We start from the raw sequence: 288,358 nt of genomic DNA on the forward strand, positions 1-288,358 counted from the left end.
CGTGTGCCATAGGTTCGCCACCACGGCCCTCCATATTCATGGGTAATTGTGGAAGGGGTTGGAGAGAAAGTGCTTTGGTTCAGCAAGTTGCAAAGCAAGGATCAATAGGGAAAGAGACAGATTGGCAACATCTTTTTATCATAATAGTAGCTCAGCATTGTTTTCCCTGGCTGGGAGAAACAAGCCAGATCCAGCTTCTTCTTCTGCTCTTCAGACCTTTTCCTGATGTGGCTGCTAGGATCAGTGCCGGGCTACAGCTGATCCACGCTTCTGGGTGGCTCTGCAGAAGCACGGATCAGCTGTAGCTGCACATGCTGATTCTGGGCTCCTGCCCGGCTTGCTTGTGCTTTGATGGAAAACATACTGCTGCTAAGTGACGCTCCAGGATCAGTGCCGGGGTACAGCTGATACTCGCTTATGGGTGGCTCTGCAGAAGCATGGATCAGCTGTAGCTGCACTCCTGGGCTCCCACCCAAAAACATATGCTTGCTCACTCACCCTTCCTCCAAAAACAGGCCACTCGCTCTGTCTCTCCTCACTGCTTCAGTAAGAAAAGCCTCTTCTCTTCTCGGTCTGCCCCTTTTATACTTTCTCTTCTCTCTGCCCTCCTCCTCCTTTTCTCTTCCGGGTGCACCAGAAGCTCCAATTACTATGTCGCCATGTGGCAGATCCTGGGGATTCTGCCAAGCTCTGCAGCTCCAGCTGATCTCCTCCAGGTCTGTGCGGTTCCGCTTTAACTGGTTCCCACCCCCCCCCTACAATCCACTAGGGCTCGCATACCACCAGCCAGATGCTAAAGTACCACTGGTGGTACGCATACCATGGGTTAAAAAGCCCTGCTGTAAGCCTAGCGCCCCAGGGCACGCATGCCCTGTGCGATGAAAGGTGCAAAGATGGGAGCACGCAGTGGCACAAGCCAAGTATCGGCCGGCTCCCATTCACCCTTTCCGCCATGTTGTAGGGTGAGAGGGGAATATAGCAGTCATGCAGAGCTGCAGCCCAGAAATGCTGGTGGCCAACAACATGTGGTAGCTGGAGAGAAAGGGTGAAAAGGAGGAGAAAGCAGGAAGGGTGTGTGTGTGTGTTTGTGTGTGTGTGAAAGAGAGGGAGAGGGAGAGGGTGTCAGAAAGACAGGAGGGGAACAGGAGGAGGAGAAGGAAGCCGAGTTGCTACAAAAAAAGGGAGCTTTCCCCCTTCTTCCCCCCTTCACTTTTTTTTAACCTCCTCAAAAGTGTGGGGAAAGGAAAGGAAAGCGTTGCAGAGTAAGCAAACTTACAAAAAGGGGATCGGCTGGCAGTTCCAGGCTGCGTTTCTTTATCTTGCATGAATGCTGCGTTCCCCTCTCCAGCTCTACCACGTTGCAGAGAGGGCAATGCTCGGCTCGTGCCTCCGTGCTCTCCCATCTCCCTGCCTTTCATCCCACAGGCCAGGTGGCAGGCAGGCTGGGCCCCTTCTTTCAATCCCCCTCCAGGGCGACCCTGAGGATCTAAAACTGGCCACATTCTGGATGGCCGACACGAAGTTTAGATCAGCACCGCCCCCGCCACCAGCACCTCCATGGCCCACTGCCTGGCATCACAGCCTGTGAGCACTTCTCTTTCCCCACCCCTGTGTGGGAAAGCCACGGCCACCAGCAGCAAAGAGAAGCAAGATGACAAGACTAGATGCCAGGCAGTTTGCAGAAGGCCAGCGAGAAGGTGAGGCCGTTTGGGGTGTCGGGTTAGTCACATTGCAATTCTCAGAAAAGGGAGAGGCCCGAAAGAAATACATGGAATTATCTGCAAAGGACTTCTGGCTTGGAGATGGCTTGGAGCCGTGTGCTGCATCGGGGAGGTAGTGGGCATGCAGGCGAGAGAGCAAACTCACAGATTGGCTTTGTGGTCTATTCTTGCCACCTCCCCTCCCTAAAATCATAGAACTCTTTGGATTGAATGGGAAGTTAAGAGTCAACTCCCTTCCCCAATTATTTTGTCAGAGGTGTGGAAAGTGTTTCTACTTCCTCTCATCTGTTCTTTTATAATTTAATCCAGCCTTACCCAAACTAATGTCTTTTGGGTGTCATGGACCACAGTTCCCATCATCCTGTGGCCGGCTAGAAATGCAGTGCCTTGTTTTCTCTGCAGTATGCGCCTAGGAGGCAGTAGGTCTGTGGGATTTAGATATATTTAAACATTTGTTTCTTCTGCCTAATTTATTAAATCAACATCTAATTTGAAATTAAATGTTTCTGAGAAATCCAGGATGGTTTACAAAAAAACTCTCAAAGACAGCTATTGTAAAGTATCACCAGCACTGCTTAAAACAATATTAAAAGTGTGTATTTTAAGAAAGAAAAATATTAGTAGTAATTTACTTAGTGCTGTTTGTCCATAAAATGTGGTGTTGTTCTACATATGCCTAGCTGAACACTGTTTGGAGTTGCCTTTAAACTGGTGAGGGATGCACTGTTCATATTTTACTGTTCTATAATTGGGGTGCTGTCTCTGAGAAGGCTCTGCTCGTGGCCACTGTTCTATAAACCAAACCAGGGGAACCATCTGGTCTAAATGGATGGTAAACATAGATGATTAGGGGGCTGGAGGCTAAAACATGTGAGAACATACGTTTGTGGGAACTGGGTGTGTCTAGCTTAGTGAAAAGGACTAGGGGTGGTGACATGATAGCAATGTTCTAATATTTGATGGCTGCCACAGAGAAGAAGGGGTCGACCTATTTTCCAAATCATCAGAAGGCAATATTAGATGGAAACTAATCAAGAAGAAAACCAGCCTAGAACTAAGGACTTGTGAAAACAACTAACCAGTGAAAAGGCTTGCCTTCAGAAGTTGTGGATGCTCCATCACTGGAGGCTTTTAAGTAGAGATTGGATATTCCATTGTCTGGAATGGTTTATGTCCCCTGGACAAAAGGCCTCAAAGGTCGCTGCCAACTCTCTTACTCTTTTACAGAAGCGCTACCAACCTCTCCCCCTCCCCTCGTCCCTTCCTGGAGGGGAGGGAAACAGGTAGAAAGAAAGGGAAGGGAAGAAGGAAGGGGATGGGAATGAAAAGGAGGGAGGCAGGGAAGGAGGGGAGGGAGGGAGGAAGGAAGGAAGGAGATTGGAATAAGAGGGAGGGAAGGTCTGAGGGAAGTCCTGCCTTAGCACCTGGCCACCAACAGCCCTGTTGCCCTTTTGCCATCCCCTGGTGGTCTCCCATCCTATTGCTGAGTATGCTTTGTTTATAAAGCCAGGTCTCCTCGCATGGAGAGGGAGTGGGCCTCCCTCTGACCCACGCACTTTGCCCTCCTGCACCCACCATGAGCAACCTGGCCAAGGAGAGCACAGTAGCCTTGAGGAGGAGGTAAATGCAGCTGGGCACCCCCCTCAAGAAAGTGTGGCTAGGGTAGGCAGGGCTGTGGCATCCTGGTGCCATGGGAGCTCAAGGGCCGGACTGGGCGCTTGACCTCCACTGCCCAGGGCTCCAGGCAGTCCGTGCCACCACATAGGGGGCCCTTGCATGGCCTGAGGCTCAGTGAGGCTCCTCCACTGAACCATGCCCTGGCGCTCCCCCCAGTCCCACCCCCTCCCTCTGCCGGAGACCCTCAGATCCGCCCCAGTCCTGCCCAGACCCGCACAAGTGCCCCTGACACGAGCTGGCCACGCCCATGCCAGCCACGTCCACCCAGTAGGCCACGTTCATCCCGTGGGCCACTCCCATCACTGGCCTAGATGAACCCTTTGCTAATGAGTTAGCTAATGTGTTCAGGAAACACACCACCGTAGTAGAGATTTTAACTGCCCTGGGATCCATTGGGAGACAATTCTGGACCAAGTCAGAGATCAAACAGGGTCCTGACAAACCCAGCTGACAACTTTTGTCATCCAAAGATAGAGGAAGGGGAACTAGAGGGTCCAGCTATCCTGGACTTACATCTTACTAATAGAGATGAAACGAGGGAGGGGATTGAAATTGTGGGAAATTTGGGGGAGAGGGATCGTGTCACACTGGAATTCAACACAATGCAGGCACCAGTAACTGAACAATGTCAAACTTATCCGAAACTTTAAGAGAGATGATTTCAACAAACTAAGATACAGTTTAGGAAGGGTTCCGTGGATGGAAATCCTAAAGGGGAAAACGAACTCAAAATGCTTGGGAATCTCTGAAAGATGAGATCACAAAAGGGCAATTTAACACAATACCACAGAGAAAAGAGAAACAAGAGACCCCAGACAAAGCCAGCACGGTTTCATAAAGTACTGTGACAAATGGGGGGGGGGAATGGAAATGTATACAAAATGGAAAGAGGGACACATAACCACAACAGAATAGAATAGGAAAGCTAAGGCTCAGAGTCTCTGGAGATTCTCAATCATCCAAGTCATGGTTGTCCCAAATGTGCTTTTTTTTTTCCTTCAAAAGGCAACTGGACTTTCTTGGTTTTTTCTGTTTAAAAACTTTTCACTTCTCATCCAAGAAGCTTCCCCAGTTCTAACCAATTAGTGGGGAATTGAAGGAGTTCTATTCTTTGCAGCCATCCAGTCTGTTGAGGGTCTGTTCTTAGCATTCAGAGAGTCCAGGGGGCCATTTGGGGGGGGGGTTTCTCTGTATGTTCAGAGTCACCTGAATCAGGGGGCAAACAGGCGTGGGACCTCCCAGTACAGCTGGAAGGGCTGCATTTTCAGTAAACTAAGAGATAGTTCAGGAAGGATTCCATGGATGGAAATCCTAAAGGGGAAAAGAACTCAAAATCCTTGGGAAACTGAAAAATGAGATTAGAAAAGGGCAGTTTAACACAGTACCACAGAGAGAGAAAAACAAGAGACCCCAGACAAAACCAGCATGATTGCATAAAGTACTGTGATACACTGAGGGAAAAAAATGGAAGGAGGGACAATTGTATGAATAGAACAGAACAGAACAGAACAGAACAGCAGAAAGAATAGAACAGAACAAAACAGAACAAATAGAATAGAACAGGAGAATAGAAGTAGAGTAGAGTAGAGTAGAGTAGAGTAGAGTAGAGTAGAGTAGAGTAGAACAGAACAGAACAGAACAGAACAGAACAGAACAGAACAGGTGTTGTGATTCAGTGTCAGCCTGTGGGTTCGGCAGCTGAATCGGACAATTCTGAGGAGGAGGAGGAGGAGGAGGAGGAGGAGGAGGAGGAGGAGGAGGAGGAGGAGGAGGGGATTGGAGAGCCTGCAAAGGACAGTTCTGAGGCATCACAGAGCTCTCAGCCAGGCCCCTCCCATCTGGTTCCTCCTCAGACCCAGCTGTGTGAGCCTGACAGCTTGGACAAGGACGACCCACAGCTGGCCTTGTTCAAGAATGCCCGAAGCAGGAGGCAGACAAGCAGGAGTAAACAAAGGAAGGCAATGGGGCATCTCAGGAGGAGGCAAAGAGAAGCCATGCCTTGAAACTGTTTAAAAGGGGAATGTGTGGGAGGTGCTGGTTGCTGAAGGCAACCGTTTGAACAGCTTCTGATTTAGTCGTTCGTATTTGTTTTGCTCTGTTTGCTCTGTTTTGGATCTGTTTTGTGTAAATAAATTTGGCGGGCTTCCAGCCTATTGACTTTTGAAAAGGGGTTGTCCCTGACATTTCTGCAGGGCCAGTAGTAGGCTGGAACAGAACAACAGAATAGAATAGAATAGAATAGAATAGAATAGAATAGAATAGAATAGAATAGAATAGAATAGAATAGAATAGAATAGAATAGAATAGAATAGAATAGAATAGAATAGAATAGAATAGAATAGAATAGAATAGAATAGAATAGAATAGGAGTAGCGGGAGGGCTGTTCAGATTGAACCCAGATCACCTCTTTGACTCCTCTTTCAAACCAGTGGTCATCTGTCCAGAAGGTCAACCTTGCTGTCCTGAGCAGAGTTTGACTCTCCTCTTGCAGATGCAAATGAGCAGCCAAATCTTGTCCTGCAAAGTTGTTCTTCGGTGTTGTGTCATGCATTCCTGAAATGGTTGTTTAGTCCCTTTAATGTGCAGGTCTGTCACGTCTGCAGAACTCACGAAAAGCACCACCACAGGACACAGAAGAGCAATGCAACTCTAAGATAGGCCAGAAGATGATCCGAAGATGCCTATTCGCTTCAGACCAGTTCAAATCAGCGGAAGTAAATGGGTTACTTCCCAGAGCCCTGAAGGAGCTCACAGAATTGATCTTGGAGCGCCAGAACATAGTATTTCACCATCCTTGGAGTACAGTGAGGCCACCAGGGAAAGAGCTGTGGTGCTGCAGACTATGACCTCCTTCGACAAAATGCAGATACTTGGATATACCACGTATTAAACTTTTAGTGCATTGAACTCCATTCCTGTTCCTGGTTATTTGTGCCTGACAAATGCTGTGGACATTGTTTACTTAGACCTGAGTAAGGCAGTTGAAAAAGCAGACTGCAGCCTACCTCTTGGTAAGATAGAGCAGTGTGGGATAGTTACTACCACCACCATATGGATTCACAATGGGGGTGACCAACTGCACTCAGTGGCTGGTCCTCAATGGGGCTCCTCCTATAGGGTCTCCTGCTTGAACAGGGGGTTGGACTAGAAGACCTCCAAGGTCCCATCCGATTCTGTTATTCTGTTAGACAACCTAACCCTAACCTAACTCTTAGAGGAATGTTTTGAGGGAAAATAAGAGATGGTGTTTTAGATTTCTCAGTCTCGAATAATACTAATAACTAACAACCCCCCCAACACACACAGATACATATTCTCCACACACAGAGAGACTGTTGTTTTACATGCATTCCAGCTGTGGTAGTCCCAAACTGGATCCTTAAGTTGCAAATAAGCCGCTTATTCAGTCACCCTCAGGATATGCCCAAATTATCCTCTTGAGAGTAATACTCCCAGTTTAACATCTGATATAGGCAAATATTAATGCAGGTAGTCCTCAACTTATGAACACAATCGAAACCAGAACTTCCATTGCTAAGCTAAGTGGTCCTTAAGTGAATTGCACCTGCATTTTGATTGCATGGCACTGGGGATGCTACTATGGTCATTAAGTGTCTGGAATGGTTGCAAGTCATTTTTTCAGTGCTGTTGTAATTTTGAACAGTTGCTAAAGGAATGGTTGTTAAGTTGAGGACCACCTGTAGCAGGTATCACAGTAATAAGCAAAATCTGGGTTTGGGACACCAAGGGAAGAGGGGGGGCACCCACCTGGGGTTTTTCTCATGCCTTTCGTTCTTTCATTTTCAGACTCAATTTCAGTCAATTTATTTTGTCATTATCCTTTTCTGCCTTGTTCAATTTTAATCCGCACTGTTAAAAACAAAAAGTGTTTTCTTGGGCATGGTGAGTGACTAAGGTTTCAAAGTTTAGTTTGGAGGTGTGCCAGAGATCATCTCCATTTCCATCCCATGGCGTGAGAGTTTTTCTTTCCTTGAGGGACACCATAGCTGGTCAGTGGCTAGAGCAGGGGTGTCAAACAGCCGGCCCGCGGGCCGGAGCATCACAGAGAAACCGCGCCCATCCCATTGCCGGCAATGGGAAAAAGTTCTGATACGTTGCGAGACGTCACGTGACATCACGAGTTTGACATGTCTCGGCTAGAGTCTTAAGCCAGCCTTGATGGTAAGTCAATAGGTGGATAAATTGAGGTTATACTCCAAACTAATTCTCCAGGTTTTTAATGGCAATAAATGGCTGTTGTTTGCATGAATTTCCTATTCCCTGTCATTAGAAATCAGCAGCCACCTGTTATCTGGCAAATATTCTACTGAAGTGTCACTTCCTTTAAAATACCATCATAGGAAATAATGCATTCCTCCTGGAATCTAATGCAATGCAGGGCTGAACTTATGAAGATTAACCTGCCCATGGTGGACATAGGATGCCCCAGTCCTTGAGGCTAATTACAAGTTGCAATAAATCATATTAAGAGGGTGGGGACAGCTGTCTTAATGATAGCTTAAGCAAAAAAAAAAAAATCTGGGTTGGAAGTGAATGTTTGATTCAGTACACCATCCAGGGGAATTCCTTCAGAATAACATGTTGGCTCAAATTAGAGCAAGATCTGAAATAAAAGGCAACTTGTTTGAAGCCAGAAAGAGGCATTACTTTCCAAATCTTTTATTGGCTGTGAATCTCACAGAAGCTGCTCTTGAGATGTCCCAAAGATGCTTTTTAAAAAGCAACTAGAGTTGCTTGTTTTTTTTTCCCTTGAAAAAAAAATGTTTAGCTTCTCATCCAAGAAGCTTCTTCAGTTCTGACTACAGTTCTTCAGCCAGAAAAGTCCCCTGGATAATTGAGAATCTACATAGATACTGTTGAGATGGCATGTAAACTGGGTGTTTGATCGTATTGGGGAGAATGGATCTCTCAAAAACCTGTGAATCACAAGATAGCTTTGGTAGCTAGTTTACGATGAACGTGTAGAAATGTGTAGAAATTTTCCAGACCACTCAAAGTTCTACCTTACAGACAAATGCAGCTTTTTAGAAGCCGGAGGAGGAGCGGGGGCAGGAAAGGGGGAGGCAGAGAGGCAGACTCAACACAGTCTTGAATGAGACCAATGACTTGTATCATCTGAAAACTTTAGTAATATAACTGAGGATCCTTCAAAATGTACCCATTGATATATATAGAGAAGAGTAATTTATTTATTTATTTTATTTATTTTTGGGACTTATAGGCCGCCCTATCTCCCAAAGGACTCAGGGCGGCTAACAACAATAAAAACAACAATACAAAAGTTAAAAGAAATTAAATAAACAGCCCCAAAATAAATTAACTAAACAATTAAAAATTAAAACATTTTAAAAACCCTGTCGTCAATCCAGGTCAGCCTGATGAAAAAGGAAAGTTTTGAGGTCGCGGTGAAAGGACCAGAGATCCGGGGCCATCCGGAGCTCAAGGGGGAGTTGGTTCCACAAGGCTGGCGCTCCCACAGAGAAGGCCCTCCCCCTGGAGGTCGCCAGCCGACATTGTCTGGCCGACGGCACCCTGAGGAGGCCATCTCTGTGTGAGCGCACTGGGCGATGGGAAGTCGTCCCCGGCAGCAGACGGTCCTGCAAATATCCCGCAAATAATGGAGAGAGCACAGGGCCCTGGGGGGCGGGGCGGGGCGCTTATGCTAAATGAATGGGTATTCAATGTGATTTTAAGTAGCAAGACAAGAAGATAGTCTTACCTTATCTTGTCTTACCTTGACAAGAAATAATGGATGAAAACTAATCCAGGAGGAAAGTAACTTGGAATTAAGGAGAAACTTCCTGTCGGTGAGGACAATTGACCAGTGGGACAGCCAGCCTTCAGAAGTTGTAGGTGCGTCATCACTGGAGGCTTTTAAGAAGAGACTGGACAATTACCTGTCTGAAATAGAACAGGATCTCCTGCTTGAGCAGGGGTGTGGACTAGAAGACCTCCAAGGCCCCTTCCAGCTCTATTCTGATTCTTAGCTTCACCTGTTGCTTTCTATGCATCTGTTTATAATCCACCTACAACAATGATGGCGAACCTTTTAGAGACCAAGTGCCCAAACTGCAACCCAAAACCCACTTATGTATCATCGGGTGCCGGGTGAGCATGGCCCATTGGGTGGGCGTGGCCAGTTGGGTAGATGTGACCCGTTGGGTGGGCGTGGCAGCGGTGTAACGGCAGACTGGGTGGGACTAAAAAGTTCAATCAATCAATTCCAACTTTGCAAGATCTTTTTTTTTCCTGAGTTGAAATTGATTGATTGATTGAACCTTTTTTTTTCTTTTTTTGCACACGGCAGCGGAGGCCTAAAGCGAAAAAGGTTTATAAAACCCATGCCTAGGACTGGGGCGAGGGCACGCGTGCCCACAGAGAGGGCTCTGTGTGCCACCTGTGGCACGTGTGCCATAGGTTCGCCACCACGGACCTACAAGTTTGATCAGGCATAGCTAGCTGAGTCAGTTTAGATAGAAGGATTTTTGGAATGATGGTACTGAATACCGAGCTACAAAAAGGGCCCTTGCGTAGGCCATTGGGGATTCAAGTTGTTGTAAGATATAGTGCAGAGTCATATTAACAGCATCATCTGCTGATCTATTTGCATGATAGGCAAACTACGAAGGGGTCTGGCAGAGGATCCATGACAATTTAGCTCCTTGATGGAGCATTTATTGGGCACCGGGATTATAGTAGAGTGTTTGAAGCAAGAAGAGACATAGCACATCTCTAATGATTTATTAAAGGTGCAGGTGAAGATGAAGGCCAGTTGATCAGCACAGACTTTCAAGCAAGGAGTTATTCCATCTGGGCCTGCTGCATTTGCGGTCTTTTGTCTATGAAATAAACCTCACACCTCTTTTTTAAGGATCACCAGAAGTGGGGAGTCCAGAGAGATTGAGTCAGATGTTAATATGTTCTTATAATTAGGTTTTAATATTTTATACATCATCTAGAATCCTTTGGGGTTGAGACAATCAGTCAATCAACCCATCAAGAAAACCTTGACCTGCAAACTAAGAAAATAAGAGTGTCTTGGTCTTAATGAGGAACTATCGCACAGCATAACTCATAAAGTTCGTTACATCAGCAGCTTTCTAGTCACACTGAGCTAAAGCCATGCACCAGCTTAAGCCAGAAGAGCTGCAAACAGAATCCATGCTGTGAAACACTCCATCTCAGAAGGCTTTCATCAGTTGCATTCAGCACAAGAGTCCGTTAGTCTTTTCCAGAGGAGGCAATTATTACTTGGCAATTAGGTTCAATCAAGACACCTCAAGAGCAGCTGGCAATCTGTCACCCCAAAGCCTCATTTACAACCATGATGGCCTTTTTGCTGTGCTAATTTTCTGCTGCTCAAGACCATTTGCATCATCAGCTGGAAAGAAAAACCATCAATGCAGGAGGAAGGGGGCAGGAAGCTGAGAGGTGGGAGGGGAAAGATGGAGAGATGAGCTGGGAAATGAAGGCCACCAAAAACAAATGGAAAATTTGGCTGAGGATCCACAGGGGCCGTCATGTCTGCCTCAATAGAGAGAAATAATCTTCAGAGATGGGATTTGCTGGAGATGGCAAAGTTAACTACACTAATTTGAGAAAAGAATCTAACTAGCTTTATTTCTGGCTCAAAAGAGATAAAAATGAAACTTTGTTTTGGTGATTATAAGTAGACTGTTGTTATAGAAATGGATAGTAGTTACTATATTTATACAAGTAAGAAGTTGATATTATAATCTTGTGTAATTTACTACACTGAACGATTTACCTCCCCCCAAAAAAGGCCATTTGTCCAGGATGCAATATAATCTCCTGCCTTGGGCAGAAGGTTGGACTAGAAGACCTCCAAGGTCCCTTCCAGCCCAATGATTCTATGATCCAGAGTTTTTTTAGAAGATAGATGATAATTTGAAGACGGGATATCTTTAGGCCTAGACAACTAAGTTTTCAATCATCCTCTTTCCCATGTGTTCAGTCCTTCGCACTAACGAGAGAGATCTAGGACCATCAGCCCTCTAAATGATGCTGGAGAGCAAATCCCATCATGCCTGACCATCCCTAACCAGGGCTCATGGCAATGGGAGTATAGGTAGTTCTTACTTAGTGACCATAATTGGAATGGGCAACAGTTGTTAAGCAGTGCAGCCGTTAAGCAAGCATCACATGATCCTGACTTGTGATTTTACCAACTTGTCTACTTGTTGGAAGCTTGCTGTGAAGTGCACATATGGCAAACATGTGGATGCAGGATGCTATGATGGCCATGGATGTGAGGTTGTTTTCAGCACGACTGTAATTGTAGTCACTAAACAGGGCAAATGTTAAGTGAAGACTACCTGTAGAACAATCTCAGCCAGGAAATGTCATCTGACAGGGTCCAGGAAGAGAGCCTCAGAAGATCCAATCCCTGGAGATCATGTTGATCTCAACCCTGCCAGCCTTCTGGAAGACCATATAAATATGTTTTTGCCAAGGGGCATGGAGGCCCAGAATGTGCTAGATCCAGTTGGCAGAATAATACAACAACAGAGTTGGAAGGGACCTCGGATGTCTTCTAGTCCAACCCGTTTGAGCAGGTAACCCTATACCATTTCAGACAAATGGCTGTCCAGTCTCTTCTTAAAAACTTCCAGTGTTGGAGCATTCACTGCTTCTGGAGGCAGGTTGTTCCACTGATTAATTGTTCTGTCAAGGAATTTCTCCTTAGTTCTAGGTTGCTTCTCTCCTTGATTAGTTTCCATCGTTTCTTCTCCTGCCTTCAGGTACTTTGGAGAATAGCTTGGCTCTCTTCTTTGTGGCAACCCCTGAGATATTGGAAGAGTTATATCACGTCACCCCTCGTCCTTCTCATTAAACTAGACGTACCCAATTCCTGCAACTAATCATCTTTGTTGCTCTTCTCTGCAACAAATCTTAGCAGGGGAGTTGAGTTTCTAATCTTAGCAATGTAGTTGAGTTCATCCATCAATAATACACAATACAATTCAATGGCTGTATTGTGTTATTATTGGTGGATGGACGTACTTTAATGTCTTATCAATTTTGCTGGTTCCAAATGGTTTTTGGGGTTTTTTTGTATTGTTTTTAGATTGCTGAGTTATTCTGTCCCTTTATATTATTTTTATTTTGGTACTATTCAAGTTTTCTTAAATCCGATTCTCGGTACTGGTAGTCTTCAATTTACAGCCACAATTGAGCTCTAAATTTCTACTGCTATTAAAGTGTTTTTGCCCCATTTTATAATCTTTCTTGCCACAGTTGTTAAGTGAATCACTACAGTTTTGAGCTAGTAACATGGTCGTTAAGTGAATCTGGCTTGCCCACTGACTTTTTTTGTCAGAAGATTGCAAAAGGTGATCACCTGACCCTGGGACATGAAGCATCCAAATTTTGATCACATGAACAGAGGGATGCTGCAACAGTCGTGGGAAAAATAGTCATAAATCACTTTTTTTCAGTGCTGATCACTCTGGTCATTAAATTAATAATTGTAAATGGAGGATTACCTGTAATTTATCTTGAGTACTTCAGCTGAGAGTATCATTTTCTAAATAAAGCAGATGGGAGGCTAGGGACAAAATATCTTAGTTCAGACAAAATTAATTTGCTTTGCTTAAAATGTATTCTCATAGTTTTAACTTGGAACTCAGCGCTTTAGGAATATACTAGAACAGCTTTGATATACTTATATTTACATCAGGACAAAACAAACACACTTGAGAAAGTTTTCAACAAAATCCACAACACGAGATTAAAAAGAAACCCTTTTTATTTACATATTTCAATTACAGCGGGTATGTTGAAAAACAGTTAACTGAAATCAGTTTATAAACAAGGCAATCACGAATCACAGATTTGCAAAGCAGTTTGTACAGTATAACAACAAACTCTGTAGATAATTGTTCCAAAGTAAGAAAAGAAATGGCATAAAAATCCACAAAGATTATATCTGACAACATGAGTTTTAGAGTCATTTGGGTAGCGAATGCTGCCAAAACATGAGGTCATAATCACTTCCCCCCTACACCCCTACCCCCACTGAGTCAATAGCAAGACAGATCTTACTGCATTTGTCCCAGCAAACATATCACAGTCCAGATTAAAACAGAACACATTGGAACACCATTTCTGGTTATATATAGGCATATCCAGTATTTCACAACACTACAGGTTAGGAAGGATCACACCCAGTAACAGTAATCAAGGTTTCACAAGTCTGACACTACTACTACATGAAAAGTACTACCAAGTTATTACTACCACTCAAAGAAAACTAGAAGAGCCTGCAAAAAGGAAAAAAGATTGGTAATATGGGGTTCGGCTGGAACAGGTCACTGGTACCACTTTCCTTTAGAGAGGAGAAAAACACATAAACAAACTATTATTAAATAGATTGTCCAGTTGTCCGAAATATAAATCGTTCCTAAAAAAGGAGAAAAACCTGTAAAGGAAAAATTATCAGTGTTGGCTAAGAAGCTACAAGTCCATACATCAGGAAGGGAGAAACATTTTTAGCTTAGGTATATGAAAAATTTATTATCTGGAAGATTCCAGAGAATACAGAATGCTGTTTCCCATTAAACCATACCAATCCTGGGAGCAGTCCATTGGCTTTCAGACATATATCTACTTCACCAGAAGTTGTTCAAGGGGTTTCAACCATTATGTTCCAAAAGAAACAGGAACATTATAGTCCAGATGTGCGGTATGGTCTGGTGGGAGAGAATATTCTGGAATTCTCAGGGATGGTCTAAATTGGATGAAATTTGTACACGCCTACATTAGTATATAGTGGTCCATTAATGAAACTAGCCAATGAATTTCTAAAGGAAAAATTAACAAGAAGGAAATGAATGGAAACTAATCAAGGAGTGAATCAAAAGGAGAAATTTCCTGACAGAACAATTAATCAGTGGAACAACTTGCCTCCAGGAGTTGTGGCTGCTCCACCAGTGCAGATTTTAAAGAAAAGATTGGACAGCCATTTGTCGGAAATGGCATAGGGTCTCCTGCTCGAGGAGGTTAGACTAGAAGACCTCTAGAGTTCCTTCTAACTCTGTTATTCTGGAATCACCTAACTTGCTGGCCACTGATGTTAAAGACAGCAGTCACATAATTTGATGGATTCTATGTCAGAGTTTGTTGTAAAAAGATGGATCTCTAAGAACAGCCTTTCTCAACTGATATCTTCTAGATATGTCAGAATTACAATTCTCAAATGTTATAACCCCAACATATCTAGACTGGATGCTAGACATAAACCACTAATCCTTCTAATTATCACTTTATGATTTGCTGAAAGAATAGAATTCAGGAGTGGAACTCTTGCAGATATTTTGAGGTATGGTTAGTGCCTCTGAGAAGATAATAGCACTGCTTGCTATAGTGTAATAAAAATAATTTACTTGAATGCAAAAATCTTTATGCCACAAAGTGAAACACTAAAGGGTCTTAAGGACCAAGAAATGAGTTTGCAAATGCTCAATGTGCACATTTTCCTTCTTACAATTCTGAAACTGCACTCTCCAAATAGTCCCAATTCCACAGCAAACTAGGCAAAGCCTAGACATCCTGGGATATATTCCTACTTTATGCTATGCCAGTCACATACAAAAAATTATGATCCAAGTTCCTAAATAATTCCCTTAGCTCAATAAGTACTCAACAGATAATTCAGCTTTACTCATCAGGTATTTTTCTCCAAAAAAAAACAAAAGAAAGAAAGAAAGAGAGAGAGAGAGAGAGAGAGAGAGAGAGAGAGAGAGAGAGAGAGAGAGAGAGAGAGAGAGAGAGAGAGAAAGAGGGGGAGGAAGGGAGAGAGAGAGACAAGCTACAAAGGGAAAATAAAAATAGAGAGAGTTATCATAATGAAGAATGAGAAAAGAAAGAATTGAGTCCTTGGTAGAAGAATATTGGGGCCTGAAAGAGCCACAGTTCTACTCTTAGGAATCTTAGCAAACTGGGTTGCTTGATTATCCTTTATAATAGTTTGGGGCAGAGAGACAGAGACAGAGAGAGAGAGAGAGAGAGAGACAGAGAGGGAGAGAGAGAGAGAGAGAGAGAGAGAGAGAGAGAGAGAGAGAGGGAGAGAGAGAGAGAGAGAGAGAGAGAGAGAGAGAGAGAGAGAGAGAGAGAGAGAGAGGGAGGGGACAGAGAGAGAGGACAGAGAAAGGACAGAGAGAGAGAGAGGACAGAGAGAGAGAGAGAGGAGAGAGACAAAAAGAGAGACAGAGAGAGAGAGAGAGACAGAGAGATCAGTCTGAATAAGATATGAAAACCTGAAGATCTCCTGTAAGAAATGAGTCTGATGCAGTAGTTCCACCTGTTTAAAAAAATATTGATTCAAAGTTAAGCTCTGGAAAAGTCAGGAATGCATTCCTTTCCCTGTATCTGAAAGGAAAACAATGCAGTTACATAAAAATAAATCTTCATTTTCAGATACATAAAATGGGAGAGGAAACAAACATGCTTTACAGAACAGACCAACATTATGCATCTAAGTCAAGCAGATCAACTGTACAATTTTATTCTAACAATAATTTCAATTAATCAACACATTTTCTGTATTACTAAATTACAAAAAAAAAAACAACCAATAGCATTCAGCCGGATTATTTAGTTAATATTACTGGCTTTGGGGATCCTGCTTACCAGTTTGCCAGAGTGCATTAAAGATTTTTCATTAAGAACTTTCTCCCATGAGGAAAGTTTAACACATTGTCTTCTTTTGGAGAGAAATGTTTTTAAACCATCGTCAAAAAAGCAACACTGAGTTTTATCATTATTATTTTTTTTGACATTCTCAACCAAAGATTTCACATAATATAGGAGCAGCACTATCCAAGATGAATATGGAAACTGGAATATATCCTTTGAATATCAGAATTAAAAAATGATCCTTCCCAACCAGATTTATACCAAATGATGGCATACATGAGATCCAATATGAATCAACGTTCTGAACATTAGAGCCCAAGGCCCATACCAGTAATAAGTTATTAAATATATATATATATATATAATAAATAAATAGGTTACAAGAACCTTACACAAAATCCTTAGGATTTAAAATAAGTTTGCAATATTTTACAAATGCAATGCTTTGGTAAAGAGTATGGATCTTTGCTATTTCGTGGTGACCTTAATTCAGATACACCTCAGCCATGCTACTCAGAGGTATGCTATGGCTTTAAAAGCCAACTGCACTATCTTGGATGCCAGTTAAAAGAATTCTCCAACCCTTCTTTTTGTCCAAAATGGCTGCTGCAAAATAAAGCTCAAAAGACAGTGAGAAAGGCAATCAAAAAGAAAAGAAGAACCCCATCCATTTGTATATTGTACTGACAACCTAGTTAGTGAAAAGATAATGCCTGTGATATTAAAAACCTACACTGGGAAGTTGCGGATAAGAAGCGTATCATATTAGTTTCCCTAATATTAAAGAATGCCCATAAAAAGATCTAATAAGTGCCACCAAATAAAGATATACAGTTCATGAATAAAATCATGAAAAATGAAACAGGACTATATCAAATAAATAGAATTAAGTAAACTAACATCTAAGAGGTATCTCTGAGATGGTGTAATTAAGTTGACCTCCTAGTTCAAGTAAATGTTTCTACAGAAATAACAGCTTGCCAAAATTCCTTTGGATCAACTATGGAGAGTTTTTATTATCAGTTCTTATTTTTTGAAAGGTGTCAAAGGTAACATTGTGTTTTCATTTCTTCTGTGATTACTATGTTCAGGGTGTTGAGCCCTCTTGGTAATGAAATATCTACTGTACCATTTAAAGTCAGTTGCTGACAAGAAGTACAGCAATCCTGTAGTTTCACCATTTGGGCCACCTTTGGAAAAACAAGAAACCATAGAAGAATGAAGGGGAAATGTCATCTTATGCTGGCATTTTCCTGCAAAGCTGATCTACTCACTCTAAACTCACTCTTTCAGGGAGATGGGTGATCCAGAAACATGAAGTATAAAATAAAATAAATAAATAAATAAATAAATAAATAAATAAATAAATAAAAATAAGATAAAATAAACAAACGAATTGATATACAAGGCTTTGTCATTATGTAACTCATATTAGGTCTCTTCAACAAAAGTCTATATTCTTGCCACATAATTCATACCAGCACTTAAGAGGCTGCTATCTACTAAAGGACAATACTTGGTCAACAGTGGTTCAAATTGTTCAAACAACCTAGTTTGATACAAACTACAAATAGTTGGTGCATCCATCTCTATACAGTCTAGCTATGTTTTAGGGTCCTAGCCCTAGAAATTTATTTATTTGTAATAATTATCAATCTGATTACTGCTGAACATCCCTCCTTCATGACCCAACATTTCAGAACAACTTTTGAAAATTTGAAGAAGTGTAAAACACATATAGTTATATAGAGAAGATATTCTGTAATCTTCTCATGACAGCTATACAGAGAGAAAATCATCCCCATTTTAACCTGGACAAAAACATCATTACAGGATTATCTTTAATTTCTTATGAAATTAAAATTATCCAACCTTGTCCAAAATAAATGTTAAAACTGCATGAATTAATGAATATGATAGTGGCCATTTAGCTTTGAACTATAAAATTATTAATATTCAGCATCACACTTGACTACACTTACTCATCGGCATGGGTAAAAAAAACAAAACTAAAGTGACCTAGAAAATGTTGCCAAATTAAATGAAAATGATCTCTATAAGAGAAAAAAGTTTCCACATACAGTGGTCACTTGGCTAAACATCTATACCAAATGTATGCTTTCGAAGTTTCAGAACAAATAATACACAGGTCAAGATACATGTATTGACTTAACTGGCATCTTTATAAAAAAAACAGAAGTTACACCAATAATAATAGTAATAACAGCAACATGGAACCATTTCCATTCAACTCAAACAACACAACTGCCTTCCTCCCCAGCCCACCAAATAAGCTTTTGTGTAACTAAATTATTCAAATGGGAACAGCTTCATTTATTTTTTTTCAAAGTCTCATATTTTACACGATACATTAAATGCAATGGCTGCATTTTGCATCTTTAAAATAACACATGATAAAGAAAGAACAAGATAATGGTTGCAACAGATCTTCTATCAAAGATGTGGAGATAGTTCAGGAAGCAGTGTGGAAAGAACAGGCTCTGCTATTTTTATTGTGATTTGCTTTTGTGGAAGGCATCTCAAAATCAGGGACCAATGTTACTGTGATCATGTCAAACTCAGTTCTAATTTAGTATTAATCAGTCGAGATATTTGCAGTATCTATAAACAATTCAAAAGAAAGATTTGGTGCCCTTCTGCTTAAATACAAAGAGAGATAGAGAGGGAAAAAAAATCACAATTCTTCTTCTTCCTCTTTCCCTTATCCTAGAGAACCCCCTCTAGCAAGATGGTGCCCACTAGACACTCACCAAAGCACACAAAAGTCCACACCATTATTTTAAATGCTACACCACAGAAGGTTCCCCACATAGAGAAGTTGCAAGCCTAAAAGCGTTAATTAACACTCTCAGTCCTCAAAATACCCTAAACTGCATCCAGCCTAATCAAAGACCTCTTGAGAAATAAAACTTTTGTAAGAAATAAAAGTTTTCTCGAACCTCAAATGTGATGTAGAGGTTGGGCATTATAAAACCCGCTTTTCTGGCAGGCATTGTTGCATTTAAACCTGCCAAACCAATGCATGCTTGTTTGTATTGGACAAGCTGTACCTGAGCTACATGGTGAAGACATTTTTTTTAAAAAAATTACTTTAAATTTTAAATCCTAAATATCAACCTTTGTTTTGTGGAAAGATTATATCATGTCCTGGGATGATCTCTCTCTCTCTTGACTCTGAGGGACTGCTGTGTTTTTAATACAATTCTAAGCACAGAAAAGCTAGCCTAAATTGCACCCTCAACTAAAATCCCACTTTTCTTAACAAACACAAACTAAGAGCTGTAAATAATAAAGACCTCTTTGGTATAGTAGAATTCAAGGTATACTTCACAAAGATGAAGATGGTTTTTATTAACTAGTCATTAAAATGTCTAACGTATCTCCACACCTTACACTATACCAAAGATGCTATAGCTGTGATTATTACCAGTGGGGAAAAACAGCTTTGTCTTTAAAAGATGTATATGTTTTCATATCTTTATTGCTGATTCCCACATGTTCTCCTTAACCATGAACAGTTTTAAAAACCGTTTTTTGGCAGAATATGATTCTGAATAGGTAGGAACATCACTACTTCTCAGTGTCACATAGCCTTCAGTCCTGAAAGAACATTCCTTAACTATTTTTCTATATGCTCAAAATAACTTATAATCCTTATTTGCTCTATGTTTATTGGCCTGAAATATGTAAACACATTGAATAGATTTCTAAGAGTAGCAAAAGGATTTCTCTCTTCTCACAGTTCAAAGGAAGCAGGGAATAGCGTCACAAGCGTCTTTCTTTGAAGGAGAGCATTTATTTAGTACAAAAACAGAACTTGCCTAAAATCTGCACATATTTTCGTAAGAGACCACATTTCAGAGGAAATGTCTTCATAATTCACCAGGTGGCGTGGGAATAGCACTAGAGAACGATTTGGCAGACTCTACTGTTATCAAGCATTACTGCCAATTACTACGCAGAAATAAAAACTGATTATAACTCCAATAACTCACTTCCCCAAAAGCCTAAGCAAAATGAATCTCCTTGTCCTGAATATATATAAGCTTTCTCATCACCAGCAGCCTCCAGATAGTTCCTGGCCATTCAAGCCCAGTAAGAAAGCACAAGAGAAGGCTAAAAGACATGTCATTCCAAGATTTTGGAACCTGGAATACAAGCATCCTTCTTAGGTAAGGACATCAACTGGTGGGACAATTTGTCCAAAATAGGGTTAGTAAGAAATGTTAGGAATACTGAGAGGGACTTTATGGGCAACAACTACATTAACTTTATGAGGAATAAGATCTTTCAAGAACAAGTCAGAGCCTCGTGGCAAAAAAAACCCCCATTAAACTATAAAGCTCAACTTTTATTCTATATTATAGGCATCTGTATGCTTAGCTACAAAGAGTAGATTATGGGTGTATTCTGATTTCAACATCCCACACTGAAGATAAGGGCAACCATTATCAAATATTCTTTTCTGAGAAAAAAAATTACAAAAATTATTTTCAAGAGTCAAAGTTCTTTTGATCCAAGACATTGTGATCACAGTATATCGTCTAAAAACATCCACGTATACTATTCACACATGAGATCTGTGGCTCTGTACGTTCCATACAGATAGTTTTCACTCTTGTAATCCAACTTCTAATTGTAGCAAGGTTGTTATTGTCAGCAGCTGTCATAGAGTAATTTTGAAGTTTCAGAAGAAGTCTGCAAAGCTGGCACCAGAAATTACAGGGAGATTCTACCCTTCTGACTTCCTCCATAACCTGCTGTATTTTAGGATAACTTATGTGCAGTGGTCACTCCACTACCAGGGCCACGTTGATATGGGAGAGATCTATCATGTGCCTGGAAAAAAGATGAATGCATAATGATTTAAGGCAGATGCATTTTTTGAATGGAGAAAGGAACTTACTTAGTTGCACACTTTCTCCCCATTTTAGGCATGGTTCAGATGTAGCCAAGTTTTCTAAGCCAGTATTCTTCAATCAAGACTGGGTTGTTTCACTGTCAAATTGATTGATTAATTAATATGCTGCCTATGTCAAGTCTGGGCAGCTTATAATGCAAAAAAATAAATAAAATAGAAATTTAAAAGCAATTATAAATGTAAGAATAGTTAAATTACAAAAATTAAATAGTGTAAAAACCCTGAGGGCTCACAAAGGGCAGGGCTGGTGGCTTTTTTATCATTGCAGTCACCTCCACCCTAAGGTGTCTCCATGGAAACCACCAGTCAGATATTAAGGCCCTTCTAGAAGAGAAGAAAAATGGGATGGGTAGACCTCATCTCTGGTGACATGATGTTTCACAGTGGAAAAGGCTCTTCTCCAACAGCCCATCAACCAAACTTCTTTGGCTGTCAGAATCTGCAGTAGGCCTCTTCTTCCAGAATATGTAGGACAGGCCAGTCCCATTGGAGCAAGACAGTTCTTCAGATATGCTGGGCCCAGTTTAGTCAAACACTCAACTTTTTCACTGAGACAAACTGTATTACAATCCCAAGATCTCCAACCAATCTGGTAAAAAAGACAAGTTGTTGCTGCTTAAGAGAAGCATTAGGGAAAAATTGAATTTAATAATAAATACTAAAATATTAAGAACTTAACTTTTTTCAACCATTTTATAAAGACCTATTATCTTGAGTTTGGAGAACTGTTATTTTAGAGCTGATTTATCATAGCGATGATCATCCTGAATCTGAATCTACTTGACATTCTGCTTCCAAATCATGACACAAAACAGGAGTCTCCAAATTTTGTAACTTAAGATTTGTGAACTTCAACTTCTAGAATTTCTCAGCCAGCGTAGCAACTTTAAGACTTGTGGGCTTCATTTCTCAGAATTCCATAGCTGAACTGAAGTCTTAAACTTGCCAAGTTTGGAGACCCCTAACATGAAACATAATTTATTGTAATTGGGTTTTAATTAGAGTTACATGGGTTTTATATTTTACTCAAGGATAATTTAATTATTTTAGTTGTTATTAACTTTTTTGTATTGTAGTGTTATTTTTAATTGCCTTGTGAACCGCCCTGAGTCCTATGGGAGAAGGGCGGTATATAAGTTCAATAAAATAAAATAAAATAAAATAATTTGAAATCCTGATTTGTACATTGCACATAAAATGACAGTTATTCCTGACACCATGGAAAACTGTAGCTTAAAGACAGGTATCACTTGGGAAAAAAGTGTACTGAGACATAGAGAAACACATGGTCTGAACACATGAACACAAGGCTTACTTTCAGGATGATCATCACTATGATAAATCAGCTCTAAATTAAACAGTTCTTCAATCTCAAGATAATAGGTCTTTATAAAATGGCTTGGGGAAAAAATTAAGTTTTTAATATTTTAGTATTTATTATTAAATTATTAAATTTAATTTTTCCCTAATGCTGTCTTAAGCAGCAACAACTTGTCTTTTTTACCAGATTGGTTGGAGATAATGGGATTGTAAAACAATTTATCTAACATTGAAAAATCTTGAGGAAGACAAAAATAATTTATATCAGATAAAACCAATGCATAATACTTACCTGTGAAACTTCTGCTGAAATTTTAAAGCATCAGCGGGCTCTTTAAATTTTGCAATGGCCTTTCGTTGTTGAGGCAACATCTGTAAACTCTATAGAAGACAAAAAAGGAAAAGACAAAAATGCTTTTTAAGGAACATCAGAATTGGGAGTTAATTTCCTCTCAATAGCTGTTGCAAAAAGATGAGTTCAAGTGTAAGCCACAAAGCTAGTACTTAACTTGCAAATCAATCCATCTGAATACAGAATCTTATGTCCATGTACTCGCTTAGCCACTATGAGGAATTCCAGCATCCTCTAATATTTTCTCTACTAAATGAACAGTAAAACTAGATATTTATCATGTTAAATGATCACTACAAATTCATCATTACAGCAACTTTTAAGATGGCCTTAAAATATTAAAATTCATTCTGAGGATGTATTTTTGTTACAGAGCTCCCGGAGAAGACTAGGAAGGTGTTATTGAGATCTTTGAAGAAGCTGCTGCAAATATCACAAAGGAACATGTGAAACAAGGCTGAAAACATTCAAAATAGGCCTAACAAGCAACTTGAAAAACTTGCAAATTATTCTCAAATTCTTTCAAACGACAAATGAAAGTTGAATTCGTAATTTGAACAACAGCTGCTCCTCTCCTCTGTTTTTCATGCAGGAAATGGCTAAAAAACCTTCTAAATAATTTGCAAAATCTGCACATTCAGAACTGGGTTTCTTCATTCACACAGCCAACAGCTTCCCACAGCATGCTAATGTTTATGGCATGTTTACTGAATGTTTATCCAACATTCTAGAGTCATTTGTTAAGGTAACTTGGAAGTAATGCTCTTTGGATTTAATTTTAAGGATTTATGTATTTTATGATGAACGGATGCAAGAATTAGGATACTTTTAGAGTCCCCCAAATGGATTGTTTTCTTCACAGATGCAAAGAAGTTACAGTACTAAAGTGAAAAGCAAGGTTTCAAATTTAATACATTCTGTAAATGGCTAATTAAAATAAATGTTAAGCATATAAAGAACACTATTTATCACTTTCAGGTAAAGAATGAGTGGGGAGGAAAAAAAGAACCTTTTATTCTCCAAAATGAGTCGAAAAGTAATAGAGAATCCTATAATTAACTTGATTACGAATCCTCTAAGTCAGTATTTTGTCATCTATCCCTTTGTTTAATAAAGAAATAAAATACTATTGCCTAAATTCTGCCAGCATGCATGGTGAAATGTACCTGTTTTTATCTGATAACTTTCCAGTTCATATAATCTCTAGTTTAAATAGACTAAATTAAGAAATCAGTTACTGTTTGCATTAGCATTTAGTACTGTATGTTTATGAGATGTTGAATCCATTATTCCATACACTCATTTCCTAATCAACATTCCTAGGAATACAAAAGGTTGGATACATATTTGTCATATTTAGATGAAGCCAACAGGATTTCTACTAGTCCTGACTAACTTGCTAAATACTAATTTCTTTTGAGATTTTTTTATAAGTATGATCCAGTCCAATACCATAAAAAAACCTGGTGGGATAGTTAGCATGTATTTTAAGGCAGGTCCCCATTCTTTTGGGCACCAAGGACCGGTTACACGAAGAGAGGTTTTCCTGGAGGGGGCGTGGCTTCATGTGCATACTGCAGATGAGGCTTTGCTTGTTTGCGTGGACCGGATGCTGTCGCCTGGTACCGGTTCACAGACTGGGGGGTGGGGACTCCTCCTTTAAGACATTGATCTGCTAAATTAGCAGCCTCCAGTCTTTCAGCTTCACTGGAATTGCAAGTCTCTAAGTTTCTAAGTGTGACATTCAGCCATGCAAGCTTGGAATTTCAGAAGCCGCGTTCACAGCCCATCTGAATAGCATCTCAGGAATGGCTGTCTTAAATGAACCCCAAATTGTTAACGCTTCTATTTCTTTACTCTGAATTCAGAGAGACCAAATGGATAGGCCTTGACTTATAATCATTCATTTAGTATCGCTCAAAATAACAAAGATATTGAAAAAAGTGATTTCTGATCAGTCCTCGCACTTACGACCATCACAGTATCCCCACGATTATGAGGCAACAGGCATGTATTTACAACATTTCCCACATGACTTCTAAGAAGCAAAGTCAATGGGCAAATCCAGATTTGCCTAATGACAGCCTGATTCACTTAATTGCGTGATTTTCTTAACAATCATGAGGGAATAAAAGGCTGTAAAACCAGTCACAACTCACTTAGCAACCAATTTGTTTAGCAACAGAAATTCTGGTCCCCATTATGGTCATAAGTCAAAGACTACCTATATTAGATAACAACCAAACTAGCACTGCAAATTCTTAATATGCTTGTTTAGATTGCCATCTTTAAATGAAGATCAACATAGAGGAAAAGTTGCCAAAACAGAATGATTTTATTACAGTACTTGGTTATTGAAGAAGTAAACTTTGGCTCATAAAATAACAGGAGAAAAACATTACACAAATCTTTCCATACATAAATATCTTAAGTTTTCCTTGGGATTTATAGAATTAGAAAACAATTCTGCACAAAACTTATTTTAGAACAAAGTTATGAATCACTGTGCATTAACAGAATAAATAGGAACACGAGGCTAACGAAACTTCAACTTTCATTAACTTTTTAACAGTAGGATTGAACATAATACCATGAACATAATACCATTCAGAATAAACATACTGAATATGCTTCCATCCTAATACTAGTTGCAAACATTTTACTCATCCAGTAACTGCAGATTTGTGTCATTAAGGCACAAGACGGTATGCAACACCTTTGTGGGTGAATGATCTATTGGAAGATTTGTGAAATATCACTACAGTTTTCATGTCATGGGAATGTAATGAAATTGTATCGGAATCTACTATTGAATAATGGAAGAGAAACAGTGAATCCACAGAAAGTGAATTTCTTGCATTTGTGTAGATTTGTGGTTTCAAAAGTTCAAAACAGCTAATTTGTTCAGTAAAAGCTGTCTTTAAAAGATGTTCTAAAGTTGTATGTAAACAGACAAAATAATTTCTTTTTCAGATGCTCTGCTAATCATAATGACTAATGTGTACAAGAGCCTGGATGCTTTCTTTCTTTTCTCCTTGATGGTCACAAAAAGATCAAAAGTGTATACTTCTGATTTATAGCCACCATTGCTTTTGAATAACTAAAACTTTTAATGAGTTCTAAATCTAACTTTTATCTCCAAAGTTCACAGCTATAAGTTACAATTTAAAGTTGGCTTACACAGACAAGATTATAATGAAAAACTGTGACTACTTAGAAAAAAATTCAAAACCCTTCCAATCATCATTAAATGACCAATCAAGAAGCAGAGAAGGAAGTACATGAACCCAAATTAAATTACAGTTCAATGTTTTGTCCAAATGCCTCTGTGGTTCATAATGTGTATTTTGACAACTTTCTTATATTGCAAATTGCAGCTTCAATTGGGACAACACTATGGAATCAAAAAGATCTATTCATAGAATTAAACTATATGTTGGGTTACATCATGTCTAAAAGGCTGTATTTGATAAAGCTATGAGCTCTTGATGAAAGGGTATCTTGCACATCATTGAGAAGAATGTCTGTTTTGGAGCAGTTCATATTGCAGAGGGACCAAACAATATTCAGCACTTCTGCACAAATCAGAATATGATCTCTGGAGATCTTTACAAATAGCTCTAATAGATTTTTCTGATGTTGGCGGAGAACCTGACTCTACTTTGTCAAGCAGCCCAGAGATATAATAGTTTCCATTATGGGTGCCATGACAATTGGTTCCCAAAGTTAAGTTTATTTACATGTTATATTTTTCACTAATAGGAAGTTTTTTTTTCTATCTTAATATTTTGTACACGATAGATAAATAGTTTATGAACTTAGATATCAACAACAATTTTCTATCTCAAAATCATTGTTCATATATATCCATGTAAATCAGAATCATGGAAAATACTGCCTGTTAATTTGACTCAGAACCCTATTTAAAGTACAAAAATACAAATTAAATGCAAATGGGTATGAACCAAGGTGCTTTTCACTTAAACATCCTAAGTAATAGTGCTAACATACTGAGATTTCAGCTGAATATATTTGAAGTTTCAGAAAGGTGTTCTTTTAGAATGACACACCATCCAATTAACTGGACTGTGTTTCTAATTTTTAACAACTCGCACATTAGTTTATCAGCTCAGGCCTAGTGATTATCTAACTTTCCTTATATAAATTTTAAAAGAATTCAATGGAATTGGTTTACCAGTTTCTTTTTTAAAAAATGAAAACTTCTGCAATTTGATATTGCTATAAAAGACAAGATAAATTTTTAAATTTTATTTTAAATTGAAAAACTAAGTTACATTTCTTGTAATTTTACATTTGGCATTTTTAACATTTCAGAACTGTAAATTGGGCAGACGTGGCATTCAACCCCAACTGTATGAAAAGTCCTACTTGGAATTTTCAATTGTTAATGAAGGTAATGTTTGGAGAAATTAGTGATCATTTGCTGCTCCATATTTACCACGCATATTCTTAAATCTGCTAGGTTGTCCCTTGGTCATTCAGTTTGGACCAGGTTAATGGAAGATGTTATAAAATCAACTTACAATGGTAAACTAAGTAACAATATCTTTTTACAAATGCAAAAACCCAAACTTTTGCACTGAATAAATTGGTCATCATTCAGAAAGAATGTCCTCTACTGCCTGAGAGGAATTATATTCTTAAAAGTCCAATTAGGTCAACAGGAAGGAAAAATGACCATGGAAGCGGCACGCAGTACTTTCTCCTCTGTCAATTGGTGGTCTCCCCTTTCCTGAACCTTCTTCAGCCCTCTTGCTAATAACTGATTCTCACAACCAAGTTAGGTGCTTCTCTCTCAACTATGGCAGAAAATGCTCCCAGTGCTTTAGCCTCCAGCTTCCTGTGACACCCAATTAAAAGCGGGAAAAGAAGAAGAAGAAGAAGCTGTATTTAGCTACTATATCAGTTCTTTATCAATCTATATCAACTATATCAATCTATAAAATTCACTGAGGACACAAAGCTAAAATCGCAGCCTTTCTTTGTAAATAATTAAGGAGGCCACCACAATTTTAATTTTTGGCCAATGCCTGTTCCAACTTGTGGTCCTCGTTCTGTGGTGTCAACAGGAGCTAATGATTTATGAAATTCCAGAACTTACTTCCCCAACCTCCTGCCCTCCAGATGTTTTAGAACATAGAATAATAGGGTTGGAAGGGACCTCGGAAGTCTTCTAGTTCAACTTCCTGCTCAAAGAAAAGATCTAGCCAACTTGCCGGCTAGATATGAGGGGAGAGGTAGCCCAAGGAACTTCAACGGGCCAGACTAAGGATGTCCGCTTTCTAAAACAATTAAAAACTTTTGGTTATGGACTTACACTTGAGAAATGGGAAGAGATTTGGTGGATTAATATAAGGCTGGTGGTTTCCACGTCATATAAGGAGAACATATACAAAATGCTTTATAGATGGCATCTCCCTCCGGCTAGACTTTCCAAAATGTTCCCCGGATTGTCGGCCGATTGTTGGAAGTGTGGTAAAGGGACTGGCACGTATTATCACTTATGGTGGACATGTCCGGAAGTGGTTAGATATTGGATGAGGATCCAAAAATGGATAGAGGAAATCACAGGGAGTTTAGTTGATCTTAAACCAGAGACGTATCTGCTTGGCTTCAGGCCTGGAAATATTAAGAGGGGAATATGGTATTTAGTTTTACATATCTTAACAGCGGCAAGGATGGGGTATGTGCAATTTTGGAAGGCGAATCATACCCCGCCGGATGAAGCTATAATTAGGAGAATACTTGATTGTGCAGAAGCACACACATTGACCAAGAAGTTGAAGGGTAAAGAAGAGACACCAGCATTTCTATTATGGAATAAATGGTATATTTGGATGGATAAAAGATTAAAGAAATGAGGGTCGCTTGGAGGTTGGTCAAAAATGAAGTGATATAGTTTTTGTTAATGAATAAGCTTTGGAGTTGGATAGTTATAAGAGATTTAGTGAGTGGAATATAATTGTCAGTTTAGAAGTAGATACAATTTGATTTTTTTGAAATGGTTTCCAATTTTTTGATTTCTTCGTTTTCTGTATATTGTATATGTTTTTTTTGTCTTTGTTGGTGTATGGTGTGTGTTTTTAACATGAAATGTAAATAAAGACTTATTTATAAAAAAAATAAAACAATTAAAAACTTTTAAGGAAGTTTGAGAATACAGTTGGTCCTTGACTTACAAACGCAATCAAACCTACTGATTCTGGAGGCACAAGCAATAGAACACAGCCAAACTAGAGTCTTGGACTTTAAAAGAGCTAATTTCAATAAACTTAGAGAGACCATGGGAAGAATTCCATGGATGAGAATCCTAAAGGGGAAAACAACTCAAGAAGCTTGGGAAATTTTGAAAAGTGAGATAATAAAGGCCCAGTCTAGTACAATACCAACAAAGAAAAATAACAGCTCTCAAAAGAAACCAGCATGGCTGCATAAAGAACTCTCTGATAAATTGAAAGATAAAAACGACAAGTATAAGAATTGGAAAGAGGGGCACATAACTAAGTCAGAATATCAGCAAATAGCCCGTTCCTGCAAAGATGAAGTGAGGAAAGCTAAGGCTCAAAATGAACTAAGTCTTGCGACCAAAGTCAAAAATAACAAAAAAAGCTTCTTTCAACATATAAAAAACAAGAAAAAAGTTAAGGAAATGATTGGTCCATTAGTGGGGGAAAGTGGCAAGAAGGTGACAAGCAATAGGGAGAAAGCAGAACTATTTAATTCGTTTTTTGCATCTGTCTTTACACAAAGGGAAAAAACAGTCCAACCTACCCAAACCAGTGCCATAAAAAACAGAATAGAAACGCAAGTTAAGATAGGCAAGAAAATGGTAAGTGAGCACCTGTCCAGCCTAGATGAGTTCAAATCACCAGGACCAGATGGATTACACCCCAAGGTTCTCAAGGAACTGGCAGACGTGATCTCAGAACCACTGAACTATATTTTTCAAAGATCCTGGAGCACTGGGGAACTACCAGAGGACTGGAAGAGAGCTGATGTAGTTCCCATCTTCAAAAAAGGGAAAAAAATAGATCCAGGAAACTACAGACCTATCAGCCTGACCTCAATACCTGGGAAGATTCTGGAAAAGATAATCAAACAACAAATCAGTGAACACCTTGATGCAAACAAAGTCATCACTAAAAGTCAACATGGGTTTGTCAAAAACAGATCATGCCAGACAAATCTTATTACATTCTTTGACCAAGTGACAAAATTAGTGGACCAGAGGAACGCTGTAGATATAATTTACTTGGACTTCAGTAAGGCATTTGATAAAGTAGATCACAACCTACTACTTGATAAGATAGAAAAATGTGGGTTAGATAGCATTACCACCAGATGGATTCGTAGCTGGCTGACAGGCCGTACTCAGCGTGTGGTCCTCAATGGAACCGCATCTACATGGAAGGAAGTGTGTAGTGGGGTGCCCCAGGGCTCTGTTCTGGGCCCAGTGCTCTTCAATATCTTCATTAATGATTTGGATGAGGGGATAGATGGGGAACTCATCAAATTTGCAGACGACACCAAGCTGGCAGGAATAGCCAATACTCCAGAAGATAGGCTTAAGATACAGAAGGATCTGGACAGACTCGAACACTGGGCACTATCTAACAAAATGAAATTCAATGGTGAAAAAAGTAAGGTTCTACATTTAGGCAGGAAAAATCAAATGCATAGGTATAGTATAGGTGGTACCTTGCTCAATAGTAGTAACTGTGAGAGGGATCTCAGAGTCTTAGTAGACAATCACTTCAATATGAGCCAGCAGTGTGCTGCAGCTGCCAAAAAAGCCAACACAGTGCTAGGCTGCATTAACAGAGGGAGAGAATCAAGATCAAGTGAAGTACTAATACCACTTTACAATGCTTTGGTAAGGCCACACCTGGAATACTGCATCCACTTTTGGTCACAATGTAAAAAAGATGTCGAGACTCTAGAAAGGGTACAGAGAAGAGCAACCAAGATGATTAGGGGGCTGGAGGCTAAAACATATAGGGAACGGTTGCTGGAATTGGGTATGTGTAGTTTAATGAAGAGAAGGGTGAGGTTTGACATGATAGCAGTGTTCCAATATCTCAGGGGCTACCACAAAGAAGAGGGAGGCAAGCTATTCTCCAAAGCACCTGAAAGCAGGACAAGAAGCAACGGATGGAAACTAGTCAAGGAGAGAAGCAACCTAGAACTAAGGAGGAACTTCTTGACAGTTAGAACAATTAACCAGTGGAACAACCTGCCTCCAGAGGTGGTGAATGCTCCAACACTGGAGGTTTTTAAGAAGAGACTGGACAGCCATTTGCCTGAAATGGTATAGGGTTTCCTGCCTGAGCAGGGGGTTGGACTAGATGACCTCCAAGGTCCCTTCCAACTTTATATTATTATTATTATTATTATTATTATTATTATTATTATTATTATTATTATTATTATTATTATTATTATTATTATTATTATTATTATTATTATTATTATTATTATTACAGTCAAAAGTCATGATGATCATAAAGCGGGTTACCCACATGACTGATCTGGTTTTATGATCTCTTTTTCGGGAGTTTTTAAACAATCCATTGTTTGCTATGGAGCATTTTTGCTGAAAACTGAAAGTAAATGCTGATTTTCAGCAAAAATATTAAAAATCACAATCACCGGATGGCAGGATGCTGCAAATGGCTGTAAGCACGGAATAGATGCCAAGCATCCAAAATGGAATCACATGATTGGGGAGAAGGCCAGTGACCATTAGAAACAGGTCATAAGGCCCTTTTGGATGGGTCCATCATAACTCTGAATGGTCACTAAGCAACTGGTTGCAAGTCAAGGACTTCCTGTATGTTAAACCTACAGGGTGTTTTTTTTTAACCAATACTTGCAAATCCTGGGAAACCCTCATATGCAGATTGAAACAAATATTTTTCAGAATATAGGACTTTGATCTGATAACCATATGCGGTGATATTTATACTAAAACAGTGAGGCTACTACTATTTAGTAACTTACATTACCAGGTTCTGATTTGGGGATTCCAAATACAGGTGCTAGGGAAACATAAAATGGAGTTAAATCTGCGTATCTTAATCATATACGATACATTAAATTATTTGCTTTTCAACACTGGCTGATCTCAAAAAGCTACAAAGGTGAGCATTTGGATCAGAAATTGAGCTCCAGGTAATATACAATAATAAACAAAATAGGGTAGTGGATTTTTTTCCCCATATTGCTATTAAGAAATGTATACAGATAAGTTTAAGAAGTCACTAAGCAGCATTTGAATCAAAGGAGGATTTACTTTTACTATTTCTTCCTAGATTACTGTTGTAAGAGAATATTTGTAGCTGTTCAGGGTTGAACTGTGGGGTCCTTGGTGCTATCTGAGGTTAGTGGTTTTCTTGCAGGCACTTCATTACCCAACCAGGTAGCATCTTCAGGTGCTGGAAGGGAGTGGCGTTTGTTCTCTGTTTATACCAGGGGTAGGCAACCTTGGTTCTTTTATGACTCGTGGACTTCAACTCCCAGAATTCCTGAGCCAGCATAGCTCAGCTTAGAAACCTCTCCCTTTCCCCTCAGCATGGCTGGCTCAGGAATTCTGGGAGTTGAAGTCCACGAGTCATAAAGCGGACTAGGCCTAGGCCAGGGGTAGGCAACCTTGGTTCTTTTGTGACTCATGGACTTCAACTCCCAGAATTCCTGAGCCGGCATGGCTCAGCTTGGAAACCTCTCCCTTTCCCCTCAGCATGGCTGGCTTAGGAATTCTGGGAGTTGAAGTCCACGAGTCATAAAAGAGCCAAGGTTGCCTACACAAAAGAGGCTTGTTCTGTCAGTGATAGTGTGAGGGGTATTGATGCTTCTGTTGTGACTCAGGGCCAGCCTGTGGGTCCGACAGCCGGCTCCGATGTATCGGATGACTCAGATGAGGGGGAGGAGGGAGACGAACCGGCTGATGATGGTTTGGAGGCTTTGCAGAGCCCTCAGCCGGGGACCTCTTCTCAGCTGCGTGAGCCCGATAGTGCGGAGGATGATGACCCACAGCTGGCCCTGTTCAAGGACGCCCGACGCAGGAGGCAGTCGAGCAGGAACAAACAAAGAAAGGCTGTGGGACTCCTCGGGAGGAGGCACAGGGAGACCACGCCCTGAGCTCTCAAAAAAAGGAGTGTTTGGGGAGGGGTCGGTTGCTGAAAGCATCTCTTCCGCTTGAGGAGACAAGCTCTAGTGTTTTTGTTAATTGAGTAATAAAACTTGGCAGACGCCTTTTAGCCTTGGACGCTCTCCAGTCTCTTCTTTCTGAATAGGGGTTTGCCTTACTACAAGGCCAGAAGAGGGCTGGTTCAGAACAGTTTGCTTTCAGCCTCCCACCCCTTACTACTACGATGGAGCAGCTTCTTGCCGAGAATGCTCAGCTCACCCAGCAACTCACTTTGCTGGCAGCTCAGGTGGCTCAACTGCAAGCTCAGGTACATGCTGCACCCCCACCCAGGAGGAAATGTCAGATAGCTATGCCGGATAAATTTGCTGGCAATCCAGAACTGTTTCCTGCCTTCCTGGGACAATGCCAGCTTTTTATCAGCGTGAGAGCAGCTGATTTCCCCACTGACCGAGATAAGGTGGGATTCGTGTTGAGCCTTCTGTCGGGAGATGCAGCTCGTTGGGGCACGCCTCTGTTGGCACAGCCTAGCCCTTTGTTGGATAACTTTGGGGGGTTTTGTGACCATATGCGCCTCATGTACGAGGACCCGATTAAGGCGCAGACTGCCACCCGACGTCTGAAAGCTTTGAGGCAGGGTCAGCGCCCCCTACAGGCCTATATCAGCGATTTCCGGCTGCTTAGCCAGGATTCCGCCTGGAATGAGGCTGCGCTTGTGGATGCCTTTCAGGATGGCTTGTCAGAGGAGATGTTGGATGAGCTGGCCCGCGTGGACATTCCCTCAGACCTGAATGGGCTGATCCATCTTTGTCTGCGGATCGATGCCCGGCTGCAGCAGCGAAAGAGTCGCCGTGCCACCCCACAGACCCCTGCCGCTCCTGTTGAGCGTGTGCCCCCAGTCCAGAGGGAGGAGCCAATGGAGCTGGGTGCCGCCAGGTCCCGTCTATCGGTGACGGAAATGGACAGACGACGATCGGAGGGGTTGTGTTTTTACTGTGGGGACCCTGGACATTTGGCTGCTTCTTGTCCAAAGAAGCGTCAGCGGGCATCAGTGACCAAGCCGGCCCCGAGAAAGTCCCCTGCTTTGCTGTCGGGAAACGGCCCGAGCCCGATCTAGACGGCGTGATAGATCGGACGACCCACCACGACCACGCCGAGCGACGCCATTCCGACGGTGCCTGTGAACCTCCACGGCATTTGATTTTGGAGGCACGACTGATCCTTCCTGGCAAGCCAGAGGGGATTCCGGTCCATGCCTTAATTGACTCTGGGGCTACCACTAACTTTATGGACTCGGCCTTCGTGGCCAAATGGGCTGTTCCCCAGTGTCCGGTGGATCCGCCCATGCTAGTGGAGACTATTGATGGTCGAGTGCTCCTGTCCGGGCCTATTACGGCCGCCACGCAACCAGTGTGTATGGCCATCAGTTCCCATGTGGAGGCCATTCAGTTCTACATCACTTCGGATCTGCACTTCCCCGTGGTCCTGGGACTGGCGTGGCTCCGGGCGCATGATCCACAGATCTATTGGTCTCAGAACTTGGTCACCTTCCCAAGTTTGCAGTGCGTGGACCACACCCGCCATATCTGTGCCGGCCAGGTGGAGGGTTCCTCAGGGGTTTCCTTGCCTCCCGAACTGTCCGATTTTGCTGATGTGTTCAGCGAGTCAGAGGCGGACCAATTACCCCCGCACAGGCCCTATGACTGTTCCATTGATCTAGTTCCTGATGCGCCTCTCCCAGTGGGGCGTTTGTATTCCATGTCGGAGCCCGAGTTGGCTGCATTGCGGGACTTCCTGACAAAGAATTTGGCTCGTGGTTTCATCCGGCCCTCGTCCTCGCCAGTGTCTGCGCCCGTGCTCTTCGTCAAAAAGAAGTCGGGCGAGTTACGGCTCTGCTGTGACTACCGGAAACTCAACGCCATCACGGTGCGTAACCGCTACCCGCTGCCCCTCATCCCCGAGCTCTTGGACCGACTCCGGGAGGCTAAGATCTTCACGAAACTGGACCTGCGTGGAGCTTACAACCTCGTCAGGGTTCGGCCGGGTGATGAGTGGAAGACGGCGTTTGGTACTCGCTATGGACATTTCGAGTACACGGTGATGCCGTTTGGCCTGACCAACGCCCCCGCTGTGTTTCAGCATTTTATGAACGACATCTTTCGAGATCTGTTGGACCAGTTTGTCGTGATTTACCTGGACGACATCCTGATTTACTCCCCGTCGCGTGAAGCGCATCATCAGCATCTCCGTCAGGTCCTGCAGCGCCTCCGGAAACATCGGCTGTTTGCCAAGTTGGAGAAGTGCCAGTTCTACCAGGTGACCATCGATTTCTTGGGTCACCGCATTTCTCCTGAGGGCATCGCCATGGAACCGAGTAAAGTTGAGTCGTTGCAGAGTTGGCAACCCCCGCGTCGCGTGAAGGATGTTCAGCGACTTCTTGGATTTGCCAACTACTATCGAACATTCATCCCTGGCTTTGCTGCCTTGACAGCCCCCCTTACCCGGCTCCTGCAGAAGAAGACTCGGTTCCAGTGGAACGCCCCCGAACAACAGGCGTTCCAAGCTTTGAAGGACGCCTTCATGAAGGAGCCCATCTTGAAGCATCCTGACCCGCAACGGCCGTTTGTCGTGGAGGCGGACGCCTCCGACATTGCCATTGGGGCCGTGTTACTCCAGGCAGCGACGCCCAACGGTACCCTTTTCCCTTGCGCGTATCACTCTCGGGAATTGAACCCCTCGGAGCGCAACTATACCATCTGGGAGAAGGAGCTGCTGGCCATCAAGGCGGCGTTCGAGGCTTGGAGGCATCATCTGGAGGGGGCGCGGCATCAAATCGAGGTCCGGACAGACCACAAGAATCTGGAAAGCCTGCAGACCGCTCGGAATTTGAACCAACGCCAGATCCGGTGGTCCCTCTTCTTTGCGAGGTTTGACTTCCGGGTGCGGTACATACCAAGCGGGCACAACCAGAGAGCGGATGCTCTGTCCAGGAAGCCCGAGTACACCCGAGTGGAAGACAAGCTTCCGCCCAGGACAGTGATCCCCGTCGAGTCTTTTGCTGCGGTGCGGGAGCCGGTGGATATACGGGCTCGGATCCGGGAGGCGCAGCAGCAGGAGGCGTGGGTGGCTCAGCGGAAGGAAGAGGTGGGGCCAGATTCACCTTGGTCGGTCACGGATGGACTCCTGTATTATCGTGACCGGCTCTATGTTCCAGGAGGGCCACTCAGGGGACTCGTCCTCAGCCAGTGTCATGATAACCCGGCTGCGGGGCATTTTGGCCTGTTCAAGACTCTGAACCTGGTCTCCCGTACCTTCTGGTGGCCCCGAGTCCGACACGATGTCCAGTCTTATGTCACCTCCTGCGTCCCATGCAGGCAGGCCAAGTCAGCGACAGGGGCCCCGCCTGGTTTACTGCAGCCTTTGCCAACGCCCAAGAGACCCTGGGGGGCTGTGTCCATGGACTTTCTGACGGATCTACCCCCATCCTCCGGCTTCACGACAGTGTTTGTGGTGGTGGACATGTTGACCAAGATGGCGCACTTCATCCCCTGTCGCGGCTTACCGTCAGCTCGCGCCACTAGTCGCATGTTCATCCAACAGGTGTTCCGGCTGCACGGCCTTCCCGATAGGGTCGTCTCCGATAGGGGGGCCCAGTTTACAGCCCGCTTCTGGCAGGAGTTGATGCGGGCGTTGGACATTAAGGTTTGCCTCTCGTCCGCGCATCATCCTCAGACCGACGGGGGTACCGAGAAGGTCATCGGCATCTTAGAGCAGTATCTGCGCTGCTACATTAACCTGCAGCAGGACAATTGGGTGGACTATTTGGCCATAGCCGAGTTTGCCTTTAACAACTCGCAGCACACCTCCACGCAGATGACACCGTTCTTGGCCAACGTGGGTTATCACCCCAGGTTTTTCCCCCTTTCTCCCGTGGACTCACCGGAGCCGGCAGCGAACGAATTCATGGCGGAATTACAGGCGATCCATCGGTTGGTGCGACGGCAGCTGGAGAAGGCCAAGGCCGACTACAAGAGGTTCGCCGATCGGTCGAGAAGGGATACGCCTCCATTATCGGTGGGGGATCGGGTCTGGCTGTCCACCAGGAACCTACCATCCACTCGGCCGGCGAGGAAGCTGGACCACCTTTACCTTGGACCGTTCCCAGTCGAGGCCGTCATCAACCCGGTCGCCTATCGTTTAACTCTGCCACGTTCCCTGCGCGTGCACCCCGTCTTCCATCGGTCCTTGTTGGTCCCCGAACAACCGGCTTGTCCACTTCGCCAAGCGGAACCTCCCCCATCAGGACCTCGTGATGGCGACAGCACCCCCGAGTACGAGGTCGCCAGCATCAGGGATTCCCGCTGGCTGAAAGGTCGCTTCCAGTACCTGATCGAGTGGAAAGGGTACGGGCCGGAGGACTTCACATGGGAAGACGCGACCGCCGTTCATGCCCCTGCGTTGGTGACTGCTTTTCACGAACAGTTCCCATCCCGACCGCATCCGGATCGGCAGACCCGGGGGAAGGGCCCTGCGGTGCGGGATAGTGTTGTGACTCAGGGCCAGCCTGTGGGTCCGACAGCCGGCTCCGATGTATCGGATGACTCAGATGAGGGGGAGGAGGGAGACGAACCGGCTGATGATGGTTTGGAGGCTTTGCAGAGCCCTCAGCCGGGGACCTCTTCTCAGCTGCGTGAGCCCGATAGTGCGGAGGATGATGACCCACAGCTGGCCCTGTTCAAGGACGCCCGACGCAGGAGGCAGTCGAGCAGGAACAAACAAAGAAAGGCTGTGGGACTCCTCGGGAGGAGGCACAGGGAGACCACGCCCTGAGCTCTCAAAAAAAGGAGTGTTTGGGGAGGGGTCGGTTGCTGAAAGCATCTCTTCCGCTTGAGGAGACAAGCTCTAGTGTTTTTGTTAATTGAGTAATAAAACTTGGCAGACGCCTTTTAGCCTTGGACGCTCTCCAGTCTCTTCTTTCTGAATAGGGGTTTGCCTTACTACAAGGCCAGAAGAGGGCTGGTTCAGAACAGCTTCCTTGATGAGGCTGCTGTTTACTGTGGATGGTTTGTCTGAGTTGGTAGCTCCTTGACTGGGGTATTGTTAACTTCTTGATCTAGTGATAACTTTTGTTTTAATCTCTCCCGATTTGGGTGCTGATTGCTGGTGAGGTGTTTTGGTATTTTCGTTTCCTTTCTGGAAACTTCCTAGATTTAAGGGAAAGTATTCCCTGTGTGTAACTACTATTCCTATAATTGTTATAAGCTGCCTAGAGGAGCCCCACGGCGAGATAAATGTCAAATAAATTTAACAAATAAATAAATACACAACCTGTAAGAGGTATCCAAATAGCTGGATCAAAAGTCAGTTTCAATTTTCTTAGCTACTTGGCGTCATTCACTGTAGCATTAACGAACACCACAAAAAAAGCTGGAAATTTACTTTCCGTCATTTTGGGTGCCTCAACTTACAACCAAAATAACGTAGGATTGTAATTCCTGACCCAATTACAGTTGTTAATCGAAGACTACCCAAAGACTACCTGTAGGCAAACCTTATTCTCAGACATATATCCCAATCACTAAAGGGAATTTCTAATATTTAATCACTCACTGGCACGATCAGTATCCAGAAGCCAACTTAACTGTCACTTGCTGGCATCAAGAAAGGCAACAGAAAGAGTGACAGCACAAATCCCAATGAAAGGTCTTAATTCAATCTTCTATCTTTTATGAAGAAAAGAAATGTGCTAACTCTTAGAACAGTATTTCTCAACCTCAGTAGCATTCAGATATCTGGACCTCAAGCCTCCAAATTCCACAGCCAGCATGTTTTGAATATATGATACAAAAATTCATCTGCTCATAATGGCATTTCATAATCAAAATAGTAAAGTTGGAAGGGACCTTGGAGGTCATCTAGTCCAGCCCCCTGCTCAGGAAGGAAAGCCTATACCATTTCAGACAAATGGCTGTCCAGTCTCTTCTTAAAAACTTCCAGTGTTGGAGCATTCACCGCTTCTGGAGGCAGGTTGTTCCCCTGGCTAATTGTTCTAACTGTCAGGAAGTTTCTCCTTAGTTCTAGGTTGCTTCTCTCCTTGACTAGTTTCCATCCGTTGCTTCTTGTCCTGCCTTCGGGCACTTTGGAGAACAGCTTGACTCCCTCTTCTTTGTGGCAGCCCCTGAGATATTGGAACACTGCTATCATGTCACCCCTCGTCCTTCTCTTCATTAAACTAGACATACCCAATTCCAGCAGCCATTCCTTATATGTTTTAGTCTCCAGTCCCCTAATCATCTTTGTTGCTCTTCTCTGTACTCTTCCCAGAGTCTCAACATCTTTTTTACATCGTGGTGACCAAAACTGGATGCAGTATTCCAAGTGTGGACTTACCAAAGCATTGTAAAGTGGTATTAATACTTCACTTGATCTTGATTCTATCCCTCTGTTAATGCAGCCTAGCACTTTGTTGGCTTTTTTGGCAGCTGCAGCATACTGTTGGCTCATATTGAAGTGATTGTCCACTAGGACTCCGAGATCCCTCTCACAGTTACTACTATTGAGCAAGGTACCCCCTATACTATACCTGTATATTTGGTTTTTCTTGCCTAAATGTAGAACTTTACTTTTTTCACCATTGAATTTCATTTTGTTAGATAGCGCCCAGTGTTCAAGTCTGTCCAGATCCTCCTGTATCTTAAGCCTGTCTTCTGGAGTGTTGGCTATTCCTGCCAGCTTGGTGTTGTCTGCAAATTTGATGAGTTCCCCATCTATCCCTTCATCCAAATCGTTGATGAAGATGCTGAAGAGCACTGGGCCCAGAACAGAACCCTGGGGCACCCCACTACACACTTCCCTCCATGTAGATGCAGTTCTACTGAGGACCACACCCTGAGTACAGCCGGTCAGCCAAAATCCAAAAGCTGTCTTTCAAAATCCAAAAGCTGTCTCACACCAAGTTGGACTACTGGGCCCTCTAACTGCAGACTGGGGTTCCAGGAATTTCTAGACCTACCTGAAAATGCAAATAATTCAGTTGTGACCTTCTCCGTGAAAAATGCAATGAGCTATGGCCCAACAGTGGATTTTGCACACCTAATTTGATAATTTCTACAAGGATGGCAAGGATCTTTATATTTTAAAGTATTCCCTCTGTATATCTTCATTTTATCATAGCTGCAGCTTTTGGACACCTACTGGGGAGGAATCCAGAGCCCTACACTGCATTAAAGGGCAGAGAAACCAACCTTGTGGACTTGGTACATAGTTTTATCTCATCCTTGTTAATATTAACGTTTTTATATTTGTGTTTTTATTGTACTGCAAGCTGCCCAGAGTCATTTTGAATAGTGAGAAGGGTGCCATTAATCTAAAGTAGGCCAAAATAGCTTGGTTCCCAATAGCAAACCATAATATCCACACAGACCTCTATACCAGCTACAATGAAAAATGAGCTGGGTTACCAGCAAACTGTGCACACGATTTGGTTTAAGTGCACTGAATAGACACTTTACCAGAATGGAAAAGTCACCAAAACAATCACCAAGGAAGCATCAACTACCACACTGGGATTAAGAAGAAACTTCCTGACAGTGAGGACAATCAACCAGTGGAACAGCTTACCCCCAGAAATCGTGGCGCTCCATCACTGGAGTTTTTTAAGAAAAAGACTAGACATTCACCTGTCCGAGATGGTGTAGGTTCTCCTGCTTGAGCAGGGGGCTGGACTGGAAGACCTCCAGGGTTCCTTCCAGCACTATTCTATTCACAAAATATAATATTGCATAAGGGGGGGAGGAGGAGGGGAGAGAGAGATGGAGAGGGAGGGGGAGAAAGAGAGAGCGCAGCAGAGCTGAAGAGCTGCTGCACCATTAACAACCTAATTTCCCTGCAAAGTAAAACCATAGATCTAGGGAATATATCTGACACAGGCTAGAGCAATGTTTCTCAACCTTGGCAACTTTACGATGTACAGACTTCAGCTCCCAGAATTCCCCAGCTTCATAGGTTTTTTTCCCATTACTTTACAAATTACAATGTAAGCCCATTCAATCCATAATAATAAATACACTTTTATCTTTAATGTAATCCTCAAATTAGTTGAGCTTCTTCATATCAAATCACTATGTATTTCATTTTAAATCTGGAGTTTTAGGCTTGTAAACTATTATCTGTATAGTCATTTTCTAAATAAAATGGGCTCACTGAAAAATGTTGCAGTTACTCTAAGTGAGCACAAGGTTGCGCCATAACTCTGTGAATGATAAGCAAAAGACAGTGGGGGGGGACACCAATCTCCCCCTTGTTTTAGCACTACAGGGTGTGTTATCTTGCCTATACTGAAGTCTGTACTGAATACTTACTGGGCACAGAAACACAAATGTAAAGAAACTGGAAGGTGCAGTTAGAGAATACAAGACCAAGCAAGTTACTATTTTCCCAGAAAAGGAGGACTGCAACTACCTAGATATCCTGTATTATAAATATGTTAAAAGATTAATTTATGACATGATGTTATTACCAAAGTACTAATTTGGAAATACAGATTACATTGTTTGCTGATTTCATTGAATAGTTACATCACTTCCCTCTCTAGTATATAATGTATACACACACACACACACACACAATGTAAAGGTTACCCCGCACATGCGTGCTAGTCGTTTCCGAATCTAGGGGCCGGTGCTCATCTCCGTTTCAAAGCCAAAGAGCCAGCGCTTGTCCAAGGACGTCTCCGTGGTCATGTGGCCGGTATGACTAGACGCCAAAGGCGCACGGAACGCTGTTACCTTCCCACCGTAGTGGTCCCTATTTTTCTACTTGCATTTTTACGTGCTTTCGAACTGCTAGGTTGGCAGAAGCTGGGATGAGTAACAGGCGCTTACTCTGTTACGCGGCACTCGAGATTCAACCCGCCAAACTGCCGATCTTCTGATCGACAAGCTCAGTGTCCTAACCCACTGAGCCACCACATCCCTTATTCCCTTTAAATATAATGTGCTGCTCCAACGATTCAAGAGCTTATTAAAAAGAAAGAGCTGCAAGAATTGATCTTGTCAGAGCTGTTTGAAAATTGTTTGAATAGAACAGTCTTCTTTTTCTATGTGACTGTTGGAAGAAGATGCTCAAGCTGTTTTCATGGGGCAGTAAACTTAACAGCCCCCTTCATGGATTACTGCCTTGTCGTGGCGAAGGGGATCAAAAGTACCAAAAAAAAGTACCAAAAGGCAAAAAGATACGACGCTGGAAGATGAGACCCTCAGGTCGGAAGGCGTCCAATATGCTACTGGGGAAGAGCAGAGAGCTAGTATTACTAGCGCCAGAAAATAAGTAGCGACTGGGCCAAAGCCAAAAGGACGCTCAGCTGTGGATGTGTCTGGTGGTGAAAGGAAAGTCCGATGCTGTAAAGATTTTTTCTCCATAGGAACCTGGAAGGTAAGATCCATGAATCAAGGAAAGCTGGACGTGGTCAAACAAGAGATGACAAGACTGAACATCGACATCTTAGGAATCAGCGAACTAAAATGGACAGGAATGGGTGAATTTAATTCAGATGACCATCAGGAATACTACTGCGGGCAAGAATCCCTCAGAAGAAATGGAGTAGCTTTCATAGTCAATAAAAGAGTAGGAAAAGCAATACTGGATACAATCCCCCAAATGACAGAATGATCTCAGTTCGAATCCAAGGCAAACCATTCATTATCACAGTAGTCCAAGTCTATGCCCCAACCACCAGTGCTGAAAAGGAGGAAATTGACCGGTTCTATGAAGCCCTACAGCACCTTATAGAACTAACACCAAAAAATGATGTCCTTATCATCGTGGGGGATTGGAGTGCTAAAGTAGGAAGCCAAAAGATAACCGGAATAACAGGCAAGTTTGGCCTTGGAGTACAAAATGAAGCAGAGCACAGGCTGATAGAATTTTGTCAAGAGAATACGATGGTCATAGCAAACACTCTTTTCCAACAACCCAAGAGACAGCTCTACACATGGACATCACCAGCCGGTCAACACAGAAATCAGATTGACTATATGCTCTGCAGCCAAAGATGGAGAAGCTCTATACAGTCAGTAAAAACAAGACCAGGAGCTGACTATGGCTCAGACCATGAGCTTCTCATTGCAAAGTTTAGGCTTAAACTGAAGAAAGTGGGGAAAAGCACTAGGCCAGTCAGGTATGAATTAAATCATATCCCTGTTGAATATACAGTAGAGGTGACAAATAGATTTAAGGAATTAGATCTGATAGACAGAGTGCCTGAAGAACTATGGACAGAGGTTCACAACATTGTAGAACAGGTAGCAACCAAAACCATCCCAAAGAAAAAGAAATGCAAGAAAGCAAAATGACTGTCTGAGGAAGCTTTGCAAATAGCTGAGGAAAGGAGGGAAGCGAAAGGCAAGGGAGAAAAAGAAAGATACGCCCAATTGAATGCAGAATTCCAGAGAATAGCTAGAAGAGATAAGAATGCCTTCTTAAAGGAACAGTGCAAAGAAATAGAAGAAAACAATAGAATAGAGAGGACCAGAGATCTTTTCAAGAAAATAGGTGAGGTGAAGGGAACGTTTAATGCAAAAATGGGCATGATAAAGGACCAAAATGGCAGGGAACTAACAGAGGCAGAAGAGATTAAGAAGAAGTGGCAAAATTACACAGAGGAACTATACAAGAATGAGCTTAACGTCCCTGATAATCACAATGAGGTGGTCGCTGACCTCGAGCCAGACATCCTAGAATGTGAAGTGAAGTTGGCCTTAGAAAAGCTGAGCAACAACAAAGCTAGTGGAGGTGACAGTATTCCAGCTGAGCTATTCAAAATCTTAAAAGACGATGCAGTAAAAGTGCTACACTCAATTTGCCAGCAAATTTGGAAAACTCAACAGTGGCCACGGGATTGGAAAAGATCAGTTTACATTCCAATTCCAAAGAAAGGCAGTGCCAAAGAATGTTCAAACTATCGCACCGTTGCACTCATTTCTCATGCTAGTAAAGTTATGCTTAAAATCCTACAAGCTAGACTCCAGCAGTATGTGGAACGAGAACTACCAGAAGTACAGGCAGGATTTCGAAGAGGCAGAGGAACTAGAGATCAAATTGCCAACATACACTGGATCATGGAGTTCCAGAAAAACATCTACTTCTGCTTCATTAAAGCCTTTGATTGTGTGGATCATAACAAACTGTGGCAAGTTCTTAAAGAGATGGGCGTTCCAGACCATCTTATTTGTCTCTTGAGAAACCTGTATGTGTGCCAAGAAGCAACAGTGAGAACTGGACACGGAACCACTGACTGGTTCAAAATTGGGAAAGGAGTCCGGCAAGGCTGTATATTGTCGCCCTGACTATTTATCTTATACAGTTGCAAGAAAAAGTATGCGAACCCTTTGGGATTACGTGGAGTTTTGCATGAATTGGCCATAAAATGTGCTCTAAATGCCATGTAAGTCACAACAATAGAAAAACACAGTCTGCTTAAAATAATACTACACAAACATTAGCTGTTGTCATGTTTTAATTGAACATAACATGTAAACATTCACAGTGCAGGGTGGGAAAAGTATGTGAACTCCTAGCCTAATGACTTCTCCAAGAGCTAATTGGAGCCAGGAGTGAGCCAACCTTGACTCCAATCAGTGTGATGATATTGGATGTGTTGCTGACAGCTGTCCTGCCCTTTAAAAACACACACCTGTTTTGGGTTTACTGGTCTCAAGAAGCACTGTCTGATGTGAACCATGCCTCGCAGAAAAGAGCTCTCAGAAGACCTACGATCAACAATTGTTGACTTGCATGAAGCTAGAAAGGGTTACAAAAGTATCTCCAAAAGCCTTGATGTTCATGTGTCCACGGTAAGACAGACTGTCTACAAATGGAGAAAGTTTAGCACTGTTGCTACTCTCCCTAGGAGTGGTCGTCCTGTAAAAATGACTGCAAGAGCACAGCGCATAATGCTTAATGAGGTAAAGAAGAATCCTAGAGTGTCAGCTAAAGACCTACAGAAATCTCTGGCACATGCTAACATTTTTGTTGACACATCTACAATAAGGAAAACATTAAACAAGAATGGAGTACATGGGAGGACACCACGGAGGAAGCCATTGCTGTCCAAAAAAAATATTGCAGCACATTTGAAGTTTGCAAAAGAGCACCTGGATGTTCCACAGCACTACTGGCAAAATATACTGTGGACAGATGAAACCAAAATTGAGTTGTTTGGGAAAAACACACAACACTATGTGTGGAGAAAAAAAGGCACAGCACACCAACATCAAAACCTCATCCCCACTGTAAAACATGGCGGAGGGAGCATCATGATTTGGGGCTGCTTTGCTGCCTCAGGGCCTGGACAGATTGTTGTCATTGATGGGAAAATGAATTCCAGAGTTTATCAGGACATTTTGCAGGAAAACGTACGACCATCTGTCCGCCAACTGAAGCTCCGCAGAGGATGGGTGATGCAACAGGACAATGACCCAAAGCATACAAGTAATTCAACAAATAATGGCTTCAACAGAACAGAATACGCCTTCTGGAGTGGCCCAGTCAGAGTTCTGACCTCAACCCGATTGAAATGCTGTGGCATGACCTTAAGAGAGCGATTCACACCAGACATCCCAAGAATATTGCTACACTGAAACAGTTTTGTGAAGAGGAGTGGTCCAAAATTACTCCAGATCGTTGTGCAGGTCTGATCTGCAACTACAGGAAACGTTTGGTTGAGGTTATTGCTGCCAAAGGAGGGTCAGCCAGTTATTAAGTCCAAAGGTTCACATACTTTTTCCACCCTGCACTGTGAATGTTTCCATCTTATGTTCAATTAAAACATGACAACAGCTAATGTTTGTGTAGCATTATTTTAAGCAAACTGTGTTTTTCTATTGTTGTGACTTACATGACGTTTAGAGCGCATTTTATGGCCAATTCATGCAAAACTCCACGTAATCCCAAAGGGTTCACATACTTTTTCTTGCAACTGTATGCAGAGCACATCATGAGAAAGGCAGGGCTAGATGAGTCAAAAGTTGGAATTAAGATTGCCGGAAGAAATATCAACAACCTAAGATATGCAAATGATACCACTCTAATGGCAGAAAGTGAAGAAAAACTAAAGAGCCTCTTGTTGCGGGTGAAGAAGGAGAGTGCAAAAGTTGGGTTGAAACTTAAACATTAAGAAAACCAAGATCATGGCATCCGGCCCTCTCAATTCCTGGCAAATAGATGGGGAAGAAATGGAGGTAGTGACAGATTTTATTTTCCTGGGCTCCAAGATCACTGCAGATGGAGACTGTAGCCAAGAAATTAAAAGACGCTTGCTCCTGGGGAGGAAAGCCATGACAAATCTAGACAGCACACTAAAAAACAGAGACATCACCCTGCCAACAAAAGTGCGCATAGTCAAGGCTATGGTCTTCCCAGTTGCAATGTATGACAGTGAAAGTTGGACCATAAGAAAGGCCGAGCGCCAAAGAATTGAGGCCTTTGAGCTATGGTGCTGGAGAAGACTCCTGCGAGTCCCTTGGACTGCAAGGCGATCAAACCAGTCAGTCCTAGAGGAGATCAACCCTGACTGCTCTTTAGAAGGCCAGATCCTGAAGCTAAAACTCAAATACTTTGGCCACCTAATGAGTAGGAAGGACTCAGTGAAGAAGAGGCTAATGTTGGGAAAGATTGAAGGCAAGAGAAGAAGGGAACGACAGAGAATGAGGTGGCTGGATGGAGTCACTGAAGCAGTAGGCGTGAGCTTAAATGGAGTCCAGAAGATGGTAGAGGACAGGAAGGCCTGGAGGAACGTTATCCATAGGGTCGCGATGGGTCGGACACGACTTCGCAGCTAACAACAACAAAACTTAACAGCAGCAGTATTAGTCTTAGAGATGAGAACCCTTCACATTAAGGGTCACCATTAAGACACCAGAGATAATCTGTAGAGGACAAAGGTAACAACAGTGTGATGAAAGGAAGGCTCAAATTTAGTAGGATCAAAAATGCTCAGAAGCAGAGGTACCCCTCGACATACAACAGTTCATTTAGTGACCAAAGTTACAACAGCACTGAAAAAAGTGATCTATAACCATTATAGCATCTCCATGGTCACGTGATTTATATTCAGATGCTTGACAACTGACTCGTATTTATGACGTTTGCAGGGTCCTCGGGTCATGTGATCCCCTTTTGCAACCTACTGACAAGCAAAGTCAATGGGGAAGCCAGATTCATTTTGACAACTGCGTTACTAACGTAACAACTGCAATGACTTGCTTAACAAATATGGCAAGAAAAGTCATAAAATGGGGCAAAACTCACTTTAAGAAGTTTCTCACTTAGCAACATAAATTTGGGGCTCAATTGTGGTTGTAAATCCTATACAGTCCTACCTGTACTGACTTTTCTTTTTCTTATAGTGTACTCTTATCCCTCTCTTTTCCCTGCCCATCACGCTGCCAGGAAAAAAATCTGGCTTTTCTTAGTGGTTTGAACTGACGGCTTGTTCAAAAGTTCTGAAATTAGATTCTTGATACTCAGTTGGAAGTACTCTACTCAGCTACCTTGTCATCCACTGACACTTCATCCAACACTAGAGGAATGGTCTTTTTTCCCCCCAATGAAGTGTGCACACAGCATGCCAGACTGGGGAAAATATGATTAATATCAATATAATGACTATTCATTAAAATGAGTTACCTATAAAATAGGATACCCTGTTTGTAAAATTCACTGACAGCCCATCAATTGATCTATCCACCTGCCTATCTACAACTATTTTCTCATGCACTGACATATACTCAGAAAGAAAGAGATTATAGAAATTTGAGTACTTTAAGTTAAGCATATATAGGGGTGCTTTTATGCTGGGATAGTTCTCCGTTTATCCCAGTTTGTTTCCAGGAAATTGAGTAACAATTGGGGGGAACCTTTTTGGAGTATTCTTTTTCCTTCTGTTTGCAAAAAAGAAAATAGGTCAATACAAACACTCTGGCTTCAAACCCAAAGAAATGCATACTTATCCTGCAATAGGTTCCTCAATTCAAAAGTCCTTGCCCTTACAACATTTCATTTAGTAACCATTTGAAGTTACAACCGCATGGAGCAAAGTGACTTATGACCGGTCCTTGCACTTCTGACTATTGTAGCATCCTCACAGTCACATGATCAAAACTCCCCAGATAAAGCATCCCAGATTATTTTATTGCCATCTGCGACCTTCCCGGCTGGCTTCTGACAAGCAAAGTCCATGGGGAAAGCCAGATTTGCATAACACCATTTGATTCATTTAACAATTGCAGTGATGTGCTTAACAACTGTGATAAAACAGGTTGTGAATCATGCAGGTCTCCCTAAACAACCATCTAGCTTAGTAACAGAAATTCTGGTCCCAACTATGGTTGTTAAGTCAAGGACCACCTGCGTGCTCAGAATTTAAACCAGGGGTCTTCAAACTTGGCCCTTTTATGATTTGTGGACTTCAACTCCCAGAATTCCTCAGCCTGCGTGCCTGGCTGAGGAATTCTGGGAGTTGAAGTCCACAAGTCATAAAAGGGCCAGGTTTGAAGACCCCTGGTTTAAACCAACAACTTAACCACCTGCTAAAATCCTGCTTCTTTTATCCCCTCCACATATACAAAAAGAGTGCTTGCAATGGAGAGCCGGACAGCATTTATAAATTAGGGTCCTAATTTATGGACAGCCTCCACGGATAATAGAAGTTTCTTCAGTGCAAGCAACCTCCCTCTTCACAAGAGGAGTGACAAGTGTGTAGGGCTAACCTGTTCATCAATCATCTCTCTGGAGCAGGGGTGGGCAATTACTTTTCCCAAAGGACAAGAAAAACTGGGACTGTTTGGAGGGCCGCTGCCCCATCCCCCTCCACTGCCAATGCCGCTGATGCTGTGGACCAGAAAGGGATGGTCAAAGGACCGAATGTGGCCTGTGGGCCGTAAAATGCGCTGGTTTGATCTGAAGTGATGACAGCAGTTTTCTTTCCTATTTGGCTACCCTTTATGAAAGCAAAAGTGCTTTCATTCTGTCCAACTCTTGCCCATTCATTTTTTTTCTTATTACATGGTTTTCTCACTGAATTAAGACAACCCGTACACATAATTATTGTGGCTTGAGATCCTACAAATGGGAAACTGCCAACCAAGTATGACCAGGTAAAAGTCCTAAGATCCAGGAACAATAGTAATAGCAAGGGTTCTTTTCCTTCTTCTCTCTTGCAGATTTCTCTAGGTAAATAATATTCCCATATGGACCCAGCAGAAGAACCAAAAAGCACAGCAAATGAATATTTAAAGTAATAACACCAAAACAGATTTGAAGACAGGTGGCAAGTTATTAGCAAAGAGAACACTTGTGGATATTCTGTACTAGTGTCCCCTTGAAATTAGAAATGTACTTTGGTTGACATTTTCACCTAGAGACAGATGGAATTGGCAAGACGCATTTTTCCCAGCTGGTTCAGAGAACACTGACAGTGCTAATCTCAAATATTTGTATCAAGAGCAATAGACTGGTGGGTCTCTGTGTCAATCTATTTAAATTATACATGCTTAATCCTAGGGACGCGGTGGCTCAGTGGGTTAGGACGCTGAGCTTGTTGATCAGAAGGTCGGCAGTTTGGCGGGTCGAATCCCGAGTGCTGCGTAGCAGAGTGAGCGCCTATTACTTGTCCCAGCTTCTGCCAACCTAGCAGTTCGAAAGCACGTAAAAATGCAAGTAGAAAAATAGGGACCACTACGGTGGGAAGTAACAGCGTTCCGTGCGCCTTTGGCATCTAGTCATGCCGGCCACATGACCACGGAGACGTCCTCGGACAAGCGCTGGCTCTTTGGCTTTGAAACGGAGATGAGCACCGCCCCCTAGAGTCGGAAACGACTAGCATGCATGTGCGGAGGAACCTTTACCTTTAATCCTAACTCAGTTGCTACCACTTTAAACCATAGTTCTGTAATACTTGAGCCACTACGTTTCAGCACCTAGCCAAATTTAGATGATCTGGAAAAATTAGGCAGAGGGCCCTGTTTAGTGCTAAACTGAGATTAGGATTAGTTATTATTCAAACTCAATTTGAAGGTTTTACTTAAAATACAGAGAGGGAGGGAGGTAGATCTGTTCAACCAAGATTTCATTGAGAATTTTTACCCTATACAACAGGCTCTACATCTGCCTCCTTCCTTCATAGGTGATAGATAACACTTTAATAGGAGCACCCTACATTATGTGGTTGCAAAATAATTCTCAGTCCTCCTTTTTGCAGCTACTTCATGGTTTAGAAGACATGCTACCATCAAATGAAAATGAGATCCTCTAGTGCTTAAGGGTTATTTTTTTTCCCTACATGATAAGGAAGAACCTAACCATGGGTACCACTTTTGACCTAGCTAGATTTGAGTGTGTGTGTGGAGGTGGTAGTTTCATGCAAAAGGGCCCTTTAAGAGCTCAGCCTTAAATGTGCATCCACCAAAATATTTTCTTAAGAGAATATTCTCATCGTTAGATTTCCCTATTAGCGATGAATGGAATTTTTCCATTCCTCGTAAGATACTGGAGAGGGAACAGAAAAGCACACTATAAAAACCAAAATAAGTACATACAGGCCTTGGTGGAGCAGTGGGCTAATGCCTCCTTAAGTAACACCAGCTGCCTGCAATTAGTGCAGGTTCGCGTCCCACCAGCCTCAAGGTTGACTCAGCCTTCCATCCTTCCGAGGTAGGTAAAATGAGGACCCAGATTGTTGGGGGCAATTAAGCTGACTTTGTAATAATGCCGCTTGGGTGTGTGTGTGTGAAAGCCCTAATAAGCAGGCATATACATAGAATGAAGGCTACTGCTAAGCTTGTAAGCCACCCTGAGTCTTCGGAGAAGGGCGGGATATAAATGGAATTAAAATAAAATAAATAAAAAATAAAATGCAAAACAGCACTTCACCCTGCCCCATTTTAGCCAACTTAGTTAAAGATTTCGTGGCTTTATTTGTGAAACCTGCTAAGCATGATCAGTTTTATTTTTAGTTAATTCTCTTGGGGCTTACTGGTGCTATAGCAACTCAGTCCGTTTGATTGATTTATATTTAATGTATAATTCAGAAAATGGGTTAAATCAGTGACCGGATCAAGCTTGCAAACATATTCACTGGTTGTGCAGGTGAATACATTTTACTGATTCAAAAAGTTGAGGTTTCCCCCCCCCCCTCTTTCAGATAACCGTGGTAGTGGCCATCTTTGCATATATGTAATTAACAGGCAAAATCTCCTATCGTGCCACTTCTTTCAAATGTATTGAGCAGTGATTCTCACTATTTGGCAATACTAAGATGTTTGGGCTTCAGTTCTGGGAATTGTATTCCAAACATCTTAATAATGCCCAGGTTGAAAAACACCAGTATAGAGCTTTGTAAGAATTAAGATTTCTGGCAAAAATAACAAAGGTGGGAGATGATCTACCTGGATGGGTCCTACTGACATGAGCAGGTTCTTCAACTGAATGTCCGTGGTGGATGAAGAAAGGCCTTCCACTGACACGACACAGGGCTGAGGTTTGCACTCCACCACCCGCAGATTCGGCTTACTTGGCATCAAACGGCCTCGGCCCATCTGGCCGGTGATCCCCCTGCCTCTCCCATGCAGAACACCCTGGTGAGAAAGAAAGGATTTGATTTCGTGCTTCTGCTTGCAGAATCTGACAGATTTAACACAAAAGTTATCTATTCTCTTAAAAGGGTTGGAGGGCAAATGGCTAAACTTCCACTTGTAAACCCAGCTAATGGCCCTGATGGTCATAGTTCCTCAGATTCACTTTCATTCAAATTATGGACTAGGTCAGGTGTAGGCAACCTTGGCTCTTTTATAACTCGTGGACTTCAACTCCCAGCATTCCTGAGCCAGCATGGCTCAGCTTGGAAACCTCTCTATTTCCCCTCAGCGTGGCTGGCTGAGTAATTCTGGGAGTTGAAGTCCACGAGTCATAAAACGGCCTAGGCCAGGGGTAGGCAACCTTGGCTCTTTTATGACTCGTGGACTTCAACTCCCAGCATTCCTGAGCCAGCATGGCTCAGCTTGGAAACCTCTCTCTTTCCCCTCAGCACGGCTGGCTCAGGAATTCTGGGAGTTGAAGTCCATGAGTCATAAAAGAGCCAAGGTTGCCTACCCCCAGACTAGGTCTAGGAAATCCATGACCCCACTGAGTCATCGTTTCAGAGATACTTCCTTACCTAAAGAGTGAAACACAAAAAAACAAACAAAACAAAAAACAGCAGTGGGGGATTTCTAATTTCCTGCCATTCTTGTAGGAAACTGGAGGAAACTCTGGAAGTGATGATCATGTGATTGTGGCTGACTGTAAACAGCACTGAAGCAACCACAACTTTGCCAAATTTAAATCCCACAGGAGTCATGGGACCAAAATTGTGGATGTTTTCTATAAGTTAGCCCTTTAAGTATACTGATTCAAAAATTGTTGCCCTATGATGCACTATTTCATCTAACTGAAGGCCAGACACAAGAGCTTTCACTGTACATAGACAGGAAATCGTAACAAAATTCCAATGTAACAAGAACAGTCCCAAAACACCAAGGCTTGCCAAACTAAAATCACTTTCCTTCATGAGCTCTTTATTTCTAGCAGTGTCCTCAACTCAAATTAACTCTTTCCTCTTTGCAGGCACTCAATAAGATAAGTTCCCAAAAACTCTGACACAGCAGTTCTGGGTAAAAGTATTATGCAGTTGTGCAAAAATGTTATAAATTTAGAATGCTTTCAAAGATAGAATTGTTAGTAATTTATTTTTATCAGTTGGCAAAATGGTAAGTAAATGAACAGAAGAGAAATCCAAATCAAATCAATATTTGGTGTGACCACCCTTCAAAACAGCATCAATTCTTGCACAGTTTTTGAAGGAACTCGGCAATGTTCCTTCAAGGTTGTTCCAAACATCTTGGGGAACTAACCACAATTCTTCTGTGGATTGTAGGCTGCCTCAAATCCTTCTTTCTCTTCTTGTAATCCTAAATAGACTCGGTGATGTTTAGATCAGTGCTCTGTGAGGGCCAAACCATTACTTTCCATGACTTCTTGTTTGGAGGCGTTATCCAGCTGCAGAATAAATTTGGGGCCAATCACACACCACCCTGACGGTATGGCATGATGGATAAGTATCTGCCTGTTATTTCTTAGCGCTGAGGACACCACTGTTCCTGACCAAATCTCCATGTGCGGAAACGCAGTCCCAAACTTTAAGGAACCTCCACCATGCTCCATTTGCCTACAGATCCTCTTTATTATATGCTCTCCAGTCCTTCGGCGAACAAACTGGCTTCCTGATAGTTTGAAAATACTTCAAATTTTGGCTCATCACTCCAGAGCAGCTGCTGTCATTTTTCTACATCCCATTCCTATGTTTTCATGCACAGTTGAGTCTCTTAGCCTTTTTTCCATGTCAGAGGTATGGCTTTTTGGCTTTCATGAAGACCATTTCTGGTCAGGCTTCTCCAGACAACAGATCCTACTGTTTTCTGCCAGTTCTGTGCTGATGGCACTGCTGGGCATTTTCCAATGTCAAAGGGAAGTAAGCATGATGTTTCTTTCATCCGCTGCATTAAGTTTCCTTGGCCAACCACTGCAACTATAGTCTTCCAGATTGCCCATTTCTTTGTGCTTCTTCAAAAGAACTTGATCAGCACATCTTGAAACCCCAGACTGGTTTAAAATCTTAGCCTGGGAGAGACCTTGCTGTATAGGCAGTATAACTACCTTTTATCTCGTTCCTATGCTCACTTTTGCCATGGTGTATGGCTTCTGACATCAAACTGTCTTTCATAACCTCAGCTTAGTAGCAGAGTTTGGCTGTTCCTCACCCAGTTTTAAGCCTCCTACACAGCTGTTTCTGTTGCAGTTAATGACTGTGTTTCAACCTCCTTATGAAAATGATGTGAAGTACCTGCTTGGTATAATTGGCATAATACACCTTACTCTAATCCTACAAAATCCCTGACTTTGTGCAAGTGTAAGAATTGATGCAGTTTTGAAGGCAAAGGGTGATCACACCGAATATTGATTTGTTTTGCATTTCTCTTCTGTTCATTTTCTTTCCATTTTGCTAATTGATAAAAATAAACTATTAACACTTCTATTTCTGAAAGCTTTCTTAATTTACATCATTTTTTGCACAACTGCCTAATATTTTTGCACAGTGCTACACATTATGGCAACATGTATAGGTTACAAAAATATGAAATAACATACTTGCAAACATTTTACAAAATGATTTGAGATCAAGGGTCCCCAATATAGTTAGTTATCTGCAACGTTAGAATACATTTCCCATCAATTCTGCTTGATGCTTCTCAAGATGTTAAAAATTGAATCAGAACTATCAGATACCAGAAATGTTACCCCGAGAGCCAGCATTCACACTGGGAATGTTTTAAATCATTCATAGCTTTATCTGAAGTCAAAATAACAATCACAAGTGTATATCACTAAGACAAATTCTCTTTCTGCCCCCCTCAACAGCTAATGTAGTTAACAAATTCAGTGTCTCAATAACCCTGAAAAGTTTATTTCTTCAAGCAGCTAATGAAGATATCAGTACCAAGCAGAATCAATACCTTTTTCACTTGTTGTATCCCTGGGATATTTTTTAGTTCTTGAGAAAACGTAGAATGAATCTGTGATAGAAGTTGCTGATGAGGCGGATGCGGTTGCTGCACTGTCCCTTTTGTCAGTGTGACCTTTCGCACTGGCTGATGTCTTTGCTCTGATGGCTGCAGAAGCCGGTTAGGAGATTCTTCCAAATGAGAAAAGCCAACATTCTCACCACCCTGTAAGAAATTTAAAACATTTTGCTTAAGATGTAAAAAAAAATTTAAAAAATCTACTACATATTTCTGGCAACAGCCATTATAGAATAGAGCTTGGTTAACAGATTAAGAAGTATTAAAATCATGCTTTAATCAGTATGTGCATGGCTTCCTAAAACTGAGAGGGTGAAGAAGAGAAGGCATTGAGGAGATCTTCCTTCCTGCATGATTGTTCCTTAATAAAAATCTGAGCTGTTGTGGTTTTTTTTCCCCAAAAGACATATATATGTGAATCAAATGCTAGTGAAACTTTCCACAATGTGGAATCCTTCTAGTTCTGGGGCTCTTAATTCTCAGCATTTTCAGTCAATGTAACCATATAACAAAACGCTGGGGAACCTGTTGCCTTCGGGTCCTGTTTATGACATGAAGGCACTTCATATTGGTGACTGTCAGCATTAGAGATATACTGTACACAGAATGGAAAACGTGTTTTGATTCAAGCATGAATCAGACACATTCTGCTTTATCCACACTTTTCCAGGAAATCGAAATCTAGGGATACTAGTTTCCCTATCAGATAGCTCTTTCATCTAATAGGCAAACTTGAGGAAGGTTGACAAGCTTGTTCCTCTCTCCTCTCCCTCTCTGCATGATCTCTGTACCAGTCTGCTGATCAATATTTCCAGCACCACCCACCACTGCACCAGAATGCAAGCGTAGCCAACCTATCCAGGTCCCCCAATTTTTCTTTTTTTCTTTTTAGCCCACGCTCACCTTCTATCAGGGGGAAGGAACCAGAACAGCACAAGGAGCTGATCAGAATGATATGTTTATTGCTATTTGTCTATTGACAAGAATCTCACCAGACTCATACAGAATTACTAGATAAATACTGCAAAGCTTTAGAGAAGATCTCCTTTTCACTACTTTGACCCCATCATCTATTCAAGGATAGCCAGCATTTGCACTCCTCCTCTCAACTCGGGTCCAAATTAGACACCTCCATCCCGTCTTCATTTCCATCTGGCACACATCTCCCTCTCCCAGAGTCTTAACTGACCTTATCCCTCCCATGTTTTAGCCATTGCCTCCCAACCTGGAGCATCTCTGCCAGCATACACACATTCAAGGTCTGTGCCCAGATAAGCTCTTAATAATTTCAATATGGATATGGACCATCCAAAATGATACAATGTTTTGCACATGCCTAATGGAAATGTAATGCTAGATTAAGATCAGTTAGGTTTTTGATCTGATCTAGGCAGACTACTGTCTTTCTGTATCACGCAGACCTTTTCTAACCATGATCATTCAAAGAAAATCAAGTCCACCCATGATTATGTGATGTGTTCCTTAAGAAAATTCTTAAAGAAATGGCATTCTGTTATTCATGAATGATATATTCCATCCCAAACTCTGAGGATAAATTAAAACCAACACAATTCTAGAAAAGCTGTAAACTTAATATAATAAATAAGTTGGAAGGGACCTTGGAGGTCATCTAGTCCAACCCCCTGCTCAGGCAGGAAACCCTATACCATTTCAGGCAAATGGCTGTCCAGTCTCTTCTTAAAAATCTCCAGTGTTGGAGCATTCACCACCTCTGGAGGCAGGTTGTTCCACTGGTTAATTGTTCTAACTGTCAGGAAGTTTCTCCTTTGCAAAGATCTATGCATTTTAAACAGACATGATAAACTGAAGATAAAAACTAGGTATATTCTAAGAGAATTTCCGTCTCTAATACTTTATTCTCCATCTTAAAATATGTTAATCAAAGTTGAAGTACCCACAGTGAAATCTTTCTGCAATGGGTATCATTCCACAGAACTGTAAAACTGCATTTATACAGAAGAGAAATGTGGTATGTCCTTGCTGGTAAATAAACATACTTTCCTACTTTGAACTAAAATCATTAAATCCCCCCTCAGAAACTCATATTTGTGTTATTTTTGAATGACAAGCCAAGAGCAGGATTAGGTGTATGAAAAAGCGAGCTGATCTATCTGAAATAAAGTGAAGCAGGAGAGCTCTTGTGAAAAAAATGCCTTGATCAGCTGATCTACACTTAAATGATTCTGCAAATCTAAAAATCAAGAAATGGCATATTTGTACATCAGTGTGGTTATTATATGCTACTATAAGTGGACATATACCTTCTTCAGGGGTACAATAAAGTGAGGTGTAGACTACACCTCATTACATGGTCTAAAAACTAAGATTGATATTAATTTGCTTCTATATCATCATCATTAATTCTGGTTGAAAAGACAAAACATTAAATAATAAGATTCAGAAGCACCCAATTCCATTATTTATTTTTAGAAAGGTAAGCTCTGATCATGCTTTATTAGAAAGGATGTTAATAAATAAGAGCAATGAAGGAGCAGCAAAATTTTGTAAACCCTACTTTTCTCACAAATACCTTGACAGTTTCACAATGAAGATGAAGTCAGTTGGCTATCAATATTAGCTGGACAATTTTATTTATAACAAATGCTTTGAGGATGTCCTGATAAAATACTGCCCCATTGATACTGTCAGAGCTGCTTGCAATTTGAGAGATCAAATCTTATTCTAATTCTTAAAACCGCACAAATAAACGGTATCACTCGCGTGCATTCTGTAGTGAGCAAATTGATTAATCCCGTTCTATAGAATTCTCAACTCTTGATTACACCTATCAGACGTTAAGCACCATTATTCCAAGTGACAACACTTGACAAATTCCCTAACCATCTCTCTCAGCCTTTGTACCCCTGCTAGCTTGTATTAACCCTGATGAAAAATTAATTTTCCTTATCTTCAACTAAACCCTAAAATCCAAATCCGCCAAACTGGCAACTCTTTCTGTAAAGGTATTATGAAAACCTCTAAAAGATTAATTGCATGTCTTCAGGTGACATTAAATTAATTTCTATACTCACGATAGACATTTGATACTCGGCACGGAGAGGACAGATAACATTGTCAGAATACACAGAAGGACAGTGGTGGAGTGTCCCAGGGCAGCCTCTTATGAATTCTCTTTTCGATAAGGCCGTACTTCATTGTCACTGACAGTGTTACTGATCTTGCAACCTCAGACCTCACTGCCCAGGTTTCTATTAACTGTGACAATGCTGTGTTTATCCATGTAATCTTTGCTAAAGCAAATTCAAATTCAAACCCAACAGTGAGAGGGGTGCTCATGCTGGTTAAAGCATTCAACGAAAATAAACTTGGCCCAATTTGTGAAATATTGCATTGCAGGGGCTGCAAACACCACTCTGCCTTCATATCTTGGGGAAATGAGTTACAGTCTAAAGAAGACCAGATGCATTTTAGTTTCTATACTGGGGAACATAATAAGCTGTACCACAACTATACTCCTATTAAGTCCTTTTACAAGATTAAATAAATGGCTTGCTTTCCTCAACAATGATTGCTTTTTTAAAATGAAAGCCGGTCGAGGAAAAAAACTATTGAAACCAATTAATGGTGCAAGTACCGTTAGCAACTTCCAAGTCTACGTTCAATAAAATAAGTAAGTTTAAGACCAGTGTGAGGGTCTAATGTCACTACAAAGCTAGCAACCATTTCATGACATTTGAACACCTGTCCCAAAAGTTTTTTCTAAAAGGCAACTGGACTTTCTTAGTTCTTTTTTTTTCTTTGAAAATGTTTTTCTTCTTATCCAAGAAGTTTCTTCTGACTGACAGAAGAAGCTTCTTGAACGAGAAACATTTCCAAAAGGGAAAAACCAAGGAAGTCCAGTTGCCTTTTGGGAAAAGCACCTTGGGACAATCTGACCTGGATGACTAAGAATCTCCATAGACGTTTGAATACTTGTATTCATGAACTCACCAAAACCAATTTCATGGCAAGTAAATGAAAAACGTTTTCGTGTTTGAACGCTTTTGAAATCTGAGACTTAAATAAAGGGATATTCTTCTATCTGCTTTTTTTAAAAAATTCCATTTATATCCCACCCTTCTCCGAAGACTCAGGGCGGCTTACAAGCTTAGCAGTAGCCTTCATTCTATGTATATGCCTGCTTATTAGGGCTTTCACACACACCCCAAGCGGCATTATTACAAAGTCAGCTTATTGCCCCCAACAATCTGGGTCCTCATTTTACCTACCTCGGAAGGATGGAAGGCTGAGTCAACCTTGAGCCTGGTGGGATGCGAACCTGCACTAATTGCAGGCAGCTGGTGTTACTTAAGGAGGCATTAGCCCACTGCTCCACCAAGGCTTTTAAGGCCAAGGTGAGAAGACCAGAAATGAATTCATTTGGGTTAGCCTCAAGGTAGCATTCAAGGTCCAGATTCAAACTTAGACCAGCCTTTTCCCACTGACATCCTTCAGAAATGTAGTGCCATATTTATGACACTCAAAATTAGGGTCTCACATATTAGTGTAGAATGAAAGAACATTCTGATTACCTTTTCTTTCCATCCACACTTTCTGAGAGGGCACGAATTAGCTTTGGCATTAAACATGTTGTTGGAAAACAGAAGAACTGGTTTTGTACTTGTGTATGAGAACCATACATATAAAACTCATAGACTTTCAGCACTTGAATAAAGAAGATATAGAAAGGTTTTACTGAATGTACATCATGCATTCCTGTTATTTCTACAATATGGCTGTTCCTTGAAAAACTACTCAACTGATGGTGATTGCGCAAACATTCTTCCTGTCACGTGCTCAGTCAGGTGGTTTTCATCACAAGGAATTATAGGAAGCAAGATTAAAGTATGTGACTTGCAATACTTCAGAAACTGCAATTCAAGATCTATTTTCTTCAGGTAAGCAAAAACTCTATATTATGTAGAAAGTAAACAGTACATAGTTGTGCTCCTTGAAACATTTAATAAAAATTTCTAATCATAACAATATGCATTAACATATGTGGCAAATACTAGTAGTTATTTTCTAATAAATATTTTAAAAGCCAAGGATTGAGAAAACATGAACCTCACAGTCTATGCATTCAAAGGACATTTCTTGCAAAGATTACAGGGTATGTTTGACTATAGGTAGTCCTCGTGTTGTAATGGAGCGTTGCCCATTACAGGTGTAAGTTGTGACGGTCTTAAATTGGTGACTGACCTAATTTTCTGACCTTTTTGTAATGGTCATAAAGCAAATGACACAGTCATCAAGTTAACCAATGGTTGCTAAGTGACTGATTATAAATTGAGGACTACGTGTATAATGCAAAGTGGTAAGCCAATCTTACACTACAATATCCCCATGCTCCTGAAATGCAGCGGATGCTTCTTTTATCATCCTTTCCCATATTTCCTCCATCAGGCTTTCTCCAAATATTCCCCATATTTTCTAAACTAGAAATGGTTACCTGGTCCATACAAACAAAGTGGCTTATATTCTAAAATGTTTCTCAAATGGAGCAGAGGGGCCAAACTCTCTTTCAGAATTCCAGAATTGTAGTTGTGTATCTGTCATTCTAAGGCACTGAGACAACTACTCCATTTGCGTTGGAAATATGAATAAGAAGGGACATTTTACCATGCTTGGTGGACTAGGGTTCTGGATTCAAATATATCTATACACACTAATTCAAAGGATTTTAATGATTAATCTACGATTAATCTGCAGGCTTTTCTTTTGGGACTGACAAACAGTTGAAAAAAAAGTGATGGAACATTTTTTTTTGCACGATCACTACAGAAATATAATAGTATGCGCAATGATGAAAAAATCTGGAATTGTGCAGTGGAGGAATGGTTGATGAAGATGATGAAAGTTGTGGAAATGGCCAAATTGACTATGATTTGAGAAAAGACAGTATCTAAGTTTATTGCCGTCTGGAAGCCTCTTATAGTTGTTTTGCATGAAACAGAACATGAACTTACGGTTTATGGTTTTGAAGATTAGACAGGATAAGAAAAAGATCAAGACAATATAGAATAATTGAGTTATGCTGTAATCATACAGCAAAGAGTAAATTATAATTTATTTATTTATTATTGCTGTAAAGAAAAGCAGAAGCAGCTTCTATGTGTTTTCTTTCTTTGGTTTTGCATCTTTAGCTCTTTCCTTGATCTATTAGTTTTTTTTATCTTTTTTAAAAGTTTTAATAAAATTATATTCTAAAAAAAGGACTTTATTCTCTAATTATTAGCCAGGCAGACTTGAGCTGGCAATTCAAATCTATTTTGAAGGATGCATCTTCCTATTTTGCCTTACATGATTTGAGCTATATTGGTAGATAAGATAAATTAGATGATAAATTAAAGAGGCAGGCAGGAGACAATTTCAGAGGTCCTTGGTGCCCTCTGAGCTTCTTGAAGACATTTTATTACCCAAACTAGGTAACTCCATCAGTGCTAGTAAGGAGTGGGGTTTGGTCTCACTTTATATCCTACTGGCTTGTCCTGTCAGAGTTGGTGGAGGTGATCTTGGGGGTTCTTTGGCTGGATTGTGTACTGTTAGCTTATTTGTCAGTTCTTTGATTGAAGGGTTGTTTACTTCTGGATTGTTGGTCTGATGTTCATTTTAGAGTTAATCTATGCCCATTTGAGTACTGACTGCTGGTGAGGAGATGTTTTGGGTTTTAGCTTGTTGACTTATGTGTTATGACCATAGTCCCAGAAGAAAAAACATCTATAACGTACAGTGTAATTACTGCAACAGCAACTAAGTAGAACAAACAGGCAAAAGACTGGCAGAGTGCATCCATGAACAGCCCACTAGCAGTCAGAAGATATGGTCAAAACTCTTTTAATTTTGCAGCATATGGACAGACATAACCATAGTTTCAACTGGGAAACTGTGACCATCCTAAACCAACCAAGTCCCAAAACACTAGGGGATTTCTAGAAGTCTGACACTCTTGACAAATTAGTCAATAGACAAATAAACATTTACATACTATGCAAAAGAAACAATCAACAAACCAAAAGGGACAAAAGAACCAAAACATCTACCCACCAGCAATCAGCACTCAGATTAAGAAGCAAACAATACCCCAATCAAAGAACTGCTAAACAAGCTAACAGTAACCAGCCCAAACAAAAAAAAACAACAAGAGCATCCGTTACCAACCTGACAGGGCAAATCACTAAGATATAAATTGAGAATAAACCCAATTCCTTACTAGCACTGATGCTACCTAGTTTGGATAACATCTGATGTTTACCTAGTTTGCATCTGCAAGAAAACAACCAAGCTCAAAGAGCACCAGGGACCCCCTCATTTCAATCCTGAGCTACAAATATTCTCTTCATAAATGTTTCAGTCTACATCAGTCTATTTCTGCAGCCGCAATGTTGGGAGACATAAATAGGAATATTCTTTATTGGCTAAGTGTGATTGGACATACAAGAAATTCGTCTCTGGTGCATAAGCTTTTAGTGTACATACAAACAACAAAAGTGATAAAATCATAAAATACCAATAGAAGACGATAGGAAAGATGAGAATAGCAATAGAGCCCTACTACACAGGTAAATATCTTTAGCCATAAGACAATGCTGTGAGAATTAGGTGTTTAGCAGAATGATGTCATGGGGGCAAAAACTCACCTCTGTATTTAGTTTTTGAAACATTTATGGCCAGGATGTGAGGGGTGTGTGTGTGTGTGTGTGTGTGTGTGTGTACGTACATATACAGATATACATACATACACACAGATCTGTAGATACATTTATGCAGATAAATCATTTTTACTGCAGTGATGTTATATTAGTGATTCATTTCCTGCTCGGGTCCATGCGTTAAGTCCCATCACTACTGAGGTTTTCAATAACTGCTAGATGAACTGTCTTAACCAAATTAAGCTTTACTGACTGTTACTACTGGGAGTCAAGTGCTTATTAGATTTACAAGTTATTTGGGAGTTTTATGTAATGTGGTTCCCACTGATGGAAATGTATGCTTGAAGTTTGTGGAGATTGGACAATGCTCACTGAATCTCCAAAACATGCCTTTATTACACTCCATAACTTCTAAAACCAAAATAATTTTACGTACTTTTTAAGATTTTAAAATAAAACACACAAAGTGAGATTGCTCAATTAGTACAATGTTCTTCAATTTGCAGAAGTTCAGAATCTCAAGTCAGGCTTCAGCTTACTGAATGTAAGCATATTCGTAGAGCATCATTTGTCAGTTGGGCATATATGCACTTTACAGAAACAATACAGAATAACAGAGTTGGAAGGGACCTTGGAGGTCTTCTAGTCCAACCCCCTGCTCAAGCTGGAGACCCTATACCGTTCTGGACAAATGGATGTCCAGTTTCTTCTTAATGGAATGGAGCACCCACAACTTCTGGAGGCAAGCTGTTCCACTGGTTAATTGTTCTGTTAGGAAATTTCACCATAGTTCGAGGTTGATTCTCTCCTTGATATATTTCCATCCAATACTTCTTGTCTTGCCTTTAGGTGCCTTGGAGAATAGAACTGATCTTCTCTTCTCAGAAGAGAACATTTTAAATTTTGTTCTTCTAAATCTGATCGCATTTTGAACAGATTACCTGATTATCCTTAGATTCATGGCAAACCCATACCAGATGTCTTCTCCATTTAACTATCAAAAATTGTCCTGGGCGGGGGGGTGGGGGGGGAAGAAGTATTTCCACCTTCAATATAATTAATGCCTTTTGTACAAAGGAACTGATTTTTTTTATCTCTTGACATCACAATAAAAGGGCTATAAAAGTAAAATTCTTCAAATGTTTTTATTGTATGAGATGAGAAATACAGATGCAAAAACAAAGACTATACAAGAAACAAACTTTGTAAAATGTTTTATGTCAAGTGAGATGAGAACAGTTTAGGAATAGTTCTCATTGTGAGATCAATGTTGACTAGCCACCTGCAACACAGTTTGTTGTCCATTCTTCCACCTCTTTCATTCACTTCATCCCTAGTACATACCAGTAGTGCAGACAAATTGGAATAATTAGTAGAAAAGGATTGTGCTAGCTGTGGAGTCAGTAGCAACAGTACACCGTGCAAAGCTGTTTTTCCATATAGAAAAAACCACTAGGGCAGCTCTTCAGCGAGACAAAGAAGTATGTTCTTGGTCCAGTAATAGACTCAGCATTTGCAGACGACAGAGGACTTAGTCACGTCACTCTGAGCAAGGGAGAAGAGTCGTTGGCTAAGGAGAAATGATCCAACAATAATGTAAGATGGCTGCATAATACAATAAATTATTTAAGCTCTATGTTATATCACAGCAGTTCAACAGGCAGTGTCCAATGTAAAGAGCTTCCAGCACTCACCAAGGAAAATACAAGAACATGATTTAAAAACGTGGTTCCATTAAACCATCAAGATTATTATAATTTGTTACTTTATACACATTCCTCCTGTTCTTTTAATCGCAACGTTGTGTGCTACTTCAGAGGTCACTGAAGAAAAAGAACATGAGGATGACTCACCATTTTAGGCACACCTGGCCTATAAAGCAATAATAATCTAAGGTTGAGAATGAAGACATTAGATTTTATTTGTTTTGTGAACCGGGCCCTTTAGAATGCAAGAGGGAAGATGGCAGAGCACGGAGGACACCCGCAGGCACACAGAGAAAACATTTCAGTGACAAGATGTTTTGAAATCTGGTGTGATGTAGAGATTAAACTGTTGGACAAAGACAATGGAGAGTGAAGTTGAAATCTCATTAGTCAGGAGGAGACAAAAATGAACAAATAAGGCAACTACCAAATACATTTCCCAGGGTCCCATGAAAAAAAACAGCATAATAAGTTTATTAATAAGATTATGAGGAGCTTCAAAATGATTGCTATTTACTGCCTGTGAATCTCAAAACCCCTTTCTCACTAAGTCAACAAAACAGATCGTAGCAGCCATAAAAGGGGAAGACAATATAGCTGTGAGTGGAGGAAAAATATGCTTTTGAGAGGAAGGTTATGCTATGCCAAACTAATGCAATATAGGTAAGCATTAGTATTTTGAACAGTGAAGGGCTTAGAAGATAAAATGTGTTTAAACTAGCTTCCGTTACTATGTGATTTAATAGCAACTCTAAACTTTCCACCATTATTACAGAATACCCACCGTCACAGATCCATTCCTACAAGTAAAATAACATGATGCTTCGTAGTTGCCCTATTGGATACTAATCCTACTAATATTAAGTAGTATATAGAGCAGGGGTGAGGAACCTTGGCTCTTTTATGACTTGTGGACTTCAACTCCCAGAATTCCTGAGCCACCATGGCTGGCTCAGGAATTCTGGGAGTTGAAGTCCACAAGTCATAAAAGAGCCAAGGTTCCCCACCCCTGATATAGAGGAACATTGGTACCTTTGCGCCCAGGGCAGTTTGCAATGATTTGACTTATAATGTACCATCAAATGTTCCTTCCATCTTAGTTGTCCAAAATCCACAGACAAAGTTTAAACCACAACTAAATTTTGTTTGAGGCCAGATATGGAATAATGTAGGCAGAGTATTAGGCTATAAGCAGGGGTGTCAAACTCAATTTCATTGAGGGCCACATCAGCATTGCGGTTGCCCTCAGGGGGCCGGGTGGGTGTGGCCAGGGTGGGCGTGGCCTACTGGGTGGGCGTGGCTAGAGTGCGTATGGCCTGCTGGGTGGGCGTGGCCAGCTCTGCATCGTTCGCATCAAGGGTGCCTATGGGGGCCTGGGCAGGAGTGGGACAGATCTGAGGGTCTCTGGGCCAGGGCCAAGGCAGTGGGGGCCGTTCCCTAACTATTTCCAGGATGGCTTCTGGGGCCACATGAAACCACTTTGCGGGCCGGATCTGGCCCCCGGGCCTTGTGTTTGACATGTCTGGGCTATAGCAAATGAAGAGCAGTAAGCGGAGTTAACTGGAGAAAAGTAGTCAGTTACAAACAGGAGCTAAGCTAAGAATCTATCAAAAAGAAATTAAAAGGCTAAGCAAGCAATGTATTTCACATATTTCACTCAGCTCAACAGTCAGAAGCAATAGCTTATAATAAAATAGAAAAAAGACATTTATTCTGGACCAAAAAGGAAAGACAACTGAAATTCCAATATAAACAAAACACAAAGCATCCCAAAGAACAAGAACACCTCCTAGACATTTACCAGGGATAAGATACTTTCAAAGGACTCCATTAAAAATGCCCCCATCATCTAAAGCAGGGGTGTCAAACTGCCAGCCCACAGGCCGGACGCGTCATCTGGAAACCGCACCCACCCCGTTGCTGGCAATGGCAAAACAGTCCTGACACGTCTCGCGACGTCACAAGTTTGACATGTCTGGTCTAAAGGAGAGGTCAACAACCCCACTTACGTGGACCAGTACCAGGCCACGGCATGCCAGCAACCAGGCCGCACAAACAAGCAAAGCCCCATCCGCAGGATGCAGGCAGCACACAAAACCATGGCCCCTCCAGTCCGCGGAAAAACCTCTCTCCTCGGAACTGGCCCCTGGTGCCCAAAAGTTTGGGGACCTCTGGTCTAGAGCAAGAAAACTCTGTCAGAGGAAAATGGGCCCTACTGAAAACATTTTATTCAAAAATTCTCCAAATACTGCAGACACGAAAACATTTAGTAGACAAAGCAAAGGAAAATAAAGCCAGGTAAGCGAAGCTGCAGATATTCATTTAGAAAAAGATCACAATTTTCCTTTCTAAAATCTTTCCAACTGCTGGTCAATATCCTATTATTATGTGTACTTCCAAAAGCCATAAATATTATGTGTACTTCCAAAAGCCATAAATATTCCTCACGCACACTGAGACACAGAAGAGAACGTTCATAGTTACTCAATCAAATTTCACATTTACACAAGACACACAGAATGCCAGATAAGAATAAAGCATGAAAATATTTCAGGAATAATCACAACACATCTACACGCACATCAAAGATGCCGAGGGAATGCAGAAACCAGGACAGGAATATCTGAACTGGAGATAAATATTTTAAGAGCAACTTAATCAGCTGTTATTTCAGTATGTTAGTAAGCAGAGAAGGATCTTATATATTATACAGCCTTGAAAATTTCCAAAATGGCACAGTAATGTTATAAATACATAAGTGCTCCCACCAGAAATGAAACCAGGCAGTTTGCTAAATGTACTTATTTTCTTAAACTTGTAATGTGAATATGCAGTATATAATCAAAGATGCATTTTATAAAGGTAAAGTTCCTCTTCACTCAAGCTCAACTGATGGTTAAGATTGACACAGAAATATCAATATACTTTTTTTGTCAATGACAGAAAAATGGTTGGTCACTGTCCTGATTTGTTTCTACCTGACCAGTCTGGGAAAAACTTATGTCTTTGTATCCTCCTGAAATCAGCAAAAATTGGAGAGGTGCTGCTACTTGTAGGAGTACCTTTATTTATAAGTGTACTTTATAAATGTTTGAAAAAGTACTGTATTTATAAGGTATAATTATATATCATGTGCACTTTATAGCTACATTTTATTTGCGTTAAATGTTTGGGTTTGTCTTTGCAATCATAATTCTCCCTTTTTCTGTCAAGCATCTGAAATAAAGTCACGTGGTTACAATCTTCTTCAATAACCCTACCTTTTTCTACAACTGCAGAGCAATTGTGGAAGGCAGCTGCACAACCTCAGTAAAAGATGGGATTATAAGAACTGCTGCCATGTAAGCCAGCCGCACATTCACTCCTAGTGGCAAGATGCTTTCCCCTTTCGTTTCCCGAGTAACGCACAACTCAAAAGGTTATGTTGAGATTCTCAAGGATCCAGGTCATGGTTGTTCCAAAGCTTTTTTTTTCCTCTCCAAAAGTTAACTGGGCTTTCTTTGAAAACATTTCTGAAGTTAGAACTGAAGAAGTTCTTGGAGAAGATCAAGAAAGTCTAGTTGCCTTTCGGGGGTGGGGGGGGAATCACCTTTGGGACACAGTCCAAAAGGCTCTAAAGAAAATATGTCTGAGATGTGTTTGAATATTAATAGCTCAGGTTGGTAATTGGGCTGTTGGTTTCATCTTCGAGCTTGGCAGTTTGGCTGCAAACGTTTCGTCTCCATTCCGGGGGAGGGGGGGGGCATCTCCAGTGTGCTTCGAATTGTGCTCATGTGTCAGAGCACTGGCCCTTTAAATACCCTTAAAAGCTCCAGAACATAGGTCTGTCAAAACCAGGAAGAGAATTTCAGAATGACTGTAGCCTTCTAAGCTGCAAAATATTCCTGCTCCATACTGAATGGAGAATATCCTATTCTCAATATAGAACAAGTCTACAAGCATAAAGACTAGATCGGAGGATTTGCTGGAGAGATGAAGTACTATACTTCGTCTATAGGTCCTACTGGGAATAAGCCCTATTAATCTGCAACTTAAAACTGGTTGGTTTCTTTAGTGGTGAGAAATTCTGCTGGAACAATTTTCATCTATTTTATCTACCGTGCATTAAATGCCACTCTGCTCTTTCGGCTTCCATGACCTCAAGTGTCTTCTTGCTTACCTGCAGAACTGCTTCCACAATAGGGTGAACTGAGTGGGGATTTGATTTGTTTTGAGTAATTTTGACAACCAAAATCCTATCAATCTCATTAACAGGCAGACATTAACAAAATTGTAAAAACTAATGGAAGTTCTTCTTTTAAGAAAATATGACTCCTAAAATAAATGAGTTAATTACTTACTTGAGTTATTGGCAAGGCTGCTCATGTTTACAAGTAAACAGAGTATCTAACATTCAGAAAGAATTTCAAAGTAATGTCATATACATCTGCATAGAACTAAATGCTCGTCATTAAAAGAACAATACTATGGTTATATCACTTTCCCCAGAAACCTTTTGAATGTAAGTAGTCCTCAACTTGCAACAACTGATTTAGCAACTGTTCAAACTTACAGTGGCACTGAAGAAAGTGGCTTGTGGCCAGTCCTCATACTTACAACTGTTGCAGCATCCCTTATTCACATGATCAAATTTGGGCACTTGGCAACTAACATTAATTTACTACAGTTGCGGTGTCCTGGGGTTGCCTGATTGCCATTTGCGATCTTCCCAGCTGGCTTCTGACAAGCATTCAATGGAGAAACTGATTCGCTTAATGACTCTCTGATTCACTTAACAACTCCAGTAATTCATTTAACGAACATGCCAAAACAGGTCATAAAATTGGGTGTGACTCATTCAACAACCACCTCACTTAGTAATGGAAATTCTTGTTCCCATTGTGGTCACATGGTCTACCTGTAATCTTTTTCACAGGAACTTACTTTGGCATATCTTGCCCAAAAATAGCTGGAGGCATGTTTAGTGTGAAAAGAACTGCACGGTAGAAATCTTTTGTGTTTTTACTTTAGTGTGATTTACAAAGTGAATTAAAGATCCATAGCTGCACTGCATTTCACCTTTATTAAATCATCTGTAACCTGTGTTCCACCCTCTGGTACCATCCTGGAGATTCTCAATCATCCAAGTCACACTTATCCCAAAGGTCCTTTTCCCAAAAGACAACTGGATTTTCTTGGTTTTTTTTCTCTTTTGAAAATGCTCTGCTTTTCATTCAAGAAACTTCCTTCACTTCTAAAAGATTGGTGGGGAAATGGAAGTTTATATTCTTTGCAGTCGTCTGCTCGTTAGCACTCTTGAGGGTTGGTCATGGAAACCACTAAGGGTTTATCTGTATGCTCAGAGTCACCTACATCACAGTGCAAACACATGTGGAACCTTTTTGGGGCTGCTGAAAAGATTGCGTTGTAAACAGGAGATATGTGGTGTCATATCCCTCCCTCTCTGTTGAGGGAGGGCTGTTCAATTTGGATACAGAACTCTTTATTGGCCAAGGAATTTGTCTCCGGGGCATTAGCTCTCTTGTTGAAGCAACAAGTGATAAATCATGATCCTAATCATAAAATACATTCATCATAAATCATAAGATACAACATAAGATATAATAATATAAGATGGCCTCGTTGACTCCTCTTTCAAACCAGTACCCCTCTCTGCCCAGAATGTGAACTTGGCTGTCTTCAAAAAGAGTGACCTTTGTCTTTCAGATGCAGATGGAGTGCTGAATCCTGTCCTGATGAGTTTGTTCTCCTGTGTTGTGCCATGCTTTTGTGAGGTGGTTGTTTTGTTTCCCCAATGTGCAGGTTACACATATCTCACTGCACTGCGCCACATATATCGCATTGCTCTGTTTGTGTCTAGGTATTTTGTCCTTGGAGTGGACAGGCTACTGTCTTAATGTATTCCTGGGCTTACTTACAGTGTGCATGTATGTTGTATTGGCTGAAAATCCTCCCAAGCATTTCCAATATTCCTACAACCTCTGGAATGACGTTACTCCGTTTGTTGCTCTCTTGTCTGTTACAAAGGAAGTCCTGCTGGATCTTTTTACGGACTTGATGAAGGCTCAGTTAGGATAGTCACAAGTTCTGAAGGCTTCCTTGATGTGTTCTTTCTCTTTCCCCTCTTTGCTAATGACTTTCGTCCAACACAACACACACACACACTTTTAAAACCAGGAATACAGAAGTTTGTCCGCCCAAAGGGAAAAATACCCTGACACAAACAGAGCAATGTGGTACATGTAGTGCAGTGCAGTGAGTTATGTGCAGACCTATACATTGGGGAAACAAAACAACCAACTCACAAAATCATGGCACAACATAGGAGAACAAACCCATCAGATCAAGATTCAGCAATTCATCTGCATTTAAAAGACAAAGGCCACTCTTTTGAAGACAGCAAAGTCCACATTTTGGACAGAGAGGGCCACTGGTTTGAAAGAGGAGTCAAAGAGGTCATCTATGTCAAAACTGAACAGCCCTCCCTCAACAGAGGAAAAGATATGACATCATCTATCTCCTGTTTATAATGCAGTTTTTTCAGCAGTTCCAAGAAGGCTCCACACCCATTTACACTCTCGTTTAGGTGACTCTTGAGGATACAGATAAACCCCCAAGTGGTAACAACAATTCTGACAGAGCTAATGACCAGCCCTCAGACTGGTAAAGACTGAATTACTGCAAAGAATATAAATTCTTCCATTCCTTACCAGTTAGTTAGAAATGAAGGAGCTTCTTGGATGAGAAGTTAAATGTTTTCAAAAGAAAAGAAAAAAATAAGGAAGTCCTTGCCTTTTGGAAAAAGGCCTCCTTGGGACAACACCCTCTGGTACTGTTTATATGCACTTCAGGCTGAAGATTTTTGACAGAATAATATATAGTTGCAACTGCATAAGAAAAGAATACATGGGACGGAGAATCCCTAGTTTTATACTTTCGTGAAGGAGACATTAGTACATATGTACAACAAAATTTCCCTTTTAAAAAGTCTTGTTATTCTTATACCTGGAAAATAGAGGATGGAAGCGTTTTCCCCTTCAGCTTAAATCTATCGCATTTTTAATACAATAGCTGTCTATTTTTTAAGCAGAGATCGATAATGGCCAGATGTGCATGGGTTATAGAACCCAAGCCCAAAGATACAGGGATGTGGGGGTATATATGTACAGTCTGCTGCCACATTTAAGTGGCAACAGGTTACCTTTTATCTGGTGGCACCAGTGTTCTATGCAGATAGATACTTGCAATTACACTATGTTTTAATTTTAGGGGGAAAAGGTACAATCAACCACTTCTCATTTTCTAATTTCTGCATTGCAGTCAGTGGTAGAACTATCCAAAGCAGGCTTGTTCTTGCTTTCTGCACGAGAGGTCAAAGTATGCAGAAGATGCACTGTATTTTGGAGGCAAAAAGTCATTTTTCCCCCCTCAAAACAATATTGTCCAACTGTCCAGATACAGTTTGGGACAGCACTAAAAAAAGGGGGAGATTTCTGAATATTGTGGTGAATAACAGTAAGCAAGGCTATTGTGTAGTTTTAAACACTAATGATGGTGGCCTTTGAGAAGGATTGGAAGGTCAACCAGTCAACTGGTTTCCCTTCCAACTGAAGTTGAGTATCTGTTAAATTAATGTATGTTTAAATGTATACTTAAACTGGGGGGAAAGACAGCAAATGACACAACAGTATTTTCATGTGTTCAATTACGTTTTTAAAAATAATTTGAAAGTTTACTGATGACTGATATAACCAGAATATAAAATGGTTAAAATAGAATACAAATTAGACCGTAAAGATAACCTAACTATCCAGTGCCCAAATGGATGCATTTGGCAAGCTCATACGCCTGGACTACGTAGATAATGACATAGGCCTTAGTTACTTGAGGAACTAACCTGTCTACCATAGTATCTGCCCAACCAATATGATCTGGCAAGGTTAGCATGCTCCAGGTTCCTTCATTTAAGGGATGTCATTTGCGGGGACCCAGGAGGGCACTTCTATTGCAGCAACTATCTTATGAAATAAGGTTCCTTGGAGATAGGAATGCCCTCTCCCCACCATATTGGTGTTTCGAAGGGGCCTAAAGTCTCTTTTTACCCAGGTTTTTGGTGGGGATGACTGACATCTCTTAATTTAGGTCACTCTCTTTCATTTCTTCCCTGTTCCTTATTCTGTCCTCTCAATCATTTTTCCTACCTTGTCTTTACTGCTTTTTCTTGGTTTAAATCATTGGTAAACTACCCAGCAGTGGTTGGAAGTTGGATGGCATTTACACTTAAATAATAATAAATACAACCTATTAGATACTGCTAAGCTTGTAAGCTGCCCTGAGTCTTCGGAGAAGGGCGGGATATAAATGGAATTTTTTTGAAAAAAGATACAAAAATGGAAATTGAAAGATTATAGGATAAACCTACCGTGGTGGTCTTAGTGGTTATCAGTACCTTGACTGCCTTACCAAAAATCCTGGATGGCACTTAGAAAATATGCACATTAACAAAATTTCCATCTGCCAATTACAAAAGGCCACACTGCTTGGATCCACAGCTATATTACACATCCTAGCTTCTTGAGAAGAACTTAATGTGCACAAAGCCTAATACCAGCTAAAAATGGCAGCTGTGATTTCACATAGTTGTGTATATAATAATGATAGTGATAATGATGTCCCTTTCCATCACTATTTCCCAGCTATGGTTCAGAAGCTTCTAAACAACCATCAATTAACAGAAGTCACTGATAACCTAATCTCTGGAGTTCATTTTTAAATGGGCTGCTATTACTGTAATTACTGGCAGCAAATCCTCCAATTTCAGAATAAAAAAAATATTTCTTTCTGTGGGTCTTGAACCACTCTACATTCAATTTCAATGAATAACTCTAAATTGTAATATTATGAACCAAGGAAAAGAGGTTCTGTTTATTTCAGTTTGATCTTACGCACTTTTGTATGTGTACGTTCCCGAAGACCAATTGCACTTTTTATCACAAAAATGATTGCCCATTTTTTTCTGGCTCCAAAGTGTCTCTGTGCAACATCCGTCTAAACTGAACTATTTTTGCTTACTATTTTCTCCCACTCTTTTGATTGGTATCACAGCGGTTTCCAACCTTTCTGGCTTTGCAGACGGGAGGGTGGGGGTCGGGGGGGGGTGTAGGAGAGAGGATGGTTCTGCACAAGTGGCGGGAGAACACACACATGCAGCTCCATTTGCACAAGCAGCGGGCATGCGCACCTGCTGCGCATCTAAGTACAGTAGAGCTGCGCACACACAGGCCTCATCCGCCTCTTCCACAGCCCAGTTCTGAACACACCATGGCCTGGGGATTGGGGACCCCTGTTATATCTGGCATCAAGTTCCCTTCGTCCAGTGCGCTCCCACAGGGAGGGTCTTCTCAGGGTGCCGCCGGTAAGAGATTGCCGGCAGACGACACCCAGGGATAGGGCCTTCTCAGTGGGTGCGCCTGCCCTTTGGAACCAGCTGCCAGTGGAGCTGAGGACTGCCCCCGACCTCCGTTCATTCCGCCGGGACCTGAAGACCTGGCTCTTCGAGCTCTCTGGCCCAGGCTGAGAATTCTAATTTTAGCTTTAATCTTAATTTTAACTGGGGTTTTACTTATGCAGGGACAAATATAATTTTTTAAAAATCTGTTTTTAACTTTTGTATCTTTGTTTTTTAATCACCCTGTAAACCGCCCTGAGTCCTTCGGGAAAGGGCGGTATATAAATGTAATAAAATAAATAAATAAATAAATAAATAAATAAATAAATAAATAAATAAATAAATAAATAAATAAATAAATAAATAAATATCTCACTTTCTGGTGTAAAAATAATACAATATACATTCAATGGAAATTACAGTATATCTTAACTCTGGAATTCTAAGCTTTTCTAGCTCTAGTTTGTGACTTAAGCCTAAGCAAGCAGAATGCAATGCTCTGAGCATGTTTATTCTGCTACTGGAGCAAAGAAAGCTATTGCTCTTCTGGATTTTAACCATATATAATTACTTACCTAATACTTTCTGCTGTAATTAAATATCAAACGTTCACTGTTTCTACTAAATAATCATCCCAAGGAGTGTATTTTATACTACTTAACATTCAAATCCCGAGTGCCGCGTAGCAGAGTGAGCGCCTGTTATTCGTCCCAGCTTCTGCCAACCCAGCAGTTCGAAAGAACGTAAAAATGCAAGTAGAAAAATAGGGACCACTACGGTGGGAAGGTAACAGCGTTCCGTGCGCCTTTGGCGTCTAGTCATGCCGGCCACATGACCACGGAGATGTCCTCGGACAAGCGCTGGCTCTTCGGCTTTGAAACGGAGATGAGCACCGCCCCCTAGAGTTGGAAACAACTAGCACGCATGTGCGGGGGAACCTTTACCTTCAACATTTAGCCTGTATGATGTAACCCCATCAGTTCAATGTGGCCATTTAAGATCATAATAAAGGATATTAGGTGTGTGTGAGGAAATCATATCATTAGCGTGTACCTATCTTTACCCTCAAAGTTAATAGGGGAAAAGCTAAATATGGGCGTTGGCCAGACTATTCTATATCTGGGCTTCGGAGAATGACCCCAACAGGACAGATCACAAAAATAAAGAAGCATGCCTGGTAACTTACCCCTCCTGATAATTTTATCACCCTGACTTTGGTGCCGATATGGGGCCCATCGCCACTCCCACTGTTTGCCCGCTGCATGACAGTTCTTTTCATCCCAGGCTTCAGGTCTTGAGGCTGGCCTTGCACCAAGGCCACCCGACTAATCTGGGACAGGTTCACCTGTGCGGCAGCAGGCGGCTTCGCTTGCAAAGCTTTGTAGGGCAGCTGGAGCTCATTTTCAGGCACTGTCCTAGCCTGCCGTAGTTGCTTTATGGTTTTTATTTGCTGTCCTGGAAATTGTGCACCATCTCCAGCCTGGAGAACATTCGCAGGCTGAGGCAGAACAGCTGGGGAACCTGGAAGGGCGGGCTCCTGTTTTTTAACCATTAGTCTGTATTTCACATTTTGGCGGGGCTGTGCACCAGGAAGAGAAAGCAATGGATTTCCGTTGGTAGGAAGCTCTGACGGGTTTTCTTCCTGCTCTTGGCCTGCAGAGCCTTGCGGTTGTGGATATTGCTGCTGCTGCTGTGCCAGCCTTTCCAGCAATTCTCTTTTTCGGGCCCCAGCTTGAAGCTGCCGCCTGAGCTCCTTTTGTTTCAAGATCTCCTCCCTGAGGCGTTTCTGTTCCTCGATCTTCAAGCGGTACTGTCTGGTTTCTTCATCTTCATCAGGAAACTGCAGGGTAGCCACAAAAGAAAGTTACGTGTGGTGAAAATCCAACTTTGTCCCCACCACCAAGAAAGTGACACTTGTTAAAAAGATGGCATGCTTTCCCAACGGTATTCTTAAATTAACTAAAATGCCCTGTCTTTAATGACAAAGCTGCTAACAAAGGTTTATGAGCAATTAATCAAACAAGCAATGAGGAGGCAAATATATATATATATATATTACTCAACTTTGGATTTTTTTTTTTTTTAAATACAGCAAATCAGAAAGCTGAAACTGAAGCCATTCTAAATGGGAACTCATTTAAAAGTTGTGAAACTAATTAAACTATTAATATAATTCAAGAACTCAAATATTGTTTCAAATGGAAGCAGTAACAATAAGAGGCAGCCCACTGTGTCACACAGGTTTTATCTTGCTCTTTTCTGACAAACTAACAAAAGGTAGGATGGTAAATGACCTGAAAGGCCCTGATTAGAACTATTGATTTTTCTTACAGAATTTTCAGCCTGATCTGAAACTCATTTGTCACACAATAATTGGTTATAATGAACAGTGCAAGTCAATCTCTCTGACCTTGAACTCATGCACTCTCTTCAGAATTAAAATGTTGCCAAATGCAGTGTTGGAATATTAATGGAATATCAGGAATGGCTTTAATATTCCAGTCTTAAGCTTTTTAGAAAGTATTATGGCCTTTGTGTGCCAAATAATCTCTCCAGTAGTCTTAAAACTCCAGCAGGATATATATCTTTATTCAAAGCTACTGGGAAATTAACAGCAAAAGAAAATTCTTTTTGTTGTTTTTTTTTAATTTGCAGCTGCAACATACGTTAATAATGGGAATTGCTGCTTTTCAAATGCAACAGTCCTTACTTCTACAGAAAGCGACAAACCATCTAGCCTGTCTAATAAATTTACTATTCTTTGATAATAGATTTAGCTGCTTAGATTTATTATCTATATAAAATTTACAGTAAGGAATATTGAGGATACAAATACCGTTAAGAAAACTAAGTGTTCTGAAAGCAGTTACAAGAAAATAAAAAAATAAATTAAAAAAAACCTGAGAGGATAGAGACACCCTAATATTAATAGAATCAATGTAATAATCACTAACTGAAATTGTGACTATTCTTTTCTAGCTTATGTAAAAATCTTAAAAAAGTTCACTTACTACAAATAATCCTTGATTTTGTTTAATTACCTTTCAAAGTTACAATAGTTCTAAACACTTACAACCACCCACCGCAGTGTCCCCAGGGTCACCTGATCAAAATTTGGGCACGTGGCAACTTGCATGTATTTATGATGGCTGCGGCATCCTAGTCTCATGTGGTCGCCATTTGCAACTTTCCTAGCCATCTTCTGGCATAACAAAATCAACGGAGAACCCGAATTGACTTAACAATTGTGTGTTTCACTTACCAACAGCAGTGATTTGCTTAAAAAGTATAGCAAAAAAAAAATATGGGAGCAATTCACTTAACAACAGAAATTCTGGCGCCAATTGTAGCCTGTACCAATTTCTCCCACCTCACATACTCCTAACCATTCTATCCGTTTCTCTTGAAACACTGTTTTAAGTTAAATAAATAAATAAACATCCTGAACAGAAATTCAGATTTGAAGGGTTCTACTCCTTACTGGGGTGACGTGATGGCACAGCGGTTAAGATGCTGGTCTTGTCAGCTGGAAAGCCGACAGCCCAGGTTCAAGACACAAGCACTGCATGAGGCGATGATCTCCCTCTGTTTGCCCCAGATCCTGCCAACTTAGCAGTTCGAAATCATGCAAATGCAAATAGATAAATAAGTACCACTTTGGCAGGAAAGATTACTGCTTTTCGTATTTTCATGCTAGCCACATGATGATGGAATAATTTCTCAAGACAACGCAGGCTCCCTCGGCTGAGAATCGGAGATGAGCACCGTCTCCTTGAGTTGGTCTTGACTGGGCAGGGGAAACCTTTACCTTTAACTCTTTACTATGTTTCCCAAAAGCACCACTCCTAGAAATTTTGAGCCCTAGTGTCCACCTCCTCTCTTGATACCTAGTATAGTAGGTCCTGAATCTAAAGTTCAGATCTTTAGATTTGCAGCATCACATTGGCTCCAAGTCTCTGATCCAAATAATATGAAACCCAAAGCTTCCTATCAAGCACACACAAAAAGTCTAGGGTTAAGTGCTATACTGCTAAAAATAACAATTTCTCCAAATGGGTATTGTTACTGTATAGCCTATGTAAAACTTAAGCAACCAATAACCAGAAAAGATTTCAGGGGTTATTATTTTTAGCAAAAGCGTAGAGTCTGAGATCCCTGAAATATGTATGACTCTCAGAAGCCTTTAAACATTGCAATCAAATGTTATATTTAATAAAATAGGAGGGGAAATCATTAAAAACACAACTGGAGGGAAGCTGCAGTACAAGTAGTCTTGGACTCACAACAGTTTATTTAGTGACCATTATAAATGTTACCATGGCACTAAAAAAAAGTAACTTATGGCCATTTTTCAAACTTAGAACAGTTGCAGCGTGCCCATGGTCAAGCAAAGTCAATGGGGAAGCCAGATTCACTTAACCATGTTACTAACTTAACAACGTCAATGGTTCACTGAACAACTGTGGCAAGAAAATGGGGCAAAACAAACGTTTCACTTAGCAACATAAATTTTAGGCTCAATTGTGGTTGTAACTCGAGGACTACCTTTAATAATTTTAATGAAATGTTCCAATAAAGCAGATTTGCTCCTTGCTCTGACCCACTCGAGTGTGGCCCCCAGCTTGCTGCTCAAAGGAAGTGTAATCATTTGGAAAGATGTAGCAGCTTAAACATGAGTGTGTTCCCATCGCCCTTGTGTGAATACCTAAATGGCCGTATAGGGCAGGGGTGGGCAACCTCGGCTCTTTTATGACTCATGGACTTCAACTCCCAGAATTCCTGAGTCAGCATAGCTGACTCAGGAATTCTGGGAGTTGAAGTCCATGAGACATAAAAGAGCCGAGGTTGCCTACACCTGTGGTCTAGGGAATTCTGGGAGTTGAAGTCCATGAGACATAAAAGAGCCAAGGTTGCCTACACCTGTGGTCTAGGGAATTCTGGGAGTTGAAGTCCATGAGACATAAAAGAGCCGAGGTTGCCTACACCTGTGGTCTAGGGAATTCTGGGAGTTGAAGTCCATGAGACATAAAAGAGCCAAGGTTGCCTACACCTGTGGTCTAGGGAATTCTGGGAGTTGAAGTCCATGAGACATAAAAGAGCCAAGGTTGCCTACACCTGTGGTCTAGGGAATTCTGGGAGTTGAAGTCCATGAGACATAAAAGAGCCGAGGTTGCCTACACCTGTGGTCTAGGGAATTCTGGGTGTTGAAGTATACAGCTCTTAAAGTTGCCAAGGCTGGACAGCCCTGACCTAAATGAAAGACCACTAAATGGAAGAATATCTTCCCAGCTGCAAAGATTAAAATCAGGAAGGAATTCTGTTCCAGTCCATTATAAGCTTAAAAAAAAACAACCCTCCCAGAGCTACATCTTTCAGTGCAGCTACAATTTAGTGAAATATCAACAACTGCTACTTTCTGATATCTGCTCACTTTTATGTATTAGCAAAGAGGAAGTCTGATTTTAGGCTAAAGGTGACTTATTTTCTCGGTCATGTGACTCAGATGATCCTTTTTATTTAGGAACAAAAAAACAACAACCCCAAAACACAAGGAACGAGAAATCCCACAGAAACTTTTTACGCTATCGCATATATCGAACTGAAATACAAGTACCCCTCGCCTTACAACCGTTAGTTTAGGGATGGTTTGAAGTCACAACGGCGCTGAAAAAAAGTGACTTCTGACTAGTTTTTCACACTTACGGCCTTTGTAGCATCCCCAGAGTCAGGTGATCAAAATTGGGATGCTTGGCAACTGGCATGTAGTTATGACAACTGCATGCACTGTCCCAAGGTCATGCGATCACCATTCCCAGCCAACTTCCGACAAGCAAAGTCAACGGGAGAGACCAGATTTGCTTAACAGCCACACGATTCATTTAACAACTGTGGCAAAAAGGGTCATAAAATGGGGCAAAATTCACTTAACAACTGCCTTGTTTAGCCATAGAAATTTTGGGTAGTTGAAAGCCAAGGACTACCAGTACTGGAAAAAATGAGATGAGGTCAGGCTCCTTTGAGGCTGCACCTGCCCTGTGGATTCTGATGCCCCAAACCTGTTAAGCTTTTGGCAGGATTCCGAAGACCTGGTTGTTCTTCCAGGCTTTAGGGAAGGGCGAAGTAATCAGGTGAGCTTGGTTGGTGTGGATGATACGATTCTGATTTCCAGGTTTGCAACTGAGTTTACACCATTTTGATTGTTCTAATGCTTTGTACTGTTGTGATAGGACTGTACACCACCCAAACTCACTGCTGTGAGATGGGCAGCTCTATCCCTCAAGCAAAAGAATGGAGTAGTGTGCCATCGAAAAAATTAGCGGGAAGAAGTTTTCCTCAGCCTCCATTTGCAGTGCAGGAGGGCTCTTCAGGCTGCATACTTTCAGACGTGTGCAAAATGGCAATCAGGTTTTTTTTTATGCAAGCACAAAAGTGCCTTTCATATTTAATTAGTATTCGGGCTTAACAAACACCTCTTCTGCCTGAGTGGCCCATTAAATCAAAATTTAAGAGTTTCTGAACATGAAAAAGAACACATTTTGGCAGGCAATAAAAGTGGGACGTGAGTGCAGAAGAGTGCCGAAAAGCAAAAGTTCTTTGGTCAAGAACGCCGCTGAAACAAAGATGACTACTCAATGCACCTAGGCCTCTGCTAGAGGGGGCCCTTACCTCTGGTTCAGATTTAACCTCCACTTTAGGCTCAGCCATGGGAGTAACTGTTTTTGGCTTGGACTCCATCTTTCCCAGTTGGTTCTTGATACCTGCAAGAGGCTTCATAGCAGCTGTATTGCTAGAAACCGGCTTCATTGGAACAGAAGAAGCTGGAGTTTGTCGGTTGTGGTTAGCAGTCTCGATCGCATGCAAAGGTGCTATTGGCAATTCACGCAAATTACTATTTCTTGAGGCAGATGATTGGGGCTGCTGATTTGGACGTTTTAAAATGTTTTGTGCCGGTGTGTTCTGAAACAAAAAAACAAAAAACATAAAAACCTTATCCTGTAAAGATGTGAAGGTCCCATCCTCTATCAAGTCAAATTTCAGGATTCCTCAATGGAGAAGAATTGATATACAGGTGATATAACCTTCTCCCTCTAGTAAGGAAAGCCGAGAGGTCCATTTGGCTAAATTCCTGTGAAACACAGCTCTCCTACAGCCCTCCTACCCTGAGATTAACTAGCCAGAAAGGCCTTTGTTAGAGCCATTTCACCGTCTGTCTGGAAGAAGGAAAAGACTGCCCTGCTCTAAGTAATATGGAACGAGAAACTTATAGAACTCAGAAAATAATCAATGGCACGTAGAGTTCCAGGATCTGTTGTAAGTAATCAGTTGGATTGGGTTACAAGTTTGATTTTAGTTTCAGTGTGCCCAAATCCTAGTCTTGTTAGTTTCACAACTATACAGGTAGCCTCGACTTACAACAGTTTGCTCAGTGACCATTCAAAGCTAGAATGAAAAAAGTGACTTATTACTGTTTTACACACTTACAACCATTGCAGCATCTTCATGGTCACGTGATCGAAATTCAATCGCTTGGCAATTGGTTCCTATTGATGACGGCGTCCCGAGGTCACGTGATCGCCTTTTGCGACCTTCTGACAAGCAAAGGCAATGGGGAAGCCAGATTCACTTAACAACCGTGTTACTATCCGCATTGGTTCACTTAGCAAATGTGGCAAGAAAGGTCGTAAAATGGAGCAAAACTCACTTAACAAATGTCCCGCTTAGCAACAGAAATTTTGAGCTCAATTGTGGTTGCAAGTCGAGGACTACCTATAATTCCAATAAGTTCAGTCTCCGCTTCAGATGAGCTTACCTTATTATTTACTTTATTAACACAGACTATTGTGTTGGGATGCTCAACCCTGCTTCTCTTTGCTAGCACGTGTTTTCTAATAAATAATACTGTAAATAAGTACTATAAGTACTTTGGGTGCCAATTTATGTCTTGGGAATTATAATGTGGTATAACCCCCTCGGACGGACTAACACCTTTGTAAATTACAAGCTGCTAGTTTTAAACTACCTTTGCATTTTCTTTCTTATTTAGAAAGAAAAATACATTTTCTTTATTTCAGCCTTATTCATGGCTCCCTGGGGGATGGGGCTGTAATAAATACCAGTGAAAGCAACCCTAGCTACTTTCATTCCAGGCTACCCATTTGGGTGGCACAGGCTCAGCGGTGGGATGAGTGGGAAACTCCTTAAATCTCCTGATATTGAACTCATTATTTATACAAACTACTGATTCCCAGCTCCTAGCACCTTATCCTTGAGAGTCCCATCAACTGAAAGACAAGGGCTTGCCTATATGGTGGCAGCTTGACTCCGTAGTATACCAATCTAGTATGTCAACAGATGAGTGAATGGAGTCATATTAAAATACAACTCCCGGGGGATGTAGAAGGGGGTGTGTAGAATGAGAGGAGAAAGGAAAACAGATGGGATGCAATTACCTCCAGAGCACTTTGTGGCGGTTAAGAGAGAGGACAAAGGCCAATGGGCCTTGGTTCAAACCCTTACTCTTCTATAGGGATAACTGGATAACTCTCTTCAGCCTAATTTTGAGTAAAAGAATTTACCTTGTATAACTTATGTACTGCAGTCTGGGTATCTGAGAGACCACTTATTTCCAATAGTTTTTGCCCACCCAGTGGGCAAAAGTGGGGGCTCTCCAGGTTTCCTCTATTAAACCTTGCCATTGTGTGGGACCAAGGAAGCACACCTTCTTTATTGTGGCCCCCGACCCTCTGGAACAGCAACTCGCCAGAGATAAGAATAGGTCCCTTCTCCTAGGCTTCTGGAAAGCTTTCAAAATCTGTTTGTTCTCAGGCCAAAAGTTTATGATTTGGCTAAGGCCCTTGTTTTGTTTTGCTGTTTATTTGGGGGAGGGAGGGGTTAGCCTGGGCTGCCCATGCAATCTGATGGTTTTTAGTATTTTTACGGGGTTTCTTTTCCTACTGTCCTATAACATTAAAGCTGGGTGCCCAATAGATTTAAATAAATGAATAAAACTAGTGGACAGACCCAGCCCGTTCCCACAAACGCCCAGCGGAAATGCTGGATATAAATGTTCAAAATAAAAATGCCGCACAGATTCCAGCCACCTACAACTGTCGGGGTAGAAATGATAAAACAGCAGACGCAGGGAGTGGTCGGGGGCAACCAGCAAGAATGGTTAAGAACTCACACCTTTCTCAAAGGTGACTGTTTAGGTCTTGCCCCGGCCTTATGCGGCCCCCTGTTTGTTTCTATACGGAAAGGACACTTACATGCCTGGCCTTTACCAGACTTTGCCGTTGCTGGTATGGCATCCGGTTACCGCTTGGCTGTGAAGTCTGTAGGCGTGGCCTGAACTGGGATGGGGCCACCGGAATCAGAGGCTGGGGAGGCACAGGCAGCAGGTGCTGCTGCTGGTTGGACTGGTGCGGCTGGTGGTGAGGCTGGGATGGTTGGGACGGCTGTGGCTGCTGTGGCTGCAAAGGAGGGTGCAAAGGGCCCTGTACATTTGAAAACATGGCAGGTGTCAGGTCACATTTGCTCCCTGATTGCTAGCAAGATACAATCATCACTTAACAAGGAAAAAAAAATCTAACAGAAACTAAGGTTTTTTTCAGAAATTGGGAGTTGAAGACAGTAAGTGCTTAGGTGTATATGCCAGAGGAAAGTACCATCTGACTGAGACTTTTTAAATATATTTTCCTAGTATTAGACAGCAGCAAAAGCTGTGTAATCCAGAAAAAAAAGACACTACAGGTAGTCCTTGACTTACAACCACTTGTTTAGCGACCATTCAAAGTTACAAAGGCACTGAAAAAAAAGTGACTTATGACTAGTTCCCCACACTTACAACCGTCACAGCATCTCCACGGTCAGGTGCTTGCCAACCGGCATGTGTTTGTGACAGTTGCAACATCCTCGAGTCATGTGATTGACATTTGTGACCTTCCTAGCCAGCTTCTGACAAGCGAAGTCAATGGGAGAAGCTGGATTAGCTGCGTGATTCATGTAAAACCTAGAATAATACATTTAGCAACTGTGGCAAAAACAGTTGTAAAATCAGGTGTGACTCACTTAACAACCAACTTGCTTGGCAATGGGAATTTTGGTCCCATTTGTGGTTGTAAGTCGAGGACTACAACCCATTCTCTATAGGACCCAAAGCCAGAACAAGAAATAACAAATGGAAACTTATCAAGGAGAGCTCCAATCTAGAACTAAGGAGAAACTTCCTGACAGTTAGAACAATTAACCAGTGGAACAACCTGCCTCCAGAGGTGGTGAATGCTCCAACACTGGAAGTTTTTAAGAAGAGACTGGACAGCCATTTGTCTGAAATGGTATAGGGTTTCCTGCCTAAGCAGAGTGTTGGACTAGATGACCTCCAATCCCCCAACTTTGTTATTCCATCATTCTCACTACCTGTATTGTATGCTTTAAAGTTTGAATTTCTGTTTTCTCTGACCAACTTTCAATCTTTAAATCCAAAAAACTGTACAATCCAATTAAAATACCACCCAATTCTAATGTGTGAGTTCAGATTAATCCATGGGCTCTCCTGAATTATACTGGAGCTCTTTCTTTTTGGGATGATCACAGCTAGAATCTGAACATATTCAATTTTAATAAAATATAGAATCTTTTTCAAAAATGCTTCAGCAAACAAACTACTGGAAGTTGGTGTTCGTTATCTGAGCTCTCATGGAAGAAACTGAAGCACCAGCAGAGGGAGCTCTAAGTCTTGTAGTGTTCCAGATCTAATGTTTATAAATGCATGCTTAACAGATAACACCACAGAAACTTGTTTTCGGGGGAAATAGACTTCCGGATCGCTTCTGGAGTAAATCAATTTAGGAAACCATGGAATATGTAACAGAATGTCATATTACGGACTTCTCTAATCCCATTAGCTCTGTGAACAGCTTCACAAAAATCAACCTTTTTTTTAATGTCTTCACTTTCAAGCATTCTCATGATATAGTTGCAGTTAGCGCTTATAAATACAATTAGTGCTGGCCACCAATGGTTGTGGTGGTAGGGAGAGTAATGTTGTCATGCTTGGCACAGCAATAAAAAGGCAGGTTTAAATTGCTTCAAACATTTAAGTATTTAAGCTCGTTTATAAGGAAGCTTCTCTCTTAAGCAATGTACGATCTGAGCAAAGGCTAAATGTAATAACTTACAACAGCTTCTCCCCCTCCTTCCAAAAAAAATGGCATACTCCAGATAGGTTTGGACTACAACTCCCAGAATCCCTTTTACAGCACGAGTATACTAGGCGGATCAATGTCCACAATTTACGTTACCCTTAGCCTGAAATATGAAAGAAGGGACTGCTTTACATATGAGGGTTTGAACGAAGGGCCAAAAAAAAAAAGGCACAGTAAAAGCTTGCTCTACTCTCCCAAGTACCAAACAAGAGAGTTGCCATTTTTTTCTCTCTAAGTGACCGCAGATAGCAGATCTGTATCATTCTCTAAAATCATATTCCTGCAAAAAGGCAAGAAAGGAACAACAGGGAAGTAAAAAGGCATTGGAGGAGTTACACGGGAGAGTTCAGGTTACAATGGTCAACAGAGATGAGGAAGGTTGTCCTGACGATTACATACCTGCATGCCAGCTTGGGTGAGAGAGGTTAAGAACGGCTGTCCTGGGATCGGCAAGAAGGACTGCCGTGGGGGAAGAAAAGGCCGAGCGTTGCCTGCTCCAGGCTGGCTGAAATGAAGGATTCCCAGGGGGCCCTGAGGCTGCAGACTTGGCCTCACCAGCCTTTCCCTTGGAAACAGGGGTTGCTGGCCCTGCTGGCTGAAACCAGGTCCCGACTGACTGAACGAGAGCTGATTTTGGCTAGGCACAGAGTGCGTGCTGTTAAGAAGGGGTGGTGGTGGTGGAGGGGGTGGGCTCCGCTGTTCAAACAAGTGGTGGCCGGGAAATCTCGGCTCTGTCGGAAAGATAAAAAAAGGAGACAGCATGACACCAACTCATCTGCCAAGCAAAATACCAGTTTTGGCCCAAACCCCCACTGGAAATAAAACGTCTCAACAGAGAGTTGCCAGGAGTATGGCCAATGGTTTCTTCCCTTAGCCAGTACTCTCTACTCCGACTAGAAGCCACCAATGGTGTAGACCAGACATGTCAAACTCGCAACGTCACGTGACATCGCGCAACGTATTGGAACTTTTTCCCATTGCCGGCAATGGGATGGGCGCAGTTTCTCCGTGACGCTCCAGCCCGCGGGTCGGCAGTTTGACACCCCTGGTGTAGACACATCACTCTGTAGTTGGTTAGTGTATCACTTCCTGAAAATTTTCTGTGGTTAAGAATGCATTAACAAGTAAACAATATACGGGGAAAGGTCTGGGCTACTAATCAGCCTGCTTCAAGAGTGTGCATATAATTGCTAAATACGGGATTCCAAACCAAAGGAAAATGGGACAATTTTGAGATCGGCCAAATGATAAAGAGGTGGCAGATTCTGGCTTTATGGCTCATGCCCAATCCTGTCCCTGAGAATCGAGGAAAACATGTCTTCCCACTTGGTAAGACAATGGTCGTACCTCCCATGAAGAAAGCTTCTCTCTCCTGTGGAGGTGGGGGAGGAAGAGGGGGTGGAGGTCCTCGCCACTGATCTTGGAGTGAAAGTCGTGAGCCTTGGTTGAAATTGCTAGGAACCGGTCCAGGAGTGTTTTGTTGAAAATCAGGGGGGCCCTGCATGAATAAAAAAAAGGGGGTGGGGGTGGGAGAGGGAGACGAGAGAGAAATGAGGCACAATTCCTCTTGTAACGTTTCTTCACTAGACCATTACTTTTAGAAGGAAACGTGTAACAGATACCGTACATACAAACACCTGTTCTAAATCTACACAACCTGCTGTTCTTCCAAGTTTCCATCTTTTGTTGGGCCTGTAAACACAGAATCTAAGGACAACATGTTTGCAGGAAACTCAGTGTTTTAATAATCACAGCAGCCGGGTAGGAATGCCGTTCCTTTTCAAGCTTACTGAAATCCATACAATTATTGAATTTCTATCCCATTAATCCAGAAGTCTGAATGTCTACTTTAGGCTCCTGACACTTATCTTTTAAAACCATGATATTCTTTGTTATCTATTTAATACAGCCTAAGCAACTAAAAATGAAGCTAGTTTAATTTTCTAGTGTCAAACAATGATCCCTGGATCCCTTCATATACACATGCACAAATATGTGCTCTGAAGTAAAAATAAAAAAGAAGAAGGAAGAGAACATTTGACACCTACATTATCCTAAATACCTAAGAGACATTCATTATAAAAAGATATGGAAAATTAATATGGACATCCTACTCTTCATTTTAAATAAATGGGTTACAAACAGGTATTTAGCTATTTCATCATCAGCAAGGGGAGAAACTATTTAAAATTTAACCTCTGTAATTGATTTTCTCCTTGCTACCAAAAATGTACTTTAAAAAGCAAAAGCTTTTTGAGACCCAAACACAAATAGGAAGTTACACTTTTGTATTATCATTCTTCCCAAAATAAAAACACTTCGCCTGTTTGAATTCCCACTGACGCTTTAACTCATACATTATCACCATCAACATTCAAATGCCAAACCTGAACAAAACGATTGTCCAGCTAACTTACACTATTGTTTTTTATATAAGAGTTTTTATTGAATTTTATAGTTAGGAAGAGGATATTACCTGCAATGCCACACCCTGGATAACACATTGTCTTGCGTTAATGACTGCTTTCTTTGCATATAAATGTGAATGCTTTGAGTAAAATATTATAGGATGAGATACAACACGGTAACATCTTAACCAAGTGCACTTAAGTTAAGTAAGAGTAGCCGTGTTCTTTTAACACTGATCTGCTGCATACAGTATCTGTATCCTATCCCTGGATATTTGAGTTACGTAACACTACTGTGTGAGCTGCATTAGTTGCCAGTGTGTTTCAGGTGCAATTCACAAGGTGCTGGCTGTCACCTTTAAAGCCCTTCGTGACTTAGAAGAGGGTTCCCTACAGGGCTAATCTTCTCCCAGGTGTCATTACCTGACTAATTCAGTCCAGCAGGTTAAAGATACGATGGGTCCTGTCACCTCAAGAAGGTAGGGTGACCAGGACTAAGAGAGGTGTCTTCTCTGTGGTACTCCCATTCTGCTTTCTGAAATATTCTCCCTGCAGGCTTTATCTTCAAAGATCAAGATGATCCCGACCTTCTGACCTTTTATACGGCCCTGAGGACCTGGTTATATTTATTTATTTATTTATTTATTTATTTATTTATTTATTTATTTATTTATTTATTTATTTATTTATTTATTTAATTGGATTTATATACCGCCCTTTCCCGAAGGACTCAGGGCGGTTTACAGGGTATTTAAAACAAAGATCGATACAAAAGTTAAAAACAATTTAAAAAGATTAAATCAATCCGTGAAAAAAATAAAAACCCCAATTAAAATTAAAATTCTCAGCCTGGGCCAGAGAGCTCAAAGAGCCAGGGCTTCAGGTCCCGGCAAAATGAACGGAGGTCAGGGGCAGTCCTAAGCTCCGCGGGCAGCTGGTTCCAGAGGGCAGGCGCACCCACTGAGAAGGCCCTATCCCTGGGTGTTATCCGCCGGCAATCATTTACCGGCAGCACCCTGAGAAGACCCTCCCTGTGGGAGCGCACTGGACGAAGGGAAATTGATGCTGGCAGCAGGTGTTCCCTCAGATATCCCGGACCCAAGCCATTTAGGGCTTTATAGGTTATCACCAGCACCTTGAATCTCACCCGGAGGGCAACCGGGAACCAATGCAGCTCGCGGAGTAGAGGTGTTACATGGGAGTATCGGGAAACCCCCATCACAACTCGCGCGGCCGCATTCTGCACCAGCTGAAGCCTCCGAGTGGTCCTCAAGGGCAGCCCCATGTAGAGAGCGTTGCAGTAGTCTAAACGAGAGGTCACGAGCGCATGAGTGACTGTGCGTAGGGCATCTCGGTCCAGGTAGGGTCGCAACTGGCGCACCAGGCAAACCTGGGCAAAAGCCCCCCCCCGGTCACGGCTCCTATATGGTCTTCAAAATTGAGCTGTGAATCCAGGAGGACGCCCAAGTTGTGAGCCCTATCAACGGGGGGTAACACCTCACCCCCCCTCACCCCCCAGGCCTAGGGTTCCAAATACGTTAAGGACCCTATTTCTTGATTATATTAACATTTGTAGCAACAGTTTTACTCAACGGTCATACATATTTATTTTGTATTGTTTTACAGTGTACACCAAAGAGAATCATTGGCCAAGGTGGGTGGCTAATTCCCCATAGCCGGTATAAGATTCATACTGAATAAATTAAGTAGCCATAATTATTACTAGCCATTCACGCCTTGTCCTTCATGAACTAGTCTAATCCCCATTTAAAGGAACTTAGCAGTCTGTAAGGGTCGTAAGTTTTTCTGGATTTTTTTCAGAGTTGATATACACCATGTTCCCTCTTGGAACACACTATTATCTGCATCTAATCCCTGAGTCCAATAGCATTTACTGTTCACACAGCATATTTTTGCTTCAAAGTAATTTTTGTAGGTATTACATATGTTCTATGTCGTATTCTGTGTATCCCTCAATAGTTTACATGTTTCACTTCCCCTTTTGCTTCCATTTTCATGATTTTAGAATGTTAGAAAAAATGTTAACTATCTACCTCTACTTAAACCAACTGCATCTTTTTCCAGCATATGGGAACATTCACTAACAGGCCTATTAATTAATTTCCAGTTTATCTCCAACTATTTCACAAAATAGAGAAGAAAATACATTGTTTTGCCTGAATGTCAAATTTCATTAAGCTATAATTTGTTTTCAAATACATTAGCCAATGTTTACTGTGCTGCTTTTCTTTAACATGAGTACCTGAGCAATAAGTAAATTATAGTAAATTTATTATATTCTAGAAAGTTGTTGTAAAAATTAACTATTGCTTAAAATACTAAAAAAAGGCACAAGAAGTGACACATGCGTTATTTTTAGGGATGAGGCTTTATAAACTTGTACACCACTCTTTTTCAATCTAGAGAACTTTAAGATGTGTTGACTTTAACTTCCAGAACTTCCCAAGATTTCCCCACGAATTCTGGAAGTTGAAGAACTTGAAGAACACAGGTTGAGGAACACTGTTCTATGCTTTCCAGTTTTACACTACACTACACACACAAACACACACACATAGTATGCACACACACACACACACACACACACACACACACACACAAATGTACATAAGATAATGCTAACTATTAACTATTTTTATTCAACTTATACCTTTACAATTTTCAAATAATATGATGAGAAATGTATTCCTCACTTAGTGCAACTTTTAACTTTTGAGGGATGCATTCAAGATTATTTAATATGTACGCCATGTTGCCTTTTAAATAGAATTTGGCCTTGGATTACCACCTCTAACTTCTGCTTGAAGTTCATTTTAGTCCCAAGGAACTTACTCTTCTTACTTAGTCAAGAGATTTCAATCTAACTGGAAGAGGACCACAGACAAAAGATTATGCTTAAACCTGGTTCTCTGGAAGAGATTATTTCCCTTGGGATATGAACAATCAGTTCTTAAGCAAAGGGTTTTAGATATGAAATATCAGAATGAAAGAAGCACAATTTCATCCATTATAATTATAGGAAATCAACTCTACCGCTCCACACCTCTCCATGGTGCCTCAATTTACTCTCTCTTTCTAAATATCACACAATGTTTACACTAGCAATATTTTAGATTTAACAAAATTTCTTACACAAGACATTTACCTCTCTGATTTCATGGTATTAATATTGCGGGCTCTTTATTATTATTTTATCTGTTTTCACACCATGCCTTTTCTAGACACTACACAATGCTATTATGATTCCTGTAATTACTTTTTCTCCATGGATACCTTGATGACATATAAATTTCTTTGTGGATCATGACTATGATATTGTAGACATTAACTAGATTTTGCCAATTAAAATATTAAAACTATTGAATGAGATACCTTAATTTAATTAAGTTTAAGTTAAACTTGAGGAGCTTATGACCTTTTTCCCCCCAGAAATTAATTTTTGAAAATTCTGGCAAAACACCTGCCAGACACAAACAGGAGCTCTCCCATAGTCACAAACTAGAAGAGAGAAAAATAGAAGCACAATATTCTAACAAGTATTGTTAGGTTAACGGATACACTAAACAATATAAAAATACAGCCTTTTTTTAATGCTTAAGACTGCATTCAACAACACTCTTTAATACTGAAGAGAATACCAAAGATGTAAGTTTTCACATTCACAATCACTACTGTACAATAAACGAAAAGAATCAGTATGTTAGATAAAGTTTTTATGAAAGGAGAAATTTCAAATAAGCAAATTTCAAATAAGAGTAATACAATCAAATCATCTGTTTATAAATCTGAAATGACATTTTAGGGCTATGCTTTTTTTAACATTCGGGGAGGAGTGAAGAGGTCTTGTTGGCTTAGAAAAAAGCTTTATTTTTGAGATTCAGTCGCCTTGCATGATTTTATCAGCCAGAACAAGATGATGAAAAAAGTTTGAAAGACCCACAAGCCAGGTTTGCTAGGGATGGCGTTTTAGAATGGTATACCCACCTCTAAACGTCATTTAAAGTTCAGAGCCTCAGGCCACAAGTGTCTTTTGCCTATTAAAACAGACACTCCTTTCATGATGCCTGACATTCTATAGCATGAACATTTATACAACATATTAAAGTGTTCAAAGAGCTTTGCTCGTACCATCTCAGCAACAATAGCATTACTCCCCATTGCACATGGGACAGCTAAGACAAGATATAGAGGTGTGCCTTAGGCTTAGAAAATTTATGGCAGTGGCAAGATAACACTGGAGACATTTTCAGTCTCTTGGCTGTCTCTTTGCCAGAAACTCTTCAAAGTCTGCATGTGACAGCTTTTACTTTCAAACCCTGAAGTTGTGAAATTACTTCTGTCACCTTTATTAAAGAAATGTTAGATGAGTTGTTGCAAGTTTTAAATAGCTTAAATCTATATAAGAACCGTTTTTGCCAAAGAAACCGTCTGATACATATATGTTTTGCAACAGGCACCATCCTAGAAAAGCTTATCACTTCACTGCAATGGGAAAAGAAATGTGTCCATGGGCCACGCTATAATAGCTTCTGTGATATTTATCAACAGCAATTTTTTTTTAAAAAAAAAGTAGACTCTCCCTCAATGACTATAGCTATCAGAAATTAAAATATAACGTCTACATTTTCTAAATGTAATTTACTTTAATTTCTTGAGCTCTGTTATGAAAACATGCAACACAGAATATTTTGTAAGGATAATGTAATCCCCAACTCAACTCAGATTTTATAGTCTTTGGGTGTTTGTTTTTTACTTCCTAGTGCAGCTTACAGCTCTGATTTCTGGTAATTGCTACCCATATATCAGCCAGGCTGAATCTGCTTAATTTCTTTGAGGTCAGCCAAGTTGGCTAGATGTTCTCACCCAACACAGGCATCACAAATTAAGAGAAATATGGTTAACCAATGTCTGTAATAATAATTATTTAGCATAGCTTATTTCAGCTATGCATCAAACTAAAAGCATAACATGGGTGTTATCAATTACTTTTGCAAGAATCTCTAACTTCAGCCTATGGTTGGTCAGGGATCTGATTAGCTTGTTCAGCATTCAGCATAGACAACAATGCAATTATCTGAAAGAATATGAGATAAGGTTACTTTTAATCCTGTCAAAATATTAAACTATTTTGCTTTCCTTTGATCCTCTCAAATATAATCCCTAGTTAAAAAAAATTAACATTCTCTCATACACAATTCTCATACAAATTGTACTTTTACTTTTTGGCATCTCTTGTTAATTACACAATATTATCTCTTATAATCTATTCATAAACCTGACAGAACTTTGGCTATCAATAAAAAACTTAGCATAAATTGCTTAGTGCTATAGTAATATTACATATTAAAGCATAAAGAGAATCTAGCAGTTATTATAACACTTATCAGCTCTTCTAAAGGGTCACTCTATGTATTTTTTCAACTAGACTAATTAAATACTTTTAACAATGTCACTGAATCTTTCAATAAATTATACTCGTCTCCACGTATTTTCATTTATTAATCTTACTTAAAATACAAAGAGATGAGAAATGCCATTGACATCTAGGTATGGATACTCTTGTTAATTCTTATTAAAATGGCATAAATGCAAAGAATCAAGGACTACAGTAACCTATGACACTGCTTAAGACTATATCCATTTGTCACAAATGTTAATCCTCTTATTTTAGCAGCCAGTGGATGTTATATTCTTCTCAGGAAATAACCCTGGTTCGATTCAATTAAAATAGGGTAAGCTGTGTGAAAATGGATTGCGCAAATGTTTTCAAAATAAGTCTTGTTTCACTGTCATGTTCTCAGCAAAGTATTTTCAACATGGTGGTCTTGAATTGAGCCCCTGATGGAGCCCTCCACAAAATTAGAGAGCCACTGTGGTATAATGGCCAGAACTGTTGTACTTCACCTCCACCCTCCATCATGGAAAATCATTGGGTGACTTTGGGCCAGTCTCTTAAGCCAAGCTAGCTCATAGGTTGTGGGGAATGAAACCATTCATAAGCCACTTTAAGCTCCTACTGGTGGGATACAAATCTAATAAGCAAAATAAATACAGAAACTGTGTGCATTATGCAATGGTGGAAGAGAGAGATGGGAGTGACCCAAGGTCTGGAAATACATCTATCTGAAGGAGAATATTTGTACTTCAGGGTTGAAATGAAGGGTCTTTGGTGCTGAGCTTGGTTGTTTCTTTGGAGATGTTTCATTACCCAACTAGGTAACTTCATCAGTGCCAGAGCAAGCCTTTAAGCTATCCCTTTATGAAATAAAAGCACCCTCTAAATATAATTCTAAATCTTGTGTGTGTGGGGGGGGGGGAACTCCAATGGCTGCTATGTCAAGGATAAACAGTCTAAATCTACACTACTGGAGCTGCTGCTCTTTTTTGTAACCATCCCATCCACTCAAAGCTGCTCAAGTCTCCTCCCAGTGCCCATTTTCAGGGAGGATGCTGGATACTGCAACCAGTGGGGAAAAAATTCTTCTTGGACTAATGGAATCAGTCTATGCCAGTTTAATAATAATTTATCGTAGACTGTTCTTTCTGGACCAAAGAGAATTACTCCTTTGGAAAAGATGGGGATAGAAAAAGCAGTAACTAGCTAAGTTATAAAACAATAATCAGAATGTTCTATGTTAAGAATGTGGAGGATATTTGGACAATGGAAAGGCAGAGGAAATGGGGAGGGGGATTTATGACTATCCAGGATTTCTGAACATAGAGAACTACTGCATTCTTATTTGTCAGCGTTTTACATTCACCAAGCGTTATCTGTCAAAAACACAGTAGACGACTTGTTTTAGGATCAGAGGAGACCCTGCTCCTGGCTGTATTTGATCGTTTAGCTACATTCAGTATCATCAGACACAGCACACCTCAGACTGCCCCCAAGAGTTGTGACTAGAGGCACCATTGCTGTTTATAATTCAAAGTACTGTTTTCTTAAAAGCTCTATCAAGCTTGCCTCCTAGATGTCTGGAGGAAAACCTTTTCTCATTGGATCCATCCTGTCTGACGCGCTCACCTCCACTGGGAAGGTTACTGTCTACATCTTCAGAGTGTAAGAAGCATCTTTGGGGTGTCTGTGTGTCAGGGAATCTTTCTGTTATGACTTCCAGCTTATGGGATAGTTTCTTCAAGGTTACTGTCGACTTTGGCAGTGTTTCATAAAACAGTTAAAACAAAGCAACTTAAAGGGGGGGGGCAAAATCTAATCCCACATTTTTTAAATTTAACTAATTTTTATACTCTTTTATTTACTTTTATTTTAATTCTACTTAATTTTGTTTTCTGTGTATGTTCACAATTGCAAACTGCCACTTATTTTAAGATCTGATAGCATAAAAATCAAGCAAGCAAATATTCAGCAATAATGGGGGGGGGGGGGAAATGACACCGATCTTCCACTGATGCTTTCTTCTTTAAAATAACCTTTGAGAACTGATGCTCTCTATTTGATTATAATTTATTCAGAGATCACTGATTTTAATGCATAAGATCTGTCTCCTTCTGTGACATCTACACTAGTCCCCTTTTCTTGACCAAGCCATATATACTGAAATTCATTCTGCCTCTTTCCTACAGCCAGGCGGCCTTTGTTTAAAGGGATTAAAGATTAAAGAAATAAGAAATAACCCAAATCTTCTGCTTCTACAAGTAAGAAAGTCACATTATACTCAATTCTACTAGCAGCCACATGAATTTTTAAGCAAGTATTTTATACATCAATTTGGGGACGTGTATATTTTAAGCTCAGTGGGTTAGGACGCTGAGCTTGTCGATCAGAAGGTCGGCAGTTTGGCGGGTCGAATCCCGAGTGCCGTGTAACAGAGTGAGCGCCTGTTACTCGTCCCAGCTTCTGCCAACCTAGCAGTTCGAAAGCACGTAAAAATGCAAGTAGAAAAATAGGGACCACTACGGTGGGAAGGTAACAGCGTTCCGTGCGCCTTTGGTGTCTAGTCATGCCGGCCACATGACCACGGAGACGTCCTCGGACAAACGCTGGCTCTTCGGCTTTGAAACGGAGATGAGCACCGGCCCCTAGAGTTGGAAACGACTAGCACGCATGTGCGGGGGAACCTTTACCTTTACCTTTATATATTTTAAAAATGGGTATTTTTCTGTTATGTTTTTTTTAGAAAAAGGTTATTTCCTATGAATGTTCAAATCAAATCAAAAAGTGAGCAATCATGGCATCAACTTGATTTTACCATTCATGAAAGCACCATTGGGGAGGGGTTGAGGATAGAGAAGAAAAAGGCTAGTTCATTTTAGACCCTGCCCCTCTCCCCAGCTTAATAAGTGTTATCATCATGTTTAGCTTCTGCTGCTCCTCCGGCAGATGGGGATGCATTGATATGATTAAACTTGATAGTGTGATAATGTATGGAAATAGTGATTAATTAGAAGCTCCCCAGCAAACAGAGGATGTTTGTTATCATGTCACCTGCACTGTAAATTGCATTTCTCTTCTCCTAGCCTGACACTGACACCATAGGCAGAAGAGGTGGAGCCACAGCAGTTGATTTTCTGGGTACTGGCAAGAGAAAAACCCTCACTGCTCTATTGTGAAGGTACTAATAATAGGACTATGTAGATAAGTTGTGAAAATGGCAGGTCCTCATAAAAGACAACTTGCCAGAGATGCTCAGGAAAGCTCAGATGCACATCTGCAGGGGCTGTAATAGGAGGGGAAAAATGTAATTTGATTCAGCAGTCTCATTCGAACATGATTTGCATGAAATGCTGTATAAAGCTCTATCCAAGAAACGTCAGTCATAACCACCTGATACCTTGTATCATGTTTAAAAAGAAAGGAAAATGCTTTCCAGACCAGGTGGAATTTGCCAGTGCTGCTGCACAGTAATAGAGTGAAAATTTCATTTACATTTGCTGCTGTTCTAACAGCACTGCCATAACAAAAACACAATTGCTATGGCAGCCATGCAGCAGGCTAGAGTTTTTCTCACCACCACCACCCCGCCGCCACTCTGCACTTGACGTCTAACATTTAAACAAATAACCATGCAAGTGTGTAAGCAGCTGTCATTTATCAAATGATAGGACACTTGATGCATATTCACCATGACTATAAATGGTCAATGTATTACATTTTAGAAGGTTAAGAACTTCATACATATTTGCTGTATCTCACAAAAACATTCATCTGGGCCAGGACTGGTGCACCGAGTTGGGTCAAATTATTTAGCTTTCCTGATACATGAAAATGACTCTTCGACCACATTCTGTCCCCATTCTGATAACCAACAGAGGACTTGAGATAACTTGTGATCTACTAGGACCTAGTAACTAGGTAAACTGAGGAGAGGAAATGCTAATCAATCATTGTCTGCATAAATCAGCAAGCATATCTTCCTCAACAAGAAGAAATAATTTGTGCGCATGGTGCAAATAAATTCAAATTTAGGTAACTATACCTGCAAAAGACAATTCCACTACCATTTCCCATGCTACAAACCCTCAGACTGATGTTTACCCTGACTTTAAGCAATAGGAATTGTACCCTAATCAGACTCAATTTAGATCTGAGTAACCTGTGGAAGGAAGGAAGGAAGGAAGGAAGGAAGGAAGGAAGGAAGGAAGGAAGGAAGGAAGGAAGGAAGGAAGGAAGGAAGGAAGGAAGGAAGGAAGGAAGGAAGGAAGGAAGGAAGGAAGGGAGCAAGCAAGCACTCCTTCCACCAGATGTTTGAAAATGATCCAAAGAATCTCTGACTTGTTTAGTTCTTCTAGTTTTCCTTCACTTTATTCATGGAACACTAAATAAAAATCTCATTGCCGATGGATTCAAGGAATAATGGTTTACCCTTTCCAAATTTAGGTAACAAACTGAGCTATCAAACCAAGATTTGAGAGGAAAAGCGCTTTCTGTGACTCACTTTCAAGTATCAAGCATACAGAACCTGTATCTCAAATATGTTCATTCTCTAGGAAAACCAAAGACCAGCATGTAACATTTATGGATCCAAAAGATGATTTAATTCTATCAAAATTCACAAATTATGATAACTAATATTTGCTTTTCGCAAATAAAACTGCTTGTGCTTTTCGCAACAGATGAACACCCTTAGGCTCCATCTGGGTTTCGTTTAGCACTATGTATCAACTGGAAAGGAGAGCTTGGTTTCTCCTAACAAGCCACTTCCCAGATCACAGGTGCTAAGAGAATCACGGAGAGCACCCTTTACCCTCTTTCTGTAATAAATCACCTAAAAAAAAGCAATTAAACAACGTATACTACCACACTAGAATTCTTCATAATTCTGACTTACTCCTGCAAAATAACAAATTTTTATTTAGTTGCATACCAAGATGATTTGCAGATATTTAGAACAGAAATCACCTCATCACATGCACGTTAGTTTAATTATTTTTTGAAATTAAAAAAAGTGGTGCACAGTAAAAAGAACAATAAAATACACTAGACTTTTGATTATAATATTATACATTGGTTATGATATCCATGATACATGGATATATTCCCATATTTCTAAAAGATAATTCCCAATTTCTGATCGTTAAAATCTAATATGTGAATTATTAGCTTTACCAATGCTAAAAAGGTTCTAGAAATGTGGAGTCTGGTGAATGAAAGCAACATTACTGAATATTCCTGTTATGTGTCTGGATGCACAGTCTAAAGAAATCATAACTGAAGGAAGACAAAACTGGGGGGGGGGGGAAACTGGGAAATTTACATACTATAAAAATATGAATGGGAAGAGAAGTGGGAATATTCAGTGACATTGAGAAGCAAATCAACCTAGTGTAGCAGATAGGGGAAACATCTGACTAACTCTGTTTGGGACAAAAAAAAAAGATGCGATAGATACCAGTAGCAAATTAGTTTTTGGTATTAAAGATACAACAAAAGAAAAAAATAATAATAAAATTCTTTACATTTACATTAGAAATATGCAATATTTGATTCCTTTTTATTAAAGAAAAGCAGTTCTATTTATCCTGAAGGGACTCTAATGGATGGATGGAGTCCTTATTATTTTAAACCCAGCCTGTGTGTGTGTGTGTGTGTGTGTGTGTGTGTGTGTGTGTGTGTGTGTGTGTGTGTTTTAAAACTCCCCGCTGAAAGTTTTTACAATTAAAACAAAATTAATTCAGGCCTGAAAAATTCATTGACCTTTAAGCTTTTAACAAACAATTTTCTAGCTCACAGATCATTGTCAATATTTGCAAATCCTTAAAATTATATTTCACTGGCACCACTTTTATTTGCCATATTAATATTTCTTTACAAATGTATGCTTATCCATATCAGAGAAGAAGGAACAGCTGCTACTCACAGGAAATCTCTGGGGTCCTACAGCAGGTCTTGGCTGGGTTGGGACTGGCAGCAAGGGCACTAAAAAACAAGGAGCACACCTTTTAAATCAATTTGTTTTAGCCAAGACTCCGGGCCATTTTCATATGCAGCCACATTCACAGGCAGCTGCCGCCCCATTCTCCCCAACAGCTGCAGGCAGACAAAATGTGTTAACACCATGCAACAGGGCAATTAGGATGCTGATGGCATAGGCTACAAAATTAAACAAGGCACAGGCAATTTGAAATATATTTTTTTCACCCATTACTGAATGAGGGACAAAATCTTGACAGCACGGTATCAGAGGCATGTCATGATTTTCCAAAATTTCAGATATTACATCAATTTCTATTGGTTAATTCAGATTAATTCAATTATGCATTACAGTACTATGTATGCTTACTAGGAAATACAGACTAGTTAAGCTCAGTTACATACATTCCTGAGCAACCATGTTCTATATTGGCTTATTGTTCACAATGTGTTGTACCTCCTAAGATAAGGCAATCAAATGATTTAAATTTTTGCAAATGGAATAAAAGAGAAAAGGGAGTAAAACTAAAGAAAAGCACGTATGAAGAAGTTGCACTGAATTAACTATTCTAGAAATAAGCTCTTTCTGCACCATAATTATCTCGCAAGAGACCTTAAGAGACCTTAAACTGGTGTTACTTAATGTTTTGCTTGATTGTAATTTATGAATCATATCTCTGAACTCATTAGACAAAACTTCTGGCATTCATTTCTTTCTGTTTCAAAAACAAATCCTCACTAAACCTTTACCCGTTGTGCCAGACTATGATATAGTTTTGTTTGGGGTTCAGTATGTCAACGTGAACTCTTTGCAAAGAAAATAATGAGGTTTATTTCCCGTAACCAGTTACAGAAAAATGGTAGGAAAACAAATCAAGAATTAAAGAAATTATTATTACAAGCTGCTTTGTCTCTGGAGATTCTCAATAATCCAGGTCAAAGTTGTCCAAGGTTGCTTTTTCCAAAAGGCAACTGGACTTTCCTGGGTTTTTTCCTTTGAAAACATTTTGCTTTCCCTCCAACAACCTTCTTCAGAGCTGAAGGAGCTTCTTGAATGAGATGCAAAATGTTTTCCAAAAAAAAACACCAACCCTGAGAAAGTCCAGTTGCCTTTTGGGGGGAAAAAACAGCTTTGGGACAAGTTGTCTTTTAATAACGTCAGTGTATAAAAAACACCAGTCTTGGTTTAAATTTAAATAAATTTCTGTTTCATTTATTTCATTTTTTTTCCCTACAGTTCCAGCTTCCCACCATCTAATTTCAGGGGACGAAGCTAAGGAATTCTGCATAGAAAAATACCTAGTGCTATAAAAATATAGATAACATCAAAAGCCAACTTATTATACCAAGTAAGACCTTTGATCTACACTGATTAGCATGGGTTGATGATGATCAACATAGCAGCTCCCTTGGCTTCTACCTCTTGCTCAGTGGTACCTCCAAAGAGATTCTAAAAAATGAGAAATATTTACATCCAAAAACGTACCTTACTTCTAAGCAATAGGCATTTTTCACTACATTCTGTAGGAATACCCGTAATCTATCCAGAGTTTCTTTGAAAAGATTCCTACCTTGAACAGGGGTTACTACAGTTCCTTTGAAGTGTGGGTTTATGTGTATGTTTTTTGGCTGCTGGGATGCCACTGAAGGAGAGGTCATCAGTATTCTTGGGGCGTCCACTTGGGATGGCATACGGATGCCTTGGGGGGGTAGGGAGGAAGTATGATGCGCAGTGGGGACAGGAAGCAGACCCTGTAGCTGTTGTGGCTGTTGCTGTGATTGCTGCTGCTGCTGGAAAAGATTCCGAATGGGATGATGAAATATCCTGCTTGAATGTGTCTGAAATTGAAAAAAAAAACAGAAAATAATATTTCCATTGATTGGAAAAAAATTTTAAAAAACTGCCCTATACGGAATACAGGAGAGGTTTTTTTATGGGGTTAAGCAGATTCATGGCTACTGATAATATCTTCGTATTCATAGGTTGCCTAGAAACTTCCACTTTTTCTTGGGAAATGGACAAATGCAAGTGGAGAAACCCTAACTCTTTGGCTATGGAGATATATAAGGCTGGCAGCTGAGACCAGCCCATCCACTCAAAACACCCCCCCACCCAATCAGAACACACCCACCATTCAAAACACACTCCCACCCAATCAGAACACACCTAATCCCCCACCCAATCAGAGCACACCTCTACCCACAGAACACACCCCCTCTGGCAGTTTAAAAAAGAGGAACAAACAGCCACTACCACATGCTTCTCCCAGAAGAAGGAAGCTGAAGCCACCAGCCTGAGGATGACGGATGGGATTCCATCGAAACGTTGCTCCTACACCTTCAATTCTACACGGGGAAAAACCCGAATGACCAAAGATCCATATATATATATATAAAAATTTATATATAAAAATTTATATATAAAAATTTATATATAAAAATTTATATATAAAAATTTATATATAAAAATTTATATAAATTTATATATATAAATTTATATATATAAAAATATATAAAAAATATATAAAAATTTCTATACCACCCTATTCCCGAAGGACTCAGGGCAGTTTACAGGGCAGAATAAAATACAATATAATCATTCCAGAGGGCAGGCGCGCCCACAGAGAACACTCTTCCCCTAGGAATAACCCGCCGGCATTCCCTAACCGGTGGTATAGAATGAACGTTAAGTTCATCCCTAGATACAACTCAGTAGTAGTTTCTCACACACATGAAGGTACTACAATTCAGCATTCTAAACCTATGTTTATCAACAAGATTGCTCTGTTGTCATGACACAAAAAACTGTTCCCCTTATTTGTGTCAAAAAGCCATTTTATACCACCACGTCAAGCACACCCATACAGAGATACGATCCGAGAGAGGTTTTTGGCACTGCACATGTTTTGCAGAACTAGAAGAAGTATCAAATATGAGATCATCACAAATCCTAAAACCAGAGTGCCATTTTAGTGTAGTAGTTAAGGCACCAGTCTAGAAATCAGAAGACTGTGAGTTCTAGCCCCACTTTAGGCTTGAAAGCTGGCTGGGTGACTTTGGGCCAGATACTCTTCTCTCAGCCCAACCCACCTCATAGGGTTGTTGTTGTGTTGAAAAACTGGAGGAAGGAGGAAGTAGCATTATATATTCTTGCCACCTTGAGTTACTCATAAAGATAATAAAGGCGAGATAAAAATAATACACAAACAAACAAGCAAAATAAAACAGATTTTCAGATGATAAATCCCAATTCCCCTGAGTTTAAGAGTCTTCAGTACTTAAGGCTCTGGATGAAGCATTCTCATTTAAGCAGTTAAACTTAAAGCAGGCCTTCCACCACTTGCATTCCTCCACCCAGCCATCACTTTTGCATTTAGGGTACCATCATAGCTGCCTGGGTCGGTAGCAAAGCAGGCCTGTGATCCTTCATTCTTCCTCTTTCATTGATGTCTCTTCTTTGTTCTCCCAGCCCATGACACATCAATAAGCCTCGTCTTCCTCCTCTTCGGGATCCATACCGCCCTTGTTTTAGTTGTCTTTCCCGTTCTTCAAATTCAAGTAATGCCGCTTTGGCTTCTGCAGAAAGTTCTATCAAATGAAAGAAAATATAATTTACTATTTGCCAGAAGAATTAAGACCTATGAGCTGATAACAATTTCATTACAGTAGCAACAACTGCATGCAGGTCAACATATTCAATTAGCTTGGCATGTACTTCAAGACAATCTATTAACATTTAAAGAACTAATTTGATTGTATCCTTTTAATTTGCAAATGGAAATGCATGTTTACACTCCAGCAATAAAACTCTTTATTCTCTCAAGAATAATTTCATAACTGATTTTTTAAAATAAGTTTACTTTGGTTTGGTTTATTTATTTTAATTTTATTTATTTACCTTAACTAGTTTTGCTTTAACCTTTCTTTCTCCTACAATAACTTGCAAAAACTCATTAATTAATATAAGAAATATACATAGAGTGCAGTATGCCGATTGCTAAAATCCTGGTAACTTAATTAGGTATTATATCTGATTACCTCTAAATGTTCTATGCTGCTTCAAATGGACTATTTCTAAATTCAAAACAGCAAGAACAAAAAAAATGTAAAATAAGGCAACATATTTACATGGTAGTAAGACAAAATCAGAATACATATTTGGTGCCTTTATATCTTCAGGACATGCTTCCTAGTCATATCAATATCATCCTTCTATGAAAGCTCTGTTTAAAAAAGCACATTTTCACTAGTGTTCCTAACAGAATCAAGGAACTCTTCGTAAATGTTAAAAGCAGCAGATTCAAAAGTATTTCAGAATATATTGATAGTGGCCTATTAAAACAATGTCTGAGCAGTATTCCATGCCAAATACTCCCTTGTTTCTTCCTTGCTCCCTTCTCACAAAGATACATAGCATGCCTCTAACTAATGGGTAACTATATAGTGACTATCCTGTGCTTTTTATTTGGAAGTCTTCATGTTATATGGAGAAAGGAAAGATGCTATTACATTTGTAGGACAAAATCTGGTAACTGGAGCATAGCTTCTAAACCTTTCTTCACTGGCTCACTCAGAACCATGTTGTAGTCCATTCTGTCCCTTGACTACAATCTTGAAGAAGAAGGCTCAAAATGTTCTTTAAAAATAGCTAATTCAGGCTAAAACCCATGCAGAAGGATGTCCAATTTTAAGGAGAATAAGTAACTGAGTTTACAAGTTCATCTTGTTGCTGCTGGCCCTCCTTATCCGGCACATATTCAGAGAACAGAGTATCAGGCCTGGGAAGGTGAACTCAAAGGGGTCACGAATAACTTCCGCTGTTAAAACAGAACTTTGTTCTCCAGGTAATGGGAACAACAATCCATGTAGTTTGTACAATTCGGTCTTACAGATCAGTGTTCAAAATAGGGTGACGTTGAAGAATAACAAACCAGAGTAAAAAGAGGGATGAGAATCCTCCTTAGGGACTGTTACCTCCACATAACGGATGCCATCAAAATAATTACAGCTTTAACAAGAGTAAAATTAGGTCCCATTTAGACTCAAAAATGGGGGAAGGGCTGATAAGGGAAGGAAGAAGAGTTTGGGTTCAGGACAAGTAATTTGTCTTTTCACTTTCACAAACAAATATTTATTCCAATATTTGACAATCTTCTGCAAACTCATAACTTGAAAAGGAGTGCCTATAAAGCAGCCTCACCCTCCCTGCCATCTAATGGTATCAGGGGGAAAAAATTAATTCCATACAAGCGAAATCAATATTCAGAATTCAAAAGGCCGTATGTGATCCTTTATATATACACACAGAATCCTTTTCTGATGCTCAATTTCAGAACATAAATCCTCTAAAAACTTCAGGTAGTCCTTCCTTGACTTATGACCATAATAAGAGTCCAAATCCCAGTCATAAGTTGTGCCAGCTGTTAAGTGGTGTTTTTTGCCAAAACTGGAAGCAAACATTAGTTTCCAGCACAAAACATCAGAAATAATGGTCATGTGACCGTGGGATGCTAAAAACAGCCCTGCATGTAGGTCGGTTGCTGAGAGTCCAAAACATAATTACTTGACTGCAGGGGGAAGGAGAACTACCTGTATATTGTAACATGGGACTCATTTCAGAAGTATTCTTTAAAACACAAGAAAACGACTTGCTGGCAGAAATTGTGGGTGCTCCAACACTGGAGGTTTTTAAGAAGAGATCGGATAAGCATTTGTTTGAAATGTTATAGGATTTCCTGCTCGAGCAAGGGGTTGGACTAGAAGACCTCCAAGGTCCCTTCCAACTGTTATTCTGTTAAAAAAAAATCATGTTATCCTTTTTTTTTTGTATATGATTCTTTCAATTTTTGTCCCTAAAGAACCTATTTCACCTGCTTTAAAATGCTTTTATTTTATTTATTTTATTTATTTAATAATATTTCTATACCGTTAAAATGCTTTTAACTCAAAGGATTTTCCTTTTAATTTTAAAAAAAGCAGCATTTAAAACATGATTCTGCTGCGTTCATAAGAAAAAAATGTTTAACATATTTTTACCAACACATATCCAATCTTTACTGCAGAATTCTTTCACACACAGCTAATGCAGTGAATCAGCAATTATTCCTCTAGTCCTTCCAAGTGTCAAAATTAATTTGGCTACCCTTGGTAATAAAATGGTTTCAAATGCCATCTTTAATCAGCAAGTAAGGATGCTTTCCTCCAATAGAGACAACCTGTCACGAAAGGTCACCAAAAAGTGACAGAAAGGAAATTACGTTTGGAATTTCAACTAAAATATTAATTTCTATTTAAGTGTTTTCTCAATTTATGTCTAGATGTTAAAGTAAAAATTGTAACCACTCAATGGAATTCCATTTCTATACCCATAATTCTTATTAAGAGCAATCACTTCTGAAAGAAAGTAATATTTATTACGCCACTTTTACTACATTTTTCACTAATAGACAACAATTATTGCAGATCGCTTAACTGCTCTAGCTGACAATGGCTTTTTACAGAAAAAAAACTTTTGAGTAGAAACTGCTAAACGTGCATATTTGCAAACTGCAAATGAGATATCACAGGGTTATTTTTATTGCTAGAGCATTTTGATACCGTTATTTATGAAAGCAAGGAAAGAGCTATCAAATAAATAATCAGTATTTCCAAACATTTTTTAAGATAGTTTCATACAGACAGCTTGCTAATCTTGTACTTTTCAGATAAGAGGTTGAATTTTTTTTAAAAAAATGAATTTTTCCGAATAAAAGCTAAGCGCAATAAATTTTGCTCCCATGGTTGGTTTCTTAATATCAACTGAGACTTTTTTTTTCCAGCTCAATATATATTCTCCAAATATTCCATTATCAAAGCATCCCACTATAAACTATCAAACTTTCAAGGCTTAACCCAATGTGCCTGTCTATAGGCTAATAGCAATAAGCATACCACTCTGATCTGCTCCTTGTTTCATTTCTGGTTCCTTGAATCTCCCCAGACTCGTCGTGCACTCACTACAGAACTACTAGAAAAATACTGCTAAGTTTTAGGGTGGATCTTCTTCAGGCACTTCCTCCCCACCAGCAAGCTAGCCAAGCCTTTTACTCCTCCTCTCACTTCTGCTCCAGATAACACCACCCTAAAAGGATTTAGAATTGCATATGAGGCCCCTTCTCATATATGTGTTGTCCTCAGCTTACAACTATCCATTTAGCAATGATTCAAAGTTACAACAGAACTGAAAAAGTGGCTTCCAACTGATCCTCACACTTACGACTATCACAACATACCTGTGTAATGGCCACGTAACCACAATTTGGATGCTTGGCAGCCAGCACTTATTTATGATTTAATTTAATTTAATTTAATAATTTAATTTGTATACCGCCCTTCTCCCAAAGGACTCAGGGCAGTGAACAGGGCAGTACACAATAAAAAACAGGATACAAAAATTAAAAAGTAATTAAATAACAATGCCCGTAAAAAAAATACATATCAAAAGTTAAAACCCATTTATAAAACCAAACCCCATCCCATCAGACCAGGCCAGTTTGTTCAAAAAAGAAGGTTTTGAGATCGCGCCAGAAGGAGCGAAGGTCGGGGGCCATCCGGAGCTCAACCGGCAAGCGGTTCCACAGGTCTGGCGTGCCCACAGAGAACGCTCTCCCCCTGGGGGCCACCAATCGACATTCTTTGATTGGAGGCACCCTGAGGAGGCCCTCTCTGTGGGAGCGCACTGGACGGAGGGAAGTTGACGCCGGCCGCAGGTGTTGCCGTAGGTAATCCGGACCCATGCCATGTAGGGCTTTGTAAGTCATCACTAACACCTTGAACCTCATGATGGTTGCAGTGTCCATGGGATTGCCGTTTGAAACCTTTCCAATCAGCTTCCAACAAGCGAAATCAATGAGGGAAGGAAGACTGGCTTAACAACTGCAGTGATTCACTTAACAACCTTAGTAAAAACCTTATGGAATGGGCACGATTTGCTTAACCGCCCTGCTTAGCAATAGAAATTCTGGTCCCAATTATAGTTGCAAATCAATGATTACCTGTAAATTACAACTCCCAGCAAATACCAACACATAAAATCTGGGAAAATGAAATGTGGGGATATTGGGGGTGGGGGTGGCAGGTTGGAGAAGTCTGATTTATGATTTGGATAGCTAAAAAGCATTTTTTTAATATCTGCCCCTTTGAGCAATACCCAACAACTTTTATTATTTGAAATGGTAGAGCTCAATAATCCCCAGCAACGGGCAGATCGGATTCACTGAATATGAAAGATGTTCCAAACTTCCAAGTTAGCCCATCTCACATGTTCAACACCTGTGTGAAATGTATAGCAGATATATTATTCTCAAATTATTCTTATTATTTATTATTTTATTGCTTCTGAATTTTAGATTAATTCAGAACTAATAAATCAAGACTTCTCCAACCTGCCACCCCCAACCCAATATCCCCACCCTGTGAAGCACCTATAGTCATGCGAAAAAGAAAGTATTCTCTCTTTGAGTTCTATGGTTCTACATACCAGGACACAGTAAAAACCATCTGCTCCTTAGCATTTCTTAAAAGGAGGTAAAGACAACCTCAGAGGAACAACACATGTCATATTACACCGTGTCATCATTCCATGCAAGTCAGATTGACTGCTAAGTCAATCTGTAAAACAGCAAAATTTCTTCAAGAGGCTTTCAATTCACAAAGCGTGAAACATCTACATTACTTCTGTATGAGGCATCAGACCAGACAATGGACGTGCCCATGTCTCTTAATGTGACAGAAGAAATGTACTCCTGTGATAGTTTTACAGCAACATGTTCTGTTAGAAAATTACAACATAACTTCATATTGAACTTGTAACACAGGACGCTTCAAAAGAAGTCCTGCTTCTGTGTAGTTTCACAAGGCATCACACTGAGACTCTAAATAATTCATTACTAAACCTGCATGATTCCACCTTGCTATGACATCAATCTGAGATTTCTTTCAGTAGCATCTTTAATTAGCCTGTCCTTCCAGAAAAGCTGATTTGACCTGCAGCTCCGCGGACATCGTGTGACACCTTAATGTGTTTGTTCTCATATTAGGAAAGACAAGACCTATCTAAATTTACCAGATTATACTATTTTACACTACCAATACTGCCACAAGATCTTTAACAACTTCCCATCCTGAATAAATACAGGTAGTCCTAGGGTTACAGTGGCAATTGGGACCAAAATTACAGTCGCTACCTATTGTGGGTGTAGAGCACATCACATGATCACACTGCTTAGCAAGGACAATCCTGGCAGTCTAGGTTGCTGTTGTCACCCCAGTATGTGCAGCTTGCTAAGTGGGAAGCAGGGAGGTTTCCAGGTAAGCTGCATGGGGATGGGAGCGTATGGTGCAGACAGTGTATGAGTCAGGGAAGGGCCAACATCAGCCACGTGCTCCAGGTGGGTAGAAGAAGCAGGAGAGACTAAACGGAACAACTTGGGACATTCCCTGCTGACTTTCTCATGGATTTTGCTTGTGGAAAGCCGGCAAAGAAGGTCGCTGGTTACATGATATTGCCTCCTTGCGCCGTCATAAACGCAAGCTGGTCACCAGAGCACCTGTACCGCATTTAGGTGATCGCAAAGATGGTGTGATAGCTGAACGCCAACTGTACCTCCATTTTGTCAACTCTGCCACAACTTCAGCACCTTAGCGGTCACTGAACAAATGTACATTAGTTGAGGAGGACTATCTGTAGACAGCTTAACATTGTAAAAGTGCTCTTGAACTGCAAATTATCATTTTTTTTATTTTATAGATTTTACTTCTTTTTTTCACCCTCACTGCTTATAATTCAGACCTTCAGCACAATTATTTCTATTTTTAATTTTTGTATTATTATTCAACTGTGCATGTAATGTGCTAGTCTGTTTTCTAACCAATAAAGAATCTAGTTTTCTAACCATTCCTCTAAAGTCTTACCCAAAGTTTCTGGAATGTTTCTTCGCTCCCTTGTTATGTCCGATAGCCTAATAATTGTTCCTTCTTTCCGTTCAGTTTTGAACCGTAACCGGCCAGACTCTTCGTCATCTTCCTCTTCTTCATCTGACTCTTCCTTGGTCTCTTCTTGAAACTCCAGGTTTTCAATAACTGCCTGTAACAGAGGAGGACAGGATAAAATGCCGATCTTACATATTTACAAGGTTTTGAAATCCATAAAACTTTAAATCAGTGTGCATCATGTATAACATCATATACGCTGTCCATAGTGGTAATTAAGCAACTCTTAAGTCAAGACTCTTGAATGTTAATTTCATCATGCAATAATAAAATTCAACATCATTCCACCATAATATGCTGTTCAATAGTATAGCACTATGTGAAATTTAACTGATTTCATGATGTGGAATGTGAAAAAACAGTGATTTTAAAAAAAGAAATAGTGCAGAAGTTTAATCCATGTTTAAACTCGGCTAACAATAATTATGGCTAAACACTTTACGAAAAGGACGGGCAAGGAAGGATAAAAATGGCATCAAAATTGCATTTTTGAAATCAAACGTTTTTACTCAAAAGAGCTAACATTCTGGAATAGAAATTATAGAAATAACATTAAAGAAGCAATACATCTGGAGCAGTGAATTTCATTAGGGAGCAACTGTGGAACAAGCAGGACTGCAATCTTTATATTTTGCCTATGGAGATTCTCAGTCATCAAGGTCATGGTTGTCCCAAAAGTATTTTTTTTTCCAAAAGGCAACTGAACTTTGTTTTTCCTTGAAGGGAACTAGAGAACTGAAGAAGCTTCTTGGATGAGAAGTAAAGTATCTTCAAGGAAAAACAGTCCATTTGCCTTTTGGAAAAAAAAATACTTTTGGGACTTTGTATCTTGTCTCTGAGCTTCCAAGATATCTCTCTTTAATCCAGGCATGTCAAACTCGCGATGTCATGTGACATCGTGCATGTTTTTCCCCACTGCCGGCAATGGGGTGGGCGTGGTTTCAGCGTAACACATCCAGCCTGCGGGCCGTCAGTTTGACATGCCTGCTTTAATCGGTCTTTAAAGTCTATGTTAAAAATCAGTGTTTCGTGTCAAGATAGGAGAGTGCTGCATTTCTTACTATGAGTTCAGGAGGATGAATTTCAGGTTGCAATATTTAAAAATAATTTGGGGAAGTCTAAATTATTTAAGAATTTTTCCAGGCTAAAATAAATAAAGGGGAATGCTGCATTAAAACTGAATAGCTACTTCCTTGTTGTGTTAACAATGTCCATCAGAAAACATTAAGGAATGTCAGCCTTCCCAAGCAGACTATACAGGAAACATGACCAGGTGAGTTAATACTACTTTACTGTAAGACAATCTTAACAGAGTCTGAAAACACGTAAGTCCCACCATCTCTTTTTATAGCCTAAGAAGTTAAAAGTCTCTTCTGAGTCTCTTTCCCTGTCCATTATGCAATTTGCAGCTGACCTTGCAACTCCATCTGACCCTTCCTGAGGCAGCATCTCTTCCCTTCATCTCCCAAGATCCTTCCCACATACCATTACAGTTAGTATTTAGGATCACAGCCATAACTTTTAACAGAAGTTTGGAAATCTTTCTCACTACTCGCTTCCTGTAACTGAATAACCTCCCATAAAGTATAACAAAACAGAAAATGAGTTAATAAAATTCCTGGAAGTGTAAGAGAAATAATATTGAGCGTAAGAGAATTATAGCATTTTCAACTGGATGACTTTGGCAAGATTCCTCTGTGTAGCGAAAGCCTTAAAATATTCTCTTTACAGCTTGCATGGTATACGTTTAGTGTCTTATTACTTATAGGCTACATTCTTAAATTACTGAAATTAATCTGTTAGGAATGATTGAAAAAGAAAAAAAACACATCAGTGCTATGTATTACTTATGGTGCCTACAAGATATTTTTTTCAAACCTTACAATTCTACTTTTGATCTACAGAGTACTGTGTTTTCTACTGCAGGAAGTGCTTCAATATGCTTAAAAGAAGAACATCACAGAATTTAAATACCAAGTAAATCAACTAGTACTCTAAGGAATACACTAACTTGGATGATGAGCCCTTATTTTAAGGTGATAGAGGGGAAAAATGAACTGCCTGTCAAACAGTCCAACTAAAGCTCCCACTCCTGACTTCAAAAGAAACTGAGGATGAGGAAAACCTTAAATCCAAATATAATCCCTTCCCTCAAATACAGGCAGTGAAAGCTAAGAGTGGCAGCTAGCCTCTTGTAGAAGAGGAAAAGAAAATAAATGCATCACAGACAAATAAACTTATTGCTCAGGTAATAATGGGTATTTTCATGGACGGATGCCTTAAGTCACTTTCATTTCATTTTTCATTTCATTTCATTTATTATATTTGTTTACCGCCCTTCTCCCGAAGGACTCAGGGCGGTGAACAGGGCACATAAAAAATACAGAATACAAAAATTAAAAAAGAATTAAATAAGAGCCCGAGCTAAAAACAGTAGAATAATAAAAATCCCCAATAAAAACCCCAGCACATCCCCCATCAGGCCAGGCCGGCTTGCTCAAATAGGTAGGTCTTTAGGTCGCGCCGGAAGGAGCGGAGGTCAGGTGCCATCCGGAGCTCAACCGGCAGCTGATTCCATAAAGCCGGGGCGCCCACAGAGAAGGCCCTCCCCCTGGGGGCCACCAGCCGACATTCTCTGACCGGTGTCACCCTGAGGAGGCCCTCTCTGTGGGAGCACACAGGGCGGAGGGAAGTTGACGCCGGCAGCAGGTGATCCCCGAGGTACTCCGGACCCATGCCATGTAGGGCCTTGAAAACCATTACCAAAACCTTGAACCTCACCCGGAAGACAACTGGTAACCAGTGCAGCTCGCGGAGCAAAGCTTTAAATTTCTTGTCTCTATTGTCCAGCAAGGTATCATCTATCTATTCATCCGCCAGTTTTTAAATGTCAAGGATCAAAATTCTTTTGGAACGAAGAATATGGTATACAGCACATATTAAATATCTAGCCAAGATTTAGGTTTCATCACTAGCTTCTAAGAATGTTTCTCCTTTGATGCAATGGAGAAGGAAATCAGATTGAACAGGGAATGAGAAGTCTCAACAGGAGACTCTGCAGAAGACTGGCTTGCTAAAGTATCATTCAAGCACGAATGAGTTATTGTTATTTGGGGTTTTTGTTTTACATTTACTTGCTAGCAAGTAGGACATAATGTTTATGGAATAAAGGTAATACATGACAACACTGTGAGCAGATGAATGAAACTGTTTCAACTACATATAAGGAATGCTAGAAAAAGGTGACTTGCGTTTCCACAAAGAACAAAGTGGAAAAAAAAAGATCAAGGATTTTATATCAAGCAAAAGATACTTCAATGCAGAACAATTAATTCTGGTATAATGCTAAGCAGTTTTGAATTTCTGGTCACAAAGAGTAAAGAAGAGACAAACTACTGTGCATTTTCTTCAAAAGCACTGCTTATGGACATGGTTAAAAAAAAATTCAGATATGAAAAGTAAATGAAATATTGGATGATAACTGGAGTGGATTCTATTACTCTAGCACTATTTGTAAAAGCTGCCAAAAATGAGAAACAAATGGAGAAGCAGCTGTGACACAAGTAGCATGTACACCACTCGCCTTCATATCTCTAGTTTTTCCCTGAAAATTTGCATTCAGGAATGTTGATCATCCTGGTATACAATAGTGGCCAAAATTATGGAAACCTTTTGGGAAAAGTGTATTTTTAAGGTTTGGTGGCTAATAACACCACTTTTTTTTTGGAGTAGTACCATAAAATTATATATCAGTGAAAAGATAATTTAATCAAGAATGTAATGCAACAAAGTATGTTCGATTGTCTGTATTGTATTCTATGAACAAGGTATAGCCAAATAACCAGAAAAAGGAAGCACAACTTGCTTAGGTTGATATCAGGTAGATTTCCTTCATCTGATTGTAGCCAATGGGCATGAGTGTTTAGAGAGCCAATCAGGTGTCATCTTGTTTTGGCAATGAGCCAATCAGATCACAGTAGGATTGATGTCATGTATTGAAGCTGAGAGGAGGACATTTGTCAGTGTGTTTGTTATGTGATTGCTATCAAGTTGGTTGGGTTGTTTTTTCTTTCATTTAGTGAGCTTGCAAAACGTAATAAAATTAAAGTAATGGTGCAAAGAGTTGACTGGTTGCCCAGAAAGCGATGTAAAATAGTATTATTAAGTGAACAAGGCCACAGTTATAAAGGAATTAGAAGAAAAATTGGTGTAAACTTAACCAAAGGTGGCATTTCTACTGTACACTTTTCCCAAAAGGTTTCCACAATTCTGGCCACTACTGTATAAGTCTGCTAAAAATGAACATAGGGTCGTAGTTTCTCTTTATAGCTACTTTTGCAATAGAAATATTGAGAAAAGCAATGCCAAAGGTAAATACCAAATTGAAAAATCTATCTGAAATGTGTATTTTTTTTTAATGTTCCAGCTTTTCTGCAGTACCTCTTCTGACTCATTGGGAGGTGACTGGGTATCAACAACCTCTTCTAACTCTTCTTCAGCTACATATACTTGTTGTTCAATTACTTGTTCTCCACTATAAGTTTGTACATAATCTTCATCCTGAAAGAAATGCACAAGGAAGCCTTTCACTTAAACTAATTTTATTTTCTAAATATATCACTGCTTATTTATTCAGAAGGGGCTGGTGTAAATGCAATCTTCCAACTGAAAAAAAGTCGCAAACTTCCATACTTCTGTACAGCACCTTGAATCTACCTTAAATATAACTGATTTATGCAAACTGGTTTTTGTCAGTGAATTAGGATTTAAATGGTGAATGATGCTTAAGATAAATTATAATTAATACTAACCATGACAACAACTTTATACCTTGTTGCAACTAAGACTTAAAGGATGAAAAATTGGAATCTATATGATTATAAAAAGATTATGAAGATTCAAATACAACACTACTTTCATATAGGTCTCCATTAAACCAACAACACATTTAACATTATTTTATATGAGGTAGCTATTTACTTTTTGTATCAATAATTTAGAAGATAAACCCTCTTAAAATTTCAAACATGACACCAGCATTACTATACTTAGTAAAGTTTTTAAAACATTTGAGCTAGGAAAAATTACATCTACTTACTTAAAGCATATATAACCTACTCCATAAAATGAAAATTAATTGCTCCCAGAGCAGCTTACATAGCATAATGATGTGACAGTTCACATTAATTCCTTTTTACATGTAGGATTTCAGATTTTAATTAAATATTCAAATAATTTGAGACCAATACAATACCTTTATTTTCCATGAAATGTATTTTTCCATCATGCATTTATGTCTTATACATCTAAAAATAACATACAGCCTTTTATTATGTGACTTGGGCTTTAAAGCAAAGATAAAGGAACAATAAATCCTTTTGTTTGGTAGGGGTTTTTTTAGTTGAGAAATACTTCTAATAAACGGCAATAAATCTATTCTCATTTCAAATCAATGTACACAGAAAACCAATGAAACTGAAACGAATTATATATGAGACATGTTCTAAAGTAACCTCAAAACCTCTTTATTCAGTTTTAGACAGTTCTCAATTACAAAAAAAGGGGAGGGTGGAAATGAGTGAACAGAACATCAATCACTTTGGAATATTAGCACCTTAAAGATGTCTTTAGCAGGTCAATAATCTTTTCACCTTCGAAGGACTTTATCAGATCTTGTCTAAAGCCTGGATAAAAGCTTTTGCATTAAGTACTTCTAACAATTGGCACCACACAAAGCTGTTTTCTTCCTTAAGGATACAATCTTCAAGGTCATGATTCTCAACTGCCTTCCAGAATGACAAAAGAGCATTACCTGCAGCCAAACAAGCTGTCAACACAAACTTTGTCACAGCCTAGATAAAGAAACTGGCAGACAGTGATAATAGGTCTAATTTTGCTCTGGTCCCAAGGGAGGTAAACAGATTTCAAATCAGTCTAAAAACCTAAGTATGTGCAGCAATGTTATCTCAAAAACTAAAATAGGAGAGGGGGGGGAAACTCACCGGAAATTCATCCAGCGGTTCATTGATTTCAAGATCCAGCACTTCATCGTTATAATTCTCTTCTTCAACCTGATCTTCCCCATATTCTATTTGGTCTTCTATCAACTCAGCCTCTTGGCCTTCATATTGTTCTTCCGAATACTCTTCTGCATACTCCTCAGGAACATCTGATTTATCATAACCAATTTCATCTTCCCCTTGTTCATACTCTAAGTCTTGTTCAATAGATGGGTCGTTAGCATTCTCAAAGGATGTAACCACGCTAGATACAGCATTAAGACTCACAGTGAGATCCTGAGAACTACAATAAGGCAAAAAAAAGTGTTTTTAATTTAAATCAATAGATCATTAGTGTGCAACAATATCCACATTAACTAGAGCAAAATTTATTGACGCATCAATTTGATTTCATATCATAAACTCATAACGTGCATACTTATATCTGTTTCATCCCCAAAGGGATCAAACGAACTATATGTTCTAATAGATTAGCTTGGCATAAAGTGTGAGATAACTGAGCAAGTTGCATTCAGTTTTAAATCCCAGGTTAACAAATATACACAGAAGGAGATCAGCATTTGTTTCCCATTTAGTGCAACCTTATACTAGCTACATTAATACTGCTGAGCATCAATGCTTTGGAATTTTAGGTTACTGAAATATTTTTTAAAGGGTATGCTTGAATATACTTCAACATGATAGAATTTGCATTTAATTCTTATAGGCATCAACATCAACCAATGTTCAATTTGAGTTGTGTCAATAGCTCCTATCTAAATTCTGAGAAGGAATCATAGGTTTTCTGGTAAAAAAAAATTATAAAACCCTATCAATTCAGCAAACTAAAAAAGAATTATTTTCGTTCATTAAAATATAGCAATTCGTACTACATGAAGCAATAATGATCTATAAGTTCCCTTTTACATTCTCTCCAAAAACTATTTATCGGGTTTTGTTTCTTTATATCCTGTTTGCTCTTTGAGAATTCAAAGGGACTTAGGGGGCACTTCTTCCTTCATATTTCGCCCCACAACCATCCTGTGAAGTAGGCAGGATGAGAGAGATTGGTTTAAAGTCACCAAGTGAACTCCCAAGGCTGAAGGTGGAACTAAACTTGAATCTTCCCAGTGATGATTCAAGTTATCAATTACAAAAAACCATGACATGCAAAAGTCATGGAAATGAACAAATTAGAAGGCAGTAATGCTTTCAAAGTCAGGTTTCCAAGATGCAGCTCTGTCCTGGGTATGAAGACCAAAACGCAATTATTATTACATGTGAACCACTTCTGGGCAAGCTCAATCCTGAATAGAGTTCAGAGTCAGACTTGTTATGTTGTTATGTATGATGTCTGAAATAGAAATATGATCTAGATATTATATGGGGTTTGCTACATTTTAATTCCTAATTCTGCTTTGCCAAGAAACTTTTTAGCAAAGGCAGAATTGATTAAAGATGGTTGTAACTCAAAGTTTCCTGTCAAACATCAGGGTTGAACCATTATGCAAGTGAGAAAGAAGTGAGAACAATTCTTTAGTTTAATGTGTCAGGCAATACTTCTAATAGGACTAATTTCAATCACATTGATCTATATTGTTTTTCTGTATAAGTGTACATATTCAGTCCTGCAGGGGTTCACTGATTGATTTTATTTGCATCCATCAATATGTAGATGGGAAAAGATGTGTATCTAAAACAAATAGGAGGGTGAAAAGATAAAATATACCAACAATGTATCTAAGAAATTCAACACAGCCATTTAATAAAAAAAGCCAGAATAATTCTACAAATGTATATGGAGATTCTCAGTTCTCCAGGTCATGTTGTCCCAAAGGCAACTGGATTTTCTTTGTTTTTCCTTGAAGATATTTCGCTTCTCATCCAAGTTAGAAGAAACTTCTTGGATGAGAAGCAAAACACCTTCAAGAAAAACAAAGAAAGTCCAGTTGCCTTTTTAAAAAGCACCTTTGGGGTAATTGTACAAATGTATTCTTAATGCAAATGAATAAAACAACAGTTCTTAATAAAATTTTGCAGTTAAGATTATGCCTACATGTAGCAGGCATCCTCTTTCTTCCTGGAGGCATTTAACGTAAGTATTTTTTTAATCAGTTACACTTAGTAACAATTACATTCCTAATACATACATCAAAAGAAAAGTTATATAATTAGAAATTCACATTAGAATAGCTACTCCTAAGGAATTCTTCAGAGCAATTAAATTTTTAGAGAAAGTTACCACACAATTCTGAAGACAATGCCTCTGGGAAATACGGTCCTATACTACCCTTATTTTCTGTTTTAATATCCAGCCGAAAATGAGTTGAATTCTTACTCATATACTTGCACAGATAAAACGATGTTCATGTGTCATGTTCGGTGCCTCAAATGATACTTCTTACGGTCAACAGCACATTTTATGTGCTATTCTAGTACAGGAATATAAACGACTAATCTGAATGTGCTGATATAGAAAACAAGCTACGTTTCTTGGTTCAAACAAAACACAAACCTATAATGCTGATCCTCTTCATTATCACTTTGCAGAAGATCGTCATTCAGTTCTTCATCTGACATATCTGACTGAGTCTAAAATTGGGGGGAAAAACACCTTTTTTTGAGCTGGACGTAAGACATAAATGAATACAAAATGATAATAAAAATGAATTGATATAAAATAAGCAGGCAACCTTCAGCAAAGCATTTGGATTTCTTCACTGGAACAGCAAGACAGCAAGATTCTAAACCAGGGGTCTTCAAACTTGGCCCTTTTTTGACTTGTGAACTTCAACTGTCAGAAATCCTCAGCCAGCTTGCCTGGCTAAGGAATTCTGGGAGTCGAAGTCCACAAGTCATAAAAGGGCCAGGTTTGAAGACCCCCGTTCTAAACCATCAGGTGCTGAACTGATGTGGGTTGAAGTAAAGTAGTCAAATTACTTTTTAAACTAACTACTCCTTTTAAGCATGTACTTTAAACAGGCTGGTTTACCTTTTTGCCAGTCAACAAATCTTCTCCTAGTAAGTCATCATCCAGTTCACTAGAAAAAAAGAAAAGAGATACTTCAAAACGGTGGAAAAATTGCATCATTTAAATCAATGTCATTCTACTTCACCCAAAGTATACTTGAGGATTTCAGCAATAATGCAGACAAAAATGAGGTTAACTTCATTTTTCAGAAAGTGAGAAAGTCCCATTTCTATACTAAAGTCCATTTCTGGTAGTTCTCAACTTGCAACCAGTTAGTGACCACTGAAGTTACAATGAATCTACCAGGGGGCTACCAAGGATCCAGATTTGAAATTACAATGGTTGCCTCTCGCCACAATCAGGTGAACCGACTTTGGGTGCTTGCAACTGAGTCACATTCACGGCTACTTGCAGTGTGCTACAGTCAAGTGAGCACATTTTACAAGTTTTGTTTGTTTATACCTCACCTGTATAGTTTTTACAAAAAGGGCAGCAAACATATCCAACACACCTTTCCACTTCTATTTTCCCCACAATTATAACCCTGTGGGTGAGAGAAAATTGTTGGCCCAAGCTGACTTTCCTGGCAAAGTTTTTTTTGGGGGGGGGAAATGGCATTATGTCGAGTTATTGCCAAAAATGTACCCACAGGAAAGCTATGGTTCACTTAACGACCACCAAGTTTGCTTAATGACCACAGCAGCCACTCTACAACTGCTGCATTCATTTAACTACTGTTGTTAAAAAAAGGTTGTAAAATTAGATCTTTCATGTGATGCCCCACTTTACGACAGCCATGACTTATGGACAGACACTGATACGGTCATTGGTCAAGAACTCGTAGAGAGCAAAGAAAGTTGCTAGATGTAACTTATAATTCTGGTTAATTCCAAAAGGATGCAGTTTTTTTCAAAAGCACAGTAATTCGCTCTTTAAGTAAAGAAACATTTTCTCCCACTAATAGCTAATGATGCTAAAGTTCACAGAAAGGGCCCCGATGTTCAGCTTTAGCAGAATTTAACTCAAATGGGTGGCCTGTTTTAATTCTTTACAAGATTTCTACAGCATAAAGCTTTTTTAACAGAAAAATGTAAAACATTTTTGCACAGAAGTAATTGGAAATATCAGCCTACTTCAGGTACATTGTACGAAGATCTAGTTCTTTGGATAAGGCTCTAATGCTGGAAAGGGCAGAAGTAAAACAGACAGACTCAAATTACAGTGGCAACGGGTGCCCTCTTGGGAGAACTGAAAGACCAAGTTAGGGACAGATTGTAAACGAGAAAACATATGTATATGGTCACTAGCAGTTGACACTGATTGGGTGGCTCATTATAAACCAAGCATCGGAAAATAATAATGATAATAATAATAATAATAATAATAATAACAACAACAACAACAATAATGAGGAAGAGGAGGACGAGGAGGAGGAGGAGGAGGAAGGGACCTTAGAAGTCATCTAGTCCAACCCCCTGCTCAGGCAGGAAACCCTATACCATTTCAGGCAAATGGCTGTCCAGTCTCTTCTTAAAAACTTCCAGTGTTGTAGCATTCACCGCTTCTGGAGGCAGGTTGTTCCACTGGTTAATTGTTCTAACTGTCAGGAAGTTTCTCCTTAGTTCTAGGTTGCTTCTCTCCTTGACTAGTTTCCATCCATTGCTGCTTCTCCTGCTTTCAGGTGCTTTGGAGAATAGCTTGACTCCCTCTTCTTTGTGGTAGCCCCTGAGACATTGGAACACGGCTATCATGTCACCCTCAGCAACCATTCCCTATATGTTTTAGCCTCCAGTCCCCCAATCATCTTTGTTGCTCTTCTCTGTACCCTTTCTAGAGTCTCGACATCTTTTTTACATCGTGGTGACCAAAACTGGATGCAGTATTTCAGGTGTGGCCTTACCAAAGCATTGTAAAGTGGTATTAATACTTCACGTGATCTTGATTCTATCCCTCTGTTAATGCAGCCTAGCACTGTGTTGGCTTTTTTGGCAGCTGCAGCACACTGCTGGCTCATATTGAAGTGATTGTCTACTAGGACTCTGAGATCCTAGTAGATCCTCTCAGGGAACACCTGCTGCCGGCATCGATTTCCCTCCGCCCTGTGCGTTCCCACAGAGAGGGCCTCCTCAGGGTGCCACCGGTCAGAGAATGTCGACTGGTGGCCCCCAGGGGGAGATCTTTCTCTGTGGGCGCCCCGGAGCTATGGAATCAGCTCCCGGTTGAGCTCCGGACGGCGCCCGACCTTCGCTCCTTTCGCCGCGAGCTAAAAACATACTTTTTTGAACAAGCTGGCCTGGCCTGATGGGGGGATCGGGGGCTATTTATTAGGTTTTAAATATCTATTTTAGTATGTGGGCATTTATTTAATTTAGTTTTAACTTTTGTAATTTGTATTTTTATTCTTGCCCTGTTCACCGCCCTGAGTCCTGCGGGAGAAGGGCGGTATAGAAATATTATTAAAATAAAAAATAAAAAAAATAAAGATCCCTCTCACAGTTACTACTATTGAGCAAGGTACCACCTATGCTGTACCTGTGCATTTGATTTTTCCTGCCTAAATGTAGAACCTTACTTTTTTTCACCATTGAATTTCATTTTGTTAGATAGCGCCCAGTGTTCGGGTCTGTCCAGATCCTCCTGTATTTTAAGCCTATCTTCTGGAGTATTGGCTATTCCTGCCAGCTTGGTGTCGTCTGCAAATTTGATGAGTTCCCCATCTATCCCCTCATCCAAATCGTTAATGAAAATGTTGAAGAGCACTGGGCCCAGAACAAAGCCCTGGGGCAACCCACTACACACTTCCTGTAGATGCAGTTCCATTGAGGACCACACGCTGAGTACGGCCTGTCAGCCAGCTACGAATCCATCTGGTGGTGATGCTATCTAACCCACATTTTTCTATCTTATCAAGTAATAGTTTGTGATCTACTTTATCAAATGCCTTACTGAAGTCCAAGTAAATTATATCTACAGCATTCCTCTGGTCCACTAGTTTTGTCACTTGGTCAAAGAATGTACCGTAATAAGATTTCTCTGGCATGATCTGTTTTTGACAAACCCATGTTGACTTTTAGTGATGACTTTGTTTGCATCAAGGTGTTCACTGATTTGTTGTTTGATTATCTTTTTCCAGAATCTTCCCAGGTATTGAGGTCAGGCTGATAGGTCTGTAATTTCCTGGATCTATTTTTTCCCCTTTTTTGAAGATGGGAACTACATCAGCTCTCTTCCCGTCCTCTGGTAGTTCCCCAGTGCTCCAGGATCTTTGAAAAATATAGTTCAGTGGTTCTGAGATCACATCTGCCAGTTCCTTGAGAACTTTGGGGCGTAATCCATCTGGTCCTGGTGATTTGAACTTGTCTAGGCTGGACAGGTGTTCACTTACCATTTTCTTGCCTATCTTAACTTGTGTTTCTATTGCTTTTTATGGCACTGGTTTTGGTAGATTGGACTGTTTTTTCCCTTTGTGTAAAGACAGATGCAAAAAACGAGTTAAATAGTTCTGCTTTCTCCCTATTGCTTGTCACCTTCTTGCCACTTTCCCCCACTAATGGACCAATCATTTCCTTAACTTTTTTCTTGTTTTTTACATGTTGAAAGAAGTTTTTTTTGTTATTTTTGACTTTGGTCACAAGCCTTAGTTCATTTTGAGCCTTAGCTTCCCTCACTTCATCTTTGCAGGCACGGGCTATTTGCTGATATTCTGCCTTAGTTATGTGCCCCTCTTTCCACTTCTTATACTTGTCCTTTTTATCTTTCAATTTATCAGAATTCTTTATGCAGCCATGCTGGTTTCTTTTGAGAGCTGTTATTTTTCTTCTTTGTTGGTATTGTGCTAGACTGGGCCTTTATTATCTCACTTTTCAAAATTTCCCAAGCTTCTTGAGTTGTTTTCCCCTTTAGGATTCTCATCCATGGAATTCTTCCCAAGGTCTCTCTAAGTTTATTGAAATTAGCTCTTTTAAAGTCCAAGACTCTAGTTTGGCTGCGTTCTATTGCTTGTGCTTCCAGAATGTTAAAAAGTATAAGGTAAAGAAAGGTTTCACCAGTCCAGTCACATCTGATTTTGGGGGTCGGTGCTCATCTCCGCTTCCTAGCCGAGGGAGCCAGCTAGCACTGCCGAAAGATGCTGCTGTGGTCATGTAGCCAGCATGACTATATGCCAACTATATAGGGAACGCTGTTACCTTCCCATCAAAATGATATCTATTTAACTATTTGCATTTGCATGCTTTCAAACTGCTAGGTTCGCAAAAGCTGGGGCAAGGGTGGAGGTTCACCTCGTCACACAGTACTTGGGCCTCAAACTACCAATCTTCTGATTGACAAGCTCAAATCTTAACTCTTAAAACCTCAATTAACTCTCTCCAAGTGAAACATGATCTGAATGCAGGACATTTCCATCAATCCCTTGCCATGATTACTCACTAGTTATCACACAATTAGCAAGTATCATGGATCTCCATATAGAAGAAAGACCTACCGGGAGTCTTCAATTTATGACCATTATGAAGCCTGCCCATTATGGTTGTAAGTTGTGATAAAGCAGATCATCATATGACCCACCCAATTTTATGTTGTTGTGTGTGTGGGGGGGGGGGTGTTTGCACCAGTAGTTAAACAAACTCCACAGCTAAGTGAACTTATTGTTTACTATGGAATATTCTTGCAAAAAACTGAAAGTAAAAGCCATATTTTGGCAAAACAAAAAACAAAACAATGAGGGGACTGCAGGACATTGAAAAAGGTCGTAAATACAAGCCAGTTCCCATGTGCCTGAAATGCGATCACATGACTGGGGTTGATGTCTATGGAGGTTCTCAGTCATCCAGGTCATGGTTGTCCCAAAGATGCTTTTTCAAAAGGCAACTGGACTTCCTTGTTTTTCTTTGAAGACATTTCGCTTCTCATCCAAGAAGCTGCTTGAAGGAGAAGCAAAACATCTTCAAAGAAAAACAAGGAAGTCCAGTTGCCTCTTGAAAAAGGTCTTCTGGGACTGGCAGTGGAGCAGCTGTTAGAAGAAGCTTCTTGGATGAGAAACGAAATGTCTTCAAAGAAAAACAAGAAAGTCAAGTTTCCTCTTGAAAAAGCACCTTTGGGACTGGGGGATAGAGCAGCCATTAAAGCATGATAGAAGAGACTCCTAAAACAACCTTGGTATAAAATGAAGAATGGATGTTATTAAACACAGGCACGATCTCAATGTTCATCCTATGCTGTGATGCTAAGAGAAGTAAAACAAGCCCACTTCTCTGCTCTTATTTCATCCATTGAAAACCACCCAGCAGCATTGTTTACAGTTCCTTATAAAGAAAACTGATAACCAAAAGATTCTTAGCTGGACCACCACGAAGAATTTAACCTTTGTAATTCTCTGAGGACCCAGCTGTTCTCCAGGCATTTGGGTCACTATGAGCTCCATGGATTAAATTTGTTTTTTACACAGATTGGAATTACTATCTTAACCTTGGACATTTGGACCACCGAAGAACTGTTGTTGTAATTTATATGCTGCCCTGAATTACTGCTTTCAGATAAGCAGCACAAATAAATCAAACTGTGATGACTTATTTGGGATTGTAGGAATCTATGGATCCTGATGAAATGGACATGATCCTCTTTGATATTAATTCTGCCACCCATGGATTACATCTTTGCCCTACTTGGTCAGCGAAAGTGGCCAGGCCAGGGGAGTGATAAGAAGTCCGGTATGGGAAAGTAGTAAATGTATTCTTAAATGATAGGGTTTGCCTCTCTCCTATCTATTCAACAGCTAAATAAAACTATTGGGAGCAGTCAATAGAACTGCACAGTGTAAGCTACAAAATGACTGGCATCAAGTTCTATTGCTCCTTACTTCTGAGTTCTAAGAGAGCAATCAGTACCCATGGATGTGGCCTAAATATATACTTTTATTAATCACTAAGGCAACTTGATGCCATCCAGATGTCTAAGGATTACAATTCTCAGAATTTGAAGCCATGTTTACTGATATAGGTAGTCCTTGATTTATTATCGCAACTGAACCCCAAATTTATGTTGCTAAACAAGACATCTGTGAAGTGAGTTTTGCCCTGTTTTATGACCTTTTTTTGCCACATTTGTTAAGTGAATCACTGCAGTTATTAGTAACGCAGCTGTTAAGCGAATCTGGCCTCCCTACTGACTTTGCTTGTGACTTGTTGGAAGGTCACAAAAGGGGATCACATGACCCCCCCCCCCGACAATGCAATCATCACATATGAACCGGTTGCCAAACATCCAAATTTTGATCACATGACCAGAGCCATGCTGCAACATTTGTAAGAATGAAAAACAAGCATAAGTCACTTTTTTCAGTGCTGTTGTAACAACTCAAAACTGTCACTAAATGAATGGTTGTAATGGTACATATATTCATATTTATTACACTTCATTTCATTTGTTGAATTTATTTGCCACCCACCTCACTACGGGGCTACACTGAGTTACTTACAACAATAAAACAGGAAGTGATTTAAAATGTAAAAATAACAACAGTAAAGGAATAAAACAATAAATGTAAACAATGAAAGTGCAATAACACAAAAATACAACAATATTAAAAAGATGAGTGGGGTGTGTGTGAAGCAAGAAGTGGAGAGGAGTGGGGGGGGTCAGCAAGTTACTCCAACAACCACCATCACTGATGTACTCTCCCATCTGGTCCCCAAGCCAACCAGCAAAGCCAGATCTTCAGGCCCTTGTGAAAGGATTAGGGGGGGGACCCACCCTGGGAGGGGGGGCAGGATGTTCCAGAGAGTCAGCACTACAGCATAAAAGGCTCTTCTCCTGCCAGCACGAGCAGGCCTCCTCTGCCAGCACCGTGTAGGATGGGCTTGTCTCAGCAGCATGGCATGGTTCTTCAAGATCATGAAGAGTCTGAGTTCCGCCACATGTTTATTGGACCCGTGCCCCTCCTGGCTGGTTCCAGGCAGTAATAACTGCTTCCTTGAGGGAGGGTACCTTCCCTGCCGCCTTGAAGGCTCAAGAAGCCTGCCCTAGACCCAGCTATTTTGAACAACTATCGTCTGGTCTCCAACCTTCGCTTTCTTGCGAAGGTGGTTGAGAGCGTGGTGGCACTTCAGCTCCCTCTGTTCCTGGAGGAAACTGATTATCTGGACCCGTACCAATCGGGCTTCAGGACCGGGTACAGCACGGAGACGGCATTGGTTGCGCTGGTGAATGATCTCTGCCGGGCTCGGGACAGGGGTTGTTCCTCTGTCCTAGTCCTATTAGACCTCTCAGCGGCTTTTGATACCATCGACCATGGTATCCTACTGCGGCGTCTCAGGGGGTTGGGAGTGGAGGGCACTGTTTTACAGTGGTTCTCCTACCTCCTGGGCCGCTCGCAGTCAGTGTTGACGGGAGGGCAGAGGTCCGCCTCGTTTGTGGAGTTCCTCAGGGGTCGGTCCTCTCTCCCCTCTTGTTCAACATCTATATGAAGCAGCTGGGTGAGCTCATTCGTGGTTTCGGGGTGGGGTATCATCAGTATGCTGATGATACCCAGCTTTTTCTTTCCACCCCGAACCAACCCAGTGATGCCCTCGACGTGATGTCCCGTTGCCTGGAAGCGGTCCGGGCTTGGATGGGGAGAAACAGGCTTCATCTCAATCCTGCCAAGACTGAGTGGCTGTGTATACCGGCATCTCAGACTAACCAATCTTTTCCATCCTTAACTATGGGGGGTGAGGTGTTACCCCCCATTGATAGGGCCCGCAACTTGGGTGTCCTTCTGGATTCACGGCTCAGTTTGGAAGATCATATAGGAGCCGTGGCCAGGGGAGCTTTTGCCCAGGTTCGCCTGGTGCGCCAGTTACGGCCCTATCTGGACCGAGATGCCCTACGCACAGTCACCCATGCACTCGTGACCTCCCGGCTAGACTACTGCAATGCTCTCTACATGGGGCTGCCCCTGAGGACCACTTGGAGGCTTCAACTGGTGCAGAATGCAGCCGTGCGAGTTGTAATGGGAGTCTCCTGATACTCCCATGTAACACCTCTTCTCCGCGAGCTGCATTGGCTTCCAGTTGCCCTCCGGGTGAGAATCAAGGTGCTGGTGATGACCTATAAAGCCCTAAATGGCATGGGCCCGGATTATCTAAGGGAGCACCTGCTGCCAGCGTCAATTTCCCATCGTCCTATGCGCTCCCACAGGGAGGGCCTCCTCAGGAAACCGCCAGTCAAGGATTGCCGATGGGTGATCCACAGGGGGAGGGCGTTCTCTGTGGGTGCGCCTGCCCTATGGAATCAACTGCCAACGGAACTCCGGACTGCCCCCCACCTTCGTTCATTTCGCCGGGACCTAAAAACCTGGCTCTTTGAGCTATCTGGTCTGGACTGAGGGGTTTAATGTTTTTAAATTGTGATTTAATTTTTGTGGCTAGACTTAATTTAATTTATTTTAATTTTATATTGGATTGTTTTTAAATTTTGCCTTGTAAACCGCCCTGAGTCCTTTGGGAATAGGGCGGTATATAAACCAGATAGATAGATAGATAGATAGATAGATAGATAGATAGATAGATAGATAGATAGATAGATAGTGTGAATCCATGCCATGTAGGGCTTTAAAGGTCATAACCAAAATCTGGGAAGCAAACTAGCAGCCAGTGAGGCTTGTGAAGTAGTGCTGTAACATGGGTCATTCCATGGCCCCCAAAGACTGCCTGTGTTGCCACACTTTGTACCAGTTGAAACTTCCAAATGCATTTTAAGGGTGGCCCCATGTAAAGTGCATTGCAGTAGTTCAGACAAGAATGACCAAGCACAGAGAGTCTGTGAATGACCAGGCTGAACTTGAGGGAAGAGTCAAATGTATCATCAGTCTCAACTCCCTTCTTGCCCACAAGAGATCTAAAATCAGCCCAGCTTGACTTCTGTTAATTCTTATCTACTGCTAATTTGCTTTGACCGTTAGTAGTTCAGATTCTTGTAGAGAGCATTAGCACACAGTAAGCCTATACTCATTTGTACTACCTGGACTCCTGATTGCACTAACTCCTGGTGCACTGACTGAAGCTGCATAATGGCTCTCCTAGACATGACTGCCATCTGACATTTGAGCAGAAGTCATGAGTCCCTCAAGTTGCAAACTGGATCTGAACAGGATAGTGCAACCCAGTCCAGAACTAAAGGTGTCTAAGACCCGAATCTTCCATGCAGACAAAGCCACTCAAGTCTTGCCAGAGTTAAGTTGTAGTCTGTTGTTCCCTTCCAGGCCCCTAATGCCTCCAGGCACTACGAGAGCACAGCATCACTCAGGTTATGTGGAGATGTTAAAACTGCATATCATCAGCATATTGATATTTCATGTTATGGATGATCTCACCCAGCAGCTTTTTGTAGATATTCAACAGGAATAGAGAGAGTATCAGGTCCTGCGGTATGCCATAGGAGAGCAGCCAAAAGTTGGATTTCTCACTGCCTATCAACACTTCTTGAAACTATACACCCAAAACATCTGGAAAATATCATATTGGGGAAGGATGCTTTAAAATATTGTCCTGTTTCTGATGTCACAAACCAGCATAAAACCAAAGCAAGGTAAGCAACAGAAAATGTGCTGTAAATGTGTTACATTAGGATGCTTATTCCACATATTATTCTAAAATGTAGGGTAATCATAATCTAATTTAAAAATGGCACTGAGGTGGAGGAGACTTAAAGTCTCCTCTATCCAAAAGGGCATGGCACAAGTCAATGCTTTTCTCTGCTTGAGCCTTTTCTATACAGAAAAAGCTCACAAAGTTTGAAGTAGCCCATTTAAAAAAAATGTGCAGAGAAGAGTATTGTTCATCCTTGCCATCACTACCTGAAGAGCAACATATTCGAACATAAGAACATAACAAAGTTAAGAGATGAATTCCTAGCTAAGTTTAAGTTATAGAATTTCTCAACAGAATTATTTGATTCCAGTGGGTATATGTAGAAATCAGCTGACAATCAGTTGAAAAAGCAACTGTTGCTGAACATTATATTATGCTATAGTAAAATCTTGATTTTAACAAGGGGGGGGGGGCGGAGGTAGTGTTTAGTAAATCTAAAGGCCTGTTAAATCTGAAAAGTGTTTTTTTTGTGTGTACACATAAAAGTGTCCCCTTTCTGTTAATATTCTTCTTTCCAGTTCCACCACTTGCTGCAAGGGAAATAATATGTTCCCAGAGGGCTGCTTTTCTACAACTACCCACAGCCAAAGATACGTCTGCCTTCTTCGGCATGGCTCAGTCTTACAGTAAAAGCCCAACTACAAGGAAATAAGATTCAAAGTATGCAATAAGCCCCTTCCTCATTGAGCCCCTGATCTTCTCCATCCTGTCACACAGGCCATTGGCTTTCCCATCCCAGCGATCTTCCCCAAACCTTCCCAGAACATCAACCAAATCTGCTAAATCAACTTCGTCAAAACTTCAAATTTTGTCTACTGCATCCAATTTATCCACTAAATTGAAGCTGTTATCCCTTCAGTCACATCCAACTCTTGGCAATTCTACAGGCCAGGTCTCACCACTTCTTCCAATCTTGCAGTACCTTCTTTAAGTTTTGTCTATGCTCTGGTTGGTGTCAGCTTTGATGGTATCTCCACTAAATTAAGGTCCATTAAATGCAGGTTTTAATATACATTGATATATTTCTGCTGTGGCTCCCACCTCTTGAATATCATGCCCTCCACTTCTTGACCTTCCAAAAGGGCCTGAAAACCTCTGCCAACTGGCTAAGGGTCCCTGATGGGGGCATCCCATTCTGGAGATGGCTAGTAGACCAACTGCTCCCAGTTTATATATTGGTCTTTTTTATCCTGTTTGTTGTTAATTTTGATATTTTAACTTTATACTTGGTTTATACTGTTATATATAACATCGTAAACCAGGGGTCCACAACCCCCGGTCCTTGGACCAGTATTGGCCCACAGCATGCCAGCAACCAGTCCGCACAAACAACCAAAGCCCCATCCATGAGATGCAGGCAGTGCACAAAACCACACACCCTCCGGTCCACGGGAAAACCTTTCTCCACAGAACCGGTCCCTGGTGCCCAAAAGTTTGGGGACCTCTGTCATAAACCACCCAGATTCGCTTAATAATGAGATGGGCAGCATAGAAATTTAATAACTAAATAAATACAGGTAGTCCTCAACTTATGGTCCTTTTTAAGATGATTGTTTAGCAAATCACTGCAGTTGTTAAGCAAATCACGCAGTCATTAAGAAAATCCAGCCTCCTCTATTGTCTTTGTCAGAAGTTGACTAGGAAAGTCACAAACGATCACATGACCCCCAATGCAGCAACCATTGGAAGTATATGCTGGTTGCCAAGCACCTAAATTTTGATCACACAGCCATGGGGATGTTGCAACGGTCATAAGTGTGTGAGGGCCAATCGTCTCTTTTTTCAGTGCTGTTATACATTTAAATGGTCAGTAAATGAATAGTTATAAGTCAAGGACTACCTTTAAATACTAGACTTGTTCGTATTTTCAAGATCTGAACTGGGGAAGGGGAAAGATAACATCATAACATAGGTAAGATCTGCTGAGCTCCCACATCTGGTCCACAGACTTTCTTTATCCACTGATTCCAACAGACAAACTCACTTAAAAATATATTCATAGGTGCTAGTGAACACATGTTACAAATACAAGTATGAAGAGCTATATATAACTAGGTATAAATAAGCACATATTTAGGTGGATTGGAAAAAATGTAATAACTTGCTTGTTTTTCTTAGGTCCATCAATTCCCCCCATGTATTCCACAGGAAAATGCAATTCTGATTAAAGAAAGTGGCCCCTGCTTACTGTCTGATTTTCATTAGCAGGCATACATATCTCTTCAACTGAGTGACAGTATTTGAACATTTTCAAAATCCTGTCAATTATACTGTGAAACAGAGAAACAAACGACACGTGCTAGAAAACATATCTGCTTAAAAGCAAAAAAAGAGGCTTACCTATCCCAATCATCATCTCCAGTTCTCCTTCTCCAAGACCTTTCTGCACCAGGTTTATGATGATCAAAGTCATCCTCTATAAACAAAAGACATTTAATAATTTGCACAATGTGAAACAAATGCCTGGATTCTCCGACAGCAATACTGATATTATTTTGAAGAATCATGCTAGAGTTGCCCTACAGGGGAGCTAGGCAACATACAAATTTAATAAATGAAATAATAAAATAAACAGTGCTGGGTTTCTGCACTGTCCTTGTAGAACAACTTCAAAATCGCTTTTAATTATATTTTTAGCAAAAAATACTGCTGGGCATCATCATAAATACATCCATGCTCTCGTCAGAAAGTTGCACTAATAGAAATGAACAGCAAATACTCTAGACTGGCATGTGCAACTTCAACAAAAGGTAGAAAAATATAATGTGAAGTAATTCTTACAAGGCTCTGACTGTTCAGTAACTCCAGACCAGATCTGAATCTTTAGAGGGAGAGAAATAATTTGATTCATCTGGATAATCTGACAATAGAGTCCATCCCACATAGCCAATTACTAGAAATTACACGAACGTAGTCCAAAACAATCTAGGCTGCTTACTCGTCATTTAGGAATTCTTTTTTAAAATTCTAGAATCTATTGGCAGCTCTGGATTAATTATGTAGCATCAGCAGGCATTCACAATATAGAGTTTCAAACAGTATTTTCTAGTATATATGTCAGAACCCATTTATATCACATTCATAAATGCATGTTTAAAATATTGTGCATCCCTGGATTCTGCCATTCTCTGGGGGGGGGGGGGAGAGGTGAAGATGTTTATTCAGTCTGACGGGAGGCTGCATTCCAAAGACCAGGCAAACCCCTTTGATCCCAGTACAACAAAGGAGGGGAAGGAAGGGAGAAGAGATCTGGGTTGTATCCCTATCTGGAACTGAAAGGAAGAAAGCAATTAGCAATAAAGCACAGAAGATTCCCCTTTTCCCACGAAAGGGTTGACACCTAAGTTTAATTGATGTGAGGCTGACCAGATGGGGTTGAGGGGGGGGTTGAAACGGGAATCCTTTATATAGTAAAAATGTACACACAATGCCAGATCCTGTCTTGTATTTCCACAACCGATCATGTCCTAGTAAAAACTCCTTTTGGACAAGACCTGGCTCCAAGAGTTCTTTATTTTCCTAAGATGTGGATTGGGGTGGGTCCTGACAGTAGATAGGATCTGCTATAACAGTCAACCTGGAAGGGAAAACCTTACCGGGGGACTTTGCAATAAATGTCTAGCGACGAAGCAAGAGAGGAGGGAAGCCCCATGGAGAGGGAGTCTTCCTCCCGAATGAAATCCCAGGAAGGATGGGAAGCTGAAGTGGCATATTCCCCAGGGGAAGAAGTGGTGGAGCAGCACGACCAAAAACCCCGGTGGTCGATGGGCGTTGGAAGGAAAAGTGAGTGGAAAAAGGCATCGGGGGAAATGACCCCGAGGCAGAGCAATCACCAACTGGAATGGAGGCGAGAGATGGAGAGCTCCCTGCACATCAATGAAGAGGAGTGGATTCTAGAAAGAGCTATCAACCTGATGAAGGCAACCCTTAGATCACTAAGAGAGGAGAAAGCTGAGGACCGCAGCCAAGGCAGTGCCTGGGGCCGCGACTGGAGAGGTAATGGAGGGGATCCAGCACCTGAAACCCCGGGGCCGTCCAATGGAACAGGAGTCGCTGCCTCAGCAGTACCCCCCCCCCAGAACCACAGACGGGGAACAGGATGAGGAGCGATACCGTCCGCGGTGCAGACAACGCTCCAGTCAAAGATTCCCGCCCCTGGAAACAAAATTCAAGGGGGAGCCATCACGATTGGGATTTTTCTTAACCCAAGTCCTTAGCTATATGGAAGAATACAGACGGGACATCCCCAGGGACAAAACCCGCATCCGAATTGTGCAATCCGCCCTGGACGGACTGGCTGCAGACTGGGTGGTGAACCTACATGATTCCAACGCCCCAGAACTCAACGATTTCAACCAATTCATGGCGTCCTTGAGGCAGCATTTTGAGGATCCTTTGGCTGATCGTAAAGCCCGGGCAAGAATCAAAACAGTCATGCAGGGCAGACGGCCTGTGGCTGAATACACCCAAGAATTACGAGCCATTGCCAGCAAGCTGAACTGGCCAGAAGACATCCTCCTTAGCCATTTCAAAGATGGGCTAAACTACGACCTGTATGATGCTTGCCTGACTCGAGGAGACCCACACCATCTCAACGACTGGTATGTCCTGGCAGAGGAGGGGGAGATAGACCTGCTGAAGAGACACCGTCGGGGGAAACCATGGGAGAACCCACCTCCCACAGCTAAAAAATCAACAGGCTGTTTCAAATGCGGGTGAGAGGGTCACCGCACCACAGAATGCTGCTCAAAAACCCTCCAGCGTAAAACAGAGGCATCACCCTCCAAGAAACTACGGAAACCCCAAGGCAACCCAAAAGAATCTTCCATGAAGGGGACAGGGGCTGTAGAGTCCACAACCCCTGCCAAGAACTGGGATTGGACTCCGGCCTATACCGCAGGAGCAGCAGACACCTCGGAAGACAGCTCAGAGGGAGAACCTTTGGTAAGTGGATCCATTCCACCCATTCTTAAGATAGTGACTATATTAGCTTCCACTATGCCTGAAGCCGTCAAAGTAAAAGCCCTAATAGACTCTGGTTGCACCCACTGCCTCATCAGGCCGATGCTGGTGGGGAGATTGAGCATCCCAGTGAGGAGACTAAAACAACCAATCTCCTTTAGCCAATTAGATTGGTCAATAGCAGGTGGGGCAGCTACCCTAGCCACTTTACCAATTCACCTATCCCTGGGGTCTCACAAGGAAGACATAACGTTTGTAGTGGCCCCAGGCATGGAATGCCCATTGATTTTAGGACTGGAATGGTTGAAGAAATGGAACCCCGGGATAAATTGGAGGTCAACTGAACTCTTATTTCCCAGAGGGGGAACAGAAAAACTTAAAACCCCAAAGCATCCACCCAACCCGGAGAGAGGAGACAGCATCAGTGGGGGAAGAGAAGGGGTTACCAGAGATACCGGAGGAATACAGGGACCTTGCTGAGGTTTTCAGTGAGGAACGGGAAGATGAGCTTCCCCCCCACCGCCCTACAGATTGCGCTATAGAATTCAAACCCGGGGCAAAACTCCCAAAGCGCAGGATGTATGCCATGAGCCCTAAGGAAATGGCAGAAATGGAAAGATTCATAAAGAAAAACTTGGAAAGAAGTTTTATCGAGCCTGCCAGACCCAAAGTGGCCGCCCCGGTTCTGCTCAGGGAGAAGGACAGTTCTTACCGCTGTTGTATAGATTACAGGAATTTGAACACAATTAGCGAATGTAATCTGTACCCCTTACCCCTAATGAAGGACATACTATCCCACCTATCAAAAGGAAGGATTTTTACTAAACTAGATCTGAGGGAAGCATATTACCGTATTAGGATTAAGGAAGGAGCTGAATGGAAGACTGCATTCAACTGCCCATTATGTTGCTACCAATTCAAAGTATTGCCATTCGGACTGCAAGGGGCCCCCGCAGTTTTCATGCAATTAATAAATGACGTGCTAAGGGAGCACCTATATAAGGGGGTCCTGGTTTACCTAGATGACATCCTTATCTTCACTGAGACCAAAGAGGAACATATTAACCTAGTCAGAGCAGTCCTGAAAAAGTTGCGAGCTGCCCACCTATATGCTAAACTATCGAAGTGTGAATTCCACCAGGAAAGAATTGACTATCTGGGATATCGCATATCCCCAGAGGGCATCGAAATGGACCCTGAGAAAGTCAGGGCAGTATTAGAATGGGCACACACAGCCCGCACACGGAAGCAATTGCAAAGCTTCCTGGGGTTTGCAAATTTCTACTGCCAATTCATCCCTTCATTTGGCCAAATAGCCATGCCCCTCACAAACTTGTTGAAAACAAAAGGGGGGGTCCCCTGCGAAAGCCAGCCAGCCCCTGAAGTGGACAATGGAATGTCAAGCAGCATTTGAGAGGCTAAAGAGACTTTTTTCTGCTGAACCTGTCCTGAGACATCCAGATCCCAACAAACCTTTTGTAATACAGGCAGATGCGAGTGATGTAGCGGTAGGAGCCGTATTACTACAGGAAAATGAGACGGTGGCGTTGCAATCATGCACATATACATCTAGGAAACTCACAGAAACGGAACATTGGCCCATATGGGAAAAGGAAGCGTTCTCATTGAGATGGGCATTAATTACATGGCGGCAATTCCTGGAAGGAAATAAAATAGCCTTCCAAGTCTGGACAGATCATAAAACTTGGAAGCAGTAAAAACGCCCAGGAAGCTCACTCCTAAGCAAGCCCGCTGGTCTCAACATTTTCACCGATTCAATTTCACTCTCAAACACTTACCGGGGGGGGGGGGGAGAACTTCCTGGCAGACGCATTATCTCGCATGCCCCAATATAACAGCACAAGAGTTACTGACTTTAAACCACTTGTGCCTGAACAACAACTGGCAGCACCAGTCACCACCAGGGCACAGGTAAAAATGAAGCCGAAAGTAGATAGCCAAACTGGAATAGAATTCTGGAAGTCTTTGGAAAGCGATGAATGGTTCCAGAAAAATAGACATATGTGCACAATTAAAGATGGGCTACCTTGGGCGGGTGAGAAGTTATACATACCTGCCACCCAGAGGATCAATTTCATGCAACTGTGCCATGATACAAAATCAGCAGGACATGTCGGGTTTGTAAAAACCTTACACTTAACTAAAAGGCAATTTTGGTGGCCATCCATGAAAAAGGACATAGAAAGCTATGTGGGCAGCTGTCAAATTTGCGTGATGGCTAAGAGGCTGCAAGGGAAATCGCCAGGACTGTTACAACCAGTGGAAAACCCCTCAGCCCCATGGAAAGAAATAGCCATGGATTTTATCGTGAAACTACCAGAAAGTAATGGAAACACCATAGTCTGGACTGTCACAGATCTGTTCTCTAAGCAAGTACATTTCATACCTTGCTAAAAAATCCTGACTGCAAAAGTATTAGCGAAACTTTTTGTACAGCATACTTAGATTGCATGGGGCACCACAATGCATAATATCTGATAGAGGGGTGCAATTTACGTGGGCATTTTGGAAAGAATTTTTATCCCTTTTAGGAACCACCCAAGGACTGTCATCTAGTCATCATCCTGAGACAGACGGATCGGCTGAACGACTGAACTCAGTACTTGAGCAATATTTAAGATGCTTTCTTAATTTTCAGCAAACAAATTGGACGGACCTACGGCCTTTTGCAGAAGTAGCATATAATAATGCAGTACACTCAAGCACAGGTTACACTCCTTTTCAAGTAGCTACAGGTCAAGAATTTCAACCCCATACCAGAACTAACCCCAAAAGAACCGGTTATTCCTGAGCTGAAGGAATGGATCACTCAATTACAGAACACCTGGCCAATCGTTAGGAAAGCGTTAGAAGATGCTAAGAAAGCATACAAGACACAGGCAGACAAAAAAAGAACTGATCCCACACCATTCAGGGTAGGAGAGATGGTATATTTATCCACAAAATACCTGAAATCACTCCAACCCTGTAAAAAAACTAGGACCAAAATATATTGGACATTTTCCAATTAAAAGAATCATAAACCCAGTAACAGTTGAATTAGAACTACCCAAAAATCTTAAACGAATACACCCAATCTTTCACTGCAGTTTAATAAAGAGAGAACAACAATCACCTCTACGAACAAAAACCCCACCACCACCACCCCCAATCATGGTGGAAGGAGAACAACATTTTGAGGTGAAAGAGATCTTAGATTCCAGAAAACACCATGGAACAATCCAATATTTAGTGGCGTGGAAACACCTCCCCTCCTCAGAAAATGAGTGGGTTAATAAACTTTACATCAAAAGCACCAAAGTTGCTTAAAAGATTTCATGCAGAATATCCGAACAAACCGGGTTAATATTTATATTTGTTTTTTTTCTTTCCCCGCAGATGGACCTATCTTTTTTTTAAAGAAAGGAGAGCAGACTGTCAGAATCCATTTATATCACATTCATAAATGTATGTTTAAAATATTGTGCGTCCCTGGATTCTGCCATTCTCCGGGGGGGGGGGGAGAGGTGAAGATGTTTATTCAGTCTGACCGGAGGCTGTGTTCCAAAGACCAGGCAAACCCCTTTGATCCCAGTACAACAAAGGAGGGGAAGGAAGGGAGAAGAGATCTGGGTTGTATCCCTATCTGGAACTGAAAGGAAGAAAGCAATTAGCAATTAGCAATAAAGCACGAGAAGATTCCCCTTTTCCCACGAAAGGGTTGACACCTAAGTTTAATTGATGTGAGGCTGACCAGATGGGGTTGAGGGGGGGGGGTTGAAACGGGAATCCTTTATATAGTAAAAATGTACACACAATGCCAGATCCTGTCTTGTTTTCACAACCGATCATGTCCTAGTAAAAACTCCTTTTGGACAAGACCGGGCTCCAAGAGTTCTTTATTTTCCTAAGATGTGGATTGGGGTGGGTCCTGACATATTATCTAAATCAGCGGCCCCCAACCTTTTCTATACCCTGCACCCCTAGATCACTTCTGATATATTCTCACATCCCCTTACAAAAATTCAAAATAACGGCAACAAATTATGCATATACAGTACAATTTTGAAATTTCTAAACCCAAGTTTTCGCACCCCCTGGAATATCATCTCGCACGTCCACGGGGTACAAGCACCCCTGGTTGGGAACTCCTGATCTAGATCAGGGCTTTCCACTGGTGATACATTGGCACCTGGCAGGTAGTACACAACCATCCTACAGAAGTGGTAGCAGGGGACGGGAATAAGCTGAAGCGGCGGCACCACCACAGAAGCCTGAGCGAGACGGCTGGAGCTGCAGGGCTGTCTGGGCTCAGCGGAAGCAGCAGGATCAGCACCGGGCTCCAGCTGATCAGCGCTTCTGGGAGGCTCAGGAGAAGCGCCTGGATCAGCGCTGGGCTCCAGCAGATCCTAGTGCTTCTGCTGAGCCCTGACACCAGGGGCTCAGCAGAAGAGCCAGGATCAGCACCGGAAGGAAGGAAGGAGATGGCAATGAGAAGGAGGAAGGCAGGGAGGGAGGGAAAAAGGAAGGAAGGACACACACCCCCAACGGTAACCCGCTTCGCCACCTCCATTGCCACAAGATAAGATCTAGAAAAGGATCTTAACTGTGTTCGGTCAGACTCGGACCGACTGGACCTCCAGATGCTCTCTAGGCCCCTTCTCCGGCGCTTCATCTCCCGCAGGTCTGCGGAGAACCAAGGAGCGAGCCGGGATCTGCGCCGGGTCAGAGGCTGCAAAGGCACAACACGGTCGAGAGCCTCCGAAGCCGCCCTTTGCCAGGCGTCAACTAAGGTCTCGACCGGGCTGTGGGAAAGGGAGGAAGGAATCAGTCCAAGCACCGTCTGGAACCTATCTGGGTCCATCAGGCGCCTGGGGCGGAACCACCTGGTCGGTTCCGCCTCCTGACAGCGGGGGGGGTGATGTGACGGAGGCCCAACCGCAGGAGATAATGGTCTGTCCATGAAAGGGGTTATGTTGGAATAACCCCACCCTGACCATTAAGCCACTGCCCAGAGATAAAAATAAGGTCGGGTATGTTACCCCCCTCATGAGTCAGACCCTCAATAATCTGGGTCAGGTCCATGGCTATCATGGAAGCCATGAACTCTCGGGCCACCCCTGACGCACCACCCAGGGAAGGCAGGTTAAAATCTCTCAGAACCATAAGCATGGGAAACTCAACCGCCAACCCCGAGAGAGCGTCAAGTAGCCCGGGCAGGGCCGTTGCCACGCAGCTGGGAGAAAGGTACGTGAGCAACAGACCCAACTGACCCCCAGGACCCCACCTCAGGAGAAGGGACTCACATCTGCCTATCTAAGGGGCAGTGGTCTCCCGCGGACAAAGGGCCTCCTTAATAACAACTGCCACCCCCCGCCCCTACCCTGAGCCCGAGGCTGGTGAAGCACACGGAAGCCTGGTGGGCATAGTTCAATCAAAGGGACCCCTCCCTCCAGGCCCAACCAGGTTTCAGTGATGCATGCCAGGTCTGCATCTTCCTCCTCAATCAATTCCCGAATGAGGGGAGCTTTATTCATCACAACTTGGCATTCAAATAAACCAGCCTGAGCTGAGGTACCTGTCCTCCCCCCCCCCCCGGAAAAGCAGGATGAAGCCAGAGGGTCGGAGCGTGCCACCACTCAGAGATAGCGGGGGCGAGATCCCGTTTCGATATGGCCCTGTTCATCCGTCTGCCGCCATTCCCAATCACCGTGGGTATCACTGTCCCCACCCCATCCCCTCGGGCCCCAAGACCCTCCCCCCCACCGCCGCGACCATTTACCAACCTGGATTGAGAAAGATCCAGCAAAATCCCCCCATCTTTCTGCTGGAACTTACACCCCTCCCCCCTCCCTAACCCATTAAAAAGTTTACATAAAAATTCCCTAAGCCTCCTTTTTGTGCCATGCCACCTCTCGGGATCCCAGGATCCGTCATTAAGGAACCGGTGGCACAAACCAGAGGGCCACACCTGGGAGAGGGGGGAATCTCTCAGGGCAAGCAATGTGCCCGCGGAATAAATCATCAATAAGATAAAAAGATAAAATAAGCTAAAAGCAGAAGGAGATGAATCGGCAGGAATCAATACAACAACAATTGATGATAAAATTACAGAGCTGGACAGCAACTCCCGAGCGAAGTCACCCTCTCACAGTGCCAAGAAGATCTTCCAGCATCAGGGAATGCCACTATCCAGCTCCGGGCAGGTCGCAGAGAGGGAAAAGAAAAATGCAATGACTGGGAGGTAGTAATAGTCCATTTGTCGGTGGAGGCATCCAAAGTTCCAATAATGAATGGATGTAATCAAGTCTCTAGCTTCAGGTTCCAGGTCCGGCCAATAACAGCTGGGGCCCCCTGCCGCCCAACATCGCCAGGCCCCACCGACAACACCTCCAAAGCCACCACAGATGGAAAATGGCAGCAATAAAATTCAACCAGTCATGCATCCCCATCTCCAGTTAAACTCACGACCAAAGGGCTATAGCAAGCCTCAGAATATAAATATCATCCAGGGAAATGGGGTGGTCTCACCACGATCTTCTTTGGGCAGCATCGTCGGCAGCTTCCATCCTCCAAAAAGCGGCCCCAAAAGGGCCTTCGCAGAGGAGGAAAAGCTTGTGGCCCCTCGGTCGGCATGTCTCCACCCCCGCAGAACTTCCACCGGAGGGGAAAGTCCACCAACCAATCGTCAGTTGGGCACTCGGCCATCCCAGGCCAAGCGCCCCTCCGCCCGGATCACCAATGGCCTCGAGAGAACCACCAATGGCCTCGAGAGAACCACAGGCCCTGTGCGCCTCGCCGCCCGGATCATCGCCCCGAACGGGCCTCCAAAGATGTTCCTGCAGTCGTCGTAGGCCCAAAAAGCCTCGCCGGAGCATCCCGACTGCCGTGGATTCCAGGCACCTCACCGCCCAAACGTCGTCCCGAACGGCCTCGAAAGGAGTCGCCGCGGTCGCTGCAGGCCCCAGGCACCCCGCCGCTCGGATCATCCTGACCGCTTTAGGCCCCAGGTACCTCGCCGCCCGACTCATCTCCGGCGGCTTCAAGGAAGTTGTATTCGGCCGCTGCAGGTCAGGCCCGGTCCACCTGGACCGCCACACCGCCATCTCCCACGGCCTCAGCAAGTTGTCACGGCGCTGGGAACTCCCAGTGCCCGGCCAAGGCCGTGCGGCAAGCAACAGCCTCCTCAGGACTCAACAAGCCAAAACTCATCCTCCCGCATTCTCTAGCTCAGCCGCGGGCCGCGGCCATCTTCTCCGGAGGTAAAAAAAAAATGCACATGGAATTTATGCAATGTCTTCTATAATAACAGGGCATTGGAATATATATTTAACCCACAGAGTTAAGCATTTATGAAGACTCTTAACGTTTCTGTTCCAAACTTTCAAAAAGAGAAAGGAAGGTAAGAATATAACATGCCAGTTTTCTTTAATCTGATGTCCTCCACATACGCTGAACTAAAATTCTCATCATTTAATAAAAGAAAATAAATAGAATGAAGAGTTCTGCTCTCTGTTACATTGAAACCTCTAAAATTCTGAAAGGAACTGAATGTGGTACACTGTCAACAGGCAAAATGAAATCTTGTGATTAACCATAGAATGTACTTCCTTAAGCTGGGATACCACAAACATGTGAAACAGGTTGGACAAATTCATGAGGAATAAAACTATTAATAGCTATTAAGCCTGAAGGTATATATCATCGTCAGTTTTGAATGCAATATAATTGTAAGTATTAGTTGCTGAAGAACATGGACCAAAGAGATTAATTTGTCCTCAAATTCTGCTTCTGGACATCTCAGACATAGACGGCTAGCCACTGTGGGGGGAAAAAGGATGCTGTACCAAATCAACTTTTGATGTTATAACAGAGGTCCCCAATCTTTTGGGCACCAGGGACTGGTTCCGTGGAGACAGGTTTTTCCGGACCAGAGGGGGCGTGGTTTTGCATGCTGCCTGCATCCTATGGATGGGGCTTTGCTTGTTTGTGTGGACCGGTTGCTGGTATGCTGCGGCCCGGTACTGGTCCATGGACTGGTCCATGGGTTGGGGACCCCTGGACACATAATATACCCATTTTAAACGACCTTCTAGGTTTAGCAGTTCATATGTACTTTAAATAGCTAAACTGTATGCAAGAATACTGTTTGTAATAAAGAAGCCAAATTTGTTTCTTGTACTCTACTTCACTTAGAAAAAGCTCTCTAAAATACAATTTATTACACTACCAAATATTCAAACTCAGTATATCAAAATCGAACAACTATTTGTTTAGTTCAAAAAAAAAGTAGCACAATTTGTTTGAAAGGGAGGATACCTGATAATAAAGCTCTTTATCAAATACACAAAACAACACTGTAGTTAGCAGCATGTAAGGAGATCATAGTCTAATATCTAATGATTTCCACCATCCAACTATCTCCTGCATTAACAACACTAGATTTCAGATTTTCCACTAATATACACTGGAATAGTTCTCTAAAAGATTTTTCATCATACTGGGAAGAAGCAGCTTTATATTTGCATTTTTAGGGCTCAAGTATGGACATAAAATGCAAAGAAGGAATAAAACTAGCCAAGTGAACTAGGACAAGAACAATTCAAATTGCAAGAAACTTGAAATAGATATTTGCAGACAGAATAGTGAATTTCAATAACCTCTCTCACTTTACTACAAGACAGTCTGCTATACAGTGTTGTGTCTTATAACAAGTACCCTAAGTATCTTATATCAACTGAGAATTAGGATTAATTAATCAGGACGTGGTTTAGACTACTAGAAGATAGGTCTTTCAAGTTTAAGCAATATTTTAACATTTATGTAACAGAATTATACTTAACAGTATACTTGGCATATGGACTAAAAACCATCCATAGGGAGTCAACCAGATGTTTGTTTGCTCTTCCATCAGTAGCAAGTATACCTGGCATTTGGTTGTCTTATTTTATTAGGCACATCTGGAAACCTCAAAACCACCAGCCCAGAAAGAGCCATCTAAAAATATATGGATCTCTTTTCAGAGAAGTCTTTCTCCTTTCTTCCTTGTACAATACATTACTAGAAAAGCACCAGATATTTTACCAAAGTTTTACAAAAAGTTTTCAATATGTCTATTAAAATAGATATCTTATCTATTTAGAATACAAATTGTGAACATAAGTACTGTCTTATGCCTAACTATATTTATGGCTGTATTATTATTATACTTCTCATCTTCTCTACTATCTCCTCTTATTATGATTATTACTCTGTTGTTTTGCATGTAGACTGAGAGCTTCTGCACTTAAACAAATTCCTTGTGTCTAATCATACTTGGACAAATAAAGTAGTGTATTCTATAAGTATAGTATCTATAGAATCGTATAGCATCTATATGATTCTATATATTATATTAATTCTTCAACTAGATAATTATATAGGCAGTAATTATATTTTAAACCCTAAAAAGGAAGATGTAAAATCCAACAATCCAAGTGGCCTAGCTGTGGATACATAGCATAGCACCTATAGCATTTATTCTACTTTCCTCCCTTAAGTCTTGACTACTAAAATGTCAATCTAGGCAGTGTAGTTATAGACTTTTTAAATTTTATGACTATTTTAGTATGCAATTTAATGTTGACTTTTTTTTCTAATTTATACTTGTAGTGTCAGACCTGCCACAAACTTAAACCTCTCAGTAGAAAACAATCTTTGGCTTCATTTGCTGAGAAAGGTATAATTTTATTAGAGATCAAGTATATTCCAGTAGTGCATGGCCAGAGCTAAGATTTGCACACCAAAATCCCTACCTTGTACTTTCCCCTCCTTGTCTTTCATTTCCTACCTCAAAGTAACCAATTAAAATCTAACAAGCTATTTTCCTAACAGTCAGTTCAAGTTCTGGTATGCGAGGTGGGATACCTTGAAGCAGTTTCTTGAGACAGCCCAGCACCTTCTTTTTGTTTCCCAAGCATGCCTCCCTTGGTCCCCCTTCTCCATAATTCATAGCAGACTGTCATCTCATTTCAGCAAAGCACAAGCAAGGATGTGGTGGCAGCTGACGGTTAACAACCTGTATATATTGTATTGGGACGTAAATAAGTTGTAACTACAATAAAAACTTGAATAAAAATCTTTACTATAGGACAGCCCTCTTCAGAACCAATCCTCTTCCTTTTTTAATTCATAATGGGAAACAAAAAATAACGGCATGAGTGTGTGTGGAGATGAGGGTATAAAGATGTGGGGAATTCAAAGTTCCTTTCCAAAAATATATCTACTCTTTCCATTCCAAAATCTCCAATTGTTTAACTGGGATGTAAAGGTCAAGCAAAGAAAACAGCCTAGCAATTTGAATATATAAAATCCAGGCAAATCAGGGGTGTCAAACTCGATCGTGTCACATGACTTATCGTGATGTATCATGACTTTTTTTGCCTTTGCAGAGTTGGGGTGAGCGTGGCCTGTATTTGATCCGGCCTACAGGCCACCAATTTGACACCCCTGAGGTAAAACAAGACTCTGTCAAAAAGACTGACATTAGACTGTAATGTCAATAATTAGCAAATAGTAAAATAAACAAATAAAGCTCTGTAGTGAAAGCATATTTTCTCTGCAGGATACCATGTTTTACGTTTTGTTTTCATTCAATTTACAGCTATTGTATTGATTCTGTATAAGCTGAGATCATCCCTATGCTATATATACTTTATTAACAATGCACTGAAAAGGAGGGTACGCTGACTGATATAGAAGTAATCCAAGATGAGTAAACAAACCTTGCAGCAAATTTAAACCAAGATTCAGGCCCAAGATTTCAACCACTGTATCATGTGGCTCTTCCCACACAATCAGTCTTGCTTGTAAATACAGATAGTCCTCAATTTACTATCAAAATTGAGCCACAACTGTTTAATCTAAGTTGCTAAGTGAGAAATTTGTTAAGTGAGTTTTGCCTCACTTTAAACTTTTCTCACAACATTTCTTAAGTAAATCACAATTAGTAACATGGTTGTTAAGTGAATCTGGCTTCCCTATTCACTTTGCTTGTCAGAAGGTCGCAAAAGGCAATCACATGACTTTGGGACACTGCAGCCGTCATGTAAGTCAGTTAACAAGCATCTGAAAGTAAGTCACATGACCATGGGGATGCCGCTGCAGTCATAAATGTGAAAAATGGTCATAAGTCACCTTTTCCAGAGCCGTTGTAACTTTGCACAATCACTAAATGAACTGTTGTATGTCAAGCACTACCTATAGACACAAAATGTTTGATTTGAAGTCTTCACTTTTGTTACCACACAAAAGTTTGGAAGTTTCATATATACTGTAAGTAATGAAATCACACAACTAGCAAATTATTTAAATCTTGATAACATTATAAAAACACTGAATTATTACGTTTGTCTGGGACCAAAGATATCAAAGAAATTTTGACTTACAAAACTACACAGAAGAGAAACATCTAAGAAAGTATATGAGAAATTCAAACTTAATATATAATAAGCTTTTTTATTCCTGGCATTAACTATTTAAGACACAAGGATACACTCAGGTAAGGAACATATCCAGAACCAAGCCAAGACAGATCAAACATAAAAAGAAGCATGGGCTGAATGTATTTTAAAAGCAAGCAATACGCATAATATAAATTCAACTTATGTACCTTTTTCAAAATATAAGTTAATGTAATTCAGGACTGAAAGAACTCCTGTAATAAGGACAGATTCGTAATTTACACTCCTTTACTAATTAGGGCCCTTTGCAGCAATGGAATACACAAGTGTCAACCATCATATCTGCATGTATCTAATAAAAACATAAGAAACCAAATCCTACAAAAGGTCAAATTCAAATGGAAGGAAATAGGAAATAAAAAACGGGCCACCATAACATCCCCCTCCCTAAAAACTTTATTCTACCCGATGTCTTGTGCTTTTGCTTTTATAATCCCCAAAGATCCTTCCCCCACCCCCATGCAACCCTAGGCCCTTAAAAGAATTGCCACCGAACTGGTGACATCATTTCCTTTCCATTCCCAAGAAAAGTCCTTACTAGCACTGATGATGCTACCTATTTGGGGTAATGAGACGTCTGCAAGAAAACAAGCAAGCCCAGAGAGCACCAAGGACCCCTCATTTCAACCCAGAGCTACAAACGGTCTCAAGAAACAACACTTCCAAGCACCCCTTTATTCTTCCCGTTTGCTCTCTCTCCCCAAACCCCTGAAAATCCTTCTCAGGCGCCCCTCGATCCAAACCTTCCCCACCCACCCCTTCAGACAAGCCTGACGTGCCTGTCTGGCCCAGCGAAGCTTCTCGCGAGTAAACACACACACTCAGGCGGCGCAAACAGGTCCATCTCTTCTCCTGCCACCCATGAGACCAGCCGCTTCTTCCCGCACTCCCTGGGGCGTCCCGCACCCGTCTGGGGCCTGCGGCTTTCCCCACGGATCAGCCGCGCAGCCCCCCTTGCCCTCGGGAGGACGAGAAGGGATACCGCACCTGCTCCTGCTCCTCCTAAGGCGGCCGCCATGGCGTCGGATCTTGTCAGGCCGCGGTGCGAAAAGCCCGCAACCCTCCTGCCTCTCCCGACGCCGGGAGCCGCTCTCGCCCGGGACCGCCCGCCAGCCGTAGAATGTAAAACTAGAATAACATGGCGGCCGGCTGATGAAGGAAACGCAGAGGAGGCGGAGCAAGAGCGCCGCTAGATGAGCCGCGTTGTAATCTGGGATACTGGAAGACCGCCTGTTCCGTACCCGGAGCGGAAGATGGCGGACTCGGTGGCTTTGGCCGATCTGCCGCATTGGCGACAAGACGAGGGGGAGGGGGAGGAGGGAGGAGGGAGGGGGAAGAGGTGACGCCACGACTTCTAGCGTAAACCAAGGAAAGCGGGCCTCTCTTTCCCTTGACTTTATGGTCAAAGTGACTTTATTTTATTGATTTCTTTTTTTAAAAAAAACTGGATTGCGGGGCGCATGCGCTTAAGGAGAATAGGCAAGAATTAAGCCGGCAAATAAATGTAGCGCATGCGTAGCTACTGGAGGAGGTTTTTTTGTTTTTTTTCCCTGCCAATAAAGCAGAGAAAAAATATTTTGGAGTTGTGTCTATCTATCTTTTTCTAATGAGGAAGCCTGGCTAAATTGTTGTCCGGCCTAAAAAATGGCTCATAGCTTGCTGAATAATCCCCATGAACTGGATTCACATAACATAACACACACTGAATGATAAAGAAAACATATCAGCCACAAACTTTTATCAGCTTTACATAGTAGACAAAGCTATGTTCTAGGTAAACACGTTACCATTTAGCCCAGTGTGTTTCAACCTTGGCAACTATAAGCTGTGTGGATTTCTTCCAGAATTTCCCAGTCAGATGCCGGCTAAGTGACTGGATGATCAACAATTATAAAACAATTATAAAAATTAAAAACACCTCTTAAAAGTTTTAAATCCACCCATCTTAAAGTTGCCAAGTTTTGAAAGACTGGTTTTAGCCATTTAGATTAAAAGAACCTAGCTGATGAAATGATGGGTGCACATGTAAAACAAATATCTGGGTTCATGATTAGAGACAAGTTAGGCAGATGATAGATATAGAAATGAATTTTTGAAGAAAGGGATGAATATCTAGGTCACACATCACTAGTGTGTAGAATCTGGTACACACCAGGGGTCTTCAAACCTGGCCCTTTTATGACTTGTGGACTCCAACTCCCAGAAGTCCTCAGCCAGGCATTACAAACTAAGCTGATTTTGGTGGTGTGTATGGTTTATGGCCTAGTATATTATGCAATGTAGCTAATTGTGATTTATTCATTAGGTATACTTAAATCCTGACTTCATGTGATTGTAAATAAATTTTCGGAGTCATCAAACCTTGTTATATTGCTATCCTTCTTTCAGCTGAAATTAATTGAAGATTAAACTTGGGATCTAAATTCATAGACCACCAGTGTTTCAGAAAAATAAATAAGAATGCATATTAATTAATTAACTTCCTAGGGATAGGATCGTCTGAATCTATTAGTTTTCTGATCCATGAGAAAGCATAAGGAAGGACTTCTATACAGGACAACTAGGATACACATAATCATTCTCACCTGTGGTGGAATCTATTCACTCACAATGGATAATCATACCCATGTTTCCTATTATTGCATTAGTTGTGATTTTAAATAACTGCAATTGTAGTCTAGTTTTGCCTCACTGTTATGAACCCTATTTGTAGAGTTAGTTGTTATTCCTTCTATGCTAACAGGGAAAGGAAAGTCCTAGCCTCCTTGGATTATGTTAATAGATTCAGACCATCCTATCCCTAGGTCCTATTGATTATCGTGCCATGCCATCAGATTAATTTACCAGCCAATAGTAAGTTGTAGCGTTGTTTTTAATTAATTAGTTCATTTCCACAAAAGAATATAGGTATAATCTATATCATTATATCGCACAGTACAGTAGAGAGGAGCCAACAGAAATTCTCATCCAACAGTAAAGCAGAATATTTTTGAAGCACTTTCTTGAATAATCAATTATTGACTTCATTGCCCATTGTACTAGGTTTTAATTAAGCGATAAAGCCTTCCATGTGGATGCTTTTATCTTTCAGATAAGGATTTATCCGACATCCCCCCCAGCAGGTTTTTTTATCTGAAAGATAAGGAAAAAGTACATCAGTTTGTTAGTTTGTTGTTTAAATCCTTTAATTAAAGGACCTCTATATAAAAGTCATAGGCTCAAGAGACACAAAGCAGGTCTTGAATCAGATGAGCATCTTTTGAGTGAAGGAGAATATAAAGAATTTTCATAAATTCAAAAACTGTTGAATCTTTGGTGCTCTTCAAACCTGGTTGTTTTCTTGCAGACATTTCATTACCTAACTAGGCAACATTATCATTGCTAATGAGTGTAGGGTTTGCTCCCTGTTTACATACAAAATAGTAGCTTCCCTGTCAGAGATGTGATCTAGTGTTAATCCCTACTTATCGGGGTGCTACTTGCACCAGTGGATATGTTCTATCTAGCCTTTGTGTTTCCTTCTCAACTTTTTAAATGTCTTTTTTGAATGTTGTATATATTTTTATTTCTATATGTCTATTGTTGGCTGATTTTTCTGAATGCCAATCTTCCAGGAATTTCCTAGAATTTTTGATTTGGGTTAGTCTAGGTTCACAGTTTCCCAGTTGAAACTGTGGTTGATTCTGTTCATGTATGGTGACATTAAGGAGTTTTCATTATGTCTTCTGACTGCTGATTGGTGTTTATGGATACACTCTCCTAGTCTTGGCTTATTTGTCCTATATTCAAGCTGTTACAGTCCTTACAATGTATTTTATAGACCTGTTTATATTTCTTGGGGTTTTGGTTTACTTAAGATGTTTCATAAGGCACTAGTTAGCTTATAAACTACAGTAATACTTTGTAGTTATACTGGTCTGTGGATTATTTCTGAGATGTTTTGATGTATGATAGTGTTATCATTCTCATAGTTTGTGTTGTAGTGGGTTGAGTGGTCAGGTAATTTTTATCAAGTTGAATGGCTTCCATTTTGTGGAAGATGTATACACATATTCATATATGTGTATACATTTATGTATCACATATACATATACATAATCCTTTGTAAGGCAACCTGCTTCCTTTTTCTGCTGTTCTGGATTGCTACGGTGTATTTGTGCTCATGTGAATAATGTCTTAAAGGTGCTTTTTCAAAAGGCAGCTAGAATTTGTTTTTCCTTGAAGGTGTTTCCCTTTTCATCAGAACTGAAGAAGCTTGTTTGATGAGAAGTAAAACGTCTTCAAGGAAAAACAAACTCCAGTTACCTTTTGAAAAAGCACCTTTGGGAGACCCATGACCCGGATGATTGAGAATCCCCATAGACATTCATCCGAATACTGTTCTTACACAGTTCTTCTTGCGGGAAGTTGAGATGTTACTTTGGTAATGGAACACTTCGTTAGTGTGGATTGTTTTTCCACGGACTTGCATTTCTAATTTGCCATAATTTCTAATTTGCCATAATTATCTAGGAAGGATATTCTTCTTCCCTTCTGAATTTTATTTATCCCCCAAAATATATTGTATTAGAGTCTCTGCTATGAGTCCTGAGAATGGTGAGCCCACAGGTGTTCCTCTGATTTGTTGGCACATTTGTCTATATCAAACCAAAAATTAGTAGTGAGGCAAAGGCTGACGAGAGCCATGATTCTAGGTGTTTCAATTTTAGTGTATTTGGGTAGATCAGGTGTGTTGCATAGTATTACTGTCATGGATTCTTTTGCTAATTTTGAATATATAGATGTGAAGAATGCTATGATATTGGAAGAAATCATAATCAACTTCTGTTTTTAGGTCTTTGGTTTTTCTGGAGGCACTGTAGTGGGCAACTTTCTAGACCAGACATGTCAAACACAAGGCCCGGAGGCCGGATCCGGCCTGCAAAGTGGTTTCATGTGGCCCGCGAAGCCATCCTGGAAACAGTGAGGGAATGGCTCCCACTGCCTTGGCCCTGGCCCAGAGACCCTCCTTCTGCCAGAGACCCTCAGATCTTTCCCACTCCTGCCCAGGCCCCCAAAGGCACCGTTGATGCGAACGATGTAGAGCTGGCCACACCCACCCAGTAGGCCATATGCACTCTGGCCACGCCCACCCAGTAGGCCACACCCACCCAGGCCATACCCACCCGGCCCCCTGAGGGCAACCGCAATGCTGATGCGGCCCTCAGTGAAATTGACCCCTGTTCTAGACTATTATATTCACTCCCCTCTATAAGTTGTCCAAGCCTTTTTGTAAGTTCGTTGACTAATGTTGTAAGTTGGAGTCTCTGGTAATAATATAATTTGATGAAGAGGTATGCTGGGCTTATATATTTTTATGTATAAAAGCATGGGAGGAGGGTCCACTGCTTTTCATTTGCCACTGTTCTTATGTGATTTCACTTTTCTTAGTTAAGTTGTTCTCTTGATTTGTTTACCCAGTTTCTGTATTGGGTTGGTGATTACTGGGATGTAGGTTTCTTTATCCTCCAGCAATTCTTTGGCATTTGTGTGTATTGCATTTTGACCTAATAATCACCGTTCAGCCTTTGCCTTCAGGGAAGATGGTGATGGTTTGGTCTGTCTAGGTTTTGAGATCTGCTCTGGCCTGATTTGAGTTAGTTCTGGCTCTGTGTGCTTCTGGTCTGTGATAAGATTATTTGCCTTATGTTTTGTTGGGTCTTTGTAGCAAGTCCTGAGGTTTTTAAATCCTGCTTCCAATGCTGCAAGAATTATCACTAATTAGCATGATCTAGCATGACTCACTGAAGAAGAGCCTAATGCTGGGAAAGATTGAGGGCAAGAGAAGAAGGGGACGACAGAGAATGAGGTGGCTGGATGGAGTCACTGAAGCAGTAGGCGTGCGCTTAAATGGACTCCAGAAGATGGTAGAGGACAGGAAGGCCTGGAGGAACGTTATCCATGCGGTCGCGATGGGTCGGATACGACTTCGCAACTAACAACAAGAAGCATGATCTATATTGAGACTTTTCTGAAGGATATTGTGTTTTGTAGTAGACACTGAGCAGCTGAACATTTTGACTACACATTCAGGTTCAGGCACCTCTTTGCTTCTGGGGCTTAGTTTAAGTAGTTTGGTTTTAATTTTGTTTTCCCTTTTCAGCTTGTCCTAGAGATTTAGTCTCAATGGTGGTTGTCAACATTTTTTTCTGTTTTGGTGTCGTGGTTTGTTCTAGTTGCTCCTTGAGATTATCTATGGTGTGCTAGAGTTTATTTTGTCTGTGGTGAGCATACATGATCATTAATCATATCATGTTTTGGTCACTTTGTTGAACTATTTTCCATTCAGCTGCACAGTTTATTGGGGATTTGCAGGGCATATTGTCGTAAGCATTTGCGCAAAAGGAATATTTGTTCCTTAGTGGAGATTTGTTTGTATGCAAAACTATCCCATTTGCGTGCTTTATGAGGTGTTTGATGCCATTGTGTGATTCCAGTAGAAGAGAATTAAGACAGGCACAAACTCACTGCAACAAGCCAAAGCATAAGAAAAAAGAAACAGGGTACCTAAATACAACATCTTCCAACAAAATGGAATCTGTGCAATTTAACCAAAAAGTATCTGATCACTGAACTCATTACAGCACAACCAACATAAGCTATGAAACGGATAACACTACCTTATTCAAAAACATCTCAGAAAAAGAGTATATAGCATCACTATAGCAGACAAATCATCTAAAGCCTTCTAAAACATCTTAAGTAAACCAAAAGACCCAGTGGCCCAAAAATTAAAAGCAAGAGTCATCTACAACATAGAGTGTAAAGACTACAATAGCCACTATATAGGACAGACAAAAAACTTTGCAGACCATGTTAAATAGTGGGTTCTTTGACGCAGGAATGAAGACGCGAACAGAGTACAGGTAACTCATAGTTTATTTCGTGCTGTGACTGTACTGAGGGAAATGGCTGCAACCAGCCGCAATATATAGTCTAGCCCAGGGGTCAGCAACCTGAAACAGTGAAAGAGCCACTCGGAACCGGTTCCCTCACAAAAGGAAACACTGGGAGCCGCAAAAAAATGTGTGCACATGCACGTACATGCGCACATGTGCAGAACAGGGTTTGACTGAAGAGTGGAGCCAAGGTGGGATATGCACCTACCCTGCATATTTGAATTGATTGGGTGAAGTTTTTTAGTCCCACTTTTTTTTTTGGACTGCACATGGCAGAGGACTGGGAGCTGCAGGAGATGGCTGAAAGAGCTGCATGCGGCTCCGGAGCCGCGGGTTGCAGACCTGTGGTCTAGCCCCTAGGTGGCAGCCAATAGGTTTGAATCAGCTATTGCCGCCTGGGGATAGCCAATTGCAGCACAGGAGACTGTTAGTCTGGGTTGCTGAAGAGCCATTAGCTGCTCAGTATTCCCTCAATAAGCCCAGTACATAACAGATCATATCTATGAACCTCAGCTAGCTATCAGAAGACACAATGAAACCCCCAATATTATTTTTTTCTCTAGTTTGGCCATGAACCATCTGCAAGCAAACAACCAAGTTCAGAGACCACCAAGGGATAAACAGTCATGGACCACCAATGACCCAGAGCTACATATATTCTTTCCTATTGAAACTCTTACAATTTGGTGAAGGCCTTAGTAGACTAACACGGTGACCCACACCCTGTCCAAACCAGTATGGTACTCAAGAAGCTCGTGTAGAAACATTTAATCAGAACAGTCTGATAGCATCTTTTTATTTATTTTATTTATATATTATTTTGACTTCTATACCGCCCTATTCCCATAGGACTCAGGGCGGTTTACAGGGCAATTAAAACCATACAATACAAAAGTTAAAATAAATTTAAAACAAGTAATTAAATTTAAGCCCCAAAATTAAAACTTTAAAACCCAATTACATCCCCTCAGTCTAGGCCAGACAGCTCAAAGAGCCAAGTTTTAAGGTCCCAGCGGAACGAACGAAGGTCAGGGGCAGTCCTAAGTTCCATAGGAAGTTGGTTCCAAAGGGCAGGCGCACCCAGAGAGAAGGCCCTCTCTCTTGGAGTCACCCACCGACAATCCTTCACCAGTGGTACCCTAAGAAGGCCCTCCCTGCAGGAGCGCACAGGACGATGGGGAGTTGATGCCGGCAGCAGGTGTTCCCTCAAATAATCCGGACCCAAGCCATTTAGGGCTTTATAGGTCATCACCAGCACCTTGAATCTCACCCGGAGGGCAACTGGAAGCCAATGCAGCTCGCGGAGAAGAGGCGTTACATGGGAGTATCGGGAAACTCCCATCACAACTCGCGTGGCTGCATTCTGCACCAGCTGAAGCCTCTGAGTGGTCCTCAAGGGCAGCCCCATGTAGACAGTGTTGCAGTAGTCTAGCCGGAAGGTCACAAGCGCATGGGTGACTGTGCGTAGGGCATCTCGGTCCAGATAGGGGTGCAACTGGTGCACCAGATGAACCTGGGCAAAAGACCCCCTGGCCACGGCTCCTATATGATCTTCAAAACTGAGCCATGAATCCAGGAGGATGCCCAAGTTGCGAGCCCTATCAACGGGGGGTAACACCTCACCCCCCATCATTAACGATGGAACAAACTGGTTAACCCGAGATGCCGGTATGCACAGCCACTCAGTCTTGGCAGGATTGAGACGAAGCCTGTTTCTCCCCATCCAAACCCGGACCGCCTCCAGGCAATGGGACATCATGTCGAGGGCATCACTGGGTTGGTTCGGGGTGGAAAGAAAAAGTTGGGTATCATCAGTATACTGATGATACCCCACCCCGAAACCACGAATGAGCTCGCCCAGCGGCTTCATATAGATGTTGAACAAGAGGGGAGAGAGGACCGACCCCTGAGGAACTCCACACATTTTATTAAAAGATAGTTCACTTTATCAATTCATGGAATGGCTGAGCCAGTGTATTATTTAAATTGCAATGGGATGAGTGGAGAGTGGAAGAGAGAGGAGGAGATGACACAGTTAATATACAAATACAGAAAACAGAATAACAGAGTTGGAAGGGACCTTGGAGGTCTTCTAGTCCAACCTCCTGCACAAGAAGGAGATTTTATACCATTCCAGATAAATGGCTGTCCCACTCTCTTAAAAGCTTCCAATGACAGAGCATCCATGACTTCTGGAGACAAGCCGTTACACTTATTAATTTTCCCACTGTCAGGAAATTTCTCCTTAATTTTCTCTTTCTTTAGCTTCCATCTGTTACTTGTCCTTGTTGTGATTCCGTGTCAGCCTGTTGCTCTCAGCAGCTGAGTCCGAGGTATTTGAGAAGGAGGGGGAGGAGGAGGAGGGGTTTGGAGAGCCTTCGGTGTCAGAGGGAGGCTCTAAAGCATTGCAAGACTTTCAGTCGGAGGAAGAGCCTGGCTCATCCAGTCGTATTCATTATGAGGCTCAGCTGTGTGAGGAGGAGGGTTCAGAATCAGAGGAGTCACAGCTGAATCTGTTTAGAGATTCAGAAGCAGAAGGCAGTTGAGCAGAGCAGAGCAGAGGAAGTCTATGAAGCAACTCAGCGAAAGGAGGAAGAAGGCATTGAGAAGCCACGCCTTGGGGCTGTTAATAAAAGGGGAAGGTGTGGACGGTGCTGGTTGCTGAAGGCAACTGTTCGTAGAAATCCAAAGAAAATCCTGGTCTGTTCTTGTTAATCTTCCTGTTTGACTCTTGTTTGAGGTTTGAATCATTTATTTTTGTTAAGGAAAATATTCTGCTGATTTTTTGTTTGAAGGACTTTATTATTTGGAACTGTAAATAAATTTGGGTTGGTTTTTCCAGCCTATTGATTTAAAAAGAAAAAAGGGGTTGTCCTTGAAGTAAACTGGGACGGTCGTAGGCTAGAACAGAACAGTCCTGCCTTCCAGTGCTTTGGAGAATAGCTTGACTCCCTCTTGCAGCCCCTGAGATACTGGAAGACTGCTATCATGTCACCCCTCATCCTTCTCTTCATTAAACTAGACATACCCAATTCCTGCAATTGTTCTTCATTTGTTTCAGCCTCCAGTCCCTTGATCATCTTTGTTGCTGTTCTCTGCACCCTTTCTATGGTTTCAACATCTTTTTTTGTATTGTGACCAAAATTGGATGCAGTACTCCAAGTCTGGTCTTATTAAAGCAGTATATAGCAATGCTACCATTTCATGTGAACAAATCAGAACAAATCACATCAGAACAAATGTGGTTACCTTGACTTAGGACCATAATCGAGCCTTGTTGTAAGCTGTGATATCATGCTTCCCCAAAAATAAGACCTATCCTGAAAATAAGCCCTAGCTTGATTTTTACATATTTATTTATTTATTATTTATATATTAAACTTATATACCGCCTTTCTCCCGTAGGAGCCAGGGCGGTTCACAAGGCGATTAAAACAGTATTACAATACAAAAGTTAATAACAAATTAAAATAAATTAAATTATCCTTAATTGAAATCTAAAACCCTTAACTCTAATTAAAAAACCCAATTACAATGGATTAAAAATTAAAAGTTCTCAGTCCTGGCCGGAAAGCTCAAAGAGCCAGGTCTTCAGGTCCCGGCGGAACGAACGAAAATCAGGGGCAGTCCTGAGCTCTGCGGGTAACTGGTTCCAAAAGGCAGGCACGCCCACAGAGAAGGCCCTCCCCCTGGGTATTGCCCACCGGCAATCCTTTGCCGGCGGCACCCTGAGACGGCCCTCCTTGTGGGAGCACACAGGACGAAGGGAACTTGATGCCGGCAGCAAGTGTTCCCTCAGATATCCCGGACCCAAGCCATTTAGGGCTTTATAGGTCATCACCAACATATGCACCCAATATAAGCCCTATCCTAAAAATAAGCCCTAGTTTTGGGGTGAGGCGCACATATAAAAATCAAGCTAGGGCAGAGGTGCGGGGAGCTGCCCCATACACCCCGTACCCGATTAGTCTAGGACTGCTGCAGCCAGGCCTCTCACACCCTGACACCTGACGTGCCACTGTCTGAGTTCTGTAGCTGCTTGTGGCTACACGCCACATAGCACATCGTGCCGGTGCTGCCGGTCACGGCTGGAGGCTGCAAGACTCATTGTGCTAATTGCGCTGCTGCTGCTGGTCATAGCTAGAGGCCATGAGGCTCATCATGCCAATTGCGCCACTGCTACTGGTTGCATCTGGAAACTGCGTGGCTCATTATGTCAGTCAAGAGCAGGCACGATCGGTGTGACAAGTCTCATGGCTTTCTGCTGTGAGCAGTGGCAGCAGCATGATTGATATGATGAGCCTCGCAGCCTCCTGCAATGATCGGCAGCACCAATGCAATCAGAGAGACAAGCCATGCGGCCTCCTGCTGCAAGCAATGACAGCGTCACATTCTCCAGCTGCAAGCAGTGGCACCAGTGTGAACTGTGCAACAAGGCTCATGGCCTCCTGCCATGGACAGCACTGTGCATTTGGCACAACGAGCCACGCAGTGCCCTGCCACAAGTGGCTGCAGCAGTGTGGTCGGCGTGACAGCCCCGTGGCCTCTTGCCATGACCAGCAACAGCGGCGCAATGTGCCACGTGACATGAAGCCACAAACAACCGCAGAAGAAGTCAAGGAGCGGCGCAACAGGTGTCGGAGTGTGGGAGGCCTGGCTGCAGTGGTAAGTGGGTAAGACATCCCCCCAAAATAAGTGGTAAGTGGGTAAGACATCGCCCCAAAATAAGACCTGGTGCCTCTTTTGGAGACAACACCCCCCCATAAGACTGGATCTTATTTTGGGGAAAACACAGGAGTTGTAAAGAAGGTCATCATGTGAGGGTGCCTGATTTTATGATCTTTTTGGGACAATCATTAAATGAACACTGCAATCACTAAGTAAGCCTATTATTCATTATTAGGAATTTTTGGCTGGAAACCAGAGCCATGGGGGCACACTAGTTAGAAAGCAGTATTCCAGATTGATTCTGTCCACTGTCAGGAGTTCAATCCTGACCGGCTCAAGGTTGATTCAGACTTCCATCCTTCCAAGGTCAGTCAAATGAAGACCCAGATTGTTGGGTACAATATGCTGCCTCTGTAAACTACTTAGGGAGGGCTGTAAAGAGGTACATAAATCTAAGTGCTATTGCTAAATACCAGTTTCTGGCAGAAAACATTGTAAATTGTGCTCACATGACTTATGAGACACTGCAAATGGTCATAAAATGTAAGCCAGTCGCTGAGCACCCAAAATGCAGTCATGTGACCAGAGGGATGGACATGGGAACTTCAAATCCACATCATAAGTCCCCTTTTCAGGTTTTGTTGTAACTTGAAGAATCACTAAGTGACAAGTCATATGTGTAGCAGACTACCTGTATACAATTGACTGTGAATGATAGATTTAACCAGATAACCTGGATAGAAGCTGGAAGTATGCAGGTGGGTAGGACAATCCATAGATTTCCTATCTAATGTGCTATTTACTGTAACAATATAGTTTACTATAACATCAAGGAAATGGACTTTTTCTGTAGGCAAGAGAGGCTGATTTTATTTTTGCCATAATCTACAAAGGAGTGGCATAGCCACAGACACACTTTGTATGCAACATTCCAACTATCTCATGGCCGATCTTGAACAATACTTTCTCAACTTTTGCTCCCTGGAATTCTTCTTTTATCTGATATTTGTTGATGACATTTTCATCTTCTGGACCTATGGATCTGAATCTCTCACCAAATTCCATCATGACTTCAACAATTTACTCCCCCACTATTCATTTCAGCCTTGATCAATCTACCTCCTTCAACTATAGAAATCTTTATTTCTTCAAATTGTCCTGAGATTAAATCTCTTTTCCTGTTTTCTTGCTCAAGCTAAGAGGATAAATTTGAATGCCATTGTCCTGGTTCCAATAGATGAGACCAGAAAAGTCAAAACTTCAAGGCAAGAGATTTCCTTAAAGAATATATTTAATGGCTACATAGTATTGGCACGATCAAAAGTGAAACCAAGACTGAACTTCCCTCCCAAAGGTTACAATGTTACAAAGTTGAACTTCCCACCCAGTAACATGTCATAAATCACATTCCCCAATAATCTACTTTGGCGAGCTTTCTAACAGAAGCTTCAGCCCCAAAACTCAAACAGCAATGACCTTGGTTCCCACAGGACAATTTATTGTTTTATCTAAATTTAAAAGTACACATCCCCCCTCCCAATTCTGTGACAACCAAAAACAAAGTAGAAATGGCTTCAGCCAAATTTGTTTACAGCGTTGACAGCCATTTAGATAATTGCCCACTGAGCTTTGTGGCTGAGAAGTAAATAAAAAGCAGGTTTGAGATTCAGTAATGCTTCTTCAGAAAAATCACCTTTTTTGAGATGAGATTTGTTTCATTTACCACACATAGAATGATATTTAATATGAAAGTAGAAATAGGTAATCCTCCTGAGCCTAAGTTTTTACACATTTTCATATGCACTTTCCATGCCTTTGGGGCAAAAATGTTGTGATTAAGCCCAGTGTGAAGTTGAATGTTGCTAGCATCATAATAGGGATTTCAAGTGGAATGGAAAAAATAGATCTAATGAAAGAAATGGAGATTGTATGTTTATCAATGGTGAAAAAGTAAGGTTCTACATTTAGGCAGGAAAAATCAAATGCACAGGTATAGTATAGGTGGTACCTTGCTCAATAGTAGTAACTGTGAGAGGGATCTCGGAGTCCTAGTAGACAATCACTTCAATATGAGCCAGCAGTGTGCTGCAGCTGCCAAAAAAGCCAACACAGTGTTAGGCTGCATTAACAGAGGGATAGAATCAAGATCACGTGAAGTACTAATACCACTTTACAATGCTATGGTAAGGCCACACCTGGAATACTGCATCCAATTTTGGTCACCACAATGGAAAAAAGATGTCGAGACTCTAGAAAGGGTACAGAGAAGAGCAACAAATTTGATTGGGAGACTGGAGGCTAAAACATATAGGGAACAGTTGCTGGAATTGGGTATGTGTAGTTTAATGAAGAGAAGGGTGAGGGGTGACATGATAGCAGTGTTCCAATATCTCAGGGGCTGCCACAGAGAAGAGGGAGTCAAGCTATTCTCCAAAGCACCTGAAATCAGGACAAGAAGCAACGGATGGAAACTAGCCAAGGAGAGAAGCAACCTAGAACTAAGGAGAAACTTCCTGACAGTTAGAACAATTAACCAGTGGAACAACCTGCCTCCAGAAGCTGCGAATGTTCCAACACTGGAAGTTTTTAAGAAGAGACTGGACAGTCATTTGTCTGAAATGGTGTAGGGTCTTCTGCCTTAGCAGTGGGTTGGACTAGATGACCTCCAAGGTCCCTTCCATCATCATTATCATCATCATCATCTATTATTATTATTAAATATGAATAATAATATTATTCTTACTGTAGAGTTATAATAAAAGAATCTTGCAAGGCTGAATAGGCCTCCCTACTGTGTAATAATAATCCATCAGAACTTTGAATGATCACTAAATGACTGGTCATAAGTCAAGGACTACCTATATTGATAATACTCTTTACATAGAATTTGCAGCCCAAGACATTTGCCCATTTTCCTTATTTGTGGGGCTAACTCTACTGCTTTTGTAGAAACAATATATATTTTATAGATGCATTTTGCAATTTTAATATTAAGAAAAATCTTTCCAGAATGTGATTTCCATGGTCCTTTGAAGCTGACAAGATAAGAAATGCAATGCTTATCTTTCATCAGGTATCCATGGACAGAAGAACAAAGCATGGGAGCAGAATTTACACAGATGAATCTGTACTTTCCCACTTCCGTCAGTAAAAATCTTGCCATTCCTGTCTGAATTTAGCCTTGAGACAGCAAATCAATAAAGACCTGAAGTGATTTTTTTTTGTAAAGTCAGTGGTGCAAAGTCCAGTAAATTTTAAATGTCCAGATATTTGGGAATTCTTTGGTTATGAAATTATCATCATTATAATATGCTTATATGTAAAAATTAAAATTAAAATTTAAAAATGTTATTATCCCCAAAGGACTAGGTACAAAACCAATTTAAAAAGTTTGATGGTCCAGTGGTTAAAGCACCAGGCAAGAAAGTAAAGACCATGAGTTCAAGTCCTGCCTTAGTCATGAAAGATGACTGAGAGACTGTGGGTCAGTCACAATTTCTCAACCAAATTCACCTCACAGGGTTGTTGTTGTGGGGACAGTAAGAAGAGGAAAGTATATTGGATATGTTTGCTACCTTGTGTTATTTGTAAAAATAATAAAGGTGCAATAAATACAAATAAATAAAACAAATTAACAATAAAACAAATTCACTCAGAATAAGATAATAAAACAGTATTAGCTCATAAAGAGGTGGCAGCTTTCTAACTTTTCAGGAACTAGTAGTATGAAGAGATAAAATTTGTGTATGGTTATAGTGATTACCCCAAAACCTTTTGGGATTTTTATATTAAAAAATGTTTGCTACTCTCCTGAACAAGTGATCAACAGTAAACTCTGTCTAGCTATTGAAATAATGGCTATAAAACTACAGATTAAGTCAAGCGCTGTAAAGGAAAGCAGTTCATGGACATACAGCTGTTGTGATAATTGTCATCTCCTAGCAATGCTGATAATAGCATAACAACAAACTTTGTACATCTGTGTCTCATCAAGGGATTTGCCTGCAATAGTGTCTGTGGGTGGGACTGGTTATAAACAAGAGCAGTATATGGCAGAGAATTTGCTAGATTCCAAATGTCCTTGCAAACAGCCTGAGTTTACTGATCTAGGAAAATAGATAAATAAATAGATAAATAAATAAAGGCAGAGTTCATGTTGTATAAAGGAAGCCCCACACCCCTTTTTAAGTGCAGCAAGTAAATTCACTGACTAAAACTTTCAAGCTTAACATGAAAGAGCTAAGTGCTAATATTACTAATATTTTGACTCTGTTTTGGAATCTGCCAACTTGGAACATGCGTCAGTATCTCAGTGTCTTGACTTCTGTTTCATTAACAAAATTAATAAATAACACTCAAATAGATTCATATGCAGTGCACAGTTTGTTGGATGTGATATTGTGCAATACAAGAGGCAAGTTCACAGATGACAGATGAATGAACCACAACCAATTGTAGAGGCGTCTGGCTTTACCAGATGAGCGGGCAAAGACATGGGACCAAGCTGTATTTAATGAAAGCAGCCTGAAGGATAGTTAAGTATCTCAGAAAGTTGTTAGGGTAAGTCCTTGACTTATAACTAGTTGGTTAGTGACCGTTTCAAGTTATGACAGAATCCAGTTTTGAAATTATGATAGCCACCACTACCAACACACACACACACACACACACACAGACACAGTTACACAATCACATTTTGGGCACTTGGCAACCAGACCACATTTACAGCCATTTGCAATATCCTGTGGTCACATGACATTTAACATTTTTTTGCTAGAAACTGGCATTTACTTTCAGTTTCCAGCAAAAAGTCCATTGGCTAAAATGGATTTGTTTAACGGCTGCTACATTTACTAAATGACCACTGCAAATTAACATTGTAAAATCAGGCACAGCCACATGGTGAGTATTTACAGCTGTTGTTCCCAAAACTGGGTCTTAGCTTGGTGTCGAAACCAATTAATTACACCAAAGCCAATTAATTACACCAAAGCCATTTAATTACACCAAACCCAAGGTATGGAAAAACAGACTTTTATTTTGGTACCAGGATGGAAGTGATCTCGGCTTTGAAAGCTACCAGAGCATCATTTACAGTTTTTTACAGCAGTTTTTATAATCAAAGGTGATTGATGTGTTGTGCCCACCCAACACACCCCTTTCCCCTCCCCTTGATAATACATGCATAACATATATATTGATTAGTTACCTGGACTGCAGCCCCCTAAAGCTTTCTCGCTTGCTATGCAAAATACCTAAATGTCACGCCACCTTTTGCCCACCTTAGGTCACAGGAATATTGCAAAGCTTCTAGTTTCCTGTGCCAGCTACGTGGTTTTTAACATTTCTTGTAAATGAAGCTCAGCATCCTGGCTAAGTGGTTAAACCTCTGAATCTGTCTCACTTCATTATCCCTGCACCACCACTCCGCAGCCCACTCTAACATGTAAACCAGACATGTCAAACTTGTGACGTTACGTGATGTCGCGCAACGTATCGGGCCGATTTTGCCATTGCTGGTAATGGGTTGGGCACGGCTTCCGCATGATGCGGGCCAGCAGTTTCACACCCCTGATGTAAACTGTTAGCAAGCTTAGCCCTCAGTGAGCAGAAAGGAAAAAAGCTGTTAAATAAAAAGTTGTTTAAGGGTTTAAGAGTAAATGTTTCTTCTCAGAATTCATCTTCTTCACTCCCATGTCCATCACAACCACACCTGGGTCCTATCTCCACATATGACCCTTCTTCTGATCCCCAGGGCTTCATCTGCACCTACATTCTTTCATTTGACCCTTCACAACCACCTTGATATACAGCTGTAATTCTACGCTGAATTAGGGTGGTAAGGCAAGTATAGGTTGTCCTATGACTACAACTGAGCTCAAAATTTCCATTACTAAGGAAGACGTTGTTAAGTGAATTTTGGTCCATTTTATGACCTTCCTTGCCAAGCTGCTAAGTGAATCACTGCAGTTGTTAAGTTAGTAACACAGTTGCTAAGTGAATCTGGCTCCCCCATTGACTTTGCTTGTCAGAAGGTCACAAAAGGTGATCACATGACCTTGGGACACTGCAACAGTCATAAATACAAGCCAATTTGATTTTGATCATGTGACCAAGAGGATGCTGCAATGGTTGTAAGTGTGAAAAACGATCATAAATCGCTTTTTTCAGTGCCATTGTAACTTCAACCAGCCACTAAATGGTTGTGAGTCTACGACTATTTGTACCACCTGTATACTGGAATTTGCAAGGTGAAACATTTGTCTATAAAATAGGGCAGATCAAAAACAATAATCGTACCAGCCACAAGCACCACCAAAGCCACCATCCTGATTTTATTTATGTTTTTTTAAAAAAATTCTTTTAACCCGTCCTGCAGATGCCCCTGTGCTTAGACTTTTAAGTCCATTCTGTGTTTGTTGTAAAATGTGTGGACTTCAACTCCCATAATTCTCCAGCTACCATTCTGCGTTGAAGTCCATACATGCTGGCTGGCCTGGGAATTCTGGGAGTTGAAGTCCACAAATGCAGGTTGGGAATTCTGGGAGTTGAAGTCTGGACATCCTAAAATGGCTGAGAAAGAGAAACACTGTTCTATGGATTTGGGAAGTAAAAAAATCAGAAAATGCAGCTCTAATGAACTTCTCAGATGAATAGTAAGTAAGAGCACATGTCACATAGGTGATTTTATTCTCCATAGCAACCAGCATTCCTTCCCCTTCTTCCTTTGTACGGCTTCCTCCAGGCACCTGAGCTTTTGCAATATCCAGTTGGCACCTGGATTCTGTTTTTCCCACATGGTGCTCTTTCATTGGCTGGCTCCTCCATGGATTATTTCATTAGATCATAACAGCAATAGGATTTCTCACTGAGAAATAGACCTGAGGAGATCCTGATGCTGAAGAAGGAGGGAGATAAAAATTACCTTCTCCGGAGGAAGATCAGGTTTTAAAACATTTTCCTGGCTGAAGCTTAGAGCCGTGCACTTGCTTAAGCAGAAGCTGAAATCTTGCCAAGTAAGTACACTTTGAAAACTCAATTGACGAAATTAAGTTTGAAAGGTAAAAGTAGGAAATTTGAGATCATTTTCATACACTTAAGGAGAAAACTTAAAACTAATATTGTTTAGACTGAAAATATAGGGTGATTTTTTTTTGTATGTCTTAGATATTTTGCCTCTGTGTAAATTTGGTAACCATTCAGGCACAGAATAAATTCATACCTGCATCTATTTATATTTTATTTTTCTTTCCTTCTAATATCAACCTGTAATTTTGAGTACAATTGGAGCCAGTAATTTTTGATAACTTTATTCCCTGGTGTCCTAACTACACAAAAGAATAAAATACAATAAGAGTGGTAGAATTGCTTTGATATTGTTTTCAGGGCAAAGAATTATTCAAAAGTCAGTAAATGTACATGAAATTTACTCATAAAAATAGTAACAGTTCTGTTGGAAAAGCTAGATAATAAGATCAAGCAGCAAGGTCCCCCCCCCCCTTTTAGGGGTATTGTGGTTTTCCAATTACTTGACAAGCCAAAAGCTGACCTTTTTTCATGAATTAAAATGTTATATGTGGTAACCGAATTTCTAAAAATAAAAAGAACTGTAGTTTAGATAGAAAGCTTACCAGATTTTTCCATCAGCCCCTGAGCTGAAGTACTGTATATGAAATCACTGAGTTTACAACTCACTGGATTCTTTACAACTCTCCGTTCTCTTCTTCCAAATAGTATCTTAATTTCACCAAGTTTTGTAAAAATCACAGTAAGCATAAAACCGAATCTCTCTCTCTCTCTCTTTTTTTTTGGTTGAAAAAGACTACAGGCAAAATGCTAGGAAAGCATAATAGATCAACATTTTGCCACAAATGAGCAGTCACCTTACCTGTTCAGATCATCACCCACTGGGGACAATTCATGATTATACTCCACAGTGTCTAAAGGGTACTTGCATTAGGGAAGCTGGGATGGAAAAGCTACATTAACTCCACCTCAGGTACAAAGAGTTTCTCTAAGGGAAAATAGTTGCCAGGAAGAGTACTTAGGAGTGGCAACAAAGCCAATAACTGTGAAACTTAATTATTTTCTCTTCAGCAAGCTAGAGTTTTATGCTGGGCAAATCTGCAAGAACATTGTAAAAGATCTGCTTGTAAAAGTAGGGAAAGCTTTAGAATCTTTTCAGTAGAAAGTAGGAGATATCCATTGGGACAGTGCAAACAATAGTGCTAAAGTAGGCTTTGAAAACTGAAGCTATAAGATAGCTACATAGTGGAGATGTTTGCAATGAGGGTCCTTGGTGCTCTTTGAGCTTGATTGCTATCTTGGAGATATTTTATTTCCTAACTAGGTAACATCATCAATTCTAAAAAGGAGTGGGGTTTGTTATATACAAGTGGCTTGCCCCATCAATATTGATGGGAGTGTTCATAGTACTTCCTTGATTAGCTTGGTTTGTAATAACTGGAATACAGATGTTTGGGAATTTCACTACTGGGCCTTATTGACTTAAAACTTCAGATAGAGAAAACAGATATTCAGTCTTCTTCATCTGGAACACCTCCAATTTTAGATATTTCCTGTTTTGGAAACGTGGCCTTAGCCCATGCCTTCTCCCAGATTTCCACATCAATGTAGTTCTTATTATTTTATTCAGAACTTGTATGACTTCTGCACACAGAGCAATCTGTGGTAGCCACATATGCATTAAGCAACAAGTGACATGGTTGGGCTGCATCACTTTCTAATGGTCTTATGAGAACTTCAGCAAAAGTTCAATTCTCTTATGCAGTTGTTGCTGGCAATTGATGTACTCATGTTAATTCATCACATACGGTCATATTGAATCGCTAGATTTAATATAAAGGAACAGGATCAGAAAATATTCCATTATGATACATCATGATATGTGGTATAGCCATCAAAATCAGCAGTCCTTGACTGCACTACATTCAATCAATTCTATCAATATAAAATGCAATTATATTGCCTTACATAGAGGCAAGCAACTTGCACCCCTCTAGATCAGGGGTCTTCAAACTTGGCCCTTTTATGATACATGGACTTTGCCTTGGTAAGGCCACACTTGGAATACTGCATACAGTTTTGGTCACCACAATGTAAAAAAGATGTTGAGACTCTGGGAAGAGTACAGAGAAGAGCAACAAAGATGATTAGAGGTCTGGAGGCTAAAACATATAAGGAACGGCTCCTGGAATTGGGTATGTCTAGTTTAATGAAGAGAAGGACTAGGGGTGACATAATAGCAGTGTTCCAATATCTCAGGGGCTGCCACAAGGAAGGGGGAGCCAAGCTATTCTCCAAATGCCTGAAGGCAGGACAAGAAGCAACGGATGGAAACTAGCCAAGGAGAGAAGCAACCTAGAACTAAGGAGAAACTTCCTGACAGTTAGAACAATTAACCAGTGGAACAACCTGCCTTCAGAAGCTGTGAATGTTCGAACACTGGAAGTTTTTAAGAAGAGACTGGACAGCCATTTGTCTGTATAGGGTTTCCTGCCTGAGCAGGGGGTGGTAATAATAATAATAATAATAATAATAATAATAATAATAATAATAATAATAATAATAATAATAATAATAATGAGAAGGAGAAGGAGAAGGAGAAGTAGTAGTAGTAGTTGGAAGGGGCCTTGCAGGTCATCTAGTCCAACCCCCTGCTCAGGCAGGAAACCCTATATGTTGTACTAGATGACCTCCAAGGTCCCTTCCAACTTTACTGTTATGATTATGATTATGAGTTGAAGTCCATGAGTCATAAAAAGGCTGTGTTTGAAGACCCCTGCTCTAGATGTTGCTCTACAATTCTCAACAACTTCAGCCAGCATGGTCTACAGAGAATAATGCTAGCAGTTCACCAACATCCATAGTTGGCATAGATTCCCTATCCCGGTCACAAAATTTCATAGTTGGTCTTGTCCAAAGTTTACTCTCAGTAATTTTTTTATCATTACAGTTTTTACAGCTCCATCTTCCTTCTGTGGGCAACTTGATATTCTCATTCTATGAAATGGAACTTCTAGATGGATTTGCTACAGTGATATATTGCCTGAACAAAGCCCTACATTATTGAAGTATAGTTGGAAAAGAAAATGCACATTGGTTGCTGTGGACAGTGAAAGCAATCTTGTTTTGAAACTTGGCTGTGACCAGCATGCAAAATACTTGCTTTTTTCCATAAGAGGGTTCATGCCTCATTAACTTTGTAGACCTGAGCTATACCTTGATTTCAGTGGAGCAAAGGAACTGGCTAAAACATGATACTTGGAAGGGAAAGCTGTTGCTTGGATACTTTGTAGCTTAAATTTGAATAAGAAAGATGAAAGCAAAAAAAAGGGCTGTATTATTTAGATATGTCAAAGTTTAACTGATCTTTTATGGGCATACAAATACTTGCAAGTTTTTTGTGTTGTTCAATCAGTGATAAAATTTCCTTTGATCTAACACTAGGATGGCACTTCGTGGCACTACAGTGCAAAAACCTTTGTTATCTGTGGTTCATGATTTAGGAGTCATGATTTAGACACTTGACAGGATGGAAGAATATGGGGGGGGATTCCTAGATAAATGTGCTCCCATACCATATCTTTGATGGCTACACTTTGGAATTATGAATGGGGATAAAAGAAAGGAAGAAAAATAATACACCTTATCACCATAAGTCTGATACTGTTGCCAAGACAAGGAAATTCATAAAACAATACAACATGAGTTTGTTATTGGTATATATGTAAGTCCTGGGAATGAAACCAACATGATTGGAAATCCATGTCACAATGTTGTACATTGTAATTAATTGTACATTAGGTTCAATTCAACCATCTGCCATCTTTGAAAACAACAGAATGTTTGAGAGTTTTGAACTGACCACAGGTTCAAACAGCTGTGATGTAGTCAGCTGTGTCCTCGGGGAAATTCTGATTTGCTTTCTTCAGTCACAGGTGCAATTAAGGAGAATTTAAATAGCAAATAAGGTTTGCAGAAATGTGGGCCAGATTCAGTACAGAGAAATAATTCAAAGGCAAACCAAGCAACTGAATCATGTGTTGATGCTTTTCAAATGTACCTTGAAAAACAAGGTTAGGGTGATGCAGAACCATGCCTAAAGAGCAGAGGTTTTTTGCAATATAATTAAAAGTACATACTTTAAAATACCCTTTGTAAGAGAATCACCCTGGTTTAAATTGTGCCCATCATTAATCATTTAGCATTATATTATAGAGGTTAAAGGTTTTTTTAAAAAAAATAATATAGGGTTACCTACCAATTATTTCAGAAATGGTATTACATTAGAAACCACCTCTTTCTAATACTATTTATCAAAGAGACAAAAAACTATTTAAAGGTCAAAAATTCAGGAATGGTTATAAAACCAAATCAAATATCTGCATTGCAGTCTTTGATCTTTTACAATAAAAAGATCAAAGATTAAAAAAAAAGAAGTAACACAATCATTTGTTATTAAAGGAAAAATAATAGGGCAATAAAACCTAATTAATTAAATGTTTTGCACAGTGGTTGAAGATATTTGGCCATGAGATGTGTGTGTGGGATAGTTATAAAACTGGTGTGGGGGGTCTCAGGATTGAATCTATAAAAATTAGGCTACACTTCCTTGACCTTCAGTATTTCTGATGTGTTGGGTGGTCCAGTGAATTAGATAAAGGTTTTAGAAGCTGCAGTTGCAGCATCTCTAAACAGCAGCAGTTTAAGAAGAACCTGGGTTAGTCATGAAGGCACCTTGCTTTACTTTTGTCTCATCTGTTTTTCCAGATTAAGGTTTAAGGCATGGCTGGATCCCTTCAGACCTTGTTTTCTTTGCTGCTTCTGGGCCTGTTCACCAATACTGGGAGAGCACAGCGAAATCCCGAGGTATTCTGTGGAGGTTAGTGTCTCAGCTGTGTATTTCCCTATGCACTCAAGTTTGATAATTCTGCACAAATAAGCCAATAACTTCTCACTTTGTCTGCTCCCTTAATACCAGAGCATTTTATGGAGACTGAAAGTCAGAGATGTATCCATGGTTCCCAGCCATCCTTTCCTTATCATTACATTCCCCATCAAGACTAGAGGCAGCCTTCAATTTACGATCACAAATGGCACCAGAAGTTCCATTGCTAAGCAAGGCAGTTGTTAAGTGAGCCATATCCAATTTTACAACCTTTTTTTGCCATGGTTATTAAATGAATCGTTGTGATTAAGTGAACTATGAGTCATTAAATGAGTTTAGCTTTCCCCATTGACTGTGCTTGTTAGAAACCACCTGGGAAGGTTGCAGATGGTGATCACATGACATCGGGCTGTTGCAACAGTTGTAAATTATGCTGCTTGCCAAGTGCCCAAATTTTGATCAGGAGACTGTGGGAATGCTGCAACTGTCGTAAGTGCAAGCATTTTCCCATGCCATTTTAATTTCAAACGGTTGCTAAACGAATAGTTGTAAGTTGAGGACTACCTGCACTCTTTTCCCTCTATTGTTTCCCTCTGTTTGGGTGATTAGAGTGTGCAGGAAATAACTCAGGACTGCAAACTAATCCATGTTTTCTGCAGCCCTGGATACAAAGAATGCATCTATCTGATCTTTTTGAGGACTGAAATATCCTTTGGGTTTAAGACTTTTTGCATCTGAAGAAGCTGGTGGAATTGTTGCCACTGTTCTCCCCCCAAAGGGCCCTGCTAAGGCTGCTACTTTGAGCCTTGCTTGTGGCATCCACATCAATCCTCATTATTTTTATTTATTTTATTTTTATTACATTTATATCCCGCCCTTCTCCGAAGACTCAGGGCGGCTTACAAGTTTAGCAGTATGCTGATGGACTAACATCGGGGAAGACCTTTCTTGCCTTTCCCATATCACACATTCTTCTGAATAAGGTTCTCAATATATGCCTTTCTGGAGCCAGGCTGAAATAGCAGCAAAATGGCAATAAGATTTATAGCTGATATATAATGCCAGTGGGTCACATCTTGCTGGCCCTGCCTTACTTCAAATTGAAGGTGAAGGACTGTATGTTTGACCTGGCTGGTATTTACAAATAACACACCAAGGCAAAGTCTTCCTCAGATCCTTTTTATGATCCCCATAAATCATCCAGCTATTCATTGCTCATCTACAATCTGAGATACAACCATTTCTGATCTTTGCTGATCTATCTTTATTGCTTGGGCCACATGACCATTTGGCCTTTTTTCTATAAGAAATTCACTTTGCTAATGACAGAATTGTCATAACAAAACAACCCTACTCAATAAGTAAATGTACAAGTAGTCCTTGGCTTATGATCAGTCATTTAGCGACCATTCAAAGTTATGACGGACCTCCATGGGAGTACTTACGTTCTGATGGCCTCTTCCCCCGCAGCGACATGACTACATTTCAGATACTTGGCAATGGACTCACATTTACAATCATTTACAGGATCCATTGCTGAGCGCCCATTGTACAACATTTTTGCTGAACACCAGCACATTCAGTTTTTGGCCTATAGCAAACAATTGATTTACTTAACAACCACAGTGTGGCTTAACAACTGCCACAAAAAGGTCATAAAATTGTGTAGATGACTTGCTTTATGACCATCAAGATATGACTGATGAGCAGGGTCCATTACAGTCTTAAGTGGAGGACTTCCTATATCCCTGGTTTTAGTTGTATCATTAAAGCTGTGATCCCTCCGTTCACCTAAGACAAATTTCACCCCAATATGGTAAGGTCACCTATTGAGGAAACATGCCTAGGAGAGAAAATAAACTTTTGCTTTATCTACAGGTAGTTTGATATATTACAATTGCCTTAAAAAGGGAATTGACTGGCATTGCTCACTGTACATCACTCGGTACCTAGAGGCAAAGATTCAACCCATGAGGAGCACCCATGTTGCTCTCTTCTCCTCCCCAGCAATTCCACCTGGCTGCAAACAACAAGGCTTTGTCATCCGTTGACAGTTGTGCACACAAGGGGGGAAAATCTCCATCTGTGGTCTCCTAGCACGGAGACGAGTAGTTGGCTTTTTAAACAGATGGCACAATGAGCTGTAAGAAATGAACATCTCTCCCGAGACGGATAACCTGACAAAAGTAGTTGCAACAACATATTGAAATAAATCCTCCCTGATGTATGCCAGGGCTGCAGAACCTTCAATACCAAGATCTCTTGACAAAAAGTCTGGTTTGGGTGATGCGGGCGTGGCAGTTTTGAGAGACAGACCACCTTGTGTTTCCTGGAAAGTAGCAGAAGGAGACAAGGTGGCCAAAGACAGATGTGCTTTGATTGAAAGGAGCCCACCACTGTGGCAGAGATGCCTCTTCCAGGCAGAAGGAGAATCAGCTAAGACAGAAGAGCATTTTCTACTGTAGCAAAATGTGGTGTCTGCATTTATTTTCTTATCCTAGGACAGTGATGGCGAACCTTTTAGAGACTGAGTGCCCAAAAACTGCTCCGCCCTGCCCCCGCTCCACCTCCCACCCTGCCTGCCCCACCCACCCACAGGGCCACCAACCGCCTCCACGGCCCACCACAGCAGATTGCCCAGACAGCCCTGCAGCACCATGGTGGCTATGCCCTCCACCTGCGCCCCGCAGCATCATCTGCGCACGATGGGGCATGAGGGTGGAGTCTTCTCCCTGCTGCCTGGCTGCCATGTGCTTGGCTGCATTGCTCCACGCGGGCCACACCTGGGGCCGACTCTCGGGGGGGCTGCTGCTGAGGGGGGGGCTCAGGGGGAGGGGGGCTGGGGCAACGGCACACATGCCCACAGAGAGGGCTCTGAGTGCCGCCTCTGGCACGCATGCCATAGGTTCACCACCACTGTCTGATTCTGTTTCAAGTATGTCTCTGGGATAAGTTCAGTACAGGTAGTACTTGACTTATGACCAGTCCCTTAGCTGTGACACTATAAAGTTTTTTTTGTTTGTTTTTAAATGAGGATAAATTTCCATGTCACAAGCCTTCAGGAATTTGGGAGGTACTATAATCCAGACTTTTCTGGTGGATGTCAAATTGTGGAAAGTTAAACCTCTGGACTGCTTTGCTGGAAATAGGTAACATATGGACTTATGGTCTTTTTGGTCAAATAATATATTCTGTAATTTTTATAAGGGACAGCTTAATTTTATGTTAGTTATTTTGATCTATTTTGGCATTTCAGGTGACTTGGGACTAGCCATCCATACTCAAAGCTTTTCATATTTTAGGACAGATTTTTGGGCCATTCTAAAGAAACAGAAGTCTCCATTTAATAGTCCTTGACTTCCAACTAGTTGTTTAGCAAATGTTCAAAATGATGGACCTCCACAGCGGTATTTATGACTTGGTTCTGAAATTCCAATGGCTGCACTTATAACCATTTGCAGAGTTCCATGGTCACATGACCAGTTTCTGCTTAAAACTAGCATTTACTTCTGAATTCAGCAAAACCAGCTCTTAGTGAAAAATTAGTTCATTTAAAAACTGTGTTGTTGATTAACCCCACAAAAAGATCATTAAATTGGATTGATCAAGTAGCTGACCTGCTTTACAACTGTCACAGCTAATGATCATAATGGGGAGACTTCATTGTGGTTGTAAATTAAACACTACCTGTAATCTTACTGTTCCCAACTTTGTTTTGTAACTCAGATCTTCATGCAATGAACTTGGTTTCCCATTGATTTAATGACAAGCTGCTGCTAAGAATAGATTATATATATTTTCATTAGTTAAAAACATTTCAATAGAAAGCTCATTCTGTGCTGCTTAATAATGAAGACCTTAACATCAAGGATGAAACATAAAATATAGAAATGGAGTAAGAGTGAGAGTGGTATAAATATTTATTTATTTATATCTAATATTTATTATTTTATAAATAACTCAAGGTAGAGATTGTATCTAATATTCCTTCCTTCTACTACTTTGCCCACAATAACAAGCTTGTGAAGTAGGCTGGGCTGAGAGAAAGTGATTGGCCAAAGTCACCCAGCTGGCTTCCATGCCTGAGGTGGGACTAGAACTCACAGTCTCCTAACGATTGGCCAAAGTCACCCAGTCAGCTTTCATGCCTAAGGTGGAATTAGAACTCACCATCTCCTGGTTTCCAGTCTGGTATTTCATCACTAGAAGAAACTTGCTCTATATATATTCGCAAAATGACTCACCTTTTTTAAAAAAAAGATTATGTAGAGGGGACACTTAGCTGCTTATAAACTGGTTATCACAACTGTCAAAGCTCACTTATCATTGATCAGGAATGTTGCCTAAGACAACACAATTCAGTGCAACCTGATCTGAGATTTGAATTAGGTAGGTACATGTAAAAATCTACTGAATTTTCCACCCTTTGAATCGCTTCAGAACCATTTAAGGATTCAAGTTCAAATCATCAAAGTTTTAAGGCAATCGCATTTCCCTCAAATCAGTGTTCCAGATCAATACTTTGCTCAGACCAATTCTTTTCTACCACAACTTACTTTCATATTTGGGGTGGGAGGTGGGGAGGAAGCAAGAAAGCATTCTTATGAAACTAGAATAGAGCTGACATGGTTTTTTATTTTTCTAAGGATGACCGTTGGATCTATGTGGGGCTTAAAAAATTTGCAGGAACAATTAACCTTTGAGGCTGGTGCCTAGATAGGGATGATTATAACACAGTGCTATCGGAGGTCACCACCTTAGAGAAATTTATTCTCAGGATTCTCTGTTGGCATTTGTAGATAGGAAGACTACAGTTAAATCCTGATAAAACCCAGGCTTCAGTTTGACCCTTCAAATGCACAGACCTGATTGAGTGACCTTCATCCAGCATTCTCTTAGCCTAACTTGCCTAACAGAGATATTGTTGGGATAAAATTAAGAGATCTCTATTATAACATTCAGCTCTTGAGGAAAGATGGAGCTTGCAAATATACAGTTAATGCATTAGTTTAATTAATCAATTAATCTGTTTTTCAAACAGAAGTAGTGAGGAGATGCAAGTATATCCAAAAGAACAAGTGAGGCACTCTGTAACTCCAGCCGTGGACTTCATAAGACTTTATTGCTGTCAACTATGAATACCCAGCGGTGAAAGAACAGGCTAATAAATATACACTAAATAATTTGGCTTCAGGCAGTAAGGGTAGTGCTTGTTCTGGGCAAACTGTAGCATTTGTGGATGAAGATGATGAGGATATGTTGCGTATGGAAGAAAGCATGCACTGTTTGTGCTAGAATTAAGGACACAGTACAAGTAGCCCTTGACTTGTGATCCCAATTATGATGCTCAGCAATGAGATCATTAAGAGAATTGCACTTGATTTTACAATCTTTTTGCCAAATCATGTGGTCATTATATGAATTTGGCTTATGATCACATGATCCCAGGATGCTGCAACCATCATAAATACATGCTAGTTGCCAAGCACCTGAATTTTGATCACATGACTTTGGGGATACTTGTATAAGTTGTAAGTGCAAGGACTGGTTGTGGACCAATTTTTCAGCGTTGTTGTAACTTCAAACAGCTGCTAAACAAATGGTTGTATGTTGAGCATTACCATTTAGCTGAATCTTGACCTGTGTTTGTCCAGTGCTTTATACAAGATTTTTCAAACCTTCTGCTTTCTTTCATGAACATGTTTACTACAACGACCCCAATGTAATGCTGGATGTTTGAAACGACTCATTAGGCATTCAAGAAATACAGAAACAGCTTATTTGGGATCCTAAGAGGAAGATTTATCTTCTATGCAGAGTGACAATGGAAAGAAATATTCATTCTGTCCCAAGAGGGGAAAAATCCAGTTATTTTAGTAGTAGTAGTAGTAGTAGTAGTAGTAATAGTAATGCTTTATTGCCATAGGGCAATATCAGTTATTTCAATATTTATTTCCAGACTTCATATCTAATACTTATTTGTCAGGATTCTAAAATTTTTGCTTTTCCTTCAGTTTCCTATCTGGGCTGAATTATTCAATTACAAGCTCTTTGACCTCCTCTCAGCCTTTCTAAATTATTTCCAGCCTCCACACCAGTCTTTGGCAGGAGTTGAAAGATTGGTTTGAACTGAAAATTTCACAGCTTTATCAGTCTTTCTAGACCGTCTGCTCCTGGTTTAATTAATTTTAAGGCAGACATTGAGCAGGAGGCAGGTTGCAGGGAAGTTTGAACCAATCTTGTGATTGGTTGCCCAATGCAGTTGTGTGTTGGATATACAATGGATCTGCTTTACAGTAAAGGTAGTCTTCCACTATGCAATCATTTAGCAATCATTTGAAGTTAAGATGAACCTAACAAAAGGTACTTACGTCCCAGATTCGAAAGTCATAAAAGGGCCATAGTTCCCCATATCTGTTCTAGAGGATTGAAAAACAGCTCCTAAGTCTTTAGATCATTTAATCTTGTACCATTTTCCACATACAGTCTGTGACATTTGTTGGTATTGACTCTGGGGTTTTTTAATGGTCGATGATAACTGTTCATGGTTGATGATTACTGTTCTTCTCTGAAGTATTAAGAAATGACCATTACATAACTATTAAGAACTATTAAGGTTGCCATTTGACAATTTCAGCATCCCTTGATCTATGTGTGATAAATTTTAATAAACACATCTATGTGAATCATACATTAAAATTTTTATTTTTATTTTATTTTATTTTAATTCCATTTATATCCCGCCCTTCTCCGAAGGCTCAGGGCGGCTTACAAGCTTAGCAGTAGCCTTCATTCTATGTATATGCCTGCTTATTAGGGCTTTCACACACACCCCAGCGGCATTATTACAAAGTCAGCTTAATTGCCCCCAACAATCTGGGTCCTCATTTTACCTACCTCGGAAGGATGGAAGGCTGAGTCAACCTTGAGCCTGGTGGGATGCGAACCTGCACTAATTGCAGGCAGCTGGTGTTACTTAAGGGGGCATTAGCCCACTGCTCCACCAAGGGGCAAAGATGTAGATGCTTGAGATGGTTATATCCCTTGCTTAATGGCAGAGTTAGCTTTGAATGAAACAATTGTGCCTCACTATTTATTTGATTTTTATCCCACCTTTATTATCTTGTATAGCTAAAGGCAGTGAACATATATAATACCCCTCCTTCCTCCTATTTTCCTCACAGCAACCACCCTATGAGGTGAATTGGTCTGAGAGTGACTGCCCCAAAGACACCCAGCCAGCTTTCATACCTAAGGAAGCACTAGAACTCTCTGTCTCCTAGTGATCTGCCCTGGCTTTCATTATTTTCTAGGCCCAGCACCTTAACCACTACACATATTGTCATAATCAATGTAAAGGTCTCAATCCATATTTAACAATGGAAACCATTTTTCTTACACTGCCTAGTAGAAAACTTAGTAGCATCAGTCTTGACAGAATAATACAGTATGTTATATGTAGAGCATCTTATGCTAATTAAAATTAAATCATGAATAAGAGCTGTGGATGTCATTCTGAGCAATGTCTTCATCAGTGTTTATTATTAACACCAGTCTGCTTTCACATTAAGAGTTCAGTATAGACAGTGATTTTTTTGTATAAGAAAAAGGTGCCGGAACTCACACGTCATACAACCCGCCTTGTCTATCCTACAAGGTTCCATCCAAAAAAGTTGCCGGAACTCCGTTCTGAGCGTTCTATGAGAAAAAAAGCCCCGAGTATAGATCTTCAGGTACCTTTGCAATCTAGCAAAAGCAGGTCAAGGTAAAGTAAGACAGGGCCTTTTTGGTGAGGGCACCCCAGCCATAGAATGTTCTTCCCAAGCTGAATTGATTTTGATAGAAGAGAATGCTTGAAGCTCAGGACTGAACTGTGAGATCATTGGTGCTCTCTGTTTGATTGTTTTCTTATAGATGTTTCATTACCCAACTAGCTAACATCAATAGTGCTAGAAGGAAGTGGGGTTTGTTTTCTGTTTATATACTAGTTGTTTGTCCTGTCAGAGTTGGTGAGAGTTGTGGTTTCTTGATTAGACAGTTGTTTACTGTTAGCTTGTTTGTCTAAGTTTGTAATTCCTTGATTAGGATATTGTTTATTGCTTTGATTGTCTAGCCCTCTTTATAAACAAATGGATAAATGCACAAATAAATAAATGTAATATTTTGCAAGTGGGGGAATATGTAGCTTTCCAGATATTGCAGAACTACAATTACCAGCAACCCAAGCTTGCAACAAGGCAATGAGAAAGGTTGGGAATTGTAGTTCAGTAAGATTGTTAAGTAAGTAAAAGGAGAGTGTTGCATTATCCACCAGTGCAATAAATATATGCTCTCCAGAGCAAGACACCTGAGCATGTGTGTCTAATGACGAGGCAATTGCATCACTCCAATCCTTGTGTGGTTCTGAGGCAATTAAGTTTAGAAGAAGAACATGGGTTCTTTGAAAATAAAATAAATCAAGTGAGAAAAAGCTTTCTAGATGGATTTTTACTTGCAAAGTCCTACTCCAAGCAAATTATAGGGGCTCAGACATAGCCACTTCAAATGAGACAGAATCTTTCACCATGTTTGATTTTCCCCCAGCCCAAACCCTAATCAACACATAAGACAAGCAATACGTTGTTTAGCTTCATTGTCTGTCTGTCTGTCTCAACCATCTTATATCACCTGGCACATTTCAGCTTAGCAGCTGCACACATTGATGAACTTTAAAAAAAATACAGATTTAAGTAGATTTAAGCAGGTCTAAATAGGTCACATTAGGATCACTGCATTTACCCTTCATCTCCTTAGGGGCTTTTAATGGTTGATTTTAGACCATCTAGCATGTAGCTGGAATTTACAATCAGGTTTAGTTTTTAACCACTCCATGCAAGGGTGACTGCACAATAATTCCCCTTCGGTTTAATGAGAGCAAAACAGCCAATAGTAATTCTAACTGCAAAACTTAATTAGGAGACTAAATAGTCTTTGCTGAAACAATCAGTCAGCTAAGGGCACCCCCCAGGTGATAAATGAGCATTGTTGGAATAGATTTTGTTATTTTTTTGAAACTTCATTGGGCCATAATTTCTTTTGGGGAGGGGGAAGGGTATTTGTACTAGAGTATTCCTTTTGAAAGATGCCAAATCTCTAACTACTAGACCAAAAACAAACTTCCCTCTGGGAAAATATAGCTTTTACTTTCATCACATCTGGACACAATTGTTCCATTTAGGTTGCAGATGGTCCTTGACTTACAACCATTTGTTTAATGATTATTCAAAGTTACAACAGCACTGAAAAAAGTGACTTATGATCAGTATTCACACTTATGACCAGTATTCACACTTATGACCATTGCAGCACATAATCAAAATTCAAGTGCTTGGCAACCAGCATGTATTCACGCTGGTTGCCGCATCCTAGGGTCATGTGATTACCATCTGTAATCTTCCCAGTTGCTTCCAACAAGCAAAGTCAATGGGGAAGCCAGATTCACTTAACAACCACATGTTTTCAAGAAATACAGTGATTTCTTTAACAAATGTGGCAAAAAAGGTCATAAGGTAGGACAAAATTCACTTAACAAATGCCTTGTTTAGCAACTGAAAGTTTGGGTTTAATTATGGTCATAAGTCAAGGACTACCTGTATTTGCATCTGAGTGGTTGGAGCAATAAGGACAAGACACATAGAGAAGGGAGGAAGGAGAAGGAAGGGGGAAGGGGGAAGGGTGAGGAGGAGGAGGAGGAGGAGGAGGAGGAGGAGGAGGAGGAGGAGGAGGAGGAGGAGGAAAAAGAAGAGGAAGAAATACCAGTAGTCATGTATTTTATGGAAGGTACATTTTATGATCGATGGTTGAGGGAGCCAGGTATGTCTCCAGCCTATTGAAGAGAAGGATTTAGGATGACATGATAACTCTCTTCCAGTTGAGGGGCTGTCGCAGAGAAGAGAGGGTTAACTTATTTCCCAAAGCAACTGAGTGCAGGTCAACCCTAATGGATGGAAGCTCATTAAAGAGAGATTCAACCTTGAATTAAAGAGAAATCTCTTGACAGTGAGAACAATTAATCAATGGAATAGCTTGCCTCCCAAACTTGTGAGTACTCCATCCCTGGAGATTTTTCAAGGATAGACTGGGCAACCATTTGTTCAGGACTGCCTTGAGTAGGAGGTTGGACTAGAAGACCCTCAAGGTCCCTGACAGACTTATGATTAGCAGTCCTCGGTGCTCTCTGGACTTGCTTGTTTTCTTGCAGACATTTCATTACCCTAACTAGGTAACATCATCAGTGCCCTAACTGTTACCTAGTTTGGGTAATGAAACATCTGCAAGAAACCGAGCAAGCTCAGCGAGCACCAAGGACCCCTCATTTCAACCCTGAGCTACAAATATTCTCCTTCATGGAGACCTATAATTCTATGCTCTAGTTTTTAACTAGCCAAGGTTTGTTTTTGGTTTATTTGGGTTTTTTTTGAAGAAAACAAACAAAATTAGATATTGTTCTTCCTACAGAAACAGCTTTCTATTGCAGTCAGCAGGACTGTAATACTTGCAAATCTATCTCATTTTGCGTAATGCATACTATATCAGGAGGAGGTGCTGACTCTACCCCAGCCTTTCCACCCCACATCTTTTCAATTCTTCTTTCCCTTGTAGTTCCTTATTTTAACCAGATGTGAGTAGTAGTGGATGCAATTGGACTCAGATCAGATCAGAAATCAAATACCAATTTGCCAGGATCGTATCCCAGAACAGAACAGATTGAGTTTGGAAAAATAGAGTTAGTTTGACACATCTGGACACAATTGCTCCATTTAGGTTGCAGATAGTCCTTGACTTACAACAGTTTATTTAGTGACTGTTCAAAGTTACAATTGCACTGAAAAAAGTGACTTATGACCATTTTTACCCTTACAATTGCTGCAGCACCTGCATGGCCATGTGATTGAAATTTAGATGCTTGGTATCTGACTCATAAATAAACTCATAAACTCATCTGACGGTTGCTGTGTCCTGGAACCATGCAATCACCTTATGGGACCTTCTGACAAGCAAAGTCAATGAGGAAGCCAGACTCACTTAACAACCATGTTACTAACTTAACAACTACAGTGATTCACTTAACAAATGTGACGGGGGAAAAATCATACAATGGAGCAAAATTCACTTAGCAACTTTTTCACTTAGCAATAGAAATTTTGGGCTCAATTATGATAGTAAGTCAAGGACTACCATAGTACAAGAAGTGTATTTCTCTAGTAATTAATCTCTGTCATTCTTCTTCTTTTATCCTGGAGGCCAAATGGGGAATAAAACACTTGTGTTTTCCTTCTTCTTTTCCTGATAATTAAGTTGTTTCAGAAAGTTTCAGAGAGGAAGGGGAATGAAAAGGTATTGCTTAATTCTTAGAGTAGTTTCCTATGTACCCTTTGGATGAAATATAAGTACTTGGAATATTCATATTTTTATGGGAAAAACAAGCTAGCTATAAGGGCAGCTACCTGGGCCAAGCCAGGATCTGTATACAAAACAATTATCAGAAAGCAGAACAGGAGACAGGACACAGGTAGAACTTGTTATTCAAGAAAGGGTCAATGGAGATAGGAAGCTGTATCTCTCATACTTTCAGCTAAGGAGGAGCCAACATACAACATTTAAGAAGTCCATCCTTGGTGGAAAGTTGTTTGATGCCATCTGATACATAGGGCAGAAGTAAATAGTTGCAGTGTGTATGTGTGTGGATGGTTGGGTATGTTTGAGAGAACTTTGAACCATGAAATAAGAAAATAGCCCATTAAACTTCTTCACTTGATGTCTTCACACTAGTACATAGGACAGTGTGGGCACCAGAGACTGTTTTGTGGAAGACAATTTTTCCATGGACTGGGGGGCAGGGATGGGGATGGGTTTGGTTTTGCTTGCTTGCTTGTCCACCACTCACCTCCAGCGGTGTCTGTGGTCTAGGGGGGAATTGAGGACCCCCGACATTCTCAACCCCTATAAAGAGTCCAAAACACAATAGCCCTTAGACTTATATACCGCTTCATAGTGCTTTTACAGCCTTCTCTAAGTGGTTTACAGAGTCAGCATATTGTCCCAAACAATCTGGGTCCTCATCTTACCCATCTTGGAAGGATGGAAGGCTGATTCAGCCTTGAGCTGGTTAGGATCAAACTCCTGGCAGTGAAATGCAGAGTTAGCTGCAATACCGCATTCTAAACACTGCATTACCATGGCTCAGTTGCTGATCTGCAATTGCTTTCGTTTTTTACTTACCTGTAATGGGTTATGAGAATAACCTTGAGCAAAAAGGAAGAAGAGCTGCAATCCAAACAATGGTTGAGATAAGAGAAAGGAGCAGAACTGTAAAGTGCCTCAGACAAGATGGTCCTGCATTCCTTTGAAGTTTAGGCCTTAAACTGTAAATTTGATTAATAAATAAATTAAATAAGATAAAGGCACACAGTAGGGAGGCCTATTCAGCCTTGCAAGATTCTTTTATTATAACTCTACAGTAAGAATAATATTATTATTCATATTTAATAATAATAATAGATGATGATGATGATAATGATGATGGAAGGGACCTTGGAGGTCATCTAGTCCAACCCACTGCTAAGGCAGAAGACCCTACACCATTTCAGACAAATGACTGTCCAGTCTCTTCTTAAAAACTTCCAGTGTTGGAACATTCACAGCTTCTGGAGGCAGGTTGTTACACTGGTTAATTGTTCTGTCAGGAAATTTCTCCTTAGTTCTAGATTGCTTCTCTCCTTGATTAGTTTCCATCCGTTGCTTCTTGTCCTGCCTTCGGGCGCTTTGGAGAATAGCTTGACTCCCTCTTCTTTGTGGCAGCCCCTGGGATATTGGAACACTGCTGTCATGTCACCCTTAGTCCTTCTCTTCATTAAACTAGACATACATTTCTGGTTTCCTTGTCTGGTTAACTAGGTTGACTATCTCAAAATGCTAAAAACACCATCAATTAATCAATGCTCTGTCCAGCTGATTAACAAAAGACTGCCCAAACTGACTTGGCACTGCCATTAAAGCAATAAATAAATGAATAAATCCCCTTACCCACAAAAGCCAAATAAATTACAAAAATGTTAAGAGGGAAAACTTCCTGGCTGCCAAGCTGCCATTCAACTGTTTCAATAAAAAGATATATCTTGCAGCAGTAAAGGTCAAATTATAATCTGTAGACATTTTTGCAACTGGATAATTTTCTAGTAGTTGTATCATCATGGCATATTTTGGCAGGGGCTGGAATGGGAAAAGCGGGGAATTACATTGTAAGTAGTATTCCTGGCAAGTAGGAGGAATGGACAGTAAAGTCATGTGGAGAATGAAGCAAGATACTAAATTATACATACCCTCAGTATGATGATCAAGATGGCATAATTAAAAATTTCGTTGTCTGGCTTTCAACAACTCTGGGCAGCTCACAGCAATCAAACATAGAAATTACAATACAATAATCATTATAAATAATAGTGGTTATGGCATCAGGATAGAAACTGGAAGATAGTGAGTGACTTGTGTCAATCAGTAGGAGGTAGTGAGTTATAATCTGCAGTAGGCATGAAAGCCAACCGGGTGACTTTGGGCCAGTCACTCTCTGTCAGTCTAACCAACCTGAAACAGTGAAAGAGCCACTTGGAACCGGTTCCCTCACAAAAGGAAAAACTGGGAGCCGTAAAAAATATGTGTGCATGCGCGTACATGCACACATGTGCAGAACAGGGTTTGACTGAAGAGTGGAGCCAAGGTGAGATATGCACCTACCCTGCATATTTGAATTGATTGGTTTAACTTTTTTAGTCCCACTTTTTTTTTTTTGAACTACACATAGCAGAAGACTGGGAGCCGCAGGAGACGGCTGAAAGAGCCGCATGCAGCTCCGGAGCTGCGGGTTGCAGACCTGTGGTCTAACCCATCTCTCAAGGTTGTTGCTATGGAGAAAATAGGAGAAAGGACATGTATTACATGTGTTCACCTCCTTGAAGTATTTATTAAAAAATAAAGATAGGATATAAATTAAATAATTAAAAATAATAAAGACTAGATGAAGAAAAAAGATGGCAAAAGCAAAGAAGGGGAGGGTCTCCCTTGCCAAAAGGCTGGGGGTCTCTGGGTACCTTTGAATCTCAGAGGGAACTTCTTTCCAGAGAGCAGGTGATGCTACAAAGAAGTTGTCCTTCCAGGGTCCCAATCAATGGCATTGTTTAATCAAAGGAACTCAAAGTGTACCAGCTGTACAGGATTGAATCCACTGGGCAGAAGTTATGGGAGGCAGGCAGCCCCTTAAATAACCAGGCCTTAGGCCATGTTAGTAGCATTTGGTAAGTTACAACTAGCAACTTGAAGGATGGGAGACATGATGGGGTGTGAGTTTCACCCAATGAACAAAGAGACCATCAGTATGTTCCGCAAAACTACAACTTTTCAGTATAAAAGAACAGCATTCCTCTACTTCCGAAACATCAGGGCAGCTTCAAAAAATAACTCAGTTTAGTTCTCCAAACTGGCCAACATCATGAGAACAAACCAGATTGGAACTATTTTCAAACTGTCGCAAAGGGTTCTAACTGACTAAGAACGTCGATTGCTGAGATGGAATTGGAAATGGACATTACATAAAACCCAAAGAATAAATGAAGGAATCAAGGTAATAAATGACTTTTGAGTTCAAAAGAAAAAAAAAGAAACTTTTCAATATGAATCCCAACCATGTAGCCCTTCCTATGCTCTACACATACACACACACACACACACACACAGAGAGAGAGAGAGAGAGAGAGAGAGTTTTCTCTAGCCTTGCCACCATAATTCCCAATTACTTTTTGTTTGTAACAAATTAAAACCCATCCTGTCCATTATGATCGTAGGTTGTTGCAGTCATTAAGAGAGTCACCTATGTGATTGTTTTGCATAATAACTACAGTCCCTGCTCTCCCATAGAGGAACATGGCTTATGCTCTTATGAATAAATTACAGGGACTCCTCAACTTTCAAGTGGTCACTTAGCAACCATTCAAAATTACAATGAAAACAGGAGTCAGAAAAAGCTACTTACAGCCCCACATTTGAAACTGTCCCACATATACAGCTGTTTTCAGCATCCTCTACTGATATGTTATGGTGCTTCCATTTTCTGGTAAAACATGCCCCATAGCAAACAATGGGTTTGCTAATAATTGCCACATTCACTTAACAACAAAAGGGGTCATAAAAATCAGGTGCTTTCATGGTTAATTAATGGCCATCATGGTTTACAGCCATAATTGCAAGCTCAATTACCGTCCTAAGCCAAGGACTTCCTGTATTGGCTGCTCATAACATTTTTAAAATCTGCTACAAAGCGTGTACTATGCCAGCAAGGATAGGAGGTTAGAGCAAGTGGGAGGACCTGCCATTAATGGTCAGTTTTCTTTCAATCAAGCAATACTTGAGCTATGTGGATAAATGGGATCAGTGAGCAATGTAGCCAACTTTGAGATCCTTGGAGTAAACAGATGATATAAATGTGTTAAAAGGATGAGTACTAAAGCAAGACATCATCAGATAAGCTGCAGAAAGTGTTTCTGAAAATGAGTTCCCAACTTTAGTGAAAAAGTCAAAAGCCATCCTGTCCATTATGGTCGTAGGTTATGGCGGTCATTATGGCGGTCATTAAGAGAGGCACCTATGTGATTGTTTTGCTTAATAACTACAGTCCCTGCTCTCCCACAGAGGAACATGGAGAAAGCCTTGGGAAGGCCTAGCATAAGCCAGGCCTGCACCAGCAACCTCACCTCTGACAAGGGGAGATAGGCAGGGGGACCACTGGACCATCCCCGTGGAAGATTGTAAGGGCGTGAGGATTACCAATTGTCCAGATTTTGTTTATGTGGGGTTCATAAGTCTCTTCATTCAATGCCATTATAATTTGAACAATCACTGAACAAACAACCCAAAGTTAAGGACTAATTGTACACAAACCAAGGCAGCTTTGAGACGTTTGGACTTCAAATCCCAACATTCCATAGCCATCATGGCCATTTATAAGGACCCTGGGAGCTGAAGTTGACACATCTCAAAGATGCCAAGTTAGGAAACACTGAAATAAACACTGCCAATGCCACCATTGGCAACCTCTTTATGACCCGTCAGCTCTGGCACTGCTTCCCTTTTTAAAAAAAAACATAATTTCCCCTTTCCCTTTTCTCCACTGCCCGTTTGAATCTCCTATCTGGTTTCCCTCAGACATTTCAGAACCTAGCAAATTATAAATGAATGTAATATTATTTCTTTGGGACACAGAAACAAAAATGCTTTCGAGAGAATAAACAGCAAGGGGATAACATTTAGCTGCAGCCGCATATCCTGGCTTACCACAGGTGCGGGTCCAGATGGTGTCATCACATGAACAACCAATCTTTAAAATGTGGCTTCCATCAATGTATAAGAGCTACCCTCTGAAGAAAATAGCTGTTGTCATCTATGCCAGACATGTCAAACACAAGATCCGGGGGCCGGATGCAGCCCGCGAAGTGGTTTCATGTGGCCCGCGAAGCCATCCTGGAAACAGTGAGGGAACGGCCCCCACTGCCTTGGCTCTGGCCCATAGACCCTCCTTCTGCCAGAGACCCTCAGATCTGTCCCACTCCTGCCCGGGACCCCATAGGCACCCTTGATGCGAACGATGTAGAGCTGGCCATGCCCATCCAGTAGGCCATACGCACTCTAGCCACGCCCACCCAGTAGGCCACGCCCACCCTGGCCACACCCACCCGGCCTCCTGAGGGCAACCGCAATGCTGATGCGGCACTCAGTGAAATTGAGTTTGACACCCCTGATCTATGCCATCAACATTGCACATGACACTGTGGTGTCCAAAGCTTCTTTCCAAGAATTATTCTCAGAAGGAAAAACTACAGTGAGGTACTGGCCCAGCTATATATTAATATTTCATGATGACAACATGTTTGAATGGCTATGCAAGCACATGTCCTGGAATACACTCTGGCTGCAAACAGCTCCCTCAGTATTCATGTCAGTTTCCCCCTGTCTTTATTGTATTTTCTATTGGGATTTTTTTGTAATGAGGATGTCTTTCCGTACTTCTTTCTCTTTGCCCTCTGCAGCATGTAGGGCTCTTGCTGATGAGTTGGAGTATGAGATCAAGAAAATTGGACCAAGAAGGACTGTAAATTCGGGGACATTTCGAATCAACCCGGATGGCACGCGAGGGAAAAAAAAGGTAAGACAGACAGGAGACCAAGCTCAGTAATTGCTAGGATGTGCAATTATCAACCACTTACCCAAACAGCAGTTGGTCTTTTAATCTTCTAACCTTTCCAGCAGCCACTAAATTGCTTCATTTTCCTCTGGGACTTAAAATCATCTCTAAGCTTGAAATTGAGGTATTTTTCTCTTTTCCGGGGCCTTTTAAAAAAAAATTTGGATGAAGGCTTTTAAAAAATATTGAGAATGGAGTCTTGTTGCATTGACAAGTTGTGTTAAAGAGTCAGAACACAGAATTATAGATCTGGAAGGATCCTTGGAGATCTTCTAGTCCAGCCTTCTGCTCAAGGCATACCATCTCAGTTGTCTAGCTATTTTTGAAAACTTCCAGGGAAGGAGTACCCACAACTGCGGGAGGCAAGTTATCCCATTGACTAATTGTTCTCTTTGTCAGGAAATTTCTCCTTGGTTCCAAGTTGGATCTCTCTTTAATGAGCTTCCACCCATTGATGTTTGTTCTACCCTCTTGGTGCTTTGGAGAAAAAGTCAAGCCCCTCTTTTCTGTGTCAGGTCCTTAGATATTGGAAGAGTGCTATCATGTCACCCCAATCCTTTTCTTCATTGGACTAAAGGTACCTACTTCTTTCAACTGTTCCTCATACAGTTTAGCCTCCAGACCTTTTATCCACTGCTGGGACTGGTCCTCTGAGCGCGTGGTCACTAGCGTGGCTTAGCTAGCCGACCGTGGGGGGGGGAATTGCTTTTCCCGCCAGGCGTGCACTGCCTTTCTCCTAGTGACTTTCAGCTCCGATGGAGAAGCAGGATCCCACCCTCTTCACCAGTGTTGTGTACTGGGTTCTTTGCGCAGGAATGAAGACGAGGTGAGTGAGTTCAGCAAAGATCATGGTTTATTGCTTGCAGGATCTGAACTAGAGAACTGGGCTGCAGATGCAGCAATTTATACCCTGGCCCCTAGGCGGTAGCCAATAGGTTTGAAGCAACGTATTGCCACCCTCAGGGCCACAAATAGCAGCATTGGAGATGGGTTGTCTGAGGAGCTGGGAGCCGTTAGCTAGCTTCCCTACTCAAACAGCCTTCCAGCAATTACCACGTGGTGATTCCTTAACAAAAGCAAGCCCAATACATTACACTTACTGTTGTGTACATAGTTATTGGTATTTGACAGCTCGGCACCCGGCAACAGCAGGTGGCATCAGCATACGCTCGGATTGGCTGGCCAGCTTTCGGCGGGACATTCCAACGTAAACGATTGGTTAAGAGCTCGCCTGCCAGAGTATTTAAAGGGCTAAAAGGGGCTGTGGGGGCGCGATGTGTCAACCTCAATAAAGCTGAGTTACTTAACCTCTGGCTGTCATCTGTTCCCTCACGGTCCAGCCCACGCTATTTAACAGTGGCGACGAAGGTGGGATCAATACTGCTATAACTGAGCTGAAGCACTAGCTGAGTCACTCGAGCTGAAGTGCTAGCTGAACCACGGGAAAGGGGGAAAGAGAAAACTCTTCCTGAAAGTTCCTTCCCGTTTAAAGCAGTATGACCCAAATCGGGCACATCCATGAGTTCGATATCTGCTACCCTGGTCACTGGGAGTCACACTTGGGGCAAGCTGAAGGCTACCTCCTAGTGAACCGAATAACGGAAGATCGGATGAAGGTGGCGGCTTTGTTGTGCCTCAGTGGTCCGGCCATTTACGATGTGGCTGTCGGGTTATGCAACCCAGACCCTGTCACATCACTACCATACGCTGACCTCGTCAACAAACTGAGGCAGCATTTCATGCCAAAGAAATCAAAAATTTTCTGGCGGTTATAGTTCATCCAGAGGAACCAGCTCCCCGGGGAGTCAGCAACCGACTTCGTAGCCGCGGTACATCATGCCGCTCGCATGTGCAGGTTCCCCGACCTGGAAGACCGGATTTGTGATCGAATCGTCTTCGGTCTGAGCGACGAGCATCTCCAACAGAAAAACCAACCCTGAGCCTGTCTGAAGTCATTAATGAAATAATGGCTCAGGAGGCTATCAACCACAAGAACTCACTCTGACCCAGCAACAACTCAAGTGGATCCGTTCACCAGGAGAGCGTTGCGGACGGCGGAGACGACGAACCAGCAAATGAGGCAGAGATCGATGCCATTCTCCAAAGGCTGGAGAAATTCAAAATCTGTTGCGACACAACAAACCAAAAGAAACCAGCAGCGGCCAACAAAAATCCAAGATACCTGAGCCACAGTTCCAGAGACATCAGCCTAAGCTGTGCCAGCTGTGGCGGCAGCCACCCAAGGGCATCCTGCCAGTTCCGCAGCACAAAATGCCGTTCTTGCGGTAAAACCGGCCACATTCGAGCCGTCTGCCAAAACCGTGACCGCGACAACCTCAACAAACTTGACTCGTCGCCAGCAGGTACTAATAACCCGTTTTTCCCCGGCACTGAGCCCCCAGGGACCTGGGCACACACGGTTGTTGAAAATTTGGAAGTGGCAAGTAGATTCCGTACTGCTGGCTTAAAATTGAAGAAAGAAAAATGCAGTATTGGAGTGACTTCCACAGAGTTTTTCGGATTCAGGGTGGATGCACAGGGCATCCACCCCACCGACTCTAAGATAGATAGCATGGGCTGGACCATGAGGGAACAGATGACAGCCATAGGTTCAGCAACTCAGCTTTATTGAGGTTGACACATCGCGCCCCCGCAGCCCCTTTTAGCCCTTTAAATACTCTGGCCGGCGAGCTCTTAACCAATCGTTTAGGTTGGAATGTCCCGCCGAAAGCTGGTCGGCCAATCTGAGCGTATGCTGATGACACCTGCTGTTGCCGGGCGCCGAGCTTTCAAATACCAATAACTATGTACACAACACCCACATTCTGGTAGAAGTGCCTGAGGATAGGCACCAGACTAAAGACTGTGAGTTCAAGTCCTGTCTTAACCATGAAAGTTACTTTTTCTCAGCCCAATTCACCTCACAGGGTTGTTGTGGAGAACATAGGAGAAGAAAGGTGTGTTGGATAAGTTTGGCACCTTGAGTCACTTATACAAAAATAATAAAGGCAGGAAAATAAATTTTAAAAAAATCACCCAACAGTGTGCCTAAGGCAGGACTAGAGCCCTCTCCTATTGATAGGCCCAAAGTTATTTGGAGATCCAGTTTAGTCTAGTGGTTAAAGCACCAGGCTAGAAAGTGGGAGACCCTATATTCACAGGAAGAGGAAGATGCATTGGCTATGTTTGCCACCTTGAGTTACTTATAAAAATAATAAAGGCAGAATAAGATTAAAAAAATTTAAAAAGTCACCTAGGCAGCTTTCAGGCCTAAGACAGGCCTAGATTTCACATTTGCCTGGTTACCAGGACAACATCTTAAATACCCCACCAGAAGTAAAATAAACATTAACTCCCTTGATAGAATCTGAACCTTTCAAACCATTGAGAGAAATAGTTAGGCATCCAATGTGGAGTAACCAGAGAAAAAGGACCTGGGATATGAGCTCACTCAGTTAGGAATAGGAAGCAGAAAATTATGACTGGGCAACCTTTGCCCCAGCCTAAACATATAAAGACAGCATATGGGGAAGCTGTTTGGAACAGAGAATCTCAGGAGAGCTAGAGGCTTAAACTGATATAAGCAATCTTCTTCCAACTGTTCTTGTCCACTGGGGCTCTTTCTTCTAAACTTCTGCAATCAACATATAAACACCGATCACTTCCTTTTTTGCCAGAAGTATTTATGTATAGGTAGTCCTCAACTTAACAATTGTTTATTTAGTGACAGTTCGAAGTTACAATGGCACTGAAAAAGTGACTTATGATCATTTTTCAGTTTATGACCATTGCAGCATCCCAACTGTTAAGTCGTGGGCTCTGGTGAGCAGGAATGAAGACACACAGCTGAGTACAGAGAAACTCATTCTTTTATTCAAGCTGGAACAGTACTAGGCTTGGGGCGCTCCCCGCTACAATATATAGCCAAACCCTATGGTAGCAACCAATCAGATTAAACCCATGCTTGCTGCCCGAGGTTGACCAACTGCAGGACTGGAGACGTCCTGTCTGGGTTGCTGGAGAGCCGTTAGGTCTCCAGCAATGCACGTGGTGTGGTACCAAAAGCCCAGTACATAACACCTCCCTCCTAAGATCAGGCTATAATCCCCTTAAATAACTTGACAATAGTCAAGACTCATGAATCACTCCCAACAACCAAAATACATAATAACAAAATAATAAAAAATAATGCTTGTTAATTCAAGGTAGTTAGAATAACATTATGCAACCTTTACAGACTTGCCCTTATAGTATAGACTACAATAAGATTAAACAACAGATAAATGGCTTGTCAATGCAGTAAGGACTACAAAGAGATGAAACAACGTCTCAATGAACATGCTTGCCAGCAGTTACAAATTGCCCCAATTTCTGTAGGTAGTGGTACAATTGTCACAACATTATACATCACTTTATTTTACAATATAGTCTGTAAGATAGGCCAGAGGTTTGTGTGGCCTAGAGGAATGCCTTGGAGTTCCACTCACTTTGTGGTCTACCAGCTTACCCAGTGGGCTGGATAGACCCATGTCCCCTTGTGCTCCAACGTCCAGGGGAATTGAAACACTCTGGCTGGCCTCATCAGGTTGGCCCATCCCAGAGTCAGTCTGTTCTGCAGAGTAGGCACAGCGGTTGCTGAGATTCAGCTGGTTCGCCTGGTCAGGGGGCCCATGTTGCACTTCCGAGCTTCCTTGTTCTTCCTTGGAATCAACTTCAGCTGAGAAAGGAAAACCCTGGTGGTTCTGGTATGGGCTGTCTTGGGTGCTAGTTTCAGGACTTTGGGAGAGACTTATGCCATAGTCCTCAGTGACCATTCTGGAAACCTCTTCCTAAGTTGGTTGATGTGTCTTCTGACCAGTCGCCCTCCCTCCAACCCCACTTTGTAAAATAGGGGTCCGGATGCCTTGGTCACCTGACCAGGAACCCATAGTTTTCCAGGCCCATAGTTTCTGGCCCAAACCCAATCACCCATTTGCAGCCCCCTTGGGGGCTTTGGTCTAGAGCACAGGTCTGCAACCCATGGCTCTGGAGCCGCATGCGGCTCTTTCAGCCATCTCCTGTGGCTCCCAGTCCTCTGCCATGTGCAGTCCCCCAAAAAAAAGTGGGACTAAAAAAGTTCAACCAATCAATTCAAATATGCAGCATAGCTGCATATCTCGCCTTGCCTCCACTCTTCAGTCAAACCCTGTTCTGCGCATGCACGCATGTATGCATATGCGCGCACAGTTTTTGCGGCTCCCAGTTTTCCCTTTTGTGAGGGAACCGGTTCCGAGTGGCTCTTTCACTGTTTCAGGTTGCTGACCCCTGGTCTAGAGGCTTCGGATGCCACTCTGTCTGGTTTCAACCTGTCCAGTTTAGTAATTAAATGCCTTACCCAGCAAAGCTCAGCAGGACTTTTACCTGTAACTGTGCAGGGTGTAGAATGCTGACAGAGCAAAAAATCTGCCAATCTATGATGCCAGTCACCTGTGATAATGCGCTTGAGTGCCTCCTTTGTTGTCCTCACCATGCGTTCAGCTTGTCCATTCGAAGAAGGATGAAATGGTGCAGACGTAGCAAGTCTGATGAGGTTAGCTCTAAGAAAAGCCTGAACCTCAGCAGCAGTGAATTGAGCCCCATTATCAGAAACCAAAACATCAGGCAACCCATGTGTTGGAAAGAGTTTTCTCAGCACCTGAATGTTCCTAGCAGTAGTCATATTAGGGACTGGAACTACTTCCAGCCATTTTGAGTGGCTATCCACTACTACCATGAAAAGCTGTCCTTGAAAAGGCCCAGCGTAGTCTATATGAACCCTGGACCAGGGAGTATGTGTTTCTTCCCACCTGTGAACTGGGGCCTGAGGCATTTCAGGCCTAGATTGCTGGCAGGTATAGCAACCATGAACTTGATCTTCTACAGCCTTATCCAGGCCAGACCACCAAAGGTAGCTTCTAGCTAAGGCTTTCATTTGCACAATGCCTGGATGGCCTTCATGTAAAGATTGTAAGACTCTGTCCCTCAATGATGTGGGGATAATGACTCTGTTGCCCCATAAAATGCAGCCCTTGTGTGCAGACAACTCATGTCTCCTGACAAAATAACTTTGATATTCAGAGCCTGGACTTTTTTCCAACCAGCCCGTATAAACCCATGACAGTACTCTGCTCAGAATTTTATCTGTGGCAGTTTCAGCAGCAATCTCCCCTGCGTGGAGGGGAAACTCAGGTAAGTCCTGAATGGACAATATTTTAGCAGCAGGAGCTGGATCAGGATCCATTAGTGGCAGTGGTAGTCTGCTGAGGCCATCTGCATGGCCCATTTCCTTCCCAGGTTTATGAATTAACTTAAAATTGTATGCAGACAAAAATATAGACTATCTCAGCATTCTTGGAGATAGTATGTGGGGAGTTTGCTTATCGGTTGTGAATAACCCCAAAAGGGGCTTGTGGTTAGTGTAGACAGTGAAATCCCTGCCATATAAATAATCATGAAATTTCTTAACTCCAGCCACTATGGCCAGGGCTTCTTTATCAATTTGTGCATAATTACGCTCAGCAGAAGATAAAGTCCTAGAATAAAATGCAATAGGAACCTGTTTCCCATTCTTCTCTATGTGGCTTAAGACTGCCCCCACCCCGTAGGGAGATGCATCACATGCAAGACATACAGGCTTAGACTCAATGTAATGAGTTACAGTGGACTTTTCTGAAAGAAGGGCCTTGAGATCCTGGAAACATTTTTCATGTAAGTTAGTCCATTTCCAAGGGGCTTTTTTATCAAGTTGCCTGTGGAGGGGCTCTGTTACTGCAGCCTTATGAGGTAGGAATGTGTGATAAAAATTCAGGAGGCCCAAAAATGCTTTCAGTTGTCCTTTTGATTTTGGCCTAGGAGCCATTTTGATGGCCTTCACTTTTGAATCAGCAGGGTGAATTCCACTAGCATCGATACGGAACCCCAAGAATTCCATTGATGAGACCCCAATACTACATTTGTTTTTCTTTAATCTGAGGCCCGCATCACGGAGCCTTTGCAAAACAGCCCTGAGCCTATTGGCCAACACTTCTGGGGATTCCCCAGCAATGAGAACATCATCAAAATAGGGGCAGACACCCTGAATACCCTTAAGTGTGCGTTCCCTTGGAAAATACCCAGTGCAACACTGACTCCAAACTGCAAGTGTTTGACTTTGAATGCCCCTCTGTGAGTTACTATTGTTTGAGCTGCGGCTGTGGCCTCGTCAACCGGCAATTGCTGATACGCCTGCGCTAAATCAAGTTTAGCAAAAATGGTTCCCCCTTGCAAGGAGGCTAGAATATGGTTGACTACAGGGACCGGGTACGCATGTTGATTGAGGGCCTTATTTAATGTGCATTTATAGTCTGTGCAAATGCGAACTTCCCCGTTGGACTTTAGTGGGGTGACAATAGGAATTTCCCACTCACCCCCCATCAACAGGCTGTAATATGCCCTGTTCTACCAACTTATCGATCTTGTGTTTTAGGGCAAAGGGGACCCTGCGAGGCTTAATTCTAATCAGTACAATGTTAGGATCTAATTTAAAAGAAATTGGCAGGCCAGTATAAGTTCCCAGTTTTGACTCAAAAACATCTGTGTATTCCTCGCAAACAGTCATGAGGTCTTCTGTCTGTGTCCGGTTAATGCCTGTAATTTGAATGCCCAAAGCCTCAAACCAATCAAGTCCAATAAGACTTGTTCTTTGGCCCTCTACTACTATGACATCCAGGTGCCCCCAAAACCCTTTAAATTTTACCAATAAGGTGGCTTCACCCTTAACTTTTACGTGAGCATTTGACAATCTGTTAAAATAATATTTATTTATTTATTTATTCAGTTTATATACCGCCCTATTCCCAAAGGACTCAGGGCAGTTTACAAGGCAAAATTTAAAAACAATCCAATATAAAATTAAAATAAATTAAATTAAGTCTAGCCACAAAAATTAAATCACAATTTAAAAACATTAAACCCCTCAGTCCAGACCAGACAGCTCAAAGAGCCAGGTTTTTAGGTCCCGGCGAAATGAACGAAGGTCAGGGGCAGTCCGGAGGGCCTTGGTTTAACCCGATGGTTACTGCGTCTGCACACAAATTTGAACGTGTCATGCGAGATGATCGATACCGCTGAGCCGGAGTCCAACTCCATCTTACATGGAACTCCATGTAGCTCTACCGAGAGCTTGAGTTTAGGCTTATGTTCTGAACCAGCCTGCTACCGGCCTTGCAATAAGGCAAACCCCTGTTCAAACAGTAGAGACTGGAGAGCGTCTGAGGCTGGAAAGCGTCTGCCAAGATTTATTACTCAAACAACAGAACAAGAAACAAAACACTGGAACTTGAATACTCAAACGGAAGGGTTGCTTTCAGCAACCAGCCCTTCCCCAAACACTCCTTTTATTTAGAGTTCAGGGTGTGGCCTCCCTGTGCCTCCTCCTGAGGAGTCCCACAGCCTTTCTCTGTTTGTTCCTGCTCGACTGCCTCCTGCGTCGGGCGTCCTTGAACAGGGCCAGCTGTGGGTCATCATCCTCCGCACTATCGGGCTCACGCAGCTGAGAAGAGGGCCCCGGCTGGGGGCTCTGCGAAGCCTCCAAGCCATCATCAGCCAGTTCGTCTTCCACACCCTCTTCCTCCCCCTCATCTGAGTCATCCGAGACATCTGAGCTGGCTGCCGGACCCACAGGCTGGCCCTGAGTCACAACACTATCCCGCACCGCAGGGCCCTTCCCCTGGGGCTGCCGATCCGGATGCGGTCGGGATGGGAATTGTTCATGAAAAGCAGTCACCAACGCAGGGGCATGAACGGCGGTCGCGTCTTCCCATGTGAAGTCCTCCGGCCCGTACCCTTTCCACTCGATCAGGTACTGGAAGCGACCTTTCAACCAACGGGAATCCCTGATGCTGGCGACCTCGTACTCGGGGGTGCTGCCTCCATCACGAGGTCCTGATGGGGGAGGTTCCGCTTGGCGAAGTGGACAAGCCGGTTGTTCGGGGACCAACAAGGACCGATGGAAGACAGGATGCACGCGCAGGGAACGTGGCAGAGTTAAACGATAGGCGACCGGATTGATGACAGCCTCGACTGGGAACGGTCCAAGGTAACGGTGGTCCAGCTTCCTCGCCGGCCGTGTGGATGGTAGGTTCCTGGTGGACAGCCAGACCCGATCCCCCACCGATAGTGGAGGCGTATCCCTTCTCGACCGATCGGCGAACCTCTTGTAGTCGGCCTTGGCCTTCTCCAGCTGCCGTCGCACCAACCGATGGATCGCCTGTAACTCCGCCATGAAGTCGTTCGCTGCCGGCTCCGGTGAGTCCACGGGAGAAAGGGGGAAAAACCGGGGGTGATAACCCACATTGGCCAAGAACGGTGTCATCTGCGTGGAGGTGTGCTGCGAGTTGTTAAAAGCAAACTCGGCTATGGCCAAATAGTCCACCCAATTGTCCTGCTGCAGGTTGACGTAGCAGCGCAGATACTGCTCTAAGATACCGATGACCTTCTCGGTACCCCCGTCAGTTTGAGGATGATGCGCGGACGAGAGGCAAACCTTAATGTCCAACGCACGCATCAACTCCTGCCAGAAGCGGGCTGTAAACTGGGCCCCCCTATCGGAGACGACTCTATCGGGGAGGCCGTGCAGCCGAAACACCTGTTGGATGAACATGCGACTAGTGGCGCGAGCTGACGGTAAGCCGCGACAGGGGATGAAGTGCGCCATCTTGGTCAGCATGTCCACCACCACAAACACTGTCGTGAAGCCGGAAGATGGGGGTAGATCCGTCAAAAAGTCCATGGACACAGCCCCCCAGGGTCTCTTGGGTGTTGGCAAAGGCTGCAGTAAACCAGGCGGGGCCCCTGTCGCTGACTTGGCCTGCCTGCATGGGATGCAGGAGGTGACATAAGAGTGGACGTCGTGTCGGACTCGGGGCCACCAGAAGGTACGGGAGACCAGGTTCAGAGTCTTGAACAGGCCAAAATGCCCCGCAGCCGGGTTATCATGACACTGGCTGAGGACGAGTCCCCTGAGTGGCCCTCCCGGAACATAGAGCCGGTCACGATAATACAAAAGTCCATCCGTGACCGACCAAGGCGAATCTGGCCCCACCTCTTCCTTCCGCTGAGCCACCCACGCCTCCTGCTGCTGCGCCTCCCGGATCCGAGCCCGTATATCAACCGGCTCCCGCACCGCAGCAAAAGACTCGACAGGGATCACTGTCCTGGGCAGAAGCTTGTCTTCCACTCGGGTATATTCGGGCTTCCTGGACAGAGCATCCGCTCTCTGATTGTGCCCGCTTGGTATGTACCGCACCCGGAAGTCAAACCTCGCAAAGAAAAGGGACCACCGGATCTGGCGTTGGTTCAAATTCTGAGCGGTCTGCAGGCTTTCCAGATTCTTGTGGTCCGTCCGGACCTCGATTTGATGCCGCGCCCCCTCCAGATGATGCCTCCAAGCCTCGAACGCCGCCTTGATGGCCAGCAGCTCCTTCTCCCAGATGGTATAGTTGCGCTCCGAGGGGTTCAATTTCCGAGAGTGATACGTGCAAGGGAAAAGGGTACCGCTGGGCGTCGTTGCCTGGAGTAACACGGCCCCAATGGCAATGTCGGAGGCGTCCGCCTCCACGACAAACGGCCGTTGCGGGTCAGGATGCTTCAAGATGGGCTCCTTCATGAAGGCGTCCTTCAAAGCCTGGAACGCCTGTTGTTCGGGGGCGTTCCACTGGAACCGAGTCTTCTTCTGCAGGAGCCGGGTGAGGGGGGCTGTCAAGGCAGCAAAGCCAGGGATGAATGTTCGATAGTAGTTGGCAAATCCAAGAAGTCGCTGAACATCCTTCACGCGACGCGGGGGTTGCCAACTCTGCAACGACTCAACTTTACTCGGCTCCATGGCGATGCCCTCAGGAGAAATGCGGTGACCCAGGAAATCGATGGTCACCTGGTAGAACTGGCACTTCTCCAACTTGGCAAACAGCCGATGTTTCCGGAGGCGCTGCAGGACCTGACGGAGATGCTGATGATGCGCTTCACGCGACGGGGAGTAAATCAGGATGTCGTCCAGGTAAATCACGACAAACTGGTCCAACAGATCCCGAAAGATGTCGTTCATAAAATGCTGAAACACAGCGGGGGCGTTGGTCAGGCCAAACGGCATCACCGTGTACTCGAAATGTCCATAGCGAGTACCAAACGCCGTCTTCCACTCATCACCCGGCCGAACCCTGACGAGGTTGTAAGCTCCACGCAGGTCCAGTTTCGTGAAGATCTTAGCCTCCCGGAGTCGGTCCAAGAGCTCGGGGATGAGGGGCAGCGGGTAACGGTTACGCACCGTGATGGCGTTGAGTTTCCGGTAGTCACAGCAAAGCCGTAACTCGCCCGACTTCTTTTTGACGAAGAGCACGGGCGCAGACACTGGCGAGGACGAGGGCCGGATGAAACCGCGAGCCAAATTCTTTGTCAGGAAGTCCCGCAATGCAGCCAACTCGGGCTCCGACATGGAGTACAAACGCCCCACTGGGAGAGGCGCATCAGGGACTAGATCAATGGAGCAGTCATAGGGCCTGTGCGGGGGTAATTGATCCGCCTCTGACTCGCTGAACACATCAGCAAAGTCGGACAGTTCGGGAGGCAAGGAAACCCCTGGGGAACCCTCCACCTGGCCGGCACAGATATGGCGGGTGTGGTCCACGCACTGCAAACTTGGGAAGGTGACCAAGTTCTGAGACCAATAGATCTGTGGATCATGCGCCCGGAGCCACGCCAGTCCCAAGACCACGGGGAAGTGCAGATCCGAAGTGATGTAGAACTGGATGGCCTCCACATGGGAACTGATGGCCATACACACTGGTTGCGTGGCGGCCGTAATAGGCCTGGACAGGAGCACTCGACCATCGATAGTCTCCACTAGCATGGGCGGATCCACCGGACACTGGGGAACAGCCCATTTAGCCACAAAGGCCGAGTCCATAAAGTTTGTGGTAGCCCCAGAGTCAATTAAGGCATGGACCGGAATCCCCTCTGGCTTGCCAGGAAGGATCAGACGTGCCTCCAAAATCAAATGCCGTGGAGGTTCACAGGCACCGTCGGAACGGCGTCGCTCGGTGTGCTCGTTGTGGGTCGCCCGATCTATCACACCGTCTAGATCGGGCTCGGGCCGTTTCCCGACAGCAAAGTAGGGGACTTTCTCGGGGCAGGCTTGGTCACTGATGCCCGCTGACGCTTCTTTGGGCAAGAAGCAGCCAAATGTCCAGGGTCCCCACAGTAAAAACACAAACCCCCGATCGTCGTCTGTCCATTTCCGTCACCGATAGACGGGACCTGGCGGCACCCAGCTCCATTGGCTCCTCCCTCTGGACTGGGGGCTCACGCACAACAGGGGCGGCAGGGGTCTGTGGGGTGGCACGGCGACTCTTTCGCTGCTGCAACCGGGCATCGATCCGCAGACAAAGATGGATCAGCCGATTCAGGTCTGAGGGAATGTCCACACGGGCCAGCTCATCCAACATCTCCTCCGACAATCCATCCTGGAAGGCATCCACGAGCGCAGCCTCATTCCAGGCGGAATCCTGGCTAAGCAGCCGGAAATCGCTGATATAGGCCTGTAGGGGGCGCTGACCCTGCCTCAGAGCTTTCAGGCGTCGGGTGGCAGTCTGCGCCTTAATTGGGTCCTCGTACATTAGGCGCATATGGTCACAAAACCCCCCAAAGTTATCCAACAAAGGGCTAGGTTGTGCCAGCAGAGGCGTGCCCCAACGAGCTGCATCCCCCGACAGAAGGCTTAACACGAATCCCACCTTATCCCGGTCAGTGGGGAAATCAGCTGCTCTCACGCTGATAAAAAGCTGGCATTGTCCCAGGAAGGCAGGAAACAGTTCTGGATTGCCAGCAAATTTATCCGGCATTGCTATCTGACATTTCCTCCTGGGTGGGGGTGCAGCATGTACCTGAGCTTGCAGTTGAGCCACCTGAGCTGCCAGCAAAGTGAGTTGCTGGGTGAGCTGAGCATTCTCGGCACGTAGCTGCTCCATCGTAGTAGTAAGGGGTGGGAGGCTGAAAGCAAACTGTTCTGAACCAGCCTGCTACCGGCCTTGCAATAAGGCAAACCCCTGTTCAAACAGTAGAGACTGGAGAGCGTCTGAGGCTGGAAAGCATCTGCCAAGATTTATTACTCAAACAACAGAACAAGAAACAAAACACTGGAACTTGAATACTCAAACGGAAGGGTTGCTTTCAGCAACCAGCCCTTCCCCAAACACTCCTTTTATTTAGAGTTCAGGGCGTGGCCTCCCTGTGCCTCCTCCCGAGGAGTCCCACAGCCTTTCTCTGTTTGTTCCTGCTCGACTGCCTCCTGCGTCGGGCGTCCTTGAACAGGGCCAGCTGTGGGTCATCATCCTCCGCACTATCGGGCTCACGCAGCTGAGAAGAGGGCCCCGGCTGGGGGCTCTGCGAAGCCTCCAAGCCATCATCAGCCAGTTCGTCTTCCACACCCTCCTCCTCCCCCTCATCTGAGTCATCCGAGACATCTGAGCCGGCTGCCGGACCCACAGGCTGGCCCTGAGTCACAACAGCTTAAGGGGGCGACGAGCCCCGGTGCGGCAAATGCTTCTCCGGCTTCTGAAGAACCCCACACTAAATGGACCCTGGGCCCCAGTACCTCTCCTAGTCAGTTCCTCTGACTGGTGTTTGGGTGGCCTGTCTCTCTGGCAGGCTCTGCACACCACCGCGATATGGCCGGTCCTTCCGCAAGCTCTACACGTGGCCGAATGAAATCTGCAATTGACGCGGAAATAGTTACCTCTGCACCCCTTACATCTAGGTAAGAGAACTGCCTTGTAATCGTTCTCTCGTTGGTGGTTGCTGCGGTTTTGCATGCTTGGCTGCCTTTGGAGCTTGTTTATTTTGGGTTCTTCATCTTCTGACAATTCTCCAACGCATTTGGGGACCTCAAGATGGACGGAATCTTCTACTTTTGAAGATTTGGTGTGCTGCACTGTTGGCACTGCACCTCCGGCTGCTTCGTCAGCCATGACCTCGTCCTGTGCCTCGGCGAATGTGAGATTGGGTCTGGTAAACAGTCTCTGCTGGAGGGTTCTGTCTCTAAGGCCACAGACGAGTCAGTCTCTCAGTTGTTCCTCTTAATTCCAGAACTTGCAAAGGCATGCGGCCTGCCTTAGGCCCGCGATAAACTCTGAAGCTGTTTCTCTGGGAAGCTGCACTCTCTGGTCGAATTTAAAATGCCACGCCATCTCCGACAGATTGGGCTGAAAATGCCCGGTCAGCTTCTTCTTAAGATCTGCAAACAATACTGTTTCAATGGGCATTGGCGCGAATAGGTTTTCCACTAGGTCGAAAGTCACTGGCCCACACACGCACAGCAACGTGGCAGCTTTTAGGCCTTCCTCTGCAATCTAGTTTGCTTGTAGATAGTTCTCCACTTGTGAGAGGTAAGACGGCCATTCTTCTGGATGCTTTATATCGAACTCTCTGAGTTTGCCGACCTTCGGCATCTTTCCTCGATTTCTGCGTTCTTGGATCCTGCTTCTTGGGCTCAGGGAATGCGTCCACTGAGCACGCGGCTGCTAGTGTAGCTTTACTAGCCGGCCTGGGGGGGGGGGAAGATGCCTCTTCCCTCCAGCGTGTAATGCCGACCCCTCGTGAACTTCAGCCCTTTAGGCGGTGAAGCAGGATCCCACCTTCATCACCACTGTTAAGTCGTGGGCTCTAGTGAGCAGGAATGAAAACACACACAGCTGAGTGCAGAGAAACTCATTCTTTTATTCAAACTGGAACTGTACTAGGCTTGAGGCGCTCCCCGCCACAATATATAGCCAAACCCTATGGTAGCAACCAATCAGATTAAACCCATGCTTGCCGCCCGAGGTTGACCAGTTGCAGAACTGGAGACGTCCTGTCTGTGTTGCTGGAGAGCCATTAGGTCTCCAGCAACGCACGTGGTGTGGTACCAAAATCCCAGTACATAACACCAACAGTCACATGATGAAAGTTTGGATGGTTGGCAACTGCATGTATTTATGAGGGTTGCAGTGTCCTGAGATCATGTGATCACCTTTTGTGACCTTCAGTCAGAATAGAGCTGGAAGGAATCTTGGAGGTCTTCTAGTCCAACCCCCTGCTCAAGCAGGAGACCCTATATCATTTCAGATATTCTTTTCTTAAAAGCCTCCAGTGATGAAGCACCTACAACTTCTGAAGGCAAGCTGTTTCATTGGTTAATTGTCAACACTGTTAGGAAGTTTGTCCTTAATTCCAGGTTGCTTCTCTCCTTCATTAATTTCCATTCATTATTTCTTGTCTTGCCTTTTGGTGTTTTGGAAAATAAGTTGATCCCCTCTTCTTTGTGGCAGCCCCTCAAATACTGTAATACTTCTTTCATGTCACTCCTAGTCATTTTTTTTCTCTACACTAGACTGGCCATACTCAATTCCTGCAACCGTTTTTCTTGTTTTAGTCTTCAGGTCTTTAATCCTCTTAGTTGCTCTTCTTGGCACTTTTTCTAAAGTCTCAACATCTTTTTTGTGATGTGATGACCAAAACTGGATGAAGTATTCCTGGCATGGGCTTACTAAGACTTTATAAAGTGTACTAATACTTCACGTGATTTTGATTCTATGCCTTTATTTTTTACTTCCAAGGATTGTATTAGCTTTCTTGGCTGCTGCTGCACACTGCTGGCTCATGTTTAGGTGATCGTCCACTAGGTCCCTCTCACAGTTACTGTTTTTGAGCTAGTTTTCACTTAATCTGTATTTGTATCTTTGGTTTTTCCTGCCCAGGTGTAAAACCTTGCTTTTCTCCACATTAAGTATCTTTTATTAGATATGGCCCATTGTTCAAATCTGTCAAGATCTTTTTGGATCTCAAGCTTGTCTTCTGGAGTGTAAGCTATTCCTGCCAGCATAGTGTCATTTGCAAATTTGATGAGTTCCCCTTCTATTCCCTCAGCACCTTCTGACAATCAAAGTCAATGGGGAATTCAGATTCACTTGAAAACTGTACTAATTCACGTAACAACAGCAGCAAGAAAGGTAATAAAATGTAGCAAAATTCATTTTACAACAACTAGCAACAGAAATTTTGGCCTCAGTTGTGAACATAAGGATTACCTGTACAACTTTTTATTTTGAAAAATCCTAAAGTTGTAATAGAAATATAAACAAAAGCAAGATTAAAACCAGATCCTTAACAAGTAAAGAAAATACATGCCTCCTACACATCTGATCCATACAGGTAATCCTCACTTAATGACCGATCAATTAGTGACTGATCATAGTTATGATAGATCCCCCAAAAGTTATTATTTGAGTTTGAAGTTCTGACAGCTGCACCCCCTCTCAGCAGTCATGTAACTACAATTAGGATGAAGTTCACATTTATGGTCATTTGCAGTGTCCTGTGGTCAGCTGACTGATTTTTCTTATTTTTTTTCCTGGTTTCTGACATTTATATCAGGTTTCCACACAAAAATACCCATTTGGTGTAATGGATTCACATAAAGTCTGCCATGTTTATTTAACAACCATGTTATTCATTTAATGACCAATGCAAAAAGGATGGTAAAATCAGGCATGATTGTGTGGTGACTTGCTTAATAAGTGCCACAAGTTACGACCAAGATTTTGGGTTTAACTAAGTCATAAGTTGCGGACTCCCTATACCGCCTACAAACAATTATTAACAGGAGTTATAGTAATAATGCAGGAAAACCAATGTAAAAGCATTTGTTTTTAAGATGTACGAAGCACTTCAGTGCTGTGCAGATTATATTACAAAGGAGATGCTTTTTCCAGAAAATAGCACAAAGAAGATCCGTTTCCACATTATCACTAATGGGAAATTTGCAAATGTCAGCACACAGAGCAAGATGTCTTCTAAGGAGAGTAGGTTTCTGAGAGGCTGATATAGTTTAAGATATTCTTTTAATGTTTTCTTAATTTATAGAGGGTCCTTTGACCCTGAACTGGCCTTAAGTTTGTTTCATCTTTGATTGTTGGAAAGCAATGACCTGGCTCTAGAGCAGGCATGTCAAACTGCTGGCCGCAGGCCAGATGCATCATACTAAAACCACACCTACCCCATTGCCAGCAATGGGGAAAAAGTCGCGATATGTCGCACGTCACATGACTTCGTGAGTTTGACATGCCTGCTCTAGAAGCATTGCCTCTTACATACAACTCTTGATGCACACAGATTGTCTTCTAACCTCTGGCACATATGCACCCATTCCTTAGTTCTGATGTATTTCTTTCCACTGGAGGTTGGGTCAGCAAATGCACCTCTGGGTAGAGAAACAGATGACCCCCACAATCGCATCTGACTTTAAGTATGGAGTCTCCTTGACAAATGATTAAAAAAAAGGACCTCAGTTCAAAACTAGGCACATAAAAGAGTAATCCACTATCTGAATTCAAATGCTCCAAACCTCCTTGCTTGTGGCTGGGGTTAAATTATTTTTGTCCATTTCTTTTCCAGAGGGACATACTCACCATAGATAGATAGGCAAATAAATAATCAGATAGGCAGGCAGGCAATAGATGACAGACAACAGACGATAGATAGGTGTGTGTGTGTGTGTGTGTGTGTGTGTGTGTGTGTGTGTGTGAGAGAGAGAGAGAGAGAGAGAGAGAGAGAGAGAGAGAGAGAGAGAGAGAGAAAGAAAGAAGAAAGAAAGAAAGAAAGAAAGAAAGAAAGAAAGAAAGAAAGAAAGAAAGAAAGAAAGAAAGAAAGAAAGAAAGAAAGAGAATGAGAGATGCACTCAAGCCATTTCTAGTCCTATGGACTGGTTTTAGAATAAATAATTGCCCTATTTATTCTTAAAACTGTTCCCTGACTGTTCCTCTTGTGGAGGTAAAGCTAGAACTATTACTGTGCCAGTGACGGAACCACAAGTCCCTTCCAGCACTATACTTCAACCCATAATAGAAAGGCTATACTACAGATAATCCTCAACTTATGACTATAATTGAGACCAAATTTCCATTGCTAAGCAGGCAGCTGTTAAGACAGTCACACCTGATTTTGTGACCTTCTTTGCCAGGGTTGTTAAGCAAATCGTTGTAGTTGTTCAGTGAATCACATCATTCTTAAGCAAATTTGGCTTCTGCAGTTGAGTTTGCTTGTTGGAAACCACTTGGAAAGACTATCTGTAGTGAGAGATGAGGACAATGGCAATTTGACAAATTTACTTTCTACAAGTCTAAGCTCATCAATTAATCAGTGGAACAACCTGCCTCCAGAAGCTGTGAATGCTCCAACACTGGACGTTTTTAAGAAAAGACTGGACAGCCATTTGTCTGAAATGGTATAGGGCAGGGGTCGGCAACCCGAAAAAGGAAAAGAGCCACTGGGAACTGGTTCCATCACACATAAAAAAAAGTGGGAGCCGCGTGCGTGCGTCCATGCACGCGCATGCACAAAAAATGTTTCTTGCGCATGCGCGGTTGCCTTTTTTTAATGTGTGATGGAACCGGTTCCCGGTTGCGCGATGGCGATGGCCTGTTTGCAGACGGGCCGCGGCAGCTTTCACAACAAGCGGGGCCGCTACCCATTCCGAGAGGTGCGCGCACACCTCCCCAAACCTCCCCAAACCTCGGCAGGTCTCCGTACCTCCACGCGAATGGGCAGCGGCCCCGCTTGTTGCGAAAGCTGCCACGGCCCATCTGCAAAGCTGCTGAAAGCGGCAGCTTTGCAGACGGGCCGTGGCAGCTTTCGCAACAAGCGGGGCCACTACCCGTTCCGAGAGGTGTGCGCGCACCTCCCCAAACCTCCCCAAACGTCGGCAGGTCTCCGGACGGCGGCGGCTTGGGAGAGGTGCGCGTGCACTCTCCAAACTGCCGCCATCCCGTTTGCACAGCTGCCGTGTTCGTCAATGTTTGACGAACGCGGCAGGTCTCCGGACGGGACGGCGACGGCTTGGAGAGGTGCGCGCGCACCTCCGCCCTTCGGAAAGGTGCGCGCTCACCTCTTGGAACGGGCGGTGCCACTCTCCATTTGGAGAGGTGCGCGCGCACCACTGCCCATTCGAAGAGGTGCACGCGCACCGGGCGGCTGGGAGCCGCAGGAGACAGCTCAAAGAGCCGCATGCGGCTCCGGAGCCGCGGGTTGCCGACCCGTGGTATAGGGTTTCCTGCCTGAGCAGGGGGTTGGACTAGATGACTTCCAAGGTCCCTTCCAACATTATTGATCATCGCACAGTCAGCCAGATGTTCAGACTTGATTTGGCATTTTTGTCTACCTATCGAGTCCTTACCAAGGACCTGGGATAGGCAGATGTGGAATTTTGATGGTATTACAGATATTGTCGCAGGATGGAAGTTGTTGTTGTTGTTGTTGTTGTTGTTGTTGTTTTCTGCCTTCAGGATATTGGTCCATTTCTTCCAGTTTTTCCCAATCGGGTCCTAGGCTGAATTTTCTCCAGTTCTCAATTAGCTTATAGTTGGCTGTGTTGGATGGAAGGTGGACCTACAAATTTGGAGGGCACCATGTTGTTTAGATCTGATCTTTTGAGACTGGCAGTGACCCTCTAGGATTTCATACATCATTTCTTTCTCCTCACCTGTTACCTGAGGGTTGAATTTAGACATTTCTGCATTCAAAGCCTATTTTCATCTCCTGCACAGCTGGAGAGTTTGCAGCTCACCAGATGTTCTTGAGTGACAGCTCTTCACTTGTCTGCTATCAGCCTTGCTGGGGGGTAGTGTTGGAAAGCAACTCCTAATCTCCGCTGCTTTCCTTCTCCTCCCTCCCTCTAGCAAGAACATCACAATGATCCTGGGAAGGAAAAGGAGAAAGAAATGTGTGATCTCCTATTGCTCTGATTAAAGTTCAGGTTCAACTACAGTATCCAAAGTTTATCAGTAGATCTGGCTATTGATCACATAGAACATTCCATACATTGCTCTGGCCAGATTTCTTAGTTTTTAAACTTTTTCCAAATCTGGCAGTCTATTTTAAATGGCAAATTAAGGCCATGGTTAAACCTCTTCCCGTGCAAACAGGTATTCTCGTTGTAAAATGTTCTTGTAAAATATTGGGTGGTACCTTTTGTTTTCAATGTCTTTTTCACCCCTCTCTCTTTTTCTCTTCTCCTGCCAAAATGCATCAAACATCTGCTAAATATAAACTTGTGGCAACTTGCCCAGCAGCGCTAATGATCAGGGTTCTCTAGGGGTCTTCTAATGTTGAGAGAATCAGAGGGCGACACATTGCCATCAAGGTCAAGGACCATCCACTGCTTCCCACTAGGGGTAGAAATGATTTATTTTTATCTCTTCAGCTCCAAATTCAGATTATTCAACCAGTTCATAATTAGGGATATGGGGATTGATCTAAAATTCAGCCTGTATCAATGAGGCATGAGCTGACTTCATTCTGACCAGATTTCTTGAATTATTCTTTTTCGTTTTTCTTAAGACTGAGCATTGGAACTGTCTACATTCACATTCACGTTTATTATTATTGCCAGATTTGTATATTGGCCAGACAGAAGGCTCAGTTTGCCAAAATTAAAAAGAAAAATGTATTTAATAAATGTATTTTTACACAGCTTTATTCTATTTTTATTATTTATTTATTTGTGGTCCTCGACTTACAACCATTCATTTAGTGACTGTATGAAGTTACAAATGGCACTGAAAAAAAGTGACTTGTGACTGGTTTTCACATTTATGACCAGCATCTCCATAGTCATGTGATCAAAATTTGAGCACTTGGCAACTGGCATGTATTTATGACAGTTGCATTGTCTCAGGCTCACGTGGTCACCATTTGTAACATTCCCAACTGGCTTCCGACAAGCAAAGTCAGTGGGAGAAGCCATATTTGCATAACAACCGCATGATTCACTTAACAACTGTAGTGATTTACTTAACAACTATGTCAAAACAGTCATAAAATGGGACAAAACTCAATAACTGCCTTGCTTAGCAACAGAAATTTGGGGCTCAATTGTAGTTGTAAATCAAGGAATATCTGTAAGATTGTTATCCCACCTTTATTACTTTATGAGCAACTCATAGCAGTAAATAGTGAGCACCTGTCCACCCTAGATGAGTTCAAATCACCAGGACCAGATGGATTACGCCCCAAGGTTCTGAAGGAACTGGCAGACGTGATCTCAGAACCACTGAACTATATTTTTCAAAGATCCTGGAGCACTGGGGAACTACCAGAGGACTGGAAGAGAGCTGATGTAGTTCCTATCTTCAAAAAAGGGGAAAAAATGGATCCAGGAAACTACAGAACTATCAGCCTGACCTCAATACCTGGGAAGACTCTGGAAAAGATAATCAAGCAACAAATCAGCGAGCACCTAGAGGCAAACAAAATCATTACTAAAAGCCAACATGGGTTTGTCAAAAACAGATCATGCCAGACAAATCTTATTGTATTCTTTGACCAAGTGACAAAATTAGTGGATCAGAGGAATGCTGTGGATATAATTTACTTGGACTTCAGTAAGGCATTTGATAAAGTAGATCACAATCTACTACTTGATAAGATAGAAAAATGTGGGTTAAACAGCATCACCACCAGATAGATTCGTAGCTGGCTGACCGGCCGTACTCAGCATGTGGTCCTCAATGGAACCATATCTATATGGAGGGAAGTGTGTAATGGGTGCCCCAGGGCTCAGTTCTAGGCCCAGTGTTCTTCAACATCTTCATCAATGATTTGGATGAGGGGATAGATGGGGAACTCATCAAATTTGCAGACAACACCAAGCTGGCAGGAATAGTCAACACTCCAGAAGACAGGCTTAAGATACAGAAGGATCTGGACAGACTTGAACACTGGGCGCTATCTAGCAAAATGAAATTCAATGGTGAAAAAAGTAAGGTTCTACATTTAGGCAAGAAAAACCAAATGTACAGATATAATATAGGTGGTACCTTGCTCAATAGTAGTAACTGTGAGGGGGATCTCGGAGTCCTAGTGGACAATCACTTCAATATGAGCCAGCAGTGTGCTACAGCTGCCAAAAAAACCAACACAGTGCTAGGTTGCATTAACAGAGGGATAGAATCAAGATCATGTGAAGTACTAATACCACTTTACAATGCCTTGGTAAAGCTACACTTGGAATACTGCATCCAGTTTTGGTCACCATGATGTAAAAAAAGATGTTGAGACTCTGGAAAGAGTACAGAGAAGAGCAACAAAGATGATTGGGGGGACTGGAGGCTAAAACATATAAGGAACGGCTGCTGGAATTGGGTATGTCTAGTTTAATGAAGAGAAGGACTAGGGGTGACATGATAGCAGTGTTCATATATCTCAGTGGCTGCCACAAAGAAGAGGGAGTCAAGGCATTCTCCAAAGCACCCGAAGGCAGGACAAGAAGTAACGGATGGAAACTAATCAAGGAGAGAAGCAACCTAGAACTAAGGAGAAACTTCCTGACAATTAGAACAATTAGCCAGGGGAACAACCTGCCTCCAGACGCTGTGCATGCTGTAAAACTGGAAGTTTTTAAGAAGAGACTGGACAGCCATTTGTCTGAAATGGTATAGGGTTTCCTGCCTGAGCAGGGGGTTGGACTAGATGACCTCCAAGGTCTCTTCCAACTTTACTATTATGATTATGAAATATATAAAACATTCCTTCCTTTTCCTATTTTTCCCATAACAACAGCTCTGTAGTGTGGATTGGGCTGAGAGAAAGTGACTGGCCCAAACTCACCAGTTGGTTTTCATGCCTAAGGTGGGGCTGGAATTCACAGTCTCTTGGAGATTGGCCAAAAGAGCTAAGAATGATGGATGTTTGCAGAATCCATGCATTCATTTGAATTTGAATTTGAATTTTTGAATTTTATTGAATTTATATACCGCCCTTTCCCGTAGGACTCAGGGCAGTTTACAGGGTATATAAAACATCGATACAAAAATTAAGAACAATTGACTTCCGGGTGGCAAGGCTCCATTGCCGGCAGCCATTTCGACTGTCAGCCCCGTTGTTTCCGTAGAGCCGCCAAAAACAGCGACGATCAGCTATTTGGTGGCTCGGAAGCCCGCTCCTCAGGAGAAGAGGAGGGGGTGAGCACCCAGGCAGGGGTAGAGCTCTCCCAGACCGCCAGAGGTGAAACTGGTGGTTGAAGAATTGAGCCCCCCCCCCCGAAGCCTGAGTTTGCTCCGGACTTCGGGACGCCTCTGCTCCAGGGCTTTGGAGCAGAGCAGGATGCAGCAACCATCCCTGCCAGCGAGAGTGAACTTTGGATTATTTGGATGCAGGCAGAGCTGTACAGGAGAATGTTGTCAGAGCAAGTATATGAACTTTAACTCAGTAGATTTTGTGGAGACTTTTAAAAGTGAAAGTGCGCAACAGAATTAAGTGGGTGAAAATGGCTGCCAAATCATCTAAAGTTCTTAGAAGCACGGGGGCTTCGCCAGTTCAGCAATCTTCATTACAGGCTTTAATGCGCCCCCCCGGCACCTGCACCCGCACCAGCCTTGACAATAAAAGATCTGCAGGATGTTTTGCAAGAGGCTTTGAAAAAGCAATCTCAACAATTAGCTGAACTTATTGAGGAGAAGAACACAGAAATAAGGACAGACATCTTACTTGCACTTCAAGGCATGGCTGTTTGTATTGAACGTTTGGATGAGAGAGTGGAAGAACTTAGCCAAAATAGTGTGAGATTAGATGCTAAAATGACGGATGCTGAAATGGTGATGGAAAAGATTGACGACGATTTACTATTGGTTCAGCATAGAGAGATGGAATTTGTTGTGAGAATTAGAGGGATGAAGGAAGATCCTAAGGAAAATTTGAAAAAAGTAGTTTCAGAAGCCCTTGAAGAGGTTTTGGGGCGCTCAGCAGAAGATATTATGGTGGATATAGATAAAATATTTCGTGTTAATTCCTGGATTGCAAGACAAAGGAAACTACCTAGAGATGTGGTGGTTTATTTTACAAAGAGAGCAATTACAAATGAGGTTATTCAAGCCTTTTATAATAGCAAATTTGCAGTTGCAGAGCAAGAAGTTTTAATTTTAAAAGAGATCCCTCCAAGAATTTTAAGGAGAAGGAAAGAGTTTGCTTTTTTGGCAGAAGAATTAAGAAGACGGGATATCCAGTTCAGATGGGAGATCCCAATAGGTATGGTGGTGATGTATGTGGGCACGAGATATCGTCTAACTAACTTATGGTATGCTAGACATAACACTTTTTGTAATGCTAATAAACCAGGTAGATGGTTAGCTTACTTGTTAAGGAAGAAGCAAAGAGCTTGTAATATAGATAGAATAGAACATAAGGGTAAAGTAGTGTGTCAGCAGAATCTTATTAAAAAGACTTTTGTTGATTTTTATTCTAAGTTGTACGCTAGAGATAAGATTAGAGATGTAGATATAGATGAATATTTGATAAAAGCCAATATTCCTGTTCTTACACAAGAACAAAAGGAAGGGATGAACCAATTGATAACTGATGAAGAATTTTTTTTAGCAATTAAACAATTAAAAGTGGGTAAAGCACCGGGAACTGACGGTTTGACCGCCATTTACTATAAAAATTTACAGTTAGAAATGGTGGAACCTTTAAGGGAACTGTTTAAGACAATTCAATTGGGAGGAGGGGTACCTCCATCATGGAAAACTGCTTTTATTTCGTTGATCCCGAAGGAAGATCAGGATGCCACCCAAGCCAAAAACTACAGACCAATATCGCTTTTAAATACTGATTATAAGATATTTGCAAAAATCTTAGCTAACAGATTAATGAAGGTAATGCAACAAGTGATTCATAGTGATCAAACTGGATTTATAAGTGGTAGACAAATGAAGAATAATGTGAGACACATTGTAGATCTATTGGAATTTTTGGAAAGAAATAATCAGATCCCCACAGCGCTGATCTTTTTGGATGCTGAAAAAGCCTTTGATCAATTGGATTGGCAATTTTTGATGAAAGTATTAGAGAAAATGGAATTTGGGGAAAAATTTTTACAACCCATTAGGGCAATATATCAAAAGCAAACAGCCCGTATAATAGTAAATAACAGTTTGACAGAACCATGTAATATTGAAAAGGGTACAAGGCAGGGGTGGCCGCTGTCACCTTTATTATTTGTTTTAATATTGGAAATATTACTGATTAAAATACGAGATTCGAATAAAATCAGGGGAATCCAAATAAGAGATCAGGATTATAGATTGAGGGCGTTTGCGGACGACCTGGTTATTACAGTAACTCAGCTGGATTATTCAGTTGTAGAATTGATGGAGATAATAATGTTATATGGGAAAGTTTCTGGATTTAAGATAAACATACAAAAAACTAAAATATTGTCTAAGAATATGACTGTATCACAAAAGGCTGTTTTAGAAGAGCTAATGGGATTTGAAATAGTTAAAAAGATTAAATATTTGGGGATATATCTGTCAGCCTCAAATGTGAAGTTATATAAAAATAATTATGAAATGTTATGGGGAAAAATACAGAAAGAATTAGATAGTTGGAAAAAATTATAATTATCTTTATTGGGAAGAATTGCAGCAGTGAAAATGAATGTTTTGCCAAAATTTTTATTTTTATTTCAAATGATACCTATACTTAAAAAGGATTTAAATTTGGAGGAATGACAAAAAGGAATTAATAAATTTGTTTGGGCAGGGAAAAAGCCACGAGTTAAATTTAAGATAATGCAAGATATGCGTGAAAGAGGCGGTCTTAAAATGCCTAATTTTAAATTATATTATGCGGCTGCTGCTTTGTCATCGATAAGTGACTGGTTTAATTTAACACAAGGGAGATTATTAAATCTTGAGGGTCATGATTTGTTATTTGGTTGGCATGCATATTTATTGTATGATAAGAAGGTGGATAATGTGTTTAAGATACATATTTTAAAGTATGCTCTGTTGCGAGTTTGGAAAAAGTATAGACATAAGTTAAATTATAAGATACCAATTTGGGCAATACCTAAACACGCAATAGAAAATATAAATGTGGGATTTAAACATGATGAGACTACATATAAGGAAATCTTAAGTTTAGAAAGGAATGTATGGCAATTAAAGCCATATAATATTTTAAAAGAAGAAAAGATTGTACAAACTTGGTTCCAGTATGGGCAATTACAGGCAAGATGGAAAGAGGACCAGAAAGTTGGCTTTTCGATGACTGATGAAAATTTGGTAAAACAAATTAGAGATCAAGGTCAAGCACATATAAAAAGGATATATAATGCATTGATAGAAATTGACTCAGAAATGGAACTTGTTAAAGATTTTATGATAAAGTGGGCCCAGAATATTCAAGAAGTTATAACAATGGACACTTGGGAAAAGATTTGGGTTAGAAATGTAAAATTTACACAGGCCCAAAATTTAAGAGAGAATTTTTATAAAATGTTTTATAGGTGGCACTTAGATCCTAAAAAATTAGCAAGTATGTATCCGAATTGCCAGCCCAAATGTTGGAGGTGTGGCTGTGAGGATGCATCGTATTTTCATATATGGTGGACTTGTAAAAAGGTTAAAGCTTTTTGGATTAAAATTTGGTGGAATATGCAAAAGATATTTAAGAAAAGGATAAAGTTTTCTCCACAATTGTTTTTATTGGGTATAATTACAGATACTACTGTTATAGATACAAAGTAGATGTTGCATTTAATTACGGCAGCGAGACTTTTAGTAGCACAATATTGGAAGAAGGAAGAACTGCCGACTATAGAAGAGTGGACTTTGAAAGTTTCTAATTTGGCGGAAATGTCAAAGATTTCAGCATATTTGAAAGCTCACTCGCAACAGAGATACATTGTGGAATGGAGAAGATGGATTGAATATATTCAGAATAAATATGGGACTAAAAAGTATCATTTAGCATTTGAATAAGTAGCAGATTTTTATGACGTAAAATTAGTAGTTATTTTATTAATATTTTGAATATGGACAGTTAAAGTGTGATAGAATTTAATGTTTTATTATTGTTGTTAGCATATTTTAGATTATGCTTGTTTGTATTATTATACCCTGTATTCAGCTCTGGGAAGTCGGGGAGGGGGGAGGGGAGGGGAGGGGGGTTGGGGAGAGGGGAGGGGGAGGAGGGGGTTTTTTGTATTCAAAAATGTATTGTAAAACTTTTCAATAAAAAAATAAGAACAATTAAAAAAGATTAAATTAAATCCCTTAAAAATTATAAAACCCCAATTAAAACCCCAATTAAAACTCAGCCTGGGCTGGAAAGCTCGAAGAGCCAGGTCTTCTGGTCTCGGCGAAATGATCGAAGGTCGGGGGCAGTCCTAAGCTCCACGGGCAGCTAGTTCCAAAGGGCAGGCGCCCCCACAGAGAAGGCCCTCCCCCTGGGTGTTATCCGCCGGCATTCTTTTACCAGCGGCACCCTGAGAAGGCCCTCCCTGTGAGAGCACACAGGACGAAGGGAACGTGATGCCGGCAGCAGGTGTTCCTTCAGATATCCTGGACCCAAGCCATTTAGGGCTTTATAGGTCATCACCACCACCTTGAATCTTGGTGGAGCCTTGGTGGAGCAGTGGGCTGATGCCTCCTTAAGTAACACCAGCTGCCTGCAATTAGTGCAGGTTCGCATCCCACCAGGCTCAAGGTTGACTCAGCCTTCCATCCTTCCGAGGTAGGTAAAATGAGGACCCAGATTGTTGGGGGCAATAAGCTGACTTTGTAATAATGCCGCTTGGGGTGTGTGTGAAAGCCCTAACAAGCAGGCATATACATAGAATGAAGGCTACTGCTAAGCTTGTAAGCCGCCCTGAGTCTTCGGAGAAGGGTGGGATATAAATGTAATAAAAATAAAATAAAATAAAATAAATCTCACCCGGAGGGCAACTGGAAGCCAATGCAGCTCGCGGAGCAGAGGTGTTACATGGGAGTAACGGGAAACCCCCATCACAACTCACGCGGCTGCATTTTGCACCAGCTGAAGCCTCCGAGTGGTCTGTGGCTTGAAAAATATGTGTCCAGGTCATGCCATTTTGCATAAAAAGAAATTTTGAAAATGCAATTACAAATCATTCTAATCTTTTAGGGCAGATATGTCAAACTCGCGATGTCACGTGACGTCACGCAATGTATCAGGATAGTTTTGCCATTGCCGGCAGTGGGGTGGGCACAGCTTCTGTGTGATGTGTCCAGCCCGCGAGCCAGCAGTTTGACACCCCTGTAGGGCTAGGAATAACTAACGAACAGAGAAACCCTCTGCTGCTGATTCATCACAACTAAACGCTGATTTTTAAAATCTCTCCCAAAAAGCAGAGCAGACATACCTGACAACATCTCTGTAATGAGATACCAGACGAAGCCAATGCAGATTAATTCAACCTGAACTGTAACAAACAGCATCTCTTGTATTCTGAAATACACTAGAACTTATTTTGCTTTCCTAATTTGTAAACTCCATTCCCAGATGGGATAAAAAATTGCAGAGCAAATACATCTGAATCTAATTGTTTATGAGGGATAATGATATTTTAGTTCTGATGGGATATATGCCATTCAAACTATATTATCTGTATTTTTTGCACAAGTTTCAAATTTCAGCATTTTTTTAACCCTTGGATGATGCAACACAGCAGCCTAAATACTTTCAAGTTGCAGCTCCTTCTCATTCTGAAGGAATTCCAGTCTCCTCTGAAGATGAAATTTACTCTTGAAATTTAACATAAATATGTCCTCATACATATACTTTGCTATGTCTTTTGAAATTATCTTCTACTATACTGTTACACTTAAAGCTTGAGATCCATGTATAATATAATTAACACTGACCCAGCGCCGGTTGGTAACTAAATGTTTTTCAACTTCCCAGTCTAGGGCTGGAAAAAAGTAAAATAAACCCACCCAATTTCCATCTCTCTCAGAGAAATATAGAACCTGGTGTCTCTGTTCAGTACCACCTTAACACCCAGTGCTTTTTTTGTAAAAGAAAAGGTGCCGGAACTCACACGTCATACAACCCGCCTTGCCTACCCTACCATCCAAAAAAGGTGCCGGAACTCCATTCTGAGCGTTCTATGAGAAAAAAAGCCCTGTTAACACCAAAAACCATTACATCACGTTGACTCTTCTGAGGAGGACAAACAAGTCCCAGTCACCCTGCCAGCTTCTCTGACTAAGAAAAAAGCCAGATCTTCATGTTTCTAGTCCAGCATCCACTCTCTAACAAATGTATGTGTATATATGCCACTATAGTAAACTAGATATGGGACTAGAGATTCATCTTGCTCATTTCAAAATTGACGAGCAGTGGCTTTCCAGTTTTAATCAGTTTTCCAGCTAGATATGTTAAATATAAAGCCTGAGACACTGGCACAGCCCATGAGAACAGAAGCACCATAGGAACATCTTGGGATCCTATCAATCTCCTTCGGGACTTATTGAATGCCAGAATGGAAGCATGGCATCCTCATTCTTACTTTTGTATTTGAAAACATCCATGCAGTTTAAGTTCCTGCTATCTGCAGATGGTAGTGCCGTTATTGAAGATAAGCGGGGAATACACAGGAGTGTCTATCAAGAATAAGGTTCTTTAGAGAAGGAACGAGAACCAGGATGCTACCATCTGGAATACATTCAGCCTGTTGGTAGAGCAAATCTTCTTTATTTAGGGTTCGCCAAATGCCAAGATTTTCTTCTGAAAACGTCTGAGGGATCCCAGAACATAGAAAGGCTGTCAGAAAAAAAATCAACAAGGTTTTTTCCCCCTGTAATGTACACAGTGAGTATTGGTTCTAAATGGGAAATAATTCAGCTGGAATTCTTGTAAATGTTTGGAATAAGAACTGGATTAAAAAAAATAAACAAGACCAAAGCTGGTGATATGCCACTAATTTTCCCATCAACCATTAAATCTGGGGTGATCAACTTTGAAGAGGCCATAAAAATCATCTTTAACTTTCATTTGTGGGACCAAAAGTTACAATCCCAAAAATGTAACTACAATCCCAAGAAGACAAAATCTGAATCTGGTAATCTTCGTGTCTAAGTTAAATTCAATAAATCTGAAGCAATAATTACAGCTATTTTTCACATATTTAACAGTGGCCCCTTCTGTCTTATTGGAAAATTATACAGGCAGTCCTCAACCTACAACAGTTCATTTACTGACCATTTACAACAGCATTGAAAAATTATGACTTATGACTATTTTTCACACTTTACAACCTCTGCAGCATCTCCGCAGTCATGTGATCAGAATTCAGATGCTTGGCAACTGATTCATATTTATGTTCCATGGTCATATGATCTCCTTTTCAAACCTTCTGACAAGCAAGAATCACTTAAAAACTGTTTTACTAACTTAACAACTGCATTGATTCGCTTAACAACTGTGGCAAGAATGAACCAAAATGGGGCAAAGTTCACTTCACTGTCTTGCTTAGCAATGGGAATGTTGTTCTGAATTGTGGTCATAAGTTGAGGACTCCTTGTAGTTCTGCAAAAGCTTTTCTCAGAGGACTGATGGGTGTGGGGCGTTGTACCTACACAAACTATGAATCGCAGACGTGGGAAAAACACTCAGATGCTCACTCCTCCTGAGGGAACTTGACTGTGCAACTGTCCTGTAGGCATATTTACAAGGTTGGAGAGGTTTATATCTTGTTTACCTGGGATTGAAGAAGAGACGGTAATCTGAGCAAAAAAATAATTCTAGATCAATGCATTTACTAAAATCTTTTTCTGATGTTCCTCCTCTTTCAGTCTGAGGTTTTCCTTCCCTCTCTTCCTTCATGAAGTTGTTTTGAGTGTTTAAATCAATCATTAGTCGCTGTTTATTTCGGCAAAGGACATAATTCTTTGGAGAAATATGTCCAGTCCCCAAGGCTGTCATAGGAACATGACCTTTGCTACCTGTAAATGTTGTGTAAGACGCCTGCCTTCCTTGACAGCTGGGGTGATAATCCGCTTTGTCTCTCTTAAGTGATAGCTGATAAGTCTGTCCAGAAATGTTGGCTGTATTTTTCTCTCCAGGAGAATGCGAAGGAATGCAAGTTGGGTTCAAAATATTTATTCTAAAAGGGAATGGAGGCATTGTTCCCACCCAATTTAGCAAAAGCTGAAAGAGTGGAAGGGGTAACCTGAAGCATCAGATGCCTATTTTCCAAATGAGATTACAATTTAAGAAGCCTTAAAATGAAGTTACATTTAAGAAAGAAAGTTTTTGCAGAAGAGAAAATCAAGGCTCACAAAAAGTAGGTGGATTTTTCCCTTCCCTTTTATATATTTACACTTTTTTTGCCACAGATAGAGGGGAGACACGAATACTTTGTCACAAGCTTATTTATTGCAGAATATATATGTTCAATGATGTGCCCACAAAAAAGGAAATTTTAACTAGTAAAAGAAAACAGTAGTTGTTATAAACATGACATAATGTGACATAATGCTAAAACACTAAGAAAAAGAATGATAATAGTAGCTAAAGAAATCCCAAGACTATTATAATGAAGGAAATAGGATAACTTTATTTATAGGATGTTTTTATTGCTTTTTCATCATTAAAGTAGTAACAATGAATAGATTATACACCGACACTCAAATACATTACAAATTGCCACACCCAACGATTTTCATATTCTAGTACATTACAAAGGATGGTTTTGTAAGTTATTTGCCACCAGCTTTCCTTCTTTTCTCCTCCTATGATTTTTCTTGTTAAATATATATTTTAACTTCTTTTTTAATACTGTATTTTTCTCAAGGCAGCTTGCAATATTAAAACACTCAATTCAACAACATATGTACTAACTACACTGAAAGAGTTTGCTTTTGGTAAAATGCTTTAACACGTGAACTAGTTATAACAATTCATGTAAAAAAGAATGAACATTAAAACTAAAGAAAATTAATGTACCATAGAAGCATTTTAAAAATTTCAAACCGCAGTTCTCTTTGCAGTGAATTATTTCGCCATGCTGGGTTTCAGCCCTTTTCACACCATTTCTTATTTATAGGCGTATTATTTTTCTTCTTCTTTTAAATGGTGACTGATTAAGATTGTTTTATGATTTTCTTCCCCATATGGATCATCCTTTGAATCTCTTCTAAGCCTTAGGTTAACCAAACAGAAAAAAATCAAAAGGGACAAAAATAACCCAAAATGATTTTGATGGCTTATAAACAGAGTCCATAAGCTTTTAACATAGGAACAGCACTAAAAGACACTAAATATAATTTCTCTACTGAGCCAATATTTCCATCCCCTTTTCCAAGGAAATATTTTTATAAATCATCTGGACAAGAATCCTTGAGATGCCGCAGATGAAAATTTATTATTCTCTATCTCATCGAGACCGTTATGGCCAAATTTCACAAGCTTATGAATTTATTCTTCAGAGGGGTCACATTTCTTCCAAAAGGTGCGATTTATTCTGTTTTTCTAAATATCTAAATTTTGAAAATCTGTTAGGTTTGCTATTTTTAACCAAGCGCTTCTGATGGCAAGACAGGCCAAATAAGAATCCTTTGGAAGATGGGATTCTGGTGGAAAGAAAGTAGCGATTAGGCGAATAACCTGCTATTAATGATCTGCCTTCCTCTCATTCATGATGTATTTCCAGTATGGGTCTCCAATGCTCAGCCTCGAACAAGAACATAATCCTTTGAACAGGCTCTACCTAATGCTATGCAAATGCCTACTCCTTTCCCCTTTCTTTCATGCGTGATCACCGGAAGAACGTTTGCTGGCAACCAGAATCACATTAAATGGTTGGGTCCATCGCAGTGGGCTTTATTATTATTTTCTTTCCTCTCTCTCTCTCTCTCTCTCTCCCTCTCTGGCTAGCAAAAGACGATGGATGAATGGGGTCATGCGCCAAGTCCCCTGCAGTTCACCATTATTTTTGGTGAATAAAGGATGGCTAAGGTTGAGTGGAATGTCAGCAAAGCTTTCATCCCTCTTCCTTTCAGCTGTCTATGTTCTTATCCACAAGCCATACAAAGATCCTGGGTTGGGTTTTCACATCCATGGCCAGCTGGCTCCTTCTGCATAATGGGCAAGAGTGGGCATTTGCTTTCTACATTTGCAGAGGGAAAATGCCAGAAGATTTCTATCACAATGTGCTCAACGTAGGACTGGCCTCTCTTTCCCCTGTGTGTTTAGGAAGGAGTGGCGCCTGCGATCTCCCCATGGAAAGCTGGGGTTGAGAACATTTAATTTCAAAAAATAGCATGCCCCGTAAAGAAGGCCAGAAGGTGGAGCCCATCGCAGGCCAGATGTGAACTGGGATAGGTCAGAACTGGTGAGAAAATGCATGTGTCTTTGTGTGTGTGTTTGTGTGTGTGTGTGTGTCTGTCTGTCTGTCTGTCTGTACACATACATATTCTTGACACTTTGTTTTAATAGATGACCTCAGGTTTTAATATTCAGGGAAAGAGAGAGAGAAATTGCTTTCTCCCTACATTCCCCATACCATACCATGCATAATTTTATATTCTTCTGTCTGTGTTTTTTACCCTGACTTGCCTCTGCATCTGTTTCGTTTCCTTCCCCTTTCAGCCCTTTGGCTAATTGCAGCTGCCAAATGCAGCCCACATAGACACATAACTTCTTGAAGATACTATTGTTGCTTTGTCTGTTTTAGAAAAAATCTTAAGCCTTCTCTAAAATACTATTGTTTTGCTCCGATGTATTTTTCCACTGAGCAGGTCAGCCATTTGTATGTCTCAAAAACCTGTACTAGTTGTTGGTTCGTTCTCTGGGGATGAATTGAGGACAGCCTAAGTACCATATTGTGTAATTGCTGGGGTTCTTTATGTTTGTAATACGATGTGTATCTCCAATTACATAAGGATGGTGAATCTTGTAGAATAGTGTTTTTCAACTTTGGCAACTTTAAGTTGTGTGGACTTCAGTTCCCAGAATTCCCTAGCCAACATGTTGCGGAAATAAATATGCTGTTGGTAAAGGTCGCAGCATGGTATCTGGGGGAATTCTGGGAGTTGAAGTCCAGATATTTTAAAATTGCCAGGTTTGAAAAATACTGCTAATGAAGTGACACTTCAGTGGTAAAATTGGAATATAGGAAACAGATTATGATTATATCCCAGGTTATACTATTTGCAACATCTAGTCTCTGGCATTTATGCATCGCTACCATTTCCACTTCCCAATCTTTCAAAAGCAGCTTGAATATTATCGGTAATTATCTCTTTTTTTCTGCCAATCTCTGAATGCTAAATATTAAAAACAAACATGTCGTGTAGTCATTGCTCCATTCTAAGCTGCCACAGTTCCCAGAGTAACAAAAATCTTCTCTTCCCTTCAAAAGAAAAATGAAAGAAATTTTAATCTTTTTTTAAAAAATTCACATTAGATGCTTTTTTCTGGTCATACTAAAAATAATCCAAGTACTTCCTATGAAGGAGAGTTACAAGACTACCAAGTCACACTTCCTCTTAAAAAACGATTATGGCCACTAAAATAAGAAGCTGGAAGGACCGGCAAAGTGGGAGGCTGATTGCACAGTTCCATAAAAATAAAAGTATTTTAAATAGATAGATAGATAGATAGATAGATAGATAGATAGATAGATAGATAGATAGATAGATAGATAGATAGATAGATAGATAGATTTATTTACTTACACAATAAGAAATAAATTAGTTCAGGCCAAGGTCAACAACTCTGCAACAGTTGTGAAGTCCTCATATGAAAGTGTCTTTAAGTATTAACAGTTAGAACAATTAATCAGCAGAACAACTTTCCTTCAGAAGTTGTGGTGTTCCAACACTGGAGGTGTTTAAGAAGAGATTGGACAACCTTTTTCTGAAATGGTGTAGGGTCTCCTGCTTGAGCAGGGGGTTGGACTAGATGACCTCCAAAGTCCCTTCCAACTCAGTTATTCTTTTATTTTATACTTAGGTTTCATTAATTCCTTCTTGTAAGGAAAGAACTCTTGCGCCATGGGTGTCAAACTCTATCATGTCATGTGACGTATTGTGACGTGTCGTGACTTTTTTTTGCCTTTGCATGTGACATATCCGGCCTGCAGGTCGCCAGTTTGACACCCCTGCCTTACACTAAGGAAGGGCATGCTCAGACTCTCCTATAGCGTCCATGTCATTTGTTGGAATATGGAAAAATTGGATGCTGAACTTATTCTTCTGCAGGACCAATAAATGCCGGGATTAATGGATGCTTTTACAGATCAGGAAAGAGGTGCATATGTATGTAGATAGCTAGATAGACAGCAGACAGACAGACAGGACCAGTCTCAAGTTGGCCTTGCCAGGGTTCAAAAGCTAAGCAGGATCAGGCCCAATGGGAGAAGACAAGGAATTGCAAGACCGTGAACTGGACTGTAAAACAATTCCCTCTTGTTAAAAAATAAATAAACAAATAATTTAGAAGATCACTGCTGTATTGTTGCAAAAAAAAACCACCCTGGTGTAATTGCAGAACATCACGCTTAACGTGAGAGCATTTTTATATAATGTAGAGCTCTCCTTTAGTCTCGGGCTAGCCTAGTATAAATTCACCCACCGCAAGGATTCCTACCTCTCTTGCGCATTCAGATGGCTCTGTCTCCACACAGACATCATTAACTGGAACTACAAGAAAACTATGACAAAAGGAAAATATTATATGGAAATTTGGCAAGGTGCAACAGGTGTTTTTTACCTGCCCTTTCTTTCTTTAGGTAGGTGGCTTGTCTATGGGGAGTCTGGAGTCTGCTGGTTTCAGACACTCAGAATCCCAGTGATTTAGTGCCGTAATGTTCCCTGAAGCCCTTCTGCCTGGAAACCCCAAGGATATCAAAAGCTGAGAACTACTTACTTGTATTCAGAGATGACTTCAGACCTCTTCAGCAAATCTCTTATTTTATTTATTTATTTATTTTTATTTTTATTCCATTTATATCCCGCCCTTCTCCGAAGACTCAGGGCGGCTTACAAGCTTAGCAGTAGCCTTCATTCTATGTATATGCCTGCTTATTAGGGCTTTCACACACACACCCGCCAAGCGGCATTATTACAAAGTCAGCTTAATTGCCCCCAACAATCTGGGTCCTCATTTTACCTACCTAGGAAGGATGGAAGGCTGAGTCAACCTTGAGCCTGGTGGGACTCGAACCTGCACTAATTGCAGGCAGCTGGTGTTACTTAAGGAGGCATCAGCCCACTGCTCCACCAAGGCTCTTAAGGAACGTAGATGTTAAATTTGCAGAAGAGGAAAGCCGAAGCAGAAAGAAAATTGTCTGCATTTGGATTATTACTTGGTTTTGTTTTCATTTGGTTATTTTTCCACATTAGATAACTTACAACTACAGATAGTAAGTATGTTAGTCAACCGCAATGCACAGGAAAGGAATAAACTGAATTTCAGCTGAAGTAGACATTGCTGTGTGTAATTGTATACAGGTAGTGCTCAATACTTGTGATCACAAACTGAGGCCCAAATTTCTGTTTTTAAGTGAGAATGAATTTTATTGAGTGGGTTTGCCCCATTTTACAACCTTGCTTGCCTCAGTTATTAAGTGAATCACTGCCGTTGATAAGTTAGTAACCCAGCTTTAAGGGAACCCGGCTTCCCCTTTGACTTTGCTTGTCAGAAGGTCACAAAAGGGGATCACATGACTCTGTCACACTTCAACCATCATAAATACACACCAGTTGCCAAACATCTGAATTTTGATCACATGATCATGGGGGTGCCAGAAAGATCATAAATGTGAAAAAGTAACATAAGTAATTTTTTTCAGTGCTGTTGTAACTTTGAATAGTCAGTAAATGAACTGTTGTAAGTCAAGGACTACCTGTATTGGGCTGAAGAACCCTCCCTCCCTCTCTTCCTTCCTTCCTTCCAATTCAAGTGTAATAGAACATTAACAGTACAACTTTTACGTTATCAGCTGTCAAAATGTATTGACAATAGGTAAAGGTAAAGGTTCCCCCGCACACATGTACTAGTCATTTCCAACTCTAGGGGGCGGTGCTCATCTCCGTTTCAAAGCCAAAGAGCCAGTGCTTGTCCGAGGACGTCTCCGTGGTCATGTGGCCAGCATGAATAGACGCCAAAGGCGCACGGAACGCTGTTACCTTCCCACCGTAGTGGTCCCTATTTTTCTACTTGCATTTTTACCTGCTTTCGAACTGCTAGGTTGGCAGAAGCTGGGATGAGTAACAGGCGCTCACTCTGTTATGCGGCACTTGGGATTCGACCCGCCAAACTGCCGACCTTCTGGAAGCTCAGCATCCTAACCCACTGAGCCACCGCGTCCCTACAATTAACAATACAGCAGCATAACTAGTAAAAAATAACCAACTTTATATCCCATAGACTTCAGTGTGCAAACTAATTTGTCTCATGTTCCATCGGTGGAACCGAAGCTCCATTCACTGTAGCTGGATAGCACCAATCAATCTCACTTTATTCTAATCAATAATCTGATTAGATAGCCTCATTTTCATTCTTGGAAATGATAGGAGCATCCTATAAATTGTCAGCTGGGGCCATGGGTCACCCTAAGATACCATTTGTAGCTGATACTGCAGAATCTACTACCGATAAGGATATACCATTATTGTTCCTTATTGTTCATACACTGAAGAAGGCCCCATAAAGACAGGGAAGAGAGACAGAGTCATGGGTGGAGCTCTGAATGGTATTCAATTGATTTAGTTGGATGGAATCAGCTCTGTAGAGAGAAAACCATAATATGAGGTATGGTTCTTTAAAGAATTAAGCAGCTATTGTGAAGGTGGAGGATTGAAATAAATAATTTAGATGGAATTCTCACACCAGGAATTTTAGAATTATTGAGCACATATTACTTATTGTTCTTCAAAATACACAAACTGGAATTTTGTAGGCAACTTCTAAATAATCTGTCAAAGAGGAGGAAGTTTGTAGTGCAGTGATACCTTTTTTTTTACAGAATGAAAATCAGAACTTTCTTACTATGAACAGTTCTACTTTTCTTTAAACTAGCAGCTTCTAGAATGCAGAATTTTGTATTATTGGAATACATTTAGCTTCCAGACAGAACCAAGATAGTCTTCTTATGCCAGATTAAATTACTTGTCACGTAAAAATCAGTGTTTCACTATTTGTTGTTCTCCAAATCTGACCTGGAAATTCGGAAGTTTTTCCTGTTGCAAACTGATCATATACATTTGAGGATGCCAATAATTAAACTACTTTGCCCACTTGATTGCAAAGAAACAATTCTTCTTTAACGTGTTACATCTTTACTTACTGGATAGTAGATATCATACAGTAGAAGCCAGTGGAATTTATGTCTGAATTAGCATGGTTGAGTCTGGGGTTAACTTTTATTTTACTTAGTTGGATCATGAATCATGCTAAAAGAATATATTGATATAAGTACTACATGATACCTCAAAAAAAGTCAAATATAAATTTAAAAATGTGAAGTATGTGTCAATAGGATGTTGACACTCATTCAGTTTTGTCTTTGAGCATGGAATCACTTTATGGTGTGGTGTGAGTAATGGAGACATTCCTTTTTCTATAAAGTCTTCATTTTACTGGCCAACAATAATTGAATTTTATGCTAACGGGATTATTGCTTCTTACCAAAAATTAAGCCACTCAAACGTTGCATCCAAAATTAAGGAATAGTTGATCCTCTACTTCTTCCTAGGTTTGCCAGCTTCTTTTTTGCAGTGGGTATCTATTAAAAACAAAGAATGGCCAGTATTATATTAAATAAATCAGATAACAGCGTCTTATATATCATGCTTATCACATATATAAAATTCAGCATAGTTGCTGTTACGGGAAGCCCAGATTTAAACACTATATATTTTGCCTGTATCTTCTGTATTAACATTATTGATGTGATTTTTCTGTAATATTGAAAACAGAAAAGTCAAAAGATTTCATCTCTAAGACTGACAGATTGATTTACATGAGGTGGGACAAAGTTTGCCCCAGAAACTCTAAGCCAAAGACAGGCTTACTTTATCTTCAGCAAGATGTTTAATTCTGGTTCTTAAAACAACAGCATTTGTTATTGGAAATGAAATTATTCAGGTTACAGAATAAATGCTAAAATATCTTCCTTTATTTGGATCATATATCTTAATCAACAGGACAATAACAGGCTTTTTAGGTGAATCCCCTGTCCCGTTATTCTTGCATGTATAGCTGGATCTGTGGTTTTATTTTGAAAATTGAACATGAAAATTAAAAATGTCAGGCTCAAACAGGTGAAAACATTTCTCATCCAATGTCAAGAATTGATGTAGTCTGGATCTCCAAGAATCTGTTTAGCTGTATAGGAAAACAGATATCATTAAGAACTTTTTCTGGTCATAACCCAGTGACATGGACTCTTAAGAAGGAATCTAGAGAATGTAGATGGAAAATGAATGAAACCTTGTTGGAATTTGAATCTATGGTAAAGGATTGTAAAAGAGAAATAAATGATTTATTTTATTTTAAATTAAATTTCTAAAGTGTAACAATTAAGGTTTTAAACTTTGCATTTGTGTAATGTGTATGTGAAGGAGGTGGTTTGGTTGCTGTGCAAAGTTTTTCTCTCTCTTTTCATTTTAATTAAGCAAGCCCAGGTGGTAACTCAACATAGCAAACATATTTTCCTAACCTTTATTGTACCTCATTAGAATTCTCTCTTTTAAAAGGATTTCTAATTATATTGTCTAATAAAACTAAACCTTAGAGATCATTTGCATATTATATGAAGAAATCTCATACAATAAACTCACAGTGGATTCAATTAACATAATAGCTAATTATATATCCCATCAGCCTTTTGAGTGGTTCAGCATTCATGTTTCTCCTGCACTAGCCTAAAGCAAATGGGGGGGGGAATGAACGATTGAGTTTTCATTTTTAAATACTGACCCTTAATAAATATTGAAAATTGGAATATTGTTCCCAATGAAAAAGCTGGTGATTTATCTGAGTGGAAGATAAACGTAGATGTATACTTCTATCCACTTCTGTATGGATCTGCTTCTAGATGGGCCTACTTATAGGTGATTGTAGAGATACTCACAAGGATGCATAAATCATATAAAGTGAAATCTAGATAAAAGAGAGGGGAAAATTCTTACATGGAAAATAGTGTTCAGAAATATTTGGTGTGCTATCTGGGTTTGGAAGCTGTCCATCTGTAGCAGTTATGTTTTCATTTTTCTTCCCACATCCCAATTGCATTCTTGGCGAGTTGCATTCTCTATCAAGGCAGAAATTTACGATGAGATTAGGAGAGACACAGTAATGAACTGGATCATGAGCTTCCATGTAATTGACTGTTATGAAGGTGTCATTGTTGCTTGTAATGAATTCTCCATCCTGCGGCTTAAAATTGGCTAAAATGTCTTGGAATTGTTGTGTCTTTCCATTCTTCCTCCCGCGAGGTGTGTCGATGTTAACTTTTTTCCCCGTCTTCTTCTACATTTTGCGTTCTTGGAAACACCATCTGACCGCTGGTTTGAGAGTCTTCCTTTTTTTTTTAACCCCCTTTTTTAAAGATGTGATGGGCATGCTCTAAAAGATTGGCAACACAAGTGATTTCTTTGAAAATGTTTAGGCTTAATCCACTACGCTGCTAACATCGTTTCCACATGCGACAAACATCCAGTTAGGGAAATGGAGGATTTGATTATTATTTTTTGAGGGGAGTGTTGTTCTGTTGTGGTTGTTTGAAATGATGGTGAAATTTGATGCAGAATAAGATGCCTTTCTTTCTTTTGAATGACGGCTGACTTGTTATTCATATTTTAATGAGGTTACTATCTCTGAGGCAGCTTTTTCAGGGTGGAGGCCCCCACATCTCCTGGGTGATTACAATGGGAGCTGTCTATTGACAAGCACCATTCAGAATCTTTAGGGCTTTCATAGAATTGCTTTTGGTTTCTGCCCCTTGTCCAACTCCCCCCTTCTATTTTATTATTAAAGCATTTTTAAAGTATACTTAACTTTAGGAGGGGTAGTTTTGCACGGGTGGTTATTTGATATATCTTTCTCAAAACTCTATACAAGTAGAAATATAAATTCTAGGGGCCTTCTAGGGAAGCCAACTCAGGAACCAAGAAAATTATACAAAAGCAGGAATGCTATTGCCTGTCTTGAATTGGTATAAGAACCTCTTCTATTAATGTGCGTATGAATTTTGGTGAGGATATAATCTGGTCTGCTGTATCTCCTTGCATGCAAAACTCTGCTAACAGAGTTTACTCTCCTTAGGAGTTTTTTTAAAACAAGAAAACCATCTGGATATCTTGTGTTAAATTTAGTTATGGTCATTTTAAATAGTTGGGGATGAGAGAAGAGAAGAAACGTTGACACTTTATTTATTATAGCTACTTTGTTAAATATGAAAATAGGTTATTGAAAATGGCCATGAAAGCAAGCAAGTCCCTCAGAAATATATTGGGGTGTGTAAAGTGTATACTTTTTCCTACATGCCTGCACAAATTATTCTGTACATATCTTATATCTATATAGGATCAGTATCACCAAACATTCTTTTGGAGTAGGAACTTTCTGTATACATGTCAGGCATCAGACTAGATCATTCACTGTTTCTTGAAGACTTTGTATATTCAGAAATGTGCTAATATATCTGGCATAATTCAGCATCTCTTGATACATGCTTATTTCAAAGGAATACAAAGATTGAAGTATAGCCTTACCTATGTTATGATTACCTTAATATGTATCCAATTATATGCTTCAAGCCTAAAGCAATTCTTAAATGTTTGTTCTACTTTTTCCTTATGTTTGATACCTCAGCGCCTTTCATTGGCTTGGATATATGCATCATAAAAAAAATCCTCCTTCCCCAAATCTTAGCTAAATATCCTATCTGCTTTTTCAGAAAACACTGCAGATCTTTTTGTTTGTTTGTTTGTTTAAAATAGTCCTCTGAAAAACAGCACAGTTTGAAGCCACTTTGTTTAATAGCTTCATCCTTCTATTTTAATTTCTCATGGATGGTGCGAGTTCAGTCATAGGAGGTCTACTTAGAAGTAGGTCTTATGTGCTTTGCTCACCATCAATACACAGGAAGATATGTTTAAGCATTGTGATAAATGGGCCTAAATATTATTAATCTTGTTTATTTGCAGCCAAGTCAGTTAAGACCCTCACAGCTAAAGAACATCTGAGTATACTGTAGATGCAGCCTAGATCAAAGTTCCTAAACTTTCATTCTTATTACATTATTGTAGTAGGCATCTTTTAAATCAAATCATTCATCTCAATGAGCTCAAGACCAACTTTGTAAAATAAAGAAGTGCATCCCTTTAAAACATTAAAGTATCATGAAGTGGGGTGGGGAAGGCAAGGCTATCTTTGCTTTTGTTTCAACTTGGTGCAAATGTTTTACATGTAAAAAAATAAGTCTCCATTGAAATTAGCAGGAAGTTCTTCTAAGCAATATCAGAGAAACCAGCTTTGCAATGCGTACTCCTAAAGGTGGATAAAAATTGTGTCAGGCTATACAGTTCACCTGATGTCTTTGGAAATTTGCTATGTACTCTCTATATTATAGGGGAGGAATATATTTATCAGATATAAGAATATGCACACACACACACACACACACACAAACATGCAAACACATATTCATGTGCATGCCTGTGTTCATGTTTAGAACACTTTTAATTTATGATTTAGCCTTCAATATGGCACACAAAATCTGTTTCTGAACATCTGCCAAATAAAGGAGGAGAAAGGAAAGATGGAAGCAAGAAAGAGAACGGTGTTTAGTCGTTTTCTCTTTTTAATGTTGAGCCATTCTTATTTCCCCTGGTCTTAGGTTTCTATCTATAAGGTAGGACAAGGTAAAAGGAGAGCAGTCTATTGTAAAAAGGCCTACTTCAAGATGCACAAGAGATGTGGTTGGAAAGAAGGGGCTTTAATTTTAATTCTCCTGCTTTTATTTCCCTGATTTGTGGCCAGATGGTGGTAAAGGAAGGGACCCCTTTGTGTAAATGAGCACACATATAAAAGTCCTTCTGTAATGTAATCGTTGAGACCGGAAGGGTTCATACTGCGTGAGAAAAGAGACAATAGGGATGGGATATATCAACATTGAAAAAATCGAGTTCATTTGTGATTCAGGTTCTTTGACTCTGGTTGTCATGATAACTTCCTCCTTTGATCAGCAGAGGGTGAAGAGGGGAAATCTTCTAAAGGCCCAAAGATGCAGCTCTGTTGTTTACTGTGCACTTGGCTTCAATTCACGCCCTCTTCCGGAAGAAGCTCCAGAGATGGGCTCATCGTGCACCTTGACCTGTCTAGACGGGAGAGAAGTTTTTTTGTCCCTGTTACCAAGAGCAAGGGGTGCTCTTTGACCCTTGTAGCATTGACTGCTGAGACCCTCGCTAAGTACGTAGGTAGTGTGTGTCTAAATGTGTCCCCTGAATTCTTGCTTAATTCTGAAGGAAGAGGAAAAGGGCGAAGACATGGACCAGCTGTTTGAAAAGACAACCTGAAATAGTAGATTCTGGGAGAAGTGCAGTTTTGTAAGTGATTATTTTCTTTGCCCAAACCCTTGGGAGGCATTAAACAGCTGCAAGTGACTTGACGAACAGCAAGTCAGACTAACTGAAGGATGGATGTGTGTGTGTGTGTGTGTGCGTGTGCATAAGTGTGGGAGGGTGGGGGGAACAGAATGTTTGGAAACTTTGCTTTGGTTAAAGAAACCAAGCATATTCTAAAAAGGAATGTGTCAAGACTTCACTGAGACCTGAAGAACAAAGTTTCTCTCTTTATAGGCTGAGTTTTGAACATAAAATATACCACTGCAATTTAAAAAAAAAATTAAACACATCTTGCATTTAAAAATCAGCTTTACAATGGCACATATATTTTCAGGCTAAAAAGAATATTTTATTAGCACCTTAAATGTTTAATTATTTTCAGACTCATCCTAGATTTAGCTGACATTTTTAATTATATATGTAATACAATATCAGACAATAATTATGTAGATACAGAGATCTGGAGGCATTGTTCTGTACTGTCAATCCAGATTAAGGATTCTGTGTTTATGTATGCCTGCAGGATTTTGCTTTTGGTAAAATCTGAAAAATTTATATTTCTGTAAATCTTTTTCTTTAGATTCCTTTTGCAAAGTCAGAGACCTTCTTAACAGACATTTTGGAAAATATATGCGATCGGATGAATGATTATAAACTTGAGGATGATCCTGTAACTAAGAAAAAGATATTCAAGAGATATGCTCCGAGGAAAGATGAGGAAATATATCCAATATATAAACAATATTTCTTTTATTCTGATGCTTACAAACCCTTGAAATATGCGGTAAGATCCAGAATAAACTGATGACTTTGGAAAATTAACTATTTTGACCCTCACATTCGATACTGTAGATTAATTTGCTTCCCTGAATCTAAATTTAAGGCTTTTATAGTATTTGGGTATTTTTCAGACACTGAGTTAATTTGTCTTAAATAATAATAAAAGGGACAAAGCAAAAGGGTTAAAGCAAAAGAAACACCGTGGAATTCAGATCTCAATTTCTCTCATTGTGCATGGATAATGCCATTATGTTTTCTCTTTGGATTATCAAACATTTAAGTTAAAATCATTTTAAAATAAAAGATAAAAAAGCGAAGCAGATCTACTTATTTACCTTCCATGATTTTCAGCAATATGAATCTAAAGACAAAAAATGGCTATTCTGTTCTGCAAGAAAACATGAAATTGTGACGCTAGGTTTTGCATTCAGATTGAAAGATTGCTAACTGAAATAGTGATAGCTGTTGAAATGGTGGGGAGTTTAATTATTGTTTCTTTTCCACTTTTCTTCCTTTGGACTTTGCTGAGAGCTCAAACAGAGGCCTAGAGTAAGTTGACAGAAGAGTGTTGTTCTTGAGCTGGCCTATGCCTCAAACATCATTACACATCAACAAATATTCATGAAAATAATGTTTTCATCAAGAGCCTGTAAGAAAAAAGAAAGAAATCTGGAAATATATTCTCCTGTTATTCCAAAATTAGACCTCTTGAAAAGAAAGCAAGCCTTATTATTTTAGAAGAATTTACTTCTGGATTCTAATAGGTCTGGAGTTTCTGGGGTATTTCGATGCCAATTAAATTCTTTGCCAAGAAAAGTTGGTTCCTTTAACTAAATTAACAACTGGTCTTCAACAGTTATCACAATGATCAAATAAAGAATTTCAGCAGAAATCTCATCATCTACTCATTTTGGCTTCAATTTCATTTATTTGATTATAAAACCAAGAAGGTTGTTTTAGGATCATCCAAGCTATTTTGCCAAATTCTAAATAAACATAAGAGAGCATATAAAAATGTTAAGGAACTTATATTTGAAATTTCACTTTTCGAAGACAATTTTTGCATTACAAAATCCATTGAGACTTACTTAATATGCTGAAGCAGTATTTATTTAAGAATGCACATCACGAATGAAATTTGAACCTAAGAACTGGATTCTTTGAGGTAGAATTTTATGGTAGAATTGGATCCTTTTGTGATAAAATTGGCTTCCTGGTTATTTTTAAGGGCATCTTATAGAATGTTTCTCCCTTGCTACAATTCTCTAAATTTTGGGGACAGGAGCTTATGACCAATGCTTAAGGCCAAGTGATCAAGTAAAGCTTCATTGGGAGGAGGCCCAATGCTGACGAAATCAGAAATAAAATTTATGCTATATAAAATTACTTTTTCATTTTGGGGAAAAAAGTAGTACTTGGTGATAAGTGAAATAATTTCTTTCTCCATATAGACATACTATATATGTCTGGATAGATGATGGATAATCCATCCATTTCAAAGCATTAGCATCAATGCCTAGAACCATTTCAACCAACCGTGTCACAAAACAACCTGCATTAAGCAGAATCATTCATCATTTGCTTTTAACAGATAAAATTTGAATAAGCCTATAATGCAACCTTAATTTTTTGTTCATGCTAAATACTGTTACAGGACAACCGATCAGGCAAGCATGCTGCCTGGGCAAAAAAACAACAACCCCAAATTGTCTCTCTTGACATGATATTCCTTTGGTTGCTCTGTGTAAATGGTTTTGTTTAGTTCTTTTCTGCTGTTTTTCCTCTTTACAGTGTGAAACTATCATAGAACAGTATGAAGATGAAATAATGTCAGTTATCACTCGGGAGTCACACTATCTGGCTGACAAGCTGTGCATTGAAAAATCAGGTACTGTGTCTGATGTAACATGTACTTCTTTCTCAACAGCAATTTTTCCCCCCCATCCTCTCCCTCCCCCACTCCCGCCAATCCTTGTTGTATTGCTGGGATGCAGCAAAAACACTTTGTAAAATAATATTTTCTATATTGAAGGTGCATGGGCATTGCCCTGCCAAGAAAAGTTGTTTAAAGAATTAAGAAATATATTTGCCTATTCATCCAAAAGGAAACAAATCCAAAACAAGATTTGTTTTCTTTTGGATGAATAGGCAAATATATATTTTAGAAGGGTTTACTTCCAGGCCCTGATAGGTCTGGAGTTCCAGTTTTATGCAGTTGATTCTAAAATCAAGAAGGTTGTTTTAGGACTATCCAATCTCTTGTGCCAAATCCTAAATAAACGTAAACTGAAATGCTATGGATAGTTACTTGCATAAGACCACAAAACAAGCTGAATCTTAGGAGGATGTAGGATGAAGTTGCTAAACCATCACATCTGAACGAGCAGATTGTAAAAATAGGCGAGTGACTGGATGTTTTAAAAACCTGATTTAAATAGATGATAAGTTCTAATGTTAACAGGGCAAATTAGTGAGTACTAGAAGATTTCATAACAATACGGGAGAGGAATTAATGGTCTGGAAATTTGTAATTGTTAAAAACATCTTCTATTGCAAATAAAAGATAAAGTATTTAAATTTTACCTATCACTTGATCACAATATAATTGATGTTGTTAATATAGTAGAAACAAATCGTCCCACATGGTCACTTTTAAAACCCATGTACAGTTTGCCTTTTCCTTCCAAAGTTTTCAAGCAACGTGAAAGTAAAGAGAAAAGGGTAGAAATAATCAGGAAGAAAGAGAAGAATAGTATGAGTCAATTTCCTCCAGCACGTTAATCTCACTTTGAAATTTGCCTTTGTTTTAAGGCACCTTTTCTGCAATCTATATCTTTTCAGCTGTCTTTCTTTCTCTTATTCTTGACAAAATAAGATGTGATATATTGGATTCTTAGGATGCATTGTATGCACACGTATCAAGGTGGTGACTTTAAATAAAAAGGATTCATTTAAAAATAAATGGATAAATAAATGTGATAGAATCAAGCTGAGGCTAAGTTGTGGCCTTTCTCAGTTAATAGTGAAAATAATAGCTCTTTCGGTCAGATCTATCTGTCTGTCTGTCTGTCTGCCTATATGTCTATCATCTATCTGACTATAAATCATAACTTCAAGACAACTGCAGTATTCTCATTTTGATAGTGTATCCCCCTGCAGTTCCATAGTCTTTGAGAAGTTGGTGAGCTTTGATCAGAAGCTATGAGACTTATTTCCCTCTAATAATATTTAGAACGATGAAGCTAGATTGTTCCTCTAAGCCAGTTTGCATAGTCTAAAGCGTGTTTTTAGGATGGTGGCAAAAGTCTGTAATGACTAGAAAGAAGGATGAGAAAGTCTGTCAGACCAGCCGAAACCATCAAAATTTCTTCTTGAAGAACTCAATAGAAAGGGGGAGGAGGAGGCCATCATAGTAGTTTGCTATTAGTGCCAGCACAGGTTATTTACACAAAACAAGGAAAAACAAATGGTGGAAAAGAGCAGTACTTCTGTCTGACCTTGTAAATCTCACAGGATTATAAATATGGCTGACATGCTAAAGAGAAAATTCAGAAAGAAAAGTAAACAATCATACATTCTTTCTATTGTTTCAGTAAGTAGAAAGTTTTTAAAACATCCCCTTCCAAATGCTGAAACATAGAGAGGGTTTCAAAAAAGGAAAAAGGGGAAATATAGATACTCATTCCAATCCTACTGTTATCAAAACGTTCGGCTTTAGCAAACCAAACACTTGTGCTTAATTGCTAATGTCTGCCTCCAAACTAGTAGAAAAAACCACATTTTCCAGAAATTGCCCCATAAATGTAAGAAATAAAAAAGCCTAGCAAAATGTAGCGAAACCCTATGGGTGTTGAATGTGTCTAACTCATTTGATTATAAGTTTCTTTAAATGCTATTATTTATTTCCACCAGCTTACGGTCTGAAATGGACAATATATAACATACCAATATGAAATTTCTGTGAAAGAAAAATGACTTAGTTGAAGTAACTACATAATTGTGTCAGCATGCATTTCTCTGCAGCACAAAAGATAAACAGTCTGCGTGAAATGTTTACAAGGCACACTTTAGCAGCTGTGACATATTTGCGATAGTCTACAAAAAAGTTGCCTTGCAAAGCAGTTACTGTTTTATGTACCTCTTTCATCAGGAGAGGGGAAAATGCAGAGCACCGCAACCTTATTAAAATCAATATATGATAAATTCTCTATGAATCTATCCTTATCTTAATCTGTCAAACTGAGGCAACCTTTAGCTGGAAAATATGTGTTGTTTCTTCCATGTTTACATGATGTTGGCATCTGGTGTTTCATTAAAAAAGCCAAAACTCTTCTATAAGCTATGTTAAAAAGATGAGGGTTGTTGGGTTTTTTTTTTTTGATACAGACAACCATGGATCAGTTATCTGTCAAAAGATTTCTTTGATCTTTCTTAAAATCTCTATATTCCTCTTTCTGCCAGGAAGGAATCAAAAGAGTCAAGCAGCCTTTATCTATTCTTTTTCACAGTTCTTATGAGGATATTTCCCCCCCCCCCAGTTAAAGGAATTGTTTCTAAAGTTAATAGACGTTGTAGTCATTGGCTGGAAAGTGAAATTCGCTGTAGGATCAGTGACATCAATATAAATGTATAACTCAGCGTTTATGTTGTGCCAGTGAAGTCTGCGTAAACAAAATTGGGTGGACATTAATTTACCTAAAGGGCAATTTTTGTTGCCTCACTATTATTTTGTAATTCTGCTGTTTACAAGCAATAGGATTAAGACATTGGTCAAGAATGTTGTATTGTTGGATTTGTATCAGTTAATTTGTTTCTACAATATAATAGACTGCCACAATGTCTATCTGTCCCCAACCCATGATTATCTTTAAGGTAATATAGAAGTTTCCATTATTCTAATCAGTTTCACATGCTCATAACTCTGAAAAATTATTCTCTTTGGCTGAAATTTTTCATTCTCATCCCAAAGGTGAATTTATTTATGTATGTAGAAAGCTTGAGCAGAAGCCATTCATGCATTTTTAAGTCTCACAAGGGTAGAAAAATGCTTCTATTATTCTATAAAAGCCTGGTGTTTTTGCTTCCATTTCACTTGCTCAGTTTGGCACATCTATTATTTCTCCAAAAGTACAGCTTTCAAATTCAGCAGTTTTCTAGGCAGCTTGCTAAGAAAATCCTTCAAAATGGGTTGTCAGCCCAAGACAGGACAACCAAGTCCTACACAATATAACTCAGTGTTAATATACAAATGATGCTAACATTTTCACTGTATTCTAATAACATTCTCTGGGATTTGAAGATAAAGATGTACTCTCCACTGATCTATTTTTAATGAGCCTTTACAGTTTCATAATTATCTTTTCTTCTCCCTCCTGCCCAGAAATTTCTAGTAAATACTGAGTTTTATTAATCTTCCTCTGTGATGGGTTGTGTAAATTCAAACTTCTAGGAATAAATGTGGCAGTCATCTGAGGACAATCTCTTTCTGATAGCCCTTTTTATTTTTTTCTTTCATGGCATTTTGTAACTCTGATTTTAGTTTATTATTCAGATCTCTGTTTTGAGCTCTTTAAAAGACTACATAAGAAAAACCCAAGTATGCCATAATAGAAAAAAAAACCCCTGTTTATTCTCTTTTGCTAAGGTATCTGAAACATATTCCTGTCACCAAATAAGAATCAATTCAAGCTGAGGCTATTTATGTTGTCAGAGATTAGATCCCAGTATTAACTCTGTTGATTCAGAAATAAGCAGCACAAAAAGGGGATTTATTTCCCAATAATTTGGTTAAAGACGGGCTGTGATTTTTAGATAAATGGGAAGGACTCTTCTACAAAGAGCATTTAATATTTTTACACCAAAGTTCTTTGTTTATTAAATTGAAATAGCTTTTTGATAGCTTCTACAAAGCAAAATACTGAAAGGAAAAGTTGTGTGCTGTGTATAGGAATAGACAATTCTGTTAAATTTATAAAGAAAGAGAACAATAATGTTAAATAGCGATTCAATCATCAGATATTTGCTTGTTGTCTTAATGCTAGCAATTTGCCCAAAATATGGACTTTCAGATACTGTTCACTTCAAAGTTTTTTTTTATCTTAACACACCTATAAATATGTGTGAAGTTATATTTAAAAATATGGTTGCTCTGTTTTAAAATACTGTGTCAAATTAGTGAATACATTAGACCAACTTTAAAATGAAATTAATGATATTAAAACATATCAATAACTCTGTTTCAAAATGTGTATCAGGATATGTTTTTTGTTTTTATGTTTTTTGAAGAATGGTGAATAATCTATTGCACTATCATGATCAGGGGCATCTGAAACTTTAATAAATATAAACATGTAGTTGTGAGATAATCTAATTGTTTGATCTTCTACTGGTGTCTAATTTTGTCCTCTCTTGATAGGTCTTTGTCAAGAAGCTGAGATGCACAGTGAACTGTAAAAGGCAGCAAACATTATTGTTGTTGTTGTTATCAGCATCTGGATGAAGAATATAAACTAAAATAATTCTACATTCTCTACCTTCCATTAATCTTCATAACAAGCCTTCATATAGACTGATAAATTAACATGCCTGTTTGTCTTGTTGGATAATGGACTGAGTTAGTGGGGGAAAGTCCTCAGGTTATAAAGCTGCTGTGTCAGTTCTACTCAAAATCCCTGTGCTTTTCATAGGAAAAACTGTTAATTATGAGTAAAAATGCTTTTACAAATCTATGTGAGTTGTATTTTTCTAAACTTTGTGCTGATTATGATTGCCTAATTTATCTCCAGAGACAGAAACGCCCATTTTAAAAGAGAAATGTTTAGGGTTCCTTCTAATTGACAAGCAACCTGTTGATTTATTTCCCCGTAGCTTTAGATCAATGCTAGGGTGGTTTTCTAAACAGGTATGCAAGCCATCCTTTAAAATTGATGTGCCTTATATAAAATTGTTTTACTTAGGAGCAAAGGGTCACCAACAGGTTTTACATCCTGGATTTGGGAAGAGAATGAGTAATGAAAATGAAATAATTGATCTAGTTGGACAATCCAATCAATTCATATGGTACCTGCTTATGCCTTGTCATAATTTTTTAAAAAATCATTTTGTAAGTAGGCAGCTTAGGTAGGAAAACATGTTTCTAGCGCCAATAAACCGTGTCTAATAATTTGATTGGAAGGTATTACTAACTCAGGAATATATTTGGTTATTGTTTCTTACACTGTACAATAAAAAGGTTTTCCTCATTTCAGTGATTGTGACTTTCAATTCCTTTTCCCACTTCTCAATAATTTTTTACTAATGCATCAGCATGTTTAACATTTCGTACACACACTTGGCTTTATTATTTCCATTGGAAAATACGTTTGAGAAATTTCCGTGGTTTATCAGTCTTCTTGAGTCAACATGGAAACTTCCACACAATAAACTATTATGAAAAAGGATGACATTTATTTAAAGTCACAATATGAACTTTCAATCTGTTTTTTTAAAAAAGGCAAAGCCATAGAATCAACTTTCCATGGCAGCTGTTACACATTTTTATATTTACAAAATTTAGGCTGGCACTGAGATTCTTAGGAACCTAGTGGACATGTTTTGACAGTTAAAATGTTAAAAGTAAGGATGTTTGTACAGAAAATCCTCGACTTACAACCACAACGTAGTCCAAAATTTCCATTGCTAAGTGAGACAGTTGTTAAGTGAGTTTTATCCCATTTTATGACCTTTTCTGTCACAGTTGTTAAATGAATTGCTGTAGTTGTTAAGTTAGTAACATGGTTGTTAAATGAATCTGGCTTTCTATTGACTTCGCTTGTCAGAAGGTCACAAAAGGTGATCACATGATCCCAGGACACAGCAACGATTATAAATACATGCCAGAGGCCAAGCATCCAAATTTAGATCATATGACTGCAGGGATGCTGCAATGATCCTAAGTGTGAAAAATGGCCATAGTGAAGTCACTTTTTCAGTGCCATTATAACTTCAGTCATTAAACAAATGGTTGTAAATCACGGGCCACCTGTATTATGACCAAGAACAAATTCTTTTATCATTAACTTGGTTTATTTACATGAATAAACATGAATAAACCATATTTATTTATTTATTTTATTTTATTACATTTATATACCGCCCTTTCCCGGAGGACTCAGGGCGGTTTACAGGGTAATTAAAAACCAAAAATACAAAAGTTAAAAACCAAGTTTAAAAAAGATTAAATTTATCCCTGTATAAATAAAACCCCAATTAAAATAAATTAATCCTCAGCCTGGGCCAGAGAGCTCAAAGAGCCAGGTCTTCAGACCCCGGCGGAATGAACGGAGGTCGGGGGCAGTCCTCAGCTCCACTGGCAGCTGGTTCCAAAGGGCAGGCGCCCCCACTGAGAAGGCCCTATCCCTGGGTGTTACCCACCGGCAATCTCTTACCGGTGGCACCCTGAGAAGACCCTCCCTGTGGGAGCGCACTGGATGAAGGGAACTTGATGCCGGCAGCAGGTGTTCCCTCAGATATCCCGGACCCAAGCCATGTAGGGCTTTATAGGTCATCACCAGCACCTTGAATTTCACCTGGAGGGCAACCGGAAGCCAATGCAGCTCGCGGAGTAGAGGTGTTACGTGGGAGTATCGGGAGACCCCCATCACAACTCGCGCGGCCGCATTCTGCACCAGTTGAAGCCTCTGAGTGGTCCTCAAGGGCAGCCCCATGTAGAGAGCGTTGCAGTAGTCCAAACGGGAGGTCACGAGCGCATGAGTGACTGTGCGTAGGGCATCTCAGTCCAGATAGGGTCGCAACTGGCGCACCAGGCGAACCTGGGCAAAAGCCCCCCTGGTCACGGCTCCTATATGGTCTTCAAAATTGAGTCGTGAATCCAGGAGGACGCCCAAGTTGCGAGCCCTATCAATGGGGGGTAACACCTCACCCCCCATCGTTAGAGATGGAATAGTCTGGTTGACCCGAGATGCCGATATGCACAGCCACTCAGTCTTGGCGGGATTGAGACGAAGCCTGTTTCTCCCCATCCAGACCTGATTGTGTATCATCTGACCCATCCACTGCGATAATCAAGTTCGCAGATGATACAACTGTAGTGGGTCTTATTACAGGTGGGGATGATATAGCATATAGGGCGGAGGTACAAAAACTATCCATATGGTGTAGTAACAACAACTTGCACCTAAACATCGGCAAGACGAAAGAGATGGTGTTAGACTTCTGGAGAAAAAAGGAGGAACCTGCCCCACTTTACATCGGAGAGAACTGTGTAGAGAGAGTTTCCTCCTTTAAATTTCTGGGAGTCTACCTCTGTGAAGATCTGACATAGAAAGTTAACACAACTCAGGTGGCTAGAAAGGCCCAACAGAGGCTTCACTTTCTTAGGGTCTTGCGGAAGAACAGGGTAGAACAACAGCTAATGACCCTCTTTTACCGGTCTACTATAGAGAGCGTCCTCTCGTATGGTATTGTGGTTTGGTATGCTGGTCTGACAGCCGCGGATAGGAAAGTATTACAGAGGGTAGTGAGCACAGCACAAGACATTGTGGGCTGTTCCCTGACACCACTGGATGACCACTGGATCGCCAGAGCTCGTTGCCTTGGAAGAGTGAGGAAGATTCTCAGGGATGACTCACACCCTGGACGGTATCTCTTTACTCTCCTACCATCCGGTAGGAGATATAGGAATATAGCCAGCCATACCAACAGGCTGAAAAATAGCTTTTATCCGTGGGCTGTTAAGCTTTTAAATGGGACATAATCTTATGCAGAATTGACTTGGGAGGCCGGTGTGTGGTGTAGTTGGTTCACATAGTGTGGTGGGATGGAGGGTTTGTTGTCACTGTGTGTTGGGGGGAGAGAGCACAGGGGGAGGCTCAGCTAATCTCAATGTACACATGTTGTACTTTGACAATAAAGGTTTATTATTATTATTATTATTATTATTATTATTATTATTATCATCATCATCATCATCATCATCATCATCATCATCATCATCATATAGGAAAATCCCCATTGAAATCAGTAGGTAATTTAAAACTAGTATGTTTAAGTTTGGATAGTATTTTTGTTGCCTTAAATAACATACATGGACTTAAAACTCAATTCCACCAATTTCTTCTTAATATGGTAATGCAGGTTTACAGCAATGAGCTCTAATTCTTATGGCTTTAATATTTAAATATGATATATTAAATTAGTGGGAAATACTTCTGAATATGGAAAGTGATTTTCTATGCAAACAAAAACCTTCATTGCTCAATGAATGCAGAATTAATGGCTTTATAGTACAATCCTAATCAAATCTGTGTGCTTTCCTTCTGAATATATCTGTTTGGACTGCCATGTCGATATAAATATAGACATCAATACATTTGCATTGGCAATATTTTCTAATTTGTTATTCCATTAAATTTCTTTCTATTGTCAAGAATTGACTTTCTTTTGTTAAAAACCAGATATTTTTACAACATAATTTTGCCTCTGTTGATTAATAAAGATGAATATTTCAGTCTTTTGGAAGACCTGAATTTTAACTTGAAATTTAGGCTTAGAACAGCACCAAAATATGAAGAAGCAAAAAAGATTTTCAATTGTGTTCAGTTAGACAAATAGAATTAGAAATCTGGTCCTTAGTACAGAGAAAATTTAATGGAAAGTGTCAAATTGTTTACTTCAGTCTTCATGGAATACTATTGATTTTTAGGGTAATAATAATAAGTTACCCCAAATCATTCAGCAGATATTTGTTAGTGTGAATGTGTAATATCTGTGCTGCTCTGTTCCTGCAACTTTCAGAGATATATTGTACATTATTAAGGAAAAAATTAAAACAGCACTGACTTCCAACCATTTAAACTCCAAAACAATCCACATGGGTAGGCCAAATCTTAATGTCACCCATTACTCACCACAATTTCAATAGTCCTGTGAAAGCTCTTTAGAGACACAGTGTTCCAGATTTATGAAAACTGGATCACAAAAGTGGAATCTACCTGTAGAGTTGTCTATAGGGTACCCACAGATGGAATTCCTTTGCAGAGACACCATCAGCAAGTCTTTTCTCCTAGATCTCATGGGATAAGAAGATGGTTCTTATGCATCCATAAGAACATGTAACGCAATCAATATCTGAGCCCTTCACCTTGTTTTCATTCAAAAACTGCAAGTGGAACTCCTAAATCACTTTTTCCCTGTAAACAACACTGCATATATCACCAAAAACCAAGGAAATAGCATGAAGGCAGGAGCTTCTGGGAGTTCAAGACAGTCAAGAGAGCAGTTGTGCCCTACAGTTGAAGTCCCTGCCATTTTGTACATCTCAGTGCACTTTCTAAAATGGTGGAGCATCATTTTTCTGGTAACCACTGTCATCTTGAACTATTTGATGCCCCATTCTAGGAAGATGCCTTTGGATGTAGGAGAACTACATATAAATCAAATCAATAAAGTAGCTTAAGGTAAAGGTAAAGGTAAAGGTTCCCCCGCACATGCGTGCTAGTTGTTTCCGACTCTAGGGGCCGGTGCTCATCTCCGTTTCAAAGCCGAAGAGCCAGCGCTTGTCCGAGGACGTCTCCGTGGTCATGTGGCCGGCATGACTAGACACCAAAGGCGCACGGAACGCTGTTACCTTCCCACCGAAGTGGTCCCTATTTTTCTACTTGCATTTTTACGTGCTTTCGAACTGCTAGGTTGGCAGAAGCTGGGACAAGTAACAGGCGCTCACTCTGCTACGCGGCACTCGGGATTCGACCCGCCAAACTGCCAACCTTCTGATCGACATAGCTTATCCTAACCAAATATATATATATATATAGCTTATCCTAACCAAATATCCCTCTGCTGTGTTGTTGAAGTAGTAAGATCCATATTGGCTGGAAATTCTAGAAACTGAAGACTTCTGTGGTGGGCAACCAGATAGGGAAGGCTGATCTGAACAGTTGTAAACACTTTCCCCCCTTTTTCTGACAATTCTAACAATATGTCTCTGATGTGTCTATTTATTGTTTTCAGTAAATGAAATTCAGCAATTTAGGTAGTCCTCAACTTACAACCATTTATTCAGTTACTGTTGGAAGTTACAGTGGCCCCAACTAATGACTGTTTTTTACAGTTATGACAATTGTAGCATATCTATGGTCGTGTGATCAAAATTTGAGTGCTTGGCAACTGACATGTACTTATGACAGTTATACTGTCCTGATATCATGTGATCATCATTTGTGAACTTCCCAGCCAACTTCCAACAAGCAGTCATTGGGGGAAGCCAGATTTGCTTAATGACACTATATTTCACTTAATAATTGCAATGATTCACTTAACAACTGTGGCAAAAAGGTTGCAAAATGAAGCACAACTCACTTAACAACTACGTTGCTTAGCAATGAAAATTTGGGGCTCAGTTGTGACTGTAGGTTGAGGACTATCTGTAAAACTGTTTGTGTGTCTACTAACTTCAACTCTATGTTTAGTACTTCAGTGCTCTGCTTTGCTTTGTTTATTGTGTAAATGGTAGAGTTTGTGTGTATGTGTGCTAGCTGTTAATGAAAATCTAATACTGGGTTTGCTTTCTTTATTATGGCGTGACCACACATTCATATTGCCTTGAAATTAAGTCTGTCGTGATATCTCCATGCAGCTTTGATTGAAGTAAATAGTTTCTCAATCTTGGCAACTTCCACATATGTGGACTTCCACTCCCTATGCTGGCAGGGAAATTCTGAGAGTGGAAGTCCACATATCTTAAAAATGCCAAAAATAAGAAACACTGGAGGAGAAAGTAAATTGAGAGTTGTCTCAGATCATTATTATTGCCCTCTTCGAGCATCACCAGATGACTTTTATCAGGCCTTATGAATGATTACACTATTTATTTATTTATTTATTTTATTGCATTTATATACCGCCCTATTCCCGAAGGACTCAGGGCGGTTTACAGGGTAATTAAAAACCAAGATACAAAAGTTAAAAACAAATTTAAAAAAAAATTATATATGTCCCTGCATAAATAAAACCCCAGTTAAATAAAATTAATCCTCAGCCTGGGCCAGAGAGCTCGAAGAGCCAGGTCTTCAGGCCCCGGCGGAATGAACGGAGGTCGGGGGCAGTCCTCAGCTCCACTGGCAGCTGGTTCCAAAGGGCAGGTGCCCCCACTGAGAAGGCCCTATCCCTGGGTGTTACCCGCCGGCAATCTCTTACCGGTGGCACCCTGAGAAGACCCTCCCTGTGGGAGCGCACTGGACAAAGGGAACTTGATGCCGGCAGCAGGTGTTCCCTCAGATATCCCGGACCCAAGCCATTTAGGGCTTTATAGGTCATCACCAGCACCTTGAATCTCACCCGGAGGGCAACTGGAAGACAATGCAGCTCGCAGAGTAGAGGTGTTACATGGGAGTATCGGGAAACCCCCATCACAACTCGTGCGGCCGCATTCTGCACCAGCTGAAGCCTCCGAGTGGTCCTCAAGGGCAGCCCCATGTAGAGAGCGTTGCAGTAGTCTAAACGGGAGGTCACGAGCGCATGAGTGACTGTGCGTAGGGCATCTCGGTCCAGATAGGGTCGCAACTGGCGCACCAGGCGAACCTGGGCAAAAGCCCCCCTGGTCACGGCTCCTATATGGTCTTCAAAATTGAGTCGTGAATCCAGGAGGACGCCCAAGTTGTGAGCCCTATCAACGGGGGGTAACACCTCACCCCCCATCGTTAGAAATGGAATAGTCTGGTTGACCCGAGATGCCGATACGCACAGCAACTCAGTCTTGGCAGGATTGAGACGGAGCCTGTTTCTCCCCATCCAGACCTGGACCGCCTCCAGGCACCGGGACATCACGGCGAGGGCATCGCTGGGTTGGTTCGGGGTGGAAAGAAAAAGTTGGGTATCATCAGCGTACTGATGATACCCCACCCCGAAGCCACGAATGATCTCACCCAGCGGCTTCATATAGATGTTGAACAGGAGGGGTGAGAGAACCGACCCCTGAGGAACTCCACAAATGAGAGGCCTCGGGGCGGATCTCTGCCCTCCCGTCAACACCGACTGCGAACGGCCCAGGAGATAGGAGGAGAACCACCGTAAAACGGTGCCTCCCACTTCCAACCCCCTGAGACGCCGCATTAGGATACCATGGTCGATGGTATCAAAAGCCGCTGAGAGATCTAATAGGACCAGGACAGAGGAACAACCCCTGTCCCGAGCCCTCCAGAGATCATTCACCAGCGCGACCAATGCCGTCTCCGTGCTGTGTCCGGGCCTGAAACCCGATTGGTACGGGTCCAGATAATCAAAATAGTACTGACTCAGCTTTGAGCCATATTATATTAAATATTGAATAGGATACTCCTTAACATACCCATTTAAAGTCTAGTTCACCCAAGAGTAAGAAGGCTGGGATGCAGTTACAAATCTTAGAACTTATAACTTAAATGTGTGCATTCACATTTTAAACAAAATTGTTTGCCTGTAGCTTGTCAACATAGGAACAGTCCAGACGTTTTGGAACACACTCGTTGGAAAATGAATCCCTGATGCTTATATGTTATATTATTAGCTTATTGCATTTATAGCTTGCCTTTCAACAAAATCCCTTATCCAGAGCTGTCAGATCTGGGCTGGAAAATCAAGATAACCATTAGCAAGTACAGAAAGACCTAACTCTTTGCTGCCATCTGGTCATCATCTGGATTCTGCAGTCCAGATCTGCTAGCTAAGTGAATCATGCCCAATTTTAAGATCTTTTTTGCCACGGTTAAGCAAATTACTGCAGTTGTTAAGTAAATCACATGGTTGTTAAGCACATTGACTTTATTGTCAGAAGCTGGCTGGGAAGATCGAATGGCAATCAGAGACCCCAGGATGCTACAATTGCCATAAATATATGCTGGTCATTAAGTGAGTCGCACCCAATTTTATGACCTTTTTGCTACTGTAGTTAAGCAAATCACTGAAGTTTTTCAGTGAATCATATAGTGGGTAAGCAAATCTAGATTCCCCCATTTACTTTGCTTGTTGGAAGCTGATTGGAAAGTTTGCAAAGGGGGACTCATGTGATCCCAAGATACTGTACAGAGTGTGTATTGTATTAAGCAATAGCTTAACAGATGACAGCTAGAAGGGGCTGTACACAACTGCCGCAAGGCGTGGCTCAGCTTTCGGCGGGAAAGCCTGGTTAAATTGATTGGCTGTCAGCTCAGCAGCCAGAGTATATAAAGGGCACAGGCAGCCCATTCTGTTGCTGGTTCTTCTCTACAAATAAAGAGCTGAATTCACTGCCTGGCATCGTCTTGTGTGTGTTAACCCACTATACTTCACTGGCGACGAAGGTGGGATCCTGCTTCAGAAAGAGCTGATTTAACAAAGGGCCCGCATTACTCACTGGGGGAAGAGGCATCTTCCCCAGCTACTGAGTTTAAGGGCTATCCGAAGCAGGATCTGCAGGACCAGATGCAACATGGCACAGTTCAGCCAGGTCCAGCCATTTGACCCAAGGTGTCCCGAGCGATGGGGATCACACCTGAGTTAGGTCGAGTTCTACCTACAGGTGAACAGAATCACGGAGGACAGTATGAAGGTAGCGGCTCTAATGTGCACAAGTGGCCCAGCCGTTCACGATCTGGCCATTGGACTGTGTGCGCCAACAGCCATTGGAGCCGTTACGTACAACGACCTCATGGAAAAACTGAACAGGCATTTCAACAGAAGAATGTCTTAGCTGACCTGGTGATTCCATTTTGAAAAAAAGGGATCAGCAGCCGGGTGAATCAGCGGCAGATTTTATTGCAGGGGTGCGACAAGCCACCCGCCTCTGTAAATTCACAAATTTAAATGAGAGGCTTCGCAACCGGGTCATTTTTGGCCTCCAGGACAAGCAGTTGTGGCAGAAACTTTGCGCCAAGCCGAACCTGACCTTCCAGGAGGTCCAGGATGAGGTTTTGGCCAGAGACCTGGACGATGGCACAGATCAGAGCGACCCTAGACCCAGCACTACTGGAGGGGCCATGCACCAAGCAAACGCTATGTACGACAGGAGCAGACATTGGGACGAGACAACTGACATCGACGTGGTTCACCAAGACCAGATGCCACAACAATGGCAAGGGCACAACAACAGCAAAAGGACCCAGAAGAAACCAACAACACCAACGACACAACACAAATGCACCTGCTGCGGATGCAGCACGACCCACCCCAAGTGTGCAGGCTGTGAGGGAAATCACACCAGAGCGGCCTGCAAATTCCATATGGCCAAATGTTGGGCCTGCGGAAAAACAGACCACATCGCAGCAGTCTGCCGAAATCGCCCCAGAGACAGCCTGCATGAAATCCAGTCTGAGGACGAAGATCTAACAGGTACCTGGGGGCCCCAGCAGTCGTCCATTGGCAATTTTAAAATATATAACACCGGGGTTCACCGGCCACTCACCCCAAAAATCAAATTGGATATCCGTTTGCAGGGGATTCCCTGCAAGATGGAACTGGACTCCAGTTCAGCAGTCTCAGTAATTTCAAATGATACTTTTGAACATGTGTGCAACCGGAGTCAGCGGTGGGTCAAGTTGAGGCCTTCCGATATCAAATTAGCAGATTTCCAAAACACTCCAATTAAAATTAAGGGGGAAGCCACATTGTCTGTGGGGTTCAAGGGGTTCCAGGGGCGTTTGGATGCCCTCGTAGTTGAAGGCCGAAGGACTAATTTAGTGGGGTTCGATTGGTTCAAGGCCTTGGGTATTGTGATTGGAGGGATCCACAACACCCAGGCCAAGAGCATTGAAACCGTCTGCAAAAAGTTTGCAGACGTGTTCAATGATCAACTGGGCAAATACACTGAGCCCCCCATTTCGTTTAAGTTAAACCCTAAGGTACCGCCCATTAGAATTAAGCCCCAAAGAGTTCCCTTCGCTCTCAAGCATAAAATTGAGAGCGAACTGGACAAACTAGTGGAACAAGGGGTGTTAGAGGCCGTAGAAGAGAGTGAGTGGGAAACCCCAATAGTCACCCCCCTCAAATCAAACAGGGAGGTTAGGATTTGCATGGATTACAAGTGCATGATCAATCAAGCACTCAATCCGCATGCTTACCTGGTCCCAATGGTCAATCATGTCCTCGCTTCCCTACAAGGCGGCGCCATTTTTGCTAAATTAGATCTTGCACAGGCGTACCAGCAGCTCCCGGTTACCAGGGAGACGGCTGACACACAAACTATTGTAACTCACCATGGAGTGTATAAAGTTAACCGTTTACAGTTCGGAGTGACTGTGGCTCCAGGAATTTTTCAGGAGGTGATGGAGAGGACTCTGAAAGGGATTCCAGGAGTATGTCCATACTTTGACGATGTACTCATCGCGGGGAGCATGGAAGAGGTATTGGCTGACCGATTGGAGACAGTGTTAGGAAGATTTCGTACTGCAGGGTTTAAGTTAAAGAAAGACAAATGCAGCATTGGCGTAAAGGCCACTGAATTCCTGGGTTTCAGAATTGATGCTAGGGGAATCCATCCTGCAGAGTCCAAGGTAAGTTCTATCATTCATTCCTCCCAAATAAAGCAGCTATTGGTGAGCCCCTTCACAGGTTGCTGGATAAGCAGGCAGTGTGGAACTGGACCCCTATACATGAAAATAGTTTCAGGAGTTTAAAGAAACTGTTGTCCAGCGATTCAACTGTGACTCACTTTATAGAATCTAAGCCCATTTGCATAGCCTGTGATGCTTCCCCATATGGAGTGGGCACAGTTCTGAGTCATTTGGAAAGGGGATGGGGTCCAAAGACCCATTGCCTACTACTCCAGGACACTGTCAGGGCTGAAAGGAATTATGTTCAAATTGATGAGGCCTTGGCAATAGTGGCTGGGGTTAAAAAGTTTCATGATTACCTCTACGGCCGAGAATTCACAATATTCACAGATCACAAGCCACTACTGGGGTTGTTCACATCAGATAGGCAAACTCCCCAGATCTTATCCCCAAGAATGCTCAGATGGTCCATTTTCCTATCGGCCTATAACTGTAAACTGGTGTACAGGCCAGGGAAGGAGATGGGTCACGCTGATGGACTAAGTAGGTTGCCACTAACACAAGTGGATCCGGATCCGGCACCAGCAGCTCAACGACTGACCATTCAGGACCTGCCAGAATGCCCACTCAAGGCAAAGGATATTGCCGCTGAGACAGTGGCAGACAAGATCCTGAGCAGGGTTTTAACATGGGTAGCAACTGGGTGGCAGGAGAAAAGCCCGGCACCAGAATTCCAGGCATATTTTATTTTCAGGCATGAGATGTCCATGCACAAGGGTTGCCTATTGTGGGGCAGCCGAGTGGTAATTCCAGAAAAGCTAAGGAACAGAGTCATCCAATCTCTACATGAGGGGCATCCAGGAATAGTAAGGATGAAGGCACTAGCCAGAAGCTACCTGTGGCCAGCCCTAGATAAGGCCATAGAGGAGCAAGTAAAAGGGTGCTATGTGTGTCAAAGGTCCAGACCTGAGATGCCACATGCGCCCGTTCACAAGTGGGAGGCCACACACACCCCATGGTCCCACGTCCACATTGATTACGCAGGGCCATTCCAGGGACAGTTGTTTTTAGTGGTCGTAGATAGCCATTCCAAGTGGTTGGAGGTAGTTCCAGTAACTAGCATGACCACAGCAAGGACAATCCAAGCACTCAGGGGACTTTTTGCCACACATGGCCTCCGGGATGTGTTAGTATCAGATAATGGCTCTCAATTCACCTCCTCTGAATTCCAAGCTTTCACGAGGAGCTACGCAATTAGACACGTCACATCAGCACCCTTCCACCCGGCCACCAACGGATTGGCAGAATGCATGGTGCGCACAAGCAAAGACGCATTAAAATGAATTATCAGTGGTGACTGGCACCAAAGATTAGCCCAATTCCTACTTAACCAACACACCACACCATGCATGGCTACCAGAAAGAGCCCAGCGGAACTTCGTTGGGGCAGAAGGCTTATCACCAAGCTAGACAGACTGCACCCCGACAGAGTGGCTGCAGAGTCGGATCAATCCAACCCCCCTAGGGAACTACACACAGGCGACTTGGTATGGGCAAGGAACTATGGGCCTGGACATGTATGGATCCCAGGGGTGGTGGTTGACAGAACAGGGATGTTTTCTTAAATCATAGGGGTGGAGGGGGATCGACAAATAAGAAGACACATTGATCAGATCAGTCATGAGTTTCTGAAAGACTGCCAGCCAGCAACCAACATGAGGGACACTTGTCAGTACCACCCATGATTCCGTATGATCACCAGCCGAACGCAAGGGGGGAACTGGATCTGTGGCCAGAAAGAACTGTTCAACCTGGGCAACAACAGGCACAGGGAGCTCACAATGAGCTGGAAACTGGGGGTGGTACACTGGGTGAGTACAGAGCAGAGGCACCCACTGACTCATCAGCTCAGGACAGGGGCGAGCCTCTGAGAAGATCTGCTAGGAATCACAGGCCACCGGCTTACCTCAAAGACTATGTGCAACCATAAGAACCAACATATTTTCTGGAAAAATGTATTATAGTTGTATTATATTGTTGTATTGTTCATTCTTAAGAGGGAAGGAGTGCTGTGTATTGGAGTGTGTATTGTATTAAGCAATAGCTTAACAGATGACAGCTAGAAGGGGCTGTACATAACTGCCACAAGGCGTGGCTCAGCTTTCGGCAGGAAAGCCTGGTTAAATTGATTGGCTGTCAGCTCAGCAGCCAGAGTATATAAAGGGCACAGGCAACCCATTCTGTTGCTGGTTCTTCTCTACAAATAAAGAGCTGAATTCACTGCCTGGCGTCGTCTTGTGTGTGTTAACCCACTACACTTCATTTTTTGCCACGATTAAGCAAATTACTGCAGTTGTTAAGTAAATCACATGGTTGTTAAGCACATTGACTTTATTGTCAGAAGCTGGCTGGGAAGATTGAATGGCAATCAGAGACCCCAAGATGCTACAATTGCCATAAATATATGCTAGTCATTAAGTGAGTTGCACCCAATTTTATGACCTTTTTGCTACTGTTGTTAAGCAAATCACTGAAGTTTTTCAGTGAATCATATAGTGGGTAAGCAAATCTAGATTCCCCCATTTACTTTGCTTGTTGGAAGCTGATTGGAAAGTTTGCAAAGGGGGACTCATGTGATCCCAAGACACTGTACAGTAACTGCTGTAAATGCATGCCAGTTGCCAAACACCTGAATTTTTATCATGTGACCATGGGCATGCTGAGTCAGTCATAAGTGGGAGGAGTGGCTGTAAGTTATTTTTTTCAGCATGGTTGTAACTTTGAACAGTCACTAAACAATGGTTGTAAGCCCTTTTTCTGGCTTTTGCAGTATGCAGGTCCTCAATGGAAGGCCTTCCATTGTGTCCTTTTGTCTAGTTGTTTTGGTGTGCAATGCCCTATAGCAGCATCCTGAGGGGAGAAGTTGAAACACTATTGAGCCCTCAATGGAAGGCCTCGTATCTAGTTGTTTTGGTGTGCAATGCCCTATATTGGCGTCCTGAGGGGAGAAGTTGAAACACTATTGAGTCCTCAACAGAAGGCCTAGTGTTTCAACTTCTCCACTCAGGATGCCATTATAGGGCATTGCACACCAAAACAACTAGACTCAAGGACAGCTTTTTCCCCATGCCATCACTCTATGAAACAACTAATTCCCACAACACTTTCTTATGCCCTGGGATGTAGTAGGGCTGTATTACTATTCTCATCTTTCCTATTACCTATTCCTTTAGCATCTTATGACTATAACTTTATTATTTGTATCTTGTGATTTACTGTATGTTGATTGCTTTTATTTAGTATGACTATTACTGCGTGTTCTATCTTATGATTTATCATGATTGTATTTTATGAGTAAGATCATGATTTCTTACTTGTTGCTTGTACGTAAAATAAGAGCTTATGTACCAGAAACAAATTCCTTGTATGTCCAATCATACAATAAAGAATTCTATTCTATTCTATTCTATTCTATTCTATTCTATTCTATTCTATTCTATTCTATTTATATTGAAATCAATAAAATTTTCTTGCAAACATAACATGATTGATCTACATGGTGCTTAATATCATAAAAATAATCATTTGATTAACCAGTTCTTTTTAATTAGCCATTTGTATTTTTTATTTATTTATCAAATTCATTTGCCACCCATCCCACAATTCAGGTGAGTGAAGAATAATCCATTGTATTTGTGACAAATACTGAGTTGCACTGAATGCTGATAATTGTTATTTTTCTTTAAAAAAATTTCCTTTAAAAATATGATACACAGGAAATATGTCCTTGTAAAAATAAAAATAAAGAATACAGTTTTAAAAAATTATGTAATTAGAGGATCATGTAAGAAAGGAGCATTGGAATAGAATAGAATAGAATAGAATAGAATAGAATAGAATAGAATAGAATAGAATAGAATAGAATAGAATAGAATGGAATAGAATAGAATAGAATAGAATAGAATAGAATAGAATAGAATAGAATAGAATCTTCATCGTCACTTTGAATGTACACTAATCGCCATACATTAAAATGAAATTTCATTGCATCCAGCTCTCAGAGGGTCACCAGCTCCGAAATACACTACATAAATATGACAAAAATAAATAAATAAATACAGAATTATGTATATACCCACATATACTATATGACACAGAGAAACAACAGTCTGGTTCAGGTTATGTAACATTTCTGTTTTTATTTATTTATTTTATTTAGCTGCCCATCTCACCACATGGCAACTGTTTTTCCTTGCAAAAGGATAATGGAGTTGAAATTTCCTACTTTTTTATTTCATCTTAAATAAAGGAGATTAAAAAGAAAAAAAATACAAATAATTCTTAACTGTAAGCAGTCCTAGTGTTATGACCACAGCTGAGTCCAAAATTTATATTGCTAAACAAGGCAGTTATTGAGCATTGCCCATTTTACAACCTTTCTTGCCACAATTGTTAAGTGAATCACTGCAGTTGTTGTGTTAGTAACATGGTTGTTAAGTGAATCTGGCTTCCCCATTGACTTTGCTTGTCAGAAGGTCACAAAGAGTCATCACATCAACCTAGGACACTGCAACCGTCACAAATACATCCCAGTTGCCAAGCATCCAAATTTTGATCACGTGACCATGAGGATGCTGCAACGGTTGTGTGAAAAACAGTCATGTCACTTTTTTCAATGCTACGGAAGCTTCAAATGGTCACTTAACAAATGATCTGTAAGTTGAGGACTACCTCAACTCTCTATGATTTAAATTACAGAACGTTTTGGCATCTGGGGAGCATGTAAACATCAGAACATGACTTTTAAAGAGGGATATCTGTTTATATCAGTTCAACTCCCCCTTAAAAAACCAAGCTTTAATGGTTTTCCTGAAAATCAGCTAGTCTGAATAAGCTGCAATTACCGGTATTCTCAACATATCATTGAGGGGGTAAATAGTGAAATTGAACAGTCTCCAATGGGAAAATTAATACTTTATTTACTTAGATAAACCTACAAATAATATTCTTCAAAAACAAATCATATTTTTCTAGTCATATTTGTCTCATTGTGAGTACATACACACACACATTCATGATCGTGCACAGTCTCATATGTGCGTTCACTTGATGCCAAAACAATGCTCAGAAAATGTATATCAGTCCTGCTGTACTTTTGTATCTTAGAGATACAAGTCCAACTCTGATGGTGAGAATATTAACTTGTAGAAGAGACATCCAACATGCATTTCAATTCATCACAAACTAGGGAAGCCGCATCGAAATGTAATGAAACACTATTAATCACACTTCTGTGTGAAATATTCTGTAATTATCCCGAACACAACCACATACAGCATGTTTTTGTTATGGTAGTTTAACTAGATAATTAGAATTAAAGATATTCAGTTGTTGGGTATCATATGTGAGCCTCTAACAGCTTTGCAAGAATTTGTTGGCTTGTGCTACAGAATTAGCTCAACTGGCCTGCATTGACAGTTGGGATAAAAGACAAAGAAACTTCTCTAATAAGAAAAATTCTACACAAGGAAAACTAAGATCCTTTCCCATGCATACTTACATTAAAGTAAATCCTCAAAGGATAATACAGGTAGTCCTTGACTTACAACTACAATAGAGCTCAAAATGTATTTTCTAAGTGAAATAGTTAAATTAGTTTTGCCACATTTTACATTTCCTGCCACAGTTGTTAAATGAATCACTGCAATTGTTTAGTTAGTAACAGGGTTGTAAAGTAAATCTGCCTTCCCCATTGATTTTGCTTGTCAGATCACAAAAGGGGATCATACGACCCCGGGACACGGCGACCATCATAAATACTATGAGCCAGTTGCTAATCATTGAATGATGATTAGGTGACCACAGGGATGCTGCAATGGTTGTAAGTGTGAAAACACTTTTCACACTTTTTTCAGTGCCATAGCTTCAAATAGTCAGAAAACAAATGGTTGTAAGTTGAGAACTAGCTGTAAGTAAAAATGTCTAGAACATCCTGGAAAATCTGCATGCATTTTTGGGCAAATTGAATTGAATTGAACTCACACAACTGACCTAGCAGAGAGGTCTCCAACCTTTTGGACACCAGGGACCAGTTCCATGGACAGAGATTTTTCTGCGGACCAGAAGGTGCCTGGTTTTGTGTGCTGCCTGTATCTCATGGATGGGGCTTTGCTTGTTTGTGCAACCCAGTTGCTGGCATGCCGCAGCCCAGTACTGGTCCACAGACCAGGGGTTGGGGACCCCTGACCTAGCAGATCAGGTAAGGACTTAGCAGATGCTTTCACTCAACATGCTATGTTTGATTAGTGTTTGATCCAGCAGGCTTTGGGGGAATCTTGTTGCTTTCCAAACCTGGGAAATTATCCAAAATTGCATAAAAGTGGTTTTTCCTTTAGATAGCAACACACAAACTAATTACTCATCACAATAGGAACATTTAAATTGACTTAGATATGAACCAAAATGTATTCAAAATTCTCCAAAAGTATTTCCATTAAGACAAAAATTGATGTTATTACCAATTGTAATTTTTTGAAATGACATGAAGATTATTCAGTGATATTGTTTTTATAATACAGGCAGTCCTCAAGTTATGACCATTCCTTCAGCCAGTTTTCAAAGTGACATTGGTGCTGAAAGAAGGGACTTACAACTAGTCCTCAAAGTTTGATAAGATATTTAGATAAGCAACTTTGGGTAATGAAGGAAAAGGTTTGGGAAGTGACTCAGTTAGAAAACTGATTAATTCAGTGTACAAACCTAAAAAATAGGTGAATTCAATCACCAAATTAAATTTGTTGTATATTAAGTTCTTTGAAAGGAGAAACTTCATAAAGGGATTTAGATCAAAGCAAATCTGCAAAAAATTACACTATCAATCTCCAAGTCTGGTCCACTAAACCATATAGGTGAGATTCTCTAAATTGGAAATTGAAAAACCTTAGCTTTAAAAACTTTTGTATTTGCGTGATGGAGTCTACCTGTTGACATGTGTCTTTATTACAGTACAGGTGTATATGTAGGCATTTATGAAGATGCAGATGAGAGAGGATAAAAGTCAATATATAGTTTTTAAAAGCTCTAACACCTGTTTGGGCTAAACTGTTCAAGGCAAATAAAAGAAATAGCAGTGGAAAAATGGATAGGACACTTGAAAATAATCCAGCATCAATTGTTCTGTTTAATTTTTCCAGAAGTGTTCACAAAGTTTTCCTTTTTCTCACAAATGTTCTGCATCTTGTCCATTATAACTGGGGTTCTCTCTCCCTCTCTCCCTCTCTCCCTTTCCCATCCTTCTGGCTTCTTTAATTTCCCAGACTTTGTGATCATCCACTTTTTGAATGGATCAAACTGTAAGAGAAATGGCAATAAGCCAACCAAAATATCTAGTTGAACTGAAAAGTCAACATGAGCCTTTGATTTCCCCATTAGAATGCAAAGCTTTTGTATCCAACCAGCCATAGTCTCTTACAGGTCTACCTTCAAAACAAGTCAAGCTGAAATATGTCCCACAGGATCTTTTCTGGAAGATTTCCACAAAAATCATCTTATCTAAGGCAAGATTGCAGAGATGAAGGACTAAGTCCCTTAATTTCCTGGGATACAACAATGTTTTGGAAGCCTTCAGAATGCCTGAAGAAACCTGTTTTATGTATTTATAGCAAAGATGAACAGAGTGCCATTGAGGAAAATAATTTGATGAGAAGAACATAAAGAGATTGAAAAGGTACAACCTACAAACCTTATTTGAAAATCCTGGGGATGCAAAGAGCTTCTTGGTGCTTTTAAATATATTTACAGAAAGGAATTTGGCTGCCTTCAAGATCGTGTCATAAAAGAATCTTGAAGCTGCCTTAGTTCCTCTGAAGCGGGAATGCTAATAAACTAGCACCTAATACTCCATTGTTGGTGCAGCAGAATATTGGGATCTAAATGTCAGCTAATTAAATCAGGCAGTGGACATAAAAGATCTCAAAAGTTAGAAGTTAAATATTAATATCCATTTCAAACTTCCTGAGGAAATGGCTTTGTGGCAGAGGAGCAGAGATGGGGATATAATATTTTGATATTTTAGATAACAATGTCTGTGCAGGAGAGAGAGAGAGAGAGAGAGAGAGAGAGATATGAGTTAAATATATGTCCCCCACCCATCCGAAAAAAAGGCAGATAGCAAAGCAAAGGAGGCACAGTGCAGAAATTATTGGAGGAAGAGAACAAGGATTCTTAGAATTGCAGAGGTGGTTTTTTTTTAATACATTCCAATTTTATCAAAAGAAATCCGAGAATATTAAGTACATCAGCAATGAATAAAAGTTTGCTCATTCTTTACTCGGCATTTATTTTTTAATGGATGCAAAACTGTGAGGTGTGTGTATGTGTGTGTGTGTTTGTGTGTGTGTGTATGTATGACAGGAGAGAGAGAGAAAGAGAGAAGGAAAAGGGAAGGGAGGGAGGGAGGAAAAGAAAGAAAGAAAGAGAGAAAGAGAGAAAGAGAGAAAGAAAGAAAGAAAGAAAGAGAGAGAGAGAGAGAGAGAGAGAGAGAGAGAAAGAAAGAAAGAAAGAAAGAAAGAAAGAAAGGAAGGAAGGAAGGAAGGAAGGAAGGAAGGAAGGAAGGAAGGAAGAAAGAAAGAAAGAAAGAAAGAAAGAAAGAAAGAAAGAAAGAAAGAAAGAAAGAAAGAAAGAAAGAAAGAAAGAAAGAAAGAAAGAAAGAAAGAAAGAAAGAATCTTCCACAGAGCATATTTTGGCATTCATTGCAAATTTCATTTATTATTTGAAATTGCCGTCTCCCTCTCTCATTCTTGGTTGCTCTTCTGTCCTCAATGAGTCCTGTAGAACATGTAACAAAATTTGTTTGCCGATTGTTCCTTTCACCAGACTTCCAATAATATTGTCATATATATGCAATTCCATTCACCACATGATCTCTAATTGAGTGGGATTACACATTTAAGAAGAAACAGCCCAGTGGGTAAAAATTGTGCCCTTGCAAAATAAGATACTAAGCAGGATTTTTTCCAAGGTGACTATTTGCATATCCAAAGAAGTTTTTGAAGCAAAATTCTTCTCCAGCAGGCTGGACTCCATAAAGCTAATTAGCATTAAGCATCCCGCTGATTTCGCTGGCAAATTATTTCGGGAAGCCAACTCTGCTGTTAGGTAAACTGAAGCAGCTGTCACAGGCAACAGGTACATAGGGTGAAAAGCAGAGGCAATTCAATTATCTCTTAGCTTGTCCCTCTTCCAGAGACTACCTACCATCCCATTTCCACACATGCATTCTCCTGTTTTAGGTCACCATCCATTGCCAGATGTCACAAAGTGGTTGGGTGAAGCTTCTGACCAAGTGTCCAAGAGGAGAAGGGCCCCAGGACCTGCAGGGCATCTAGTAAGCATTTAGATGCCTACTGTCCATGTGAGTAGCATAGCAGCTCTAAAGCTATAGTCATGGTGTCATAGCTTAGCACTTTGGTGGAGGAAAAGACTTCAAACTAAGGGTAAAACTGAACAGGTAAATTACAGCAGCAAGCCAGTAGGCAAAGACTGTTGTGTCTGTAAATAGTTGCAAACATGTAATTAGCAGGTTGCAAAAGTAGGTTCTTGAAGCGGGAGATTCTGGTGCAACCATTGGTTAAAGTTGCAAAGAAGCGGGAAAATAGCGATTGATGATTGGTTACAGTTTAAACAGTTCTACTATAAAAGCTTGAAACATTGACAGTTGACAGTTGACTTATGTGTATTGAATAAACTCTTTTCATGGTGAACCACTCTGAGTCATTGTCTACCTGAACCAAACAACTGGCGACGAAGGTGGGATAGACGGCAGACCAGAGAAGGTTTGGCGGAACAGCTGCGCAAAGGCGGCAAAAATTTGAAAAAACAACAGTCAACCACAAGCGGCCGCGGCGGAATTCAACAATCCTCCGAATGGCGCAAATCGGGTCCTTAAAAGAATTTGACCCAAGTTTCCCAGAGGACTGGGAAGAATATGTAGGGCAGGTCGAAGGATTCCTGCTTGTTAACGGGATAACGGACGATCGGAAAAAGGCGGCAGCGTTACTGACAATTTGCGGCACACCAGTATATCGGATCGCTGTAGGACTTTGTCAACCACAGCCGGTCTCAAGTGTTCCGTATGCCGATCTGTTAGCTAAACTAAAAGTACATTTCACGCCAAGGAGATCCGAACTCTTTTGGCGTCGTATTTTTGAAAAAAGAAACCAGAGGCCAGGCGAATCAATTCAAAAATTCGTTGCTGCAGTCAGAGAAGCCGCAGTACGATGCAAGTATGACAACTTGGAAATCAGAATTCGGGACCGAGTAGTACTGGGCTTGCGAGACGAGCATCTACAAAATAGAATAATCGCCAAGCCCACCGGCGATTTGCAAGAAGTACTGGACGAACTATTAACGTACGAATCCACCGGGTATCGCGACCCCTCCCCCGTAGTAGCATGGCTGCGTCTGCCGAAATCAATCAAGAAGGCCTTGTGGACTGCGGGGAGGTGGACCAGCAATGGGAAGAGGACATCGCCGAAGTCACCAGACGGTTTGGGAAAATGGCGCCAAAACCATCCCGAAGCGACGGGCCTGAACCGAACCGCCGAGTCCAAACCACAACACCACAACGACAAGTAACTGCGACCCAACGACAATGGAGAGACACCGCATCGAGACCGTGCGACAACGACAACCGGTGTGGCAGCTGCAGGGGCAACCATCCCCGCGCAACTTGCAGATTCCGTACCGCCAGATGTAGATTGTGTGGGAAGACCGGCCATATCCAAGCCATCTGCAGGGGTCGTGCACGCGACAATCGCCAACATGAAGTCGACGTTTGGCCCGAAGGTAAGGTAACCCCTTACTATAGTGGCAAAGAGACCCCTAGACCATGGGCTAAAATTCTGAACCGTGGGGAGGTGGCGCGAGTTAATCATAGTAGGAAGGGGAGGATTAATAATTTTCCGGAAGGAAAATTAAAAATCATAGTCCAATTGCAAGGGGTTCCTTGCAAAATGGAAATAGATTCAGGGGCCTCAGTGTCCATAATATCCAGTGAGACCCTGAAAAAGATTGAACAAATAAGTGGCAGGAAAATTCCACTTAGTTCAACCAAAATCCAATTGACCGACTTCCAAAAAACCCCAATAAAAATAAAAGGGAAAATTACCCTTAGTGTTAAATTTAAGGGGTTTAAGGGAGCTTTAGATTTAATAGTTACTGAAGGCCAGAGGACTAGTCTGATAGGCCTTAATTGGTTTCCTGCCCTGGGCATTTGGATAGGGGGAATAAACACAGTTATTAAAAATAAGACCCTTGAATCAGTCTGCGATGAATTCGCAGACGTATTCGATGGGTCTTTAGGTAAATACAAAGGGCCCCCAATTAAATTTAATCTAGACCCGTCGGTTAAACCCATCAGGCTTAAGGCCCGAAGGGTGCCTTTCGCCCTGAAGCAAAAAATCGAGGCCGAGCTCGATAAGCTTGTAGGCCAAGGCGTCCTAGAACCAGTCGAGGGTGGTTTGTGGGAAACGCCGATCGTCACACTCCTTAAACCTAACGGGGATGTGAGGATCTGAGCTGACTACAAAGCCACCCTGAACCTTGGAATGAAAAAACACGCTTACCCGGTCCCGACGGTGAAGCAGGTCCTCGCCACGATACAGGACGGCGCCATATTTGCCAAGTTAGACTTGGCGCAGGCGTACTTGCAATTAACTGTTTCTGAAGAGGCTGCTGAAGCTCAGACGATAGTTACCCACAAGGGGGCGTTCTGTGGGGGAACCGTGTTGTCATTTCTGAAATCCACAGACCTACAATTTTATTAGAACTACACGAGGGTCACCCTGGAATAGTACGTATGAAGGCATTGGCTAGGAGTCACTTATGGTGGCCAGGACTTGACAAGGACATTGAAGTATGTGTTTCTAATTGCTATTTGTGTCAACGTTCTAGACCTGAGCTGCAACACACACGTACTCATAAGTGGGAGTTAGCCAGGAATCCTTGGTCCAGGATTCATATTGATTTTGCTGGACCTTTCCAAGGGTTAACCTTTCTAGTAGTAGTGGACAGTTTCTCTAGGTGGCTAGAGGTAGTACCCGTCAGCTCAATGACTTCTGGTAAAACAATACAAGTTTTAAGGGGCCTCTTTGCCACTCACGGGTTACCTGATGTAATTGTGTCAGATAATGGTCCCCAATTCACCTCTGTTGAATTCCAGGATTTCCTCAGGGCCAACTTGATTAAACACACGACATCAGCACCCTTCCACCCGTCCACCAACGGCTTGGCTGAACGAAACGTGAGGACCACTAAAGATGCATTAAAGAGAATCATCCATGGCGATTGGCACCAAAGACTGGCAGAATTCTTGCTGACCCAACATACGACCCCGTGCACGGCTACCGGGAAAAGCCCAGCAGAAATGAGGTGGGGAAAAAGATTAACCACCAAACTGGACAGGTTACATCCTGACAGACTACCATCAAGTGCGGAACCGGACATTTCAAACAGATCATTCAAAATTGGGGACCTAGTCTGGGCCAGGAATTATGCACAAGGGGACAAATGGGTCCCTGGGGTGGTCACTGAGATATTAGGACCTTTGTCTTACACTATTGAGGGGGAAGGGAATAGGGTTAGCAAAAGACATATAGATCAGCTAAGGAAAAGAACTATTGGTTGCATGCCAGTTGATGGGGATCAAAGTATACACGGGGGGAACAGTGCATCATGGCTCATTGATAACAACCTGACAGTTAGTGGGGAAGCAGAAATGCAAACCAGTCCGTCCACAGCTAACCAACAACAACACAGTCAATTTGACTGGGAGCTGCCCCCTTTGAGCAGGCCAGCAATTGCTGAACATCAAACACAACAACAACCACAACTTGTTAGCAGAGAAGCATCTGAGCCAATTAGTCAAGAGTCCAGGTCCACCAGTGTAAGCCAGCCAAGCAGACAATCCGGAAGAAATGACTTAGGTATCCAAAGCAATAGATCCTTCAAGGGTCCATAGGCCACCCAGATACTTAAGAGACTATGTCAATAAATAACAACAACTGGGGGGTAAGGGGTGTTGTGTCTGTAAATAGTTGCAAACATGTAATTAGCAGGTTGCAAAAGTAGGTTCTTGAAGCGGGAGATTCTGGTGCAACCATTGGTTAAAGTTGCAAAGAAGCGGGAAAATAGCGATTGATGATTGGTTACAGTTTAAACAGTTCTACTATAAAAGCTTGAAACATTGACAGTTGACAGTTGACTTATGTGTATTGAATAAACTCTTTTCATGGTGAACCACTCTGAGTCATTGTCTACCTGAACCAAACAAAGACTGTCTTTAGTTAAGTGAAATTCTTGCTTGGAAGGCAGTTTCAAACTGGAATCACAAATGAGATGCTAAATTGTAATCATTGCAATTATAGGAAAAGAAGGCTTCTACACAGGTAAAAAGTAGCAAATGGTAGATGGATAAGGCAGGGTGCCAAAGAATTAGCTTAATTCACTGTCGATATCAATGCCATACTTATGCCAATCATCTATGTGAATAAAAGGGTATGAAACCTCTATCTCCACGAAGATATCTGCTTCTGGTTTGAGTCTTTCTTCTAAGTCAGATTATTACTCCATGCTTCCAGGGAAGGAATTCTAGGAGCTGAAGTCCACACATCTTAAAAACTGCCAAGGTTGAGAAAACCCCTCTAACACCCCTCTAAGAGAAGCAAAGATGATCAGGGGACTGTAAGCTAAAACATATAAGGATCAGTTGCTGGAATTGGGTATGTCTAGTTTAATGAAGAGAAGGGCGAGGGGTGACACGATAGCAGTCTTCCAGTATCTCAGGGGCTGCCACAAAGAAGAGGGAGTCAAGCTATTCTCCAAAGCACCTGAGGGCAGGATGAGAAGTAACAAATGGAAACTAATCAAGGAGAGAAGCAACCTAGAACTAAGGAGAAATTTCCTGATAGTTAGAACAATTAACCAGTGGAACAATCTGCCTTCAGAAGTGGTGAATGCTCCAACACTGGAAGTTTTTAAGAAGAGACTGGACAGCCATTTGTCTGAAATGGTGTAGGGTTTCCTGCCTGAGCAGGGGGTTGGACTAGATGACTTCCAAGGTCCCTTCCAACTTTATTATTATTATTATTATTATTATTATTATTATTATTATTATTATTATTATTATTATTATTATTATTATTATTATTATTATTATTATTATTATATCAGTGCTCATCGAAAGCAGCATGCAGCTTTCCTCTAAAGCTGGTCAAATTTTCCCACTTCCTTCTGAACTGATACTCCCAGCTTTCACCCACAAAGAGTATGCTTGTGTCTGCACATGAATAAGAACTTTGGCTCCAAATTCTGACAGCAGAAAACTATCCAAGAGGTTAAGTTAGCTTTGGGATCAATAAAAGAGAATATTTGTAGCACAGGGTTAAAATGAGGGGTCTTTGGTGCTCTCTGAGCTTGGTTGTTTTTTTGCAGACATTTCATGCTAGCACTGATGGTGTTACCTAGTTTGGGTAATGAAACGTCTGCAAGAAAACAGCCAAGCTCAGAGGAAACCAAAGGGCCCTCAGATTTTGGGATAGAAATAGTTCTATATTCCAGCCTTAAGTAATTAAAAGCTGGTTTTCTTTAAACAGTACAGGGTCCTCAATCTATGTCCACAATAGGGATCAGAATTTCCATTGCTAAGCAGATAGTTCTTAAGTGAGTTCCACCCGATTGTATCTTTTTTGCCATGATTATTAAGCAAATGACGGCAATTGTCAAGTAAATCATGGAATCATTACATGAATCCAGGTTTCCCCCCCCCTTGACTTTGCTAGTTGGAAGCTGGCCAAGAAAGTCACAAATGGTGATCACATGGTTCTGGGACGCTGCAACCGTCACAAATACATACTGACAGTGCAGTGGTTAGAATGCAGCATTGCAGGCAAACTCTGCCCACTGCCAGGAGTTTGATCCTGATGGGGCTCAAGGTTAACTCAGCCTTTCATCCTTCCAAGGTTTGTAAAATGAGGACCCAGATTGTTGAGGGAATGCTATAAAGCACAAAGGAAGTTTAAGTGCTGTTGCTATTACTATTGCTACACTAGTTTGCCGTGCCCAAATTTTGATCACATGACTCTGAGGATGCTAAGTATAAGGACTGTTTGTAAGTAACTTTTTCAGTGCAGTTATAATTTTAAACAGTTGCTAAATGAATAGTTATAAGTCAAGGATTACCTGTAGTTGGGTTGGGTGCTTAGTCTTATGCAGAAACTAAACCTCATTTCTCCCGCAATATCCTGCTCGTCAGTGTGGATCTTCTCATTGTAAAACATTTTTTTAGTTGATGTTCTGAAGCCTACTAGATGTCTACTGGGCACTTGTCTTCTGCAATCAACTAGAGTGGGAAGCCTTTTCTGGGCTGTTATTTAAATCCCAATCTTAAAAACGTCTCCAGCTGGTCTCTTTTTCTTCTGTTTAATATACCAGGAAAGGTTGCCATCTTCTCCATGTTTCCTGCAATGCTGGAGATTCAAGAATGGCTATGTTGCTTGCTTTTTTTTAACTTTCTTATATTGTTGCATCTGCTGTTTCCTGGTGGTTGTGCACATTATTATTATAGCCATTATTATTATAGCTGGCTGCACAGTCAACCAGATATTTAGACTGGGTGTGGCATTTTTCCCACCTATAGTGTGATTCCCTAGGACCTAGGATAGGCAGATGTGGATATTTGATGATCTTTTTTTAATAAACTTTATTAAATTTATTATTTAAAACATTGGACACGGTACAAACAGACTGACATACCTTCTTGTCTACAATATTCATATATATATATGTACACATAAAATACACTTAAGATACAAATCAATTAAATATAATACAATACTTAGAATAATCAACCAATCTATAAGTTCTAATAGAGACCTTCCTTTTGTTCCCGCCAAAGATAAAATTTATTCCAAATTTTGTAGTAACCTGATTGGTCTTTATTTTTAATTTCCAAAGAATTTATCCATTTCTGCGCATTCCCAAATTTTCCTTATTACCTCGTTTTCTACTGGGATTTCACGCCTTTTCCAATTCTGGGCAAATGACATTCTTGCTGCTGTAATAATGTGAATCAGATATTTGATGATCTTAAAAGCATTGCCACAGGATGTACATTTTTCTGAGTAGAGCTGCCTTTTGTAATTGACTGACCATAGTTTTGTCAATGACAATGGTGTTCAAGTGTGGCTTCAGTTGTTCTGTGATTGCGCCCAAGGCACCTATTACTATTGGTAGTGTCTTTGCTATCTTTTGCCACAGTCATTCTAATTCTACTTGCAGGTCTTTGTGTTATGTGATTTTCTTTCATTCTTCTAGACCAGGGATCAGCAACCTGAAACAGTGAAAGAGCCACTCGGAACCGGTTCCCTCACAAAAGGAAAAACTGGGAGCCGCAAATAAATGTGTGCGCATGCGCGTACATGCGCACATGTGCAGAACAGGGTTTGACTGAAGAGTGGAGATATACACCTACCCTGCATATTTGAATTAATTGGTTGAAATTTTTTAGTCCCACTTTGTTGTTTTTTTTGGGACTGCACATGGCAGAGGACTGGGAGCTGCAGGAGACGGCTGAAAGAGCCGCATGCGGCTCCGGAGCCGCGGGTTGAAGACCTGTGTTCTAGACTTTTTTATTTATTTTTTTTTTATTATGTCCATTACACAGTCAGACAGGTGTTTAGACTGGACATGATACTTTTGTCCACCTATTGAGTCCTTCCCAAGGACCTGGCATAGGCATATGTGTTTGTTGATGGTGTTAAGGTATCGTTGCAGGATGTAAACAGCCCCAATTATTATTATTATTATTACATCTCCTGTTACTGTTGAAAGCAATCTAGAAAGAAATAAAATCCGAGGTCTCAGTTTAACACATTATCATGCCAGGCAGAATAAAATAAAATTAGGCAGCCATAACCAGAAGGCTTCTACAGTAGAATGTGTGCCAGAGAGGCAAAGGAGAGGAAAATGTCTTAAGAGCAGCGCCTGCAAATTTATCCTATCATTTTAAGACCTTCAGGGGCTGTTGCATTAATTAGATGAGCTAATACTTTTTTCACAGCCCAGGACATTTGACAGCTGATCACAGGTCAGAAGCAAAAAGGTGTTTGCCACATTTCTCTGAAGGCAACTCTTTTGCAAGCCTGTACTTTGTTAAGCTTTTCCCATTAGATCTGCAGCAGCTAAAAAGTGTTCAGGATAGAAGGCAAGACAATGAAGAGCTGACTTTCAAGAAAGGGGCCGAGTGAATGTCTCAGCCCCTTCCATGATCGGATGGAAATGTGTCCTTGGTAGAAAGAACAGTGTTCTCCACAAATACTGCAACTCCAGTCCCGCAGTTGTTTCAGTCAGTGGGTTCTTGAGGATCAGGGCCACTCTTAGTCCATTTGCTTCAGACAAAACATCAGCTTAGAAAAGTGTAATGTGGTGGGTCCGACGCAAGGAAGAGACGCCAGCCGGATTACGTGTTCAGCTCTTTATTGGGGGGGAGAATGTACTGAGGAACGAGGGTTACCTGGCCTCCCTAAATACCTAGCCAGGTAGGCGTCCAGCCAATGCGATTGGCCCTAGGTTTCCCGCCGAAACTAGGTTTCCCGCCAAAACCGTCCAGGCCATGCCCCCTGGTGGCTGTTGCTATGCAGATGCCTGCATTGGATACATAACAAAAAGAATCAAAGTACCAGCCATTTTTATGTTAAGGTTGATGGCTGCTCATCAGAAGAGAAGGAAATCCGGTGTGGGGTCCTGATCCAGGCTGCTCACATCAGCTCTGTTGAAGATTTAAGCACAAATATGATTAGTCTTTGTCCTACCTGCGAATCAAAGACACAAGTTTGTGAACTGAAAAAAACAAGAACAGGAGCATCACATCATGCCGGTGCAAAAGCGTGACCTTTCTCACCCTTTTTGCTGCTCACTAATCTGCTAGGAATCACAGCTTCCTATTGCAACCTCCGAGATATGCAAATCTTTGTTTAAACTCTGATTCCTTTCCATCCTATAAGAAAGCAGCTGTTACAAAGGCAAATTAATTGTTCATCCCCCGTTGATGAATTGTCCAGTTTTAACTGATTAACCAGTTAATTAATTCAGTTGATTAACTGTCCTTTTATGAACTGATGAATCAGTTACCCGATTGATTAAACGGGAGATATACTGTATAGGGCTTCTTCTCCTTCCCTAATGGTGTTTCACTGCCTGCTCAAGATTTTGACTTGGTCTTCTGCTTAATCTGCTCTTTCCATGCCTGCTTTGTTATGAGCTTTGTGTCTGCTTTGTTTTAGTATTTCGCTGAATATGACTTATTTTCCTATATTAATCATCAAGATACCTGTCAACATATTTTAGCTTGATCGAGCAAAGTTATCTGTTGCTCAGTGTTAATAGAAACATGAGAAAGAGACAAACATGAAAAAAATGTGTTTAATTTTCTCACCTGACATTTTGTTTTCCATTCAGCTAAGGAGTAACATTATTGTCATCAACATTACTGGCTTCTGTATTTTTAGAAGCTCATATCTCAGCATGCTTTTTTAATGTTGTCTTCACTTTATTCCTCTTCTATCTGCCATTTCAAAAATACCATGCAGTGATGAAAGGAAATAGAACATGGTAACTTATGACAAAGTGAATTTTAAACCTACCAAAATGGCAATTGAGAGTCTATAGGTTTCTGATATTCTGGCTTTCAAACAGGATTCCTAAATCAGATTATAAAAATATACCAAAACTATAACACATTGATACACTAGCTAGGTACACTAATCCTCTTAATGTTGTTCCCCACCCCACCCCCAAGTGATATTTGTTGAGGTGGTCATCAATATAAAATGACTAAATACATATAATATCTGGCTTTTCAACAAGAATATTAATTTTTCACTAGCCAGTACTTCCTTAATGTAAGATCTAAAGTATCCAGATCAGTACAGAATGAATTATCTTTTGTAGCTGAATTTAGTCCTGCCTTAGGCATGAAAGCCAGATGGGTGACTTTGGGCTAATCCTGAGGAGACCTTGAGTTCTAATTCCATCTTAGGCAAGAAAGCTGGCAAAATGACTTTGGGCCACTCCCTCTCTCTCAGCCCAACTCACCTCACAGGCCTGTTGTTGTTGTAGATAAAATAGGAAGAGGAGGAAAGAAGATTAGGTATGTTTGCTGCCTTGAGTTATATATTAAGTAATAAAGAAGGGATAACAGTCTAATAGGTCAGGTAGAATCTGGGGTTGTATTAGACTTCTCATGAGTACATGGACAGTAGCATTTAGGACATGGATCAACTTCTGTGCCCTAATGAGGACAGGCATAACATGAGCAGGGCCCCTTCCCTCACTCTCAAGCATAATCCTCTTATTCAATCTGCTACCTGATAAATACTTTATTCTAACTCAACATGTGTTAGTTCACACTCCTCAGGCTGTTGAAATATGTATAATCTCTCTTAAGACACATTCAGCAGCTCCAGACTCTGATGATCCTATAGCCATGGTGGTGAACCTATGGCACGCATGCCACAGGTGGCATGCAGAGCCCTGTCTGTGGGTACACGTGGCATCGCCCCAGTCCTAGGTCTTCAGCTAGTTTTATAAAACCTTTTTGCTTTAGGCCTCCACCACCGTGTGAAAAAAAAAAGGTTCAATCAATCAATCAATTTTAACTTCTCTCAAGAAAAAAAGGATCTCGCAAAGTTGGAATCGATTGATTGAACTTTTTAGTCCCTCCCAGTCTGCCATTATCACCACAGCCATGCCCACCCAATGGGCCGTGCCCACTCAATAGCCACACCCACCCAATTGGCCATACCCACCCGGCATCCGACGATACATAAGTGGGTTTTGGGTTGCAGTTTGGGCACTTGGTCTCTAAAAAGTTCGCCATCACTGTCCTATAGCATTGCCCATGATTAGTCGCTCAGCCAGTTTATTTCTGTGCCAAATGTAGTGTATTCAAAAGCCTGGTAGGACCAGCGTTTCTTCTAAAATGCCTCATGGAATTTGTGAGGTGGTTCATTCCTCCATTTCTGGGAAGTTGTGCCTCGTTTCCCCTCCCAGTCTTCAGTGGCTGTAGCAATTCCTTCAAGGGGAATGGTGGACTGGCAGCTTGGCAGCTTCTTCCAGAAGAACTGCTTGGATTTTTATTTATCCACACAACAGGCAAATGCACACAAAAGGAAATAAAATAAATTGCCTGTAGGTTCATCACCATAGCCTCATTTTATGTTTTCTGGTTGTATACAAAAAACAATAATCCTAGATTCTTTTTTTTCCCCATGGGAAGAAGAAAATGCTCTTTTTTTTCCTTTGCAAACTATTTTGAGAACCATATGTATAATAGCAGGGCAACTTAAAAACCTGACTACAGGTAATCCTTAATTTGCAGCCATTCATTTACTGCATGTTTGAAGTTGCAATAACACTGAAAAAGCTACCTTCAGCTAGTCCTCATACTTACAACAGTCACAGCATCTCCACAATCATGATATCAAATTTGCGTGCTTGGCAACCGGCATGTATTTACAATGGTTGCAGCATCCAGGGTTGTCATGTGATCGATCAGCAATTATGACCTTCCCAGCCAGTTCATGACAAGCAAAATCAATGGGAGAAATGGATTTGCTTAACAACCTCATGATCCACTTAACACTGCAGTGGTTTATTTTATTTTGTATATCAAACTTTTAACCACCCATGTCTCTCACAGAGGGGATTTACTTAACAACTGTGGCAAAAAAACACAACAACCCTGTGGTAAAATCAGGCCTTGACTCACTTAGCAACCACCTGTTTAGCAAGGGAAATTCTGCTGTCAATTGTGGTCATAAGTCAAGGACTGTCTATATTAAAGTGATAGCCTAAAATGTTGCAGGAAGAAAAATATCCAGGAATGCTATCTGCATTCTGTTATCATGATGTTTGGTATTTCAGTTGCAAATCCAGATAACCTATTAAGAGCTGCAAACTCTATTTTGCGCTGCCTTCCCCATTAACCTAAGACATTATTTAAGAGGAAGGAAAGCAACTTGTGAAGCAGCGCTGCCACAAAAAAAGGTAACACCTCGGAGCCTTGAATTCCAGTTGCAAGGATCGCCAACATCTCCTGATCAAAAGTAAACTTGCAGTGAAAAGAACCCAGCTTTAGGAATTCCCTTCAAGAGGCTTAGCTTCCCAGCTTTTGGTTAGACAGCCCAGAATGATAACCCTGTTTTAGGACAGACCAAAGGGTGAAACTGCAGAAATAACTGGGGTGGGGATGGCAAGGATGCCTCAAAACTGGTTATTTTCACCCTGGGGAAATGTGAAACAGATAAAAGAGTCAACATAAGGTGGGTGTCAACATCCAGCTCAGCGATCCAAATAAATCACCAGGTTCATTCTGTTTCCAAAAGTCTTGCTGCTTGTTGAATACACGGCATGGCACTGTCGAAGCAAAATTAACCCTGAAGTTCCTAGACAGCAACTCATGGAATTAAACAATAATCTGTGGCCAACCCCCCCCCCCCAAAACCTCTCATGTCTCTATAAACAATTTCACTTTGTTACGGGAAACGTCTGCTTCTCCACCACATCTGACAGGGAGAATTAAGGAGACAAAAAATATTCCAGATATTGCCTACATCCAAGCTACCTTCCTGCATATTCAGAGAATATGAAGTTTTTAGAAAGAAAGAAAGAAAGAAAGAAAGAAAGAAAGAAAGAAAGAAAGAAAGAAAGAAAGAAAGAAAGAAAGAAAGAAAGAAAGAAAGAAAGAAAGAAAGAAAGAAAGAAAGAAAAAGAGAAAGAAAGAAAGAAAGAAAGAAAGAAAGAAAGAAAGAAAGAAAGAAAGAAAGAAAGAAAGAAAGAAAGAAAGAAAGGAAGGAAGGAAGGAAGGAAGGAAGGAAGGAAGGAAGGAAGAAAGAAAGAAAGAAAGAAAGAAAGAAAGAAAGAAAGAAAGAAAGAAAGAAAGAAAGAAAGAAAGAAAGAAAGAAAGAAATACAGCAAGGAACAGAGCTAGCTTCTTGCAAAAACTAAGCCCGAATCCTTTTTAGAAACACCTTACAATAAACCAGGGAAAACAGGAAGCTGGTTTGGTAGACAATCAAGATCACCATTCAAGGCTTGATAGACATTCAAGATTTGACAATCCAGTAGTTATCCCTAGTCGCTCATTGTAAGAAAGGGGATGACAGCAGTGAAAGATGACATGATAGCAGTGTTCCAATATCTCAGGGGCTGCCACAAAGAAGAGGGAGTCAAGCTATTCTCCAAAGCACCCGAAGGCAGGACAAGAAGCAACGGATGGAAAATATCCAAGGAGAGAAGCAACCTAGAATTAAGGAAGAATTTCCTGACAGTGAGAACAATTAACCAGTGGAACAACCTGCCTCCAGAAGCTGTGAATGCTCCAACACTGGAAGTTTTTAAGAAGAGACTGGACAACCATTTGTCTGAAACGGTATAGGGTTTCCTTCCTGAGCAGGGGGTTGGACTAGATGACCTCCAAGGTCCCTTCCAACTCTGTTATTCTGTTATTTAGGAAGGCCATGTCTTTAACATTTTCAGCACAACCCACGCACATTTATCCAGAAGCAAGTCCCAGGACCTGAGGATATGTCCTCCCTGTTGGATATCCCCAGAGATACAGCCTTCATTCTTAACATCAGACCCCGGAACACTTCTCTGCGGGGGAAAAAATATCCCAATAAAAATGAGGCCAATCAACCTATTAAAGCTATTAAATGCTTCAGCCGCTCCCATAGCTTCATCTACATTTTCCTATCGATAAGTGTCCCTTGCACATCCCCCCTCCGAATCCTTAAGGAAATAATGTTCTCACCTCATACATCCGAAGGTCAGTTGCTTTCACTGTTGGGAGAAACTTTGATGTCTCCCATTGTGTCCCTCATTTCATGGCGTTTTGTCCCCAATTGTCCCCCTTTCAGAAGATTTGCCCTTCGTTTTGAGAGTTCAGTGGTTGAGAGGTGCGGTGGAAATGAAAAACCAAGGATCTTTTCTTCTTACAGGAGTTAGGCAGAAACTCTTCGGCTATCCTGCCCTAGAATGAGGCAGCTGTTGCTTTTTTGCGACTGCAAAGTCCAAATGAATGATGTGGGTGGATGGGGGGGGGGGAAATTCCCAGTGGTCTTCCCCATCACTTGGTGTCCAGATAAGTGACAAGGTGAGCAACTTGCAGCCTGCGAAGTACATTTGGCCTCCCAACTTAACTGGGATTTAATTTGGGGCTAATTAAGCTCCAAAACTTCACTGGAATTCAGTGACAAAATACTGGCATTCTACCACATTAGTGGGGGCTTATCGTAAATAGAAAAACAGGCTTGTTGGGTTTGGCAGTCTATCTGGATCTCATTTATTTGAGAAAATGGAAAGCTTATTAAAAGAGCTAGAATGTTAGACCCACATCTCTGGGGGTGCTACATGACTGGTACACTGCAACCTGGATATTTTTTTTACATGAAATCATTAACAGTAAAAGGGTTCCCATAGAAGAGAATATTTATAGTTCATGGCTGGTGCTCTCTGAGTTTGGTTGTTTTCCTGTAGATAATGATAATAATCATAACAACAACAACAACAACAACAACAACAACAACAACAACAACAACAATAATAATAATAATAATAATAATAATAATAATAATAATAATAATAATAGAGTTGGAAGGGACCTTGGAGGTCATCTAGTCCAACCCCCTGCTCAGGCAGGAAACCCTATACCATTTCAGACAAATGGGTGTCTACTCTCTTCTTAAAAACCTCCAGGTTGTTCCCCTGGCTAATTGTTCTCCCTGTCAGGAAGTTTCTCCTTAGTTCTAGGTTGCTTCTCTCCTTGATTAGTTTCCACCCGTTGCTTCTTGTCCTGCCTTTGGGTGCTTTGGAGAATAGCCTGACTCCGTCTTCTCTGTGGCAGCCCCTGAGATATTGGAACACTGCTATCATGTCCCACCTCGTCCTTCTCTTCATTAAACTACACATACCCAATTCCAGCAGCCGTTCCTTATATGTTTTAGTCTCCGGTCCCCTAATCATATTTGTTGCTCTTCTCTGTACTCTCTCTAGAGTCTGAACATCTTTTTTACATCGTGGTGACCAAAAATGGATGCAGTATTCCAAGCAAGGCCTTACCAAGGCATTGTAAAGTGGTATTAATACTTCACGTGATGTTTCATTATCCAACTAGGTAACATCATTAGTGCTTGAAGGAAGTGGTGCAAGACCAAACTCTTTTAGCACTGATGCTGTTAACCTAATTGGGTAATAAAATATCTGCAAAAAAGCAACCAAGCTCTGAGAACACCAAGGACCCAACAAAAGGGGGCCGTCCTTGCACTAGGTGGGAAATTTTTAGAGGTGGGATGTTTCCTGCAAATTCCTTCTCAGAATCTTGTCTAAATGTGAATGTCTTAAAGCTGAATGATATAGGTAGTCTTCAAGTTATGACAACAGAATGTAATGGGAAGGGATGGGATGGGATCTGACAGGTTGGGACGGAACAACAGAACAACAGAACAGAACAGAACATTCTTTATTGGCCAAGTGTGATTGGACACACAAGGAATTTGTCTCCAGTGCATAAGCTCTCATTATACATACAAGCAACAAGGTGATAAGTCATAGACTATGAGTAAAGACTAGAACTTTCTTCCTAAACAAGGCAGTTGTTAAGTGAGTCATGCCCAGTTTTATGACATTTTTGCCATTGTTGTTAAATAAATCATTGCAGTTAAGTGAATTGTGTGGTTGTTAAACGATTCTGGCTTTCCCCATTAACTTTGTTTGCCAGCTGGGAAGTTTGTAAATGGCCATCACGTGACTCCAGGATGCTGCAACTGATGCATGCTGCAACATGGTGGCTGCCAAGCACCTAAATTTTGATCACATAATTATGGAGATGCTGTGATGGTTGTGAGTGCAAGGAATGTTTGTAAGCTACTTTTTTGAGTGCTGTAACTTTGAATGGTCACTAAAAAATGGTTGTAAGTCAAGAACTATTTGTACTTAGAAATTATATGGTTTTAAATACCTATCCAAAAATGGACCTGTTTACTGGATGATATTTTCATATGCAGAAATTATATTGAAGATTTCATACCCAAAGGTTTGGGGAAAGTAAAATTTGGTCATTATTCTTTCCTCAAATAGGGGGTGTGGATGAATATTAATCTGGGGAAAAACAGCCCCAAACCTCAAAATAAGATAACATATTTTATGCTAGTTTTTGCAACTTCAACACCTCTAGGATTTGTGGACCTCAACTCCCAGAATTCCCCAACTACCAAGGCTGGTTGGAGAATTCTGGGATTTGAGGTCCACACATCTAAAGGTTGCTGCTCTAGTGCTTGGGAAATGAAATTAATACATGAAGAATATATGTCTTCCTCCCGTGATAAATAAATATAAAATATTTGGATTTGGGATATTTCTACTGTTGCATGACACACTTCAAGATGTCCTTGGGTGGAAACAGGGTGTCCACAGGGTGGTCCAAAAAGTCAAGATGGTGGCCTCAGTGATGTGATTGGAACACCACCATTTTTTTAACCTGTGTCACATGTGCAATGCACATGGAATGAGTGGCCAATCCTGTTTGAGAGAAATGAAAATAAATCAGCAGATTTAAGATATAATTTCACTGTTTTGTGGGTTTAATTTGCCTCAGAGAAGAATTGCCAAAGTTGCCTTTATTGCAATATAATAAAAAACAAATCAGCACATTTCACAAGCATCAATGTTTTGATCAAAGGTTTGTACATTTCATAAATGTGTTTTCATGCAGTTTGTCCAAAATGAGAGTTTATTATCATTTTTACTAATCAATTGTGGTGTCAAATAACTAAGTGTATTGTGTTGACTTAATTCCTCCATTGGTTTCATCATGCACAATTTTTTCAATAAGCCATACAGCCATTCACATTGAATAATGTTTGAAAATTTGATCAATATGAATTAACGCAAATCCAAAGAGCTTGTTCCTGATATGTGCAAAGTGTGATAAAATGCCTTCAACTAAATTAAAAGTGCACTCCAAGAATGTGTTTTCCTTTTGCTGCAAACTGAAAGTCCTTGGCTTACAACAATTTGTTTAGTGGTCGTTTAATGTTAAAAAAAATAAATAAAAGGGACGCGGTGGCTCAGTGGGTTAGGACGCTGAGCTTGTCAATCAGAAGGTCGGCAGTTTGGTGGGTTGAATCCCAAGTGCCGCGTAGCAGAGTTAGCGCCTGTTACTCGTCCCAGCTTCTGCCAACCTAGCAGTTCGAAAGCACGTAAAAATGCAAGTAGAAAAATAGGGACCGCTACGGTGGGAAGGTAACAGTGTTCTGTGCGCCTTTGGCGTCTAGTCATGCCGGCCACATGACCACGGAGACGTCCTCGGACAAGCGCTGGCTCTTCGGCTTTGAAACGGAGATGAGCACCGGCCCCTAGAGTCAGAAACGACTAGCACGCATGTGCGGGGGAACCTTTACCTTTTTAATGTTAAAACAGTACTGAAAAACGTGACCTTTCTTTATGGCCGTTACTGCATCCTCATGGTCAGGTGATCAAAATTCAGACATTTGGCATCTGGCATCTATTTTATGATGGTCACAGTGTCCCCAGGATCACGTGATCACTCTTTGCAACCTTCTGACAAGCAAAGTCAATGGGGATGCCAGATCCATTTAACAATTCTTCCACTAACTTAACAACTGCAGTGATTCACTTAAGTGCGGCAAGAAAAGTCGTAAAATGGGGCAAAACTCACTTAGCAAGTGTCTCACTTAACAACAGAAATTTAGAGCTCCATTGTGGTCATAAGTTGAGGATTACCTTTAACATAGGGAGGCCCGTATATTGGCCATGTTGAATCTTCAAGAGGCAAGTGGTTCAAAGCTTCAATAGTGGAAGCCTCAGCCAGTCATTCTGCACAATTATAAAAGATGCATGATTTCCTGTGCAGATATGCCTTGATTTACAGTCACACATTTCACAACCATTTGAAGTTACAATGGTACTGAGAATGTGGACTTACAACAAGTCCTTTTACTTACCATTATTGCAGAATCCCCATGGTCATGTGATCAAAATTCAGGCACTTGGCAACTGGCATGTATTTATGACAGTTGCAAAGTCCAAAGTCAGGTGATTGCCATTTGCAAACTTCCCAGCTGGGTTCTGTTTAAAAAATGCTATCAGATAAAACTGGTACCTGACTCCTTCTGATTTTAGGAGCAAGTGGTGTTGCATGTAGGGGCATCACATTTGCAAAGATTCAGGCAGCATGGATAAGCAGAGCAGATAGATACAATCAGGTTCATTGCTTGTTTCAAAAATAAAGGTAAAGGTAAAGGTTCCCCCGCACACGCGTGCTAGTCGTTTCCGACTCTAGGGGCCGGTGCTCATCTCCGTTTCAAAGCCGAAGAGCCAGCGTTTGTCCGAGGACGACTCCGTGGTCATGTGGCCGGCATGACTAGACGCCAAAGGCGCACGGAACGCTGTTACCTTCCCACCGTAGTGGTCCCTATTTTTCTACTTGCATTTTTACTTGCTTTCGAACTGCTAGGTTGGCAGAAGCTGGGACGAGTAACAGGCGCTCACTCTGTTACGCAGCACTCGGGATTCGAACCGCCAAACTGCCGACCTTCTGATTGACAAGCTCAGCGTCCTAACCCACTGAGCCACCGCGTCCCTTGTTTCAAAAATAAGTAGATTTAAATTCGTTTCCATCATGCTTGCTTGTCTCATCTTGCAAATGCTATATTTTTACACCAGACCAAGGTGGAGTTCTTCAGAAATCTTCAGAAATGCAGAATCAAGCCGGAAAATGAATACAGTGACATATTCCGTTGCCATAGCTGCCATATGGTGCCAATGCTGGGATAAAATAAAAGTCCAGAAGGATTGGAAGTCAATAATGAGGTAACCCATGACACCAGCTCTCTACTGCAATGCTCCAAAAGATACCCAGCAGAAAAACAGGAAGGGGGGAAAAATGAAAAAGGCACCTCAAAGGCCAAGCAAATTTGCAAGGAAGGCAGAAGATTGTCTCAGTAACAAGTAAGTCAAAGAGAGAATGGTTGGAATGTATTTTGACCACTGAGTTTGAAAGAAAGGGGGTAAGAGGAAAAGGGAGAATTAGAATTAGAGAATTTGAAATGGCATACAAAGGCACAGCTACATTGTGCTGACATGAAGGAAGACATTTCAGCTCTTTCTAAGATTTGGCTGCTGAACAAGCTATTCAGGCATACTGGAAGAACATGAAAGCAGGTTAAAGAGAAATGCAGAGGAAAGCCAAATCCCTTGTGATGAAAAGAAGAAGGGACAGATCCAAAACAGTCCAACAGTGGACGGCAGAAAATAAGGCTATATCGTGTGATTTGATTGGAACTTCCTCAGCCTGCCCGAGGTAGTAAAAACGTGAGATCTACAGCATCTGAGCTATCTTGCCCATCAGGCTTCAAAGCCCATCACACCACAGATGATATGGTCAGGTGGATCTAAACAGAGAATGAATAACTCGGTAAGAGGGGGATAAAATTCATGCAAAACCAATCTTCAAGAAGGACCAGAACTAGTTCAGTATGAAGGGTGGAATGGCTACTTTTAAGGAAGGAGAATGCTATAAGCCTTAAGCGTCTTCGATGTTTATAGACAGAAAAACGTGCAGTTGAACCTATCCACTTGAAATTGCTACTTCCATAATAATTAAACACACTAAATCTGTATTAATTACATTAATTAATTAAATTCCCCATAAGTTAAATTTTACTTGGGTTCAGCAACCATTTCCCTTCTCTGTCTCTTTTTTTTAAAAAAAATATTCTGTTAAAATTAAATAATTAAATAGGATTAACATGGCAAAAAAGCAAAATACTTATATGAATATAAGTAGGCTTTATTCAGCTTCTTATGCAATACTCAGGTGGCAATATACAATTTTTAGGCTTTGGGCAATTATTTATTGCCAAATAAATTATATTTCTTGTTAAATTTGTGTTCTGTTGTAATTTTAAAAAACTGAAAGAAAGAAAAATCTTGTAAACTGCTCTCATCCCTTTTCGTTAAATTCGATCAGCTGGCTTTCCTGTTCAAAACACTTGAATTAACTCTTGTTAATTATCTGCAGATGGATAGTCATCAAGTTATTGTTGACTCTTACTGACCACATAAATAGATTTTCTGTCAGAGATTATCTGTAGAACCAAATAAGAAAACTGTAGTCCTAAGGACAGACATAGGGAGAAGCAAATTTCATAAAATCTGACACCTATTTAAGTCTTTTTTTAAATTGAAGCCATAATATAAAGTAAGATCTGTAATAGTAAACAGATATCTAAACTAAAGAATCTTCATCATCATAGCAATACTGTTCATAAATTCTCAACTAGTAAAAATTAACTTATAATCAGGCAGTATACAAGTTTAATAAATTTAATTAAATTCAGAGAATGACAGAACAATGTTGACATTGCATAAAAAGCTTACCTTATGATCAGTAATAGTAAAGTAAATCCTAGAGCACCAATGAAATATTAATGATTAAAATAAGAGAATACTATAATATTACAATAATCCTTTAATGAGTTGTAACTCAGTATTAGGATGAGAAGAAAGGGAATGAAAGAAACACAGGTCAGTTCTACTGTATATTTGCAATTTACTGTAAGGTAACTTTACTATGTTTCAGTACAGAACAATCAATAATTATTTTTGGTATTTTTCAAAGAATAGGAGATAATTCTAAATATATGTGAAATGAAATAATTGGAAATGAAAACTGCTTAGAAGAAGTGAAAAAAAAGACATAGCAGAAAGGATTTTTAACCCAGCTCTCTGCAAAACAAATCTGACTAGATCAGCTTTCATAACACCTCTTAAACAATTTGAAAGTTTTGATTTTCTCTAATTATTTTTCAAGTGAATGAATGATAGTATTCCAGGGTTTCCTAGTAAAAATCAAGAAATGGTATTTGGATGAAAAGAAATTTAAAAAAAAACACAGAGGAAGATTTTTGGGGGTAGTTAAAGGGGAAAACTAAGTAAACGTCATAGCCGGTCAACTTTCTGTGTTTAGATGATGTATCTAATCCATGCCATTTTCCCCCCCACATTATTCAGATTTACTTTTCAGTTAATTCCTGGGGATAATGTTTGAGCTGCTGCATTTGTTATGGGACAGTGTATTATTCAAATGCAGACTGCATGAGCTTGTGGTCACAAAACAGCTTGAACCAGTTGCCAACTTAGTGTCATCGGCATGAATGAATGTAACTACGATCAAGTAGCCAGAGAAATGATTTTTTACTTGCGTAATGCACAGCTTGCTTTCACAGGGGGAATGTCTGGCCAAATCTTCTTCTATATAAGCTGTGATACTATTGATGTGGGTTGTGCACAAAGCAAGTGCACTGATGGATTTATGCATTCCAAGAGAGCAACACACATATACACACATACAACTATCTTCCGCCATGGCAAATGTTATGTTCAATGGCAAAAGCTGTTACAGATGTGCCTTTACTATCCCCAAATGTTTGCATCATATACAGGCAGTCCTCAATTTACAACATTTCATTTAGTGACTGTTCAAAGTTGCAATGTTATGAAAAAAGTGTCTTTTGACTGTTTTTCACACTTACAACCATTGCAGCATCTCTTGGTCATGTGATCAAAATTCAGATGCTTGGCAAATGGTTCGTATTTATGACTGTTGCTGTGTCATGTGATCACCTTTTGTGACCTTCTGACAAGCAAGATCAGTGGGGAAGCCAGATTCCTTTAACAACCCTGTTACTAACTTAACAACTGCAGCCACAACTGTGGCAAGAAAGGTCATAAAGTGGGGCAAAACTCATAACTGTCTCATTTAGCAACATAAAATTTAGGCTCAATTGTGGTCAGAACTTGAGGACTACCTGTACCTTGCACCACAGTAACTATGTTAGTATTATAAGTACATTGCCTATAATATAACTAGCACTGTTGTGTTATACCATAGGTAGAGGTGGGTATTTTCTTTTTAATTTTCTAAAAGAGTGTAATGTCATGTGGGAATGGCCTTGGGAGGGAAGAGGGAAAGCTGCAGACTAGGCAATAGTCAGACAAATGGCAACTGAGTCTGCAGAAGGAATGGGGGCACCTTGGAAGGGACCCTCCCTAGTTTTTCACACCGTAGAGGTGAAGAGAGAAAGAGAGAGATGGACTTTCAGATTTGCAAGATTGATGTTCAGTCATATCTAGTAGTATCATTCTAACTTTGCAAGGTTACATTAACAGAATCTACAAAGGCCATTGCTGAAATGAATAGTGTTTCAATCTTACCAATATATGGCTTTCTTGTTTTAAAGTTGAGGATTCAGTACACCCACTCTATTGACTGGAGATGTGGATTCAGAGGAAAGCTGTAGAGAGTAAAAAAAGGTGACCTTGACTGAGATAGATGAGATGGATTACCAAAGCAATAAGAGGAAAAAGAACATGTTGTGTTAGATACTGGGTTCGTTGCTTCAATGACCAGACGAGGCGAGGGAGTTCAGCAAAGATCATTGTTTATTGCTTGCAGGATCTGAACTGAGAAACAGGGCTGTGAATGCAGCAATTTATACCCTGGCCTCTAGGTGGCAGCCAATAGGTTTAAAGCAACCTATTGCTGCCCTAAAGGCAGCCAATGGCGGCACTGGACACGGGTTGTCTGAGGAGCTGGAAGCCGTTAGCCAGCTTCCCTGCTTAAGCAACCTTCTAGCAACTAACCCACCTGGTGTTCCCTTAACAAGACAAAGCCCAATACATTACACCCCTCCCCCCTAGAATATACAAACATTATAATAACAAAAGGAGAATGATTACAGCAATACAAGTTTACAGAGGTACAACAATAATGTGCAATTACACGTTTTTTCATTCTGTCTAATACAGATGCTTCCTAGCTAGCAGCACAATAATGATACAGATAACATCATAGCTTCGTTATTTCAGAACAAAATGTTGTAGATATGCAAGAGGCTTGCAAACCCTTGTGGAAAGCCTGGGGGACCCAGGCACTTCCTGGTCTACCAGCTTGCCCACCGGGCTGGGTAGACCAGCGTCCTTAAGTTCAAGTGAGTCTGGTTAACTCGGAATTCTCTGGCTGGCCCTTCCAGGTTGGCCCACCCCAGAATCCAATTTCTCTGCAGAGTTAGCACAGTGGCTGTAGTGTTCTGGTTGGCTTTCTCCGTCAGGGTACCCATGTTGCACTCCTGGGCTTTGCTCCCCTATGGCCACCTCCCTGTTGCTCTGGCTGCTTGAACCCTCAGAGCCTATGGATTGATTGGCCTGGCTGCCGGTTTGCGGTCCATGGAAAGGAACTGGGATGAAGTCCTCGCTTTGTGGCCATTCTGGAAAACGCTTTCTAAGTTGATCAATATGGCAATGGACAACTTGCCCTTCCTCTAGGCCCACTTCGTATGAGAGAGGGCCTGACGTTTGGTGATTTTCCCTGGCACCCACAAGTTCCCATGCCCATAGTTCCTGGCCCACACCCCGTTGCCCACTTGCAGCCCCCTCGGGGGTTTTGGGCTAGAGGCCTCAGCTGCCACCCGGTCTGGGTGCAACCTGTCCAGCTTCATGATTAGGCGCCTCCCCCAGTGCAGCTCTGCTGGGCTTTTCCCTGTTGCCGTGCATGGCATGGAATGTTGCCAGAGCAAAAAGTCGGCCAGTCTGTGGTGCCAGTCCCCAGTCACTATACGTCTCAGTGACTCTTTTGTGGTATGAATCATGCATTTGGCTTGACCATTAGTAGATGGGTGAAATGGAGCCGATGTCGCATGACTAATGAGGTTTGCTCTCAGTAATGCCTGAAATTCTGCCGCTGTAAATTGGGCCCCATTATTGGACACTATGACGTCCGGCAGCCCGTGCATTGCAAAAAGTTTCCTAAGCACCTGGATGGTCCTAGCAGTAGTCATATTTGTGATTGGTATAAACTCTAGCCATTTAGAGTGGCTGTCGACCACTATAAGAAAGAGCTGTCCCTGAAAGGGCCCAGCAAAGTATGTATGAATCCTAGACCAGGGAGTGTGAGTCTCCTCCCACCTGTGAACTGGAGCATGCGGCATTTCAGGCCTTAATTGCTAGCATGTATAACACCCATACACTTGGGCCTCAATGGCTTTATCTAATCCTGGCCACCATAAATAGCTTCTTGCCAAGGCTTTCATACGAACAATACCTGGATGACCTTCATGAAACAATTGCAATACCCTGTCTCTTAGTGAGATAGGAACTATTCCCCTGTTCCCCCAAAGAATACAACCCTTATGAGCTGAAACTCAGGACCTGGGCTCTTATCAAGCCACCCCATGTGTACCCAAGATAGCTCTCTACTGAGAGTCTTGTCTGCTGCCGTTTCTGCAGCTATGTCCCCCGCGTGGAGGGGAAACTCCGGCAAGTCCTGAATGGACAAAACGCAGGCTGCTGGGGCTGGATCTGGTTCAATTTGAGGCAGTGGAAGCCTGCTCAGGCCATCTGCATGGCCCATATCCTTGCCAGGTTTGTGAATTAGCTTAAACGTGTAAGCCGATAAAAAAATGGACTATCTAAGCATCCTAGGGGATAAGATATGGGGTGTCTGTCTGTCTGTAGTGAATAACCCCAATAGCGGTTTATGGTCTGTGAAGACCGAGAAGTCCCTGCCGTATAAGTAGTCGTGGAATTTTTTTACTCCAGCTACTATGGCCAGTGCCTCTTTGTCGATTTGAGCGTAGTTACGCTTGGTGGAGGACAGTGTCCTCGAATAAAAAACAATTGGAACTTGAGTTCCATCTCTCTCTAAGTGACTAAGGACTGCACCCACCCCATATGGGGATGCGTCACATGCTAAGCATACTGGCCTTGACTCCTTAAAATGGGTGATCATGGAACTAACAGACAGAAGAGCCTTCAATTCCTTGAAGCTCCTTTCATGAACACTAGTCCACTTCTATGTAGCATTTTTATCCAAGAGCCAGTGTAGCGGCTGTGCCACTGCAGCCTTGTTAGGAAGGAATGCATGGTAAAGAATTAGGAGGTCTAGGAATGCCTGCAGCTCTCCTTTTGTTTTAGGGCTGGGTGCCATCTGAATGGCTTTTACTTTAGACTCAGCAGGGTGGATGCTGTCAGCATCAATGCAAAACCCTAAGAACTCAGTTGAGGGGACTCCAATACTGCACTTATTCTTTTTAAGCTTGAGGCCTGCTTTGTGCAGCCTTTGCAGGACAGCTCTGAGCCTCCTTGCTAGCACCTCAGTGGATTCACCGGCGATGAGCATGTCATCAAAATAGGGGCAAACTTCTGGAATGCCCTTGAGTGTTTGTTCCATGATGCCCTGAAAAATGCCGGGGGCTACACTGACCCCAAATTGCAGGCGCTTTACTTTAAGCACCCCCCTGTGGGTTACAATTGTCTATGCCGCAGCTGTGGCCTCGTCAACAGGGAGCTGCTGGTAGGCCTGAGACAAATCTAATTTTGCAAAAATGGTGCCACCCTGCAAGGATGCCAAGATGCCTGACTGGCACTACATTAGGATCTAGTTTAAATGTTATTGGCGGGCCTGTGTATATCCCCAGAGCTGAATCAAACACATGTGCAAATTCCTCGTATACTGTTGCTAGACTCACGACTTGCATCTGGTTGATTCCGGTTACTTGGATGCCTAGTGCATCAAACCAATTGAGCCCGATCAGGCTCATTCACTGACCCCCTACTACGACAACGTCCAGATGCCCAGAAAACCCCTTAAATTTAACGACTAGTGTGTCCTCACCCTTGACTGCAACTCTGGCATTCTGGAAATCAGTTAGTACAATATCAGAAGGCCTCAGCTTGGCCCATCTCTTACTGCGATTACAAACGAAATTAAATGTCTCAAGGGAAATAATAGAAACAGCAGAGCCCGTGTCCAGCTCCATCTTGCAGGGGACCCCTTGCAGCTCCACCTGAAGTCTAAACTTTAGCTTAATTGCGCGGTGAGCCCCGGTGCGGCAAATGCTTCTGCGGCTGGTTCAAAACCCCACGCTATACTGTCCCGGGGTCCCAGTACCTCTCCTGATCGGATCTTCTGACTGGCGATTCGATGGCCGGTCCCTCTGGCAACCTCTGCAGACAGATGCGATGTGGCAAGTCTTTCCACAGGCCCAGCACATGGCTGTCTGGAACCTACAGTCCAAACATTGGTAGCGGCCGCCACACCCTGGGCACCTAAGGAAGGGATCTGCCTTGTAAGTGGCCCTATGTTGCTTGTCGCTGCGATGCTGTTGGTCGTTGTGTCTTTGTAGCTTGTTGACTTCTGTGTCATCTTCGGGGTCTTCTGTGTGTTCGACATCCTCGTGGTGGACAGCTTCTTCATGTTGTGCAGTTTTGGCGGGCTGCATGGTGCAAATGGCCCCGCCGGCAGCTTTGTCCACCATGACTTCCTTCAGTGCGTCTGGAAACGACAGAGTCTCCTTGGTGAAGAGCTTTTGTTGTAGTTCTCGATTCCGGAGACCGCAGACAAGCCGGTCTTGTAGCCTCTCCTCGACGTTGGAGAACTGGCACAGGCATGCGGCCTGCCTCAAGGCCACGATGAAATCGGACACGGTTTCACCTGGTAGCTGAACTCTTTGCTTGAATGCATGGCGCCAAGCGATTACCAACAACTTGGGTTGAAAGTGGTCTCCGAGCTTCTTCTTCAAGTCCATTAATGTTACGGACTCCAATGGTGTTGGCGCAAACAGGTTCTCCGCTATGTCGAATGTCGCTGGGAGAGTGGTGGCCTTCAGGCCATCCTCGGCAACCTGGTTCGCTTGAAGGTAGTTCTCGACCCTAGAGAGGTACGAGGATCACCTTTCTGGGTGAGTTATGTTGAATTCTTCCAGCTTTCCGACCTTGGCCATTTCTGCTGGTCTTCGTGGCTGGGACTCGGTGTCTTCGCATCCTGCTCCTCCATTGCCCAGGGACTGGTCCTCTGGGTGTGTGGTCGCTAGCATGGCTGTGCTAGCCGACCGTAGGGGGGGGAATTCCTTTTCCCACCAGGCGTGCTCAGCCTCTCCCTTAGTGACTCTTCAGCTCAGTTGGAGGAGTAAGATCCCACCCTCATCGCCAGTGTTAGATACTGGGTTCATTGCTTCAATGATGAGATGAGGCAAGTGAGTTCAGCAAAGATCATTGTTTATTGCTTGCAGGATCTGAACTGAGAAACAGGGCTGCAAATGCAGCAATTTATATCCTGGCCTCTAGGCGGCGGCCAATAGGTTTAAAGCAACCTATTGCCGCCCTAGAGGCAGCCAATGGCAGCGCTGGAGATGGGTTGTCTGAGGAGCTGGGAGCCGTTAGCCAGCTTCCCTGCTTAAGCAACCTTCTAGCAATTAACCCACATGGTGTTCCCTTAACAAGACAAAGCCCAATACATTACATGTTGTATGTCCAAAATAAGCAGAAATGCAAAACAGCCCAGACATCTTCCTAATTCATATGAGTATAAGATATATAAGAGTATAAGAGTACAAGGTAGGATAAGAAGCAATGGATGGAAACTAATCAAGGAGAGAAGCAACCTAGAACTAAGATGAAATTTTCTGATAGTGAGAACAATTAATCAGTGGAACAACCTGCCTCCAGAAGTTGGGGACGCTCCAAAACTGGAGGTTTTTGAAGAAGAGATTGGACAACCATTTGTCTGACCTGGTATAGGCCAAGATGTCCTGCTTGAGCAGAGGGTTGGACGCCTTCCAACTCTCTTATTCTGTTAAGAGGTGGAGGAAGTAAAGCAAAGTGAAACTTGAAAGATTCTGTTACCACAGCTAGTCTTAAGGTAGTTTTAGCCTTCCTATGAAGTCAATTTCTTGGCCTGGTCTACACAGGCCAAAATAATATGACTATAGTCTACAAATATCTGAAAGGTTCTGACACACAAGCAAGGACAGATGTTTTCTCTACATAACCTTGAAGCAGAAGAAAAGCCAACTGGTTGAAATGAAATGATTCAAGTTTATATGGCATCTCACTCAAGGAAAAAGTTGAACCTTTTTTTGACCCTCAGAACTCTTCTCCAAAAGTTTTAACAACCGATCAATAAAGTTATGAGACTCAATCTTCTCTCTAACTTGGTGCAAGATATAAGGCAGAAGATCATTATTTTTATTTTATTTTATTTATTAAATGTATATAATGCCCATCTCACTATTCAAAATTTTATCACAATCTGTCATCCTCCTGGTACAAATTGCAAGGGATAATTCTTAACTTTTTTCATCTCCATCCTAAGGAGAGAAAAAAAAAGATATAGCTGATGTTAACAATCTCTCCAAAATGCCAATTGGCATCTATGTATCCAAATTATCAGCCTAAATGCTGGAGGTGTGGTTGTGATGATGCAACGTATTATCATATATGGTGGACTTGTAAAAAAGTAAAAGCTTTTTGGATTAAAATTTGGTGGAATATGCAGAAGTTATTTAACAAAAAGATAAAGTTTTCTCCACAATTATTTTTGTGGGTATTACTATAGACTCTGCTGCTATAGAAACTAAATTGATGTTGAATTTAATAACGGCAGCAAGACTTTTGGTAGCGCAATATTGGAAGAAGGAGGATTTGCCTACTATAGGACTTTAAAAGTTTCAAACCTGGCAGAAATGGCAAAAATCTCAGCATATTTGAAAGATCATTTGCAACAAAGATATATTTTGGAATGGAGAAGATGGATTGATTATATCCAGAATAAATATGGGACTAAAAAGTTTCATTTAGCATTTGAATAAATATTAGATTCATAAGATTTGTTATTATTTAGTTATTTTTAAGGAGAGTTAAAGTGCGATAGGACTTAAAGTGTTATTATAGCTAGTTAGCATATTATAGTTTAAGATTGTTAGGGTTAATACCCTGTATTTGTTCTGGGAAGTCAGGGGGGGGAGGGAGAGGGAGGGATGGGTTTTTATGTTTAAAATGTATTTGTAAAACTCTTTAATAAAAAAAAACAATCTCTCCAAAATGCAGCTGAAGACAATAGATTTAATTCAGTTAATTTTAGGGGTTAACTATATAGGCATGGAACCTGACTTTAAGCCTTTCCTTCTTTGTACCCGAATGCATTACAAATACATTGTGGCAGAATCCTGTATCCCTACAACATTCTCTTTTTCTCACTCCTTAATCTATGAGTGAGGCAGGCTACAGTTGTGTTGCAAGGTTGTTAAAACGTTGTTTCTCCCTGAAACAAGCAGCATTCAGCGGTAACTGCAAGATTTGTAAATTCTAAAACTTTGCCAGAAGTAAAATTATGTGTTCCTTGACAGATGAGAGCAGAGGCAATTTATCAATTTCAGCTTAATGCAAGCATGACTGCTTCCCCCCAACACACACAGCTCCAACCTTTGCCCAGCCATTCTGCTGTGGTCTCTCTAAAGAAGTGAGTTGTGTTGATGTTCCATTATAACTGTGCAGCTGCATAATCCTGCTCTATTGGACTCCATTACATTTGCATGGAAAAAGACTGTCCATGACAGTGTTTGGTTGGAGATGTACTGTAATGAAGTTCATGCTTCTTTAAAATGCATGTTGTTATAATTTTGCTTTAATTTTTTTATCTACCAGATTTTTAAAACTGCCCATCTTACTTACAGAGGGACCCTGGGCAGGGTACCAGAAAAATCAAACCATAAAACCAGTATATAGAATTTAAAAGGCAAAGATGAGTTAACAGCCAGTGTAAAGTTAACTCAAAGTTAATTTAAGGTAGAGGGAGGACTTTCAGGGCACTATCCAGCCCATGGGTAGGCAACCTTGGCTCTTGTATGACTTCTGGACTTCAACTCCCAGAATTCCTGAGCCAGCCATGCTGAGGGGAAAGGGAGAGGTTTCCAAGCTGAGGAATTCTGGGAGTTGAAGTCCATGAGCCATAAAAGAGCCAAGGTTGCCTACCCCTGATCCAGCCTCTTGGCTATAGAACCATGTTTTTACTCTTCTCAGAAAAGTCAAGAAAGTGGGGGCCTGCCTCACTTCTGGGGGAGGTAGAATATTCCACAGGAAGGGGACAACAGCAGAGACGTCTCTCTTCCTAGACCCCACCAGTCAAAATTCTTTAACTGATGGGGTCCAGGGCATACCTTCCCTGCCTGACTGGATGGGATGGGACGATGGGATAGGGCAGTGGTGGCGAACGTATGGCACGTGTGCCAGAGGCGGCACACAGAGCCCTCTCTGTGGGCACATGTGCCGTTGCTCCAGCCCCATCTCTCCCCATGGCCCCCTCCTCTCCCATGGCCCCCTCCTCATCAGCAGCCCACCCGGAGGAGAGTCGCCCCCCCAGGCGTGGCTCGCGCAGAGCAGCACAACCTAGGACATGGCAGCCAAGCAGCGGGGACAAGACTCTGCCCTTGCGCCCCGTTGCATGCAGATGAAGTTGTGGGGCGCAGGTGGATGGTGTGGCCGCCATGGCGCTGCAGGGCTGCCTGGGCATTCTGCTATGGTGGGCCATAGAGGTGGTAGATGGCCCGGAGAGCGGGGCAGTGGGCGGAGCTAGGCAGAGCGGGGGCGGTTGGGGTGGTTTTGGGACACTCAGTGTCTAAAAGGTTCGCCATCACTGGGATAGGGGGAAGACAATTCCCCAAGTAACCTGGCCCCATGCCATATAGGGATTTAGAAATCATAACCAACAACTTGAACTGGATCTGGAAGCAGACCACCAACCCATGGACTCACGCAGCAAGTCAATCAGAGATCCCCAAACTTTTTGGCACCAGGGATCGGTTCTGTGGAGAGAGGTTTTTCTGCTGACCGGAGGGTGCGTGGTTTTGTGTGCTGCCTGCATCCCATAGATGGCGCTTTGCTTGTTTGTGTGTACCGGTTGCTAGCATGCTGTGGCCCGGTACTGTTCCACAAACTGGGGGTTGGGGACCCCTGTGCAAAATATAGTATTTTTTTTAAAAAAAGATGGTTGTATAAATCAGAAATATACTTTTGAATGTATGTCTTGAATTATATTTGCATTAGATAATTACAGGGCTTTTTTTCTCATAGAACGCTCAGAACGGAGTTCCGGCACCTTTTTTGGATGGAACCTTGTAGGGTAGGCAAGGCGGATTGTATGACATGTGTGAGTTCTGGCACCTTTTTCTTTTACAAAAAAAGCACTGGATAATTATATGTATAGAATTGTAGTTTTTTTTGTTATAGTAACATATAACTATGTTACTATTTTTCTATTTTTTTCACATTTTTGTTGCAGAATTTTTTATGGCAGGAAGATGGACCTTTATTTTGGTCATTTTCCAATAAAAATACAAATCTATAAAATTAACAACACAAAACTATCCCCAAACAACAAGAACTATTAGCAACCATTTATGGAGAAAGTTTAGACATAATGTAGCAAAATTTATTTTAAAATATATTGATCCCAATTATTTAATAAATAGCACAGATAAAAGCTGTCATGGTGCCCCAAAAATTTAAATAAAAGAGGGGAGATCAATTGGTTTTGATTGTTCCTGTAGAAAAAAACAATACAGAAGAACATGGGCTATAATTTCTGTGTATATCACAGGTGCAGTACCAGGTTTCATATATGTTATTTGCTTATTTATTAAATTTATTTGCAATTTTTCTCACCATAGGGCTATTTCCCTTCCAGGACATCTATAAGAAGAATATTAAATCAAGTTAAAGAGAAAGTTCTCTCTCACACATAATTCCCTACATTTGGGAATTGTGATATGATATAAATATGAGACTGGTTAGACGCTAACATTTACAATTATATTGTGAAAGAAAGCAGCAATTTTAGTTTGATCTTTGATATTTAAGATTGTTTGCCTTAGTATTGTTCCAGTTTTTTTGTGTCCTTTTTCTCTTCACTTTGACAATGTGTATCTATTATTTCTGTGTTTCACTCTTTTGTTTTTTTCTTTTGTTGTTGTTAATTTAAAGCAATACAAATATGGTCTTCCCAGTTGCAATGTATGGCAGTGAAAGTTGGACCATAAGAAAGGCTGAGCGCCAAAGAATTGAAGCCTTTGAACTATGGTGCTGGAGAAGACTCCTGCGAGTTCCTTGGACTGCAAAGCGATCAAACCGGTCAGTCCTAGAGGAGATCAACCCTGACTGCTCTTTAGAAGGCCAGATCCTGAAGCTAAAACTCAAATACTTTGGCCACCTAATGAGAAGGAAGGACTCACTGGAGAAGAGCCTAATGCTGGGAAAGGTTGAGGGCAAGAGAAGAAGGGGATGACAGAGAATGAGGTGGCTGGATGGAGTCACTGAAGCAGTAGGCATGACCCTAAATGGAGTCCAGAAGATGGTAGAGGACAGGAAGGCCTGGAGGAACTTTATCCATAGGGTCGCGATGGGTCGGACATGACTTCGCAGCTAACAACAACAAAATAGATTTTAAAAATCTACAAGAAATCAATTGCAACAACCAATAAAATCATAAATGAGTTAAGTTCAAAGTATACATGTTAATTCTGGGAAAATATTAATGTATTTCTATAGCTGCATCTTTAGCCAATTTCTCTCGTAAATACCCTATCAAAATACTGTATAAGAGAAATATAAAATTTAAAAGATTAAAATCAGGAACCTAAATCAATATACTTTTTATTGGGTAGTAATCACGGAAGTGGCCCTTCCAGTCCAGGCAGACCGATGTGAAAAAAGATAATTATACAGGTACTTTGAATCGAAATCATATGGCTTGAAAAATTAAGACCATTGTTTTGAAACAAGTTTAGAAAATCTGTGGAGGCAATAAAATTCTTTCATTTTAATATGAACTTTTCACTGGTTACCAGTTCATAGTTTAGATTGGCTAATTTTTCTAAATTCTGGAGATAGTTCAAATATGTGTAAATGAATATTCCATTAATCCAAATTTTGAGACTAGCAAAACACGGATATCAAATCTGGCATTTTGTAAAGTTGTTTAAACAATACTGCTCTACCATCCCTTAATATAGGGGTCCCCAACCCCCCAGTCCATGGACCGGTAACGGGCCACGGCATGCCACCAACTGGTCCACACAAACAAGCAAAGCCCCATTCGAGGGATGCAGGCAGCACACAAAACCACACTCCCTCCAGTCCACAGAAAAACCTCTCTCCATGGAACTGGTTCCTGGTGCCCAAAAGGTCGGGGACCTCTGCCTGAATAAGGCTGAATATTTCTATTGGTCATCTAGAGGATGCCCATTAGTGGATATTAATTTAAGTTTTGTTTTGTATTTTTACTCTGTGCGTAGATTAAGGTGATATACAAAAAGCATACAATAAATGTACCCAGGATCTCTATGTCTTGGGAGCCAGTGTTACCCCCTTCAAAGTAAATAAACTTTTTTGTCACTCAGCCCACAGCCCACACAGCGG

At 41.3% G+C, this 288,358-nt stretch overlaps 1 protein-coding gene across 5 annotated transcripts; it reads right to left on the reverse strand.

The window, feature by feature from the left end:
• Window positions 1-13,171: 13,171 nt before the first annotated feature.
• Window positions 13,172-144,586, reverse strand: RBM33 (RNA binding motif protein 33). Of its 5 annotated transcripts, none has more exons than XM_081343901.1 (18): window positions 144,434-144,586; window positions 129,324-129,399; window positions 117,379-117,427; window positions 116,902-116,978; window positions 114,390-114,690; window positions 108,310-108,481; window positions 101,741-101,946; window positions 99,930-100,146; window positions 98,306-98,364; window positions 85,906-86,056; window positions 84,958-85,289; window positions 82,621-82,848; window positions 80,021-80,311; window positions 74,541-75,194; window positions 54,462-54,674; window positions 51,300-51,488; window positions 22,632-22,720; window positions 13,172-20,937 (listed from the first exon to the last, which is right to left on the reverse strand). In XM_081343901.1, exons 1-18 carry the CDS (start codon window positions 144,462-144,464, stop codon window positions 20,889-20,891), a joined length of 3,384 nt encoding a protein of 1,127 aa, XP_081200027.1. In that variant the 5' UTR covers window positions 144,465-144,586; the 3' UTR covers window positions 13,172-20,888. The 5 variants fall into 5 exon arrangements, with proteins under 5 accessions (XP_081200027.1, XP_081200026.1, XP_081200025.1 ...); XM_081343900.1 differs by having other exon boundaries at window positions 99,930-100,149; XM_081343899.1 differs by having other exon boundaries at window positions 99,930-100,197; window positions 144,434-144,584.
• Window positions 144,587-288,358: the final 143,772 nt, after the last annotated feature.

This window comes from Vipera berus (genome assembly GCF_964194415.1).
Source record: "Vipera berus genome assembly, chromosome: Z".
NCBI lineage: Eukaryota > Metazoa > Chordata > Lepidosauria > Squamata > Viperidae > Vipera > Vipera berus.

Excerpts from the sequence above, each read along its gene's own strand:
- RBM33 (XM_081343899.1), bottom strand. The coding sequence starts at position 144,464 with ATGGCGGCCGCCTTAGGAGGAGCAGGAGCAG. Across the intron at positions 86,057-98,305 it reads TAGGACCCCAGAGATTTCCT|GGCCCCCCTGATTTTCAACA; the intron begins GTGAGTAGCAGC and ends TTATTCATGCAG. Across the intron at positions 75,195-80,020 it reads AGGTTAAATCTGAACCAGAG|TTTCCTGATGAAGATGAAGA; the intron begins GTAAGGGCCCCC and ends GCTACCCTGCAG.